General features: G+C 40.0%; 2 protein-coding genes across 9 annotated transcripts in view; one reads left to right on the top strand and one right to left on the bottom strand.

The window, feature by feature from the left end:
• The window catches only part of TLR5 (toll like receptor 5), a 24,120-nt gene extending 18,277 nt beyond the window's left edge, over nucleotides 1-5,843 (top strand). For 3 of the 4 annotated variants that reach the window (XM_029226916.1, XM_029226914.1, XM_029226915.1), the window contains exon 3: nucleotides 3,128-5,843. In XM_029226916.1, the coding sequence (XP_029082749.1) occupies nucleotides 3,132-5,708 (2,577 nt within the window). In that variant the 5' untranslated portion in view covers nucleotides 3,128-3,131 and the 3' untranslated portion in view covers nucleotides 5,709-5,843. Of the gene's footprint in view, nucleotides 1-3,126 lie in introns of those variants that run through there. The other variant, XM_029226917.1, reaches the window with a different exon arrangement.
• A 79,956-nt stretch (nucleotides 5,844-85,799) lies between these two features.
• DISP1 (dispatched RND transporter family member 1) lies at nucleotides 85,800-287,709 on the bottom strand. 5 transcript variants are annotated; one of them, XM_029227924.1, is made up of 8 exons: nucleotides 287,629-287,709; nucleotides 135,887-136,050; nucleotides 105,477-105,506; nucleotides 98,878-99,001; nucleotides 97,935-98,062; nucleotides 97,494-97,591; nucleotides 95,391-95,488; nucleotides 85,800-89,425 (listed from the first exon to the last, which is right to left on the bottom strand). In XM_029227924.1, the coding sequence occupies exons 2-8, from the start codon at nucleotides 135,988-135,990 to the stop codon at nucleotides 85,814-85,816; spliced, it is 4,194 nt and encodes a 1,397-aa protein (XP_029083757.1). In that variant the 5' UTR covers nucleotides 135,991-136,050; nucleotides 287,629-287,709; the 3' UTR covers nucleotides 85,800-85,813. The 5 variants fall into 5 exon arrangements, with proteins under 5 accessions (XP_029083757.1, XP_029083754.1, XP_029083752.1 ...); XM_029227921.1 differs by having other exon boundaries at nucleotides 135,525-136,050; nucleotides 287,629-287,703; XM_029227919.1 differs by lacking the exon at nucleotides 287,629-287,709 and adding an exon at nucleotides 166,906-167,472 and having other exon boundaries at nucleotides 135,525-136,050.
• Nucleotides 287,710-288,358: the final 649 nt, after the last annotated feature.

Genomic DNA, 288,358 nt, shown 5'->3' with positions numbered 1-288,358 from the left:
TCTGGTCGGGTCTGAAACAACTTCATCGCCTGGTTCTCATCTTTGAATTAGATTTGCCCTATATCAGTGCTCATTCATATTTATTTCAACGCGTTTTAGCTCCTGGCTCTCATTCCAGGACACCCCTGCGTGGGTGGTCCCTCCTCCCAGCTTCTGTCTTCATGAATGACCCCTCCACACTCCTGTCAGCTCAGCTCACCTGGCCCCTCTGCTCGCCTGTCCTGGCACCTGACCCAAAGAAGTCTGCTTCAGAGATGAAGATGTAGCTGTTTCACACCTTGCTGTATTTCATAAGAAAATAGGTCTGCACGATATCTTTGTAATATGACATAAGCCCAAATAATTTTCTTTAAAATCTGTTTGTTCAGCTGGCCTTATCTACCTTACGATTTAATTTTATTTTTATTTTATTTTTTATTTTGCGGTACACGGGCCTCTCACTGCTGTGGCCTCTCCCGTTGCGGACGCGCAGGCTCAGCGGCCATGGCTCATGGGCCCAGGCGCTCCGCGGCATGTGGGATCTTCCTGGACCGGGGCACGAACCCGTGTCCCCTGCATCGGCAGGCAGACTCTCAACCACTGCACCACCAGGGAAGCCCTAATTTTAGCTTCCCTATTATGGACTTGAAAATTCAGTATCTTGAATATGTATTGTTTGGGGCTTTCTTTCACCTGATATTACTACAAATTCAGGGTCAAGCCACGCAGTACAGTGTAGGCATTTGGAGGCCAGCCCTGAGTGGTCTGTAAAAAGACAGAATTGAAACTAGACGTCTTAACTCTGTTATTCTGAGCTGGTGCTCTCACTTCCATGTCTCTGCAGGGATTTTCCTGTCAGGTTACATAAGATGAGAATTCATTCTGATGTTTGGATAAAACAACAGCTGCAAAACTGTCAGCAGCTTGGGGGCCAAGCTAGTTCTTTCCTGAAAATATGAGTTCAATATCAGAACACATTTATCTTGCAGTCACTTAAAATCCTCATTTGTGAAATCAGAGTCTCTAGTCTCTCTTCTTCTAGAACAGAGGTTGGCAAAGTACAGTATTTGGACTGCAAAGCCTAAAATATTTACCATCTGGCCCTTTACAGAAAAAGTTTCCCAAGCCCCGTTCTAGAACATAAAACGTGGTGGTTGTTATATGTAGACTAAGGGTTCTCATCATGAGGTTGAAAGGGGTAGCCTTCAGGAGGTCAGTAAACCCTCTGAAATTGGGTGCAAGTTTTGGTTTATGATGCAAATGTGCATTTTTGGAGAGCAAAAGGGCAGGCTTGGTCTATTGTGTTTACCACTGTATCTCCTCTTCCTAAAACAGTGCCAGATACATAGATGCTCAGCAGATATCAATCGAATAAGTTATTGAGGAGGGGGATGCTGAAGAGACAGGCAAGAGCTGGATGAAGGAAGTCTTTGCAGGGTTTTATTCCCAGAGCAGTGGGAGGAGAAGGGAGGGTTCTGTGCAGAGAGGCGTGGTATCACCTGGGTTATGTTTCTAAAAGAACACCCTGGCTGCTGTTTGGAAAATGGAGAGTCAGCCCAGATATAAGAGAGACCAGTAAGAAGTCTCAAGTCTAGCCCCATCAAGAGATGGCGGCTTGAACCGAGTAGACTTGGAAGGTGAAACTGACAGGACTTGCTGAAGTGTGAGTGACGTTTCAGAGAACAGAGATGACCCTGCTGTTGTTACCCTGAGCCTCTGGGTGGAAATGGTGGAGAAATTAAGAGCCGTGATAAACATTCTCAGCGAGTTTTTTCTGATGATTATTAAATGCCTGGTTGTTGGTTTATTTTTAATAGTAGGTTATATTTAATTTCTACCAACAGGAAATTGTTTAATTTCAAATATGAAATGGCAATAGTTGTATCCCACCTGGCAGTATACATCAGTATACCACGCTGCCCTACTCTTAATGTGTAAATTCCTGCTTTTGATATTTTGGGTCAACTCAGAAGTCAATGTCTACTTCTGATTTGCTGTAAATTGTGTGTCGCAGCCTCAAAGGTGCTATGGAAACCCCACCACAAATTACCCCAACACAGCGAAACGTCTTCAGAGCCGGCAAGTGGTCCAGGGTTGGTGCCCTCTCTAGCACCATGACTGCTTCACGCTGTCTACCCTGATATTGAAACTGTGCCAGTGATGGTTTTATAAACCAGGGCCCTCTTCCTATTTCTGTCTTTTCTTTCCCCCTCATTCTCCTGCCCTCTGAGCCATGTAGGTCTTTCCTTACCCGGCAACAGAGGCCTTCAGATATTACACATAGAGCAAGTTGAATACTTCGCAGGCACAAAGGTGGAGGTGCCATGCAGATGGGTAGAGGCGAAGCTCTCTGAGGGGTGGGCCCTCGTGCACTTTCTCTGTACCCCTCACAGCTCCCAGCACAGCACTGGGAACATAACCAGATACACTCATTCAGTGCTGTTTGCTGCTGTGTGTGTGAAGCAAATGCTCAACTCAGACAGTGAATTCACCTATTGGGCTTAGGCAAGGGGACTGTTTTTTGTTCAGTTGTACACTCATGGGGTCACACAAGTGCCAGGCGTGCAGGAGGTGCTTAATACATTTTTGTTCAACTGTTGAAATCTGACTCTTTGTGGAAAACGACGTACCCAGTTTTTATATTATGAGATGCACTGTGTAGGCAGTAAGGATGGATGAATGGAGATGACCTAGTATCCTTGACAGGTTAGAGGGGGAAGGAAATCAGTGGATTTATTTTCCACTCTTCAGCTGAGCCTGCCTTGGGCTAGGAATGGGGTCCCTGGCTGAGGTGAAGTTAAAATGTATCTCCTCCTGCTGTTTTCTCCAACTTCCATCGGCAAATCTTGAATGAATGAAGGCACAGACTTAGGAATGAATGCAGAGTTATCATAAAGGTTAAATGAAATATTTCGAAAGTACTTAGAACTGTGCTTGCTATGTAGAAAAATGCAACATAAATGATAGAGAGTGAGAAAAGCTCTGTCTACACCAGACAGTATCTGCCAACAGCTACAGCCTTGGATCCAGAGAAACAAAGGGTCTAAGAAACAACCACATCACAGAGGAATCCCCCAAGCCCTAAGCACCCGTGCGCAATGCCTTGAGCTTAGATTCCTGTGTTTTCACTCTCCCTTCTTCTCCATAGGATCATGGGAGACCACCTTGACCTTCTCTTAAGAATGGTGCTCATGGCCAGTCCCGCGCTTGGAATTTCTTCCTGCTTCTTCGATGGTTGGAGAGCCTTATATCGTTCCTGCAACCTCACCCAAGTCCCTCAGGTCCCCAACACCACCAAGAGTCTCCTGCTCAGCTTCAACTACATCAGGACATTCACAACCGCATCCTTCCCCTTCCTGGAGCAGCTGCAGCTGCTGGAGCTCGGGACTCAGTTTACCCCCTTGACCATTGACAAAGAAGCCTTCCAAAATCTGCCCAATCTCAGAATCTTGGACCTGGGCAAAAGTCAGATAGACTTCTTGCACCCAGATGCTTTTCAGGAACTGCCCCATCTCTCCGAACTTCGACTGTTTTACTGTGGTCTTTCCAGTGCTGTATTAAAAGATGGTTATTTCAGAAATTTGGGGTCTTTGACTCGCTTGGACCTATCCAAAAATCAGATTCAGAGTCTTTACCTTCATCGTTCATTCCGGGAATTGAATTCCTTGAAGTCCATCGATCTTTCCCTCAACCAAATAACCATTGTTTGTGAGCACGACCTCAAACCTCTCCAAGGAAAAACACTCTCCTTTTTAAGCCTTGCTGATAACAACCTGTACAGCAGGGTCTCAATGGACTGGGGGAAGTGTCTGAACCCATTCAGAAACATGGTCCTGGAAACCCTAGATGTTTCTGGCAATGGCTGGGCAGTGGACATCACAAGGAACTTCAGCAATGCCATCAATGGAAGCCAGATTTTCTCTTTGGTTCTTACCCATCACGTGATGGGTTCTGGGTTTGGCTTCACTAACATCAAAGACCCTGACCAGCACACCTTTGTCGGCCTGGCCGGAAGCTCAGTGATACAGCTGGACCTTTCACATGGGTTTATCTTCTCCCTGAACTTCCAACTCTTCGAGACGCTCAAGGAGTTGAAGGTTCTGAATCTCGCCTACAACAAGATAAACAATATTGCACACAAAGCATTTTATGGACTCGACAACCTCCAAGTTCTCAATATATCACATAACCTTCTGGGGGAATTGTATAATTCTAATTTCTATGGACTACCTAAGGTAACCTATATTGATCTGCAAAAGAATCACATCGGGATCATTCAGGACAAAACATTCAGATTCCTGAAAAAATTAAACACCTTGGATCTCCGGGATAATGCTCTTAAAACTATTGATTTTCTTCCAAGCATACCTAATATCTTCTTGAGTGGCAATAAACTGGCTACTTTGCCAAACATTGCACTTACAGCTAACTTCATCACCTTATCAGAGAATAGGCTGGAAAATCTGGATAATCTCTACTTCCTTCTCCAGGTACCCCATCTCCAGATTCTCATTTTAAATCAAAATCGCTTTTCCTTTTGTAACCAAGACCATGGCCCTTCAGAGAACCTCAGCTTAGAAGAGCTTTTCCTTGAAGAAAATATGTTGCAGCTTGCCTGGGAAGCCGGGTTCTGCTGGGATGTTTTTAAAGGGCTTTCCCATCTCCGAGTCCTATATTTGAATAAAAACTACCTGAATTTCCTTCCACCAGGAGTATTTCGTCATCTGACTGCACTGAGGGGACTCAGCCTCAAGGACAACAGGCTGACCGTTCTTTTTCCTGGTGACTTACCTGCTAATTTAGAGGTCCTGGATATATCCAGAAACCAGCTCCTCTCTCCTGATCCTGATTTATTTGCATCGCTGAGTGCCGTGGACCTAACTCATAACAAGTTCATCTGTGAGTGTGAACTTAGCACTTTTATCAGTTGGCTCAATCAAACCAACGTCACAATATTTGGCTCTCCGGCAGACATATACTGCATGTACCCGAGCTCCATGGCTGGGGCTTCCCTCTACTCTCTTTCCACGGAAGATTGTGATGAAGAGGAAGTTTTAGAGTCCCTAAAGTTTTCCCTTTTCACCTTCTTCACTGTCACTTTGACTCTGTTCCTCGTGGCCATCCTCATCATTACGAAGTTTCGGGGGTTTTGTTTCATCTGTTATAAGAAAACCCAGAGACTGGTGTTCAAGGACCCCATTAAGGGAAGAGAATCAGACACGTACAAATACGATGCCTATTTGTGCTTCAGTAGCAAAGACTTTGAATGGGTGCAGAATGCTTTGCTCAAACACCTGGATGCCCAGTACAGCGACCGAAACAGATTTAACCTGTGCTTTGAAGAGAGAGACTTTTTGCCTGGGGAAAACCACATCGCCAACATCCAGGATGCCCTGTGGAGCAGCAGAAAGGTTGTCTGTCTCGTGAGCAGACACTTCCTTAGAGACGGGTGGTGCCTCGAAGCCTTCAGTTACGCCCAGAGCAGGTGCTTAGCTGACCTCAGTGGCGCCCTCATCATGGTGGTGGTGGGGTCCCTGTCCCAGTACCAGCTGATGAAACATCGCTCCATCCGAGGATTCGTCCAGAAACAGCAGTACTTGAGGTGGCCTGAGGATCTCCAGGATGTTGGCTGGTTTCTCAACAAACTCTCTCAGCTCATTCTAAATAAAGAAAAGGAAAGGAATAAAGACAATGACATTCAGTTGCAAAGTGTAACCACCATTTCCTAGTCAAAGGAGCACTTTTCCACTTATCTCAAGCCACAAGCAACTCTTCACTTTTTATTTCCACTAAGTTACCATTTGGGGTCCTTTATGAAGTTGTTGTTTTCCTACGATGAGAACCACATAAATCTCTTGATTTTCATAGCAACACGACGTTGTCTCACTGATCTCCAAATGCAAAGTAATAGATCTAGAAAATTGCAACTGCCCGCAACGGTTCCCACTCTCCATCGATTTCCTTTCAGACCCGGTAACACTTTTCTCTCCTGTTGCATCGACTACGGGATATATCCTAGTCATGGGAAGGGCACCTTGGGAGAAGTTACAGATGGCCGACACCCTTTCTCCAGTGTTCAGTTCCAGAAGGGGCTGCTCGGTGATTCTGAGGGCTCTGTACATGGCAGAACAACATTAAGTAGAAAACAGAGAGAAAGAGGTGTGCTTCCTACCATGTCCATGGGAACAATGCCACTGCTCAGCGTAGGTCACTCTCAGTCTCAAGGATAAGAGGTGGCTCCAAAGAAGCTGGGTTGAGAATAACTAGATCTCTTAGGGCCATATTGCTCCTCTTCTTCTCACCTTTTGGGTCTAACCCTAGTGGGCCGTGAATATTCTTTTTGGCTTGCAACCTTTCTTTTGGGCTGGCTTTCAAGAACCTCCGTGACTTAGCAACAACCTATTTCAGCTTTATTTCCCCCTACATCTCATTTATCAACCACTCAGTCTGTTGCAGAAAGAACTTGTACTTGGACCAAGAACCTGGTTTGAGTTCGGATTCTGCTGCTCATGAGCTGTGTGACCTCGAGCACGTTACACACCCTCGCTGGGCCTGTTTTCTTATCTGTAGGCGTGATTGCCTCTACCTCACAGAAGGTGCCATGAAAGTTAAATTGACCAGGGATGTCAGGGCATCTCCGATCTTATCCCTTCTTTTTCTTTTCTTTTTTTTTCACATCTTTATTGGAGTATAATTGCTTTACAACGTTGTGTTAGTTTCTACTGTATAACAAAGTGAATCAGCTATATGCATACGTATATCCCCAAATCCCCTCCCTCTTGCTCCTCCCTCCCACCCTCTGTATCCCACCTCTCTACGTGGTCGCAAAGCACCGAGCTGATATCTCTGTGCTATGCAGCTGCTTCCCACTAGCTATCTATTTTACATTTGGTAGCGTATATATGCCCATGTTACTCTCTCACTTTGTCCCAGCTTCCCCTTCCCCTTCCCAGGGCCTCAAGTCGATTCTCTACGTCTGTGTCTTTATTTCTGTCCTGCCCCTAGGCTCATCAGAACCATTTTTTTTTTTTTTAGATTCCATATAGATGTGTTAACATACAGTATTTGTTTTTCTCTTTCTCACTTACTTCACTCTGTATGACAGACTCTAGGTCCATCCACCTCATTACAAATAACTCAATTTCCTTTCTTTTTATGGCTGAGTAATATTCCATTGTATACATGTGCCACATCTTCTTTATCCATTCATCCGATGATGGACACTTAGGTTGCTTCCATGTCCTGGCTATTGTAAATAGAGCTGCAATGAACATAATTTTTGAATTATGGTTTTCTCAGGGTGTATGCCCAGTAGTGGGATTGCTGGGTCATATGGTAGTTCTATTTTTAGTTTTTTTACGGTACCTCCATACTGTTCTCCATAGTGGCTGTATCAATTTACATTCCCACCAACAGTGCAAGAGAGTTCCCTTTTCTCTACACCCTCTCTAGCATTTATTGTTTGTAGATTTTTTGATGAGGCCATTCTGACTGGTGTGAGGTGATACTTCATTGTAGTTTTGATTTGCATTTCTCTAATGATTAGTGACGTTGAGCATCCTTTTATGTGTTTCTTGGCAATCCGTATATCTTTGGAGAAATGTCTATTTAGGTCTTCTGCCCATTTTTGGATTGGGTTTTTTGTTTTTTTGATATTGAACTGCATGAGCTGCTTGTATATTTTGGAGATTAATCCTTTGTCAGTTGCTTCATTTGCAAATATTTTCTCCCATTCTGAGGGTTGTCTTTTAGTCTTGTTTATGGTTTCCTTTGCTGTGCAAAAGTTTTGAAGTTTCATTAGGTCCCACTTGTTTATTTTTGTTCTTATTTCCATTTCTCTAGGAGGTGGGTCAAAAAGGATCTTGCTGTGATTTATGTCATAGAGTGTTCTGCCTATGTTTTCCTCTAAGAGTTTTATAGTGTCTGGCCTTACGTTTCGCTCTTTAATCCATTTTGAGTTTATTTTTGTATATGGTGTTAGGGAGTGTTCTAATTTCATTCTTTTACATGTAGCTGTCCAGTTTTCCCAGCACCACTTATTGAAGAGGCTGTCTTTTCTCCATTGTATATTCTTGCCTCTTTTATCAAAAATAAGTTGACCATATGTGTGTGGGTTTATCTCTGGGCTTTCTATCCTGCTCCATTGATCTATATTTCTGTTTTTCTGCCAGTACCATACTGTCTTGATTACTATAGCTTTGCAGTATAGTCTGAAGTCAGGGAGCCTGATTCCTCCAGCTCTGTTTTTCTTTCTCAAGATTGCTTTGGCTATTCGGGGCCTTTTGTGTTTCCATACAAATTGTGAAAGTATTTGTTCTAGTTCTCTGAGAAGTGCCAGTGGTAGTTTGATAGGGATTGCACTGAATCTGTAGATTGCTTTGGGTAGTATAGTCATTTTCACAATGTTGATTCTTCCAATCCAAGAACACGGTATATCTCTCCATCTGTATCATCTTTAATTTGTTTCATCAGTGTCTTATAGTTTTCTACATACAGGTCTTTTGTCTCCTTAGGTAGGTTTATTCCTAGGTATTTTATTCTTTTTGTTGCAATGGTAAATGGGAGTGTTTCCTTAATTTCACTTTCAGAATTTTCATCATTAGTGTATAGGAATGCAAGAGATTTCTGTGCATTAATTTTGTATCCTGCTACTTTACTAAATTCATTGATTAGCTCTAGTAGTTTTCTGGTGGCATTTTTAGGATTCTCTGTATAGTATCATGTCATCTGCAAACAGTGACAGCTTCTTTTCCAATTTGGATTCCTTTTATTTCTTTTTCTTCTCTGATGGCTGTGGCTAAAACTTCCAAAACAATGTTGAATAATAGTGGTGAGAGTGAGCAACCTTGTCTTGTTCCTGATCTTAGTGGAAATGGTTTCAGTTTTTCACCATTGAGGACGATGTTGGCTGTGGGTTTGTCATATATGGCCTTTATTATGTTGAGGTAAGTTCCCTCTATGCCTACTTTCTGGAGGGTTTTTATCATAAATGGGTGTTGAATTTTGTCGAAAGCTTTTTCTGCATCTATTGAGATGATCATATGGTTTTTATCTTTAATTTGTTAATATGGTGTATCACATTGATTGATTTGCATATATTGAAGAATCCTTGCATTCCTGGCATAAACCCCACTTGATCATGGTGTATGATCCTTTTAATGTGCTGTTGGATTCTGTTTACTAGTATTTTGTTGAGGATTTTTGCATCTATGTTCATAAGTGATATTGGCCTGTAGTTTTCTTTCTTTGTGACATCTTTGTCTGGTTTTGGTATCAGGGTGATGGTGGCCTCGTAGAATGAGTTTAGGAGTGTTCCTCCCTCTGCTATGTTTTGGAAGAGTTTGAGAAGGATAGGTGTTAGCTCTTCTCTAAATATTTGATAGAATTCTCCTGTGAAGCCATCTGGTCCTGGGCTTTTGTTTGTTAGAAGGTTTTTAATCACAGTTTCAATTTCAGTGCTTGTGTTTGGTCTGTTTATATTTTCTATTTCTTCCTGGTTCAATCTCGGAAGGTTGTACTTTTCTAAGAATTTGTCCAATTCTTCCAGGTTGTCCATTTTATTGGCATATAGTTACTTGTAGTAATCTCTCATGATCCTCTGTATTTCTGCAGTGTCAATTGTTACTTCTCCTTTTTCATTTCTAATTTTATTAATTTGAGTCTTCTCCCTTTTTTGAGTGATGAGTCTGGCTAATGGTTTATCAATTTTGTTTATCTTCTCAAAGAACCAACTTTTACTTTTATTGATCTTTGCTATTGTTTCCTTCATTTCTTTTTCATTTATTTCTGATTTGATCTTTATGATTTCTTTCCTTGTGCTAACTTTGGGTATTTTTTGTTCTTCTTTGTCTAATTGCTTTAGGTGTAAGGTTAGGTTGTTTATTTGAGATGTTTCTTGTTTCTTAAGGTAGGCTTGGATTGCTATAAACTTCCCTCTTAGAACTGCTTTTGCTGCATCCCATAGGTTTTGGATCATCATGTTTTCGTTGTCATTTGTCTCTAGGTATTTTTTGATTTCCTCTTTGATTTCTTCAGTGATCTCTTGGTTATTAAGTAGTGTATTGTTTAGCCTCCATGTGTTTGTATTTTTTACAGATTTTTCCCTGTAATTGATATCTAGTCTCATAGCGTTGTGGTCAGAAAAGATACTTGATGTGATTTCAATTTTCTTAAATTTACCAAGGCTTGATTTGTGACCCAAGATATGATCTATCCTGGAGAATGTTCCATGAGCACTTGAGAAGAAAGTGTATTCTGTTGTTTGGGGATGGAATGTCCTGTAAATATCAATTAAGTCCATCTTGTTTAATGTATCATTTAAAGGTTATGTTTCCTTATTTATTTTCATTTTCGATGATCTGTCCATTGGTGAAAGTGGAGTGTTAAAGTCCCCTACTATGATTGTGTTACTTTGATTTCTGCTTTTATGGCTGTTAGCATTTGCCTTATGTACTGAGCTACTCCTATGTTGGGTGTATAAATGTTTACAATTGTTATATCTTCTTCTTGGATTGATCCCTTGATCATTATGTAGTGTCCTTCTTTGTCTCTTGTACTAGTCTTTATTTTAATGTCTATTTTGTCTGGGATGAGAATTGCTACTCCAGCTTTCTTTTGATTTCCATTTGCGTGGAATATCTTTTTCCATCCCCTCACTTTCAGTCTGTATGTGTCCCTAGGTCTGAAGTGGGTCTCTTGTAGACAGCATATATACCGGTCTTGTTTTTGTATTCATTCAGCCAGCCTATGTCTTTTGGTTGGAGCATTTAATCCATTTACATTTAAGGTAATTATCGATATGTATATTCCTATTACCATTTTCTTAATTGTTTTGGGTTTGTTATTGTAGGTCTTTTCCTTCTCTTGTGTTTCCTGCTGAGAGAAGTTCCTTTAGCATTTGTTATAAAGCTGGTTTGGTGGTGCTGAATTCTCTTAGCTTTTGCTTGTCTGTAAAGGTTTTAATTTTTCTATCGAATCTGAATGAGATCCTTGCTGGGTAGAATAATCTTGGTTGTAGGTTTTTCCTTTTCATCACTTTAAATATGTCCTGCCACTCCCTTCTGGCTTGCAGAGTTTTTGCTGAAAGATCATCTGTTAACCTTATGGGGATTCCCTTGTATGTTATTTGTTATTTTTCCCTTGCTGCTTTTAATATTTTTTCTTTGTGTTTGATTTTTGATAGTTTGATTAACATGTGTCTGACATGTCTCTCTTTGAGTTTATCCTATATGGTACTCTCTGTGCTTCCTGGACTTGATTAACTATTTCCTTTCCCGTATTAGGAAAGTTTTCAACTCTAATCTCTTCAAATATTTTCTCAGTCCCTCTCTTTTTCTCTTCTTCTTCTGGGACCCCTATAATTTGAATATTGGTGCATTTAACATTGTCCCAGAGGTGTCTGAGACTGTCCTCAATTCTTTTCATTCTTCTTTCTTTTATCTGCTCCCTGGCAATTATTTCCACCATTCTATCTTCCAGCTCACTTATCCATTCTTCTGCTTCAGTTATTCTGCTATTGATTCCTTCTAGAGTATTTTTAATTTCAATAATTGTGTTGTTCATCACTGTTTGCTTGCTTCCTAGTTTTTCTAGATCCTTGTTAAATGTTTCTTGTATTTTCTCCTTTCTGTTTCCGAGATTTTGGATCATCTTTACTATCATTACTCTGAATTATTTTTCAGGTAGGTTGCCTATTTCGTCTTCATTTATTTGGTCTTGTAGGTTTTTACCTTGCTTCTTCATCTATAACATATTTTTTTGTTGTTTCATTTTATTTACTTAGTTGTTTGTTTGTTTTTATGGGTGGTGCTATATTCCTGTCTTACTGGTTGTTTGACCCGAGATGTCCAGCACTGGAGTTTGCAGGCAGTTGGATAGAGCTGGGTCTTGGTGCTGAGATGAGGACCTCTGGGCAGCCTCACTCCAATTGATATTCCTTGGGGTCTGAGGTTCTCTGTTAGTCCAGCGGCTTGGACTTGGAGCTCCCACCACAGGAGCTGGTGCCTGACCTCTGACCTGGGATCCAAGATCCCTCAAGCTTCATGGCACAGTTTAAAAAAAAAAGAAAGAAAGAAAGGTAGAAGCAGTACAATATCAAAGAATAAAAAACAAAATAAAATTAGAAAGACAAAATATATATTAGGAAAAATAAAACTATAATTGAAACAAGGTAAAATAAAACCACAACAGAAAAAGGAAAAAATAAAGGGGGGGGGGGGGGCGGCGGGGGAACAAGCCAAAAGGAGAGAACAATAACAAAGTAAAAAGAATAAAATAAAATGGAAAAATAAAAGATTTATTGGGAAAAATAAAAATATAAAAGAATCAACAGCAATGAATCAACAAGCTAAAACAGAACCCCAATCTAAAAGAGGAAAAAACACAAACAAAAAAAAGCCTTGGCTATGGGGGCAGAGCTTAGGCAGGGTGGAACTTAGGCAGAGGCAGGGTTTAGAGTGGGGCGAGACCTAGGCGGGTGGGGAGGCATGATGCTTGAGTGTGGGGTGGGGTCTAGGCTCAAGACCTATACAGCCAGAAAAGGCCTTGGGGGTGGGACCTAGGTGGGGCAACCTTCAAGCATGGGGCAGGGCCTCTGCTTAGGACCTGCCCGGGACGGGAGAGGCAGTGTGTGGAAAGGAGGGCCTCTGGAGTGTGGAGTTTCGGAGTTTGGATGTAGGGCCCTGGGTGAGGGTGTGTGGGTGGGGTTTAGGCCCAGCGCGTTGGAGGGGGTCTCAGAGGGGTCTCCAAATGTAGAGGTGGGGCCCTGGGTTGGAGTGTAAGGGTGGGGCTTGGGCCCTGCACAGGAGGAGGGAGGCTCCGAGAGCAGAGGATTGGCCCTGGAACCCAACAGGCTCCCCCGTGTCCAAGTGGACAGCACTGCCACTTTCCCTTCCGTTCCTGCATGCCTCCCACACGGTCTCCCCATGGGTCTCCCCCATCACCACTGGACCCCTAACCGTGGGTGAGTCCTCTGGGTGTAGGGACATCTTCCCTCCCCCAGCCATTCTGGTTCTGGAGGTCTGACCTTTACTTTTGCTCCCCCTTCCCTGCCTCCCACTCCCTCAGGACCCGCGTGGCTGGAGGGGGCCTCGGTGGGCAGAGGATCAGGCCCAGAATCTCAGCAGGTTCCTGGGGGTCCAAGTGGTCAGGGGAAACCTCCCTTTTGCTCCTCTGCCCTCCCAATGGTCCCCCAATTTCCCCCTTCGGGTGTGGAATCCCTTCCCCTCCCCCAGCCGCCCCTCAGGGTCACCCGTCCTGTCTGGCCTCCACTACTTCTCTCTCCCTTCACTCCCCCCACACCCCACATCCTACCCGGTCACTGGGGGTTCCTCCCGTCCCCTTAGGTGTCCATGGTCCCCCACCGGTGCCTGATAGGTGCCCTAGTTGTGCGGAGACGTGAATTCCACGTCCTCCTAGTCCGCCATCTTGACTCCGCTCCCTGTACATTTCCGATCTTTTCCTTAGTCACCCTAATGGCCATGAGAAGGAACCCACACCCAGCGGGCTTCTGGAGGCAGTCGTGATTTCTTAGAAGTTGTATTTTTTATCTTAAAAGAAACCTATATATATTTTGTATTTTTTCATGTTTATTTTAATATAGAAATGTATTTCTGTAAAAGAATTAAGAAAATTTAAACCAAGGAAGGTGTGCCAAAGTTACCCCCGGCTTCCCAAACAGCTTCCTCCAAATCCAATCCAGCTTGGGACTCAGTATTTCACATGTCACTCACTTCCCTCGCTGTGCCCGCCCCCCATCCTAACTCCAGCACACACACACACACACACACACACACACACACACACACACACACTACCTGTTGTCATCCCAACTTCTTGGGGCCCCTCTGATCCATAAGACTGAGCCTGTCCTGCGGCCATTGTTCTTTATTCTTTGAACAATGCTTGCACCCATTAGCCTTGTTCTTATGCACACACACACACACCCACTCTGTCCTTTCCTTCTGGAATGTTCTCCCATCACTGCAGTCCATGCTACATGCTCTTCAAAATCCAGCCCGCCAAGCCTCCTTGGATGCCTCCAACCCAAATCCTGTCTCCGTTTTGTGCAAACTTTTGGCACTGTATCCATTCTTTTAAAACAAGCTCTTACTACTTCCTGCTTCCTCTGAGAGTTGTGGGCCTGTCTGGCCACCCACCCCTCTGGACTATAAGCTCCGTGAGAAAAGGTCCTTTCTTCCGTGTCCCACCCTCACGGGCCATAACAGATCACATATGGTTTCCAGACCACGTGAGACTTTCCCATCTACACTTGTCCATGCTGCTTCCTCCCCCTGGGATTCCTTTTTTCCATACCCACCCCCCACCCCATGTCTGCCTGGTGAATTTCCTAGCACCACTGCTCCTTCCTTGTGACCTCACAGATTTCTGCCACTGATATATAATGTTGTGTTGTACCAAAGTGTGTATGGGTATGCAGAGTCTACCTAGACTGTGACCCCTGATGGCAGGGACCTCATCTTGTCACCTTTGTATCCTGAGCCCAGTATGCTGCCTGGGCAATAGCATATGCTTAATAAATCCCTGGTGAATGGATGAAGCACATTGCAAAGTCTCCCTGGTGTCAAAGCTGCTACTATTAGATGCTCCTGGGACATGCAGGGCAGGGGCCAGGAGAGCTGGACATCCACATGGGTGCTGAAGGGGTAGGAGATCACAGACTCTAAGAAACCTACTGACCTTTGTTTCAAATGATGGGGCATGGGTAGAGCTCCTCGACTAGCAGCCAGGAGTTGGGTAGGATGGAGGGATGGAGAGATGGAGGGATAGGAAAGGAAAACAGAGTGAAGAAGTTCCTCAGGAACCTCATACTAAGAAATTCAGTAAAACAAAAACCAACAGCAAAGTATTGCTGCCAGTAACAGTTACAGTCACAAACTCAGAAGAGGGCAGCAAGGCCACTTTGTCTCAGTGTGATCTTTCCTGCCCGACCTGCTCAAAAGCCACGGTTCTCCCCAAGCTGCAGGAGCATGGGCAGTGCAGACACTGATGAAATCTCCCCATCAGAACCTCCTGTAAGGACAGGACCCCGGAGGAAGGAGCTGGGGGGCTCGGAGGCAGGTAGCTCTACATCCAGCATCACCCTTGCTTTGGGTGACCTTCACTTGGACTCTTTTCTCCAAACCAAACCTAGGACGTGTGAAATGACATGTGCACGTGTATTTATAGGAACAGTAAGTTGCAACACAGGTAACTCTTGACTTCTGAAAGGAGTCTATCCCACAGCCTTTTCTAATCCTCTTACTTAAACACAAATGAAACACATTGGAAAAACACCTTTGGACATTTCCATACAGAGCTGATGCAGGACCTGTTCACATAATACATCCCAGCCACCAGAGAATTCAACACGCCACTCTAATTTATTCTAAAACGCCTCTTTTCTGGCAAAGACCCAAAACTTTCTTAGATTCTTTACATTCATCTTCTCTTCCATCACCAGGCTCAGCAGTTGGAATTCTTTTTGAGGCTATTTTTCCAAGTCTCACTGTTGGCATGTATGGCAACAGAAAAGACTAGCAGTGCCTCCTTGAGATGTAGGTACTGGTTGGGGGGGGGGGTCCCAGCAATTCAGAGTCAGGCCTCAGTAAATTGATCAATTCCGTACAGCATTGTCCTTCGGGGGTCACTCCTAAATAGAAGGAAGTATTCGGTGTAAGAATGGTGAGAGCTTGCTGTCTTTGGAATTGAGACTATCCTGTCAATTTTACAATATTGATTGGGGCTGAGGAAGACTTCAAAGAGATTCTCACTCATCATCTCAAATATAACTCACTCTGAAATTGTCTTGCGGGCCCCATGAATCTGCGGTGAATACCATTTAGATAGCTTACTATAATGTAAAGTAAATGTGGCTGAGAGCTTGAAATTATGAAATAACTATATTGCGAGGATAGAAGGATGTGGAGTACAAGTGTAGGATAGATAAATGCTCACCTACCACAATATAAAATCAATATAAAGTGTCTAGAATGTTAAATCAAGAAATTGCACTCAGAGTGTGAATGTGGAAATATGAAAATGTCAGAGGAAAGAACTAGACAAATTCATGGTGATTGCCTGAGGGAGTTTTGCCCAATTCTTCCGTAGGGGACATCTAGAAAATCTGGAGAAACTGTGTTTTAAATCTACTTAAAGGCATTGGAGAACTATAAGGCAGTAAACAGAGTGAAGATACGGGAGAAAGATGTGGAACGATTGAAATCAAGAGACTAATTAATTAATTAATGTGATTAAGACCCTATTCACCAAAAAGGACCATCAATGAGCAAATAGGCAAATGAGAGTATGGAAGGATACATGTATCTGAAAAGGATTCTCATAGCCAAGATGTGAAAACCCTCCTACAGATCAATAAGAAAAAGACAACACAAAAGAAAAGTGAACAAGAGACTTAAGCATTTCACAGAAGTATATCCAATGTCCAAAAGCAGATGAAAAGATATTCAATAGTGTATCCAATGTCCAAAAGCAGATGAAAAGATATTCAATCTCCTTTAGTCATCAGGGAAGTGCAAATTAAAACCACACTGCCATACCACCCCCCAGAATGGCTAAAGTCAAGATGACTGACAGTATCAAGTACTGGCAAGGATGTGGAGCGCTTGAAACTCTCATATATTATTGGTGAGAATGTAAATTGGTGTACTTTAAAAAACAGTCCATTGATATCTACCAAAGTTGGTGCACATGTGTCCTATGATGCAGCAGTTCTACTCATAGATAGAAATCCATGCACATATGCAACGGAAGACAAAAATGTTATGGCAGCACTCTGTGCAGTAGCCCACAGTGGAAACAACCCACATATCCACCAGCCATAAAATGCATAAGTAAATTGTGGTCACTGAAAACGCCACAGAAATGGCAATTAACCAATTAAAGCTACATGCAGCAACATGAGTGAATCTCACAAAATGTTAAGTCAAAGAAGTGAGACGTAACTATGTCAGATACTGAGTGGTTCCATTTTTTAGAAATTTCAAGGAGGCGGAGCTCATGAATGATGATAGGGAGGGTAATGGTTACCTTTGGGGAGAAGGGAGGGGAGTGTTGGGGGGAGGGTATCCCCAAAGCTGGTTATGTTCCGTTTCTTGACTTGGGTGATGATATGGGTGTGTCCACTTTGTGACAATACATTTTATCTGTAGCAACGGATTTGTTCACTTTTCTGTATGGTATTATTCTTCAATTTAAAAAAAACAAAACAAAACCCTAAGTACCTTATCTTCATTATAGCTGGCCTCTGGTCTAAGTGTGTTTCCTTGTTCAGCCTCAACCAAAGGAAAAACACAGGCGATTGTGCTGGGGTGGGGGCGGAGCTTAGGGAGATCAAAGGGAGTTGGGGTGAGACACGGGGCTGCTAACCTCTCATTATGAGTCTTTGGTATTATTTAATGTTCAACTCTGTGCAGACATTTCATTAATAATACTTTGATGTATACAGAATACACAGTCAACTTATACATGTATAAAGTGGAGATGATAACTTCTGCCTTTGGCAGAAGATAGAGAAAATAGAATTAGCCAGAATTTAAAAATTAAAACACCATCAAAGAAAAACAACACTCTTTCAACAGGTGAATATACATGATATTCACATGTACAGGTGAATATGTATCATATGTACATTACATACACATCACAATATATATAAGGTCTTGTTCAATTTTATTTTTCTTAAGATTAAAGAAACTTTTCATCTATTTTGCTTAGCATTCAAATATTTTATTTCTCCATGGCCACAATAACTTCCATTTAGACAGGCCTGTTAAGAAATTAAACATTTATATTTTCCAGACAATTCCACAGAAGGAACTCGCTAAGGCTTTGTGGCCCTCTCGGGCCCCATGGGTCTAGGCAAGTATGACAAGGCGGCTTTATTCCTGAAACTTGGGGACCTGCTCCAACAGGCCGCAAATTATATTTCTTTTCCCAGCACAGACCCTGCACTTCTGCGGGCCCGTGTTTTCCTGTCTCCTCCCCAGGAAGGTCACCTCACTCAGACGTGATAAAAATCAATGACATCGTGTCTCTTCGAGGACCCAGCCCCTTCAGGAAGCAGGTGCTTTGGTGGACTGGAAACGGGCAGTTTTCTGCTGCGTCGACCTGGGTTTTCCGCTCAAGCAGCCCTCCGGGCCTAACACTTGAGGCCGCTTTCATGGTTTTTCCAATGACCTTGGCCATTTATGGGCTCCCAGCTCTTTCCCCAGCTGCAGCTCTGTTGTGGAGCCAGCGTCTTCCAGGCCTGCATGAGCCTGGCAGGATTTGCAGTGTTTCTGCGCGCTGGTCCATGTGAAAACAAGAGAGCCTTTTTTGCAGAGGGGGCCAGGACTCACCACTGCTTCTTCTAGGGAAGACTTTCAGGGTTAGTGTCCAACAAAGGAGGGAAAGCTGGTGTGGGCGTCCCTGGCTGGAGAAGACACCGCCTCTAGGCTTCCTCAGCCTGCAGCCCTCAGATGAGCTTGGGGCAGGAGTTCCCACCTACTGTCGTCCCACTCCCCACCCAGAGACAACCACAGGAAGCCCTCAGCTTGGAATCCAAAGACTGAGTTACAGTCCTAGCTGTGCGTCGTTTCACTGCTTGGAGCTTCAGGGTTTGGTTTGTTGTTGTGTTTTTTTCCCCAGGATTAAACGGTACATAGAAACAAGTAGCACAGTTCTAGCACAAAATAAATGCACGTTAACACTCTGTGGGTGACAGAGACAAGGCTACATTGTGTAAGTTGACCATCCAGGTGTCCTTCGTTCCTTGGATCTGCCTTCCACTCCTCTAGTCTGGAAGCTCTATTGTTTGTCCTTGGAGTGAAATTGACCTCTTTGGAGGTCTAGGCAACTGCTCTGGAAATCTGAGAAGGAAATTCACTGGGCTGGTTTTTTTTTTTAACATACAATAAAATGGACAGATCGTAGGTGTATACTTCAATGTATTTTTTTATTTTTAATAATATTTGGTTATCCACTCAGTTATTTTTTTATTGGAGTATAGTTGATTTACAATGTCATGTTAGTTTCAGGTGTACAGCAAAGTGATTCAGTTATACATATATATACATATATATATATTCTTTTTCAGATTCTTTTCCATTATAGGTTATTACAAGATATCAGATATAGTCCCCTGTGCTATACAGTAGGTCCCTGTGGTTTATTCAATATATTTTAATAATTGTCTATACCCATGTCATTACTACCTCAGTCAAGATGTAGAGTATTTACATCACTCTGGAAAGTGCCTGCTTACTTTTTTTTTTTTTGCCAGTACCCATTCCTGCCCCAACTCAGATAACCAGGCATGATGTCCATCAACATAGATTAATTTCACCTGTTCCTGAACTTCTGGTAAAGGGAATTGGTAGTCAATCTCTTGCTCCCTTGATGTCTCAGCATCCCATTTCATCCCCTGTCACTTGAGAATCACTCTTGCTTGAATAGGGAAGCCCTTGGCCCAGGTGCTGTAGGTGACCAGCGAGGAGGTCTGGAAGGCTGATAGGGTTCTTGGGCCTGTGGAACTGGGCTTCAGGCGGGCAGAGCCCTGTTGTACCACACTCGCCTTGTGGTAGGTCAGGACCCAAGTCTGGCTCCAGGATGTAGGGTGTCTGCAGGGTCTGCCCATCCCCTGAGTCCTCCCCCCACCTTCCTCTGCCCATAACTTTGGGGGAGACAGAAGGAGAAGACACAATTCCTGTCTCCATCACTGCCATCCTTCATCCAGCCCTTTGTCAGAACTGTTGCAAAATGCTTGGGCTGGTTGAGTTTCTGCAACAGAGAGAGGTGGTCAAACCTCTCACTCGTGGACTCAGGTTGACCTGGTTTTGAATCCCAATTGTCTCACCAATTAGATTTGTGATTTTGGGCGAGTCAATGAACTCTTCTGAGTTGAGGTTCCCTCATTTGTATTATAAGGCTAATAACAGAGTTTCATCAGTCTTACTTGCAATAATCCAAGTACTTGGCATCTACTACAAGTGCAACAATCTCTAGTGATGATCACTAGGTCTCTAGCTTCATCCCCATCTGAGATGCCTATTGACATTCACCCGTCGGCAGTGTCTGCTACTGGGAAGAGCTGTGCCCTCTTCCTGGGAATGGAGCTGAGTTGGCTCCCTTGGGATGGTCCAGGGGGCAGCCCTTAGGCCCACAGAGGACAGCAACAAACCAATCAGCCAAGTGTGCTCACTCATCTGCTCTGTAATACATATTTTTAAATTTATTTATTTAATTTATATATTTTTGGCCACGTTGGGTCTTCATTGCTGCATGCGGGCTTTCTCTAGTTGCAGCGAGCAGGGGCTACTCTTCGTTGCAGTGCACAGGCTTCTCATTGCGGTGGCTTCTCTTGTTGCAGAGCACAGGCTCTAGGTGCATGGGCTTCAGTAGTTGCAGCACGCGGGCTCAGTAGTTGCGGCTTGCGGACTGTAGAGTGCAGGCTCAGTAGTTGTGGCGTACGGGCTTAGTTTCTCCGCGACATGTGGGATCTTCCTGGACCAGGGATAGAACCCGTGTGGACTCCTAACCACTGCACCACCAGGGAAGCCCTGCTCTGTAATTTTTTAATGTGTTTATTTATATATTTTTTTATTTTTTATTTTTTGCTGTATGCGGGCCTCTCACTGTTGTGGCCTCTCCCGTTGTGGAGCACAGGGTCCGGACGCACAGGCTCAGCAGCCATGGCTCACGGGCCCAGCCGCTCTGCGGCATGTGGGATCTTCCCGGACCAGGGCACGAACCTGCGTCCCCTGCATCGGCAGGCGGACTCTCAACCACTGCGCCACCAGGGCAGCCCTTAAATGTGTTTATCTTTGCATTAAGGGAGTTGATGCCATTTTTTTAATCTTGAAATTTTCTGCATATGTAATGATTCACCCCTGCATATATTGTGTCTTTAGGTAAAAACAATGCCCTTTCAATGGTGTTATCAGCCCTGCTCTCAGACTCCAGGGAAGCCTCGTGGCAGGTCAATGTTTACAATTAGAATGTACGTATCTGCCTCTTTACACAGTTACCCCTTGTGTGAATTCTAGGATTTCAGGTCTGGCGAAGGAAAAAGGCATGACCACGAGGTGGCAGTGACACACAACGAGCTTTATTTGGATGGTACTTGGACAGGTTACCTGGAAGGGAGAGTCCCTCAGAGCAGGAGAGCTTCCAGGGACAGAGGCTCAGGGCCACCACCCAGAAGGTGGGAGGTCAAGGGCACTCCCAGGGGAGAGGGGGATCAAGAGGGGATCACATGTCTACATGAGGTCACTCAGCAACGTAGTGCGGAGTCTCTAGGTCAGAGAGCTCCAAAGGGCAGTCACGGTTTAGGGTCTTTTATAGACCTGGGGTTTGTCTTTATCTATGGACAGCAGATGCTGGGTGCTATTTCATGACTTATGGGTTATGCAAAGCAGGTAGGTCCTAAATGGGTAAAAAACGTACTTATTTGGGCTATATCTAAACTCACTGCAGCATGTATATATATATATATATATATATATATATATATATATATATTTCTGAATCACTTTACTGTACAGAAGAAATTAACACATTGTAAATCAACTATACTTGAATAAAATAAGTTTTTTAAAAAGCCATTTGATGTGTAAAAAATTGACTTGAGTGCAGATAGGCATGAAGAAATCAACAACATAGGGGCCAATACACAAGGGCCACTCTTTAACTCATTTATACAACATACCCCTAAAGAAAATAGTAGACGGAACGCAAGACCTATTTGCCTGGCCTCCTTAAGTTGTTTCATAGTCTCTACCACCATGACATTTAATGTGGACGAGCCCTAGTGGCTGCCCAGTAAAGTTAAAAACTATTGCCCAAATCCTGAGCTCTCAGGAAAACACAGTAATAGAAAAAGCAGCAATAGAATCTAAGCATCCCCAGACCCCTAGGGATAGGATTGCCATCACCAGGGTCACCGTCTACACAAGAAGCTCTTAGCCTCCTCCCAAGGGTCAGAACAGACCCAAAGTTTCAGGGCGTCAACAATACATGAGTCACAACCTCAGCTGACAAAGGACTTGCTTCGTTGGCAGATTTGTCATTATTTCCGTGAAGCAGATGACAATGTATTTGGCCAACAGACATCTTGTTCAATGGATCTCCAAGTTGGTTATAAAAACAAAAGTGAAATAATGCATCATATCTAAGATGTCACTGATTATAAGATACTCCTCTATTCGATGTATCACTAAGACAATTTTTAAAACTTCCATTTAAATAATGGCAACTGAGTGTGTTATGCATCCTGATTGCTCAGTGTTAAGTATGAAAAAAGTGTGTTTTGGAATCGATGAGATGCAGCAGCACAAAGTATTCCCTTGTGGACGAGCCCACACACATCCTCCCATTCAGCACCACCCGTGGTGACAGAGGTCTTTTAAAAAATTATTATTTTTTATTTCTTTAACTTTCATTGAAATATAGTTGAGTTACAGTGTTGTCTTAGTTTCAGGTGTACAGCAAAGTGATTCAGTTTTATATATATATATATAAAGAAACTGCCGTGACCCACTCCCAGCCCAGAGTTCAGACTTTGTCTTGAGAACAAAGTCGTGTCACTGAAGGGTTTTAAACAAGAAGGGACATGACTAGACTAGTATTTTGAAGAAATAGTCCTGCTGCAGTAAGGAAAAGGGGTGGAAGGACACAACCTGAGGACATAGGATTTTAGTTCATAGACTTTTAAAAAATTTAAATTAAAAAAAAATTTGTAGGAACTCAGGAATGAGGGCAGAGGAAATGAGGTCCCAGCAAGTGGGACCCCAGAACTTTGACCTGAGCTGGAGGTCGGCGGCTGCTCTGGGATTGTGGAGTGAAGCAAGAGGGACAGCCACACAGGCTGGGTTGTCTAAGAGACCGTCCACGTGAAGGGCCCAACAGAAACCACTTTGGGCCTCAGTTTTCCCATCTGTAAGATTGGGATAATTCTAGTTCTGAGCTCACAGTCCACTTGTACACAGTACAAGTGTACTGTGAGCACCTGGTACACAGTAGGCACTCATTACGTGTTCACTGTTATTATTTCAACACCAAGGGTCAGTGAGAAGCAGGCAGGTTGAGGCTCGTGGATTGGAGGTTGAGCTGAGGCTCTCTCGGTTAGTGCTGGGCCCCCTTCTCTGAAGGCACAAAGGAGCCATTAAGCGGATGGGATTTGCCCTGATGGGAGGGATTTGAACTTGACCAAAGCAGAAGAGGAGTCAAGATGACCCCCAGGATTCTGGAGCCATTCTCTGATCACAGAGTGAAGAGTGGGCTGTGGATAAGATAACTTAGAATCAGAGGACCTGATACTGGAGGGATCCAGGGTGTTTCTGGAGCTTAAGGAAGAGACCTAAGGTGCAGATACAACTTTGGGCATCATCAGTACCAAAGGAGAAGTTGAAGCAAAGAGTGGAAGAGTGTGGACAGTGAGCGACCCCAGGGTCAAGGACAGGGCCGTGGATAACGCTGATATTTAAGGGGCAAGTAGAAGAGATGCTGGGAGAGAGGACTAAGGAGTAGGTGGGAGTAGACCAGGGAAGAGCAGTAGCATGGAAGCCAGGGGGCTGGTTCTAAAAGTGGAGACACATCAGGCAACTGTGTGGTGGATGGATGGATGTGTAGGTAGGTGGATGGAAGGATGAATGGATGCATGGATGTGTAGGTAGGTGGATGGATGTATGGATGCATAGATGAGTGGATGTGTAGGTAGGTGGGTAGATGGATGAAAGGATGAATGGATGGATGAATGGATGTGTAAGTGGGTGGATGGATGGATGAATAGGTGATTGGGTGGCTGGCTGGCTGGCTAGGTAGTTCAGTGGATGTGTAGGTAGGTGGGTGTATGGACAGATGGATGAGTGGATGGGCAGATGGATGGTTGGATGGTCATTGTCAAATGCTACATGAAAATCCCATAATAAAATAAACAAACAACAAGGACCTACTGTATAGCACAGGGAACTATAGTCAATATCTTATAATAACTTATAATGGAAACAAGCTGAAAAAGAATATATAAAAAGTTCATATATATATATATATATATATATATATATATATATATATATATATGAGAATCACTTTGCTGTACACCTAAAAGACTGTAAATCAACTATACTTCAATATTTTAAAAATCCCATAAGAGGAGGCCTGGCTGTGGCTATGTAGATGTCACTGATGAACTCAGAGCAGTGTCAGGAAACCACACAGCAGTTGTTTGGGGAATGACTAGCGGGTGAGAGAGTGTCGATCGCTCTAGCAAGCAACTTGGCTGTGAAGGGCCAAAAATATGTAGGGTGTTTTGGAGGGAGATGTGGCAAAGAGAAGGTTTCTGTTCAGTTTTAAGATGGAAGAGCCTTGAGGGTGTTGACATGCTCATGGAAAGAAGACCCAGTAGAGGAGGGAGCGCTGAGGACCCAGGAGAAATAGGAGGCCCGTGGTTGGAGGTGGGGAAGAAAATGGGCAGGGGGGAGGTAGGCGGAGGGGAGGGAGAGGGAGGGGGGCCTGGGGGGGGAGTAAATTGGGGGAGAGGGGAAGGACCAGGCAAACTAATAAACCTCTATGCAAATGTCCATGGCTGTACTTACAGATAAGGCCATAAGGATACTTTTGAACTTGGAAGAAACAGAAATCAGATACAAATAGGATAAAACTCACAGTCTTCACAGAGCTGACTCCTTCCCGGTGTCAGTAAAAAGCATTTAAGCCGTTTTGCATTTAGGCTTCTAACCCATCTGTTTTAGCACACAGCAAATTTATTCATGGCTGAACTGACTCCTTGATTTATGTATTTTTAAGAAACGTCCTTCATCAGTATTTTCAAAGACTATCATGTGCGCCTGTGTGTATAATTTCATCTTGTTGAAAGTTTCAGCTGAGAAAATGAAGCCATGCAAATTCGTAATGGAAAGAAGTGTTCACTTCTCATAATAATCTGGATGTGGATGGGAACCGGCCATGGATCTGTTACCCGTTTTATATGTGTTTGTCAGACAGCAGCAAAATTGACATTACAGCCAACACTGAGGAATTCTTTTACCCCTCCTCCGCAGCTCCCTCTTCGTTAATTGCAGCTAACTTTCATGGAAATTTTTTTCCTTGAAGTGTTCCACAATCTGATTCAGTCCTGGAGTGAAGCTTTTGGGGGAGAAAGTGAGCTAAAATTTCTTCAACTGTTTTTGACAGATGGGATGTTGGAAAATACACACGCACACACGCACACACACACACACACACACACACATTCTTCTTTAAAATAGAGGGAAGAAAAAGCACTGACCTATTTTTACCCTCAGGTACCTCACTAACAGTGGGGCATTAGTAAACTCCAAGCTTGGCAAGGCTGGGGATGACATCTTTGAAGAGGCAAACCCAGCTGGCTCAAAGGAAAAAGGCCACAGACATCACAAAATTTTAAATCCTGCATCTGAGCCTACAGAGGAAACATTTCCTACCCAGAATTTCAGCAAACCTCATTACGGGAGCCCCACTAAAAAGCTTCAGGGACGTTGCCAACTGCCATTTCTTTTCATTAAGAACAAGCCTGAAAAAAAGATGAAAGAGAAAAAAGCAAAGCAACATTTATCACCCAGCACCATGGGAAAGTGACAAACTCCGAAGCCTGTCTTCAAAGACCTAAGCTCCGGCACACACCTTAGCTGACTCTGGAGACAATGGCAAGAGTTTTTCTGGATCGATGTGGATATTTGAAACCTGCATTTGAAGGCACAAACAGTAAACCCCAGGCACTGGGAGGCTGACTATTGAGCTCATGAAAAGAGTAAGGAGGCCAGTAGATTTGATTCCCCCAAAGTGTGCCTAAAAATTCAAACACAGCGGATCGCCTATTAAAAAATGGCTCGGCTACATCCAAGGACAAACTGTGAGGACAGCACACTAACAAGGAAAAGTCAGACTTCACCGGGTCAGTCTGTAAGGGATGTCCTAGTCCTAACCAACCTGGGGCTGGAGGAGCTTCCTCTCTCCCCTTATGTGTAGGGTTGGAATGAGCTACACCCCGAGGAAAGGAAAGGCCAGGAAGCACATGGAACGTGGGGTTTGGGATCAGAGGACCGAGGTTCAAAGCCCAGCTCTAATAATGACTTGGACTCTCCAAGACTCAGGTTTTTTTTTGCAGGGCTGTTGTGAGGCCTGGTACATAGTACGTGTTCAATAAACAGCTGAATGTAGGAGTAACAGGAGCAGAAGCCCCAGAGCTACACGTTCTGCCTCTGCTATTTACTTCTTGCTCTTCAGGGAGCCCCAGGTTCTTTGAGCCTCAGTGTCCTCGTCTGTGAAATGGAAATGACAATGACGATGATGCCTGCTTTCTCTAAAACATACTCCTTGGCTCCCATACGTTTCCCGATGGTTCCTGGGGCAGATCCCTCTCCCAGAGTTAGAGATCAACGAATAAGTACACGAAAGAATTTGTAAGCAGAAAAGTACTATCAAAATGTTAGTTTATTTTTATTATTGCTCCACGGTACATGAAAACAATGTGTAAAACACACTGCATGGGTATTCATACCTTCCCAATGATGGGAATGTGCTGAGAGCAGTCTCCCTCTCCCAGCAAGCCCATAGCAGGGCTCTCTGCCTCCTGGTTTGAATAGGGGCAGCCCAGAGCCCTCAGCAGTGCCGAGTCTCCCAAGCAGCAGAGGTGACAATCACTGTCACTGGCCCGTGATTGACCTACTGGCAGCACCGCTGACCGGCAACCAGGGGCTCTCAAGACTTGATTTGCAGGGACTTCCCTGGTGGTCCAGTGGCTATGACTCTGCACTCCCCATGCAGGGGGTCAGGGTTCGATCACTGGTCAGGAAACTAGATCCCTCATGCCGCAACTAAGAGTTCGCATGCCACAACTAAATATCCCGCACGTCACAACTAAATATCCCGCACCCCGCAACTAAAGATCCCACATGCCACAACTAAGACCCGGCGAGGCCAGATAAAAAAATAAAATATATTAAAAAAAAAAAAGACTGGGCTTCCCTGGTGGCGCAGTGGTTGAGAGTCCGCCTGCCGATGCAGGGGACGCGGGTTCGTGCCCCGGTCTGGGAAGATCCCACGTGCCGCGGAGCGGCTGGGCCCGTGAGCCATGGCCGCTGAGCCTGCGCGTCCGGAGCCTGTGCTCCGCAACGGGAGAGGCCACAACAGTGAGAGGCCCGCGTACGGCAAAAAAAAAAAAAAAAGACTTGGGGGCTTCCCTGGAGGCGCAGTGGTTGAGAATCTGCCTGCTAATGCAGGGAACACGGGTTCAAGACCTGGTTTGGGAGGATCCCACATGCCGTGGAGCAACTAGGCCCGTGAGCCACAACTACTGAGCCTGCATGTCTGGAGCCTGTGCTCCGCAACAAGAGAGGCCGCGATAGTGAGAGGCCCGCGCACCGCGATGAAGAGTGGCCCCCGCTCGCCACAACTAGAGAAAGCCCTCGCACAGAAACGAAGATGCAACACAGCAAAAATTAATTAATTAATTAATTAATTCCTACCCCCAACATCTTCTTAAAAAAAAAAAAAGACTTGATTTGCTGGAACAGCATCAAAGAGGGCCCCCCACCCTTCCCCCACCACCCTTCCTGCCCTCGTGCTATCCTCTGGCTCCAGCTGTCCTTGCACACCCCTCCGCTCACAACGCGGCCCTGCTCCAGCTCCAGATTTGTACCTGCCGAGAGTCTAGACAGCCCATATGTCCTCCCACGCGGCCCGAAGCAAAGCCTGTGTCAGCGGGTCTGGCGGCCTTGAACCCGTTGTTCTCCTGACTGTTCCAATCCATCTCGAACACGTTGTCCCTGAAACCATTATCATTCCTTTCAAACAGAATTTATTAAGTGGGAAGGGATTCTGGGAGACTATCAGGCAAATTCCATCGCTTTGGCGCCTGAAGCAAACGGCCCCTCCGAGCCTGGTTTAGATCTGCCTGGGGTGCCAAACGCTTCTCTGGCTCCTTTGCCTGAGGGCGGGCCTGAGATCAAAGGGAGCGGCAGCCACAGACCCTCGTAAACACAGGGCTCTTCTAGTAACTTCCAAACCCTGCCAACATTGGTGAGAAGGGAGAAATCTGAAGAAGACCTCGGGGGAAGCTGCTCCCAAACTGTGAGGATCACTCTTCCCAACATTCTAGGCACTGGGCCTGCATCTGGGGAGCTGGGGGTGTGCATGCACCCGGCGCTGCATTAATGCTGGTATAAAGGGGCATGAGGTGGGTCGGCCTTCCAGAGGTCTACAGTTTATAGAAGCATGCTTTGAGCACCTGCTGTGTGCAGGGCATATATTAAGCACCCTGGGGTGGGGTGAGGGAGAAACAGAACTGACTCATGTTTGCATCTGGACATGTGCACAAGAACCAGCCAGGAAGTAAGGCTAACAGCTAGTGGCATGGTCGTGGTGGAAACGGTGTGGATGATCCGTTTACTGTAATGTGGGTGTTTTGGCTGCAACAAAGGCAGCTCAGCTGTGCAGGGAAGAGGGCCGTGAACTGGTCTGAGAATAAGTAGGATCTAGATTTATTGGGGCTCTCCCTGGGTTGCTCAGCAGTGCTTGCCCTTGCCCTTGAGCCAATCTGGGTGTCCTCACACTGCATCCCCAACACAAATGGAACTCCAATCTAGGGATAAATAAGGTAACACTTGCTAAAGTTTTCCAAAGGAGATGGAAGAGAAGTTTATCTCACACTCAAAGAGCAAAACCTTCCCCCAAACTGTTTCTTTCCACAGGGCTCTGATCTTTGTCAGGGTTTCTGTTGCTACTGGAGCTGCCTCATCCATCCTTTACATCCCCCCAAATCTCCTCCTCCCTGCTCTCCGAGCTTCCAAGCCATCTTCCAGCTCAGAATTTCCATTCAGAAATCCATTCCCTTCAGCTTTCAGATGCTTTAGCACGAGGAAGAGGCCAGGCCAAAGGAGAAGGGGGCTGGGCTGTGGAACTCAGATGTGAAATTTATTGCAATATTCATTCCTTCTTTGTTCCACAGAGGTTGCATGCAGCTGCGTCCAGGTTCTCCAGAGCCGCAGCTCTCTAGAACCCAGGGTTCACTCTGGATATCTTCACGGTAAGTGTGCTGCCTCTGTGCCGCCCCCCAGGGTCACTCTGTCCACCTCGTGCCCGCAGCTCCCGTTCTGAGACATTCAGCTCCGTGCTTACCTTGGCCTTATTCTCTGGTCAGCCTCCCTCCCTTCAGATCGTCATAGGTCCTCTCTGTTCTGTTCCGTGTGTCCCCTGAGGCCCTCTGCTGGGGTCCGACGGCCCGCTCCGCACGGCGGGTGGACCATACGCTGCAGGACGGGGAACGGGAGGGCCTCGGGGCTGGGAGTCAGGAGACAGCCTTTCTGAACTTCAGTTTCCTCATCTATAAAATGGCCTGGCGGACTCCACTGTCTCCCCAGTTTGAATCTCCTAAGGGTCTTTAAGTAATTGTTACCTCTTAATAGAACAGGTATTCTGACAAAAAGTGGGGCAGGAAGGGTGGGGAATGGGGTCTTCTGGTCGCTCTGGGATTCCCCAGCAAGGCAATCCCACAGAAGCCAGGGCTTTCAGGGAAAGTTTTTTTCTGTCTACTGATGGAAGCAGGAAGCAAATGCCCAGGGTCTCCCAAGAGACTGGGGAGTCTCCTCTGGGGTCAGTGCCAGAGAGGAGCCCCTGGCCACCCACCGCGGAGCGTCCCTCTGGCTCGTCCTCCGGTGGCCATTCTCCTCATAGCCCCCAGGTGGCGCTGCAGGACCATAGCCCTGAGCCATCCTCAGCCCAAGGTTCCCCCAGAGCCCCTCCTTGGAGAGAAGAAGCCAAGAGGCTAAAGCTTAAACTCGAGGCCTGGCCTTCTTCTAACGCTCCAATGCCTTCTAGAGCCTTTCAAGCAGTTGACTCAAAGGCATCTAGCCTGTCCCTGCCACGTGACGTCAGAAGTGGCAAAGTGCTGAGAGCCCGGCTGCTGGAATCCACACAGGCCAGCACCCAAGGGTCTGAGCCCACCGTCCTGCCATCTGTCCTCCTCCAGAAACCAGACCCACGCGACATCCACAGACACTCGCTTCAGGGAGGAAAACCTCTGTGAGTCTCAAGGTCACAAAAAACAGACAAAAACGAAACACCAGTCTTCGCAGATGGAGCCTTCTGGCTGGGAAATCAGCTCACCTCCTCCACCTACATTCCTCCTGGAATTCCTCCACACTCAAGGGGGGACCCGCACTACACCGCACACACACACCACATAAACACATACACACATACACATACCATGTAAACACATACCCCACATGTACACACTATGCACACACATGCCATTCACCAAGCACACACGATACACACACCACATACCACACACAGAACACACCCCCCACACACACACATGCACACACTCACCACATACACTACACACAGCAGCTTTGAAGGGTGATCCCAGAATTGGCCCCTGTGTGACATTCACGCTGATTTCGAAACAACTGAGTGATCATCCTTCCACGTGAAATGCCAGCTCATGAGAAGAGCTGGCCAACCCCCTTGTTGCATTCACCTGCAGAACTTGCAGTGGGCGGCACAAGTGCAGGCAGAGAAGGACCTGGGAATATTCTAGAAAATCTGATCCATACACGTTTCCTCGGACCTTTGATATTTTTGTCAAGAGTTCTAGGCTATTGAAAGGAAAGAACCATCAATGAGGTAATGCAAAGGAGGGGATTAAAGCTGATAGACCCCAAATCACATCTTTTACATTTTAGGTAACCTCTTCAGCCCTAACCCTTGGCTACTAATGAGGGAGAATTTTCTTCCCTTTTCTTGCAGAAGAAGGGCCTGTGTGACCCAGGAACAGTGTTCCTTTCCTCCCAGAGCTCAAGGGCAGGTCACCGCTTGGCATTAAGCCAAGAGCAGAGGCCAGTGAGACCATTGGAACCCCTAAGGCCAGAGACCTCAGAGGGTCGGCCAGGCCAGCGCTGTGTGAGGGTCAGGGTCAGGCCACCTTCCCTCCAGGCCCATCCACTGCTCACAACAGTCAAGGTGGTGTGTGAGCCAGAGAGAAAACGCACCTGCGGAGGCCCTCATCCCCCAGGACTGGGCTCCCTACGGATCTTGGAGGCCTAAGGACAGTGCTCAGGGCCAGGACAGTGGTCAATACAGACGTGAGAAGCAAAAGGCACCGGGCACCTCGTAGGGAACGCAGCTACGAGTCCCCTCCAGCTCCATCTCAGCCCAAAGGCCAAGCAGAGAGAGGGACCAAGGCTCTGCACAAACTCATTCCTTGAAGCCCAAGTTCCATCCAGGCATCTTGAAGTAGAAACACTCAAAGCCACTTAGACCCACCTAACAAGTTGGTCATTAACTTGATGCCTGGGAAGGTAGGGTTCAACCTGCCAGCCCCTGTTTCTCAACAGTGACAGGGTGTTGTCCCCCAAAATGAGAATTGCCAGGACTTGCAAGGTGACAACTGTCGCCCAGTAGGTTCCAGACAGTTCGCGTGAAGGGTGATTAAAGGTGTGAGGAATCTTGAGAGTTGAGCCTCCTTTACGGATTTGTTCTAGTCCTTCCGGCAGGGGTGATCCAGCTTCTGCTTGAATACTTCTAGGAACAGGAGGCTCCCCCTGTTCTAAATCAGCCTGCTCTGTTGTTGAGAGTTCATTCTTCGTTCTTCTATTGATGCAAAATCTGCTTTCCAGAAGTTTGACCCACTGGTCCAAATTCCACCTCTGAAGCTCCACAGAAGGGTCTTCTCTTCCCACGAGGCAGGGTGACCCGGAACTTGGTCACTGATCACTGTTTGCAAGGGGGGCGGGGGCGGAGGGACTGTGTGAAGGAGCGAGAGGGGCCACGGCTGCTGGACAAAGGCCACTGGCCACACTCCTTCCTGGGAATCACCCAGAGCCAGCGGCTGGGGTGGAGGGTAGACCTTTACGGATCTCAGATTCTGGGGGTTGAAAGGATCCCAAAGCTGGCAGCCTCAGAGGAGAGGTTCATGGCTCTTGGGGCTGAACCCTCCCATGTGGAAGGGCAGCGGCATTGATGTTTCTGAGACCTGGTGACCCTCATGCCATGTGTAGACAGTCTCCAAAGAGGGCTTCCGGCAGCCGCCTCCCTACCCGTCTACACGTGCTGTCCACTGTCAAGAGGTGGAGGCTTGCTCCCTGCCCCCTGCCCCTGGGCTGGTTCTGTAGCTTGCCTTGACCAATAGAAGGCAGCAGAAGTGACCACGCTAGTTCTAGGCCCAAACTTTAGAAGGCCTGCCGGTTTCCACTGTCTCTCTGGGGAACCCCAGCCACCCTGCAGTAAAGCAGCTCTGACGAGTCTACTCAGTGATGAGGCCCCCGTGGGGCAGAAGCTTCTGCTCCCCTGTCTCTGGCACACCTGCAGTCATGTCCACGTACTAGTTCAGCCCAGCCCTGTAGCCCTTGTCCTCTGCTCAGGCCTCTGCCCTCCTCTGTGGCAGCTCTGTAACCCTTCTGCCTGCAGCATGCTGGGCCCGTGCCCGTCGGAGGCGTCCCTCCTTCCCTCCTGGGGCCCCCCTCCCTGGCTTCACATGGCCCAGGCCCTGATGGAGAGACAGTGCTGGCAGCCAGGGCAGGGAGATGTCCAGACAAGGTGATGGATTTGATGGATGGAGGCCCAGGTTTCCTGAAGGCCTCCTAAATATTGATACTGTTCCCCTCTCTGTCCCTCACAGCTTCACTGCAGAATCGGCATTTGGGGGGCTGCCAGAGGGAGAAACGAGCATGGGAGGGTGGGAGGGAGAGTCTGAAGGGTGCGTGGCTCTGCGCATTCCATCTCCTCCATGGAGCAGTTACAGACATTACCTCATCTCTCTGAGACCGGTCTCCGGATCTCCAGGATTCGAGGGGAAAGTGACTCTCCTTTCCTCCCTCCCTGCCTTTCTCACAGCACCTACCCCCATGCGGACCCAGGGAGGCTGGGAAGGCCTGTAAGGGCAGAGTGGGTGGCCCGAGGGTGCTCCTGGGAAAGAGAAGAATCTGCCCAGACCCCTTCCCCTCAGCCCCAGAGAAAGGGTCCCCATGAGCCAGAGCTAGACCCTGCCTCTTGGGGATGTGAGGTGATCCTCTGGGCTGGGCTGGCTGCCCGGCATCACCTCGGGCCCCAAGATTTGGTGGCCCCACTTCTCTTTGTCCCTGCACCCTGGCCTTTGTGTCCAGCTTAGCTGTGTGTCTGCGTGGTCCTCTCCACACTGAGTCTATGGCCTACTCAGGACAAGGGCTCCTATATCCATTTCGGTCTCTCAGAGACCCTTCTGCAGGCGATGTCTTTCATATAATAGTTGCTCAGTAAGTGAGAAGTTAAATGAAATGAAATAACTTAGAGTTTTGTGGAGTGGAGATAATGGGGAAGGACCTTGACCTTCCCTGGAACCCAGAAGATGGACTTCAGGCCAGATGTCTCGTCCACACCCAGCCCCACTGTCCATGACTATGACCAGCAGACACTGCATGAGGCACAGGTGCCCATGGAAGGTCACAGGGGTGCCAGGACACTTGTCCCCACCCACCCTCTGGTTGTGCCGTATGCCTGGGGTCAGGCTGCCCACCACTGCTCCCTGTGGTTGTGGAATGGAAGGGAGAGATTTCTGGAACAGAGCCCATCTCTTGGGCCGCAATGGTGTCCACTCACTTCGCCTACTGTGGCTTCCCTTCCTTTCACGGGGGCTATTATTGGCACTTCCCACTCATCTGCAAGGCCTAAAAGGAATCTTTGGAAACCACATGAAGGGGAGGAGGGACGAGAGGAGCTCCGCAGGCCAACTGCTTCTGGAAGTCACTGATCTCCAAACAGGAAGGCTGGTCTTTCCTGTTTAGACATCATGTCTGGCAAGAGGAAGTCAAGACCGAAGTAACAATAATAATTACATAAACCCCCGATATGTTAACATCACTCGTGGATGAAAATGGCTCTGTTTGGGTAGGACCAGCCAAGCCGTGTGGGGCACAGCTCTGCCGTGGGCTGCTGTGGTCAGAGCTGTGAGCTGTGGTGTTTGGAAGACTTGACCAGGAAAGGGATCCCTTAGGGACACCCCTGGATGCCCAAGGGACCCTTTAGGACCGAGGAGGGGTAGTGAAGGGGTGTGGGCTTCCTCTCAGCCCAGGTTCAAATCCCAGCCCAGACCGTGCCAGCTGGTGAACATGCCTGGTTGCTCAGCTTCTCTGGACTCTGAACTGGAGAAAATACCCAATTTCTCTGTGTGCATGGCCCGTATTGCCCATACCCTTGAATGTTTATGAGCCGCCTTGAGCCAACTGGAAGAAATGCATAGGCTAACGGTGCAAGCTTTATTTAATCTTGAGAGGAGAATGGTTGGATCAAAAAGGGGCAAAGGGACTTGGTTTCCAGTGGGAGAAGCCATCTCCCATGGAGCCATATGTCGTAGGCCTGATCCAGCTCTCCTTGGGAGCTGATTGGCTTCACCCAGTGAAACCCTCATCCCCTTAGTGGGTACTAATAAGCTAGGCTCTGCCCAGTGCAGTGACTGTCCACACGCAGTCCCACCATGTGTGCTCAATGCAATTCAACCCCAGACGCATTTGTTGACAGCTGACCCCATGCGTCTGCACGCAGAAAGGGAACCAGGAAAAAAATGGCAATGGTTCCTCGGAATCCAGCACCACCTGGGAGAACCATCTCTTGGCTATTCCTTAGCTACTGAGAGTGGACTTTTCAATAGCATTTAAATGAATGCAGTCCTAGAGGGAATTCTGATTAAATACTTGAAGACACTTTCTGAGCGTGAGGATTGCGCGTGGAGATTTTGTTTCTTTCATTGCTTTGTTTATTTTAGGATGTTTCAGCTCCGGCCATGTTTAGGGGAAGAACTAACAAAGAAGGAAACTGAGGCACCTTAGGAAGAAGCGTGTGCCCCCTGCTCCCACAAGCGATTTGCCAAATCCAAGAGCACATCTGGAGAGCTGGGTGATGCCCCATTGATTCAAGTTAACGTCGTCTCCCGTCTGATCACAGTAAGCAAGTTGGTTCTGCAGGGCTGTCTGGATTTTTTAATCTGATGCTTGTTTTTATTTAACTGTGTCTGATGTCTTCGTGAGAGACCACAAAGACATCAAAAATAGTGTTCCCTAAACCTAAAAGATTGTGAGCAAAAAAATATGCATTAAAGGCTAATTGTTGAGCTATAGATTTTCAACACACTGCTGATGAACTCAGAACCTTTTAACGACAGTTGAATAAATAAGCCGTGGCCTTTAGAACAGAGGCAGTAACCAAGGCACACGCTTCTTATTTGCCAGCTGCCAGTGGACACGAAGCAACCGCACCCCGCCCGTGTCCCCAGATACGCTGCCCCTGAGCCAAAGACGTGTCACCCGGGCCATGTACAGCCTATGACCGCTTTGTCATCTGCTGTCTTCCCAAGACCACGAAAAGCAAACTATGTCTTTCTAAAGAAAGAAGTGACCACCAAGATGGGGTGCACAGAACTCGCCGCTCCTGTGGCTGAGGTCACCGCTCCAGGTGGGTCGTGGCCACCCCTGGTCACTCAGGCTCCTCTCCACCTGCCTCCACCCACATACCCTCCCAGACCCGGCAGACCGACAGCTTCTTTCCACACACCGGGGACCCTCTGAAGCCAGGAAGTTTGCTGTCCGTCGGCTTCTATTTTGGGAGCTTGGACTTGGCCCTGGAATTTTACAAGCCTAGGAGGAATTGGCGGGGCCTTGGCATTTTCCTTTGTCCCTGCGTCCCCTCCCCACAATGCCCTGTCCTGTGCACCCTCAGGGTGACAGATGCCCGATATCCCGTACGGTCCCAGGCAGATGTGGGAAAGCCAGCTCCCCACGCTGGCCTGCAGTTGTGGAGGGGGCTAGCTGGGAGAAGCAGGGGCCAAAGCCTGGTGGGGAGGACCTGGGCCGCCTTCGACTTTGCAGAAGGCCCCCAATGTGGGGAAAGTCTAAAACTTTGTGATTTTCAGCAGCAAAACTCTATTGTCCAGAGGCGAGCACCACGTCCGTTTCTGAGCTTTTGATACTGAGCAAGGAGGCTTGTGAATGAGCCCCTTAGCGGATGCCCTTGTTTTGGGGAATTATAACCCCAACCCTAACAATCTTATCCTCAGCTTAGAGTCCCTTCTGTAATTTTCCCTCCTTTATTCCAGAGACCCCCAAAAGCTTGCCACTTGACCAGTTGCTCATAGTTAAAAAAAAAAAAAACCAAAAAACTCTCCTGTATAGCCTTTATGTTCCTAAATGGAAACATAACAACCCAGTCTGCACGTCTTGTCTTTGTTCATTTCTCCAGTGTTGGTCCCAAGAACAATGAATAGGAGCCCAGCATACACTGGTGTGACAAGAGGACTCACCGAAGTCATCCTCCCAGAGTGAGGGACAAATCAGCACAGAGGTGCAGCCTGCTTCTCCTTTTAGAGCCAAATAAAGACAATTTGGATTCCTTTTAGAACAATTCTTTGCCTCTGCTTGCGTGGGCCCAGAAACATTGAGGCTCAGTTTCAGAGCGCCCAGCTACTTGCTAAAGAAAATCTGTTAACGATCAGGAAAGATCGTCCTTGAAATTGTCATTTGCCAGACAGGAAGCTCCAGTCGCAAACTGCTGTGAAAAATTGACTTCTGGCGAATGAAGTCTGGGTAGCCCCGGTTGGCAAGCCAAGAAGTCCTGGTTTCTGATCTTTTGGGCACCACACAATTTGGTTTTTGGAGATTATCCCTCAGTGCAGGTAGACCAGTGAATTGTCTGTACCCTGCACACTGCCTGGCTCTCACTGAGTATCTGCTGGTTCAGTGTTTGTCACTTGGTACTGAGGGACACCTTCCCCCTCAGCCACAGCACCTCATTTCAGACCAAGGACACTGGTGTTATAAATAGGATTGGGATAACCAGTCTTCTGTAACTTAACCACCAACTCCTCACAATTTTACTGTCTTTCTTGGGGCTACACGTAGGACCACTTAAGAGACTTGCCAACGCACACATCTGGTCACAGTCTGTCCAGACTGATTTTTTGTGACATCTTGAGACCTCTCACCACCAGTCACCTTACAGGTTCCCATGCTAAGAATGCCCCCTTCCCCTTTTCCTACCCAGCCTCCGCCCATCCTTCACCCACCTTCTCAACACAACCGTTCCTTATCGCTCTCAGACCACCGTGATCCTTCCCTTCTTAGCTGTTCAAATCTGAATTACCCTTTTGGGACTTATTCATTGATTTAACAAATATTTATTGAGCACCTACTATGTGCTAGAGATGAAGGATAAATCAAATGGCCCTACCTTCTTGGGGACCTGCCAAGCTGAAAGACTATATCTTCTAATTGTCACTTAGCTTTCCAAGCAGCCTAGCTATAGAGACAGAACTCAGCAAACCCTTAAATGGTTAAGGATTTCATTCTGGTCTATAGATCAGCCTCTGTGAGTTTGGTTAGCTTGACTCAAGAGACAGAGCCATCCTTGGTGTGCTGACAGCAAAGTTTCTGGACATATGGGGCTGAGAGCCAGACAGAGGGATTATAGAATTCATGAAGAGGAAGCCCCTGTGGGCTTGCCTGAGTTCATCCCGTCTTGTCACTTTGTACCTCCACAAACTGAGCACAGTCATCTCATGACTGTTTGGAAATACAGAGCACACACAGATCACCATGGGGCCTCCTCATTAATGTGCACAGACAGACCCCAGAGCATTCACGCTCTGATGGACTGGACCTGCTTGGGTATGTCTGGCTTCTGCCCTGCAGGGCCTCCATAGGTGTCTGTTCCTGAGCAAAGAGCTGATAAATGCCTGATTTAGAGCTTAAAAAACCCAGAAGGTTAATTAAAAGGAGAGCGTGCTTTCAATGACTTGAAAACTGTGAGTACAAGGCAATTAAGTTAATCAATCACACTTTTTGTGCTCAAAAGTGTTTTTAATTCAATTACTTCTAATTCTCTGTCTATTAACTCAATAGAAGGAGAGTTTTACAATAATTAACTTGTTCTAAAAAATAAAATTTCGGCCACAGCCTGAGCCGAAACAAGCTAAATTCGAGGGAGGATGTACAGAGAGTCTCTGTGTTGGCCTAGCTTAAAGCTGGTTCCCTCCACTCAATGTGCTAAAATTCGGTGATGCTCATATGGTGATAACGGTGTCGTAATTGTCTATGTGTTCCTGCAAGTCTGTTCATTAATTGACTGATGTTGATTTTAGCCAATGCTTGGATCTTAGCCATAATCTCTAGGAGTAAATGATTTTTTTAAATCATCATTTATGGAAATTCTATTTTTTATACAAAATCTTCAGTGCTTCCTCTAACATTGAGTATTGTCCCCTTCTCCACCACCTTGGAATTCCGTCTCCCTCACTTAGTCCAGGTCAGACTCATGTCTACATCACAGATTCTCCTCCAGTACGAAGTATTGAATAGATGATGCCAGAAGAGGGGGCAGGGCTAGATCTTAGCGCCATTCGGCCACTTGTAGGCGCCGCTTATTTTCTTTCTCTTTTTCTCTTATTTTTTAAATTTATTTTTTAATTGAAGTATAGTTGATTTACAATGTTGTGTGTTAATTTCGGCTGTACAGCAAATTGACTCAGTTATACACATATATACATTCTTTTTCATACTCTTTTCCATTACGGTTTGTCCCAGGATATTGAATATAGTTCCCTGTGCTATATAGTAGGACCTTGTTGTTTATCCATCCTGTAAGTAATAGTTTGCATCTACTAATCCCTCCCCTACCCTCCCTCCCCCTTGGCAACCACAAGTCTGCTTTCTATGTCTGTGATTCTGTGATTCTGTTTCATAGATAGGTTCATTTGTGTCATATTTTAGATTCCACATCTAAGTGATATCATATGGTGTTTGTCTTTCTCTTTCTGACTTACTTCACTTAGTATCATAATCTCTAGGTCCATCTATGTTGCTGCAAATGGCATTATTTCCTCCTTTTTTATGGCTGAGTAGTATTCCATTGTATACATGTACCATATCTTCTTTATCCATTCATCTGTTGACAGACATCCTGGGCATATATCCGGACAAAGCTATAATTCAAAAAGATACACACACCCTTACATTCATAGCAGCATTAGTCACGATAGCCAACACATGGAAACAACCTAAATGTCCGTTGACTGCTTATTTCCTTTATGATATGTTTTATAGCAGCAGGACTGAGCAACCTATGTTTGTATGACTAGGGCAAGGCTGAGGGACTCTTCCATCCACACCCTGTCCCCAATTTCATAGGCCTCCAAGGAGATAGCAAGGAAACCCAGAAGATTCATCCCACCCCCCAAGAGCACAGCGGCATGTCCCAGGAGCGGCCGTTCCTATCTGAACTCCCATCCCAGATGAGCAGGGTCTGCTGCTCCTGCCTGAACTGAGGTTCGCGTGAGGCAGAGCTGACCTTTAGTGGTGCCTCGTGGAGCTAAGGGTGAAGGGCTCGAGAACCAGCTACAGTTCAAGTTTCAGTTTCAAGAGCTCAAGCCAAGGGGTGAAAACAGATCCAGAGTAAAAGTCTAAATTCTACAAGGCAGCTCTGGAGACGAGCTGAAGGCAGTGTGAGGAGAGCGAGTGGGAACAGGGGACCCCCCAGGAGCTCTGGGGTACATCACAGGGAGAGGAGCAGAATAGGGCATGCAGCCCCGTCCTACTGTTTTGTTTGTTCGTTCGTTTGTTTGTTTTTTTGCGGTACGCGGGCCTCTCACTGTTGTGGCCTCTCCCGCCGCGGAGCACAGGCTCTGGATGCACAGGCTCAGTGGCCATGGCTCACGGGCCCAGCTGCTCCACGGCATGTGGGATCTTCCCGGACCGGGGCACGAACCCGTGTCCCCTGCATCGGCAGGTGGACTCTCAACCACTGTGCCACCAGGGAAGCCCAAGCCAGAGCTTTATTCTACATCTACAGCTGCCCAGATGTGCACCTTTGTGCACAGCTGCCCTGCTCTCTGGAAAGCCAACATGATTCTCTCCCTCCTGTTCACATTCAAATTGTAGATGCGTGTGTTTCTTCTCCAACACGATTCAGCCTCTCAACAGCAGAGAACATGTTTTATTCACCTCTGTATCAACCTCTCAATATTAACATTTGTCGTGAGTTAATAATTACATTAATAATAAGAAAAAGATGAACAACTCCCCGAGTGCCGGGCACTTGGCTAGGTGTTTATGTTAAGGCTCGCATTGACTTCTCAGAACAATCCTGGGCCATAAGAATCAACAAGTCCATTTCAAAGATGAGAAGACTGAGGGTCAAAGAGGTTAAGCAAGGTAACCAACTCCCCCATCTGGTAAGTGGCAGACCCTGAATACGTTTCACACTGAAAGCAGGGCTGACTCCACAAAGGAACCTTACATCCAACTCTGGGCAAAAGGATGAGAACCAGACTATCCGGGGAGGTGTGACAGGAAGTTAAAGGACTATGAGTGTTTCAGGGAGAGTCAGAGGAAGTAAGAATACAGATATTCCCCTGCTCTGAGAAATATCCAGATACAGCATTTGTCAGCAAGACGACAAGCCTCATCTTGTCTCTAGACCCCGCCAGAACTCCCTGCTGTGGCTCCCTCAACATCCTCTTGGAAGCCAGGAAATTGCCCTTTAGCTTCATAGAAGAAGCCTAAATACCTGGGAAGCAGGAGGGGTAGAGATGCTCCAGGCTGCACACTGCAGTCGGCCCCAGCCTTGTGAAAGGGGGTCAGCCATCTCTGCTGAGCAGCTGAGGAGCTCAGAAAGAGGGGCCCTTTATTCCTCGGGAACCCCTTGTGAAAATAAGAAGAGAATGGCTCACGTGCAAGGTAAACCTCCAGCTTGCTTTAATTCTACACGGAAACCCAGCCAGACTCTGGGCACGTGGGCCAGGCCCAGGGATAGACACTCTTACAGCTTGTGACAGGGCTCTAGGGTTGCCTTTCCAGTATTTCACACACACTGCACAACAGCCCTACAAGTTCAGATCACGCATGGAATTGTATCCTCATGTTACAGATGAGGGAAATCAGACTGAGACCCTCCCAAGGTCACACAGCTGGTATCTGGACACAAGTCCAAGTCCACCAGTTACCCCAGCACTCTGCTGGGACAAAGCAAGGAAGGGTGGGACTCGGTGTTGGAATTAGAAAGGTCCTCTGAGGCCGTCTAATCCACCCCCACCCGTGCAGGAGTCTCCTGGGCTTTGGGCCGAGAGGCATCGCCCAGCTCCCCTTGCTCAAGGGTGCTAGGCTTGTAGAGTCAGCGTCCAGCAGGACAACCCACACCATTTTGGATGGCACCCAATGTCACAACGTTCATCCTCATTTATTCGTTTGGAACAGGGCTCCACTTGAGGCTCAGCTGACTGAGTCGCTCAGAGCTCAGGCTGGACTGCAAAGCTCTGGGAGAGCTAGAGGACAGGCCATGCAGCATTCTGGCAACTAGGCCACATCGATACCCACGCTAGTCTCGTGCTGAGGGCAGCCTCACTGGTTTGCTTCCAAATCCAGAATCTCCACTGCACGGCCTCTTTGAGGCAGTGGGCAGTGAGGAGCAGGCCTGCTCCTACTATAGATGGAAAAGATCAGCTGCATGTATAAAAGGATTGTACGAATACCCGGAAGACAGGAAGTGCTCCAAGAAATAACAAGAGAAAGCCAATCCAGTGGCATAAAAACAAAGGATATGAATAGGCAAGTCACGGAAGAGGCAATAAAAATGGCTAAATAATACACAAAATTATGCACAACACAAAACAAATTAAATCTCACAATTAGATGCTATTACTTATTAGTTGGCAAAAATTAATATGTTGGCGAGGATGTGGGAAAACGGGCACTGTCTGCGAGAATGCACGCTCATACAGACCTCTTGAGGTACATTTTAGCTGGATTTATTAAAATTTAAAATATGTGTTGGCTTAGACCAGCACTACCCAATATATAATAGTCACCAGCTATGCGTGCTTGTTTAAGTTGAAATGTTAATTAATTAAAGTTAAGCACAATGACAATTTCACTTCCTCAGTTGCAGTAGCTCCGTGTCAAGTGCTCAAAAGTTAGATGTTGGCAAGCATCTACCATCTTGGATAGTGTGGAATAGAACAGTTTCATCAGTGCAGAAAGTTCTATTGGCCAGCACTACCTTAGATGCAGAAATTTCACTTGAAGATGTGAAATCTTTAAGAAATAATAACACATGAACCCACATGCACAAGGGTGTTTGCTGAAACATTGTTTGCAACAAGAGAAACTAGAAAAGCTGGAAACCAGGACTACTAAACAGGGAATGGTTAAATCATGGTCCCTTCATACTATCCTTAAAAGAATTCTCTAGAGCAGCTCTCGTAACTCAGAAACTCTGGCCAGTGATCTACCTTTAGAAGCCACCTCACTTCTGTGTATAAGAGAAGACATGGGTTCTCTGTGTCCATCTCCTCACAGAGCTGCGCGAGCAGACGTGAGTTAAGGGCGTATGCTTTAACGTGGATGATAATTTTAATCACATCCTGCAAAATGTTGTCAAGTTCACGTGACATTTTTCGGCTAGCCAGCATTTCTCTATGGATGACCCAGTGCGTCGACTCACATTCAGAAGCGACCTCTTTGACCCGAGTAGTGAAACCAGAAAGCCGTCCAGTCATGGCTGCCGCTCCATCCTTGCATATACTGACACAAAATGACCAATTCAGTTTACCTGATATGTAATCACTCAAAGAATTGAATGGTTCTGCAGCTGTGGTGTTGGTTGGCAACAAAAGTGCACATAACATATCCTCGTGCACATCCTCCTGAAGAATATATCGCACAAAAACAAGCACTGTTGCCTTTTCAACATCGGTAGACTTGTCAACCTGGATTGCGTACCACAGTGACTCATTAATCCTCTCTAACAATTGTGCCTCAGTATTCTCTGCTATTTCATCAAGTCGTCTAGTTATGGTGCTAGCCAAAAGAGGAACATGTGCCACCTTTTGAACTGCAGCCTCTCTTAAAAGTTCATAACAGAAGTCCCTAGCAGCAGGCAGGATCAACTCTTCACCCATAGTAAAGGGCTTCTTAGCTTTAGCAATGCGGTTAGCCACTAAGAATGATGCTCTCAGTGCAGACATATTTGATGAAGTGGTGGCCTTCAGTAATTGCTTCTGTTCTTCGTGTTCACATTTTTTCTTTTGAAAAGCTCCAAAAGCTTGTGTTTTAATGCAGGGTGATTGGTCTGCATGTGGCAAAGCAGTTTTGAAGCTTTCATGGCTTTGTTGGATAGCCAGTCGCCACATATTATACAAAGCGGGCTTGGAGAATGTGAATCACCTGTTGCAATGAACGTGCAATTTAAGTAGGACTCTTGGTATTTTCTTTTAAATACAGCTTTCTTTTGGTGGGCAGTCGTAGAGTCTTCTGCTGTCTCATCATTGGGTCTTTCCCCCTTTGCAAAGAAGCTCTCCTGTGACGTTTGTTTTTCACTCATTTTGTCTAGGGTTAGCTTGTGGGCTTACCAAAACTGTGACTGAGACAAGTGTGCAGTGCAGGAAAGAGGTGCGGACAGAAGTGGTAAATCAAATAATCGGCGGGCCACGCACGGACTAAAATAAGTGTCAGATTCTGACTTTAAGCCTGCCACCAGATGCAGCTGTACAGTTGAAGTACATCAACTCACTTCCCACTATAAAGCCTGCCACCAGATGCAGCTTAATTGTCACTTGCCACTCACTGATAGGGTTTTGATATCAGTCTGCAATCAACTGATTTATTATGGTCTCTGTGCAGTCAAACCTCTCTGCTAATGATGATCTGTATTTGCAGCCGCTCCCCAGCGCTGGCATCACCGCCTCAGCTCCACCTCGGATCATCAGGCATTAGATTCTCATAAGGAGCGTGCAACCTAGATCCCTCACATGCACAGTTCACAGCAGGGTTCGTGCTCCTATCAGAATCTAACGCCGCCACTGATCTGACAGGAGGCGGAGCTCAGGCGGTAATGCGAGCGATGGGGAGCGCCTGTAAATACAGATGAAGCTTGGATCGCTTGCCTGCCACTCACCTCCTGCTGTTTGGCCCGGTTCCTAACAGGCCACAGACCGGTACTGGTCCATGGCCTGGGGGTTGGGGACCCCTGCCTTAAACAGTAGAAATTTATTTTCTCACAGTTCTGGAGGCCAGAAGTCAAGATCAAGGTGTCAGCAGGGTTGATTTCTTCTGAGACCTCCTTGGCTTGTAGATGGCTGTCTTCTCCTCTGTCTTCACGTGGTCTTCCCTTTGTACATATCTGTGTCCTTACCTCATTTTCTTATAAGGACACCAGTCATATTGGAATAGGGTCCACCCTAATGGCCTCATTTTAATTTAATCATCTCTTTAAATGCCCTATCTCCAAACACAGTCACGTTCTGAGGAACTGGGGGTTAGGAATTCAACCGTGAGCTTGGGGGAAGTGTACACAACTCAGACCACAAAACTGGTATTGCCTGGGAAACACCAGTTGCTCATTCAGTCAATCATTTGTTCACTCGAGAAATATTTACGGAGCATCATCTGTGTGGCAGGCACTGTATTTAGCACTGAGGATACAAAGACGAATGAAACACAGGCTTGCACCTCAAGAAACTTGTAATCAGGAGACGAGTGCACAACTAACTCAATAAAACACAGATCTGCCTTCTTGAGCCCAGCCACCAGCTGTCTGCTGACCTTTTTTCCAAGCCACCCACCACCGTGGAGCCTCCTAGGCTCAGCTCTGCTTCCCTGCTGGGACACCTGACACTTGAACTCTCTCTCGCTAATGCAAACTCCTTGCCTGAACAAGGACCAGATTCATCATCCATTCGTTCAAGACTCATCTATTAAGCACTTATGATAAGCCCTGTTCTGGACACTCAGAGTTGTAAACAAGCAGACATGTCCCTGATCTCAAGGCGTTTATATTCTAAAATGGGGCAACATACAGTGATCAACAAAACAAATAAGTATAATATGTGTGTTGAAAATAAAGTCATGCAAGGGGATACAGAGTGATTAGAAGGGCTATTTTAAATGAAGTGGTCACCAATCTGATGAGGTGAATTTTGAGCAGAGAGACCTGAGGACCTGGGAGAGTGAGTCCTTCTGGTGAGTGTCTGCAAAGAGCATCGAATTGGGCAGATAAAACAGCAAGTGCTGGGCTTCCCTGGTAGCGCAGTAGTTGAGAGTCCGCCTGCCGATGCAGGGGACACGGGTTCGTGCCCCGGTCCGGGAAGATCCCACATGCCGCGGAGCGGCTAGGCCCGTGAGCCATGGCCGCTGAGCCTGCGCTTCTGGAGCCTGTGCTCCGCAACGGGAGAGGCCACAACAGTGAGAGGCCCATGTACCGCAAACAAACAAACAAACAATCAAAAACAACAACAAGTGCTCAAGGTGAGAGCATGGACTATTTGGGGGAGAGCAAAGAGGCCAGCCTGGCTATCACTGTGTGGGAAGATGTGATCTGGCACAGAACAGAGGAGGCACTCTCCTGCAGGACCTGGTGGGTTCTGGTCAGAAATTGTGCTCTGCTTACTCTGTGGGTGATGAGAGATCATCACAGGATTTTTTAAAATTAATTAATTTATTTTTGGCTGTGTTGGGTCTTCGTTCCTGTGCACGGGCTTTCTCTAGTTGTGGCAAGCAGAGGCTACTCTTCGTTGCTGCACATGGGCTTCTCATTGCGGTAGCTTCTCTTGTTGCAGATCACGTGCTCTAGGCACGTGGGCTTCAGTAGTTGTGGTGTGGCTCACGGCCTCTAGAGCGCTGGCTCACTAGTTGTGGCTCACAGGCTTAGTTGCTCCATGGCATGTGGGATCTTCCCAGACCAGGGCTCGAACCCATGTCTCCTGCATTGGCAGGTGGATTCTTAACCACTGCGCCACCAGGGAAGTCCCCATCACAGGATTTTGAGTGTGATTGCTCACACTGGCTGTTTGGAGGGGAAATGACAGCAAATGTTGGGCAGCTCTATAAGAATCCAGGGAGAGAAGATGGTGTCCTAGCACTGGAGGTGGTGAGAAGTGATTAGATCAAAGGTAGAGCCAGAAGATAGGACAAATGATTCAGACTTGCCCCCAATTTATTCTAGAAATGGACAGAAGACATAAAAACAGGGTCAGTCTCTCTCCGTTCAGCTTGCTAGTCCAAAATCAGCATCACGAATGGGGCCAATGGTGATGCTTTAGAAGGACACCAATGATGTGATGTCTGATTTTTATTAAATATCATGAGCAAATGATTAAATCACACAGAAACAAAGGTACGGGCACCATCACAGTGCAAGTGAATTTACTCTGAGTTCAGCCAAGGACCAACCCTTTTTCGGATCTGACAGTCAAAATTACTGTGAAGGACCCAGAACAAGGACTGATGTGCCCATCTTACAAATGGGGTCAGAGGGGGTAGAGCCGTGTCTATATTCTTCCTGGTGCCACTGGAGAGAGTGCTGTGTTTTGAGAGTCTCTGAAATGGTGACTGTCACAGAACACAAAACCACTTCAACTCACAATTTCTGATCACAAAACTGAATAGTTAGGCCTGAGGTCAAGCACCAGCCCAGCCCAGTTCTACCCATATATGGTCTCTGGACAGTCTGGCCCAGGGGACCGAGCAGTGGGTCAGTAGGCAGCATAGATCCTGGTCCTAGTTCTGCTTTGATTTAATGCTGTGACCCAGTTTCTCCATTTATACAGTGGTAACAGTATCTCCCTTTTCCTTCCTTGCTGGGAGACGAAGGCCCTAGCTATATCCAAGACACTAATGTGGTGTTTGGCAAGACCTCACAGTGCTGATTGGATTGCTGTCTCAGTGCAGGAAAGACAGGATTGTGTAGGGTCAAATGCAATTACTTTACCTTGCACCAGAGAAGTGCTTTTGTCATCAGAGCACTTTCTACCATTATTATGGAGAGAAAGACAAGTATACCCAATGTCACCACTTCCATTTAACACTGTACCATAAGGCAAAAGAAAGAAAAATATAGCAGTTGTTCTGAAAAGAAGTAAAACTGTCTCTATTAGCAGATGACGTGATTGTGTATGTTGAAAGTCCAAAACAGTACACAAACCATTAGAATTAATAAATGGATTTAACAATGTCACTGGATAGAAGGTCAATATAAAAAATGAATTGTATTTCTATATACTAGCAAAAAGAATTGGAAAAGGAAAATTTTTATGGAGGTATAGTTGATTTATAATATTATATAGTTTCAGGTGTACAAAAATACTGATTCAAAAATTTATAGGTCATACTCCATTTAAAGTTATTATAAAATATTGGCTATATTCCCTGTGTTGTACAATACATCCTTGTAGATTATTTATTTTATACATAAGGGTTTGTAACTTTTAATCCTTTATCCCTATCTTGTTCTTCCCTCCGATAACTACTAGTTTTTCCTCTATATCTGTGAGTCTTTTTCTGTTTTGTTATATTCATTCAGTTATTTTTTTTAGATTCCACATATAAGTGATATCATGCAGTATTTGTCTTTCTTTATCTGACTTATTCCACTTAGCATAATGCCCTCCAAGTCCATCCATGTTGCTGCAAGTGGCAAGATTTCATTCTTCTTTTATGACTAAGTACTATTCCACTGTATGTATATACCACATCTTCTTTATCCATTCATCTGTTGATGGACCCTTAGGTTACTTGCATATCTTGGCAATTGTAAATAATGCTGCTATGAACATTGGGGAGCATGTGTCTTTTCAAATTAGTCTTTTTGTTTTCTTCGGGTATACACCCAGTAGTGGAATTACTAAATCATATGGTAGTGCTATTTTTAGTTTTTTGAGGAACCTCCATACTGTTTTTCACAGTGGCTGCACCAATTTCCATTCCCATCAACAGTGTATGAGGGTTCCCTTTTCTCCACATCCTCACCAACATTTGTTACTTGTGGCCTTTTTGATGATAGCCATTTTGACAGGTGTGAGGTGATATCTCATTGTGGCTTTGATTGGCATTTCTCTGAAGATTTAGTGATGTGGAGCATCTTTTCATGTGCCTGTTGGCTATCTGCATGTCTTCTTTGGAAAAATATCTATTCAGGCCTTCTGCCATTTTTTAATCAGGTTTTTTTTTGTTTTTGTTTTTGTTTTTTTGATACTGAGTTGAATGAGCTGTTTATATATTTTGGATATTAACCCCTTATCAGTCATTTCATTTACAAAGATTTTCTCCCATTCAGTATGTTGTCTCTCCATTTTGTCAATGTTTTCCATTGCTGTGCCAAAGCTTTTCAGTTTAATTAGGTTCTATTTGCTTATTTTTGAGTTTGTTTCCTTTGCCTTAGGAGACAGACCCCAAAAAACATTGGTACAATTTGTGTCAGTGATCTATCTATGTTTTCTTCTAGGGGTTTTATGGTTTTTGGTCTTACATTTAGATCTTTAATCCATTTTGAGTTTACTTTTGTATATGGTGTGAGAAAATGTTCTAATTTCATTCTTTTACGTGCATATGTCCAGTTTCCTGGCATACTTATTGAAGAGACTGCCTTTTCCCCACTATATATTTTTGTCTCCTTTGTTGTAGATTACTTGACCATAAGTGCATGGGTTTATTTCCAGGATTTCTATCCTATTTCACTTATCTATATGTCTGTTTTTGTGCCAGTGCCATACTGCTTTGATTACTGTAGCTCTGTAGTATAGTCTGAAGTCAGGGAGTGTGATACCTTCAGCTCTTTCTCAAAATTGTTTTGGCTCTTCAGGGCCTTTTGTGTTTCCATGCAAATTTTTAAATTATTTGTTCTACTTCTGTGAAAAATGCCATTGGTAGTTTGATAGGGATTGCACTGAATCAGTAAATTGCCTTAGGTAGTATGGTCATTTAAAAATATTACTGTTTCCATGGGCTTCCCTGGTGGTACAGTGGTTGAGAGTCTGCCTGCCAATGCAGGGGACACGGGTTCGTGCCCCAGCCCATGAAGATTCCACATGCTGTGGAGTGGCTAGGCCCATGAGCCATGGCCACTGAGCCTGCGCATCCAGAGCCTGTGCTCTGCAACAGGAGAAGCCATGACAGTGAGAGGCCCGTGTACCACAAAAATAAATAAATAAAAATATTACTGTTTCCAATCTATAAGCACAGTATATCTTTCCATTTTTTAGTGTCATCTTTAATTTCTTTCATCAGTGTCTTACAGTTTTCTGAGTACAGGTCTTTTACCTCCTTAGTTAGATTTATTCCTGGGTATTTTATTCTTTTTGATGTGATGGTAAATGAGATTGTTTCCTTAATTTTTCTTTCTGATAGTTCATTGTTAGTGTATAGAAATGCAACAGATTTCTGTATATTAATTTCATATCCTGCAGCTTTACCAAAAACATTGATGAGCTCTAGTAGATTTTTGATCATGTCTTTAGGATTTTCTATGTAGAGTATCATGTCATCTGCAAATAGCAACAGTTTTACTTCTTCCTTTCCAATTTGGATTCCTTTTATTTCTTTTTCTTGTTTGATTGCTGTGGCTAGAACTTCCAATACTATGCCGAATAAAAGTCGTGAGAGTGGGTATCCTTGTCTTCTTCCTGATCTTAGAGGAAACACTTTCAGCTTTTCATAGTTGAGTACGATGTTAGCTGTGGGCTTATCATATATGGCCTTTATAATGTTGAGGTATGTTCCCTCTATACCCATTTTGTGGAGAGTTTTTATCAGAAGTGGACGTCAAAAGCTTTTTCTGCATCTATTGGGATGATCATATGATATTTTCCTTCAATTTGTTAATGTGGTGTATTACATTGATTTGCAAATATTGAACAAGACTTGCATCCCTGGGATAAATCCCACTTGATCAAGATGTATGACCCTTTTAATGTATTGTTGAATTTGGTTTGCTAATATTTTGTTGAGGATTTTTGCTTCAGTGATTTTGGCCTGTAATTTTCTTTTTGTGTGTGATATCTTTGTCTGGTTTTGGTATTAGGGTTATTCTGGCCTCATAGAATAAGTTTGGAAACATTCCCTCTTCTGTAATTTTTAAAAAATAGTTTGAAAAGAATAGGTGTTAACTCTTCTCTAAATATTTGGTAGAATTCACCTGTGAAGCCATCTGGTCCTGGACTTTTGTTTTTTGAGAGTTTATTACTGATTCAATTTCATTACTAGTAATTGGTCTGTTCATATTTTCTATTTCTTCCTGGTTCAGTCTTGGAAGATTGTACATTTCTAGGAATTTGTCCATTTCTTCCAGGTTGTCCATTTTATTGGCGTATCATTGTTCATAGTAATCTCTTATGACCCTTTTGTATTTTGGGGATGTTAGTTGTAAGTTCTCCTTTTTCATTTCTGATTTTATTGATTTGGGCCCTCTTTCTTTTTTTCTCAATGAGTCTGGCTAAAAGTTTATCTGTTTTGTTTGCCTTTTCAAAGAACCAACTCTTAGTTTATTTGATCTTTCTATTATTAGTTTAAGCCTGAGGTAAGCTTAAACTTTGCTATAAATTTCCTTCTTAGAACTGCTTTTGCTGTGTCCCATAGATTTTGCATTTTCATTTATCTCCATGTATTTTTTTATTTCTTCAGTGACCTGTTGGTTGTTTAGTAGCATATTGTTTAGCCTCTGCATGTTTGTGTTTTTTGCAATTTTTTCTTGCAGCTGATTTCTAGCCGCACATTGTCATGGTCAGAAAAGATGCTTGATATAATTTCAATTTTCTTAAATTTACTGAGGCTTGTTTTGTGGCCTAGCATGTGGTCTATCCTGCAGAATGTTCCATGTGCACTTGAAAACAATGTGTATTTTGTAGCTTTTGGATGAAATGTTCTATATATATTTATTAAATTCATTTTGTCTAATGTGTCATTTAAGGCCAGTGTTTCCTTATTGGTTTTCTATCTTGATGATCTGTCCATTGATATAAGTGGGATGTTAAAGTTCCCTACTATTATTGTGTTACTGTCAATTTCTCCCTGTATGTATGTTAACATTTGCTTTATGTATTTAGGTGCTCCTATGTTGGCTGCATATATATTTACAATTGTTATATCTTCTTCTTGAATTGATTCCTTGATCATTATGTAATGTTCTTCTTTGTCTCTTGTTACAGTCTTTGTTTTAATCAATATTTTTAACTGAAGCTTAGTTGATTTACAATGTTGTGTTAATTTTGCTGTTCAGCAAAGTGATTCAGTTTTATATATATATATATTTGCTGTACAGCAAAGTGATTCAGTTATATATATGTATATATTCTTTTGCTGTACAGCAAAATTAACATGACATAGTAAATATATATATTTTTTCTTATATATACATATATTCTTTTATTATATCTTTTCAATTATGGTTTATCATAAGATATTGAATATAGTTCTCTGTGTTATTCAGTAGGACCTTGTTGTTTATCCAACAATCTTTGTTTTAAAGTCTATTTTGTCTGATATAAGTATTGCTACCCTGGCTTTCTTTTGGTTCCCATTTGCATGGAATATCTTCTTCTACCCCCTCACTTTCAGTCCGTGTGTGTCTTTAGATCTGAAATCTCTTGTAGGCAGCATATATATGGGTCTTGTTTTTATATCTATTCAGCCCTTCTATGTCTTTTTATTGGAACATTTTTAAAATGTTGTTTACATTAATATCAAAAACACATCAGCTATCTAGGAATAAGCCTCACAAAAGATGTGCAAGATTCTTATACTAAAAATCTGCAAAATATTGTGGAAAGAAATTGAAGATCTAAATAAATAAAGATGTATACCATGTCTGTGAATTGAAAGACTCAATATTTTAAAGATGCTAATGCTCCCTAACTAGATCTATAGAGCCAATGCAATCACAATCAAAATCCCAGCAAGTTTTTTTTAAGAACATGGAGAAACTGATTTAAAAATTTATATACAAGCTCAAAGGATCTAGATTAATCATGAATGTTCAGGACTTCCCTCATGGTCCAGTGGTTAAGACTCTATGTTTCCAATGCGGGGGTGGGGTGGGGGGCGGGGGCGGGTTCGATCCCTGGTTAGAGAACAAAGATCCCACGTGCCGTGCAGTGCAGCCAAAAAAAAAATGTTCAGGAGAAGAAGAACAAAGTTGGTAAGCACATTTCAAAGTGCAGTAATTAATTTCAAAGCTGCAGTAATTAAAAGAGTGTGGTGAAAGGATAGACATATAGACCAATGGAACAGGATGCAGAGTTCAAATATATATATATATATATATATATATATATATATAGTCACTTGGTTTCTGACTGCTATTCAATAGGAAAAAAGAAGGGTCTTTTCTTCTTTTTTAAAAAATAAATTTATGTATCTATTTTTGACTGTGTTGGGTCTTTGTTGCTGTGCATGGGCTTTCTCTAACTGCGGCGAGCGGGGGCTACTCTTCGTTGTGGTGTGTGGGCTTCTCATTGTGGTGGCTTCTCTTGTTGCGGAGCATGGGCTCTAGGCATGTGGGCTTCAGTAGTTGTGGCACACAGGCTCTAGAGCACAGGCTCAGTAGTTGTGGTGCATGGGCTTAGTTGCTCCGCGTCATGTGGGATCTTCCTGGGCTAGGGATCGAGCCCATGTCCCCTGCATTGACAGGAGGATTCTTAACCACTGTGCCACCAGGGAAGTCCCAAGAAGGGTCTTTTCAATAAATAGTGCCAGAACAATTAGATTTTTACAAGAAAAAAAACATGAATCTCGGGCTTCCCTGGTGGCGCAGTGGTTGAGAGTCCGCCTGCCGATGCAGGGGACACGGGTTCGTGCCCTGGTCCGGGAAGATCCCACGTGCCGCAGAGCGGCTGGGCCCGTGAGCCATGGCCGCTGAGCCTGCGCGTCCGGAGCCTGTGCTCCGCAACGGGAGAGGCCACAACAGTGAGAGGCCCGTGTACAGGAAAAAAAAAAACCATGAATCTCGACCTCCACCTCACACTATATATAAAAATTAATTCAAGATTAATCATAGACCTAACGTCAAAAAATGATAAAACTTCTAGAATAAAATATGAATGAATATTTCCACGACCTTGAAGCAAAGATTTCTTAAATTAGATGCAAAAAATTAACCACAAAAGAAAGTTTGATAAAATGGAATTCAGTGAAATTAAGAGCTTCTGCTCATCAAAAGACACCATCAGAGCATGAAAAGACAAACCACAGACCAGAAGAAGATTACAAGAATACATCTTTTTTAAATGCCTACCACCTAGATTAGCATTTCCCAAACAGTGTTTTAAGGCACACTAACGTTGCATTGGATGTTAATAAGTATATTGTATATACGGGATTCCATGTTCAAATATGTGAAAACTTGTGTTAAGCAAAAATAACCCCAAAAGAAGTACTTATTGCAAGACTTCTCAGAGCTTTTTTACATTAAAGTTTTGGGGAAATATATCTTATCTCTAGTGTGTGTGTAACACAGTTGTTTTGCAAAACAGTTTCAGAGTTGCTGACTTGGGATAATGCGATTAAGAGTATAACTCGGGCTTCCCTGGTGGCGCAAGTGGTTGAGAGTCCACCTGCCGATGCAGGGGACACGGGTTCGTGCCCAGGTCTGGGAAGATCCCACATGCTGCGGAGCGGCTGGGCCCGTGAGCCATGGCCGCTGAGCCTGTGCGTCCGGAGCCTGTGCTCCGCAATGGGAGAGGCCACAACAGTGAGAGGCCCGCATACCACAAAAAAAAAAAAAAAAAAAAAAAGAGTATAACTCGATTCCAGGAACTCAAGGGAGTCATGATTTTGATAGTGTGTCAGTTGGGTCATTCTGAGAAGCAGACTCCAAGATGGAGTTAGAAGTGCAAGAGGTTTATTGGGGGTGATGTGTGTGAAAGATAAAGGGAGGAAGGAGCAACAGTAAGCCTTCCCATTGTGAGGGCTGTGATAGGCAGAGGAGAGGGGGAGGAAAAAGGATGGGGTAGGAAAAGCCCCTGACTGTTGTGCAGCTCCAAGAAGGTCTTGGCCAGTCCAAAGGGGAGCTCTGATGAAAAAGTGCCTTTAGGAGAGTCCCAAGTTGGACAGAAGGAGCCATTCCCCGGGGCCCCTGCCTTGCTCTGTCATTGGCTGGGAGCTGCCTGGGAAGAGTGTGGCATTAGCTCAAACATTACAGCTGGAGGCTCACAGCTGACTGCACAACTCAGAGCTGATTGGCAAGTTCTTTTTTAGAGGGAGATCCAAGTGGCATATTTCCATGGTTCTCACAGGAAGCCTACAAGGTCTTTAGGAAAGATGAACTTTCCTACTACTAAATTCTAAGAAGAAAGTGACATGAGCCTTTTAGAAGGGACAGTGAAAATATAACAGACACAGGAGGAGACACTGGAGCAAGGCATTATTTGGTGTTTTCCCATAGAAGTTTTCAGCTTTCAAATCCATCTTGCCAAGAACCGTATTAAATTGAGTGAAGGACTGCCTTGCTATCAGCTAGGGTATATCCTGTAAATGCAATCCTTGACATCAATTTGGAAAATCCTTCCCACAGATCCTTTAGCACTTTCAAGCACTCCTGAAAATACAAAGCCTTACGAAGAGGACTTAAAGGACAGGGTCACTGACCACATAGGGTCTGGGGCCAACAGTGGCTTCCTGACATCACAGCTAGGGGTTAATAAGTCCATGGGAGCCTCATGGGTTCTCCAGCCCCTCCAGAGTCTCCACTACGTACTCACACATGACCACTCGCTGTTTCCAGCTTCTGAAAGAAAACATCTGGAGTCCAGCCCTCCCACCCATGGGTTCCATCCTCCATCTAATGAAATCTTTCTCTTTGTCCAGGAATATTGTCTCCTTTCCACCTTCTCTTATGTCCCCAAACCATTGTTCCTCAGAATAACAGCTATATTACATGTGGACTGAGTCTTGGGTACATGAGACTATGATGCCTAATGTAACTGATAAAAAAGAATCCTATTAAAAATGCATTAAATAAAAAGAATGATACAAAAATAGGGAAACAAATGAATACTTGACAAATAGAGCATTTGGAATGGTAACTGGGTATGCTGAATGGAACTTAATTACAGAGGTAAGAGTGTGAAATTTTTAGGAAAATGTATTTGTTTACATGTGGAAGTAATGAACCATGAATCAAAGAACATCTGATTTCTGTTTCAACACCAGATTTCCTAATGTATCCCCCAAATGATATGGTTTGCTTATTAGATTTCAAGAATTAATCCCTCAAGAGGGAGGGGATATGGGGATACATGTACACGTATAATTGATTCACTTTGCTGTACAGCAGAAACTAACACAACATTGTAAAGCAATTATACTTCAATAAAGATATTTTTTTAAAAAAAGAATTAATCTAAGTTGTGCTTCCAAATGCAGATTTTGGAAAAACTGAATAATAAGGAAAACGCAATAAACTGCAAGAGTTCCTTTGCTGGCAACAGGAAAACATATCCACAGCTGAAAGGCTCCAAGTAAAGTCCCCAATGGTTCCAACACGCACAAATACTCTTCGGTGTTCTCATGTGGATGTCTTTCCCTTGGGGTCCACCCATACACGCATCCAAGCACTCTGGGACCCCCCTCTCCCAGGGGACTTCCTCTTCTATGTGGAAACGTTCCCAGGCGATATGATTTCCTGTCTGTGGACAGGCGGTCATCTTTTGCATATGCAGGACACCAGCTGACCATCCAAGATGATGCCACCTCCCCTGAAGTGTTAGTCGTTTCCTCTTGGGGTAGGTAGGGTGCTGAGCAGGGGCGACTGGGAAGGGGCATGAGGAACGCTTTTGGGAGCTGGCGGTGTTGAATGTCTTGATCTGGGTAGTGATTATATCTGTACAATGTCACTGGGCTGGACACTTAAGATTCATGCACTCAAGGTATGTGACTATCTCAAAAAAAAAAGTCAGAAAAGAAAAAAGAAAGAGAATGGGAGGAGATGAATGGGAGATGGCAAGGAAAGACTCTCTTGTGAAAAGTTTTGCTATAACAGGAAGCAAAGAAATGGGTCAGTGGCTGGAGGCAGGTGTAGACAGGGATACAGGAAAGTTGCTTGAAATGGAAGATAATATGGCATGTGGTTATGCAGTTGTAAGGATCTAGGAGGAAGGGGATGCTAATGATGAAGAATAGAACGTGCTCAGTTGCTGAGCAGGGAATCTAGTACAGATATGCTCCACTCCGAGGGTTTGGCCTAGGAAGCCCACCAAACCCCCGCCCCCGCCTGGAACATCCCCACCCCACCAGGTCATCACTGTAGACTCTGCCCCCCATTCCTGCAGCTCTGGGAGAATGCCATGCTGTCTTCCCTGCTTTTCCTGGGGTTGAAGGTCAGGAGCCTGACGTAGACAGTATCTACTCTTATCAGCCCCTCCCTTACCCTAGGATAGAGGCCAAAGGTGAATGTCTCCTGAAAGGCCCACCAGGGAAGCAGATTCCATCACTCAGGGCCTCTGAGGTTGTTTGGCATAAAAACAGCAGAAAACTGGTATTAAATCCTTGTTTGAGGTATGACCTTGGGCAACTCACTTCCCTCTCAGTTTCCCTCTCTGTAAGGTCAGCAGGTTTCCAAGGTCCTTTCAGTTCTCACATTCTGACTTGGTGAGGCTAGAAAAAGATGTGTTTGGTGCCATAGAGGAGACAGCCTGAGTCAGCCAGCTAGTGCTAGTTCCTTTGCCTCTCTGGGTTTCTTTTCTGTGTGGGGAGTGCCACACAAGGAAGGCCAGCCCGTGCTTCTCAGAGGTCACCCCAAGGCTTCCCAGGTGCAGAATCAGAGCCCACCATCTACCAAGCGTAATAACTAGTTGACAGATTAAAAGCAGGGGACGCCCGAGTGTTTGGAACAAGGCAGGACACTGGCTGAATGCTGACTAAGGTGTCGGGGGCCTAAGCTGTGGAGAGAGCAGACACAGGGCAGAGTGGAGGCCCAGGGAAGGCCGGCCCGCGCTCAGGTAAACACACTGGGAGCCAGTGTGCCCAGGCCTGCCAGGTGGGGAAGAAAAGTGAGGAGGAACTAAATGGGGACCTTATTGGGTGTTGGGCTTAGAGACTGTTTTGTTTGGGATCTAGTCATCCATTACTCCTACACGTCAGTGTTCCCAAAAAGAGAACTCAGGAAAAATATTTCAATTTGAGGCGATGGAATAAACCTCCTCTTGGTTTCCAAGGCCCAGCTGAGCTCTCCTCCCTCTCGGGCTCCACGTCACCCACCTACCCTCTCTCTCTCTCTCTCTCTCTCTCTCTCTCTCCTGCAATGCCCAGAGAGTGAAGACAGGACCCATTCTTCTGGGAGAGAGAGGAGTTGGAGTGGGAAGATAAGCAGTGATTGCGGCTGAGAAAGGCAGATAAACCTCTGTTTGATTTGGTTGCATTTGCTCAGCCCAGGTCCCTGCCCAGACCCTCAAATATAGGACTGCCAGACTCGTGGAAGGAAAAGGACAAACAGTAGAAATGCATATAAGAGATGGGCCGCCCCGGGCTGTGCGGAGAGCCCTCCTCCCTAGAGGCCCAGAGGACACCAAGCACAGAGCTTCGCTGGGGTGTCCCCGACCGCACGGCGGCTAACGAGACAAGCAGTGGGAGGTAGAGGCTGAAGTGGATGAGTTTTATGAGCGACCTGGGTCCCCAACCAGGGCCTCTGTCCTGTCCCCGGTGGAAACCCTCTGCAGGGGGCATCAGCCACTGCCCACGTCACAGCCACTTTCTCTTTTGCCAAATGAGGCCTAGTGTCCCTGCCACCTTAGACAAAGAGTGCTTCCTGCCCTGATACCTGTGCTGTAGAAGACCCTCCCCTGGGCTTCCTCGGGCTGCAGTCCTCCCCGCGGGGCAGAGTCAGTATGACCAGTGGGATGGCCCTGCCCAGAGCGCATGCCCTGCCTTTGGAATTTAGATCATGTTTGGTGAACCCAGGACCCCTGCATTGCCAACCCACATGGTCCAGAGCTGCTTCTAAGACTTGCACAGGACTCTTCCCCTGGCTTATCTCTCCCAAGAGATGGCTAAAAAGCAGTTATTTGTGGGAGATGGAAACAAGGTAAGACCCTGGGCTGGAGCGGGTAGGCGCATGTGTGCCAGCAAGGCCTCCACAACCTCAACAGAAAGAGGTTGGGAAGGGAAGGGGGTGAGCTTGGCCAGCTCTCTGAGCAGCACGCCCTTCTGGCACAGACACCAAAGAATTCAAAATTCAAAGTTCTGGCCATCCAATTGTTACGAAGGTATATTTGTCAAGTTTGGAGACTAGAACACATTATAGTTTATGGTTTGTTGGCTTCTTATAACTTTAAGATATTTAGACCTATGGTATGTGGGCCTCAGTGTATGGGACTCTTGCCCTGGGTCTTGCAAATGTAAGAGTAAATCTGCCTAAAGATGAGTAAAAGAAGGTTCGTCCCTAGAGTCAGTTACACCCCTTTGTGTGTTGCCTCCTCTCTGTGAGGTGTCAGATTAAGACAAAGGAGATTATTCAGGTATGAGTCTGTGTGTGCCCAGAGAGACGTGAATCTGATCATGTCACGGTGTGCGCACAAACCTCAGTGCCCCGCGATTCCAGACGAAATTCCTTGGAGTGGCATTCAGGCCCCTCTGTGTCTGCCTTGCCTGCTCAGACTCACCCGTCAGCTTGCCCCACATACACCCTAACTCTCCCAACCCCCGCCTCCAACGTCCTATGCCCTCCTCCCTCCACCATCCCTGCTTCTCTGCCAGGCCACTTTTTCTTTGTCCTTCCTGACTCAGCTGAAATGTCATCTCCTCCAGAATGCCTTCCTGGGTTGGGTGTCCTCTGGTTCCTACAGCACTTCTCGCCCAGTCCCCCAGCAGTTTCTCAGTCTTTCTCTCTCCCAAGACCGGGGCACCTGAAGAAGCCGTGTCGTTATTCCTTCCTACCGGGGCTGAGCACACAGAGCAGGCATCCAACGCCCACTTGTAAGTGAAGGAACACATACCTGAACAAAGGTCTGGGGAGCAGACGCACAGAGGGACTGGAAGTTGAGGGAGTTCAGTGCTAGATTCAATCTGTGACAAAGCTAGAGGAGAGTTTTATCTTCCTAGGTGTGATTTGCGCATCTTTCAAACGGCCATTACAGTGTGAAAGCGTCTAACATCACAGAGTATGGGCTGTTGCTGTTCTCCCCACCTTGATAAGCACTTGGCCATCTCCCTTTCACCCCAAACTGGACACTTGGAACTGTGTGGTAAAAACCAGAAGACATCAAACCAACATATCGAAAGCTCCACAGAATGGTCCCAAATGACAAGGATCTGTGTGTGGAAAGAATAGACTCTGACACACCACCCTGACCCCCCACCATGGGCAACATCCTTCATCCCACAGCATTCAAGAATCAGGAGTCCCCAGGGAACAAATGTCGCTCCAATGCACAGGAAGCTGCCTCACCAAGAGGTAAGGCTCTGGCATGTTCTTGGGGGTCCATCTGAGGGAACTTATAATCAGAAGCACCAAAAAGATCTCCATTGATTGATGTGAGCCAGCTAACCTGGAAGGCACCATCAAGCCTCCAAGCCGAGGAGCATAGAAAGACCCCAGGGTATTTGGAATGCATAGGGCTGGTCCCTGCTTGCTTCTCCCAACATGTCCAACCAAATCACAGTCACTCTGAGGATACTCACTTCCTTGTGGCTTCCAAACAGACGCTAGTATGGGGAGTGGCATGATCTGTTAGGCTGAACTTGAGACAGTGCCATCATATGGTCAGAGAGTAACTGCAGTCACCAGAGGGCATGTCCCAAACTGGCTGCCACGTGGCCAGTCCCAGAATCCCTTCTTCCACAGGGGAAAGACCCCAAATATTCAAGCTCAGTTGTGGAACTGTATGAAACAGGTGGGAATGCAGAAAAATGGGAGAAAGCAATGCCAAAGAGTTCCAGGAAGAGCCCGGAGTCACAGGACTCCTCTGATGATAGACTGGCTCATGGGCTCCCAATGGCCTTGACAAGCCCATCTTAGACTGCACAAGGTCAAGGACACTCAAACCCAACTTGCCTTCCACTCTTCTTCACTCATGGTCACACTTGCATTGTAGTCTGATGACTCGCCCAGCCTTCTCAGTCCCCTCCTTGTTTCCTCTCACAGGCATTTCCCCTAATAAAATATATACATGGTTAATACCATCTTGCCATCTGCTTCTCAGAGGACCCAGACTAACACTCTGACCTTGGGTGAGTCACTAAGCATCTCAAGACCCATATCTCTCATTTGTTTTGTTAAAAGAGGGTATACTTGTGACTCTCATACTGACATAAAATGAACAAAAAGAACACATGCCAGACATTTAATTTAATTCACTAACTGGTGAGGGAACCAATATGATGTTACTGGTTCAATATACATAGGCAGATAAAGGATGCCGAAATGAATTTACAAATAGATCCAAAACAAGTCAATAATCAGTTGTGTCCTACTGTACACAACTAATTTGTCTTTCTGTGGACAAAAAAAAAAATCATTTGCATATTAGCAGTTTTCTACAATTTACAGAACTGTAAAAGGTGCATTAGACAGGCCACTCAGTAATCATTTGTTTACCCATTTCAGTCTTTCATATTTTTTCCCGACAGGAAAGAACAGATTGGATAAGATGATCTCTGGAGTTCTCTGTAGCTCATGTGACTGTGCCCCAGAGGCTCACTTGTCCTATCTGAAATCTGATCCTTTTGCACTCTACATGAGCCTTCCACCCTGGGGAGAATCAACCAGTAGTCTTTCTGTGAGCATGGCCCCCTGATTAGGAATTGGCACTCTGTGGGTTCTGGGTTAAATGTTAATTGGTAATTAAAGATAAACTATATGGAGAGCAGTCATCTTTTAAAATTGAAAGGAACCTTACTGGTTGTAAAAGCGCTGATCAGTGTTCTATGTTCCAAACAATAGAAATGGCCTCCACTTAAGTAGAGGAGGGCCAGTAGCTTACAGAATCGTGGAAAACCTGGAACACATGTCTGACCAGGAAATGGGAGGGAAGGGGAGATCCAGCCCAAAGGTAGTACAGCAGCCAGTAGGACCAAAGTAATCATCCCTGCATGCTTGCTTTAACACTGCTGGCACCAGCTACTGAGCCTTTAGACTCTCTGCAGCCACCATTAAAAAGGAGTCTCTAACTGATCCAGAAACTTTATTTACTTCTTCAAAATTCAGAAACAGCAGCAGGAGCATATGATTGGTTGTGCTTAAGAGACACCTCCACGGTCAGCCTTTTCCTAGTTTCTGGTGGTTTACCAGCAATCTTTGGCATTTCTTGGCTTATAGATGCATCACCCCAATCCTCTGTCTTCCCATGGTTCTCCTTGTGTCTCCCTCTTCACATGACCATCTTCTTAATAGGACACCAGTCATGTTGGAGTAGGGCTCACCTTCTCCAGTATGACTTCATCTCAACATAACTAATTATTACAATACATCTGTAATGACTCTGTTTCTAAATAAGGTCATATTCTGAGGGATTGGAGTTAGGACTTCAGCTTTTCTTCTTTGAGGGGAAAAAATTCATCCCGTAATACCACCACCAAGATTTTCCTGTTGTGTGTTTTTCAATCTTTTCCACCCATGTCCCATTTTGACAAACATTAAAAGCTTGTCCTTTCCTGTATTTATTTATTTATTTGAGAAACTTTAAGCTATTCAGTGGCAAACTCAAAAGCAAGTTGAAGTCTTATCCTAGATCACTTTTGCAAACTACAAACATCCCTACCTCCTTCATGTACACACACTCTTCTCCTGGTTAGAAACAACCTCTTAATTATAAAACCAAAGCCCAGTAAACAAGTGACAGAACCAGGACCTGACCCATAACTTCTGACGCTTATTAACCACTGTCTTCTCACTACATCACACAGCCTATGGCAGAACCACTGCCACACTAAAATCTCTTAGAGACAGAAAGTGAGAAAGAGCTGTAAGACTGACTCATCGATGGGCTTAGTTCTTCCTCAAGCAGAAGTGTCTTCTGCCTGTCACTTCCCTGCATCAGTGGGAAGACAGAACTAGGGAGGCAGTGAAGGCCTCAGGGACTCAAGAGAGGCACTTAGCATGCACTGATGCACTAGCAGTGACTTTCTCCACGGACTGTCAAACCCACTTGAACATCAAAGGCTGAACAGGAATAACCAGGCTCACAGCCAAAGTAGCTGAAAGGAATGTATCTCCCACAGCCCCTGGGCCCCATCCCTCCACCCCTACAGGCAGCAACTTCCAGCTGAGGCAGGAGGCATCTCAGTTATCCTGGGACTGAAGGGCAAGTTTGGATGCAGTTGACCTTGCAGCCTGGGACCTTCCCCACATCAAGGAATCTTCTCCTTCCAGCCCCCACTTAATAGCCTCTAAAGTGCAACTGCCTCTAGAGTTGGAGAAGGCTTCCAAATCACTTTCTCTTAGGAGCACAAAGTGGACAGGGTTGCAGTTAGGAGACCAGGTGTTTAGTCTTTCATCTGCTGCCAAGCAAGCTGGCCCTGAACTAGTCCCTTCATCTTTCACATGCATCTTCTCATCTGTTAAAGGCCTTACCTATGACATCTTTAGAGACCATATCTATTAAATACTTTGAAAAGTAGAAAATGAAAATAATGTATCTTTACTGTTGCTACCGTTACTGCATTTAGCACAAGAATAAAAAAGGACGTGAGTTAGACTAAGGGTCTCCCCCAAAGAATTTCACTACAGTGTATCTCAATGTAAATTTATCTTTATTTATCTTGCTTGTGATTCATTATTTCCTGAATCTAAGTATTCATATCTTTCATCAATTTGGGAAAATTCTCAGAAAAAAAAAAATCTCTTTGAATATTGCCTCTCTCCCAATCTCTATTGTCTCTTTCAAGAACTTCAATTATATGTATGTTAGATCATCTCATAACCTCCTCCATGTCATTAATTTCTTTTTCATATTTTCCATCTCCTTTCTTCCTTGCAGCATGTTTTTTTAAAATAAATTTATTTATCTTATTTATTTTTATTTTTGGCTGTGTTGGGTCTTCGTTGCTGTGCACGGGCTTTCTCTGGTTGCAACGAGAGAGGGCTACTCTTCATTGCGGTGCACAGGCTTCTCATTGCAGTGGCTTCTCTTATTGCAGAGCATGGGCTCTAGGCATGCGGGCTTCAGTAGTTGTGGCACACAGGCTCTAGAGTGCAGGCTCAGTAGTTGTGGCGCACAGGCTTAGTTGCTCCGTGGCATGTGGGATCCTCCCGGGCCAGGGCTCAAACCTGTGTCCCCTGCATTGGCAGGCGGATTCTTAACCAATGTGCCACCAGGGAAGCCCTTTGCACCAAGTTTTGAGTAATTTATTCAGATATATCTTCCAGGTAACTAATTGTTTCTTCTATTTATAAATAATTAATTTTTTTGGTTGTGTTTCTAAATTCCCCTGGCTATCTTATTTTTATTTCTAGAAGTTTTTTTTTTTCTCAATTGACCTGATTTTTTTCAATATAGTAACTTTGTTCTTTTCTCATATTTTCAATTTTACTTTTAAGTTCCTATAATAATTTTAAGCATATATCTTTTATAGCCTGCACTTGATCACTCTAATATCTGCTTTTCTTGGGGATTTGATGCTTCTGTTTGTTGTTTTCGCTATAGCTTGTTTTGTAGTTTGAAAATTTTGAGCTCATATTTTTAGGCTTTCTCCAGTGGACTGTTGGCCTGAGGTTGAGAGCCTCATCCTTCAGAAGGGATATGTGTTTGTTTCTATCAGGCATCCCAAGAGCATTACCGACCATTAATCATTTTTAGTTTTAGTTCTTAGAGATTACCAGGCCACATCTTCCTGTTTCTCTCATTTCTTAATGAGTGAAGTCTTTGTTTATTTCACTTTTTAACTTTAACTATGTGTGTTTTTGTACGTGTTCATTGATTTGATTCTTACAGCATCAAATAACTGGAAATAACCTAACTATCCACTGTTGGAGACAATTAACAATTTACTTAATTTAGTTAAGTAAATTGTGGTATATCAATTTGGTGGAGTGTTATTAAGTTGCTGAAAAAGTGACATGGATCTATATATGCTGAAGTAGAACACTCTAAAAAGTTACGTGAAAAAAAAAAGATGCAGAAGAGACTTATAGTTTGCTGACATTTACATTTCAAAATTATATTATATTACAATGCTATATATTATATTATATAAATGTTCCATATATGTGTATGTATATATATTGTCTATGCATGAAAAATTTCTAGAAGAATGCTTTTGTTACTGGTAGTTAACTGGGTAATGAGACTGAATAGGTGTGGGACATCTGCACTGACTTTTTTTTTAATGAGAATATATATTTTTTAACCTAGGGATTTTTGTTCATTTGTTCTTGCTTGTTTGTTTGTTTAAAGATGAAAGGATGAGAGGAGAAATGTCAAAAGAGAAAATAGACCCATTTCACAGCTATGTCATGTGGTTGCTTCAGTCCCACATTCAAAGCCAGCAATGAAGTATAGGAACTGGTACCAAAGGAACAATCGTAACGCATCTCAACAGAACACCTGTTACCGGTACCCTCACCCCAGCCCTGCCCCACCTCAGCATCTTTACCAATAGTTTTATTACTTCTCCAGGAATAGGAACAGGTATACTCCCTCTCAGGGGGGAGGGGAAGCTGGGTCCACCAGGGCAAGCCCTAAATCCTTAGGGAGCCACCCAGGCACATACTCTGTGCTTCTCTGCAGCTCCACCTACACAAATATCTCACTTGGCGCTTTAAGAACTTCTTGGAGCAGGAGTTCTTGTGTCAGTCAGCTCATGTCCCACATCTTTGAGGGCAGAGCAAGTCCTATTTCCAGTGTAGCCTTAAGCACCCTTCCACTCAAAGCTGGACATCAGAGAGCTCTCAACATACTCTAAATTCTTGCGTAGATGCCAGGCATAATGCCTGCCTTCAGGACAAAATTAACCCCCTGACCTCCTCAAGCTTGATCAGATGCCAGTAAGGACTCATGTCAAAACCATCAGTAATAAACCACAGCCTCTGGGCACGTGGCAGGAAGCAGACAGATGAACCCTCTACACGCCATCCTCTTCCTCAGGCTTCACCACAGGCCATATGTTCCCTCCTCCAGGAGAAGACAAAAGAGTGTGAGGGGGACACAAACCTCAGCCCTCACCCTGCTTCATTAAGAACAACTTCTTAGGAAAACAGCTGAAGAAATTAAAAATCTCTTGTTATTTCCACTAGGAGATATTACTGTCCAGGTTTTAGTGGCATTTGGACCTTCTCAAGGTAGAAGCTCAGGAGTCACCTTTGATGTCTTTGTGTCTTACCTCCCACAACCAATTCATTTGCAATCTCATCAGCTCTATGTTCAAAGGATTTCCCAAGTGTGTGCTTCTCCCCATCTCACTGCCACCACCTGAGTCGAAGTCATCAACCTCTCTCCCCCGCCCCCTACAATCAAGTCTCCTACCAATAGCCAACGTAAGCTTTCAAACAGGTAAGTCAAGGTACATCAGAGCAGATCACACTCAGGGTATAAGCCCTCCTAAGAGCTTCCCAACGACGCTTAGAGTCACATCCCCACTGGGCGCATGGCCCCCATGATCCGCCCTTGCTACCTCTCTCCAGCCTTGTCCCCCTCCCAACCCAGCCCTTCCTATGACTCCCCAGCAACACGCTGGACCCTTTCTGTCCCTTGGGCATGATAAATGTGCCCCAGAGCCTGGGGTGCTCTTTCCAGCCTCTTTTCATGGCTGGCTCCTTGTCTTGTTTCCTCAGCTCAGGTCACCTTCTCAAGAAAAGCCCTCCTTGGCCACTCTTTCTGGTCTCCTGTTGCCCCTACACACCCGTTGCCTGGTTTTCTCTTCCTCGAAGCACTTAGCAGTGTCTGCAATTAATGCATTATTTTACTTACCTGTGTGTCCAGGTGCCCACAAAGGTAAGCTCCCTGACAGTAGGAACCTGCCCTTGTCTGCTTGTTCACCTTTGTGTCCTGGAAGGCTGGCTAGTGCCCAGTCACGCCATAAGAATTTATTCAATGAATGGATCATCTTTCCAGAAGGGGAAATGGCATGGATGGAGCCATCCACGTTCTCTTGCTGCTGGGTCAGGATTGGTGGCTGCACTGGGATGGGATGACCTCTCGTACAAAGCTAACCAGCTAAGGCAGGAGACTAATCAGGAGATGTGGCCTCATTACCCTCCATCCAGGCCAGTTTTACCAGTGACAGGTCTTATCTATGTCAGACACATACATACCCTCGGACTGGGGCACAGAGAGCATGGAAAATCACACACTGGCTCTGGAGGCTTCTGCCTGACATGACACAAGTCACCTCTACTGACAGTTCATTGGCCAAAGTAAGTCATGTGACCACATCTGTGCTTCACGGGACCAAAAGGACTAATCCTCTTTTTATTTTTTGGTACTTCACTGTGTTCCCTATTTACTACGTTTATAGTCAGAAAACAAAGCTCTATTGGGTAAAGAATTGTGGCAACTCCTCCCCCACAAAGACCACACTTCATCCTTTCCTTTAGTTTTCAAACAGAAGAGCCGTGGTGAGGAAATGCCAGATCTGGGATTTAGAAAGTCCTCCCTGCTGACTGGAATGAATGGATGGGTGTGGGCAGGATTGGAGACTGGGAGGCCAGTTAGGAGCCGACACAGCTGTCCAGGTGAGAAGGAAGGAAAAGGTCTCCAGGGATCTGTTTCGGTCAGTTGGGTGAATGGATATTGCCCTTCCCTGAGATGGGGACATGGGAAGTAAACTCCATGGGCCCGTTGAGGGGTCCCATAGGGACAGGTGCATAAAGACAGGGCGAAGACCCCACCCAACCCCAGAGACCATGACACACCCCACCTGCGCTGTCATGTGGAGCCAAAGGAGCCACTGGCTGGGTCGCCCAAGACACAGCCAGCAGGGCCAGGATTGGGTTGAGGTGAGTGAGGTACAAATTTTAAGGAGGTGCTCAGTCCTAGGTCTCAGGGTCATGCGGGTGCAGGGTTGGCCCTGAGCGCGATGCCTCCTTACATTTTGCAGCCTTGCACCTCACTCACCTCACCCTAATCTCAATCCAGACAACCAGAGCACGATGGGCCTGAGACACTCTTCCCAGGGCCCTGTGAGCATCATTTTTTACCTGCCAGTGTCAGGCTCAGCCTCCACAGGACCCCCTGTCTGGTGGGATGGTTGGACACTGACCCTGCTTCCCAGGCCCCCACCACTGCCGTCGCCAGTGCCCTATTTCATCCACCTCTGACATCTTGTGGATTCCCGTGTCCACCTGCCTGGTCCTTACTAAGCAACCTGGACATTACAGGTCTCTACCGGACGCCGCACACCCCTCTGGGCCCCATGGACCCAGCCTTGCTGCTGCTCCGGGGCCCCTGCCAATGACTGGAGCCCCGTGGAGGCTGCCAGCCATACAGAGGATGCCTGTGAGCCTCACAGGAAATGCTGGGGGCGGGGCGGGGGGGGGCAGCCGACACAGAGCTGGGCCCTGGGGCCAGTGCCGTCACGTGGCAAAGGCATTTACACAGGCGGGCTGCCATCCTTTCCTGAATCCGGAAATAGGTCTGCCTGGTTATAGGAATCCCACAAACACAGCAACGCAGAGGGAGGAGGGACCAGAGGCTCAGAAGCCTCCCAATTTTGTCTGAATGCAGAAACACCCAGCCGAAAAAGCCACAGGGCACAACCTGTAATCATTCCTTAGGAAGCTGCTGAGGCTATGTTTCCAGGTGAAGGGGGAGCAAAGGGAACTTGCGGAGGACCCGAGGGTGGAGGCCAGGAACGCCCTGAGCCAGCCCCGCAGGCCCTCTTCCAGGGCCCACCGGAGGCTGTTCCAGCTCAGACGAGGGGTGAAAGCCCCGGGGCCGACGTCTCCCGTCCGGACTCTCAGCCCTCCTTCACTGGCCCTGCCCTGTCCCTGGAACTGCTTCCCTGGCAGGAGGAGGGAAGCAAGCACAACTCGTGGGCCCTCCTCGTTGGGTGGCACTAACTCCCCGGCGCAACTGAAGTGCACACCCCAGAGGTCGCCCGCCAGACGCCCCGCCTCCATCGTCTCCCTGAGCAGGCCCCGCGGGGGGCGGAGGCGCTGTCTTCCCAGCCCCAGCCCCCCGCCCCCCGCCACCTGCCGAGCGAGCTCAGCCCCCAGCCCTGCTGGCCTGCGGAGAGACTGGGACTGGACTGGACACGGGGAGTCATCTCACACTCCTCTCTCAGCCTCTCTTTCCTCCTGCCCTCCGCGCCCCCACCTCTCCTTCCCTGCGCTCCTTTGCTCCTTCCCTGCCTGTTCCTGGGGTTCACCTCCCTGCAGGACTCCAGGGGAGTAGGGGCCCAGGGCCAGGTAAAAGGCAGGACTCCCCATCAAATCCAAATATCAAATAAACAACCGATTTTTTTTTTTTTGGTACAAATATGGCCCATATCGTATTTGCTAAGCCGAGGGCTGGGGAAGCTGCCAGTGGGGAGCCCCAGGGCCCCCAGCCCCTCTGCCCTTCTCAGCCAGGTACCTGGTGACAGAGGCCGGATCATGGCCCTTCCCAGGCAGCCCACTGTACTCACGGTGCTCCCTCCAGAGACGAATGAGCATGGGAAATGGGAGTAAGATGGGGAGGGGAAGCGGGTGGGAGCGGGTACAGGAGCACCTAATGGCTTCAGTATGTGAGAGACTGGGTGGAAACAAGACGGGCCATGAAAACAAATCCAGGTGTGAAAACCAGCTCTGGCTCTCATTGCTTCTGTCTTTAGGGAAGTCGTTTTCCCTCTCAGAGCCCCAATTTCCTCATCTGGAGATGGACATTCTAGTGCCTAGTTGAATAATTAGAAGTGCCAGGTGGACAGAGACATTGGAAAACAGTAGCTACTGTCATGCTGGCTGTTGTCTGGTTAGTGTTGCCTTGTGATGAACGAGGTGTCTAAGACCCAGCACTGTCCCTTCTCTCGAGAACTTGATGGGCAGCTGAGGCACCAAGCAAGTACCGTTCTATAAAGGCCCTTGCTGGGCTAGCAGTCCTGGAGGCTGGCCCTGGGGATGGAGGGTGACCAGGCCTTGCTCCGGAGCTGGACAGGGGTGGGGAAGTGACCCAGAGCCATGGTGACTGCCCGGGAGACCCTGGGAGGAGTGGGCGTGGCGCTTTCAGGCCATCCATGCGGCAGGCGCCACCCCCAACACCCTCACACCCCATCTCCCCTGACCCAAGTGTCGGTCTGGTCACCAGAGGATCCCAGACACTCAGTTGCTCCTAGAAGTCCTGGGAAGCCAGCCCCGGGCTCACAGATAGTGGTGGCTTGGGTCGCAGCCGACCCGAGTGTGCCTCCCAGGCCAGTGGCCGCGGGGAAGTCAATTCCCCAACCTAGGAGCTTAGGGAGAATGAGAGGAAACATTTGTGCTGGCAAACACCTCTCAGTGGGGTGTCCTTTTGGGGTCCTGGCTCCGCTTGTGGGGAGGGCTGGCCCTGGAGGTGAAGGGTCAGGCCAGCCTGCCCACCCCCCATGCCTGGGACTCCCAAGGGGTGGCGGAGATGAGGTGCCAGTTGCCCTTGCATCTGTTTTCCCTGGGGCCAGATGTGGAATTTGCAACGGTGCTGAGAAGGGGCTGCGCACCTGTCCTGGCGGGGCCACGTTGCTTTCGTTCCTGCTTCTGTTGAATACGACCTCTCTCGCCACCAGCACTGCCTGCGGCTCTTCTTGGCAGCACTGCTGTCATTTCCCGAGAGAGCAGCCAATTTGAATATAGACAAACATCTTCACCTCCAAATGCTTAGTTATTATGTTCTTTCGAAATGGGGAGGAAAACCTTCCCAGCCATCTGAAGTTCCTTGGAGGAAGATAGGACAGACCAGCAATTAGTGCCATGAACTGGGATCCCGGAAGGTCTGCGAGGGGCCTGGGTGTGTGCAGCCCGGTACTCCACCTGGGAGAGCTGGGCCCTGGCTAAGAAGCAGAGGACAGACGGACATGGTGGACAACGTGGCTCGGGTCTACGAGGCACCGGAACGTGTCTGTCCCTGGGCACCCCTAGTTCCCTGGCCACCAGCACAGGCTGCTTGCTCTCCCCGCACTATCCCCCGGAAAGGAAGGGCTACTGGGATGTGAGGTTCAAAAACACAACTTTCCTCCCATCCATCCCCAAGGAGGAAGAAAAATCCAAAGAAGTTACAGGAAAGAAAGTGATCAGACTCTGTTGGCCACTTGGATTTTTCCAACAGCTGTCCGTGATTGGCCTGGTCGGGGCCCTAGAGTCAGCGGTGGATTCGCTGTGCCCTGAGCACAAGGGGCTCTGCAAGGAAGAGCCAAGAGAGGCTGCGCTCTGGAACAGCCACACCAGTGACGTGAGGCCCCACTGCCCACGTCACCGACTAAGGACACACCAGACACCCCGGGAGGCTGAGCCCACAGCAGGAGGCTGATGAAGCTGAGGGGATCCTCAGCCCTTCTCTGCTGCTCGTTGCCAAGGAGACAGAACATCTTGGGTGTGGAAGGGAAACTTCCTGATCCGCTCTGCCAGAGAAGTGAGCCCATGGCTGCCAGCCCACAATTCCCACCCCCCGCCCCATTTAGTCCAGACCAGGTCTCGAGACCTTTCCCACTGGGCAGTTTCACTCTGGTGCCCATTTCCCATCCACCGCAGCCCGGAATAAGTGGATCCCGTTCCGCAACCCCGCCCTGAGCCTCCCAGATCCCAAACCCACGACTGTGCTTATGCTGCCCCACCTCTCTCTGTGCCCATGACCCTGGCCAGGAGACCCAGTGCGCCCTGACCTCCCTCCTGACCACTCCCGCCCGTGGGACTCACTGCATTGCCTTGGGGGTTTTAAACTTTCTGTGAATTGTGCCCTAAAATCTGTCCCTTGCTTCTGTTCTCTAGTTGTTTCTGGTAATGCTTGTGGTCCGCTCGTGAGTTGTGAAGGGTCACCCTCTCGACGCTGAATCAATGGTACCGTTCAAACGAAAGAGTGAGAAAGTGTACGAGTGAGTCAGTGAGCTTGCATGTCATTTCCTCCAGAAGGATTTCCCTCTAGACCAGTGGTTCTCGCCTTGGCTGCATAATAGAATCAGCCTGGGATCTTTCAAACACCCTGATGCCAGGGCTGCATCCTGACCAATTCAATCAGAATCTGTGGGGAGGGAACCGGCCATGTGTGCGTCTCCAACCTCCCCGGCAGGACGAAGAACCCACCTACCAGGCCCATACTCCTCAAACGTTACAGGGTGTGTGAGAATCCCATGTGGATCTTGTTAAAAGGAAGATTCTGAATCAGTAAGGAGGAAATGGAGCCTGAGATTCTACACTTCCAACAGGCGCCAAAGTGAAACTACTCCTGCCCGGTCCTCGGGCTCACTTAAGGCGCTAGATTATACTTGGAATTTGGGGGGAACTGCCCTGTGTACAGCCCCAGCTGGGCCCTCTCACACTCTGATTGCTGGTTTCCTTCTCACCAGACTGCGGGCAAGGTCACAGCCTTGCTCACCACGGAGCCCCCCACTGATAGCACAAGGTAGCGTTCAATCGCCGCGTGCATGCATGCATCAAGTAATTAACTGAACAGAATGAATTTCAAAGCGCCCAAATCCATAGTCCCGTGGTTGCTCCCACCCCAGACAGACCCAGGGGCCTCCTGCTTGTTGGCAGCACCCAACATCCTCTCCGTGGGCAGCCCAGAGCCCACCTGGCTGCCTGAACCGCTGGCCGTGCGGGGCCAGAGCTTCGAGGCTACTAGACTCAGAAAGGCACATCCTGCAGCTGAAACCCACACCAGCTGTGGCCCCCCCGGTGCTCCCTAAGGAAGGGTGGGCCCAGCGCAGCTAAGAGAGGAGCCGGAAGGAGGAAAGGGCAGGGCTGAGGGCTGGCCCCGGGGGAGATAAGCCTCTAATGAGGGCAGCATCTGATCTGCCTCTCCTTCCTGCTAATCCTAAATCACAACAGTGTGAAATCTGAGCACGTGTGAGCGCCTTGGGCTCCAGCTGTTTTTCCTGTCAAGCCCCAATCCCAGCCTGTCCAGCAAGAAGCCCCGGCTCTGAGGACGCAGCAGTGAGATGCTGCAGGGCTGTGGCCCAATCCCTGCAGAAGAAGAGGAGGGACGCCCCAGGCTGGGTACACCGTGGGGACCCCATCCTGGTCTCCGTTGCCCGGCAGCCAATGAAGCTCTGGTTGGGCCCCCCGTTGCGGTCCCTCTCTCTCCCCAGGGAGCCCGAGGACCGGGCAGGAGACGTATCACTTTGGCGCCTGTTGAAAGCCTAGAATCTCAGGCCCCATTTCCGCCTTACTGATTCAGAGTCTTCTTTTTAACAAGATCCCCAGGGTATGCACACACACCCTGTAACGTTTGAGAAGTATGGGCCTGATACATGGGCTCTCCATCCTGCCCCTGCCTGGGGAGCTTGGAAACACACGCGTGCCTCCTCCTGCCCCTGGGGGCCCCCACTTCTGCCTTCCTACCCTTGTGAGTTTCCCGGGGCCTCTGGGATGCAAACCACTCAGCGGGGGATGGACAGGGGCAGCTGCCTCCCCGGGAAGCTGGGACCCTGGGGAGACTGCCGGCCAGGCCAGGCAACAGGCCAGGGAATCCCCTGGGGGCAGCTCAACTGCTGGGGCTGGATTAGGGAGAGGCGACAACCAAGGCAGCTTGGGGGGATTCTCAAGCACACAGATGGGCTGGTCCCTGAACCCAGCCCAAACGGCCCTCCAGGAGGAAGTGCCTGGGGAAACACCTGCTGGCCCTGGGTCAGAACCCGGTGCCGGGAGAGCCGGAGACCGATGACCTGGGGTGGAATTCAGTCCTTGAACGGGGCTGGGAGAGTAAGGGAGCAACAGGCCAGGGCAGGGCGCTTCCTGCTGCCCATAAGGAGAGACCAGGCAGGGCCATCCACCCCCTGCTCTGCTGCTCTCCCTGCCCTGTCAGGGCCTGGCTGGTGTGCTGACAGGTAAATGTAGGTAAGCGCTCTGTGCTTTTAGAGCTGAAAGGGTGTAGGAAGCGTCCGGCAACAGGCCCCTTTCGGTGTTGTTGCCGCCTTCACAGCCCTCCTTCCTCTGCCGTACTCCCCCATGCGGCCCGGGGAGAGGCCAAGGCCACATCCTGGTGACTCTGCTCCCCGCCGTGGGGCTGACTGAACAGGAGGGCCCACCTACCCCGGGAGCCGGGCTGGCCCACCCGGCTGTCAGGTGTGCAGCTCGCCGCTGGGACTCTGGGAGCCCGGGTCACGGAGCGTCTGGGGCTGTGGCCTCAGGGCAGAAGCTGTGCCCCATTCGGGGCGGCCCCATCAGCCTGTACGGAGGGCAGAGGAAGCGGATTCACACCAAGCAAGAGGAGATGGAGAGAGGCCGACACAGAGACAGGCGATCGTGTCACCCCAGAGTTAGAGATGGAGGCTGGCTGGGGGTAGTTGTCTGGGTGCCAGCCCCTGGGGAAGCCTCCCCTAGGGTTCCGTGAGACACCCCGATTCCTCTCACAAAAATCTTCCCCCTGAATTTGAAAGAGATGGAAATTCTGCTCTGTGCAGGCACATCACTCTTGTAAGATCCCCAGGCCGCGCAGCTTGACAGTCCTGGGCCTAGAGGCCAGGCCATCTCCGGGGATGCCCAGCCTTCCTCTCCTGGAGGGCGGCCTCTCACCTCTCTCCAGGGGGGTCCTGGGAGCCAAGAGGAGTGCAAGGATCACAGGCGGACCTGACTTTGGTCCTAGCTCCAGGGGGGCGTCTGGATCCCATGAGGTCTGCCGGCTGCCCTCCTTCCTCAGGAATCCGAGGCTTCCTCTGGCCCCCTGACCCGAGGTGAGGCCGCCTGCCGCCTCCCAGCCCTGGCTCCTTCACCACATCAGGCAACAATTGTGCTTTGGCCCTGGGATAGCCCAATATCCAGTTTCCAGGAAGGTGGACTGCATTATTTGAACCTGAAACACACCAGGGGTAATAAGATCACTCTGAGAAAGCTGAGAAGCCTATAATTTATTGAGAAGAGCTTGGCAGGCAGAAACCACCAGCCTCCACAGTGACCCTGGGGAGGGGGCAGTGCTGGGATTAAAGAGTCATCTCCTCACTGCAAAGCGATTCTCTCTCAGTCGGGAAGCAGGGACCTGGGGGCCCTAGAGCAGGGGACGGATGGTTGCCAGACTTCACGACGGGACCCAGACTCACCCCATAAACTGCCGAGACGCAGTGGCCGTTTCTGAGGTCCTGAGGCTCCAGTCAGTTGCTACTGGTTTCTGAGAATGCTTGTCATTCCTGACTTCAGCCAGATACCCTCGTCAAATGCCCGGGGCCTCCCCAAGGCCTTTGGGATATTTCAGACTCCCTTGATCTACCATGATAGGGGCATGCTCTCCAGCCTCCTGGAGAAAGCCCAGGACTTTTCCCAGCCCACACCCTCAGTTTACCTGCTAAGCCCTTTCTTATGAAAACCCCAAAAGTTCAGAATTCAAACATGTTGAGGGGCAAGTAGAGACAGTGTTTACAATGGGCCAAAAGAGGATGCTGAGTGGTGGGTCTGTGATCCAACGAGAAGCATGAGGTGAGATGCTTGATTTGCTGGGGTGCCGCTTCACTGAAAGGGACCAGAAAAGAGCGAGGAATTGACGGATGCAGCGAGGAACCTGCCACTGTTGGATTCCACCATGTGCCACTGAGCCCTTCAGACGTCTTGGACCGTAAGTGTTGCAACCCTCCTCTTCAGATGAGGAAACCGAGGTTCAGAGAATTAGTGTCCACCCTCACAAGTCCATCTGACTCCACCGGCCCAGGCTGAGCGGGCACGGTCTGGCCTCCGCACCTCAGTCCTCCACCATCCAGCCTGCATCACAGCCCTTCTGCCCTCATTGGCCTGTTCAGTTAGATTTGCAGAGGAGGACGGAAATTAAGTGGTGGAGGGAAAGAAGAAAGAAGACAGTGACAGAGAAGGCCGGGGCCTGGAAGAAACGAAGGAGGGGGAGGGGCATCTGGACGGTGACCCGAGTCAGTTGGATGGCTCATCACCAACCCCTCAGGGCCTCTCTCCCGACCTGCAGAAACCCAGGGTCTGAGAGTCCACTGTGAGCCCACTTTTCACCGAGCTGCTTGGGCGATGCTCATGTTTATGAAAGTTTGAGAACCATTGAGGCCTGGCTTGGACTGTCCACTGCGGCAGCCGCTAGCCATGCGTAGCCGTTTAAGAGGAAATAAATTAGAATTCAAAATTCAGTTCCTCAGTCACCTGAGCCACATTTTAAGTGCTCAATAGACACCGGAGGCTGGTGGCTATCGGGCCTCACTGTTCATTTCCAGCTCTGCCCTGTTGCCCAGATGCAGTAGAGGTTCGTGCCTCCTCCTCGGGGGTCCTCCCTGCGTCCTCAGAGGGTCCCCGTTCCAGATTTGGCTGGGGTCTGCGTGTGTCTAACAGGGACCAGCAATGTGGGCCAGCTCCCAGCTGGTGTCCCCAGCTCCACCCAGGCTCCAACCCAGACCTGCAATTCCTGGTCACCAGGTGGCCACTATGTCCCCTTAGGCTCTGTCCTCCAGGGTCTCTGCAGAAGAGGGACCAGCGCGGAGAGACCAAGTGCCTTGGGACAGGTGGCCCCTATTCACGTTCCTGCCCTCACAGTTAAGACGTTGCTTCTGAATGACAGGGGAACAAGCCTGTGGGTGTCCTAGAGGAGGCCCACCTGGGACCAAGGTCCCACACAGCCTGGGAAGGCAAGCAGCGCCGCCCCTACTCACAGCCCAGCCAGGCAGGCGAAGGGATGGGCTTTAATTGTCAGTGGCGAGGGGGGTGGAGCCGGGCTTGCATCCCCACGGCCAGGGCTCCCAGGCCCTTGGTCTCCCTCTGCGCTGTCCCTCCAAGCCTGGCCTGGGAGCGTCCTGGCCTTCGGTTCACAGGACAAAGCCCATGTCCCGGCCCTTCCTCTTGTGGGTCTGGAAAAGATGCCGAGCAGGGCCCATCTCACTGATCAATGTCAGGATATCCCTTCTTTCCAGTTAAAAAGGAATAGCGCGCTCAGGAATTTCCAGGCCTGGGGCGGCCTCCTGTTTACTCCTCGCAACCTGCTCCGGCCCATAGATAAGGAAGAGGAGCCCATTCTCTCCCGGCGCCCTGCGTGTTTCCTGCCCGACTCCAGGCAGCCGCTTCCCAGTGGGCTTTTTCCCAGGGGGTCTGGTGGGTGCCACAGGGCCTTCAGTGTGAGAAAGCAGGGGACAGGGGTCCAAGGCAAGTACCAGCAAGCAGGACAGTGGCGAGAAAGGGCCCAGGCCAGCATGGCCCCGGGCATCCTGTAAGAATGAACCCACAGTAAACCACGTCACTTTGCGCAGAAGACAGGCCCCTTCTCCCCCTCCAGGGCCGCCTTACCTCTGCACCTGATGGCAGCCCAGATAAGAAGCTGACCAACCCCACTGGCCACCCAGCCAGCTGACACCATAACAGAGAAGAACAAACCTGACTCCATATTGGATCTATTCCCTTAGCTCTGACCCTTGTGCTCTGTGGCCTGCGGCTTAGTCATGCTGGCTCTGCACCTTTTGTAAAAGAATGTTGCCGATAGCCTGAAATACACAGGCGAGCCCATTCTCAGGGCTCTGACCTTTAAAGACATAGCACTTTTCCATTCACATAGAGATAAAAAGTTGCAGAACAGAGAATAGCAATCGTCTTTTTGAAGCGTTACGGGAACATTGTGACTAGATCTCAGGCACTAACAGCTGCAAGAGCAAATGATTCCAGCACATTCCAGCACGAAGAAGCCTGTAACAACCAAGCACAACCCCTCGCCTTTTAGTACAAAAGAAGCCTGAATTCTAACTTGCGTAAGATGGTTCTTTGGGACACTAGTCCACCATCTTCTTGGTCTGCTGGCTTTCTGAATAAAGTCACTATTCCTTGTCCGAACAACTCGTCTCTCAATTTATTGGCCTGTGCTGTGGCGAGGAGTACCAGCTTGGACTCGGTAACAGCGCCAGGCAGAGCCGAGCAGCAGCAGATGGCCTGCCAGGCTGGCACCTCCTGGATCCAGCAGAGACAGATTCCTGTGACCCAGGTGGACACTACAGGCTCTGTCTCCTCTGTCCAGCTCACCCTTAGGCAAGCTGGTGACGCCAGTCTTTGCTTTCCGAATGTGGCAGAGACAGGTCACAGGCTGTTGGCTTAAAAGATCTACCCCATTTCTTGTCCTGAGCCTCAGCTGATGAGCTGGGTTCCCTACTGGACGATAAAACTGTCCCGCTCAATATTCAATTGCTGGTCTCAGTCTTTTTGTTTTAACAAAACTTTGCTCATTAAATAAACAAAAATAATTCTGCCTCTAACTCCAAAGAGGACAGAGATCTAGAGCATCATTTACCCACAAGACTGGCCTCACGTGGTTTAATCCCCCCTCCAGGCCCAACACTAATCCCAGCAGACAGGCCCCGCTCTCCTAAATTGTTCTGGGCAGCGGAAAAGCTATCTCAGGTTTTTTTCCTTAAGATACGACTCCCCTAAGGCACGGCAACCTACAGTGACTAGAATCTTCTTTGTATGTCAGGGCTTTGGGCATTTAATGTTTTCCTTTTTTTTTTTTTTGGCTGTGCCTTGTGGGATCTTAGTTCCCTGACCAGGGATTGAACCCAGGCTATGGCAGTGAAAGCGTGGAGTCCTAACCACCGGACGCCAGGGAATTTCCCAATTGTCTTATTTTAAAAATATTTAAAACAAAGTTAAAATCACTTATAAGCATATTGAAAAAAGTATATAAATAACATGAAATTACTCCTTCGTTAATAATTAGTCCCACATTGGACTCTACTCCCCAAAGGCACCCTCTGCTAAAAGGTCTGTGTATGTCATTCTAAACACTTTATTCGCAGCTCTTTATTTCTTTCCCACTTAACAATATACCATAGTTAGCTTTTAAATACCTGCATCATCTCTTAAGGGCAATACAAAGAATTGCATAGTTTCGTTTAACCAGGGGTCTGTTGGTGGACATTAAGTTGGTTTCAGATTCTTGTCACGAACATCTGCATCATACTCATGCTGTCCCTTCTGAAGGAAGGATTCCTAGAATGGGACTCTTGTATCACAGACTATAAACATTCACAATCATTGTCAGAGTCTGCCCTTTCAAAATATTGTGTTGATTTTCACTCATCCAAACAGTGTCTCTTTCCCCACATTCTCTCCAACACTGGACCTTATCCATCTTTAACATTCTGGCCAACCTGATTGGTTAAAATGGTAAGTCATCTAGTGAGCAGATTGTCCATTTATATCCCTCCTTCTGTAAAGTGCTTGTTTATATCATTTGCCCATTTTTCAACTGGGGGTCCTTTTCTTTTCAATTTGTATGATAGAGATAGTCATCCTCCATCTGTTACAGGTGTTATGAAACTGCTTTTTCCTCCAGGCAGTCATTTGTCTTTTGTAAAGATCTGGTTACTCCTCTGGGCTCTTGGAAAGCACGGATCTTATTGTCTGCAGGTACCGCTCCTGAGACAGCAGTTGGCTCAGTGCAGGATCTCAGCAAGATCTGTTGCATAAATGAGTGAATCTATTGTACAATGGATGGCAGGCAAGTCAAGGAAAAATCAGTCTGTTTTAGTAAAAATTCCACGTTAGGAGATTTTAAAATAAAGTGTATCTTCTGAAACATGTGAATAGTGTTTTTCCATTTTCTGAAGTTTTCATTTTCAGTTCAGTTCACTGCAGTAAAAATCACTGTGGATCTTGAGTTTTGTTTTTCAACCCCTCAAAATAAATATGAAACGAATTTTATGTGGCAGTATTCACGTGTATAAATAGTAAAAAAAAAAAAAAGAAAACCTAGAAAAATATGTATCTACCTTGAATAAGAACTAAATAAATATTAACAGGCTAATGAATAATTGCATCATAAGAGTGGTCATACAGACTGTTAAAATTAAGATAATATCAAGGAATGATTAATTATTTTTAAAAATGACTTAATCATGGTATGTTCATATCCTGGAAAAAACCCTGGACTCCTAGCTTGGCACTTGTCAGTTGAGTGATGAAGTTAAGTCCCTTAACCTCAATTTCATCATTAAATAGGGCAAAAATATCTGTCTAGACTACTTCAACCAACCATCTGTAATAGGGAAGAACAAATCTGACTCCATATTGGCTCTGTTTCTTTTACTTTAACCTTTGTATTCTATTGCTTTTGCTACAAGTTAAGAGTGTTGCCTATAGCCTGAAATATACAGGATAGCCCATTCTCAAGGCTGTGACCTCTAAAGGTATAACACTTTTCCATTCATATAGAGATAAAAAGTTGCAGAAAGGGGAATAATATTTTCTTGTTGGAGGTTTACAGGAACATCATGACCTGACTCAAGTGGACAGATGTAAGAACAAAGGAGTCTCGCACCAAGAAGTTTGCAGCAACCAAGCACACCCCCTCTCCTTTTAGTATAAAAGAAGCCTGAATTCTAACTTGCGTAAGATGGTTCTTTGGGACACTAGTCCGCCATCTTCTTGGTCTGCTGACTTTCCGAATAAAGTGACTATTTCTTGCCCCAACAACTCGTCTCTCAATTTATTGGCCTCTGGTGTGGCGAGCAACATGAGCTTGGGCTTGGTAACACATCCATCCATCCATCCAACCATCCATCAGTTTACTTATTCATTCATTCAAAACTTAGCAGACACCTCACAGTGTAGGTTGAATTAATTTAAATGAGGATCATGTAAAGGTAAGTTACAAACTATGAACAAATATTCTACAACCATAATATGAAAGATAACTTTAAACAATATAGGTTATAAAGTTGGAGTAGAAAATATTTCTGTGGTACCCCAAGAATATAGTGGATGAAAACATTGATACAACTTTTGGAACATAAGTAAATACAGCTTATTTAAAACACGATGATGGTCATAGTGAGACAGACTGGAGTGGGATAAAGTTTTTATTATACTGAAGTATTTGCACAAATATATATACTGAAAATACGTACGTACACACATTTATATACTCTACAATATACACAATAGTTGCAATGCAGGCAGGTATATAGATGGCATCTGTGTGACACAGAATCAGCTCACCAAGGATGGCTGCTCAGTCTTTGCAGGTTGTGCTCCAAGGAGACCAGAATGACACAAGGGGCATAACAACTCCCGGGACAGTGATGTCTATAAGCGGTGGCTTTACCAGGTCTCCTCTCATTTCATCCTTGCAACCCTGTGAGGTAGGTATTATCAGCTTTATAGATGGGGAAGCTGAGGTATTCAAAAGGGGCTCGTCTTGCTCTTCAACCTAAGTCTCTGGTTTTTAAACTCCAAATCCCTTGATATGTTTTAAGGCCTTGCTGCTTCATATCAGAATGATTCTAAAAATGTTTGAGTTTCTTTGAATCCTAGTTTCAATATTTTTCATATCTCCCACTAAAAAAAAAGTCTTTCTTGTGCAATTACTTGCTGTGCAAATTCCTTTTTCTTGGAGGGCATCAATTTTGCTTTTTAAGGACTGTAGCTTTCTTGAAAGCCGAGATTCTACATCATCAGAGGCCCTCCGCTGTGCCCTGAATGCAATGGACTTTGGGTAAAGTTTTGTTACTTCAGCACAGCAAGGTGCTGAAGAGTGCCTGATCCCAAGAGTTTAGTCTAGTGAGAGAGACAGATAATCAGACAATTATAATAGCAGGTGATGGATGCAGATAGCAAACCTTGGTATCAGAGAGACTCCCTACTCTAATTACCTGTAGCTCCCTTCAGAATGGCCCAAGCTGCTTAAAAAGATTGATTAGTCGGAGTCTCCCAAGACCCAAATATGACATCAAAACACAGAATATAAAACCTTCCCTCCATCTCTGACGGGGTTCAAGATGAGTTCTCCCGGCCCAGGGTGGTTTTAAAGAATCAACCCACAGATGAAAAAAAATCGCAGTTTTTGTTACCAAGGCAGGATTTGTGCCTAAATTAGTTTTCTGGATCATAGTGATTCAGAGGAAGGATTGAATTTTGTCTCAAAATGGGCTTTTCTAACCTCTGCTTACTCTCTGATGGCAATGTGTAGATATTTACCAAAGTGCTGTATAATTTGTCATGATTGGCCAGGAAGTCACTCATCAAAGGAAATTTACTGAACCTACCAATCACACAGAGCCTAGGGTCCTTTTCAGGGCAGGGCAAAGAAATTCAAGTTGGGATCTGTGAAAGAATTATTCAGCAATTCAAGATTATTCAGTATCTATCTGTCCTACCTGATATATGTGACTAATAACACATACACTCTTCAGAAAACTGAAGGTAAAGAGATCAAACTGTAGAAAAGAACAAACATGAGTGAACTTCAGTCTGAGTGAGGACGTTGCCAGAGATTTGCATGTTTCTCAAAGCCTTTCCTCAGATCTCTGCAGGAAAGGAAATTGTGCGGGAGGGACGATAAAGCTTGTGGCTTTACACATCTCGTCCTTTAAGGCTACATTGAATTAAGCACTTGCTTGCTGCCAGAATGCAGAGAACTAGGTCACCCCGCAGACCAGAGAGCTTCCCAAGGTAGAACAATGGCTCTCACGGGAGTGGGGAGCCTCCAACAAAGATCACATTTAAGACTATTTAAAAACAGATGCTATTTGATAGTCTCAACTAGTATTGAAAACATCTGGTAAAGTTTTGCTTAGAGATACTCCTACTGGACCTGTTTTTTTTTAATCAGTGATATTTGTAAATGATCATGTGATGTTGCAAAGGCAGTAACACTACAGTAGTTTTTTAAACTCTTAGAGGTTGGTTTTCTTAAGCAGGCTGAACGGGCTCTTTGTAATCGTGTTTAGATTATTGACTTATGTAGCAAATCCTTTCCCCCTTAAATAGTGGAAAACTCAATTCCATTTCATTGATCAAAAATGTCCCATTAGTGGATAGAGGTTGAGCAAATTTTACCCTGATTGTTACTTTGTTGCAAATTAAAACCAGCTCTTCTTATAAGAGCCTTACCTGGTTGCAAAGAAAAGTATCTCTTGCTGCAAAGAATCTACCCTTCACTTTTTGGAAGCTGTAGATTACATTACAGAAAATTACGTGGAAAAAAATATGATTAGATGGGTAAATGTCACAGTATAGCTATTCCAGTAGATTTGAGGACATCATATGCAACTCCAGCTTCACCACAATAGTCACAGGGTCAGGGATACCACAGAGTCTTTAATAATAAGCACAAAAATCATGAAATGTATCCAATTTTAGGTGTCAGGTGAGAACGGTGAAATGTTGACCAGCATTTCAAATGCTGGCTTAAATCCCCTAAGAAGAGGGCAGGTGCTCTACAGAGCTCCTATTAACAAGTTGGGCGACTGACTTACTTCTTACTGAGAATTAAATCTTCTTACTGAAAATTAAAAGTATATGGTTCCCAAGGTTCCCTAAAAGAAAATCCTTGTGGAACGTCCAGGGTTGGAAGAGTCATTTCTTATACTATGACTTCTGAACTCAGAATATCATTGCTTTATTTCCTGCCCCACTCCCAACTTCATACAGCACTCTCGTGCCCCCAATCTCAGTAAGTCAGACTTATGGGCAGCAAACATCCATTAGGCTCTGCTGAGTTAGGAAACCATGTCCTAGTTGGCACTTGTGTTGTCAAGTTCATGTTCTAACTGATGGATTAGGGGAGTTGAAAGAAACTGTGTTGATTTTGGTTACTTAATGAGTTGTTTTTATGTGTGCATGCTGTGGTTTCAAAAGCCGATGAAAAGAGAAATGACACTTTTTTCCCATGAAAAATCCAAAATTAGGGCAGTTAAAATATTGTTAAGAACAAAAGGCACAAGATTCCACTAATCAACCATGGATATACATTACTTATCTTTTTTTCCTGTATATTTAATGCAAAGATAGGAAACTTCTTAGTGTACGAAATTAAACATTAATGAAAGTGGCTGTTTTATAAAAAAAAAACACTGTAGATTAACATAACAACTAGAGATAAACTAAATGTCAGCAAACATTTTGGAAATATCCACTAGGGTATAAAGGGTATTTGAACACGATAGTTCTTTCTGCATTAAAAAAAAAAAAAAATCTCCTCTGGAGATTCAACAAATTTCTATTTTCATGATTATGTCTGAAGCTTATGAAAAAAACCCAATGGAGTCTTTGGATTTCTTTTACCATAGGCTTAACTTTTTCTTCTAAAACGACTCTCCTCATTAAAGAGAAAAGACACAGCTGTTTTCAAACTCATTGTTTCCTCATATTTCCTTCAGAATCCGTCCTAACCCCTGGCAGAAAGATGGTTTCCATGTGAGACTATGTGAACGAGGAACACTTCCTAATCTCCTGTAAGACCACATTTGTAAAACTACTCTTCAAATCACCCGTTGCAAAAGTTTTAAAATTGGGAATGTTTAAGGCTGGGGCAAAGATTATCGTAATGAAATTTAATATAATAACAGCTTAGCAAACTTTAAAGGACGTTGTTTTAGGAGGATGTGTATTTTATAGCAATTATACGCAAGAAATGAATATTACACAGATGAGGCTGTGTATATTATCTTACAAGAAAAGAAAAAGGAAAAAATAGGCTTGAATAAACGATTCAAAATTGTTTGAATAGTTTATTTCAAACAATACAGCTCTTCTCTGTGAAAAACTTTGTGCTCTTGGCCTATTACACTTTTCAATCAAGTAGGGGTTTAAAAAGTGACCTTGCGGGGCTTCCCTGGTGGCGCAGTGGTTGAGAGTCCGCCTGCCGATGCAGGGGACACGGGTTCGTGCCCCGGTCCGGGAAGGTCCCACGTGCCGCGGAGCGGCTGGGCCCGTGAGCCATGGCCGCTGAGCCTGCGCGTCCGGAGCCTGTGCTCCGCAACGGGAGAGGCCACAACAGTGAGAGGCCCGCGTACCGCAAAAAAAAAAGAATTCAGTGCACTGGGGATGCACATATGATCCCAAACGTCAGGGTTACAAAGGAACTGGTCCGAAGAGGCAGCTTAGCAGCAGTATGTGTGGGAGAGACCTAGTGGGTTGAGTTTCCTTGAAGCTGCATGAGAGGCAGCTGTAAGGCTTGAGCCAAAAGTTATTTCCATCTCTAAGTGAACTACCAGAAGTACCATCCTGTCTCCCTGGGGCTGGTCCTCCTTCCTGTGTTGTATTGGAGTCTTGTTTTGGGTACCACACTTGGGCAGGGAGTTTGATAACCTTACTTATCCAGAGACCATAATTGCTCAGTCAGTGTTTGAAATGCTTAAAACCTGGTCATGAGAAGAACAGTTGAGTGAACTGGGGATGTTAGTGGGAGGACATGATTACTGTTTTCAAATCTCTTTAGGGATGTCATCTGGCAGAGAGATGAAAGATGTGTGTTTTCACTTCAGAGAACAGAATGAGGGCCAAACAGTGTAGAAAAACTACAGGACAACAGAGTTGAGTTCAACCAGGGTAGTCAGGTAGTAAGTTTCTTGTCACTGAAGTATTCAAGCAAAAGCTGGAAAGCTACTTAACGGAAATGTGGTTTGGTGCAGGTGGGTTGGAGTCAATGAATCACAAGACCCCTTCCAACTTTTTCTTTTAATATTTATTTTATTTATTATTATTTCTTTTTGGCTGCGTTGGGTGTTTGTTGCTGTGCGTGGCTTTCTCTAGTTGCGGCGAGCGGGGGCTACTCTTTGTTGCGGTGCGCGGGCTTCTCATTGCGGTGGCTTCTCTTGTTGCAGAGCTCGGGCTCTAGGCGCATGGGCTTCAGTAGTTGTGGCTCGCAGGCTCTAGAGCGCAGGCTCAGTAGTTGTGGTGCACGGGCTTAGTTGCTCCGCGGCACGTGGGATCTTCCCCCACCAGGGCTTGAACCTGTGTCCCCTGCATTGGCAGGCGGATTCTTAACCACTGCACCACCAGGGAAGCCCGCCCTCCCAACTCTTGACAGCTGTTTTCAGGTCCTGAATAACACGCAGATCTAAGTTGGAAAACCATCCTTAGAAAATAACTTTTGGAAAGAACGTTGTATTTAGAAATATTCCCCCCAATATTCTTCAGAGGACCAAACTTCCCAGAAGGAAGAAGAATGCAGTGGAACTCTCCCTGTCTGGGGCAGGAATGCACACAGTATCAGATGACACCCTGTAAGGAGGCTATGTCATCTGAAGAATTACCCAGAAAGTGTGCTCCAACAGCTCAAGGACTGGAGCTTGAGCTAATACAAGACGCATGAGTGTCATTTAAGATGCTGGCTGCAGGCTCAGCATTTCCAGGTGTTAGTTGCCCAGTAAAATCATCCGTGCACATCCTGAGACACTTGAACCCAGGAGAAAGCAGCCGACTGTACACATCCCCTGAGGGGCAGAGATGGAAACAAACCTGCATAGAACAAGTTCCTCTATTCTGACTGCTTCAGGGGGCTGGGGCTCATCTGACCTGGGGCTCTCTTGGTCAAGACGCAACTTATCTTAAGAAATGTAGCACAATTTCGGGTAATCACCTCTCTTCATCTGTGCTTTCCCTTCTGTGACACTAACATCACTGTCGCCTGACACAAGATGGTGCCCATGATTCCTGGGTGAATAGATGTAACCATGGAACAACTATACATTTTGGCTAATGTGGACAAAACATACCAATTTAGATATAAATGGGTCATTGGCTTCATGTAAAGTCTACCTGTGCAGACAGGTGGAATGCACTATTTAAATGCTTGGCGATTCATTTCTGAATGAAGCCTCACCAAAAATAGAAATTTTAATGTCGTTTAGTTACTGGAGCCCAACTAAAGTAGCTCTCTTAAAATCAGTGTTTGTTTGGAGCCATCAAAAGTCCTTTTTACTGAAAAACAAAGGCACCAGGATAAGGGTATCAGGTAAATACAACTGCCAGGGAGAAATGAAAGTTCTAGATAGTCCAAACTCTAAATCTCTGACTCACTGCTATGAGAGAGAGAGACAATAACTTTTCAAGCTGGGTATAAATGTAAAAATACAACTGTACTTTTTGAAAATACAAAATTCCAAATGGCTAACACTTATTAGATAGGTGAGTCTGTTGATTGTTCATACGGAATCTGAAAACATCTCATGTTTTTTGACGAAGTTAAACATGCTTGTTCCTGTATTTTTGGACTCCCTTTCTAAACTTCTGGATTTTACTTCCATTTCAAAGGAACAATTGAGGCACTGGTTTAATACAATATTTATTAAAGTGTTTTTATTAACAAACTTTCGCTAGAAAGTTCCGAGTGTGTTAATACAGCAGGCACGTTGGCTTCAATGTTTGGTATTTGACAGTCCACAGAACTGCACTTAACTCTCACAATCCTGCCACGATTTTGTGGATTGTTTGGGCAGGACCTATAACCAGCCTCCCCCATTAAATGGTTAAAGATGAACTGGGGTTCATTCTGACTTAAGTGTTCTGAGTTTACGATGACATCAGTCTGTGACAGGCCTGGCTCCACTTGCCTTTCTGCCTTGTCAGTCAGACTCACTGAACCGGAGTCCTTGTTTGCAGCCCCTCCACTGCCCTCCACGTTCCCGATGTCTCTGTTTTTACAGAGTCCCCTTTGGTGCGTCTCAGGAGCACAGCATGCTTTGTGTGAAGCTCCAGCGCTTCTGCAGACCGATGACGACGTCTCTGCCATCTTTGGAAGTTGCTCTTCTAGGCTCTGAAGACTGTGTACGCTGGTCTTACCGAGTTTTTCTTGGGCCTGAATGTGCTGACCCGGGTGGTGGAAAAAACTCCTGGGCAGAGAATTCTGCATTCCAGGAGGTTTCACTCTGCCCTGTAGGCAGGGACAGTGGTGGATGTGTGGGATGGGATGCACGAAGCCCTCGGGGGCTTGGTGTGCAGCCTTCAGAGGGGCCAGGCCGTTCTGGACATGCATGAAGCTGCTGGCAGTCGGAGCGCACTGGTGGCACAAGCAGTCACCCATCTGCTGGCAAGACGGCAGGCCATATTTCAAAGGCTGGTAGGCATTTGGGCAGCTACATCTCTGATTCAGAGAGAAGAAGTGACACATGGTGTGCTGTTCAAGACAGGGCTGCAACAAGGCAGAGCTGGCTTCATTTTTGGTGCTTTGGTTGAGTTCGCTATTGTAAGCTGCGTGTACAGGCATCCCTAACTTCTTTGCCTGGCTGGTGAAAAATTCAGAGCACATGTGGGTCTCTTCATAAGTGGTCTTCTCGGAGGCCATACAGCTGTGGGCTGCCAGAGGTTCTAATTCGTAAAACTCATGCTCCATTTCAGCTTTTTGGCCCCTGGGATCTAAGTGATAAGCATTCACGGCGTGTGTCTTGCTTTGTCCCTTGTCACCAGGACTTGTCGACAAGGTGTGGGAGAAGGCACTGCACTGGAGTTTTTTAGGTAAAGGAATCTGACCACAGGTACCCTGCGGCCCAAGGCACCGGCACATGCACTGAAAAAAGAAGGTGGCGAAAGCCCAGCTGATACACATGATGAGCATCATGAAGGTGCCCAGCTGGGTGTAAGCCAGAACCGTGGAGGGCATCATCATGGCCCCAGCCACGAAGGTGGTGAGTGCGGCCATGGCAATGGCAGAGCCCATGCGACTCAGAGAGAAGATCACCTTCCCTTCTCGGTCGGCGTCCGGGGCCAAGCGGTAAGCAACCCCATAATGGACGGCAAAGTCTACAGACAGGCCGACCGCAACCGAAATAGTGACCGACTCCAAAACGTTTAGCTCCCAGCCCAGCAGGACGAGAGAACCAACGGTGACAAATATAGTTCCGGCGATCGAGATGATGGCATAAAGGCTTATGATGATGTTCCAAGTTGTGAGCAGCATCACACTAAAGGCCACGGCCACCGAGAGCCCCATGGCGATGAGGGTGCCATCGGAGAGGCTGTCCTGGAGGTCATAGAACTCCAGGTTGCTGACAAACCAGCCGTGGCTAAGGCCCTCGGGTGCAGAACTCAGCTCGTTGGAAATCCACGCGTCCACCTCTTTATAAAACTGATGCATCTTTTCATAAGCCAGTGTGAAGAGGTAGGTGCTTTGGAACTCTAGCACGACTGCCCTGATGGTATCATTGATATCAAACCTCGGCCCTGGGGTTTTGCTATCCAAATGGTAGCCCGTACTCCTCTCCAGCTCCATGATGGCTCTCTTGATGCACAGTTCGAAAATCTCTTGCTTATAGGGGAAGCTCCAGTGGCTGCAGCACGGGTACAGGGTAGGCTCATCGCAGTCCTGGTTTTCCATCCACTGCTTGAAGGTCTCAATGAAGCAGCTGGTGAAGTCCTGCTCGTCAGTCTGGTGAAAGAATGTCTGATTTCTCAGTTTTTGACAGAACTGCAAAATCCAGACCTGGGAAGCTGGGCTGGCGATGTTAAAGCCGCTGTCTAAGGTCAGCTTCCCTTTGCTCTTAGGGTTTAGGGGGTTGCCATTGTCTTCTGGGGACACACCCCAGATGACCGTGATGGGCATGTGGAGCTCCTCTCCGTGGTGGACGCGCTCGAACATGAAAAGCTTTTTGTACTCGGCGTCGTAACGTTCAAAAGGGTGGGACGACCTGAACACCTGGAACTCGGACAGCTCCAAAGAGGGCAGCTTCATCTTTGGGTTTATGCAGACGATGTAGGCCCCGCCCACAGTTAAGGCCAGGAACCAGACCAGCCATAGGTAGCGAAACTTAATGACGAGGCACGGCAATACTTTTTCAAAAAAAATTCGAGACGCTTCCGAAATAGCAAAAAGGACTTTGTGGCACTTCTGACAGGCCACTGTCCAGCAGCTTTTGTTATCGTATATTTGCTGCTGGGGCTTCTTGAAGCAGCTGAATGTATTGAGAAGATACCGCTCGTGCAGGACAACCACGGCCGGAAGCCAGGTGACCATCAAAACGTAATTCACCAGTATAGCTGTCCCCGCGTATACCCCAAAGCACCTGATGGCTGTGATATTGCTCACGTAGTTAGCGTAAAAGGCAGCCGCTGTGGTAAAACTGGTGACGAACATGGAGAGGGCGGCGTGTTGCAGCGTGATGCTCACCGCCTCTGAGGTCTCCGCCTGAGGCTTGTCAAATTTGGTGTAGCTCCAGACATCACACAGGACAAAGGCATCATCCGCTCCGACGCCCACCAAAATAACGAGCGCGGTGAGGTTCATGAAAGGGAAAAATTCAAAGTTAAACACCACGCGGTAGAGAAAGTAGGACACAATCAAGGAGCTGATGATGGCAAACACGGTCATCAGAGTGATAAACATGGACTTGGTGTAGACACACATGACTGAAAGGACGATCACGATGGCGATGGCAGGATACACAGTATCCATCAGAAGATAATCCTGAAACAAACTGTGTTTGATCCCAAACTCAATCCCGGTGATGGTGGTGACGCCGTCGGAAGCGTTCCAGTTTTCGAAGTTGTCCAAGTAAATGTTCATCATGCTCTCCCCTTTCTCTGTGGGCGAGAAGAGCATGCTGTACTTTAAAGCGGGTGTGTAGTCGGCTGTCTTTGGGGCCATAAAGTCTTTATCCACCAAGTAGTGGAGGATCTGGTACACAGCGTTGTACTTGGTACATTTCCGTGGCACGTTGGTGCACTTGAGCTGGTCCTTCCTCCGGGCCGCCATGTCCCAGCAGTCTGGCTCCAGGGTGCCGTTCTGGTAGTGTTTGGCGCAGGTCCGAAGTAGCTTCAAGGTATGAGAAACGTCTCGCTCGACGATTTTCTGGCAGGATGATCTGTTGTTCAGAATAGCGATGTAGTTCCCCAGCGTCCAGCTGGGGCAGCAGGAAGCAGCCGTTGTCCTCTGGCAGAGATCACCAAACCGGGGATGAGATCTGATCTGCAGAGACAGAGACACGCGGAAGAACTGACGTTTAAAATCAGTCCACAGAAAGGTCTGAACGACGGTGGCCTTGAGGGACAGGAAAGTTACAGAAGTTATAGAATCATCCTCTGAATTAGGTAGCAGTTTGAACACAAGGTGAGTTTTCCCCCCAAATCTGCTCTCTTCTGCTGCAGAAGGCTCACTAGGTTACTTCATTTTGAACAACAAACTCCAGTTTGGGGATGACATACAAGTGTGAAACAATTTCAATCAATGCCAGTTTGGTTTCAAAAAGGAGGTAAAATTAACACCTCTTTAGTAAACAAGCCTTTTCAAAGTCACTTTAAAAAGCAATAAAGTGGATAGGCTGTGAAGCTTATGTATGTATACCTATGGGATTAATTAAGAGAACAATTGCCCAACTGACATATAAAACGAATTTGTGGCTTTGCCTAAAATTTCTGGTAATCAGCGTGAAATTTTTGGTGACAAAGTACTATATTTCAATCAACTTGGAGGCAAAGATGATAGTCTCTAGATAACTGTCAGACTCAAAAAAGTGATTCTGGTAATATCAGAAGCAGTGATGCCAAAGACGCATGAAAAACCTGGAATAAAATTGTTTCCTGATACATGAGTAGAGGGGGAAAATGTTTCTAAATTAAAATTATATGTGTGTGTGTATATATATATATACATATATATGATTTTAAATAAACATACACAAGTAATAAAATACTTCAATAGGAATTTAATTGTTTCTTCCACATCTTTCAAAGTTTATTCAAGTTGGCTAACTCCCCCTTTTGGGGAACGTTCTGTTTTGGTAAACAGGGGTCTGCTGCATATTAGTAAGTATAACAATTCTGGATTTAATGTGGATAGTATTTCATTTAGAACACTATTCCTGGAGAAGGCTTTCCTCCTTATGGCTGTTCTTGTTACAGAAAATTGAAATTTGTTCCAATGTCAAAGCTGGCATTGCTAAGATTAGAGTGAAGCCTGCACAATCCCATCATCTTAAAAATCTGTAAGTTACAGATGGCCCCTCTTCCCTGAGGGTGAGAATAAGAGATATCGCCCTGCTCTTGAGCCTGTCCAGAGACTTCTCTGGAAGTGCCAGGGCTAAAGATGACCCACTCCTATCACTTTCCCTCATCTCTATTTACCAAAGGTTGTTCCAGGGAAGAAACTCCAAAGTTCAAGAAGGGCATGAGTATTCTTTTTTTCTAATAAGATTAAAACCACCCTTTCCCTTTTTATTAAAGTAGGCTTTATCAATCATGCGTTGAAATATTTTCTCAAAGTAGAAGAGAAGCTGGCACAATTCACCTCTTTAGAACTTAGACTTATCCAAGAACCAAGTTACTTGTAACTTGGCTGTGAAGACACTTTACTGGGACTTATTCTGCAGGGGCAAGGTGTAGATGAAAGGAGATTGGCCACGTATTGTGAATTGCTGAAGTTGGGTGACCTGCACATAGGGATTCATTCTACTATTGCCTCTGAAAATTTCCATAATAAAAAGTTGGGTGTTTTTTTTTTTTTTTAAGATACTCTATTGGGGGTAAAGAAAAATGAGTCAAAGGGTTATTATACAAGTGTACTAAAATAATGTTGATTTTAACAAAGGTTTAATTTTTAAGCTCATTTTTAAAGAGCGATAATTACTTGACATTTCATAAAATAGGATAATTAATATTTAATTGTTTCTAGGTTAAAATATTCACATGTGCTAACTCAGGGGAAACTGAACCACCTAATAAATAATAGGAAACCCTGGAATAGCATCTCTCAGATAACCAGGTTTACCCCACAAAGGAATAACAGGCAAGTCCCTGGGGTCAGCCTGGTGAACTGAAAGAAAGGTAACGCAACCCCAATGTCTGACAGTTTTCAGATGGAAGAAAATGAACTGTATCCATTACGAAACCCACTATCAGCTAGAAGGACCATATTTGTACTTGCTCAAATAACCAAAAGCCAAAGATAAAGGAGATAGGGTTGCCAGCTAAAACTGGAAACGAAAGCACAGAATTCTGTCCTTGAATAACCCTTTCAAAGAATTGCAGGGGTTTTTTATGTGTGTATCTGACCAAAGATTTAAAAGTTGGACATGACAAACACAGGCCAAATACTACTTTGATGGCTGCTATCAAAAATAAATGCTAATGAGCCTCTGGAGGGCCAGTCCTCACATTCAAAGGTGATGGCTGATGTACAACCTTTGGAAAACAGTTTCTGAGGACTCTTTTACAGGGTAAGAAATAAGGACAGAGAGAAGACATTTATCCTGAGTTGGATGCCAGTGCCCTGAATCTAAAGGAATGGAGCTCAAGGATTGTCTAGGCTTTCAGGGAGTATGTCCCCATCCATCCATCCATCCATCCATCCAGAAGGAAAAATATTTATTGAGCACCTATCAAGACAAATAAGGCAAAGTGGTCCTGCCCTCAAGTGGCTCACAGTGAGGCAGGGAAATCAGACAAGAAAACAAACCGTTACAATTCAACATGAGAAGCAGCATATTATGTGTAAGGGTCTATGTGAACCTGTGGACAGAGTGCCAAGGTCTGTAAGTGCGATGGGATAACGGCACAACTTAGTCATCTGGGACTGAGATAACTCAACACAGTCATATTTTATACTGTGGGGCTTGAAGAGCTTGGCAAGCAGGTGTATCTTTATGCAGAAGGCAGCTGCATCTTTGCCATATTCTTGGGAAAGGGGATTGACAGGAATGCTTTTGAAATCTTTGAAGTTTATAAAAATAAGGATGGAGTTAACGAGAGCAATTTCTTGCAACTCTTATGAGGAATGCCCTTTTCATTCTAGGTATTCACAAACAGGATTTTTAGGGATCATTTTGCTTATGTGGTGATAACACGTCTTTGCACACTTCCCTAGTTAGATAGTAGCAGGGGTGGAGTTGGCTTCAAATAAGAGTAAAGGAAGAGGAGAGAAAAAGAAGAAACCAGCAGAGTTTTAAATGATACCTTAACTTTCAAAACTAATGGCCAAGTTGGAGATATGTTAAGAAGCTAAGGAAAGAAAAAAGGGAAGAAAATTAAGCCCTTAATACCAGGTTCAGTCAACTGCTAGACACTCCTTTCCCACGTGACCAAGTTCCTCATGTACTAAAAGTTGAAGGGAGCCTAGAGAGGAAGAAGAAAGCAAGGGCTCCACAGCTCTCTTTAAAACAAGCATCAGGAAACACATTTCTGGGGTCCTCTAAGCGTGTGAGGGGGGCATTCCAGCTGTCCACAAAAGCTACCTGAGTAAAATGGGTCTTAGTCACCAAATCCCTTCTACAAGCTGATTCCTCTGAGCTCCAACATCTACACTATGCAAAGACTAAGAAATAGGGTAAAGGGCTTCCAGCAGAGTCAAGATTAGAGACATACACACTTCTTTTTTACTAATGACTCTGCCAGTGTGCCCCGTAGGAATGTCAAAGTGCAGAAAAAAGTAGTGAAGGAGATCAGGGGAGTCAACTGAGGCTCCTTTTGAAAGAGTCTAAAAAAAACCCCAAGCATTTCTGTGAGGAGGTAGACGAGCATCAGAAACAGAAGCTCTTCACTCTGGAAACCAGCGCCCGTCTGAACTATGAGTGTAAGTGGCATGTAATTTAAATGGGATCTGGAATTTGAACTCAACGTATTATCAACACAGGCAGGCGGCCACTGGAAGACCTGGTCTCGTGACATTACACTGATTACCAGATGCTTTCTGGAGTCAACCCACCAACAATTAAGCTCTTCTGCTCCGTACCATTTGGTGTGTGTCCCATTCAACTTGATAGTTGTTAATAACTAAGTGGTTAGGTACAATAGCTAGGATTTGAGGGGGGAAAAAAGGGAAAGACTGCCAAGTAGCCTCAGGACACATTTTGCTCAAACCGCCATAACAAATAAAAATCCTCAAAGGGTCTTGAGCTGGGAGACTCAGAAAAGTATAGTAATAATCTGAAATCTGAACTGTTGACCAATAGTTATTATTTAAGATATCACTGAATACATTATCTCTATGAGAAACATATGTTATTCTGGGTTCATAGCAGAGTTTGAGACTAGAATACAAGGGCATTTGCAACTGGCAAAAAAGTATTTAATTTAAAAAGTTAAAATTACAACCATGCTCCTTGAGGTAGTATTTGGGGGCCTTGATTCTCTTTATTCATTTATTGGTGTGAATCTACAATTGGCTTGACCATTCATTCAGATGTACGTGTCTTGGGTCTGTTCCTCGAATTTTCACAAGAGGATCACAAATTGTTAGTTCTTGCCAGGGTTTACAGACTTGAACTCACAGCTGTCCAATCCTTATTATGAGCCCAGTAGGAAAAAAAACTCAGACAAGCAGATATCTATTCTTTTCGATAGCCAAAATTTTGCAAATGCATCAAAACAGATAACTAGTGGGAACCCGCTGTATAGCACAGGGAGCTCAGCTTGGTGCTCTGTGATGACCTAGATGGTGGGGGAGAGGGGGAGGGAGGTCCAAGAGGGAGGGGATACATGTATACGTATAGCTGATTCACTTCATTGTACAGCAGAAACTAACACAACATTGTAAAGCAATTTTACTCCAATAAAAAAAAAACGGTGTTATTCCAAGGTCACAGGTCCATTGTGAGAGAAGTAAAGTACCCAGGATAAAGCCTTGCACATAGCAAGTGCTCTACATATACACTACTTTAGAGTTAACTTTCTATATGAGAAGGGTTGTAACCCACAACAAGAAGTATGTTCATAGCTTCTAAATAACCTACTGATAGCTGTAGAACAGAAGAAAATATGACAAATAAAAATTGACCACTGATGAAGAAACTTTGGGTTGTTTATAGATAGTTTGTGACTTTGGTCTATCTGGAGCTGCACAGAGACAAGATGTCACTCACAGAAAATCCCGATATCCTAATCAATGCAAAAGTTATTTTCAAAATATATAAAGAGCCTTTCAGAATGAAGAATAAAGTCAGGAGATCTGGGACCAACCAACTAGGTGACCTGGGTAAGCCACTCAGTTCTCAGAAGGTACTTATATCAGCACAATGAGATGCTGGTCTGTGGGTTATCTCAAAGAGTCCTTTCTACCTCCTGTTCCATTAAGAAACCCTGTTGATAGAACAGGTCATTGCACTGGATTGTCAGTCTAGCTCTCAGCAGGGCATGTGATTAGATTTTCAACTGACCAGTGATTTTACATTTTGGAATTATGCTAAGAACACGAGTTCCTTTTCTACCTGGTCACTGTGCTTGGGCAAGGCCATTAGTGACATCAGACAGCAGCTTCTACTTGGAGAAACTACCTCTGAACACATGAAACTGACAGCTCTTCCAAGCTCGGTAGGTGACTTCACACTTTCTGGTGCTGTCTTCTTGCATCTTTCTGTCTTGTAAAGCAGCAAGGTGTTTAGAGTTCAGAACAATCTGGATTGGATTACTTTGGCCATTTCCATAGATAGTGTATTTATGCCCTTTGCTGTCCCCTTTCCTAGCCTGTGCCCTAAATTTTCCTTTGAGGTCATCGGCCCAAAGGACCCATTGATTGCCAGAAAGGTGAGCATTTCATTGCATAATTAAGATGCTGACAATCGCCTCAGGGGGAAAATGGAGTGAACAATGAAACTAGATTAGGAAGATAAAATACAACAAAAGAAGAAAAAAAAAAGGCTTAACTATTATCCTGAAAGGAAATAAGCTGTGAAATAATACAAAAGACTATCATGGACAAAAACTGAGTGGGAAAGAAAAAGAGTTCTTTATTAAGGAAGATGGTTTGTTTTAAAGGTGGGGAAGCAGAGACACTTTGATCCTGGGATCCGAAAGAATGCGAGGCCACTCTGCTGGTGTTTACTCCTCGGTAGGTAAGCCACTTGAGTGCTTTCATCTGATCAGGCACCAGGGTCAGCAGTAAAAGGAGTTTCAAAAGTATAACCTTATTCGTGCTAAACATATTTCAGTTTTACTTTACATACCCTTGAATTATCTACATTGCACATTGATTTAATTGCAGGTAAATTCCACAATGTCTCCCCTCCAGCTGAAGTAAATACTACTCTGGAATATCGGTCACCTGGTGATAGGAGAAAAAAGAAAAAGGTTTATAAATTATTCATTTATTTCAGAAGACTCAGCGTTCAGAAATAATTCAAACTGGGAAACCACCTGGGCAATTCATTAGCAGTAGGGAATCCTGTCTTTCATTAAACTCCAGGAGAAAAATGTAAAAAAATTTTAAAGAGTAACGCTATAATATTGCTTTAGCTCAAAGCCTTTGTCTACTCACTATATCTTAAAAATCATAGAAGTTATGTAACATATCTAGTTCTGATCAGACTGTAATTAGGAAGAGCAATCCATAGGAACTTTCAGCAGAAAATCAACAGAATGCCTCCCTCTTAATTTCACAACACGTCACCCCAATGGTATATAAAATCAAAGAATGATGCACCAGGGAGTATCAAGAACGGATTATAAGGATGTTCTCTTTGGCAGCTAACTAGAGAGCAAAGACGGCAAGTGATCAGCTTAAAAGCACTAAAAACAGTCAACTAAACACAGAACGCTGGCCAGGATCACAGACATACTCCTCATTCTGGTTGAGTGTTCAGAGTTCTAGAAAAAACATTTTGAAAATTATACTAATACAAAATATATTTCTGAATAAGGGAGGTTGTGTGATATCCTGGAAAGAGCATGGTCTTTAGAGTTAGAACTGGGTGTAACCAGGTTCTGTCATCTACTAGCTGGATGATCTTAGGCAACTAACAACTTTTCTGAGCCTCTGTTTGGTTCCTCACCTGTAAAATAAAGGCAGCAACACCTTCCCAAATAGGTGTGAGAATTAAATGAGGTACTGAAAAAGGGGTGCTCAGTAAATACTGTTTCTGCTTCCTCAGCCATTAAAAAAATTAATATGAACCAACTGAAACGGAGTAGATTCGTTTTATATGATCTAAAATGCCTAATGGTGCTGACAAAGAAAATCAATTTGCAAATTTATCAATAAAGCTTTATTACATGAAAAACTTCATGGTCACGAAGTTTTCTTTAGTAAACTCTTGTCTTCAAGACAAATAAAGACCCTGAGGTTTGACAAGATCTAGAAACATCAAAGACCCAATCAGGTCCTCTAGTGATCTAAGAAGAGAGGGAAAAAACAAATTTTAGAAGGAATTTCAACAACAACAACAAAAAGCTGAAACCAGAAGAGCTTCAATGTTAATATTCACTTAATCAGAAACTGGAGTTATTGCAATTCCTCATCCGTAACCATGAGGGCTAATCAATGACTTTCAAACTGACACATGTTTCCTTGAGGCCATGAACTCCTCCTTCCTGGCAGCTGCACAGAGACCAGGCTGACTCCAGGCTACAGCGAATTTTATTTCGTGAATTTGCTGCCAACATTTAGAGATCTGGTGATTCCACATTGAAATCTGGATTCCTGGCCTCCGGGAATTTCTTACAGTCTTTGGGCCCTCGTTTTGTTTTTTTTCAAGGTCACATTCTGCTGCATTCTCCTCCATCACCATCACTTCCTGCATTCTTAACCCAGCTCACTTTTCTCATTCATATATGAGCTAGGTCCCTGAGGCATTCAAGCTTTGGACCTCTGGACTTTATTTTGTTCATCTCGCTACCTGTAATGTCTAATGACAAGGCTGGCACAAGAAGGCTATTAATATAGGCTTTTTGAATGAATCAACAATGTAGATATAAATTTTTGATAATACTGTAGATTATGTCAGGGTTCAATCCAAAAAATGTACAAGGAATTTTTTAAATGCGTTGAGATTCGGGGCAAGGTCAAGAATTTTATTAGATTTATATCTTTCTTAAAACCGAATATAACTCAATCATCTCTCATTAATTTTTAATTTTAGGTAACTAAATTCAGATTAGTGGTTGACTGACCTAGAGAAGTAAAATTACAAGTTAATTAGGCTAAAACCCCTTTAAGCACGATAGAAACAGTGAAGCTGTGTGACCAGCCACCTACTCTTGACAGTCTAGGTTATCAATCATGTTCAATCCCAGGAAACTCTGAAAGGTTTGTCATCTACGAAGCCACTCACTTGGAACGTCACAGAAAAAGCTGTCCTTGTGGAAGTTCCAGTCAACTTCTCTTTTCTCTCTTTCGTAATGATCATCTGACCATCTGTCATCCCGATGGCTGAAATGGAACACAGTTTGATCTTCAAGCAAGTCCCCACTATTGCAAGGCTGAGAAGCCTACTGGTAACAATACAACCTCAAAGTCATGACCTATGAAGCGCTTGATATTGTCGGAAGGATGAACATAAGCAGCCAGCGTTAATTTTCTCACTTCTGAAAAAGGAAGAAAAACCCCAAACCCTCACTAATATACAACAAAATCTTAAAAGACAGTGACAATTTCAACAAATTCAGTGGCAAAGATTTTGAGCCACACATTTTAGATGTAATCTTTTTGCTCAGGCAATGTTTAAAACTGGAATTGTTAGCAGTGGTTTGTCTAAAAGTTAATAAATGATTACCTTTTGGCTTGTTCATCTGCATATTTAAAGGGGTAATTTGCTAATGTTGCTTTGTATCCTGTATTTTTCACCATGTTATTCCACGTGACCAGTCTCTGGCCTATTGCAGTCCCTCTTGGTTCAAAACCCTAAGGCAAAATATTACAAATTCCCATTAGTGTACTTCATTTTAGGCTAAGTATAGTTATAACAGCTTGGGAAGGCAATGTCAAGGTGATGTATAGCTTTCAACAGAAAATATACACGTTCCTCACAGCTACTCCAGAGGTGAACTGCATTAAGACAAGATGACTTGACATAATAATGATCACCTATTTACTGTGACAAACAGTTTGATTCTTTGGTATGTTACATGTCTCAGGAAAGAGGGAAAAAAAAACTTATCTGAAGCTTCTCTTCCAAATTCGTACCTGGCATTTATTTTTATGTTATAAAAAAATCATGGTCAAATTAAATTGTGTTATGCATGCAACAGTGTTTTACAAAGAGTTTGTCATTATCCTTGCTCATACTTTCCTCACTATTCCACTTCCGAGGGACATTTACTTGAAAACAGACCCTGCTATCTCTCAGTCATACTGAAATTCCTTTAACGTCTTTGGGAAAAAAGGTGACATTCAGTCTTCAAGACTTTTTGAAGACGTTTTTACAGTCTGCAGATTCTCCAATTTTCTGCTTTTTAGTTTAAACATGGAGACCAAGGAGCAAATTTCCAGATTTTTGATGGTGAGCAAGTTACCTGACCCCTTTTAAGAACCTGAGAATACAGACATGTCTCTACTTTTCAGAAAGAGAATTGTATACTTACTGATGGCTTGAGAAGGTTTTTAAAACAGATGGGATACTAAATAACATAATGCAACATGTTTTAAAATACTTAGTCTTTTGAGATGATTGAGGGCTAAAGAAAATAAACAGATTCTACTGGTGCAATTCTCCTTACCAGCAATGGATCAGAGAAATCAGGAAGCTCTGGCACTAATACTCCAACCAAGGCACAGACCACGATGAACACAGTGCACATGCCCAAGACAACCACAGGCCAGTCTGCTATCAGGGCTGCATAACTACAAAAGCAGAGAGAGATCACAAAGAAAGCCTCTTAGAAGCAGAGTAAAGTTTTTTTGCTACCTAAGAGAGCAATTTGTTAAATCTTCCTATTTCAGACCTAGCACAGGTATTTATCAGTAAAAGATCTCATGAGATTATAAGCATTTATGCATAATTGTGGTATAAAATTGGAAGATCACTGTCCTCTCATTGTTTGTGATAAAGTAGCAGTGGTCAGCTGCTACAGGCTATTGAGAGTAAGAATAATGTCCATTCCTGACAAATAACATTTCACTGCTACATCTGTGCCTGGGAAAAAGCTCTTAAATCTACACTTTCTAAGTGGAAAGAAATATATTTCAACAGAGGCTCCATCCTCCTTGCAGTCTCTTTCAGAACTTTTGTTTCTCCAGTTATTCCTTTCTCCCTACTTTTACTCCATCAGTTCTTGAAAAAGAGCTCAGCTAGTGTAAATCATAAGAACAACCAAACCAAACTGAAACCTCCCCATAAACCTATTAACCTTCCATTTTAACCTAAAACTAAAATGAACTTATCCACTAGATTGTGAGCTCCATGAGGGCAGAGACTATTGATTGACTGACTGGTTGATTTAGTGTAGTATCAGTGCCTAGAACAGTGCCTTTTAAAAGGTGCTTGGTAACTATCTATTGATTAGATGAATGAACACCCATGTATGTACCTATCCTCCCTTCACTCTCTAATCACCACAGCCTGGCTTTAGTTTCTTACTACGCCTCAGAAACTCCTCTCTGTTACCAAATCCCACCATTAAGCCATTTCTTCCAACACCCTTCCCACACCCTCATTCACCACCTTCCACTGAAATATCTGTTTATGGGCCCTTCCATAAGGTCCTGGACAATGCCTTCCTAACCTGATGCTTCCAGATCTCAATAAGAACTGAGTGCTCCATAGAAGTTGACTAGACTGAGCTTTTCTAAAATTCAAAATGTATTCTGCTAGGCTTCCCTGGTGGCACAGTGGTTGAGAGTCTGCCTGCCGATGCAGGCGACACGGGTTCGTGCCCCAGTCCAGGAAGATCCCACATGCCGCGGAGCGGCTGGGCCCGTGAGCCATGGCCACTGGGTCTGTGCGTCCGGAGCCTGTGCTCCGCAACGGGAGAGGCCACAAGTGAGAGGTCCGCGTATCGCAAAACAAACAAACAAAAATGTATTCTGCCAACTTCAGATTTCTTGAATTTTTATTAGAGAAAAAATGAAACATTTAACTTGTGGACAATTATTCTCAAATTCTCAACAGTGTTATTTAGCTCACTGCGCTGCTCTGATGGCTATTTCTGGCTCATTTGAAATAGGCTTCTTGCTCATATACTTTGAGTTTTTCTTCAAAATCATGCTAGCAGTTTAAAGAAAGCTAGTGGCTCTAACCATTATTCTGAAAAAAACTATTATATGTCTCTAAGAATAGACGGCTGATTTTTATATTCTGATCTCTCAAATTCATAGATCTGCCTTTGCAGAGATATTCAAATTAAATTTTAATAAGGAAGTTAAAATATAACATAATTATGCGTTAAGGGAGCACTCGCACAGGCATTTTTCATTATTGTTCTTTTATTTATTTGTTTTTGCTGTGTTGGGTCTTCGTTTCTGTGCGAGGGCTTTCTCTAGTTGTGGCAAGCGGGGGCCACTCTTCATCGCGGTGCACGGGCCTCTCACTACCGCGGCCTCTCTTGTGGCGGAGCACAGGCTCCAGACGCGCAGGCTCAGTAGTTGTGGCTCACGGGCCTAGTTGCTCCACGGCATGTGGGATCCTCCCAGACCAGGGCTTGAACCCGTGCCCCTTGCATTAGCAGGCAGATTCCCAACCACTGCGCCACCAGGGAAGCCCTCATTATTGTTCTTTTAAAAGCAACCTTAGGAAAATAAAGAATAATAGCCTGCACCCACTAGGAGTTCCAGTTGCTCTCATGCTTTACATAGATTATCATCTCATATAATTCTCACAACAACTTTATGAGATGAAACTGAGGCACAGGCAGGTTAAATAACTTGTTCAACATCACAAGCTGGCCCAGCTCATAAAACAAGCAAGTCCTGGGGGTGTAATGTACAGCATGGTGACTATAGTTAATAATACTGTATTACATACTTGAAAGTTGCTTAGAGAGTAGATCTTGAAAGCTCTCATTACAAGAAAGAAAAAAAAATTGTAACTATGTGTGGTGATGAACGTTAATGAAACTTATTGTGGTGATTATTTTGCAATACATATGAATATCAAATTACTATGTTATACACCTGAAACTAATATAATGTTACATGTCAATAATATCTCAAAAGAAAAAAAAGGTCACAAAGCTAGGAACCTACGTAGTCTGGTTCTAGAGTCTGGCCTCTTAACCACTACGATATCATCTCTTGCTTCAACCACAAGAGAAACAGAAAACATCAGGAATAAGCCAACTTGCCACAAACAGATGCTTCCCCAAACTGTCATCTGAAAATTAAATTCCTAAGCCACACTAATAGTTAATTTCTCTATGCAAAATCACCTAGACCCAAAGGACTTCAAGTTTGAACATTATTCACTAGACTGTAAATTCTGCATTTAAAAACTCATTAAGGAAAAATTATGCTAGATAAGATGGAATAACTTTTTAAGAACAATTCTGAATGTAATGAAAACAAATAAATCACAATACGCTGATTGTAGTTGTTCAAATGTAAACACCAAGTGGTCAGAAGCGTTCGTATTTCTAGAACACACCCAAAGCTTATATTCGCTATACTTCATTTCCTCTTCTACCAAATGCAAACTAAGATGAAAGTAACCGGTTTGAAGCAATAAAGTCCTTTGTCAATAGCCCATTTGAGACTTTCTGTTCATTGCTTCAGACTTAAAGAGTCCTTTACATTTTAGACCTTTAAAATATCAGCCCTATGAAATGAAAATGGCCCCAGGCTGGCACAATTACTCATTACACTTTATGTTAAACGGATCAATTTTCTTTCAAATGAACCAGAAGTTATGCATTTTTACCTACAAACATGTTATCAATAGAGGGCAGTGGGCCCCAAATTGCTTAGTTTTCATACTGTGGTTTAATTTACCCATATAATGACTTTTTGTTTGTGTTCTTGAAGAATCTGCACACATGCATAGCAACCTTCAAAACCTCATTCAATAATTGCTTTTTCTTGCCTTTGAAAACATTTGGTTTTGATTTTACAGCACTGCTCTATACCACATCCATGCATTGACTACATATGGAAACTTTACGGCATTAGTGATTTCGGCACATTTCTTCCAAACACGTTTAACCTTACTATATTACAAGTCCACTTCCTCACAAAGCAGATGTTTCACGTGCTAACCTTTCCTAGAGACAACTGTTCGCACTTAAGAAATGGAATCACCATCCTGAGGACATAAAGCACCATGGGGGAAAGCCCCAGCTATTCTGAGTAAATGTCATTCAGACAAGGGTTTCTCCTAAACAGCACAAAACTGCTGAGGCTATTTCTGCTTCCTGCTGTCTGTTCTAAGACGTTGTGTAACTATGGGCACCACGTGGGAAACAAAAGTTTCATGTATAATACGAAACCCAGACAATGGTTGTAATATTAAGGAAAACATCTAATAAAGCAGGAAAACTGGAGAAGTAAAGGAAATTAAAAATGACCTATAAATTTTATCGCTATATTTTTTGGCTAATTCCCTTCATGGTGAGTCTGGGTTCCAGGTACATATTCTAACTAAGTTTAAATTTGAATAAAGAACCTGCACATGCTTTTCTGGGCATTGGAAGAATTTTCCAAAGGACCGCTCTTTTTACTATAGTATGTTCCTCTGCGTACCATGTAGTACTTGTCTTTCATCTGCCTGATCTTGATTTTGTAACTCTTTAGACCACACAGCATAATTGTAAACGCAATCCACTTCTGTAACTCCTGGGTGACAGCAGGCAGTCATTTTCCAGTGACTGACCAGGGAACAGTTTTCCTCAAGGCCCTACTGCTGCTTAGGTTAGGCCCGCAGGTGCTACCCATGGCACTGCTCTATAAAAAAGCATATCCATGGCACTTCTCAGTAGGTTAAGTCTCAAATAGTACAGATATGTAGGACTCAGAAGAACAGAATGAATGGATTGCGTTTGTGGGTAAACTGTGGATCTGAGTAAGTGGGCAGGCTGCTTGGCACCCTGGTCCAGGCTGTTCCTGCCATGATGGATTTTCATGAGGATCCAATGGGAAGTCCCTCAAGTATCCTCATAGATTCTCAGCCACCTTATTATTGGGTTTATTCTGGGAAAAGATCAGAAATAACTGTTAAAACAAATGAAGTGTCTTACAGGGCTAACTTAACGCTGTAGTGACATTATATGGGAGCCTGTTTAAAATGGGCCATTTGTATTACAATAAGGCCCTCCACAGTAAATTTTCCTCTCAGCTTACAAAGACTTTTTTCTTTTGCCCTTTGCTGCCTTTCTGGAAACACTCTTCTCTTTCACCCCTGCCTTTCTGAGCAGAGAGCCAGGCTTTAGAGAGTATGAGTACCTTGGACTTGAGGCCTCCTTTTCCTGACCAACCACCTAATCCTTAACCCCCGATAGCTTGGCTTTTGCTCTCATGACTCTTCTGAAACTGCCAAAGTCAACTAACTCTCTTGGTTTTCATCTTCTTTGACCTGAGCAATATTTAACACTTTAGCTACTGCTTGCTTCCTAAAAAAATCTCTTCTTCCTCGGTTTCTTTCTTTCTGTTTCCTTTAATATCTCTCCCTTATTCCTCTTGGCCTTTAAAGGTACCCATTTCTAAATGTCATTAATCATAACATTTCTAGTGGCATCAACTACCAATTTAGTGGGAGGAATGATTGAAGCTTATGGAATTTCACAGAGGAAAACAGTACAGAACTCTTTCGTTCTTGAGAAGTAATAAACTCATTCAACAATTAACATTACATAGTAAGAAGGCAGGCATTCTGGGAATAAAATAATAGCAGACATGGATATTATCCTCAAGGCACTTAGAGCCTAATTCAGAAAATCAGACAGGTGCACAAATACCTACAAAATCAGGTCAACAGAAGGATACAGATAAAATGTTTTGTGAATTCAATGAAGGAAGCGAGTACTTCCAGCTGGGGTAGGAAAGGGGAATCAGAAAAGGCTAATTTTAGGAAGAAGTTGTATTTTTATGTGTATATACTAAAAGAATAAATTCAGGTTTTTAAAAATACCAATCTATTAACAGAGACAAATATATACGAACCTTTCAAAATATAAAACTTCTGGTCACTTAAGAAGACCCTATTATTTCTAGAAAAATGGAATTTCATTTTCTTCATATGCCATATTTACTTGTAAAACCTCTTTCCTTCATCTTTTTTCCGTAATTTTTTTGCAAAATTGGGTAAATAAAATGTAGTATATGCATACAACGGAATATTGTTCAGTCTTACATAGGAAGGAAATTCTGACACATGCTACAGCATGGATGAAGCTTGAGGACATTATGCTAAGTGAAATCAGCCAGTCACAAAAGGACAAATACTGCACTCTTCCACTCATATGAGGTATTAGAGTAATGAAATTCATTGAGACAGCGTAGAATCGTGGTTGCCAGAAGCTGGGGGGAGAAAGAAATGAGGAGGTACTATTTAATGGGTATAGAGGTTCAGTTTGAAGAGTAGAAGAAAGTTCTGGAGATGAACGGTGTGAAGGCTGTATAATAATGTGAATGTACTTAATGCCACAGAATTGTATACTTTAAAATGGTTAATTTTATGCTATGTCTATTTTATTACAATTTAAAAAATATTTTTTAAATGTGAAAGGAGTTTACTAATTAAAATTTATGTAGTAATTTTACTCCAAAGAAAGGATGACTCTCCTGAGATAGGCTTCAGGGTTATTAGCATCTGAGCTTCTTTAGCAAATGAATTTCAAAGATCACGAAGAATTTCTTAAATAATATTATATCTGGAACCACAATGTACACAATGTACAAGGACAGCCGATGAGACAATGCTTTTTTCAGAACTTCTTGTCCATTTAAAATTTTGCTTTTCTACTATAAAACTAAAATTAAAATTTTCCACATAAAAGAATACCTACATCTTAACATGATAGCAAAATTTTTAGAAACACAGACAACCCAGCTGAAATAAATTGCCATGAATTTAAGTCACGGTAGTTGGCTGAACAGTTTTTCTCTTAATAAGTAGGACACTGAGAAGCCAATCCATTACAGGAAAGAATTCAAAATAATTATGCAAATATAAATGATTAAACCCAAATAGCATTTAAAGGCTAAATGTCAACCTTGGGATTAAAACCACTTTTGGAGGTACAGGATTCCTCAAGCAGCCAACTCAGAGGAAATTTAGTTTTCCTTCACAAAAATATGAACGAGGAAGGTGAAAACAGCAGCAAAATGTAAAGAAAATACTAAAAGGGGAAAAGCACATACTTATTTAATAAGATAATCCAAACTACTTTACCTTTTTGGTAACTTGAAAGGTCTGGATGGGCTGGAAAAAAAGCAAAGGAAAAACAATCAGAAACAGGCATTGTAATATAAACACATGCTTTATATATGTATTTAACATTTTACTTGTTATCTCTCTTTACAAAAAAATCCTGGAAGGCTTAAAAAGGATTCTATTTGAGAGATTTTGGATTTAACAATGAATGTTGACCATCTTGTACACCAGTAGGTGGCATCTTTCCAGACTCTTATCACACTCTCTTAAGGGAATCATAGTCATACCATGTAACATTCCCCAAACCTACAGCTACAGACTCCCTCATCTCTCTCACAACAAGGAGCCACAGACAGGTCTCCAATCCAGGCTGCTTCTTACTTATCAAGGATCCCCCAACATCTTTTTTTTTTTTAAATAGGACATCAATACCTTCTTCAACCAGAAATATTGTATTCCTTCTTCAGCTACAAATCACTACTGATGTTTCACCATTCTGGAATACAGTGGTTCTCACAGTGTGGGATGAAGATCCCTGGGAGTTCCTGAGATCCTTCACAGAGTTTGTGAGGGTCTCCCTTTTCTAACCCCCATACCTGTTTAAAGCTGGGTTTTCTCCATAATTTTGTATATTTCAACCGAACAGCAGACTGCAGTATATTGCAGAAGCAGGTATGAGAATCCTGCTGTCTTCTCTGAAGCCACACATCAAAGAGACTTGCAAAAATGTGAAATGATACTAATCATCTCACTAAACTTTTTTTTTTGTTTTGGAAATGATATTGTTTCATCCCAGTCCTATTTGTAGAGATGGGCCTCAGTTTGCCTTTGATCATTCAGGGTCGTAGGAGCAGAGCTATAGAGAGAACTCATGTTTCTTGATTCGTAATTTGCTGTTCTCAGTCCTGTGTGTGTCGGTCTTTAATACCGGGGGGGAAATGACATAGGGATAATCATAAAGTATTCATCTGTCATACAGGAAAGGAAGTATTATTTCTTTTGGGAGATGTGGAATTTAAAGTCAGAGTTTCCAGTAAGAAGAGCATAAGAGAACTTGTTGCTTTACGAGCAAGTATGAGACCGAATATTCACAGCATTACTAAAGAAATCCTCCTAAAGTGCATTCTTCTTTTATATGTACAATAAAGAGAATTCACTTTTAAAAGCTAAAAACTGACATTAAATCATACCCAGCAACCACATCTTATTTGTGTTCACATCTCCATAACCTAGTAGAATGTATGGTCCTTTGTGGATGTCAGATCAGAGTTTGCTGATTAATGAATGAGCATCTTTTATTACTTTTCTCAGGTTCAACAGCTTTGAAGTCAGTAGTCAATGGATAGCAAGAAAATGAGGACATAAATATCAACATAGGAAAATTTAGTTTTATTTTCTATTTGTTTATCTCTCTTTCTGTTAAACACACACACACACACACACACACACACACACACACACACTTTGTAACTTCAGCCCATTCCTATCTGCCAATCCTAAGCTCCTTTACCACTTTACTACATTTTCTAAGTTTTCGTTTGTGCCTCTGAATCCTATAATAGAGGCCTCTTATTCCTCAGTGCTGCAGGATTCATTAATTTATAGCTAATCAGAAAGGTTAAAGTAAAAAATTCTAAAAAATGTGCCATATACATTCCTTAAATATCTAATTGTAACTTAAATTTAAATGTATACTCAGCTGCCAATATTTTCTTACTTATCATACTGCATTGTCTATGATTTCCAGTTTTGGAGGACTTCAGATACTTTTGAATAGCCTGAGTTCACTAATTACAATATGTAATCTAAGTTTTGGTGATTCCCCCCCAAATCTTTTACAGCTGTTTCTCTCATGCCTAATTCAATATCAATTTTGTGGATGTGGTCGAGCCAGGCCATCTGAACGCAGAGGGAAAGACCACACCTACAACCCCAGGAGCTGGTGAAGCACTTGAAAACTTGCTCTACACAAATGGGGCTTTCAATAAAAATGTCTGCTACTGAAGAACTCATGAAGAGCACTCGTTTTGGGGGGTAAATCTACCAAGGGAAAAACCTCACTATCTTCTCAAATATAATTATATATCGATTCTTTAAATATACATTTTATTGAGATATAATTCACATACCATATAATTAATCCATTTAAACTGTACGAGTTAATGGGTTTTAGTACTTCCACAGAGTTGTGTGTCCATCACTACAACCACACACTGCTTTTTAAAGAACATGCTATCTGAACACCAACGACGAAGCTATTAATGAGCTTTGCGAGAACATTTATTTTTTACAGAGAGGGAGAGTAAGACACTGACCAAAGAAGCAATCACTTAACTTGTACACAAAGTCTTAATTTTTCACTCCCAGTTTTCAAGTTACACATCCTCAAAACTATCTCTTGAATTTCCACAAGAAGTTAACAGATTTTGTTGTCTTTAGACCCAAGCTGATCCCCAGAGCCATAGCTCTGGGGTAAATCATACCAAGCAGTTGTAAAAAAATATTTTATTATATACATTTTGGGTTGTAACAAATGTAAATATTCTTTTTCCTCCTACTCACCCCCATTAACTTTTTTTTTAACTGAGAAATTCATGGATCTATGACTAGTTTGCTCCCAAGAGACAGAAACAAGTACATATTCATCACATTCTTTCTGCTTGAGTAAAGACCTCATTTTATGTTAAATTGGAGACAATAAGTAGAAATTGTTGACATCAGTTGAAAAAGAAAAACTAAGGTTACCACAAAGATACCTCCTGGGAAAACATAAGTTCCCTTTGAAGTTTTTATACTAATGGACATGACAAACAGATGTTTGAAACACCAAAACCACAACTGCAGGTAAAACATGAAACCTGTTTGATTCATGGTTTATGGTATTACCATCTTTTTTTTTTTTTTTTTTTTTTGCGGCACGCGGGCCTCTCACTACCGTGGCCTCTCCCGTTGCGGAGCACAACCTCCAGACACGCAGGATCAGCGGCCACGGCTCATGGGCCCAGCCGCTCTGCGGCACGTGGGATCTTCCCGAACCAGAGCACGAACCCGCGTCCCCTGCGTCGGCAGGCGGACTCTCAATTACTGCGCCACCAGGGAAGCCCATGACGTTACCATCTTGAATTCTGCCCTACAATCTCTTACCAGAACATACCTGTTTAAGGAGGCAAACAAGGGAATCCACCACATACTTTCATGATCAAAAATAGTCTTCCTCGGGCTTCCCTGGTGGCGCAGTGGTTGGGGGTCTGCCTGCCGATGCGGGGGGAGCGCGTTCGTGCCCTGATCCGGGAGAATCCCGCGTGCCGCGGGGCGGCTGGGCCCATGGGTTGTGGCTGCTGGGCCTGTGCGTCTGGAGCCTGTGCTCCGCAGCGGGAGAGGCCGCGGCAGTGAGAGGCCCGCGTGCCGCAAAAAAAAAAAAAAAAAAAAATAGTCTTCCTCCATCTGTACCCTCTTTCCGATTTGCTACTTTTAATAGCTATCTAATAAAATCTGCAGAATGATTTTTTCCCCCTAACTTCAGTCTTGTGTTGCTAAATAACAACTGGTAAAAACAAACAAGAGAGAAACCATGTTTTTCGAAGGTTCATTCACCTTTTAATACTGTCTGGTCAAAACTCATGCCAAAAAAAAAAAACAAATAAAAAATAATCATCTTAGTTGGGAACATCTGCTTGTTCTTTGGTTAGGGTTGTAGCCTTTTTTTCTGCTGAGAAAAAGCCCCAAGGCAGATGACATTTGCATGCCCCATGACACTCCCACAGGCTGTAGCATAAATAAGCTTGGGTTGTGCACAATCCCCAGATGACTAGCTGGAGTGTCTCTCTCCCACTCAAGAGAGCATTTCTGTATGCGAGTGGATGACACTGACATGATTGTAGGGCTAAGCTCAACTCTGCTTTCAAAAAAATAAATAAGGCACTTATAACTCAGTACTCATAATAAGTAATTAATTGCCCCTGACACTTCACACTTGAGAACTGTAACAGCAGTTGAGAACCTTGGCTCCAGCTCCGATGACCAGTGAACTGTGGTATGTGCACATATATCGGTCAAGGGACCAACTAACGACACTGTAAAGTTCTCAGAAGGAGGGAAGGTGTGGGGTGCAGAGTGGGGTAATCATGAAAATGGGGGTTGGGGGATGCACAGAGGCAAGGAAGATTTTTTTAAAAGGTAATTTGTATGTGAGGGAAAAAGTTAACAAGAAACAGAAAAAAATGTAGAAAAGCTACAAATGGCCTGTTTTTTTGGTTTCCCTCATCTTTTCTCTCTCTTTTGATAATTTTTGGGAAGACAGAGGGAAATGGGACCACTAAAACATGAAAACATGCTACCCGTCTAGAGAACTCAATTGTTGACATAGCTGCAGAATTAATATCACGACTTAGAAAGGGGCAGTATCAAGGTTCACAAATTCCAAATAGCTCTTCCTAGCATTCAGGAAAATCAAAGCTACAGAAAAAAAGAGCTTTGTATATTTCTGAACAACTAGAATGCTATGAAGAACATATATTTTCTACTTCATGGTAGTAACCAAATTTAAATAAGAAAGTGCTTAAAGTAGCACATTTTAGTCTCAATAGTCCCATACTTTAGTCCCATTGGATTGTGTCACATTGCCTTTTTGTAAAAGGGTATTCTGCAAGCAATATCTTTAGCTCATTGCTGGTATGTTAGGAAGAAAGTATCTGAAAATAAAGAATCCACACTTTGATGAGCATTCTTTAAAAGATTTCCAACAAAAACAAAACCAATCTTCATCACTAAGTATTTCCATGAATCATCACTGGCACACTTGGGGTCTATCGTGAAGATGAAACAGATACCCTGTAGACAAGCTAAGCTCGGTCTCTAATTTATCTTCATGCACCAGAGCTAAATGTTTATGGTCTGTGTCAAGTGATTTGAAGGATAACAATAACCACAACTACTTGCGTAATGCATGTCCTGAATGCTCAAGAGTTGTTGACTCAAAAGTACTGGTCATCTTGCTGTCTCAAACTGTTGTAACCGACCAGAGTCCCACTACTACACAAAATATAAAATAAACTAGGAGACCAAGGATAAGGTTGGGAGTGGAGGACTAATATTTAAAGAGCATGTAATAAATACCAATCTCTTTATAAATGTTATAAAAGAAATTCAGCATAAATTAAATAAATATTTGAGCAGGAGGAAATTGTCTTTAAGAAAGTAGTGAACTAAGTAATCAAAAGATGTGAGTTAAAATAAACAACAAGGACCCATTGTATAGCACAGGGAACTATATTCAATGTCTTGTAATAACCTATTATGGAAAAGAATCTGAAAAAGAATATATATATGAAAGAAAAAAGATGTGAGCTCAAGTCTGGACCCTGAAACTCATTAGCTGAATGATCTGAACAAGTCCTTTAATTTCGCAGGATTTGTGAGAAATGGATAATACCTGAAAGTGAGCTGTATGAGTAACAGTTTTCTGTAAACTGTTGAGCATTATCCAAAGAAAAGAAAGGTCTAACTCCCCCTCCTTCCCCTTCCCCTCATCCTCTGCTACCACCACCACCACCATTATGAGTGGTTCATCTGGAAATGGCATTCGAGCATCAGTTAAGCAGTAACGCAGAAGACTAATGAGGAATAAAGTGTAATGCCCTTCTATTCATAAGCACTGTGAAACTTTATGATTTACTTTACAAGATTCAAATGGTGCTTGCTACTAGCTGAATATAACAAAAATAAATGGTATCACACCCGCAAGCCTATTTAGAACAAGAAATCATTAGAACTGTAAGAAACCCTAAAAGTCATCCCTCTAATCTTTGTTTTCACATTAACAGAGAAGAAAAAGGTCCAAGATCACAGAGCAAGTCAACGAAGAGCCAGGTCTGGAATGCAAATTTTCTGACTTGATCCGGTACTTTTTGGCCACAACCTGGAAGAGAGTACCCTGACGCGGATTATGAGAAACTGCTTGTGAACCAAAAATGAAAAGGAGGGCAGAACAGGAAGATCTTATTTAAGAGCAGATGGTATGTGTTCACGAAAGTGCACATGCAAGGATGTTCACTGAGGTGTGGTTTACAGTAAGGAAAAAAGTGAGAGCAACCTAAAGGTCCATCTTTAATGGATGCTTAAATAAATGGTGGTACATCCATACTATGGAACACTGTACAGAATGAATACACAAACGTACACATACACATATACATACACAGACTGATATGGAAAGAGCACCAAGACAAGGTGAGAAGTTTCAAAATAATTCATCCAGCATTTATGGGAAAAATGATATACAAAATATGTAAATGTATGCTAAAAATTCAGAAGGGAACATGGCAAATCAATAGTCTTGTTTACCATGAGAGAAGGAATCAAAAGTGAGTTTTACTTTGTATTTTTGAATTCTTCATGAGAATGTATTCATGAATTAGCTGTAAAGTTAAAAAGAAGTGAAAAAGAACTTTATAAAGGGAAATTATACATGCTTTCATTTAGGTACATGTGATTGAAATATTTTCTTTGAAAATTTCTCTCACTGATACAGAATTTGGGGAGAATGGAAGCCTCCCAGGTAACTATATACTAGAAGAAAATAGGTAACACTACCTATTATGACCTAAATTTATGACACAGATCATAAATTTTCAAAGAACTTAAAACAGGGCTTCCCTGGTGGTGCAGTGGTTGAGAGTCCGCCTGCCGATGCAGGGGACACGGGTTCGTGCCCTGGTCCGGGAAGATCCCACATGCCGCGGAGCGGCTAGGCCCGTGAACCAGGGCCGCTGAGCCTGCGCGTCCGGAGCCTGTGCTCCGCAACGGGAGAGGCCACAACAGTGAGAGACCTGCGTACCGCAAAAAAAACAAAGAACTTAAAACAAAATACATTTAATACAAAATCTATAGTTAATTTTGTTCAATTCAAATATTTACTGCACAGTTCAAATGACACCAAGTAATTTGATCTTCATTGGAATCACCTGGTTAGCTTAAATAAAGAAAGGGATCTCCAGGGTCCTTCCCAGGGATCTGGTTCAGTAGGTTCTGGAATAGAGCTTACACAGTCAGAGCTTGAACCACTGCGTTGGACAATTTGCCAGGAAAATGTGACTTCCAGACAAGAAACAATTATTAGAGAATAATACAAGAAAATAATTGGAACTTAAAGGTATAGTACAAAATATTAAGTGAATGGGGAACAGGGAGATAATATTGGAACAGAGTACTCCAAAGAGTAGCCCCTGAAATTGACGTAAGTAGAATTTGAACTAGGTCTTGAAGGACAGATAGATTTCAGACAGATAAACAGGAAGCAGAGGGAATGGAAATAAACATTGTGCCAAGACCTATGCCAGACACCTTCCCGTAGCAGCGTGAGCAATGTCAGTAGGACTTAGGAGGGAATAGTGTGGAGGGCAGCTTATTGGAGTAGGCAGGAAGCAAGCAATAGAAATAGGAAGCTGCTAAAGTTTCTTGAGCAAGAATGGATACAATGAAAACACTATTTTAGGATGAATGATCTGGTGGCAAGCTGCAGGAAACACTAAAGATCAGGTTGGGAGCTAGTGTAGGGTTCTAGGTGTACAGTACTGAGAGGAAAAGAAATGGCAAAGACTTTAAACTTCCTTTAATGATTCAGAGGACCTCTGAGAACCTTATACATACATATGTGAATCAAAATATGAGTATCTATTGTCATAAATATAGTATTATATAATAATATATAGTATTCTTAATTAATTGTATAATCAATATGTTTTTAATTATATAATTATTACATATTATATAATTATAAAATATATTAATACAATTAATATACTATATATAATTATATAATCAATAATATTAAAATAAATTTATATATTACAAGAAAAATTCTGGTGAAATTTTGGATAAACGAAGGTTTATATATTCTATGTATAACACACTTCCATACTCTCGGTTGTTTAATATTTATATATAATGATGTACTTTAAGTACAATTAGAAATGCCTAAAACTACATTTAACTTATCTCTATATAATGAATTAAAAATAGTTGCGGTGCTTACTGAAATGAAGCTAGTGATACTTTGAATTACAACGCAAAGGGGTTGTCCAGAGGTTAATCTGGAAGTTGAAGGCACAGTTTTACAAGTATATTTTGGGGGTTTACATTAAGCCTAATTCAACAAATATATTTTATTACTTTCATTAAGATAAGAAAGATACACAAAAATTTCTCCACTTTCAAAATTTTATGGATCTTATCTGTAAAAAAGCAAAAATGTTTTGTATTTTCATTACAAAGTATACAACTGAGAGTTCGTATGTTAATTAAAACCTCGGTAAAAGGGCTTCCCTGGTGGCGCAGTGGTTGAGAATCCACCTGCCAATGCAGGGGTCACGGGCTCAAGCCCTGGTCCGGGAAGATCCCACATGTTGCGGCGCAACTAAGCCTGTGCACCACAACTACTGAGCCTGCACTCTCCAGCCTGCATGCCACAACTACTAAGCCCACATGCCACAACTACTGAAGCCCGCGCGCCTAGAGCCCGTGCTCCGCAACAAGAGAAGCCACCGCGGTGAGAAGCCCGCGCACCTCAACGAAGAGTAGTCCCCGCTTGCCGCAACTAGAGAAAGCCCACGTGCAGCAACGAAGACCCAACACAGCCAAAAATAAATCAATAAATAAATTTATAAAAATAAAAACACCTCAGTGAAGGTCTATTTGCATTCCTGAAAATAAGTTATCTATTTTATTAATAGGACAAGGCTTTCATCAATTAGACTAGAGATCAAAATTATAAACATAATCATAATTCACAAACCTGCCAATTATTTTCTCCAACATTGCTGGTCTTCAATTTTTAGTATAACATGTCTGCATTTTGTTCAATGTAAGAACTATTATTTGAGCTCCATGTTACAAGATTATTAATCTTTTTAAAATTCATTTCCCACATATTTTGGCCCCCACCAAGTTATTCAGTATCATACAAGTTTGAGTTTGGAAGGTTAAAAGTCACACCTGCTACCAAAAAGCTTTGGGGGGGGTGGGGAAGTTAAAAAAAATAATAAAAATCCACTGTATCAAAATGAATTCCAACAGTGTAACCAATATCTTGCAGCTGTTGTGATATCTTCATTTTACTGGTGATGAGGATAGATTATTCCCTCAACTTCTATAGAAATTCTTTAGTTATGCTTTTAAGAAAAACAACATATAGTGAAATTGATTTTTCTTCCTTAACTAAAGTTTCTCATATTTATCCTTTAACTAAAAAGTTAAATTTATATAACTCAATGGTCAGAAGCTTTAATAAAAAAGATCAAAGCAAAACTCTAATACAGTTTTTATAAAAATAATACTGACAGAAAAGGGTTTTCTTCTCAAAGTCTGAGGTTAAAAAAAAAAATCAACTATGCTTAAAAGAATTAGACTGAGAATAAACAAGAATTTTCTGAAGAAGAATGAGGAAAACCCCAACATGGTGGGACCATGTGTTCTCAAGCTGTGGTGAGGTCCTCGTTACATTCTGGTGCTAGGGCAACTAGGCTAAAACTTTAAGTTCACTGCATTCAATTCATAACGGCATAGATTCTGTCTGCAATCCCAAAACCTATCATACCAAACACCATGAAACCAAGCTGAGGAACTTATTCTAAGAATAATGTATTAAAAAGACCACAGTGAGAAGTAAGAAGACCTGCTATTAACTGGGGATTAATCTTCGGTTTTAACCACTCTGGCTTCAATTTTCTCATCTGCAATATAAAGAGAGTTGAATTAAATTATTTCTAAGGTCCTTTCCTGCTGTGAAATTCTACTGGATTCTCGTGTGGAATTTCAGAGAGTTCAAGTCATCACATAAGTATTTCAACACTCTGCCATGGCAAAAGCTGGGAAGCCAGGTCCCCCTCATCAAAATTCCATGTTGAAATACTTCATGTGAATAATCAATAAACCTTTCCCCCCCGCATAAGGTAGGTAAGAACTAATGTTTCAAAATGCTTTGAAAGAGAATGCTGGCTCCTTATAGGAATAGCTAGAGAGATTGGCTTTCTAAATGGCTAGATAAGTGGTTTATGAAAAAAAAGGGCTAAGTAGGAAGATGGGGCAGAGTTCCCCAGGCTAATGTTAGGTAAATATGAAGATGGATGAACTGTGATGTAGTAACACATTTTTGGTAGTATGTATCAAAGGAGGAAAAAACGCTGTAGGAAATCATGCCAAGTTATCAAACATGCTGGTGGGATAAGAGGTGGTGGGGAATCATTTACTTCACCAACCTAGTGAGTTTTACCAGAAGAGAAAACATGAAGGAGTGCTCAAGTTAAAAGGGTTATTCTGAGGAGATGTATTTTCTGTTTTGATGTTAGTTTGGTTTTCTGATTATAAAACTAACATACAGTTTTCTTAAAGCCTGAAAAATGCAGAAAATTATGAAGAAAAAAATCAGCCATACTCTTACTATACCGATCTAACCTCTGTAATTCTTTTTTTTTTGATCTACTTCCTTTCAGTATTTTTTCCTTTGTGCTTAAATATACGCCATAACTATGTACACAATTAGGACCTTACTGGATGCATAAAGTGTTACCACTTCTGATTATGAGTTTTTCCCATGTAATTAAAAGCTTCTGAAAACATGATTTTTAGTAGCTGTATTAATCTTCCATTATATTTCCCAAATTTATTTAATATAGATACATGATTGTAATCACATTAATATATTACTTTATGTCTCTTTTGCTTATATATATATATCTTTCCTCTTTACTTATAAGAGTATTAAAGCTCTGAAACATCAAAATTTTCCTAGTTTGTGATATGTTTTTTAACATGATTTTTTGACATGCATTTTTAAATTTTCAATAGCTGGAATTTTCCTTTGTAATTTGATAACTACTTTTATAGTTAAAGAGATATCCTTGATCCAGATGTCAGTTTTTCCCAATTCCACTTACTAATAATCTAGGCCAGTAATAATCTATTACTTTGTGATGCTTCAATTATTATTTTCTGTAAGGCCTCACTTTAAGGGGAAAAGTAGAGTCCAAAAATTCATTTTTATAAAATATATGGCATTTGATATTGTGAGAATAACGAGCTGATCGTGATGCACCTGTTCAGCTAAGAGACTGAATTTCCATGGTCTGGCTGAACCATCCAAATCCATCCTACTACACAGTTTGGCGCCATCTAGTAACAGTTGTTCACTTGGGTTTAATTATCAATGGGGACAAATGTGGATTTAGAGGTTGACTGCTCCTTCCAGGACTACAATAGTGGTAACAGAAATCTCTCAGTTAGTCGGTGCCTATTTTGTTAGCCAGATTTTGGGAAACTGGGCTGAGAGAGTAACGGAAATACGGAGATCCACTTTCTGCCTCCCTACTTCCTGAAAGAGGGCAGCCTATGATCAGAAGATAAGGTAAGTCTGGCCCTGTTTGAGAATGGGGGTTAGATGGAAGTCGGGAGCCCACTGAGTTTTTAAGGAGTTTTACTTTATTAAAGTTTAAAACATGCTAGGGTCTGTTTCACCTGTCCTAGTGGATCCATTGATCCAATTCTTTTCACAGAATCACACTGTTTTAGTTACTCTGGAGTCAAGATAGCCAAGTCCCAGGATGGAATATATTTAGGAAATCCTAATTCCCTTTAAAGAACTAACAGGTTTACAGTATTATTCTTGCATTTGTAACTTGAAAACAATTTCAGGTTTACAGTACTATTCTTGCATTTGTAACTTGAAAACAATTTCAGTTAGTGAAAGATCAAAAGAGGTTATTAAATGGGCCCCCAACCAAATACAAGAACCTTAACTCTCCAATGACATGCACATGGTAAATTACAGTCTAGAACAAAGATTGTAAAGGAAATTTCAAAAGTTTTTCAGCTCATTCAGAACAACTTCATAACAAGACAACTAACTGCACGAACCTCAAGGGCAGTATTACAACAAGTTTCCCATATACTTTCCTTGTGAACAGATATTTCTTACAAAGTAAACTCACATTCAATTTTAAGTCAACTGAGTGCAGTAAGTTTTCCCAGAACCTAACTTATGTCAAAGGTTGAAGTATTTTGGAGGAAAAGGCTTACATATGTAGAATCCAAGGGCTCTCTCTTGTCATAAATGTTAAAAACACCCTTCCTTTTCCTTCTTTCTGGCCCTACATCTGGCTCTTCCATATGGAAAACTTAAATCTTTTTATAATCTTGGCTTACCTCTATCATAAAATCTTTGGCAGAAGGATGGGAAAGATGCGTTACTACCTTCCCTAAGGAAGGCTGCCTAAGGACAGCCCTTTATTTTCTCAGCATTATTAAATCATTCATTTTGTCATCTCTTCTCCGCCCTAGAAATTCCAGTTCACTAAGCACTTTTGAGCAGTAAAAATACAATTTCTACTCTCAAGTACCAAAATAGGAAGATGAGAGGCTAACAGAAGATGCAAGTGGGAAAGCAAATAAGGCAAGATATGTGCGAGAATGTGATTATGTCACCGAATACTCTACTTTTCAGATTCCGAAATAAAAATGCAGCTCATATATGCAAAATAGATAACCAACAAGGACCTACTGTATGGCACAAGTAACTCTGCTCAATATTCTGTAATAACTTAAATAGGAAAAGAATTTTAAAAAGAATAGATACATGTATATGTATAACTCACTTTGCTGTACACCTGAAACTAATACAACATTGTTAATTAATTTCACTCCAATATAAAATAAAAATTTAAAAATAAAATAAAAGCTCAAAAGATGTAACTTAGGGGCTTCCCTGGTGGCGCAGTGGTTAAGAATCTGACTGCCAATTCAGGGGACATGGGTTCGAGCCCTGGTCCGGGAAGATCCCACATGCCAAGGAGCAACTAAGCCTGTGCGCCACAACTACTGAGCCTGTGCTCTAGAGCCCGTGAGCCACAACTACTGAGCCCGCGTGCCACAACTACTGAAGCCCACACACCTAGAGCCCGTGCTCCGCAACAAGAGAAGCCACCGCAATGAGAAGCCCACGCACCACAATGAAGAGTAGCCCCTGCTCGCCGCAACTAGAGAAAGCCCATGCGCAGCAACGAAGGCCCGATGCAGCCCAAAATAAATAAATAAAATAAATAAATTTATTTTTAAAAGTGTAGCTTAAGTTTGCTATCTCCAAATCAAGGAAAAAATATATATACATATTTAAACAGCAAAGTGGTAGCTCAGAGTGGAACTTGGTTTACTAAGAAATTCTCCTGGGAGGAGGTGAGTATGCCAGCCCTTAAGCCTTCCTCCTGCCTCCAGTCTCCTTCCCACTGTACAATCAGGAATATAAAAATTAAGAGAACATTATCCCTGCCTTCCAAGTGTATACAGACTGGCCAAGAAGGTGAAAGGATATTTTAGAATTAAAGGGGAGAGATCCTTAAATCCCTTATGTCATCCTTTTAAACCATTCCTATTTCACCAATTCTTCAATAAGAGGCACAAAGTTTAAGTGTTCAGCTTGATGGGTTTTACATCCATGTAACCACCACTCAGATCAAGATATAGAACATTTCCCAGAAGCCCCAAAGGCTCGCACGTGCCCCTTCTAATCAATAAACATAATCAGAAGTAACCAATATTCAGGCTTCTATCACCATAGATTAGTTTTGCCTAAAGGATCACCCTTTTTAAGACAGCCAAAGATAAAAGTTTAAGTACCTTAGATAGCTAAAATTCAGGTTAGCTGAAGTTTAGGGACATAGATAAACAGGAAGTCCCCCAGTAACATTTTAAATTGGTAACTCCTAGTGAGTCTTAATTGATCTTTTCTCTTGAAGTTTTAGAAATACCTGTCCAAATGACTTATAAGGTAGAGATCTTAGATTACCTGTAAAAGGCCTTTGATGAGCAACAGAACTTTGTTGATCTACAGTAAAACTAGTCCTGGTATTGTTGTCTGTCATTATGTTATTTTTGAACAGGTTATGTTTTAAAATCCATATTGTTCTACTTCCTTAAATTTTAGTTTCTTCCAAAGTTCAAGATCTTTCCTGGGTCAACAATATCTAGTTACAGTACGTGGCTATGCTTACTTAGGGTACAAGTGCTTCTGTTGAAGGATTACAAAGTGCTCTTCCTCTGATACTTTGTTTGGCAGGATATTTAAATAAAGATGTCCTACAGCCTATTGTGAATTATAGGGATTCCATCACCATGAGAACTACAGACAGGAAATGGGGATCTGAAATTTTTAACAGTTGAGAAGGGGTAAGAAATAAACAATAAGCAAGGTATTATGGAAATGACAGTCATGTGAAGGGCGGAAAAGGAGGCTCCATCAACAGTGAGAGAGGGCAGAAATGGTCACAGCACATAGGATAAGAAGGAAAGGCATAGGGTGATGAAAAGCATAGACTCATGAAATGCAAAAAAGAAGACAGCTTATGAAGGGATGGTAAATGGGGATTACATGCTCTCGAACTAAGGAGAACAAATGAGATGAGCTTCTCAAAGAGGTCACTGACCCCAGTATCGCCAGGAAAGGAGTGATGGTAAAAGTCAGACTGCAAGTCATTAAAAAGGAAAGAGGTCATACAAAGTAAAAGCATTAAGTGTACTGATATATTAAAAATAATAATAGTCAACATTTAAGAACTTCACTATGTGCCAAACACTGTCCTAAACACTTGACATATATTAAACATTTTTTTTTTTTTTTTTTTTGCGGTACGCGGGCCTCTCACTGCTGTGGCCTCTCCCGTTGCGGAGCACAGGCTCCGGACGCGCAGGCTCAGCGGCCATGGCTCACGGGCCCAGCCGCTCCGCGGCATGCGGGATCTTCCCGGACCGGGGCACGAACCTACGTCCCCCGCATCGGCAGGCGGACTCTCAACCACTGCGCCACCAGGGAAGCCCGAAACTATTTTTTAATTCTTAAAACAATCCTATGCAGTAGGTATAGATTTTATGGACAATGAACTGAAGCACAGAGAGGTTAAATAAGTTGCCAAGCTCACACAGTTAGTGTTAGGGGCAGGATTCAAACCCTGGCAATCTACTGCAGAGCCCACCCTCTTAACCTCTATGCTACACTCCACCAAAGTTTCAGTTGTTTTCATAATAGAGTAGGAGGTGATGCTGCCCATGGTCCAGGGGTTGAGAGAGTAAACTGTGCTTTGAGTAAACTAGAGACAGAGGCGTACGTGGAAAAAGCTGCTGGAGGAAGTACATTTAGGAGTTAGCAGTGAGGACTGAGCTATGCCAGGCTGCATGAAGTCATAATAAGAAAGGTCTACACTTTCCGTCTTCTTACAGCGAGCACTGTTTGGTAGTCTTGGAGCCGGAGCAAAGGCACCCAAAATCCTGAAGATGACAGCATGGAGTGTGACATTTAGATAGAGAATTCAGTTTAGACACAAAGGAAATGTTACATCTAAAAGGTGGAAAATCTATTTCTTACTACTAGCATGTCCAAGAACCTACTTGTGTGTGTCCCCCCACTAGTGTTTAAGTACACTAGGGACATGGTACAAACAGATGGGAGAAATCAGGCAGGATTCTTCCTTGGGATCTGTGCAAGGAAGCGCTGTGAATATACCCTTTCCGTGATCTAAAAAGGACTTGGGCAGCCTGGGGCAAGTTATCTGTGCTTCTCATGATTATTTGTGTGATCTGTGATGAGTGTGATCTGTGATCAGTGGGATCTCAGCTCTGCGGTTTCAAGAATGAATCTGCACAAGTGCTTACTACATAGCTAGCACTCAGTAATTGTTTCTTGAACTACTGCTAAAACTAAAAAAATTTAGCAAAAAAAAAAAAAATTCATTCTCTTACGTTTGAGCAGCACAGAGATGTGACTAAGAGGAAAGGCTTCACAATCAGACAGACCAAGACTCAATTCCAGGCTCTACTGGTTATTATTAGCCATTTAATTAATCTTTTAAACACTATTTAATTTTTCCAAACCATAGTTTCTTCATCTATAAAATGGAAATGACAGTAATAGCTCTGAATTCCTTGGGCTGTTTTCAGGATTAAATCAGAGAGTGCATGTAAAATATAGTACAATGTCCGGTATATAGTAAGGGTTCAATAAAATCATTAATACTCTTATTATAAACTTGAGACCTTATGCCATTAAAGTCCATTTTCTTCACCAAATACAGGTACAATGCACGACCAAGTTCTACTTCACAATTTAGAAAAATTCTTTTTTGTTGTTGTTGTTTTTTAACATCTTTATTGGGGTATAATTGCTTTACAATGGTGTGTTAGTTTCTGCTTTATAACAAAGTGAATCAGTTATACATATACATATGATCCCATATCTCTTCCTTCTTGCGTCTTCCTCCCTCCCACCCTCCAGAAAAATTCTTTATACTCAGAGACTATTATTCATTATTTTGGAATATTTTAGAATATTTGTAATAATGATAAAACTTACTATTAAAATTCTTAGAAAGGTTATTTTTTTATAAAATTACACAAAAGAGATACTCATGTGATAGCAGAATAAGAAATAATTTAAATATGATCTAAATTGCAATGTTGATGGAGAACTAAATATTCTTAATTGCTTACATGACCAGATATAGTCAAGTACATTATTAACATAGAAATGCTTTATAGGTGATTATATTTCCATGCAAAGCCTATATCTGTGGGTGAAAGAGGAGATATGCCTCTTCAAAATGTTCTTCATCTCTTCCCATTTTGAAACCTTGATGAAGATTTCATCAATGGAACACATATAATGTTCCATTTAAGTGTACTCGAAGTTTAAATTTTATAGACTTAATTCACAGTGACGAACTGCTTTTCTTTTAAATCATGACTTTTAAACAGACTATCTGAGATTAGTTCCTTTAACTAAAGAAAAATAAAATACTTAATTTCTAAACTATGTGATACTAAAATCATATTTAAACCCATGTTGAATTTACCTCTCAAGATATATCTAGACCCCTGATTATGACCATTCCTACCTTCAATAATTAATGTCTACACATTAAATATAAAAATTTATGTTTTCTTTATAACTGACAGGAATATGTTAGTCTAAGGCAGAAAACTGCTGAAATGTCCATGGATTATGGGCAATCCTACTGCTGAACTTCCTTTGCTGTCTTTCATTTCAGTCTACTTTATTGCTTAAGCAGCCAGTGGCTACTGATTAGCTAAGAAAAACTCACCTCCAATTTATCTGTTATATAATTTACAGTTTTCCCCCTGGAGACATTAATACTGCAGAGATGTGATAAAAGACTGCTGTGAAGAATGATAAAAATGTGCATTTTTCACATATTTATAAATCCCCATGCCAATTTCACCAAACTTGCTGGCAAAAGAAAAATACCTGACATTTAAGGACATCTATCCAATGGGAATGCTGAAAGGCACAACTGCACACTCATTGGATCTACTAAACGTTACATCAATTAGTGACAGAGCCTGGTAACCCATGAAGGCATTTCTGTGTGATGTTCCACAAGAAAAATATGCTTTGTGCATAATGTACAGTATTCCCTGTCCGTCCCACTCAGACTCAAAACTCTGTAAAGCTGGAACAAATCAGGCTTTCATGTAACAGCTTGAGTTCCAATTTAAGTTAATAAGAAATTATTCTCTTATTAGTAGAGCCTGGCCCTAAGAAGCAAGCCAGAAATTATGTTATTTTTTTCCCCTAGTTATTGCAGTAAACAAGAAAAGAACTGTGTTATACAAAATTGGGTGAGAACAGGGAGGGGTGTAATTTCCTCTTATATAATTAAATAATTATTTCTTCTTAAGAAGATAGAGTTCCAGGCCTAGCAGATCAGTAGTCAAAGGGCAGCTATTCTGCTGTTCACTAAACGGTGAGGGAAGCAAGGCATGGGAAATTCATTTTCAAATACATTTTGCCTCTGCCGCTTATAAGGGGGAGGAGGAAGGAGCCGTACCGGAGGTCAGAATTTCACATGGTTCTGGTCCTGTGCAATGCACACCCCAAAAGAGGAATCTAAGAATGACTTTTTCTTTTTTTTAAAAAGAAACAGTTTAAAGCAATTAGCATTCTGAAAAGGACAACTGGTTAATTAAAAATATTTTTAAATGACTGAAAAGTAGCTTTGCTTGAAAGAAACCATTCTTCCTCAGCCCATGGAGTTAAATTTGCATAGTTAAGCTGGAGGTTATAAGCCAAACAGCCCCATGTGTTACATTTTAAAGTTATACTAAATTATAAAGCACTTGCCCTTAAACTCAAACTTTTTCATGCCAGACTGTTGCTGTGAGCCCCACACAAAACATGCTAAATGAGAGTGTAATATATACTTTTCTTAATAAGATGTGAATAATCATCACTAATGGGAGATCCAAGGAAAGCTCATAAGAAAGCCAGAAAAATCTTATTAAACTTAACTAACTTAAGAGGCTGGAATGAATGCTGGAATGAAGTTTAAAATCCTCAGGCCAAAATACTCACCAGATACTAATGCTGCTCACTTAGAATTTTAAGCTTTGGGAGATGGAGGTCAGGGGTAAGGAGGTTAAAAAAATTAGTACAATTTGGAGCTCAATGTAGGGTTTAATTCTGCATTAGATTGAGACCTTTTAACAATCAAATAATACATTTAAATAAATCTCTCCTGGCGATTGCTTTACAATGAAGTAGTTTTAGTTTCTGGTAGCCAATAAGGTAGGTCAATGGCTGACAGCTAAAAAACAAAGTTTCAGAATAATACCTAGAAAACAAAGACCCAGAATATTTAGTGTTGGCCAGGACCAAAAAAAGTATCTGAGTCTAGTTCTCGATTATATATAAGTGGAAACGAAGATACAATCATTAATCAGATTTCTGTTTAAACTTCTAAAGTGTAGGGGGAAAAAGTCTGATACAGTAATCTTATTCACTGATATCTGTCACCTCATTCCTCACCAGGGCTAGAAGATTCCTCCTCCCTGAACTACCTTTCCTTCCCCCACAAAACACACTCCATCCCTTTAAAGGGACCTTCACTGTCAGGTCAAGGAGTTTGGGGAAACCATGGAAGATTTCTGAGCAGAGGAGTGACATAATGAAAGCAGTGTTTTAGGAAGGGGGAGGTGGGCAGGCCCAAGTGACCACAGATGCACAAAGAGGGTCTGAAGGGATGAATGTATTAACTGTCCATCCTTGTTTCTTACTAGACACACAAAATAGTGTTTAGAAAGAGTAAACTGCTCACATTCCTGTAGAAATCATCATGCTTGAATCTCAAGCTATTTGATAACTATCAGAGCCCTCCCTGTACCATTCAAATGGGGAGAAGTAATTAATTTACCTAAACCAACAACTCAGCATATTAATATAGAATATGGCATCAAATCTGGCCCCGGACCCTCTCGGTTTATTCTCAGTCATAAAATACATATGGACAAAGAAAAACCCCAACTCTTAATTAGAAATTTATGTTTCATCCACCAGTTCTATAATCTGCTGACTGCTTATAAAATCTCTTATACTAGATTTGCAAATATCCTAGAGGTGGCCAGAGCTGAGCAAACAGAAAGGTTATTCTGGGCTGACTCCCCCCAATGCAGAGAGTCTCCTGGCCCCTCCCTGTCTTCCTCAAAAGGGCTCCAGAATCATTTATGAAAGTAGCTTAGGAGCTGTGGGAGTGAACAGGGTCTTTACCTTTCCTTTCTTACGTCTTCATGAATGAGGCTGTAATTTTTTTTAAAAAAATTTAGAAACCAAGGCATTGGGGGGGGGCGTGATTTAAAGGACAGGAGGAGCTATCCCTGCAAACAGACTCAAACAACAATTAATAAAACAGGGTTTTTAAGGGAACAAAGCCTTTTAAACCTTCTCCCATTGTTTGGGAAATATCTTACTCCAGGAGACCAATGTGCCTGATTTTCACTATCAAGACATCACAAAATTGAGTTCTGCATAAAAATGACTTGACTGATGTCCAATTATTTATTCATTTCATTCAACAATTTCTGAGTGCTTACTAAATGCCAGGCACCTTGGTAGGCCCTGGAGATACACAAAAAGCAGTACAAAAGAAATGGTTCAACAAACGAGCCTTGGGAAATATCAATGAATCAAAGGTATTAGAACTATGTAATTACTGCATATAAAGTACTTAGACACTTAATAAGTGCTTTTTATGATGATTCCACAACATTTGGAATCCACTGTTTTGGGGGAGCAGTCTTCTTTGACTAACTATAGCATATTGTTCTCCAAAGGTCGAATGAGATGAACCCAATAGGCACAATGCCCTGGGCCACCTCCTCTGAGCTCTTCTCCAGACAAAGGACACTGCCTGCCAGGCTGCCTCACACTTGCTCCCACGCCCATGTGCTGCCGGCCTCCTTTCCCATATTTCAGGCAGTTGGTCTCCTGTCTGTTTTTGAAAGACCCATGTCATCTCCCATGGCGCTTTCTCTAAGCTATCCTATGACTCCATCTCCCTCTTTGGGACTCACACAACCCTCTAAACTCTGATTTTGGTTCTCAGAGACTGTGGTTATTTTTGCCCCAATCATCTCTCTCCTATTAGACAATAAATGGCTTGATGGCAGGGACCAATCTGACTTTGTGAGGTTTTTAAAAAATTTAAGCTTTGTCAATTTTTCTTGTAAAAAAAGATGTCCTGAGAATTGGGGAAGAGGAGTGATAATCATTCACTCAACAAATATTTGAGTTCCAGTTATGCCCCAGGCACTAAACTCCAAAATACCAAGCAGTTGACTCTCTGGTTTGTGTGTTTTTTTTTAAAAAAGGCATAATTTTGTAGAATCAATTTTGCTGAAAAGAATACAACATAGTATAGCAATGAAAATTCTCCTATAAATGCTAAGTTCTATAAAGTCTTTTAAATTACACCTAACAATCCACTTAAGTTTGGAAAGAAGACGCAGTAGTATAATTGGTTTTTTTTCCTGGAGTCAGAGATGTGACTGATCCATAACAATGTCTTTTATGTTTTACTGTTTGCTAAATATTTTACCTTTTTAACCGCAAAGAAAAATTTGAACCATTCCTCTTTTTTTTCTTTACTCTCTAGAACCTGCTAAACAAGTAGGAGTACTATAGAAAGGGGGTAATTAAAGAATATATTTGCTTCATTCCAAAATGTTATATTAATTTCAAGAAATAAAGAGGGTATTGTTTCCTGACATTTATTATTAAAGAAAGAGATGACCAAGGCTCATAGTCTGAAATGTATTACAGACTGTGCAATGCATTCCATGAGGCATAGCACACTCTAAAATTCATTTATAGTATAAAGGAGTCTCTAAAAGAAGTCCCACTAATAAAATAGGCCTTCACTCAATCTGACTGCCAAACTGACTTACTTTGGCAAGCAAGCTTGGAACATTTTAAATTTTACAAACATTATCCTGTTTTAAAAAAGTTAATTTTGACTACTTTAAGGAATGTAAAAATACACCTTGGTTTCAGTGAAATCAAGATTAAATCTTACCAGACTTCTAAAGTTAACTGTCATAATCAGATGTTACAATTAGTATAAAGGATAAAGGCTCTGAGTCTTTGGGGCTGTAGAGGCCCATTTAGTCTCAACAACCCCCCTTTTCCTCTTCTAGAAGGCAAATTAGTGACCATCTTTCCCACTTGCTCTTTCCTGTAGGTTGATGGGGTAAAAAGTACGCAATTTATAAATCAGGATGAAAAGCAATACATCGTGTATTCATTTAAATCAGGATTCAGTAACAGCTTGCTTTCTGCCACGATACTAACAGAATTAAGTGCACACAGCAAAGAACAACAACAAAAATTTAAGAGAAGAAAATGAAAGGAACAAATGTAGAAGGAGAAGAGAAAGGAGACTAATAATTTGGTTCTAGGCACTATGCTATGTGAAAAAAATAACCACTGTTATTCCATTTTTACAGAGACAGATTTACCCAAGATCACAAAGCTATTCAATGGCAGAGCCAGGATTCACTCAAACACAGGGATTCCCTTCTAAAGCCCATGCTCTTCCCACCTCATGTTGTATAGTGAGGAAAGGGGAAGGATTGAGGAAAGAAAAGTGAGAGCTGTAATACAGCACTAAGCAATTACTTCTAGAGGCTAACTGTACTTATTTATCTACCTTTCAGAAAAAATTTGGTTTGACATTTGTACTTTAGATCTACTTACAAAAAGCTCAGGCCATAAATCAACTATACTTCAATAAAAAACAAACACAAAAAACAAAAAGCCCAGGCAACTAAAAATTCAATAAATTGATACTTTTGCCTTTGGCTTGATCTGCAGAAGTTTTTGTAAGATGTAACTGTGGCTTCTAGAAGATGTCGAAGGATATTGCCTACTGGCTACGATTTTTTATAATATAGGGCTTTAGTCTTTCAGATTTTTGAAGAAAAGGGATTTTATCTTTTGTCATTTCTTAATGTTAATATTTCAAACAAAATACAAGCAATCATACTCCAATTAATTAGAATTATGCTGACCAAAAAGGGTATTTACTGCCAAATACTGCTGTTACTCTACATCATACGTGCTCCATTTGCTGCCACAGAGGTTAAAAAGGGATCTCAGTTGCTTTAACAGAGGCAAGAAAGATTGTCCTCCAATGAAAGTTTCTGTGATGATGGAAATGTTCTGTAACTGTGCTGTCCAATATGGTAGCCGCTCGTCACATCTGGATATTGAGCACTTGAAATGTGCCTAGCGTGACAGAAGAACTGAATTTTTAATCTTATTGGACCTTCCTGAACATCACAGGTCTAAAGAAAGCAGTTTAACCATTCCTTCCTGCCAAAGACACCTGCCAAGCCGTCCTGGCCAGGTTACTATTTATGGTAATTGTATATAAAGACAAATGATTATTTAGCTATCAGTAACCTTCCAATGGTAAGAGAGGAAAAGCGGAGAAAATGAATTTAGAAAACGATACATAGTCTGGTTCTTCTTTTTGGCTTGTGCTCCTGCAAAAGCTCTGATATTTAACTTTTGTGCTCCAGAGAATACAGCAGTCAATATTTGTAGATAAAAGAAGGCTATCTATCTGAGGTCAGCCCATGCTGAAATCTAAGTATCTTACCTTGTCCACATTACCTCTACATCTTTGAAATTGGGGACCATGCTTGCAGTTTTTACCTCTGTCTCCAGCACTTAACACTTACTAAGTATTCAATAAATTCTTGCTAAATAAGTGAGCAACCTTGAATTTCTCCATTCATTGCTCCGACATCTTAGAAGAGCCATTTGAGTTGAGTCTGGCATTTTGGGCAAATCAGAGACTCTGGGATCAGTGTTAATGCCAAGGTTCACGCTACACTGCTGATGAAGTGTTCAGAGTGATTTTTGGTTCAAATTTCCTAACTAACTAAAATAACACAACTGCCAGGGCTCAGGGAAGGCGGAAGGGTAGAGCATTGCAGGCCAGGTGTAGCAAAGTAAGACCCTTTGGAAAATGATGCTCAGGTCTATAATTTACCCCTGGATGTTATGATACAACATATACAGAAGAAGCAGATTTCAAGTGGTAGATTCTATCTCTTTTAAGATAATACAAGAATTCTCATTTCTTACTTTTTAGGAAAAAGAGTTCCCTTCATAGAAAGTAACTAGTGTCCTAAGGGGAAACAAAAAGAAAACCTCTGAGAAAAGTGAGTGTGAAATTGGAAAACTAGTAAAGAACCCCCGAGGAGAAAGGAAATATAGGTTACAAAAATTATATAGTCACAATGTATGGGGAGGCAGGGACCATGTTTACTTAAGCTTTCAGGGGCTGAGCTAATGCTAGAGTTCCGTGGTCCCCTCTGTGCCAAGCCTTCTTAACTCAGTATAGCTCTAATTCCTCCAGGGTGCCATGGGGAACATTCAACGTGACCATCTGTCTACAAAATCACCTTCAGAGAAATAAAAATGCATTTGGCAGGCACCCAAAACTACCACAGGTTCCCTACCATGATAATGAGTCTATGGCCATTGCCAAGTATCATTTACGGAGTCCCCTATCACAATCAAGAACATTTTTTGCAACACCAAATTAAAACGTAAGTACAGTTTGGATTAGAAATCTTGTATGCTATTTTTGGATGCAGAACTCCTTATTAATTGTGTCATAATACCATTACCCTTTCACTTTAATACGGCAGTAAGAAGGTTTCCAAATGAATCATTCAAAACTTTGCTTCAGCCAGCACACATGGAACGTGACTGGTTCCTGAGAAGCATTTTCCAGATCTCTGTAGGATAAAGAGCAAATCATTACCATTCAGCCTTTTAGATAACTTGACTGTATTCAGGATGTAAAATTAGGAAAAGCTGTCTCTCCTGACCAACCAAATGACCCCTTCACTCTGGCCATCCTCTTCTCTTTACACTTCCTTAAGTAGACTTATATTTTTGTACGCTTTCCCCTTCCAACTTCCCCCTACCTTCTACGTTCTGCATCCTCCAGGCAGTCCCTTTATCATGTCCTGGTCATCCTTCAAGGGTCACTCAAATTCTCCCTTCTCACTCAGCCTGCCCCTAACCTCCAGGGATCCTTCTCACCTCTGAACTCCTGAGTGCTTTATTGTTTCTATTGCAAAAGGAACTTCCCTTTATTATTATCATACTTATTTTATTCTTTAACTCCCCTGGTGACCCTGATGATCAGCCAGGTTTAGGACTTACGGGTATGGGCTCTGTCTCATGGTAGGGAGAGACTACTTTCTGCCATTTTTAACTCCTTGGTGTTCTCAATTAGTCACATTAATTAGCAGCTGAGTGATGGGTATAAGGATAGGAATCTACAAATGAAAAAGCCAGAAGCTTTAAAATGAGATATATTTGAACTACTTAATATTTGGTGATAAATGGAATCAAAAGAGAATATTCTAAATGTGATCCTTGCAATGGTCTTAATTTAATCAACCAGAAGCTTAACAGAGAGTTTTAAAAAGCAAAAGACATATATAAGTGGTTGATTATAATGAATCTTTTAGATAGATTTATTACAGCTTAAAGCGTCAAGAAGGGATGAAACAGAACTTACTGTAGTACAGAAGGTGGGCAAAAGGGAAATGGGAATATGAATGATGGAAAGGAGGCGGCAAATGACCTGGGATAAAATTATATTTTCTATTTGACTCTTTAAAACATTCTCTATGGTTTAAGTACTTTACAAACAAATAACAACTTTAAAAATAAAACAGGGGCTTCCCTGGTGGCGCAGTGGTTGACAGTCTGCCTGCCAATGCAGGGGACACGGGTTCGTGCCCCGGTCCGGGAAGATCCCACATGCCGCGGAGCGGCTGCGCCCGTGAGCCATGGCCGTTGAGCCTGCGCGTCCGGAGCCTGTGCTCCGCAACAGGAGAGGCCACAACAGTGAGAGGCCCACGTACCACAAATAAATAAATAAATAAAAATAAAATAAAATAAAACAAAATACCAACCAGGTGGGCGCATTTGTGGTGTAGGTGCAAAGAGCAATAGCAATTGAAAGTGCCTAGGATCTTCCATCTGTACACAATTTTACTCCAAGGCCATCAACCTTTAAGATACTTTTTAAGTGATGTGAATATACTTTTATCAAGTCATGAATACATCTTAAACATTAATTGAATAATACTTCATTAAGTATTTGAGATTATCAATTTTTTAAAAAGCAACATGCAAGAAATCACAAAAGGAAAATAGATTTAGAGCGTTAACATTCCTGATAGAGATCAGCCTCTAGAACCTTCGTTCTAAGTTTCCTAAAAGTGTTGGGTAGAATAACTAATAAAAGGCAGCAAAGTATCACATGGCATCCTCATTTACAGAATTTCTCAGCGAGGACATCCCGCATAACCTATCCCCAACTGCCCTGCTCTCCCTTACACAGTAGCTATATCCACGTCCACATTTGCTTTGGTGGGTATATTACTGGTTTGGGAAAGACAGACACAGCACCTGGCTTAGTTCCTTGCCCATAGCACAATTCTGCAAATAAATACATGCTGGGCTGAACCTAAAAGCTGCAGTTTTCATCCTAGGATAATTTCCAACAGTATTGTTACCCTCAATGTAATTGTTACGTATTACTCAGCATCCTCATTCTTTCAAGAAAGCTCAAAGGATCACACTCTTCCACTGTTACTGCCCCACCCTCCATCCCCAAAAGCTCTGCTTGCCTGGAGTTCTTCTCCTGTCCTCTCCATTTTAGTGATCAACATTACCATCTACCCATCTAGTTGCTCAAGCCAGGAAACTGAAAATCAGTTGTGATTCTTCTTCCCTTCCTCCCCCATATCCAATTGTTCACCAGACCTAGTAGATTCTACCTCATAAATCTCTCTAGCTGAAATTACTTCTAAATCCTGGATCAAGTCACCACCAGCTCTCACCTGAATTACTATAACAAGTCTTCTAACGGTCTTCCTCCCTACAATAGTCCTAACCCAGTTCAATCTACTCTCCACCATGCAGTTTATGGACCTCTCTAAAATGTGAATCTGATAGTGTTTCTTTTCTGCTTAAAAATCTGTAATGCCACACCCATTAGGATGGCTATTATAAAACAATTAAAAAAAAAAACCAGAAAAGAACAAGTGTCAGCAAGGATGTGCACAGCAGCTGTGGAAACAGTCTGGTGGTTCCTCAAGAAGTTAAACATATGATTACCATATGACCCAGTAATTGCACTTCTGGGTATATAACCAAAAGAAGTGAAAGCAGGAACTCAAACAGATATTGTATACACATGTTCATAGCAACATTATTCACAATAGCCTAAAGGTGGAGCAATCCAAGTGTCCATCGACAGATAAATGGATAAACATAATGTGGTATATACATACAATGGGATATTATTCAGCCTTACAGAAGAAGAAAATTTTGATACATGCTATGACTTGGATAAGCCTTGAAGACAGTATGCTAAGTGAAATCAGACAGTCATAAAAGAACAAATACTGTATGATTCCACTTATATGAGGTACCTAGAATAGTCAAATTCATGGAGATAGAAAATAGAACGGTGGTTGACAGGGGCTGGGGGAGGGAAGAACGGGAAATTATTGTTTAATGGGTATGGAGTTTCAGTTTGGGAAGATGAAGAATGTTCTGGAGAAAGGAGGGTGGTGATAGTTGCACAACAATGTGAATGTACTTAATGCTACTGAATTGTAAACATACAAATGGTTCAAATGATAAATTTTATGTTCTATATATTTTTTCATAATAAAAAAGTCGTGCACACACAAAAATCTATACTGCCTCTCCACTGGCCTCAGGATAAAGTCCTGAGATCTCCTAATGTGATTCACAATGCCCCTCAGGATTTAATCCCAATATACCTCTCCCCTTGCTATTACTCTTTGTTCCTTCAGGGCCTAGTCATACTCAGCTATGCTGGAGCTGTGCTCACACTACTTTATAAAGCTTTACACAAACTATTCCCACTGTCTACAAGACAACCTCTTCTCCATTTGTAATGTTTTTCATTTTCATCCCTGTATGTCCCTCCTTGGTATCTCTTATCACAATATTGTAGCTGCCTGTTTGCTTTTCTGTCTCCCATCCTACTAGCTTATAGCTCTATGAAGGAAAAAATAAAGTCTCATCTCATTTAGAACTACATCTTTGGTGCCTGGCACATACAAATATTCAGTAAATATTGTTGATTATGTAAATTCATAAATGTAGCAGATAGGGAAGAGTTTCTGGGAGCACACATTTTACAATAAAGTATGTAATATACACAACTGGACACATACCATTCCTTCGCAGGCATCTTTAAAAAGATTCTATGTCTGTTGCAGTTTATCAAAAGGCTCAAATTCTTGAGATAAAATTCTAATATGAAAGATTTCTCACATAAAATTCCAGTGTCCTCTACAACTATTCCTGATGGACAAATATGGCACTTTTTATCAGTTTGTTTTTTAATGCCATTCTATTTAAAGTTGTATGTATATAGGACACTCATTCCTTTAAAATTAGGTCATTCAGAAATGCTAAGCCAAAGTCCTGAAAATACTGACAATGCCTATCATATTGAAACAATTGGTTACTTATCCGTTGTTTTACTACTTCGTGAAGTTTTTTAAAGGAGGGATCAGCTTCAAAATGTAGAATTCTCTCTCATCTCACATCCTGCAACCATATAATTTATGATTCTGAAACATCAATATTTATGACCATATAATTTCAAAACTAACCACTTACACTGTTTCATTCAAAGTGGAAAGAGTCTAAAACTGGCCATGTAGCACAATGCTGTCAGGACTAATCTTCTAAGAAATGGCTTTGGTGAGTGTTTTTATTATAGTTCTATAAACTAAAAGACTCTCACATCTAATATGGAAAAATGTATTCAGAAACTGCAGAAACATGCTAGAGAAGACTCCCCCTGCCCCCCACCCCCCTTGTCATTTTCCCCATCTTTCTCTTCCTCTCTTTTCAAAAGAGTGAAACCAGATAATCTCAGCAGCATCTAAAATCTGATGAAGGTGAAAAGTATTTATTACTTAATCCCTGTCTGGTTGTGACTTTTTAAAAACTTGATACATAATTGCCATATAACATTACATTAGTTTCAGGTGTACAACGTAATGATTCGATATTTGTATATATTGCAAAATGATCACCACGATAAGTCTCGTTAACATCCATTACCACACACATTTACAAAATTTTTTTTCTTGTGATGAGAACTTTTAAGATCTACTCTCTTGGCAACTTTCAGCTATACAATACAGTATTATTAGCTATGGTCACCATGCTGTATATTACATCCTCATGACATTTATTTTAGAACTGGAAGTCTGTACTCACTCTTTAATTAAAAGTGAATATACTATATGCATACAATGGATTACTACTCAGCAATAAAAAGGGAAACTAATACACATAGCAATTAGACAGTCTCAAAAATGTTATGAGTCAAAACTGCCAGACACAAAAGAGTATCTACTGTATGATTCCATTCATATGAAGTTTCAGAGCAAACAAAATAATTTATGGTAACAGAACTCAGAACAGTGCTTCTGGTGAAGAGAGAAGGAATGACTAAGAAGTGGCATAAAGGAACTTCCTGGGGTGACAGAAATGTTCTACATCTGACCAAGGTGTGCATTATACTAGTGTATACATTTGTCAAAACTGATCAAACTATACACTTAAATATGTGCATTTCCCTGTATATAAATTATACCCTAATATTCAATGAGAAGGCTGTCTTCTAGCTCTTTTTAGACTTTTTATTACCAAAAAATGTGAAATAATTCCTGGTCTCTATAAAGTATTCAGTATTTTTAAAAATATATCACCATTGCTCACCTGCAGTACATGTGATTTAACTTACCCACAGAAAAAATAGCTGGAAAGAACATATCAGAGAAACTATGGCCTGAAATGGGAAGGAGAACTGGCAATGATAGAGATTTTTCTAGTACTTTTCAATCTATCGGATCTGAAAACGTTTTACAAAAAATATTTTTTAAAGCCCTATGCTACATATTTATAGGTTTCATCTGCTAAAAGGAATCGTTGCCTTCATACGATCTCAACATATTACACAGTCACCCAAACCACATGAATAGAAATTGTGAGTACACCCATAAGGAAGCAACTGGTTTTGTACTTCTTTTTTGTAAATGTTGATCACTATCAATAATAGCAAATATAAGACTCCTGTTTAGGCAGCCTCATCACAAATATATCTATCCCCCATGTTTAATAATGTAAATTACTAACAATAAAACCTTTTACTGAACTTTATAATTCAAGGCCTAGCAGGGACATCTAACCAGTTCACAGAAGGAGAACACGGAAGGAAGGGTTTAATTGACTAAGAAGTTAATGGATAAAACAGATATAATATTACTTCATTTGCATTTTAGTAGGCTTCACACAATCCAAAAAATACGCATTTTGTTTTGTTTTGGTTTTTGGGTTCTTTTGGCCACGCCACGTGGCTTTTGGGATCCTAGTTCCCCGACCAGGGATTGAACCTGGGCCCTCGGCAGTGAAAGCGTGGAGTCCTAAATGCTGGACCGCCGGGGAAATCCTGAAATATGCGCTTTTACTGGTTTCCCATCCCTGATACATTTTTCTCTCCTCCTTTGGGAGAAATCAACACCAACAACCACATTCACGTGGAATTAGTTGAATGAGAAAGTTCGGCAAAGAACTGGACCACTCACCTTATGTTGGCTATATGCTGTGGCACAGGCTGATGCTGAAAATGGTCAGGCCACGGATGATGCAGGCAGAAGGATGGAGAGGGCTGAAGACAGCACGTTGTCTGATAAACAGGTGAATGGTTTGGACAGAGAGATGCAGAATACTCTGAGTGTGGCTGCATGCAACACGAGGCCAAAGCAGGAGGTGCTGCAGGGCCAGCCTCGGGATGGCACTCTTGGTGACTGTCATGGGTAGTCAAAGGGTGATGGTATGGGCAAGGATGGCAGCACAGGGATAACATCTGAGGCGTTCTTTGGTTGTCTAAAGGCAGAAAGGATGATTTAACTGTGCCATTAACTTGCAGGCATCCATTTGGACTCACTTTTGTTCTGGGCGCTTCTTTGGGGGTGAGTTGCTGGGCTGCAGGGTCTCCATCACAGGGGGTGAGGGGACTAGCGCTGGTAGCACTGGTGGCGATGCTGCCATTGCTCAGAACCACAAAATCGTTGTTTCCGTTGTTCATAGCCATGCTCCAATTTCTTGACCCTAAGAAAGAAAATGATATAAAATCATCCAGTTACAGTCAGGTAGGCAATTATGTAAAGAAGATAGGAAAACTATTTTAAAACAGCTCTTTGAAAACAAGTGTTCTTGCAGGAGTTGTGAAAGCACTGGGGGAAGCCCAGCTCACCTGCAACAGAACCAGCCATGGGTTAGGCCTCCTCTTCTTTCCTCCCAGCTACACCATGCACCTTGAAAACCCTCTCCTATCCCACTGACCACTTCCTCCCTGCCCCATCTCTATTTTCAGTGCCTGTCTTCTCTCCTCATCCTAGATGTGCAAGTGTCCGTTAAGAATTAGAACATTTTAGGATGGGGGTGGGAAGGGGGTAGAAGAGACAGAAAATACCAATATCATTCTTTAGCTTTTCAATAATATCATGCTTAGGGTGTTCTGATATAGGAATAATGGGCAAAATGAAGGGCTACTCTGAAGCAATTAGTTGTGTAGGTTCAGATAATGTGGATAATCTTAAGAATGTTTTATGTCTTTGAAAAATGTCAAGAAAATATGATTTTTCCTCTAAGTCACTCAGGTCCTAGAATAAGAATAAACAAAAGAAAATAAAAACTAATTAGCTAAGCTAAGAACTGTGGCAACCAAGATATCAGATGCAAAAGTTTTATCCCCTAAACCAATGAATGTAATGCTAAAAAAATAATAAAACATGCCACATAAGTTGCCATGAACTTAATAATTTGTTTTCTATGCTATGTCCTACAGGTAACAATGCTTGCACATAAGAAAAAGAATACTATGGCTGGGATTTGCTTCAAGTGAGATTTTTGTTATTAAGTTTTTCCCCTCCACCAAAGGGTCCAGGCCTTCAATGTAAAGGAAAAATTCGTGTTCAAATTACCAGTAATATTTTTCTGTCCAGTCAACAAACAAAGGCAAAACCAGACGGCCTTCTTCCTCTCCCCTTGCCCACTTATCACCTCCTGACCAACATACACACAAAATGTGGAAATGTGCAATAAGAAAAATAGGTCATCAAATGCTAGTGGTCTATTTAACCTACACTTGAAAGCCAACAAGAAAAAAAGAAAACCATTGTTTGGCTCACTAACCCTTCTGGCATGGCATTTTTCTGAGTGGACAAAACAGCTTCTGGAGAAATCTCTCTCCAGTCTCTCCCCACCTCTGTCAGACACACAGGTACTAGAAGAAATCGTCTCTTTTCAGTCTGAGTACATGTAATGACAAACCTAGGTCACCCATGAGGAAGATTCCTATGCGTATTTTCACCCAATTTATAAACTGCTCAACAGGGGTATTTCTGAACAGGGAATGCCAGAATGAGGCATAACGTTTCAATGTGAACACTAATGCCCAGAAGATACTCACTGTACTAGGATACAAATTTAGCATTATTGACTTATTTTCGTCTCAGATAGAGCTCATCAAACACTCAAACACACACACACACACACACACACACACACACACAGCCATTCAGCTATATAAACATCAACGCTGTAAGAAATGGAAGAATTAATGTAGACATTAAAAAATTTCTTCATAAATTATTGTAGTGGAAAAGACAAAGCATTTATAAATATCAAAACATACATGTAAATCAAGCAGATGTCACTTCTCTCATCAGCCTTACCGTCACTTTGGAAAGTAGTCTGCCAATCCCGACTTCCTTTTATAATGAGCATTGAGAAGGATTTATTGGGGGGCCAACCCACACAGCATGTGGAATCTTAGTTCCCCGACCAGGGAATGAATCCACAGCCACTGCAGTGGAAGCACGAAGTCTTAACCACTGGACTGCCAGGGAAGTCCCTGAGAAGGATTTTGAATTGTAGTAAACACAGTTGCTCTCTTCTTCAGTAAATCACTCCTGGGTATAAACACCTCCTATAAAACACTCAAATGATATCCCCAACACAAAGCATTGGTAGTTAAAAGTATTATCCAACTAGTGGGAAGGTAAGGTAGATAAACTGGTAAGAGCCCTAAAGTGACCCAGGAGGCATAAAGTCTAATCTTTTTTCCATCACTTTCTTAACGTGCCATCTCAGCAAGATCTGCTCCCTTAAGCTTCCTTTTACTGAAGGATATATCCTACCTTTTGTTGTTAACAAAAGAAAAAGCTGTATGCAAATGTTCTGAAAACAATAAAACATATTAATCAAAGGCCATCTAAAAAGGCACTAGAGTTTTTAAAAAGTTAATTGAAATTTAAGATGTTTATTTGTATGGTTAAGTGAAAGATAGTCTAGAAAATGTAAGAAGCAATTGCTTGATGAGATAAATTGCCATTTCTTGGAATTAGAAACTCTCATTGTACAAATACTCCACAGAAATCACAGAGGGCATAAGCTTTCTCTTGCCTCTACCCATGACTCATGTTCCCAAGCCTTCTCTTCAGACCTCAGCCAAGCTACCGGAGCTGATGCAATCTTCTAGGCTGAATGGGAAAATCAAGACCTCCTCTTGGCCCTTCCATCAGGACAGAAGGAAGACTTTTTCTAGTTTGTCGATTTGTTCTGACCATCCTAGGTTGGTTAATATCATTTCAGAGAGCCTATTTTTGGTATTCAATTCAATCAGCCCTATTGACTATAATCACAGCTGTCAGGTGGGTTACGCTAGTGAGAAGTATTTAACAAACATCCTCAAAGTTTTCAAGTGAAACTGGGCTTAAGACAGAGTGCCATCAACCTGGAACACTCATCAAAGTACCCTGAAATCCTCTCTAGACTCTCCGAAATTTCATCTGTTTCCCTACCTTCTAATTAAATCTGCTTTTCGTCAGGAAAAATAATTTTCCTTTTTCTTTGTAACAAGAATTACAACTATCATTCTCTCCTATTTTTATTGCAAATGCATCATACTGTAGTTACATAAGAGTTAAATAGATTTTTGCAGGCCAGCCAAGGGGCCTAATCACCATTTAGAACATTTTTTCCCCAGTGTGGTAAAATGCAGTTCAAGTGCCAAATAGCTGACTTACGAATGATTTCTGGAGCACAACTTGTTTTGTAACTTGGAGATTTCTTGTAATGAAGTAGGTACAAGTGGAGAGTAAAGAATAATTTGAACTCTGACTTTGGCTCGTATTTGAAGAAAGTCATATAAGCTTTCTAGGATTCACTTTCTTCAATCATAAAATGGGAACAATCAAATTGACTTTATAAATAAGTTGTGGGTTATAAGTAAAAAATAATAAAAAAGCAAAAGCAGACAAAAATTGTTCTAAGAAATGTTTACAGATTAAGTTCAGTGGATGTATTTGTGTAAGAATTCAGGTGACCAGGAGAACAGCAAAGTTTCGATCTAAAGTCAAGAGTTGACGGCTTCCCTGGTGGCGCAGTGGTTGAGAGTCCGCCTGCCGATGCAGGGGACAAGGGTTCGTGCCCCGGTCCGGGAAGATCCCACATGCCGCGGAGCGGCTGGGCCCGTGAGCCATGGCCGCTGAGCCTGCGCGTCCGGAGCCTGTGCGCCGCAACGGGAGAGGCCACAACAGTGAGAGGCCCTCGTACAGCGAAAAAAATAAATAAATAAATAAAGTCAAGAGTTCACCTTAAGGCCACACAGAGAAAGACCTTATTTCTTTAGAAATGAGACAAATGAGAAAAAAAATTGGTCTGAGCCTGAGAGAACAGGAAAAGAGATGAGAGAGTGGAAGATTCAACATCATAAAAATGAATTATTGTGATAAATGTAATGCTATGTGATTATAAATGCAGTGATAATAGTATTTATGCGGGAAGTTTAAAATAAGCTTTGGATCAAATATAATGAACAATTTTAAAAGAGCTTTGTTGAAATCGCCTGTTTTCCCCAGGGCCATAACACACAGGGACTGCCAAAAGAAAGCTATTCTTGAGACACTGGCTTGAGGTGTGATGGAGCCCCAGGGCCAGATATTTTAGTGTATTTCCTGTTGTTCATGAATATAACATGCCAATATCAATACATCCGAAGCCACTAATCTCACACCTCCTAGTTCACCTTTTCTATACTAGCATTTTTATGTCCTGAGTGCTTTAGCTGTTTGGGGACTGACTATAAGGCCTTTGGCCAAAGACCATCTTTTGATTACATTTTAAAATTTAAGGTATTTTTCTTTGAGCCTCAGCTCTTCACACGTAGAAATCAGGATGGGAACCAGTGTCCACCTCATAGGATTACTATGAGAATGTAAAAATATTTTGAAAACCATAAAGGGCTATGTATTTACAATGGAAGAATTATTATTATTGCTTGACTGAGTGATGAGAATATAAAAAAATATGGAATGATGCTTCCTAGTTCCAAAGCTGAAATTATGTTTTAAAATGGCATCAGAGATATCTGTGGCTTAGAAGAAATGACCTGGGTGGGTCTGAATTTGAAAGCTGACTCTACGGGTTACTAACTTTGAGAACCTAGGTCAAGTTACTTACATTCTTAGAGTCTCTAAGTCTTGATTCTTCTTAGAGTTAAATTTGTTTGAAATGCAAATTGGTGCAACCTTCTAAAAGAGCAACATGGCACTACTGATCAAAAATTGAAATACCCTCATCCGTTGACTCACAATTCTACTAGGAGTTTACCCTTTGGATATACTTGAACAATGTGTAAAGATAAATGTCTGGATAAAGATGCTGACTGCACCACTGCTTGTAACAATGAAAACAAAAAAACAATGGAAACCACCTAACTTATCAATAGGGGACTTATATTCTGTCATATCCATACCTTGGGTACTCTGCACAACAAAAAAGAATGAATTAAATCAGGATTATTGCTAGGGAAAGAAGTCCAAAGTACATCTTCATGTGTGAATAAAACCTAACTGCAGAAGAGCCTATGTGGTATGAATCCATTTCATTAAAAAAGTGGCGGAAACACACATGTATGGTTAGTATATACACAGATAATTTCTAGAAGGACATAAGAAAGTGCTAACATTGTTTCCTGCTGGAGAGTTGGACTGGGCCATTTGGAAGGGTAGAGAAGACTCACATTTTACTTTCTGTACTGCTTGCAACTTTTACTACAAATGTGCCATCTTCATGGTAATAAAATATTAATGAAACAACATATAAAGTTTCTAGCACAGTGACTAACAATGAACAGAAGATAACTATTATTAAAATGCAAAAACAGAAGCAAACTTATTTCACCTTAAAGGGTAAACAGTCATCTCTTCACTGGATGCATTTTTAATTGTTTGTCTTCCAGTATATATCTGCTTTCTTACAATAGCACCCTACACAATATATCAAATAACTGGATAAAGCAGGAAATCAAAAAGGATTTAAGGAGCAAGAACAGATGAATACAAACTATTCGGAAAAAGGTTTTCAATATATCTTACCTCCCAGCTTCCAAATTTTGGGAAACATAAATTATTATTTGTTGGACCAAAGCTATCTATGAACCAAAAGTATCATACTAGTTTCATAAGCATTAAACAGAGAATACAGAGAAGAAATATAGAGGCATTTCAATCACATGTAAAGAGAAAAGTCATCAGAGCTCATGTGATTAGAAGGTTCAAACAATTACATCCTACTCTGGGCTCAGGACACTTACCCCTATAAGATCAAAGGAAATTACCCTGCTTCAAAGACTTAAAAGTAGTATCTCATTGGAAATGCTATCATATAATCATAGTAGGAACTGCTGGAATTATGGAAATTTTATTCATCAACACATTACATGTGAAAATATGCTAATGACATACAATTTACCCAAAAGATGCCATCAAACTATTTAGGTGGCTCAACATCCAAAAAGCGTTATGAAAGCCTCTTAGTAGCTCCTTGCAATTGGAAGCCATAACTTTTTGTGGCCAGAAAACTGTCAAGTTAAAATCTAGAGGTAATGTTGAAGAGAATACACAGACATGTTCCAATTACCACAGTAACCACTCAGCAAAGCCATCACTATCCTTGACAAATGCAGGGCTCAGATAGCCTGAAGGAACAACATCTTCATCCGTATCAACAGCTATACTGGTACACCTCTGCGGTATTGCCAAACACTTTCACACACATGATCTCACTTGAGTTATCCTCCTAATAGCCCTCAGAAAAACAGGTGTGGCAGGCATTACCGCTCTACTTTGCAAAAGAAAACTTGAGACACAGAGTCTCAGATGGTAAGGCCAGGAAGTCTGATGCTGAGGTTTTGAGGGCTTTCTGCTAAACTACATTCCATAAGCTTAGATAATGTATTCCAGAATAACCCTTTGCTTCATCAGATTCATAACATCAAACTTAACAATAAATGGCAAGACTGAATCAAAAACAAGATCCCATATTGTAGCCAATCATTTTTTTCAGAAGTGATGTTCCCTATAACACAGTTTCACTAGACAAAATACAAAACACTGATAACAGTGTTTCTCAAACATAGGGATCACTTGGGGATGTTGCTAAAATGTAGATTCTGATACAATCCATCTGGAGTGGGACAAGAATCTTCCAACAACAAGCCCATACCGTTGGTCCCTGGAACACACTTTGTGTAGCAAGGCAAATGCACAAACTAGGAGGCTACAAGAGAATCAGGCCTAAGTAATGGCAAAATGATGCCAAATTAAAGCAGAATGGATGCAACAAGTAGTGAAATGATACCAGTTAACAGAGAAATAAAGTCCTGTTTTTCTAATTAAAACAGAAAAGTAACAAATTTTAATAGTAGAGGTTCTAATTGATAACCAAGTTTAATTATGGCTTATTTCAGGACTCCTAAATTGTTGTGTACATAGAAATAACAACCAATCAGATTTTAATCTTTTTAGTGTAATGTATATGGATTGAAGCACCTTGCCCAGTTAACTGGGTGAGACAATCTTTTTCTCTCAAGTGGTACTAGATATTGGAGATACCTGAAGTCTTTTTTTCATACCAGTTATAAAGGCAGTTTGGGAGTACCTGTATTCATTATGCACCAAACCTGTTTTAATATGAAATTGGTCCCCTAAAATTGCTTGATACTTATCCTAAAATGATGGTCTCATTTCTTATCACTGGTACCAAGATGCCCTGTTAATATCTAGTGCTATGGCAAGAGAAAAAACAGCTGCTCTAAATGCACCAGAGAAACAGACAAAGAAGTATATTTGTGGCATCTTCTAGAATGGGACTGTGAAAGCTGGATGGTAGAAGGACATCAGCCAGGTTTTTTCTCTAGGAATATATTTCCCTTCAAAAGGCTATTAAAATGTTCTTTTATCATCTCACTGTGTCAGACACTTTCCTCACAATACCTCTATGAAGATTTTATTAAACCCATTATAGAGAAGACTGAGGGTCAAAAATATTACAGTGTAACTAATGCACATCACGTGATTGGGATTCAATCTTAGACCAGCATGTCTCTGAAAGTGAGGCTTTTCAGCCAACCTCAAGATGCTTCTAGGGCAATGCCAAGTTCAACTAGCTTTTATAGGACCACTAGAGGCTACTGATATAAAATTCAGTCTGAAGGTCCACGTGAAAAATATCCTCTGAATTCAATATTTCCCAAGACAGTTTTAAAAGGTATAATTCAGCATTCAAGAGTGTCAGAGACATATTTCACTGAATTAAAAGAAGTGCTATCTACCCATATATCATATTATCCAAACCCGAAAAGCAAGACAATGGATTAATCTTTGTTGTCATGTAGTGTCTGGACTATTTCAAAATAATGTAATTGTGACCTGACAGCAAAATCGGTATCTTTAATCAAAGAATCAGGCCCTCTTAAGGAACTAAAAAGTATAGTCTTAAATAAAGAAACATAATCTTCTCTCCTTCTGAGACGAATTAAATTTTCTTATTTTTCTTTGAGTTCATGAACTTTCTACAATTAAACTCTCCTTCAATAAGAACACTTTAAGTATCTTCATTTAATCACCTATAAGCATTTTATATGTTGCAAAGAATTCTACAGAAATTAGGTATTACTGCTCTCATTCCCCTTAATCATAAACTGCAATAAATTAGAAGCCATTTTCTCAAAGAAACAATGTTATACATTTGAGAATCTATACCACTTAATAAACATTTAATAAGAACCCCGTAGGTATTACTATGCTTTGCATCACACTACGAGAAAGCAAACTGTTGTGTTCTAGGAAATCTGAAAATAAGGGATCACCATTCTTCTACAATGAAAACTCACTGTTGCCTATTAATTTTTTTTTTTTTTTTTTTTTTTTGTGTTACGCGGGCCTCTCACTGTTGTGGCCTCTCCTGTTGCGGAGCACAGGCTCCGGACGCGCAGGCTCAGCGGCCATTGGCTCACGGGCCTAGCCGCTCCGCGGCATGTGGGATCTTCCCGGACTGGGGCACAAACCCGTGTCCCCTGCATCGGCAGGCGGACTCTCAACCACTGCGCCACCAGGGAAGCCCCAAATTTATATTATCAAGAAGGCAGTTTCAACTTATGCTAACAAACATCATCTTTGAAAATGAAATATACCTAACATTTTTATATAACCTCTTTTAAATATGATTATACACAAGATGTATAGGTAAAGGCACCAATAAAGATAAACAATAATTACATGTTTTATTTTTACAAAAACCATTCATAACATTTACAAACAGCTTAATGATACAGAAGAAAAATTAAAATTGACAGATACAGTTTTCTCCTTGCCCAGATTTACAGAACTATATTGATAGATAAGAGTTAAAAAACATTAGGAAGATATTATAGTGTATGTGCCATAGCCAATCTGAAGACACTGAATTTGGAAAGCAGTCTTATTGCTAGATATGAATTAGGTTGTCAAGGCTGAGATTTATACTTATGGGGTGAATGATAGGAATTTCAGGGCTATAGAAACGTCAGGCTCATTTTTCTCACATTTTATGTTTAATGTATCTTTGGTAGAAGGTCTCTGTGGGAAGAAAAATGTGGGTGTAAAATAAAGTTTATCTTTTACAGTCTGGGATAAATGATAGTCGAGAACATTATCTTTTTAGCATAAACACTTATCTACCTAAATATATATTTCAAGAGCAGTATCACTATATTGCAGTTATTAAAGCAGTTTTCAGAGATCTCTTTTCCAAGTTCCTCCACCAAATTTATCATTCCACAAAATATTCACCACTTCTCCCCACACTTACAACAAGTGTTATATCCATAAGCATCAATACCCTTAAAAAAGAGAAAGTATTCTTTTATCTTTGAGTTCCTATTTCAAAGATATGAATGAGTTTCAATTCTATAAAGCTGCAATAATTTCTTTTAACCCTAAGTCTGAAGATTTATGTTCATCTGCATAACTAAGAATATACAAAATAAAACTAGAGAAGTTTCTCTAGTCAGAAATGTCGATCTCTGGTCTTTCAAAAAAAATTCTAGAAAGCCCACTAAAAAGTTGTTATTTAACTCAAGAATCAGCTGAGACATCCATTTGGACTCTGCTGCAAGTCTTGAAGGGAACACAATAAATATAACAAATATTCACAAAGTTACAAGTCTATTACAGTGGTTTCAACCCATTCTGCACACTAGAATCACTTCAGTAATATGAAAAAAAATTACAGACACAGGGCCCTGGCCCCAGACGTTATGATTTAATTCATATTGTAATGGGGTGTGGACATTAGCAGTTTTAAATGCTCCCTAGATGATTCTAATGTGCAGCTAGGGTTCAGAACGACTGATTTATACTTTACTTAATTAATGCTGATCAATTTATAAGAGCAAGCAACTGCCACTCAAAATATTCCATATTGGTTCAGAAAATATTGCTTGAAATGCAGAATACTGCTGTATATTCAGAAACATTTGGACCTGGTACTCCATGTTAGACATGTATTATAGTATTTGGATTAGCTTTACTTCTTTTGGGGTTACCCTTGACATTATAAGGGTGGGGACAAGGGTGCAGGGAAGAGAAATCCTTAATAAGACATTAGTTTGAGAGACAACAGTGTGGAATTCATGTGGGACAATGTTGTGGAAACACAAAACAACTTGTCACACAGTCTCAAGTACTTATAGATCATTTGGATAGAGTTTAGGGTATAGCCAATTGGACTAACAAGTTTATTGAACCCTCAAGAAAAAATATCTCCCCAACCCCTGGTCAGTATCCAGTATGAAGTCCCAAGCGTCTCTATTAAAAGAGGATGTTCCCTAAAGTTTTGTGCTAAAAAAAGAAAGAAAGAGAGAGAGAGAGAGAGAGAGAGAGAGAAGGAAGGAAAGAAGGAAGGAAGGAAGAAAAAAAAGAGAAAAAGAAAAGGAAAAAGAAAAGAAAAAATACTTCTGATTGCATTTTAAACGTTTCAATTCTAGAGTCAGACAACCTCCAGACACCAGGCCTCCTATCTAGCCTCACATCCTAGTAAAAAAAGAATTAATCACAAGATGCTTTGGTAATAAACAGGACCCCCAAGATGTGATAGGTTTAGCTTTAGGCCGTAAGATTTCATCTGAAACTATTCTGCCTCAACTAAAATCACAAAACATTGAGCAATCTATCTGTATCACTATAGCTCTTCCCCAGTAGAAACAGGATCATATGACTGAGTTTAACTCATGTTGTTGAACAGATCACAAGCATGTCTAAAGACACCATGAATGTTTAATACTTTACACATCTCATAACCCTCAAAATTTAGAAGCTCAAAGGAAAAAACCATCACCGAGATAAATCAAAATAAGAAAATTCTACATGCACGTATTATGAGGCAAAAGAATGTGAAGGGATTTTTAAAAAACGTCTTGCATAAAGACAAAAACTGAAATCAATCACCAGAAAGCACATGAAAGTTGTTTGATTTAGATGGTAACCTGTTGTTTCTTCATATTACACTTAGAATTATCTAAGGTTTTCCCACCAATGCTAAGTATCTGACACCAGGCTCCACTCCCTGCTGTTTTGTGAAGTTTGAGAAGTAGCAAATCAAATTTCCTAGAGCAGCTCCCCAAATGGGTTCTTCCCTGCAGAGTCCAGCAAATCAAGTCTCAGGGGTATCCCTCAGTCTACTGAGCAACTTGGGAAACATATCTCAAGGTATTTGTATGAGACAATTGAAGACATCCTTTTACTTAAAGGACACTGAGATTTACTTTCAGCTTAGAAAAACATCAAATATTTGAACTGGATCAGTAAAGTAACTCTTAGCAAGAGTCTGGGTACAGCTTTCATAAATCTTTTTCTATTCCTTACTTAAATTATCCTTATAAATGCTTGTGCATTCTGCTGTTTGCTTTCTTGTATACATTAGGTGAACTGAAATTCCATCTACATTGTTCAAGTGGGATTCTTGTTTGCTCACAAAGGTAATTAAATCGTATTTTTCAGTTAAATAGGTGAATGTCCTTATTTAGACAGCATATAATATAAATAGGTGAATGTCCTTATTTAGACAGCATATAATAAAAACTATTGTGAATAGTTTTCTTCGAATCTAATATGCGAGGCTGAAATAAGTGAGCCTGTTGAATAGTGATTAAAATGATAAAGGAATAGAAATTAAGAGAGAGAGAACAAAGGGCCACCCTCTTCCCCAAGTCTTGCTTTTCTCATATATTTAGTTGCTTTGTTTTATATTTTTTCCAAAAGGCTGAGAAGTTAAGCAGTTCATTTGTCTTGATCCTAAACACCGTTTTATTTCCCGTGTTAGGATGTGATCAGGAATTGTAATTTTTGAAAAACTGGAAATGTTCATACAGTCGGTGTGTCAAGGCTGTCCATCACCCATACTGAGCTATAAGAGAGTTATAAGAGTTGAACTGTTGAGGGTGCTCTGATCCAATCCCAGAATGAAAGTAGTTAGAATGAAAGGTAAAGAATTGGTACACAGCAGACACTGAAAAGCAGATTTCCCCAGTTACCAAAAAAGCATTGAGTGGTTCAATACAAACTAAAAAGACAACTGGGATTAGAGTAAAATGTGGAATGAAACCATTTTATAATATATATCATTTCCCAGACTGAGGCAAGGTTAACATGTATTTACTAAACTACTTTGTAGGTCATTCATTTCAGACACTTAAACATTACATATTTTTTCATAATCAATGCAAATAGTTCATGCTCACAATTCTATAATTCACATCTAAGATGTAAGCTATATGAAGCATGGAAGATACATAAAAAATACTCTGCCTTATCTTTGTATACTAAAACAAAAACTGACAAATGAAGTATAATCATCCAATAAAATACTCCAATATTTAAGATTTGGCAAAGAAAGCATCCTAAGATAGTTTATTAAGAGACATAATTTTTAAAAAATAATGCCAAGACTATTTAACATTTTAAAAAGTAGAAATGTGTCAGCAGACATTAAAACCATGGGAAGTAGTAAAGCCACTACCAGTGGAACACTCTAGAGTTTATTTACATAGTTTAGTGACTTCCCAGCCATCAAAGGGAATTAGAGTTTTCTTAAATTATAAATTCTCATCTAAAATAACCCTCTTGTGGGTAAAAAGGACATATTCATTCTTTTCCTTTCAACAGGAATACCTGTTAAAGAAAATTTTAGCAAATTGTAAAGTATGCTCTCTATTTCTTGCATTATCCCTGAAGAAAGTCATTTACGGTCAGTCAATGATTTGCATGAAATACCTCGGTTCTTGCCAAATTTTTATCCACTTGGTTTTAAAAATTTTTACATTTTACCACAAAACATACAAATATTTCACAAGTTAAACCAGTTTGAAATTTTCTACTAGTCACATGTAAATTATCCATTCTAATTTTAAGCAAAAGTAAATATGGCAAATACATTCTGATTTCTACTTTATGTAGTAAATACAATTATAATGTAGCTGTCATTGCCACCATTAAAATGAATACAATGCACAAAACGTTTAATCACCTCAAAAACAACTTGAGGGTGTATAGTGAGATGTGTATTTAAAATGAACATTGATAAAAATTAAACTTGCTGTGGAAGTTTGGCTCGCAAGTGTATATCTTCCCTCAACTTCTCTTTTTATAAGTTGGAAGATGTTAATATTTTACTATTTTCTTACAATGTTTAATTCACAAAAGTGGTTAAAGTGATTCCTACAATCCTACATCTATTTTTCTACCAACTGGCGATGAGAGAAGCACATATTTTCCAACTTCTGATCTAGATAGTGGTTAAAGAAGAATCTCAAATCATGAAACAGCTAAACAACTTGAAAAAGTTTCTTCCCAACTTCATAAAAAAAGCACATTTGAATAAACCTTAAGAAACAACTTACCTTACCTTACTGTGCTAGACTATCATTCAAAAAAACTTCGTAAGATTTTAATGCATTCAGATGCCGTTCAAAGCTTACACTGAAAAAAAATTGTGAGCTGGAATTTTAAATTCAATCCAAGAAGCGCACAGCAAAGTTCAGTTTTTAAATAAATTCTCCCCAAATAACACATTCACAGAAGCATGAGTAAATGTATTACCTTTATGTTAAAAGAAGAAACGTCCCTGGTTCAGTTTGGTCTGCAAATGATTGCAGTGGCCACAGCCGAAACTGGCCGCAGGAACAGAGCACACAGAGAGCGACCAGGGAGCCTCAGGAGTAGCTCCTCGGAGCGGCGGGACAGACGGAATGACAAGCACATGCAGATTGCTTTGAGTTAAGCATGTTCGTTCGGGGCTGGAACTTTCCGTATTTGCTCTCCTATAGGACAGGAGAGTTTTTCTCCTACTTAACCCCTGGGGGCAAGGTCTCAATAATGGTAACAGCTGGCATACAGAGGGGCTTGATCTGAGCACAAGGTCAGCAAGCCAGGATATGAAGGTGACATGTAATTTCTAGCCTTTTCCTGCTTCTACAGGGAAGTTGCACGAAGGACTGTTTTTAGTTATAACTTCCTTTGATCTTTTGGATTTAAAGTTACTTAGTAGATTAAAGCCATGCTAGCTGATATTATTTGCTTGCTTAGGCTAACTTAAGTGTTACAGATTCAGTTTTCTGACACAGGGCTACTGCATTTAAAGTAACACAAATAAACACCAATCCGTGTTTATTTCCAAGTTCCGGGGATTCTTGTGTTCTTTCACAAATGGCTCTTGAGACTCTGCTTTTAAGGCAGCAAGTTCATAATTTTTAAAAGAGGCAGAGTCTTGTCTATTAAAAAGGAAAGTATTATTTAAAGCAGTTGTGTTTCTCTTCAATTTTCCTAAACAAAAACAGTTTGTTACATGAACTTGACACTGCTTTTTTAGAAATTTGTGGTCCTATTGATGCCAGTATTAAAAATTTCACAGCCACAACAACATAAAAACCTTACAAAAACCTGCAAACAAATGCTTTAAATTTACACATGACATCCATTGGCAAATAAGTGATCATTTACTGCATCCATGAAATCTAACTTTTCATGACTTCTTTAATAAAAACGTATAAACAACTCTTTTAACAGGCTGTACTGATAGCAATTTCAAAATTAAAGACGATAACACGAGTAATCAAAGAAAAAATAGGTAAAATTGGACTTCATCAAAATAAAAAAAACTTTTGTACATCAAAAAACATTATCAAGAAAGTGAAAAGAAAACCTACAGAATGGGAGAAAATATTTGCAAACCATATAACTAAAAGGCTAGTAAGCATAAAAAACTTACAAATCAGCAATAAAAAGACAAATAATCCAATTTAAAAATAGGCAAGGTTTTGGAATAGAGATTTTTCTAAAGAAAATATCCAAATGGCTAATAATGCACATTAAAAAGATGTTCAACATCACTAGTTATTAAAGAGTGCAAATTAAAACCACAATGAAAAACTACTTGACATCCACTAGGATAGCTATAATCAAAAGAAGAAACAGGGGCTTCCCTGGTGGCACAGTGGTTGGGAGTCCGAGTCCGCCTGCCGGTGCGGGGGACGCGGGTTCATGCCCCGGTCCGGGAAGATCCCACATGCCGCGGAGCGGCTGGGCCCGTGAGCCATGGCTGCTGAGCCTGCGCGTCCGGAGCCTGTGCTCCGCGATGGGAGAGGCCACAGCAGTGAGAGGCCCGCGTACCGCAAAAAAAAAAAAAAAAAGAAGAGAGGGAGGGAGGGAGGGAACAAATACTGGCAAGGATATGGAAGAACTGGAACATCATACACTGCTGGTGGGAACATAAAATGGTATACCCACTGTGGAAAATGGTCCAGCAGTCCCTCAGAAAATTAAACATAGAGTTACCATATGACACAGCAATTTCACTCCTGGTACACTTGATCCTCATTATTTGTGGATTCCGTATTTGCATATTTGCCTACATGCTAAAATTTGTGATCCCAAAATAATCCTCACGGTGTTTCTCAGTCCTTCAGACATGTACATACACAGAGTAGGGGAAAATTTGAGTCTTCCAATAAACATGTTCCCAGGTGAGGTTGAACAAGGTGACACACTGCCTTCTTGTTTCAGCTCTCACACTGAAAACAAGTGTTCCTTTTGCAGTCTATTTTGGTGCCATGTTTTTCACATTTTTGTGCTTTTGTTGGCAATTTCACTGTTTAAAATGGCCCTAAAGTGTCACGTGCAGTGCTGTCTAGTGTTCCTAAGCTCAAGAAGGCTGTGATGTTCCTTACAGAGAAAATACATGTGTTAGATAAGTTTACTTAGGCATGAGTTAATGGTGCTGTTGGATGTGAGTTCAATGTTAATGAATCAACAACATATATTAGATAAGGTAACTTTAAACAGAAACACACACAAAGCAAGGTCATGTATTGACTATATGTCAAAAATGTGACCAGAGTCTTGAAGGAACCTAACCATGACTCAGTATTCACTAATTCAGTGTTTGCAGAGACTTTAAAGAATGTAACTACTGCAAATGAGGAGGATCGACTGTATATATACCCAAGAGAATTGAAAACGTATGTTCATAAAAAACTTGTAATGAATGTTCATAGCAGCATTATTCACAACAACCAAGGAATCAACTCAAATGTCCATCAAATGATGCATGGATGAGCAAAATGTGGTACACACATACAATGGAATATTATCCAGCCATAAGAAGGAATAAAGCACTGATACATGGTACAACATGGATGGACTTTGAAAACACTATGCTAAGTGAAAGCCAGACACAAAATGTCACATACTGTATGATTCCATTTACATGAAATATCCAGGATAGTCAAATCCATAGAGATAGAAAGTAGATTAGTGGATGCCAGGGGTTAGGGGATGGAGACAGAGGACAGGGAGCGACTGCTAATAGAGTTGGAGTTTCTTTTGGGGTGATAAAAATGTTCTAGAATTAGATAGTGATCATGGTTGCATAGCTTTGTGAATACAGTAAAACCCATTGAACTATACACTTTAAAATGGTGAATTTTATGGTACGTGGATTCTATCCTGATAGTAAAATAAGGAAGGTATAATATTCTAGCCATTAGCCCAATGGTTCTCAAATTTGAATGTGCATCAGAATCTCCTAGAAGGTTTGGGAGGAGGCAGATTGCTGTGTCTCATCCCCGAAGATTCTGATTCTGAGGTCTGGGATGGGGCCGGAGAATTTGCTTTTCTGCATGTCCGCAGGTGATGCTGACTCTGCTGGTCTGAAACCCACATTTTGAGAACCAGTGTATTAAAGACAGTGTATGAACTTTTAGAGGGTAGGAAAGGTAACTTTCATCTCTGTATCTTCTAAATTTACCTAGAAAAGAGCCAGTCTTGGGGATGAAAAAGACAGGGAGGGAGGGAGGGAAAAGGAGAAGTATTTACTCAAGTAAATATATTGAAGAGTCAGTCCCTGAAATCTTAGGGTATGCTGGTTTCATGCCATATGTATGCCAAATGCTGTAGTACCTAAAAATCCCCCAAAAGGAATTACAGAATTTAAATGAAAATGAAGGTATTTTTAACATTCTTCGATCATCTGAATAGTACTTTGGTTTAGTTTATTAAAACAGCTAATCCCATTTCATTGTGCGTGTTACTGCAAGAGATGTAAACAAAGGTTCTAGAGTTGTGGATCCCATAAATTACTTCAAGAAACCTCTTAAATTAGTTAAGATGTCACAGAAACCAAAGACCTGAACTCAACTCATAAACATGTAAATTCTTATTTCCATTTTTAGCAAAGGTACTGATTTGTACATTTAATCACTTTATTTAAAAATGGGTCTATGTTAAAATACAATTACAATGCAATTTAAAGTACACTGCTGGTATTGTCACATGGAATCCATTATTATTTTGTAGATAATAATCAAGATTATTTCCTATCTCTTTGTATGTTTCTCAACATACTAAAGTGAAAAAGAAAATGCTAATAACCTTACAAAGTTCTAAGGTTCTCTGAAAACAGTATCCCTTTTTTTCTTGGATCACATTACTTAGGTATCTTTCTTCATTACTAGGAACACGGAAAGGTTACAGGAGAGGGACAGAGAGACAAGAGCTGGCCAGAGAGGCACAACAGTTAGTACTTTTTAAAAAGTGAAAAAAACACCTGCTGGTTCATTAAACTCTTTCACATCTGAACTCAGTCCAAAATGTGATTCTAGATGTTGTTATATTTATTGACATTTAGAAGTCCCATCTATTAATCTTTGTGTGTGTGTGTGTTAAATGTCAAAACAGTTACGAATGAATAAGCCGTGGTCTAAGGTAGAAGGTAGAGTTCTGCTTCAGCAAGATTTTTACTTCAGTAGGGTCAAGTCAATAGCTTTGTCATTGGAAAGTACAAGTTCAGAAAAGTAATGACAGGAAAGTTCTTCAGATAATATTCTACATTGTGTTTTAGTGTTTCTAGAGTACAGATTGTTAGGTACGCGCTAAAGACTTCAGCCCAGAACATTATTATGTTGCTCAAGTCAGAGCCAGAACAGGGAAATCAGTGGAGTCCTAAAGTGCAGTCTCAGCTCTGCCACTCACTAGTTCTGTAACCTTGAACCAGTCACTTAATCCAGAGGTTAGGGCCTCCTACTTACAAAGTCCATACATTAGATGAAATAATCTCACAGGTCCCTCTCGACTCTGATTTCAGTTTTTATGAATTTGGATACCACTCAAATGGATAAAACGAATCCCAGTTTTACTATTCAAATTTGGATTAAGAAAAAAACTATACAGTCAAAGTTGAGTCAGTGAGTTTGGAGCAAAGACCATAATGCAAGCAAATTGAAGCAGAAACAAAATAACTGTGATGCTTAAATTCCTTTCCATCAAGGTGGAAATATGTGTGTCAGTCTTACATATTCCTCTCACCTGAATTTACATTTTAAAATCTTATCACTTCTTTGTAAATCTCATTTCCTGTTGAAAACTCTACCTCCAAAAGCTACAATTCTTACAAATGAAAGTGTTATCACTTTGCTTATCTTCCACAGTCTGATATCCAAAGAATCTGCTCTTCACCGTCATAGTAACCTCCAGCCCTGGAGTCCTTAACCGTGTCCTCTTCTAGTTTTCCTTGCTTTGCACTTTCTTCATGCATATCTGATAGTCAGCATTTATTTACTTTACAAGCCTTTTACTGTGCCAGCCTTTCAAAGGTCTCCCCTAAACTTGCTCTCCCACTCTTCTTTTTTTCCTCCAAGGTTCGCGAATGTTACTGAAAAAAAGTCACCAGAGAGGGAAGCGGAGACCTCAACCAAATGCAGACTCTCACCTCTGGAGGGTTCTCCGAGCTACTGAGATTCGTCTCATCTATCACAGATTCTTCACTGAAATCCCCACAGGGACTGCTGGAAATCTTTCCCACGCTCCCCACCTTAACCCTCTCTGTGAAAACTGCTATCTATTTTATGAAAAAAAATGAAACTTTTTGACCACGAGTGCCTGCAAATATTACCATCTCTACCCCAAACTTTTTCTGGAACTCATCCCTTATCTCTCAAAATGTCCATGCCTCTTTCCTAAATTAACTACTTACACACTAGGTCTGTGCTACCCAATAAGGTAAGCCACTAGCCACATGCGACTACTTATATTTAAAGTAATTAAAATTAAATGCAGTTAAAATTTTTGCACTCAGGTTGCACTAGCCACATTTCAAGTGCTCAACAGCTACATGTGGCTTGTGGCTACTGCACTGGACAGAGCAGAAAGAAAACTTTGCCCATCACTGCAAAGTTTCATTGGACAGCGCTCCCCTAGATCTACATGCTCCAGATCACTGCCCTGTTTCTTTAGCCTGTCTCACTTGCCCTCCCCAAGTCCATCTACAACACTTCTTCTTTGCTAGCTCCTTCATTATTTCCTTAGAAAAAATGTTTCCTTTTCCCCCAGCCTAAACATGTAATCCTTCTCTTGGCCTGCTAGTGTTCAGGTCTATTTTTTCCTTTCCTTTCACTGCCAGGCAATACTCAAGCCTCACCTCCTCTCATTCCTTAACTTCTAACAATCTTACTCACCATCTAATACAACTGTTCCTTCAAAATCAAAATTCAGTGGTCCTTTCTCAATACTCATTTTTTAAAATATTTATTATTTATTTATTTTATTTATTTATTTTATTTATTTATTTTGGCTGCACCAGGTTTTAGTTGCAGCACACGGGATCTTCATTGTGGCATGCAGCATGTGGGCTTCTTTTGTTTTTTGTTTTTTGTTTTTGCGGTACGCGGGCCTCTCACTGTTGTGGCCTCTCCCGTTGTGGAGCACAGGCTCCGGACGCGCAGGCTCAGAGGCCATGGCTCACGGGCCCAGCCGCTCCATGGCATGTGGGATCTTTCCGGACTGGGGCACGAACCCATGTCCCCTGCATCGGCAGGCGGACTCTCAACCACTGCACCACCAGGGAAGCCCCATGTGGGCTTCTTAGCTGTGGCATGCGGTATCTAGTTCCCTTGCCAGGGGATCTGGGCCCCCTGCACTGGGAGCACAGAGTCTTACCCACTGGACCACCAGGGAAGTCCCAATATTCATTTTCTTTACATTTCTTCATTTCCCAGCCCCACTGGCAATCTCTTTTCTCTTTGCTCAGTTTCCATTATTCTAACACTCTCTACCTCTTTAACCTCTATCCCATTTTCTTGGCAGATCCTCTGAATTCTCTTATTCTAAATCTTAGGCAATGTCCAAGGCTCTGTCCTTTGTCCTTTCTGCTCTATACTTGCTGCCTATGTCATCACATTCAACCTTTTTTCTAAGTTCCACTTTTGCCACTTTTGCTTTCTAAGGACATTTCAATATATATGTCCTGCCAGCAGCTCAAACTCAATAAAGTACAATACAAATTATCTTATCATGTTCAAATAACTTCTTGATTTTCCTATTTCTATCTACACAGTCACTTAAGCCCCCAAATTTTAACTTAAAATATTTATTTATTGAACACCTGATCTGCACCTTTGACCTTTACACCGTCATGTACCCTTATTTATTTGTGCTCAAGACCTAGCCATTGTCACATAAACCCTCCCTTCCTTTCCATTCCCTATCCCACTTTCTATGTACTATTCCCTGGAATTACTGCAACAGCCTACTAGATGTGACCTAATCTATGGTCCCCTAAAATTCCAATCTAAGCAACACAGAGCTTCCGATTCATCATCATAACAGAAAGATCTAACCAAGCTGCTCCTCAGTCCAGAAAACACAAATGGCTCCTCCATGCCACTAAGTAAAGTTTAAACATCTTACTTAGCTGGCATGCAAGACCCTCCAATATCTGGGCCCTTTCCCTTCCTACTCAGTCCCCTTGCCAAACAGAATTTGCTTTACTCCAAACAAGCTTGCACAGAACCCCTCAGTGCTTATGCTCTTCTGTCCACTTGCAATCGTCTTTGTTCGCATTTCCAGCTGCCATCATCCCATCCATTCTTTTTTTTTTTTTTTTTTTTGCGGTACGCAGGCCTCTCACTGCTGTGGCCTCTCCCGTTGCGGAGCACAGGCTCCAGACGCACAGGCTCAGCGGCCATGGCTCACGGGCCTAGCGGCTCCGCGGCATGTGGGATCTTCCCGGACCGCGGCACGAACCCATGTCCCCTGCATCAGCAGGCAGACTCTCAACCACTGCGCCACCAGGGAAGCCCCATCCCATCCATTCTTTACAACACATGCCAGACAACATATCTTCCATGAAGCTTTCTCTGATTGCCTAAGACAGGAAATCTTTCATCCTCTCCTAAGTTATTGACCCTGAGAGCTATCTTATGGCACTTAGCACGTGTTAATTTTTTTTATCATGGTCATTTGTATATGTCTCTTACCCTCTTAATCTACACCTAACAGCACAAGCTCTTTTGTTATCATTTTTATATTCCTTAGGAAGATCTAGTACCTGGTAGGTACTTGACAAATACTTACTGAAAAAATGATTTTATACAATTTGTTACTATTACCTATACCCTTTATTAAACAGAATAAATGTAGTTTTGGAATGTAGTCTGCAAAATAAAATTCAATACACAAAATCCTATTTTCCTGCTGATTTAAGTGGGCCCTAAGGACCATTTCCACTATGGTTGTAGGAGAGAAACAACAGCCAAGATTCAATATATTTTAAGTATGACTGCAATATGTTGCACTTTTCTCTGCTTTTATTTTTTAAAATTTATTATTTATTTATTTGTTTATTTTTGGCTGTGTCAGGTCTTAGCTGCGGCACACAGGATCTTCGTTGCAGGCTCTCTAGTTGTGGGGCATGGGCTTTCTCTCTCTAGTTGTGGCGCACTGGCTCCAGGGCGCATGGCCTCTGTAGTTCGTGGCGTGCAGGCTCCAGCTGAGGCGCGCGAGCTCAGTAGCTGTGTCACGTGGGCTTAGTTGCCCCACAGCATGTGGGATCTTAGTTCCCTGACCAGGGATGGAACCCACATCCCCTGCACTGGAAGGTGGATTCTTTACCACTGGACCACCAGGTAAGTCCCTTTTCTCTGCTTTTAAATTCTGAATATTAAATTTCTGCAGAATACTAAGAGATGTCAGTAATTGGCTTTTCACCCTTTTCTCCAAACCAGTAGACGTCACTCCAGAAACTAATATGCAAGCTTATTCCTGGGGAGTTTTTAAAATTTCTTTTGTTTTGTTTCTAAGGTAGGATTTTCCTTGGCATGAGCAAAAATATTTTTAAGCAACGAAATTAAATGAGTTTTTCCCCACAGTGAGCCATTCACTTTAATAGACAATAGACTTTCTGTTTAATTGCCAATTGATCTTATTGTAGCAAATATGATTTCTGTGATAAAATGCCTTGTAAACAAGTGAATCTGGGAAATCTTAATTTTTATTCATTACATCCTTTGCTTGGTTTGATTAAAAACTAGGAAACCATGTGTATTTTTTCAATAATCCAGAAAGCATCTTGGTCATCCAGAATGAAATTCACTTATCACTACCAAAAATTTTAATGAAGATCAGAAGTTGGGATATATATTTTAAGCAAAAAGCACAGAGGTTAGTAACGTTCAGAGAAAAAGTAGTCTTTTTTTTGTGAAGGAAAAAAATCTTACTATGCAATACAAAACAACAGGCAAAGATTTCAGCGCTCCTGACCTAACAAAAAAATTGCTACTAAAAAGAACTTTTTACATGTGAAAAATAACTCAAGCAAGTTAGTTTATTATAGGTTTCACGTTGGTATTCTGGTGAACATCTTGTCTTGACATGAGCAGCGTAAACAGCATGCTGCACGAGAGCCTTTCTCCCACACAAAGCATGAAGAATGTTTTATATTTTAGAGGAGGAGAGGAGGCTCAGATTTGATAGTTTTATATCAAAAACAAGCTGGATCATTTCAGCCATAACAAAATAACTAGACTATAGATCATCTAAGAATATAATCTGGTGACACACGATGATTTAAAAGCAAAGCACAGTGCAGCCATGGGCTCTGGAGAGGTTCCAAAATATTTTTGGTTTGCAGTATAGGATTTCAAAGTAAGATTTTTTACTTTTACAATAGATGCTCCTAGCATGAAATATACTAGAATGAAGACTAGGGTGTCTTAACTCTAATCTAATTAGAACATTATTTTAGTGGTTTCAGTTGCATTGTTACCAAACCTTAAATGAATCTAAATGAATGTGGTATTACAGCATATGTTAAGAAGGATTTTGACCAATAAATTGAAATTTTCTGTAAGTTAGACTTCTAATATTTATGGAGAAAGTTACACTTACTTTACTTACGTCATGAAATAAAAATACATGCAAGTTAATTTTCCAAAAGTCAGACTTTATAGGAAAATATATGTGTCACTTGCGTACAAACACCTGTCGTCACTGCTAAAGGCTTAGATTAAGTAACACTATGACACATCACATTCTCTGATATAAAATGAAGTTGTCTGGATGAAAGTAAATGAAAATTCTAATCCTATTTTATTTCTGTATACTTTTTATAACATGTGGTAATATTATGTTTGGCAAGGAAAGAACCTTAAACTACCCGAACTCTAAGACTGAAGACGTTTATTAGAGTTAGATATTTCATAAAAATGGCGGGAGTTATTTTATATGTTGAAAACACACTCATTAGTTATTCAGAAGTTCAAGCAGTTCAAAATTATGAAACTCATGCTATGTCTGGCTACATATTTCATATGTTTATATGAAATAAAATTCTGTGAGATGGCTGTAAAAAGATAAGAAATAATGCAGTAACAAATGGGAAAGGAGTAAGGATATTTATTTCTATCAGAACATAAGAATATGAGATATATACTAGAAGACTAAAATATCCCAACATGGCAGTGCTGTCAGACTCAAAATATAGGCCTGGCTAAAAGAATACATTTATAAATGGGGTGCATTAGAACCTAGGATTAGTTACTATGGACAGTAAAGGTTATCTTTTTTTCCACATTATCTTTTATTTTTCATGTCTAGTGTTAGTAACATGTATAACATCTACAGTGTTTTGTATCACATAAGAAAATATTGGTGTAAGTACTGACAGATAATTCATCCTGTAAACAGACAATGCAAACTCTCAGTATCAATAAATACAGTACCGCACTTAAAACGTATTTTCTTTTCCTTATGATTTTTCTTAATGACATTTTCTTTTCTCTAGCTTACTTTATTGTAAGAATATGTATATAGCACAAACTACATACAAAATAAGTGTTAATTGACATTTTATGTTATCAGTAAGGCTTCCCAGTAAACAGTAGGCTTAACGGTAGTTAAGTTTGGAGGAAGTCAAAAGTCAGACATGGATTCTCAGCTGCACAGGGAGTTGGGGCTCCTGATCCCCATGTTGTTCAAGGGTCAACTGTAATTCTCTTCATACATTATTGGATTTAATTTGCTAATAATTTGTTGAGTTCTTTTTCCATCTATGTTAAGAGATATTGGTCTGTAGTTTTCTTTTTGTAATTCTTTGTCTGGTTTTGGTATTAGACTGCTGCTTGCCTCATAGAATGGGTTAGGAAATATTCCCTCTGTTTCTATCCTAGTAAAAGGTTATCTTAACATATTTAACATATTAACTTAATAGCATGACAAATGCCACGTCAAGAACATTGAAACAAAAATCATCACAACGATTTGTGGTCCTCAGGAAGAAGGCATCTTTGGCACATTCTTTGCAAACCCCCAATGCTGAAAGTCTAAGCAAGCTCTGGTGGTCATTACCATACCTGAATGGTAGACCTTTCTGGGCTGCCAGCCAGAATGGACCTCCTGGGTATGTACTGGTAAATGCTCCAGCTCCAGTGTTGGGAAGGGTGGATACAACAGGGAAGATGTCTGATGCCTATACCAAGCCACCATGGGTGTGCTGTGACATGTACTACTACAGCTGTCCCCAACCTTTTTGGCACCAGGCACTGGTTTTGTGGAAGACAGTTTTTCCACAGATGCAGGGTTGTGGGGCATGGTTTCAGGATGATTCAAGCACATTACATTTATTGTGCACTTTATTTCTATTATTATTACATTGTAATATATGATGAAATAATTATACAACTCACCATAATGCAGAATCAGTGGGAGCCCTGAGCCTGTTTTCCTGCAACTAGATGGTCCCATCTGGGGGTGATGGGAGACAGTGATACCCAAAGTGTGTTGCTTAGGTTCAGTCTACTCTGTAATCTTGTTTTCGTTGCTGTCACTGCAGAAAACCCTGCTTCACAAAGATAGGATGTTGGAAATGGAAGCAGGCTTTCCAGTGCTTTTGTGTCAATCTCAGGATATTCCACCTTGACTTTAATCCAGGACGTATGGAGATATGAGGTTGTCTCAAACATAATTTTTAAGGCCACCGTCATTTGCGATCACAAGCAGTTGATCCTCTTCTAGCACGGACAAAGTCGATTCACCTGGCTTATTCACAAATGGGTCATGGATCCATTCCTTCCCAGTTCGGGGGTCTTTTGTGGTTGAGAAGTAATGCTCAAACTCTTCTGAAAGCTGAGATAGGTGACCATGCACCAGCTGGGAGAAAGAAGGCCCTGGCTCAGTCTCTTTCAAAATCTCTGCTAATGCTTGAAACATGTCAAAACTCCCAATGTTAAATTGTCGCCCCCATAATTCCAGTTCGGCTTCGAATGCAGTCACTTTATCTGCCTACTTGAACACAGTTGTTCTCCCATGAAGTGACAGATTGAGTTCCTTGAGCAGGTTGAATACGTCACACAAGGAAGCAAGTTTTGCGATCCATTCTGTGTCACTGAATTGTGCCGCCAGTGGTGACTGTTTTTCTAAAAGAAATCTCTAGAGCAGCTCTCGTAACTCAGAAACTCTGGCCAGTGATCTCCCTTTAGAAGCCATCTCACTTCTGTGTATAAGAGAAGACACGGGTTCTCTGCGTCCATCTCCTCACAGAGCTGTGCGAACAGACGTGAGTTAAGGGTGTATACTTTAACGTGGATGATAATTTTAATCACATCCTGCAAAACGTTGTTAGGTTCAGGTGACATTTTTCGGCTAGCCAGCATTTCTCTATGGATGACCCAGTGCGTCGACTCACATTCAGAAGCGACCTCTTAGACCCGAGTAATGAAACCAGAAAACCGTCCAGTCATGGCAGCCGCTCAGTCCGTGCATATACTGACACAAAATGACCAATTCAGTTTTCCTGATATGTAATCATTCAAAGGCTTGAATAGTTCTGCAGCTGTGGTGTTGGTTGGCAACAAAAGTGCACATAACATATCTGCATGCATATCCTCCTGAAAAATATATCGCACAAAAACAAGCATTGTTGCCTTGTTGTCAACATCGGTAGACTTGTCAACCTGGATTGCATACCACAGTGACTCATTAATCCTCTCTAACAATTGTGCCTCAATATTCTTTGCTATTTCACCAAGTCGTCTAGTTATGGTGCTAGCCAAAAGAGGAACACATGCCACCTTTTGAACTGCAGCCTCTCCTAAAAGTTCACAACAGAAGTCCCTAGCAGCAGGCAGGATCGACTCTTCACCCATAGTAAAGGGCTTCTTAGCTTTAGCAATGCGGTTAGCCACTAAGAATGATGCTTTCAGTGCAGACATATTTGATGAAGTGGTGGCCTTCAGTAATTGCTTCTGTCTTCGTGTTCACAATTTTTCTTTTGAAAAACTCCAAAAGCTTGTGTTTTAATGCAGGGTGATTGGTCTTCATGTGGCAAAGCAGTTTTGAAGTTTTCACGGCTTTGTTGGATAGCCAGTCGCCACATATTATACAAAGCGGGCTTGGAGAATGTGAATCACCTGTTGCAATGAATGTGCAATTTAAGTAGGACTCTTGGTATTTTCTTTTAAGTACAGCTTTCTTTTGGTGGGCAGTCGTAGAGTCTTCTGCTGTCTTTCCCCCTTTGCAAAAAAGCTCTCCCGTGACGTTTGTTTTTCACTCATTTTGTCTAGGGTTAGCTTGTGGGCTTCCCAAAACTGTGACTGAGACAAGTGTACAGTGCAGGAAAGAGGCGCGGACAGAAGTGGTAAATCAAATAATGGGCGGGCCACGCACGGACTAAAATAAGTGTCAGATTCTGACTTTAAGCCTGCCACCAGATGCAGCTGTACAGTTGAAGTACATCAACTCACTTCCCACTATAAAGCCTGCCACCAGATGCAGCTTAATTGTCACTTGCCACTCACTGATAGGGTTTTGATATCAGTCTGCAATCAACTAATTTATTATGGTCTCTGTGCAGTCAAACCTCTCTGCTAATGATGATCTGTATTTGCAGCCGCTCCCCAGCGCTGGCATCACCGCCTCAGCTCCACCTCGGATCATCAGGCATTAGATTCTCATAAGGAGCGTGCAACCTAGATCCCTCACATGCACAGTTCACAGCAGGGTTCGTGCTCCTATCAGAATCTAACGCCGCCACTGATCTGACAGGAGGCGGAGCTCAGGCGGTAATGCAAGCAATAGGGAGCGGCTGTAAATACAGATGAAGCTTTGCTTGCTGGCCTGCCACTCACCTCCTGCCGTGCGGCCCGGTTCCCAACAGGCCACGGACCAGTACCAGTCCATGCCCGGGGCTTGGGGACCCCTGTACTACTAGATTCTGGCATCCCCAAAAGGCTCAAGATACTATAACTGGGGCTAGATAAAACCTGCAGCAGCCAGTTGAGGCGTCCTTAACCTTAAACATCTTTAGAGAAGAAAATTCCACAACTTTCTTTGTTAACCTGTTCCAGGCACTAAAATAACCTAAGACCACAAGACTTTTGACAAAAATGTGGGGAGAAAATACTTAAAGTGAATTTAAACATTTTTATTCCTTTATAACAAAACTCACAACCCAATTGTATATTGAAAATTACCACAATAAATATGTAACAAGCACTGGTTCAAGCACTGCCTTTGCAAAGAAACACCAAAGGAGATGGGAATTCCGTTACTCTGAATACAAAGCAACAACAACAAAATAAGCTTACACGATTACTGGCATCAAGAAAGTACTTTATTTATTAAGCAGGTCATTGTATCATCCACACACACAACCTCTGTCTTAAAAAGAAACAGAGAAGAGATACTTATCACAATGTTATTATCCAGTATTTAGACTTCACAAAGATCTATCACTGAAAGTGTCTTATACTAAAGGAGAATGAAGGATGAAAAGATTGAGGGGTTGAAGAACTAGAACTAGTTAGTTCTTTGTTTTATTCCTAAATTAAGGCGTCTGCCTTGCTTTGTCACCCAATAGTCTTTGCTTTCCTGGATATCTCAGTCAACGACGAAGAATTCCTAAGTATGTGCTCTACTTAATATCTTCAAGCCACATTCCCTTACATAGTACACCATCATCACAGCCCTCAGTCACAGCGAAGGAACATAATGCACTCCCCCTTGCCATCCCTATGGGATATTAGGCAATGCAGCGTTCATTCCTTTCTCTGCCAAGTGGAATGCCTTAGTAATATGCATCCACACCCTGCTGGCTTTGCAAGAAGTCAAACCCAGCATCAAGGATCCAGCTCAGATGCCCTATATAGAAACAAGTAGAACTGTCACAAATCTCTAAAATGATCCCTAATCTTGCATAAATGTACCATTTACTTAGATCAAAGAAACCTAACTTTTAGAAATAACTGCTTTTCTTAGTCTTGGATTATATTTGCAATGATGGCTACTGTTGATACACACTGACAACTGGTACCCAAACACAGTGTCCAGGACAGCTACAGCTGAACTCAGATTTTATAAAGCCAGGAGTATATGAGAGATAGATACTCAGTCTCTGCTACTGTGATCTTAACTTCATTACCCTTTTTGACATCGTCGAAGCCTAAATTTTACAAGATCTCTCATTATATCTCCTAAGAGGGGGACAGTATTGACAGTGCTTATTCTCACAGTGATAAATAACTCTGTATCCTTTTCAAGAGGGTAAGTGAAAAAATTGGGGAGGTGAGAAGATTGAAAAAAGGAGGTAAGGTCCTGGTGTCCATGTCATCTTGTCTCTGAGGGCAAAGCCCCTTGAACTGGTGCAAAGAAAATTTGAATCCAAATTAGTAATAATGTACAGGCCTCACCGTGTCACAAGAAAAAATTTTTTTTTCTGATCCCAACTTCAAAGCATAAAACTAATATCCCATTGGTATAATATATTTTGAAAGTCAATTAAGTATGTATATAGTAACACACATTTATTTCTGGATTCTGGTACTAGTATACTTGGAAGGTTCAATTGTGGGTTTGCACAAGTCTCCCTAAAAGAGTTTTTATTTTTTAAACAGTTCCTTTTAAAAAATTAAATTCCTGTCCCTTTGATCAAAACTAACTTCAAATAGAGAAGCAAGGGATTTTATAACAGCCCGAAGATTTTAATGATTTCCTTTGGATCACCTGGCATCAGAGTATAGTGGCGTGGGTAAGAGAAACATATAACAGTATTAGTTATACAAGCAGACCATACTTATTTTTTGTTTAGAATCTTTTTTTTTTTTTAAATAAAATACTCTCACTTTTAAGTACAAACCGGGGAATAAAATAAGTTATCCCTACTTGGCTCTGGAGTGTACCAATTATACAGAAACAAGGAGTGTCTGAATCCCAAATTTCATAAAAGTTATCTCAAAGACGAATGCTAAGAAGAGATTCCTATTTCATTTTTATATTCCTATCTACTCTTTTACTAAATGTTTAATGCTAACATCTTGCGACTTTTTTCAAGACAAAATATTTTTTAATAAAAGGAGAGGAAAATAGGAAAAGGAAGACTATCTCGGGTAAAATCTTGGGCTAAGCACATAAAGGAATATAGTTCAAGTAGTTTTAATATGCTGTAAACCAACTTATTTTTCAAATAAACTCTCTAACGTGGAAGTTCATATTTTGGATAATATGGGTCTAACAGTAACATCTCCACTCTTTTTGGAAATATACAAGCTAATATTTTAATATGTGAAAGCAAATTATCTGATCCATGAAAAATAAATTTAATCCATCAATTTATTTGCTTAATTCTTTCATATTTTATAAAATGATTCAGTCTTAATTTTATATTTCACTTCTAGCCATTTCACAGCTACATTTTTTAGGAGAATACAAGTGACCAAGAACCAAGGAGAAAGGTGGGGGGGGCAATACTTTTTACAACGTCGGAATAAATCTTAATGTACTACGTTCCAGTCACTATTTTTTATTTAATTCTAAAACGCTGATGTATAGTTCGAAGTTTTTTAAATTACAGTTTTGTTTTTGCTTTTCGCATTCCTGCTATAAAAATCTGGTCCTGTGGGTTGAGAGTCCTGCACATTGCCTCATATTCCAAGATCACATCACTGCATATGGCAGCTATACTTCATTCTTGCTCCCACTACGTCATATGTCAATACTCAGACTTGAAAGCACTTCCCTATCACACTGCTATTTTTCTAGTTCACATTCTTTAGTGAAACCTCAAATAACCAAATAAGTTCAACAAAAGTTTACTGAAGCTTATGAATATAGTGTGGTTACCTTTTATTTTCTGCTGCCTAATGATCTCTGAGAATAAATTAAAGTTAAAAGGAACAATTTGATTAATACATGAGTCAACCCCCTATAATTAAGAAATCCCTTGTAGAAAAAGAGTTCAACATATGAGGAAACTAAAGCCAATAGGGATAGAAGAGGAGAGAGTAAGGAGAGGGGCAACAGAAGGCAGATGGTAAAAGGAACATGGGAAATGGAAAACAGCCGGAGTATCAGTGTGATAAATTTAAGACACACACATCAAATAATGGGGAAGAAAAGAAGCAAGCAGAAACTGAGGCAGTCTGAGGGGGAAATAGGAAACTGAGGGGAGAGGACAAAATATAACACTGAAAATAGATAAGGTGGAAGAAAAATTAGGTGTTTTATGCTGTAATCTAACACAGAGTAGTAATCTGGGCTTTTAAAACAATTTAGTAGGAGAAAAGAAACAAATGAAGAAAACTGCAACATTACACGTATCTACAGTTACTGCAAAGGTATGACTAAGCACTCTTGCACACTGGGGTTCTTCTTGAAATTCCAACTGATTTTTTTCTTAGAACCCCATATCATTCATTATAATGCTGTACACACAGGTACTTGATTAAAGCACATTAGTAAGAGTTTATGAAAAATAACTGACCACTGGACTTCCAGAAACAGGAGTCAGCCTCCTCTGGCCTACGGACAAGGGTCATACGAGTGCTGGTTGCTGCCTGCCAGCATGCACCCACTCCTTGCTACTTCTTGAGATGGCTCCCACAACCCCACTCCCTCAGTAAAATGATCTCTTCCACCTGCAAAAGAAATTAAAAGGCACGGGATATTGGCACCCTTCCTTTTAAGAGTTTCTTAACTTTGCTCTACACAGACTTACACTTGAAACAAAGTAAATCCATTCTCCCAGTCCCCTTGTTGCAAAGATACCTTTGTCTCCTAGACAATTCAAATCGCAAACAGCAAGAGGCTTTGGTTTAGAGAAGATATTCTCCAATACTATGATATCCTTACTTTATACTAATACCTAACCAGCATTTATTCAGTCTAAAGATCAACTATGAACAAAGTGAAAAATAGGTTTAACTGTAAACCTATCTCCTCTGCTCTTTGAACATCCCAAATATACTTATTTTACAACCTTGGTCAAAGTTACATAGTAGTGAATTCATGTTCTACTTTTTTTTTTTTTTTTTTGGCAGGTAGGGGAGTTTTTTTAAACATGTTCTTTTGGCAATTAGGTTTGCAGGCTCATTTTTTAATGAGAGGTTTTTGTTTGTTTGTTTGTTTGTTTTGCGGTACGCGGGCCTCTCATTGTTGTGGCCTCTCCCGTTGCGGAGCACAAGCTCCGGATGCGCAGGCTCAGCGGCCATGGCTCACGGGCCCAGCCGCTCCGCGGCATGTGGGATCCTCCCAGACCGGGGCACGAACCCGTGTCCCCTGCATCGGCAGGCGGACTCTCAACCACTGCGCCACCAGGGAAGCCCCTATGAGTACATTTTAAAATTTGCTTTTACTCATGCTTACTTAATTTTTAAACAATATTTATTCATATTCTAGTACAAATCTGAATGAAGCCATACAAGTTATCTAAAACTAATAACCCTATGGAATAAATGGAATTACTAATGCTAAAAGAAGCTTTCACATAGACCCAATTAAATCATGTTATAATTCTATTAAAGCATGACAGAAGAGTCCATGTAAGTGCAATAAAGTTTAATGGAAATTCAGTCTGATACTAAGAATAAGTTATATTCTATGAAAGCATAAATTATAAATAAGAAATAGTCTTACAAGAAGTCTATAATTCCTCAGAAATTAGCCAACATATACTTATTATCAAATTTATGCATTCAGAGTTTTCAGTTAGTGACAGTGATGCTATATACTGTTTGTACAGTCTGCATTTGAAAAATGAAGTTATTCTTTAATTAGCTATTTCTATGCAAAAGTTAATGGATGTTTGAAAATGAGTTTCGTAACATGATTCTGTAAATGTACTCTGTAATAACTAACGTTATCACACAGCTGTATAAACATATTTACCATGACATATTCTTCTACCACAGGTGTATATTTTCCATTCTGAGCATTACTAATATGTATTTCATACTAGCCTGATTTGGAATTAACACTGAAGGGAAGAAATTTTTCTTAAATTATTTAACTACCAGTAAAATAAAATGTTAACCCAACAGAACACTTAATATGTCATAATCCATCTTATTTTTGCATTTTTTGTGCTCCAACTTGCTCCTAAAAGGGTTTATGGCAGCTATTTAATTTCTTTTTTATTTTATAAATATTAACAATAAAATCCTCATCTGAAAAGTAAATAAGATCAGCCTCAAAATAAATTAGGATTTGCATTTACCGGCAAACATCACTTGCAGCATGAGTATACTTTATATTTTTCTAGTAACACAGTAAAATATAGTTTAATAAGGTAAATAAAATATTCCAATAATATAATCAAATAAGTAGAAATCACTTTATTAGGACATGAGCCCCTGAATAAACTAAAGATAAATTACCCTTTCTAAATTTAATATAAAGTATCATACTAAGAGAAAAGATGTCAGAAATGAACTTTTAGTCTCTTTTGAACATCAAGAATGCTAGTGTTAATTGATAATGAAAAAGTCTAGAAATATGTTAGTATACAAATAACATCTTTGGTATAGGTGAGAACAAATGGCTCAGTAATGACATCATGATGTAATAGACCAAAGGCTGAATGATCACTTAAGAGCAGAGGCTTAGGAAGCTCCCATAAATATATTTTGGAGATTACTTTTTAGTTTTGGAAAAATAAAATAGATGAAAAACCTCACATTGGCAGGTAGTCAAACACCTTCCATGTTTCAAGTAATTTCTAAAGGTGTCTAAGCCTTTACATAAAGGACATGAGAATATTTTTCAGCTGTGGTCCAACAACTATTAGCTTCATCCTCCCTGATTAGGGAAAGGAATAAGCAGACTACATTCCTTTTCCATAAAAGGAATCTGAATTGCAGGAGTACACAGCATATATGCTAGGTTTTATTTGATCTGAACACAAATTCTGAAGCAAACTAGGAAATTTAAAAATATATTTAAGCACTAATTTGATATTTATTCACTCTGTCTCCTTCTGAGGGAATATTCCAAAGTAAGTCTTCTAAAGACAAATATCATATGATATCACTTATATGTAGAATCTAAAATATGACACAAATGAACTTATCTACGAAACAGAAACAGACTCACAGACATAAAGAACAGACTTGTGGTTGCCAAGGGGGTTGGAGGGTAAGGGAGGGATGGACTTGGGGTATGGGATTAGTAGATGCAAACTATTATACATAGAATGGATAAACAAAAAGGTCCTACTGTATACTGTATAGCACAGGGAACTATATTCAAAATCCTGTGATAAACCATAGTGAAAAAGAATACAAAAAGGAATGTGTGTGTGTGTGTGTGTGTGCGTATGAAACTGAATCACTTTTCTGTACAGCAGAAATTAACACAACATTGTAAATCAACTATGCTTCAATAAAATATATCTAAAACGAAAAGTAAAACAAAAACAGAAGAATAGATCTCTTCCCTAGCGTCTGAGCAACCTTCTCAGAGCCTGGGGATGTCTTTGGTATCTGATAAATCAAGGATTTAGAGTACTAACGATCAGTATGGTAATGTCAAAGGTAATGTCAAATATGCCTGGCACTTTCTAATTTTACATAGTGTAGATTAAGGTCACACTACACCTCAGGTTTCTAAACAGTGATCACAAAGGCAGTCTAAATAACACGAGCTCTTCAAAACCAGCTTACAGAGTTTTTTGTTTTCTCACTCATTCTAAAGGGAAAAACACAACTTAACGCCAACCTGATATAAGAAAACCTATGTTCCAAATTCTTCACATTATTATATGAGTAGATATATTTAAATATACAACTTTACATTTTAAAACTTACTTTTTACAATTAATGCTTACTTAGACATACCAAAATATTCACCCATTTCTTTGCTTATAGTGATTCTTGCATCTCATGCTTTCCATCTGGGTTCACTTTCTTTCTAGCTGAAGCATATGCTTTTGCAGCTCTTTTGGCAAAAATCTATGAATAGTATACATCCTCAGTCTCTGCAGTTCCAAAATACCTTCTTTTCACTTTTACTCGTAAGTTATTTCCCTCAGTACTTTGAAGATACTTTTCCACAGCCTTCTGGCATCTGTTAAGAAGTCTGGGGTCAATCATAATTTTCATTCTTGGTACGAAACCTATATTTCGTCTCTAGTCACTATTAATACTTTCTCTTTTTCTTATAGATGACTACTTCATACTTTTTCTTGGCTCTTCAACCCTCTGACAAATCCTTCTCTATCTTCACGTTGGGCTCGTGACCTGGGTATCTATTTCACTACACAAGCAATCAGAAGATACCTTCCACAACTGCAAACCATCACAGCTACTCACCTACCAGCACGTGTACACAAATTCGTTTTCTGCCATCTTGCCTGTTTCTTGAGATAAACTGTTCTCATTTCTAAGGCTAACCCCTACACTTATGTATTAGATTCCATTCCCTTTCACCTACTAAAGAACACTGTCAAGCAATTCTCTGAATAGACAGAGCACAGAGTTTTTTAGGGCAGGGAAAATACTCCGTATAATACTATAATGATGAATACATGTCATTATACATTTGCCCAAACCCACAGAATGTACAACACCAAGAGTGAACTGTAATGTAAACTCTGGACTTAAGGTGATTATGATATGTCAGTGTAGGTCCATCAATTGTAACAAAGGTACCACGCTGGTGGGGGGATACTGATAGTGGAGGAAGCTAAGCATGTGGGGGGGGAAGGGGGTATATGGTAAATCCCTGTGCCTTCCTCTCAACTTTGCTGTTAATTAAAATTGCTCTAGAAAAAAGTTTGTTTTTTTAAAAAGTAGGTTCTGGGTTATTTTGGTTGTTGCTATTTTCATTTAAAGCTTAACTACAAGCAAGGTTCAGTCTTTCAGATTATCTAGTTATATATCACCCAGTTTGCAAATTTGTTGAGGGTCACTACTTTCCCACATTCTGACTAATCCATTACTCCATAGGATCTCCAACAGAACAAAGAAAACAGAAGTACTGAAAATCAACAAATTAAGTGTGTAGTAAAGTCAAAACCGCTCATCAACTGGATTTTCTTTTTTATGTATCTCAACTACTGATATAGATAATAATCCAAATTAACTGTATCATGTAAATTTGTATGTATGACATAAATGTTTCACATATATTATCTCATTTAATCCTCATTCTTACCTGTAGAGTCAAGTACTATGATTAACCTCATTTTATCAATGAGAAAACTAAGGCTTACAAAAATTGTCCCAAGTTATTTGATGAAAAAGTGGCAGAACTGATCACCAAACCTAGGCAGTTTGAATCCAGAGCCTAAACTCTTAACCATTGTACTATCAGTCTCAATTCTCAGGATTAATGTTAATAAGGAAATGTACACTATCCAATGCATGAATCCTATGAGGATTTTAGGAACTAAACTACATTGGATTTTACTTATTTTAATTAATCTTACTAATTTACCTAATTACACGGCACATATTATACTTTTTAATTAAACTTTATAATAAAATTATTTGAACTCTTGAAATCAGAAACCTTTGAGGGTGTTAAAAACAAACCACTGTTTTTTGAAAATTTTTATTAAGGCAACAGACAGCTATATATAGTACTTAACATTAAGTTTCCTCTTGCTTTAGTTAAATAATCTCATTCCTTCAAGCCAGACAATATAAAATAAGGTCCTCACCCTTTGCAATGAACACATAATTAAAATGGAGATTTTATTTTGCATACTCGGTCCACGTAAAAGTTGGCATTCAATGCTCATAATTACTCTCAACCATTTATTTAATTACTATTAACCATTTCACCAACTTGGAAATCACACATGATAATTTATCAGTTTAGAAGACATTCTAACTTTCTCAGGCAGATACTGAAAGCAAATAACCTTAAAACTGTTTTAAATTTCCTCTTAGCATTAGAATCTGAGACTCTATTTTGTTGATTTCTCCCCTAAAATCAGCAGGTTGAAAATTTTGGGAGACAGCACAATGACATGGAAAGATGTGTTTTTAAACATAATTTTTGTGAACTTTGGCTCTCATGGCTTTACTGTAGGAATGAACTGAAAAAGGCTATATTCATACAAAGTGTTATTTTATATAGAAGATGCTTAAAAAGGTATTTACAATTTATTTTCTAAAAAGGCATTTAAATCTTTTCTCCAGAAACGTTAAAGATTAAACAACACAAAAGTTAAACTAACTCAATATTAGGTGTGTGCTTAGAAAAACCAGATCCGGGCCCAGGTACACTAACTAGATAATTTAATTTAAACTAGTCAAAAGCTGAGCTCAGATATATAAGAGATAGATGTAAGGGAATGCAAGTAATGTAATACAACCAAACCCTGATGCAACCTCACACATTATCTATTGAAAATGGAAACCGTACCTTCCGCAGTGAGCTGTTCTGCTGTGTGGGTCATATGAGATGATGCATTTGAAAATGTTTTAAACCATGAGGCATTTTTAATTGAAAAAGATTATTATTGCTATCATTAAACTAAAAATTCAGCAGGAAGGGTTTCAAGAGTTATGAATTATCTAAGAATTTTCCATTTGTTTTTCAATAGAATCACTTTTACACTTTAAAGAACACTCTATGCCACATTTTTAAAAACAAAGTTGAAACTTCAAGAACTGTGTTTCTTCCCCTGCTGTATGACCTCAGTCTTTAAAAAAATAATTCTCTTTACCACCTCTGAAAAAGAAACTTTGATACTGGCCTAAACTTTTATAATACATCAGCTAGTGTGGACTTTTTCCATTCAAAACAATGTTTATGTCCCTGCAGTTAAATTTCTTCCATATACTATAAGCTACAATCCCTGAGAAAGTGACCAGAACTTTACAAATAAGAAAGCTTATGTTTTTTTCTCAAAGAACATGGCTAGTGAAAATCAGATGTCAACAATTCATCTGCAGGACATCAAGACACAAAGCAGAAAAAAAATGACAGCAAAAATGCACTACTGACTCTGAAGATTTAAGACTTGGATTGAAAAAGATATATTCTTATGATTCAGATTAGATATAGAATTTTTTTGAAAGTAAGTCCAAAATGGCATACTCTTGTTTTTAAAGCATGTGTAGTTTAACTAAAACCGTCAAATACTTTAGCCGCTGAAAATACAGCAGAGTAAATATAATAAAACTGGTATGTATTTTAAAAATATAAACCATTCAAATGAAAGTAAAAGCTACAGATGTTAAGAAACGTTTCCTTAAGGGAATGGGGCCTACCTCATTATTTCTGGATTTAACTAAAACTACTAGGTGCAAAATTAAATTATTCATGACAGGATCACTGAATTGCCTCCTAGAAAGTTTAATAAAGCATCCTAGAAATACAGACCAACTCCCCATAAATTTAAGTGACAAACGCTTTTTCAAAAATACACAAAACTAGATGCTAACAATATTTTAATTATTTAAAAAACAATTTTATCATGCTATTATTATTATTATTTTGTGTGTGTGTGTGTGGTACGCGGGCCTCTCACTGTTGTGACCTCTCCCGTTGCGAAGCACAGGCTCCGGACGCGCAGGCTCAGCGGCCATGGCTCACGGGCCCAGCCACTTCGCGGCATGTGGGATCTTCCCAGACCGGGGCACAAACCCGTGTCCCCTGCATCGGCAGGCGGGCTCTCAACCACTGCGCCCCCAGGGAAGTCCCTATCATGTTATTTTTAAACTTTATTGAAATATAATTTACACACAACAAAATGTACAGATTTTAAGCATACAGTTCAATGAGTTTTGACAAATGGATAGATACATCCATGTAACAACAAACCCAATCAAGCTACAGGATATTTCCACCACCACAGAAAGTTTTCTTGTACCATATTATAGCCCATCTCCCCAGCGTGTCCCACCCTAGGCTACCAATGATCCAATTTCTGTACTCATACATTACTTTTGCCTGTTCTAGAATGTTGTAAACGGGACCATATATTATATACTCTTTTCTGCCAAGTCTCTTTTACTCAATATATGTCTGTGAGATTCATCCATAATGTTGCATGAATCAGTCTTCTGTTCATTTTTATTGCCGAGGAGTATTCCACTGAATAACTATATTGCAATTTATTTATCCATTCCCTTACTGATAGACATCTAGGTTGTTTCCAGTTTTTGTCTATCATGAATAAAGCTGATACGAACATTCATGAATAACTCTTTTTGTGGGCATATGTGTTCATCATTTCTTTAGGGGAAATATGAAGGTATGGAATTGCTGCATCGTAAGGTACATGTATGTTTACTAAAAACTGCCTAACTGTTTTGCAAGTGGTTAGGCCATTTTACACTCCCATGAGAAATGTTCTATTTGTTCTGCTTTCTCTCCAATACTTGTTATTCTAAGTCTTTTTAATTTAAGCCACTCTGGTGGTTGTAAGTAGTATCTCATTGTGGGTTTTAAATAATTGAAGTGTTTTTTCCATCTTTGTCCATTTAAAAAATTGTTTGCCTTATTATTGTGTTGTAAGAGTTCTTTAAAGTATTCTACATACACATCCTTTTACAGGCACTGTGTCACAAATGTTTTGTCCTACTTTGTATCTTGCTTATTCATTTTTAAAATGGTTTCTTTTGAAGAGCAAAAATTTGTAATTATCTTGAAATCCAATTTATCAAAATATTTTTTTAATCTTATGAAAAGTGCCTTGTTTTGGTTCTAAGAAATTGCTGTGGTCTGAATGTATCCTCCCAAAATTTGTAGGTTAAATCCTAATGCCCAACGTAAGGGTATTAGGAGGTGGGACCCTTAGGAGGTGATTAGGTCATATGGGCAGAGCTCTTATGAATGGGATTAGTGCCCTTATAAAAGGGGCTCCAGAGATATTCCAAGCCCTTCCCACCATGTGAGGATACAAGAGAAGTCTATAACCTGGAAGAGGGCCCTCATGTGACCATGCTGACACCTTCACCTCAGACTTATAGCCACCAGAACTGTGAGAACTACATTTCTGTTGTTTATAAGCTACCCAATCTATGGGCTTTTTTGTTTGTTTGTTTGTTTGTTTTGTTTTGTTTTTTTACAGCAGCCTGAATGAACCAAGACAAATCTTTGCCTAACCTAAGGCCACAAAGATTTTCTGTTTTCTTGTAAAATTTTTGGTTTTAGGTTTTACAACATTTAGGTCTATGACTTATTTTTTTGGTAAGTTTTTGATAACCAAGCATCTTCTATTGAAAAGACTGATTTTTCTCCACTGAATTACCTTAGCACCTTTGCTGAAGAATCAATTGGCCAAATATGCGTGGGTCTATACCTAGATTCCTTTCTGTCCCACTGATCCATTTGTCTATCAGTAATGTTCTTTTAAAGTAGTAAATTGGTTCTTTTAAAGTAGTAAATAACAATCAACTCAAAACTAATTCAACACATTTTAGTATTACCTTGGCTTATACTTATTGTCTTAAGAATAACTGATCATTTTAAAGAATACTGAAAATCAAACTTTTGCCATTTTTTTCCACCTGTGAGTTACTATTTCTTTATGAAGGGTTGCTGGGAATGCATCAGCAGTTACCCTGGTTCTAGACTCCTTATTTCAAAATAGACGATATAATGTACAATTTACTTCTTTTTTTTTTTTTTTTTTCATTACGCGGGCCTCTCACTGTTGTGGCCTCTCCCACTGACAGTGCACAGGCTCCGGACGCGCAGGCTCAGCGGCCATGGCTCATGGGCCCAGCCCCTCCGCGGCATGTGGGATCCTCCCGGACCGGGGCACAAACCTGTGTCCCCTGCATCGGCAGGCGGACTCTCAACCACTGCGCCACCAGGGAAGCCCTCGCTTCTTTTTTGAACAATGAGATTATTTTGCCTGCTTGCCCTGTTTTTGGTTTTGCCATTAAAGTCAACAGTACTTTGGTAATTCAGATGATAGATCAGTTTCTGATTTCATGTTGGAGTACTACGTGGCCACATTCACATCTCTTTGCATTTGTTCTATTAAAGTATTTACAAATAATCATAGCCTGTGGCAAACACCAAACACTGGAAACCTCTGAACATTATTAGGTAGTATGGGAATTACATAAGGTTTGGGTCTCCTAGCAGGTTAATAATATAACATAGAAGCACATGTCCAAATTACCAATTTAAGAACTTATTTGCTGTCAAAACTTGTTATTTCTTGGGACATCACTCACTGGAATCATACAAAGTGGACTATGTGAGTAAACTTATTTTGTTTGCAAGAATGACTAACAATTAGCAGTAGACAGGGCAGGGGATGCACACTAATACATGGCAACAGCCACAGGCAAGACTGATTGTGAATCCTCTTCTCCTACGTGCTCCTATCCAGGGTCTCAGAAACGTTCATCTTAACCCGTGACTCTCTGTGTGTCTTTTCCGCTCTTGCTTTGGACTTGATATCAATGGATTCCTCTGAATCCACAATCTCTGCCTTGGTAGCTAAACTTTAATTCTTACAGGAGCATCATTATACTTTCCCCATTTTCCTGATTTCTCCACCATTTGGAATCTGGAAAAAAGGAAGCAAATCCCACGTGGAAATATTTCTCTTAGGTATCTTTATCTCCCTACCTATCCCCCCAGCCCCTCCTACCCCTCTTTGATTTTCTGCTCTTGGCTTTTGATCATACCATCTTCTATAACTTTGTGCCCCCCTACTTATCCCATTCCCTTCATTGCCAATTCTTAACATATTTGACTATTTATAGTATAAGTATATAAATATATAGCATATAAATACATTTTCTATATTTACTCCTTCCGCTTTCTCATTTGCTTTTTACCCCTCAACACACAAAAACCTGGTTTCTACTTTCACCAGGCTGCAGAGTCTGGTCTTACCAGGTTGCTAATGACCTCAAATTGACAAATGAGATCTCTTTTCAGGTCTCATTCTGCTTGACCTCTGTGTAGTATTTGATGCTAATAACTAGTCCCTCTTTCTCAAAACTCTCTCCTAACTTGGTTTTCTAAGTAGTATTCGATCCAGGTTTTTTTAAATTAATATTATTGCATATTGTTGTTTGCCTTCTTGTTGGCTTTTTGTTCTGGCCTCCTCTTTAAATATAGGTGCTTTTCAAGGTTCTAAGTTAAGTCCCAGTCCCCTCATCTAGAAAGAGTCTTCCTGAGTCATTTTAGCCAGCTTTGACCTAAATGCAGTTGACTCCCAAATGCTTATCTGCAGCCTCAGCCTCTCTCCTGACCTGCAGATACAAATTTCTGTCTACTTGGTATCTTTACCTGGAAATGGCAAAAGCACTTTAACTCAACACGACTAGAGTTGTAGGAAGTTATCTTTGATTATTCTTTCCTTCATACCACATTTGGCTGGCTGTGAGGTCCTGTCTATCTATTCTACCTTCAAAATGTTTCTGGAATCATCTCACTCCACTCTCGCTCTCAAGTTTCCATGCCTCAGCTACACTTCATTCCTTGAATGAGCCATGCTTCTTTCTAGCACAAGACCTTCACAGATGCTGTTCTCTCTTCCTGAAAAAAAAAGTGTTTTCCCCTCCCCTCTGCCTCACTTTGCTAACTCCTAGTGTTATGGGTTGAATTGTGTGCCCTCAGAATTCATATGTTGAGGTCCTAACCCGCAGTACCTCAGAATGGGACCTCATTGGTAAATGACGCAGAGTAATTTGTTAAGATGAGGTCATACTGGAGTACGGTGGGACCCTCCAATACGACTGGTGTCCTTATAGAAAAAGGAAGTTTGGACACAGACATGCACACAGGGAGAATGCCATGTGAAGATGAAGGCAAAGATCAGGGTGATGTGTCTACAAAGCAAGGAACACTAAAGACTGCCAGCAAATCACCAGAAGCTAGGACAGAGGCATGGGACAGATACGACCTCAAAGCCCTCAGATACAACCAACCATGGACACCTTGATCTCAGACTTCTAGTCTCCATAACTGTGAAGCAATAAGTTTCTGTTGTTTAAGCCACCTAGTCTGTGGCACTTGTTATGACAGCCCTTGGAATCTAACACACCTAGTCATTGTTCAGGTCTTAGCTCAAATGTCACTTCCTCCAGAAAGTCTTCCCTGACTCCCTCAAAATGGACTAGTCCCCCCTCCCTCACTTACATGGTCTCACAGCACTCTTTACTTTTCCGTATAGCATTTATCAGATTTGTCAGCGTGACTAATTGTACTAATATTCATCTCCTCTTCTAGTCTATAAAATAGATCAGCACAGGTACATGTTTAGTTCTTCCTGCATTACTGTCTTTGAAGCACTGATCCCCACCTGAAATGATCATAATCATTTATTTATGTTCTTATTTATGGCTTGTTTCTCCCTCTGCAGAGCAAAACCCCAGTTTGTAGAACAGTGCTGGGTACATGGTTGGTGTTTAATAACTATCTATTAAATGAACTAAGGCATAAATAAACTCCAAGACGAGAACCCATGACTGTTTTGCTCACTATTGATTGTATCTCCAGTGTTCAACATATAGAAAGTTGGTCATATAGAAAGCACTCAATAATTATATAGTATGTTGAATGAATGAGCCTATTTACTAACGATAGGCATTTTATTATCAGCAACTTAAAAATATTAAAAGTTTGGAGATTGTAATCTTCCATATACTAAAGGAAATCTTTTTCAGTAAGAATATGTTATTCATCAATTTACCTCTGCTTTTCAGTTGATATTTGATATTTAAGAATATTTGCCAACAAAAGAACTCAAAAGGCTAAGCTCTCAAAAGTCTCAGCTATGACTGATCTCAAAATGTTTTAAATTCATGGAATGAAGATACAAAACGTTTTATCACTTTCTTCGTTAAGGTTTCTTTTCTAAAACAGCAAAATGGAAAAGGCTTTTCAAAAGTTTTTTCAAGATTGTTAAAAATGAAAATTGTCTTCCTTTGAATGCTATGTATTGCTGAAGTAATGCCAGCAACATTAAGACATTTTTAAAAATAAAGTTATTTATTTATTTTTGGCTGCGTTGGGTCTTTGTTGCTGCGCGCGGGCTTTCTCTAGTTGTGGCGAGTGGGGGCTACTCTTCGTTGCGGTGCGTGGGCTTCTCATTGCGGTGGCTTCTCTTGTTGCGGCACATGGGCTCTAGGCATGCGGGCTTCAGTAGTTGTGGCACGCAGGCTCAGTAGTTGTGGCTCATGGGCTCTAGAGCACTGGCTCAGTAGTTGTGGCACACGGGCTTAGTTGCTCCACGGCATGTGGGATCTTCCCAGACGAGGGCTCGAATCCATGTCCCCTGCATTGGCAGGTGGATTCTTTACCACTGCACTACCAAGAAAGCCCCCATTAAGACATTTTAAAAAATTACTTTCACCCGTTATCCCACGTCTGTAATATAGTAGGTATTTTCCTTTTTCTATGTTTCTTGTAGCCTTTGATCCAAAGCGTATATATTTTATGTAGCTGAATAACATGTGGCTATGACTATAAGAAAAATAGTCACGTGGGGAAAATGATAAACCAACTAAAAACTACATTTTGGAACAAAAACAGTGTACAAAAGCCAAGAGATAGTGTCGCAAGTGCTACTGTTTGTTTTCTGTCACCTCTAATCTGAAAATCTCTTGAAAGAGTGCCTTTTAAACAGGAATCTTTAGGAATTGCAGAAAAGCACTTATTGGGGGGAAAACAGATTCACCTATCATCAATCAGTTCAACAGACAAGGTGCACAAGGTAACTGGACACCAAGCAAAACCGTGGCTTTCAAGGGATTAAACATCAATTTATTTAATACTAGCTTCCTTAGATTTTGAGGGTTTTCCTTCTCTCATTCTTAACCTTAAAAATTCTTGACCTCACAAAGGATCTCAACACCCTTTGCCAAAATCACCATAATCAGAAATATAATACATATGCTACTCAAAACATAAAATGTATTTTTAAAATAATTAGAATCTTAGAAAAAATTATTTATCTTAGATGTTTCAAGATTAAAAAGAAGTAAACAACCAAATAAACTAAGAAATTTCTAAAAGGTCTTTCAAATAGAAAAAACCCACAAAAAACTAAACAAAACCAGTCACTCAAGATAAGGTAGTTAATAAAATGACATAAAAAGAAATCTTAAGATTTTCATAGTTCTGAGAAAAGTTAATATTGTTGACGTTTAGAAAGATTTAGTTACTCTCACCCAGTTTGTGAGAGAAAATAAGGACTATTTGAACACTTTCTGGTTTATCTGCTATCTTCAATGTGCAGCAGAATTTGTTATCAGAATACATTCTGATAAAAACACTGAAAAACTAGGGCTTCCCTGATGGCGCAGGGGTTGAGAATCTGCCTGCTAATGCAGGGGACACGGGTTTGAGTCCTGGTCTGGGAAGATCCCACATGCCGCGGAGCAACTAGGCCCGTGAGCCACAACTACTGAGCCTGCGCGTCTGGAGCCTGGGCTCCACAACAAGAGAGGCCGTGATAGTGAGAGGCCCGTGCACCACGATGAAGAGTGGCCCCCGCTCGCCACAACTAGAGAAAGCCCTCGCACAGAAACAAAGACCCAACACAGCCAAAAATTAAAAAAAAGACAAAAAAAACCCCAAAACACTTAAAAACTCAAAATTTAAAATAGACCCTCCAGGACTTCCCTGGTGGCGCAGTGGTTAAGAATCCGCCTGCCAATGCAGGGGATAGGGGTTCGATCCCTGGTCCAAGAAGATCCCACATGCCGCAGAGCAATTAAGCCCATGCGCCACAACTACTGAAGTCCGTGCGCCTAGAGCCCGTGCTCGGCAACAAGAGAAGCCACCGCAATGAGAAGCCCGCGCACCGCAATGAAGAGTAGCCCCCCCTCCTCGCCGCAACTAGAGAAAGCCCGCGCGCAGCAACAAAGACCCAACGCAGCCAAAAATAAATAAATAAATAAAATTAATTCTTTAAATTAAATAAAATACTCTCCCATTATTGTGGACATTCTAATTTCATCATTTTTATACTGCCCCACCCTCAGCATTCCCTTGCTCCAGAAAAAATTGACTAAAAGTAGAACTTTTAATTCTTTTCATTCAATAAAAAAATGAAAATTTTGCTTTAAAAATTCTTTCCTTTTTAAGATTGGCTTGTCCAACACATGTAATAACTTGAAATGTTTACTTTTTAAAAGATGGTTTGTTCAATATGTATTTTATATATTTGCATGTAGAGATTTGCTTCATCTCATTCACATCCATGTAGTAGTCAGCCTGTATTTCACATGTGATGCTTATTATGATTGGCTAGTATGACTGGCTAGTATAAAATTAAAAATTACTAGTGGGCCTTTCTCTCCATTGCACACCCATCACTTAGAAGTGAATGGGGGAAACTCAAGTAGGGCCATGATGTGACTATTTTCGGTAACTCTATAAAGTCAAACCATCTAAAAATGATCTTAAATGAAACAAGTGGTATGAAATGCCAACTTGTTCCTACTATTCAGGCAGATCCACTTTGCAAACCCACCCAAAACTGTGAACTCCTAAAAGTCCCATAGTCAATATTCTAGGGATTTGTAGCCAAGGACACAGAAGGGTCCCAATCTGAACCCAGGATCAGTAACTCAGATTAGTGACTGAAACAATCAAATGATAACGGGTCAGCAATGTCACTTCTCTGCTATTATGACCTCCAAACCCCATTCCAGCCTGCTAAATTAGGACAAATGCTCTGTTTCCATTCTCAAAGACATCAATATTTTGAAAATGAAAATATTAAAAACAAAACCAATGTGATATTTATAAATAATTATCTATTCAATAGTTCAGGAAACTATTATGCCTGAAACTAACAAGTATTTTAAACCATGAATTTCAGCGTAATGGAGAAGAAAATACTTTGACAAGTTTCTTTTAATCTCAACTGCCTGAAAAATATCCAGATGCTCTGGTTATGATCAGAAGAACAGCCAATCAGAAGGATGACAAGCAGGCAGGAAAATAAGGGCTTGTACTTCAGGTATTCAAACAGGTATTTTAAAAATGTGCCTGTCTTAACAAGCAACATTTTAAGGTGTAAGAGGGTAACACACAGCAGCTTTCAGTTTCGAATTTCCCATTAACCTGACATCAGGGGAGAAACCTGATAACTTGGTATCTCTGAAACTGGACCTTCAGCTTCTGTGATTTTTTTTTTCCCATTCAAAGTCCTTTTTAGCTGGTTTTTAAAAATATTTCAGTTACACACTTTGTGTTTACGGATAGTTGTGCATTTACCAATAAACTGGCCCTTCTCAGAAATGTCTGCAGTTAAAACATGCTGGTGCCTGAGAATTCTGAGAGATGCATTACACCGAACTGTAAGTTCCCATAAGGAATAATTTTGAACACTAATCCTCTGCCTTTAGGTAAACCAGATTAATTCCAAATGATCTCTCTGGAAACTTTAAGTAAACATGATGTTTCAAATCACTTGTAGCTATCTTCAACTCCCTTTTGGCAAAGGATTTTTCTTTCTAAGCTTTCTAGGTCAAATGATTGGCCCTGTGTAAGCAAAGATTGCCTTGAGTCACTCTGCTTCAAAGGAAACGCAACAGAAGATGGTCTCTCAAAACAGTTCTGACATCAAAGCACACTCCAGCTTCCTATACCTTTGGAATTGACAAGGTTAGTCTATGCAAGTTAAGGAACTTCAAAGAGCTGGCCCCCAGCCAACCACATTAGTGCTCAGTTGCCTCTGATACTAAGTTAATCCTCCTTAAGTAAGAAATGCAGGTATTATTTACCAGAGAGATCTAAACTGTGTCTTCTGAGAGTCAGCGGAGCTTTGCCTGAAAATAAGTTTGGGAGCTTTGTTGACTTTTTCAGTGTAGTTTAAAGCACATAGTAAGTACCCAATAAACATTTTGTGAATGCATGAATGCCGGAATCTGATAGCGTACAAAACAAGGGCAAAGTAACGGGTGTGGCAGCCACTCCCATCATCTGGAGTGTTACCTAATAAACCTCAGGATGTTGCTCTGCTTCCTGCCTCAGATGATCTCTCAGCACTCACTATTCAGATCTGCCACTGCCTAGCTAGCTCTCTTTGTCGTCTGAATCAGAAAACCGTAGAGGAGAAACATAAAAGGAATTTGTGGATCAGCGCCATTACCCAATTTGGAGAGGCATCACTGAAAAATCTTTTCCTTCAGCCCATTATCTCCTCATACTGGAGATGGCGGGACTCTATATGCTATATTAAATAGATTGGTTTAAGCCTATACATTTCCTTCCAAGTTGCCCTCTACAAGGGTTTTCAAACTTACTCATATGGCAGAGCACCAGAAAATCGTGATGCTCTTTAGGAAATACCATGCTGACTCTTGGTGAGATGCTATATAACAGGATATGTTTAATTCTGTCATACGAACGAGGAATAATTTCATAGCAGACAGTATTGCTGTGTATATATTTTTTAACAAAACTCAACCAAGGGTCCATATATCACAATACAAAACAAGCTTACGAATTTTATATGATTATCAGTGATAATATGATTTAATTGTTCATTTGTGTTCCCACCTAATGTTTACTAACAGAAAGTAATAACATGAAAACTTGTAAGAGAAAAATTCAAAACTGAGCAAATTCTATCCATTTTTCAGCCAACTTGGAAAAGACCACCTTTACTATACCTAGCAAAGACACAAGCTAGGAGCTTGTGAGATATGAATGCTTGAGAATGAAACTATGACATAATCAGGGAGAGTAAAATAGAGGGGATGACTGCACCTCCGAAGCAGCCCCTAATTATGCCCCTGCCAAACCTCTTCAGAGAAGCAGACTGAGCCTTTCAGAGGTCCTAGACAGCCATGGCAACTCCCTCCTTAACTTAGGAAGAAGGGTAGCACCTGGGGGCCCAGAGACACTTTCAGGGGATCTACAAGATCAAAACTATTTCCATGAAACAATATTAAGTCATTATGTGCCTTTTTCACTCATTCTCTCACAAGTGTCCAATGGAGTTTTCTAGAGGCTACATGATGTGCAATATTGCAACAGATGGTGTATAAAAGTAGCCAGGAAAACCCAGCTGTCTTCTATCAAGCCAGACCTTAAAGATATTTGTAAACAATGTAAACCGCTGCCACTATTCTAATTTTTTATTTTGGGAAATACAGTTATTTTACATGAAATATATTATTTATGTTAACATGCAATAAGTTTTTTTTTAAATGACAATGAATATTTTAAAATTGTTTTAATTTCTACCATGGTAAAGATTGATAGCCATGACTCACATAAACAAAGCTCCTTGAGGTCCTCAACCAATTTTAAGAGTATAAAGCGTTCTACAGATCAAAAAGTTTGACAGCCTCTGGTTTAGAGAGTAGGAAATGACTAGGCAAAGATCGAAAGGACAGTGCTAAGGAAAAGAAGTATATCAGAAACGTAGATGTGGGCTCAGAATAAATAAAACCGAAGCAACCTGCATTTTCACAGGGCCTGGGTGAGTTAATTCATTTATATTTATAGCCCTGTCCCTGTAATAGTTATTTTATGTTTTGAAGATCCCAGAACTCTCAATTGGGACTAGATCAATTTAACTTAATTTAATGTAATACACTAATTAGTCACTTAAAGATCCATTATCCTCTGCTGTGGGGGGGAAAGAAGGGATCTTGTATTGCCATAAATATTTAGTTCTGAATGAAGAGTGCCAAATTCAAGCTAAACCACATGGGGTGGTCATAAAGAGCTTCTGAATATCAGATACCCTGGAAACGCCCTGAGGAGATTTTTATTCAGTAGAGATGGCAAATTATAAACATCTGCCCTCAGTTTTTCTTTTTTTTCAAAAGAAAGTCATCTTTTCTGTGCTACGTAGCAGTAAAATCTAAACTTTTTTCTTCTACCCCCCATTAGAAAAGTATTCTTGAGCACATATCCCTAAATTAGAATATAAATTATAGAAATGTACTTCTGTACCAAGAAATTAGGTAAATTCAAACACATACAAATTAGAAATTTTAAAAGGACAGATGAAGGAAATAATAAAGTAAGCCTTCTATTTTATTTATTAATGGTTCCAAAACTGTTTCATGAAACATTGTTTTATTGTTTCTATATTGATACAGTGAGAACAGTGTTATATATGCTTTTTTAAAGAAAATCTTGATTTAACCCTTTGTGATAAAGGTATTTGCAAGTCAGGTTCCAATTTCAGTTTATTTAGGTATTTATAGTGGCTGTCACAGTGGGGGGAAAATCTCACAAATTATATACAGATCCAAATGGAAGAAGCATATTTTTAGTTGCATTACCAAATCATGATATTTATTTTTCAATTCTACCCATTAGTTGTTAGAGGTTTGTCTTCATGTACTGAGTGTTAATTTAAAATCTTAAAATGCCATAAGTGGTGACTTCAATAGCTAATACATCAAGGTATAACAGGCACATAGAGTGAAATTAATCATTAATAATATGCACGTATCTAAGAAGTTGAAGAACTGAGTTTCAAAGTCAGTGCAATAAACTTTTTTTTTTAACACCTTTATTGGAGTATAATTGCTTTACAATGGTGTGTTAGTTTCTGCTTTCTAACAAAGTGAATCGGCCATACATAAGTGTAATAAACTCTTGTTACTCAAAGTGTAATTCACACCACTGCACCTGCAGCTTGTTATAAATGCAGATTCTCAGGCCCTAAGCCAGATCTACTGACTTCAAATCTTTTTAATTAGATCCTCATATGATCTGAGAATCATATTAAAATTGAGAAACACTGGGTGTGTGGCCAAGATGGTAGAGTAGAAAGACCCTGAGCACACCTCCTCCCACGGGCACATCAAACTTACAACTATTTACAGAGAAACTAGCAATGAGAACCTGAAGACCAGCAGAAAAGATCTTCTGCAACTAAAGATATAAAGAAAGGAACACAACAAGAGAGGTAAGAGGGGCAGAAACATACAGTCAAGACCCACACCCCCAGGGAGGTGACCCCAAATGAGCAGATAATCACAACTGCAGAGGTTTTCCCCATGAGGCAAGGAGCCCATGCCTCACATCAAGTTCAGGCTATCTAGCCCTGGGGTCCTAAATCTGGAAGATAAGCCTGCAGGCTATTTGGCTTTGAAGGCAGAAGGGCTTGCTTTCAGGAAAGGCAGAGGGTGTGGGAAACAGGGACTCCACTCTTAAAGAGCGCACATAAAATCTCACATGCTATGACACCCAGGGCAGAAGCAATAATTTGAAAGAAGCCTGGATCAGACCTACTTTCTGATTTTGGAGAGCCTCTCAGAGAAGGCAGCAGGCAACTAGGACTCACCCTAATGACACAGACACTGGCAGCAGTCATTTTGGGGAGCTCAGTCTACCAGGAGGACACTGGTGCTGGCAAGAGCCATTTTGGAGTATGCCCTCTAGCTTATCAATGCCAAGACCAAAACTCACCCACCAGCTGGTCAGCACCAGTCCTGGAGCCCCCTAGGCCAAGCAGCTGCCTGCACAGGGACACTAGCAGGCCAGCAGGACGAGTAGGTGCTCCTGAGTCCCCTAGCAGCTGGGATCTAGCCTTGCCCACTTACAGGCTGACACCATCTCCGGGACCCCCCAGGCCTGCAGCCAGAGACTCTGGGACACAGCTCTGTCTACTAGTGGGTTGGTACCAGGACCAGAACTCCCCAGGCTGTGCAGCCAGGCACACTGGGACATGGCTCTGCCTACCAACAGCATGCACCAGGATCAGTACTCCCCAGACCCCAGCCCTGCCCACCAGTGGGTGGCACCAGCCCTGGGACAACCCCAACTCCAGACCCACCCACCAGCTAGCCAACACCAGCACTGGGACCCCAGAACCCAAAGCCAACCACCCTGGAACTGGCTCCACCCACAAGCAGGCCAGCCCCAGGGCCCAGCTCTGCCCACCAGCAGCCAGCAGCCTCTGCACTAGGCAGGGCCTGGCAAACAAATGGGCTGGGAGCCAGTCACATCTACCAGCATGCCCACAGTAGTCAACCCTACCATGACAGAAGGGCCAACACAGCCACATTGGGGGCCTCCCCTAGAGAATATAGCTCTGGTGAACAGAAGAGAGTGTGCTGTTAGATGCCATAGGATATCACCTACATAAGGCCACTTCTCCAGGATGGGGAAACATAACCAACCTTCTCAATATACAAATAAAAATAGAGAATCAGAAAAAATGAGGCAACAGAGGAATATTTTTGAAATGAAGGAACAAGATAAAACCTCAGAAGAAAAACTGAGCAAAGTTGAGATAAGCAATCTACCTGATAAAGAATTCAAGGTAATGATCATAAAGATGTTCAATGAACTTGGGAGAAGAATGGAAGAATACAGTGAGAATTTTAACAAAGAGTTAGAAAATACAAAGAATAACCAAACAGAACTAAAGAATACATTAACTGAAATTAAAAATACAGTAAAAGAAATCAACAGATTAGATGATACAGAGGAACAGATCAGTAAACTGGAAGATATAGCAGTGAAAATCATGCAAGCTGAACAGAGAAAAGAAAAAAGAATGAAAAAACATGAGGATAGTTTAAGAGACCTCTGGGACAACATAAAACATACTAACATTCGCATTACAGGGGTCCCAGAAGGAGGAGAGAGAGAGAGAGAGAGAGAGAGAGAAAGAGAGAGAAGGACAGAGAAGACAAAATAGCTGAAAACTTCCCTAACCTGGGAAAGAAAACAGATATCCAAGTCCAGGAAGCAAAGAGAGTCATACACAAGATCAATCCAAAGAGGTCCACACCAAGACATATAGCAGCAGAATACACATTCTTTTCAAGGGCACACGGAACATTTTCCAGGATAGATCACATTCTAGGCCGCAAAGCAAGCTTCAGTAAATTGAAGAAAACTGATCATATCAAGCATCTTTTCCAATCACAATGAAATGAGATTAGAAATCAAATAAATGAAAAAAAACCGCAAGCACAAACTTGTGGAAGTTAACCTATATACCATTGAACAACCAATGGTTCACTAAAGAAATCAAAGAGAAAATTTAAAAATACCAGGAGACAAATGAAAACATAAACACAATGATCCAAAATCTATGGGACACAGCAAAAGCAATTCTAAGAGAGAAGTTCACAGAGATACAAGCCTACCTCAGGAAACAAGAAAATTCCCAAATAAACTACCTAACTTTACACCTAGAGGAACTAGTAAAAGAAGAACAAACAAAACCAAAAGTTAGGAAAAGGAAAGAAGTAATAAAGATCAGAGTGAAAATAAATAAAATAGAGACTAAAACAATAGAAAAGATCGATGAACCTAAGAGCTGGTTCTTTAAAAAGATAAACAAATTGACAAACCTTTAGCCACACTCAACAAGGAAAAAAGAGAAAGGATTCAAATGAATAAAATCAAAACTGAAAATGGAGAAGTTACAACTGATACCACAGAAATACAAAAGATCACAAGAGATGACTACAAACAATTATACACCAATAATGGATAACCTACAAGAACTGAACAAATTCTGAGAAGTGTACAATCTCTCAAGACTGAATCAAGAAGAAATAGAAAATATGAGCAGACCAACTACCAGTAATGAAATTGAATCAGTAATATAAAAAAAATCCCAACAAACAAAAGTACAGGACCAGATGGCTTCAGAGGTGAATTCTATCAAACATTTAGAGAAGAGTTAACACCTATTCTTCTCAAACTATTCCAAAAAATTGCAGAGAAAGGAACGCTTCTGAACTCATTCCACAAGGCCAACATCACCCTTATACCAAAGCCAAAGATATCATACAAAAAGAAAATTACAGGCCAATATCACTGACGAACACAGATGCAAAAATTCTCAACAAAATATTAGCAAACTGAATTCAACACTATGTTAAAAGAATCATACACCATGATCAAGTAGGATTTAGCCCAGGGATGCAAGGATGGTTCAATATCTGCAAATCATACATCACATTAACAAACTGAAGAATAAAAATCATATGAACATCTCAAGAGATGCAGAAAAAGTTCTTGACAAAATTCAACATCCATTTATCGTAAAAACTTCACAAAGTGGGTATACAGGGAACATACCTGAATATTATAAAGGCCAAAATAAAAAACACTGTTCTAAAACATATGACATATATATATCACTTGAATGTCTAGTACCTAAGAACACATAACCTGTCTACAGGCACTCACTAGAAAATTCAACTTCAAATGGTCTGATATCTATACATCTTAAAAACCCTGAAATGACTTATATTTGAGTCAGAGATGCATAACTATGTGCTTCTCTAGACTTTTTTTAACCATGACAGTTAGCCTTTCTAGAGAAAAGCTTCCATAAAATCATGACTTAATTTTTATCTTAGCCTTATAGATGGCACATCAGTTTAAGAAACGATCATTATATTTTCTGAAAAACTGCTATGAGCCCCATAAAATGTGCACTACTCAAGGGCATGAACCAAGTATTAGGTATTTTGTATCACTGAGAAACAGTATAGTGCCTCAGTACTTAATAGCAATGTAATTAATATTTGCTAAATCGATGTATGGGAGAATAAATACAGCTATTACATGGTCTCTCACTCTTTGCAGGCGTTGTCATAAATATTTTATATATATTTTTATATCCTTACAACAATCCTTAGAAGTAGGAACTGGAAGCTCAGAGAGGGAAAGTAACTTACCCCCATTACATACTTGAGAGAAAATGGATTTAAGTTCAGGTCTGACTTCAAAACCGATAGGCTAGACCAGTGGTTCTGAAACAGCTGAATATCAGAATCATCTAGGGGACTTTTAAAAAATAGATTCACATTTCTCTGAGGACACCTTTTTGTACTGTCTGATTCTAAGAATCATGATGTTTCACATAATCACAATACAAATAAACAAATAAATAAAACCCTAAACTGAATACAAACAGTAACAAATGATCCTAAGTGAAGGTTAAGTGGGAACTCTCTGTAAATTTTCTGAAGGTTTTAAATTATTTCAAATTAAAAGTAAAAAAAAAAAGAGAAAGTCCGTGAGCCTAGGTGAATGAGTAAGAATTCCAGAGGAAAGAGACCTAGGAATTTGCATCTTTAAATAGCCCAAGTGATTGTGAAGTAGTCACCTGGCAGGAGTCTGGGAACCTAATTAGCAACCAAGATTTTGAGAAAAAAAAAAAAATGACAGATCCAATCAGTAATCATTTGGTGAGAGCCAACTACTCTCCAGTTGACAGATGAATAAGACAAGATGGGTTCTTGTCATCAAAGAGCTGTCAGTCTGGTAGCTTTTCTTAGGGTCAGAGTCCCACTCAGCTTATAGTATGATTGCCCTCTATTTTGCATTTTGTCTACTTGTAAGCAAATTTAGCATACTGTCAAGTTTCCTTGTTTAAGTATATAATTGTAACACTAAACATTGTATATTTCCAGAGTCTTATGTATATATCCAATAAACCTTTTGCAAGCACATTTATAATCATATGTGTATAATTACAAACCCATGTATGCTTATGCCTATGCAACTATTTCTTGTAACTCTTGCATAGTCTGTCTCTAAACAATGTATGATCTTTATCATGGAAAATGTGGAAACTGAAAAAAGTAATGTTTCTGTAAAAAACTTTGTACATATGTACATCCTTGGTTGTTGTTGCTGCTTTCTTCTTTGTCATATTTTAAATTATTTTCTTAGCATAAATTTTCATGCTTGGAATCACTGGGTCAGAGGATATGAACATATTTATAGAACTTAAATTGCACTGTCAAATTGCACTCTACAGCCTACAACCTGACAAATACCGGGCGTTATCATCTTCTTTAAAAAACAAAAAATATTTAGTTTAAAAGACATGAAATTATTCTCCTACCTTATTTTAACTGGCATTTCTTTAAGTAATGGTACTATCCCATAAGTTTTTTTGGTATATGGAGATATACACTTTTTCTATATTTATATATATTGTATATCTTTTTTTCTATATTTATATATATGTTCTAAAGCCTGGTCCAATCATAATCTTACACATTTCATTAAAGTTTTACATGTGACAGACTTCAGCATTCTTTCCGAAAACTTTCTTTGTAAAAATTTATCTTTTTAGCTTATATGATATTTAAATTTTTTCACTATATTAATTTCTAAATATTTACATAGATATGCTATTCCAATATTTAATATATTAATTCTCATCATCATTTATTTCCAGTAGGTTTAGCATGTCATAAGAAGATAAGGAATTCATATAATTCCATCATAAAATTCTTTTCTCTGTTCTGCCAAATTCCATAGAAAACCAAGTCAGAGAAATGACAAATGGCCTAAAAGTAAAACATACAATATAGGAAGTTTTAAAACTGGAACAAAGGAAAAATACATAGAATATTTTTCTCCATTCATTCATAAATTACAAAGACAAAAATTTAGTTCTTTCACATTAACCTGAAAATTTGCAATATTTCTTCTTCCCTCCCTAGACAAAGATACTTTTAAATATAGTGCAGACAAGAGAAGATCCCACCAAACTTCAATTTCCCTCTCTTTCTGCCATTGTACTGGAGTTCTTCTAAATATTTGCCATTCCCAGATTACTAAAATAGAATGAGAAACTGCTCCTTTGTAGTGCAGATGACAGAACAGCCCTCTAGAAGTAAAGAAAAACTCACTTGCCTTCAAGTGAGGAATTAAATTTAAAGGTTAAATCTTAAAAGATGAGACAAAAATCATCAAAAATTAAATTATTATTTTTATTTGCAATGTACATTTTATTTAAAATTATTTGCAATGTACAGCATTTTATTCTTGATAACCTCACGACATGAATACATATGGTAAATAAACCATAATGAAAAAAATTAAGAAAATCTGAAACTTCTTCATGTCAATTTCAGATAGAAATTAGATAATTCCTTGTATGTTCATACAGCATTTCCTTTAAAGATCTGTCAAAATCCCAATTCTATAGAAATGAAAATATCTGCTTTTAATCAATAATTAATTAATTAACATTAATTAAATGTTAATTGTTAAAATAAAATCCATAACCTTCCCCACCTTAAAATTTCCCTTTTGTTGGTCCATTCTTGTTAACTGCCTTCATAAACGTTTTAATTTGGTACAATAGTCTTATTTTATGTGTACATGTTGGATACACAAAGACACATAATACCCAAAAAATTATTCCAGTCCACTCTTTTTAAAATAGGAATATCCTCCAAAATCTAGAATTAAAGATGGTCAAAGCAGTATTTTTCCTTTAAACCAAAGGTATAAATGACCTGTAAAAACCTTCAAGCAAAACAACTGAAAATATCATGTTGCTAATTTTACAAGTTTGAACTACCCCTAATGCCAGCAGGCTTTTGTCAATAAATCCATTACAGAGTTGCAAACACAGCTCTTCAACACTGTAAAGAGAACTGCAAGAAGGAAGAAAAAAATAAAAGCACTTGTGTGAATATCTTTTTCCTTTATTAAAATCCACTAATGTGAACTGAAATGTTTCTTTATCAACAACTCTAAAGGACATTGACAAGTTCTGCTTTAGTAAGATATAGTAGGCCTCTCGGTTTTCTCAAACAAGTTAAAACCAATTTTCCTATATATAACACTTTTCTAGAACTCTTCTAGACATTACATTTTAGGATGACTATCCACCAAGTTACATGTGGTCTTCTCTCTCCACACTCAGGAAAGTCACACTTTCCACAGAACCATCTATATTCTTGAGTGGTTCAAACAATGAGGATAATGTTGCCCTCTTTTTAAAAAAACTAAGTTCTCCCTTGTGATGAATAGCCTACACCATGGAAAAGGAATCTGCTACGAAAGCCTGGGAAGACTGCATTCCCTAGCATGGAATGTCATCATGCAAATAAATGATTTTGAGTAAATAATGTTCATTCTCTCTATGATTACAAAAGTAGTACATGCAAACTGAAGAAAAACTGGACCACACAGAAAAGCATGAACAGTGAAATAATCACCCATGATCCCATGCCTGAATATCCTCTGAACATCTTGGCACAGGTATTTTTAGCCTTTTCTTTTTTATAGGCCCATGTCTGTTTCTCTTTTAGAAATATAACTCAGATTGTGCTTTCTGTTTTCTCCCCACTTAATATCACAACAATCACTTTCTCAAGTTAATTTAAATTTTATAAATATAAACTGTAACAGTTGCATATTTCACAGATACCTTATAATTTATTCAAACATTCCCCCATGATTGAACATTTAGATCGCTTCTGATTGTTACAATAAAAAAAAATCTCAATGAATACCTTTATACATGACCTTTTTGTAAATTTATTATTATTTCCCTGAAACTCCTAGAAGTAGAGTCTTGATACATATTATAAAGTTGCTCTCTTGAATGTTCTGCCTATTTATATTCCATAAGTAATGCATGAATGTTCATTTCAACATATCTTCAACGATATGGAGTGTTTATTTTGTTAATCTAATAGGTGAAAACAGTGTCTTATTTTAAATGTACACTTCTTTGATCACTAGGGAAACTAAATCTTTTCTGTTATATAGTGGTAATATATATGTCCTCTTTCGTGATTGCCTTTTTGTCTATTAAGATTTTAGTTTTCTTCTTATCAATCTGTATTTTTAACAATTTATATTTCATAGATAGCAATCTTGTCATTTTTGATGCAACTACAGCATGACTAGCTTGTTTTCTGTCTTCTCCCTTTGTTTATAACTTTTATGTCCTAAAAAAGTGACTTTAAAATACATTCTTCATAATCTATAGGTTAAAATGTAGACAGCTGTATTTTACAGAAACTGCAAATTCTATAATATATGGATATTCCTTATATAATTTCAAAAATTTCTTTAGTCCTTCAAGTCATCACATGAGGTTACTAAAAAATAAACAGGACATAGTTCACTCATTTCATCATTACCACCTCCTTCACCAACACAGTTACTCCACATTTTTTAACAACTATTGCTAAACATACTCACGTGTGATAAATAGGCATCAAACTTGCTTGTTTGGGTTTAAAGCACTTCAACATATTTTATATGGCAAAGGAAATGGAAAAGTAAAAATATTTCACTGAGGTCTTAAACAACAAAGCCTGGTGTCTTATCGCCAGAGAGTAGACAGTCCCTTAAGATATTAAATATTGGGCTTCCCTGGTGGCACAGTGGTTGGGAGTCCGCCTGCCGATGCAGGGGACGCGGGTTCGTGCCCCGGTCCGGGAAGATCCCACATGCCGCGGAGCGGCTAGGCCCCTGAGCCATGGCCGCTGAGCCTGCGCGTCCGAAGCCTGTGCTCCGCAACGGGAGAGACCACAACAGTGAGAGGCCCGCGTACAGCAAAAAAAAAAAAAAAAAAAAAAAAAAGATATAAAATATTTCTGTTTTTAAAACAAATGTTACACTAACAAGTGCAATTAAAACACTAAGCCTTCAAGAGTCCTTCCTTGAGAGAGTCAATTTCAGGATAAAGTAAAACTACTAGAGCCCCTCCTCTATTATAGGGCAGTCTTTAACTGCTCAAAGGAAGAGAAGAAAAAACAAAAAACCAAGCTGCCACATAAACAAACATTAATTAAAATGCTGCTTTTATTTATATCCTCCAAAGCAGGTATTTACATTTCATCTCCTTACACATAAAATCGTACTGCTAGTGTATCAAAGGGCAGATCTCAGCTTTCCTGTAATTAATTTTTTAAGATTACAGAAGTTCCCTTAAAGATCTTTTAAGAATTAAACAGAACATTTGAAGATTTTGCTTTCAAAGTAAATAAACTTAGAAAAAATATAACATGTTATACTTCCACACTACTTTAGGGTTTACAAAAATGCGTTATCCATAAAGTGTTGTAGCTGATCATTATAACCCCTATCTTTCACATAGGGCATCTATGCTGACAATAGGACATGATTCCCCATAAAGCGAATCACAGAGCAGACCCCCTTCCCTCAAGACCTTTCTGTAACACCCACTGTGCCTCCTTATAAAGCCGAATGTCTGTGAGCATAATGAAAGCCACTGAGCACCTTGGAGCCAAACTAAGCATTAAACCTAAGGACTCCAGGTTAGAAATGAGTAATAAAAAGCACCACCTAAAAAATGTGAACAATTGGCCAGAAAATAATAATAATAATAAATTAAACTTAACTTACTCATAACTAAATTACACTCAAAACATTCAGATGCTATTGTAACTTATCATATGGGCTAAATTTAAGTTTGCTGATACCTCATGCTGGCAAAGGTGCGGGGAAATGTACACTGTTATACCTGTGGGAGGTAATGTAAACTAGTACAACCTTTCTAGAGGACAACACAGTAATTATTATTAATAGTTTAAAAATACATCTTTAAAAATACCTTTAACCCAGAAATGCCTAATTACCACAGTTTTCCCTATGACTAAACTAAAAGTTCATGAAAATAACATATACAAGGATGTTTGTTGTACCATTCTTTATTTAGTGAAGGAGAAAAAGAAGGAAAAAAAAGTTAGAGGAGAGAGAAGGGAAAAGAAACAAATTATCCATCAATGGGGAACTAGTTAAATAAAGGTCTTTCCTGTAACAGAATTGTATGCAGCCATTAAAAAAATGTTTACCTTCATAATTCTCTACTTTTAAACTTATACTTTCAGTCCTTGATTCTTTCTTTCCCTTTACTTACCAGTTTGCAGAATAACAAGTTGGTTCCTTAGCATCCTCTAAATGTGACCAATAAGGAAAGAGATGTTTTTCTTTTCTCAACCTACTTTTAAAAACCAGCCCACACCTTCTCTTCTCTCATCCAATTTCTGGTCACCTGTTTGTTGCTGGAGGCGACATAGAAATGCTTCAGAAACCAAGGGGAGCAGCTCCATAGCAGGGGAAGGGAAGGGAGTGATCTTTCAGAGTGAGAAGCAAGACACCAACAAACTCATTTATCCATCACCTGCCATGTGACACAGGGCATGGTGCCTTGGACATAGTAAACCCTCAGCAAGTATTTGTTTAATTCATTAATGTATGGAAAACATTTTAAACATTAATGTGTTAAGCCCTTCAGTTGAAGGAGGGGTAAGCATATCAGTGGTCATTTTGGTAACAGTGCTTACACACAATGGAATCTATTTAGAATACTGTTAAATTCCTTGGTATTGGTTCACTATTTATTTTAGGCTCTAACTTTGTATAATACAGCATAAACTTAGAATCTGTACAACTAAGGACTCTATTACATTGATATTTAAAGAAGATGACCATTAAGGTGAGCAATTATTGGTAAAATAGGATTATTGGGTGACCAACGCTCTCTTCCGATTGCATAAAAGTTAAAACAAACTACCCATTGGTTTGTGGATGCAACTTCAGCTTCTTAATTCTTGTCTTCTAAAAAGCCATCACCACTAGCTCTGATTGTTCTGGGCCAGTTAGGCAGACCATTTGCTAGGACTCCCTAACAATGCCACATTGTTTAAAGTTGTTTCCAAACTGTCCTTCAAGCATTTCTTCTGTTCACCATGATTTATGAAATTCTAGCTTAGTGGTCAGCATCTTCCAATTGCTCTTCTCACACCCCAAATTACCCAACAGAGCCTACAGAGTTCTGCAGACCTGGCCTTCCTACTTCTTCAGCATTATGCGGCACCTCCACTCTCCCCCTGGAACTCTCCACTCCATCCCACCAGCCAGCCTCCTTTCAGCTCCTAATGGCTGTGCTCCCTCCTACAACATTTCAGGCTGCTCCCTCAGGTTGGACCACTCTACCCTCCCCTCTTCACTGAAGTTCCTGCTCTTTTTCATCAAAGCCCAGCTCTAAGGCTCTTCTCAGGGAAGCCTTTCATGACTTCCCCCTGTCCTAGTCAGTTTGAGCTGCTATAACAAGAGTACGGTGGACTGGGTGGCTTAAACAACAAACATTGATTCCTCACAGATCTGGAGGCTGAAGTCTGAGATAAGGGTGCCAGCATGGCTGGGCTCAACTGAGAGCCCCCTTCCTGGTTTCCTTGCATGGCAGTTAGGAGACAGGAAGCGAGCTCTCTCAGGTCTCTTCTAAGAGCATTAATCCCATCACATTGGCTCCACTCTCAGACCTAAGTATTTCCCAAAGGCCCCACTCCAAATACCACCACATTGAGAATTAAGAGTTTCAACACATGAATTTGGAGGGGATGGGCGGGCACAAATACACATGGTCCATAATACTGCCTATTAGAAGGACTCATAGTACCTTGCACCTGTCCTTTAAGACACAGATCACAGGTACCATTTACTTTTGTTTGGGTGATTAATTTATCATTTATTTCCCCAACTAGACTGAAGTTATGTAAGGGTGTGGACAGTGCCTGTCGTTGTTCATATTTTATTCCCGGTGCTTGGCACTTCTGCATCTCAAGAACTAAAAGTACTTTAGGTATGTTATCTATTCCTCACAGCAAACTGGGAAGGAGATATTATTATCCTCATTTTACAGATGAGGTAACAATCTCAGAGAGATAACAGCAACTTGCCCAAGGCTACAGAGGCAAGAAGAAGCAGAGAAAGGACAAACCCACGCCTCTTACTCCAGTGGCCATGTTCTTTCTCTTTCTTCTTGCTGCTTTTAGAACATCTTCACATATCTATCTTAATTTGCATGCATGTGAAATAATTCAAACATAAGAGAAATATAAAGACTAATATAATGAATATCCATGTACTTGTTTCCCAGGTTTATAAAAATCTTAAAGTTTTGACTTATTTGCCTTTTTTTTTTGTTTACATAAAACATTACAAGCAAAAGAGGCCCTGCGGATCATTCTGGAATCCTATTCCCTTTCCTCCCTCCAAAGAGGTAACCACTCTCCTAAATTTGGAGTTTTCATTCCATGCCTACCTTATACTACTATATATGTATCTATAAATAATATATGTACTATTTTGCATGTTTTCAAACTTTATACAATACTATCATACCGTACCTATCATTCTGCAACTTTCTCAATGCTGGTTTTGAGATTTATGTTCATACACAATTCTACTTCATTCTTTTTAACTGCTTAACAGTATAAAGACATCAAAATTTATAACCTATTCTTTTCTGATGAACACGTAGGTAGTTTTGATATGTTACAATTATAGACAGTGATGTAAAGAACCTATTTATGTATGTCTCCTGTATATATGTAGGAATTACTCCAGTGTACTTAAGAAATGAAATTGCTGGTAAGAAGGATTTGTGAATAGAAAATGCAAAACTGCTCACCGAAGTATTGGTACTCTACTTTCATTTTTAATCTACTAACTAAAGATTAAAGACATATCACAGGGACTTCCCTGGTGGCGCAGCGTTTAAGGATCCGCCTGCCAATGCAGGGGACACAGGTTCAAGCCCTGGTCCAGGAAGATCCCACATGCCACAGAGCAACTAAGCCTGTGCGCCACAACTACTGAGCCTGTGCTCTAGAGCCCGTGAGCCATAACTACTGAGCCCGCATGCCATAACTACTGAAGTCTGAGCGCCTAGAGCCCGAGCTCCAAAATAAGAGAAGCCACCACAATGAGAAGCCCATGCACTGCAACAGAGTACCCCCTCTCATCACAACTAGAGAAAGCCCATGTGCAGCAACGAAGACCCAACACAGCCAGAAATAAATAGAATAAATAAATTTATTAAAAAATAAAGACATATCACATTATATACTCCAGAAGCTCAATCTTATTATTTTCTTCCCCCACCATGACTAATCAGTCATACCTCTCCCCATACACACATAGCAAGCAATGAATGCTTATGAAATAAAATGAATATCCAAATCAGGGAAGTAAGAATAGCAGTTAAAAATTTATTAAACATTTGTTCTGTGTCAGATGCAATTTTGAGAATTTTAAATAAATAATACCATCTAATCTTCAAGAAAACCCTAAGAGGTAAATATTATTATCGCATTTTGTTATCTGATAGATCAAATTTCCCTTCATAACTCTCCTTTTCAAAATTTTCCTGGCTAGTTTCATATTTTTTTCTTCAAGGTTAGCTTTAGAATCATGTATGTATCTTAAAATGCAACAGTAAGATCAAGAATGTTCAAATTTAAATTCATAATAAAAACATCTAATAAATGTTTTCTGATGTTATTCCCTATCCAAAATACTCTTCGCCCCTCTAACAGATCAAGAGAGGCTCTGGCTATTTCCCCTCTTTTTAGGCTCCTAGTACATGGAAAAGGAAAAAAAAGCCAAAATAGAGTTTAAATAATTTATAGTATATTTTATAGTTTAATGTCTTTAACACAAAGACAAAACACATACAATCATATATCATGACCTTATTGGGGGATAATATTAAAAATTTAAATCTAAGGCCCTCCAAGAATGTAAGGCCCAACCTCAATGACCCACCAGTCCCACCCCATTACAAGCCCAGAATTCTCTCTCATTTTCTATCTTCACCTTAACCCCTCCACAAAATTAGTAAACTAAAGTAATGGTTTCCTTTGACCTGATAAATATCTAATTTTCACTTGGAGTTATAATAATAGTAGGTATAAGAGATGGTCAGAATTCATGGAGGGTTAACTTTAATGTTTCACTTGAAGACGAAACTATGCAAACTTATAATTTATAAAACTATGCAAATTTAGATGCCTATAAGTTACATCTTAAAATGCGGAAAAAATCAAGGAGAAGATAAGATCCCTCTATTTTTCTTTATAATTGTTTCATCATGTATAATTTATTTTGTTCCTTTGTAGTCTGAATCAACTAATCCTTAGAGTTATCGTGAGCTTTTAGATCAGATGCCCATGGTTTCTGCAAGCTTTACTGGCTCCTCAGAGAGAAAGAATTTGCTTGTTAAAATGTAGCGCTTGAATCAGGTCTAGGTTACAATCTTATGGTCTCTTAAAGATATTAATTTTGAGCTACTTTGGTGAAAAAATAAAAGCTTTCTACAAGAGCAACTCATAACACACCTTACTCAAGAAAAGGGTTAGTATTTTGTTTTCTCCAGCCCAAATACACTCAAATTGTTACTGGTATTTTTTTTCATAGTTTTTAAATTGACTAGTTTTTAAATTTTATGTGAAGAACAGCTTTGTTAATGTTACATGAAACCTATGACTAACAGACTCCTGGTAAATATTTACATTCAAAAATATTTTTCTTTTATTAGTACCTCTGATTTAAAACAAACAAACAACCTCTTAGGACCTGAAGCATCTCTAATGCTGGAGAAGTACAAGGACATTTACACTTATTTAGAGTTATTGAAGGCTCAGAGCCTTAGAACTTATGAAAATTCACAAGATGCAAAAAGTTTATTTTGTTCCCTTTTTAAATAAAAACTTTAATTACACTACGTATACATTTCTTGGCAAAAGGAAGGTTTGAGTCTTAACTGAATCAAGGGCATTATTTTTTAGCCTTGGTTTCTTTCACATGGAAACAATATTCACCTTTCATTGGTGAATATACTAATCTAATCAGTTCACTGCTAAATACAAAAGATTTCTAAAATAAAATAAGAAAAAATACTTAACATTATGTAAATCAAGAATATGAGCATTAAAAAAGTTTGATCTTAGGGAAAGCACATCTAAAAATTATCTTCAAGATATTACTTTCTGTATATATGTTATTACTGAAGAATTTCAGTGAACTAGAAACTACCAGAGTTCAGCAATTTAGTGGCCAGATAATCTGTCTGTCTTCTTCAGTGGGAAATTCTCTTAACTAACTTCACAACTACAAGTTCATTTAAAAAATCATAAATACAAAAAGCTATAGATTGATTTTAAATTTTGTTAGATCTCTTTAATAGCAAAAGTAATAGATGCTTCCTGTAGCAAGTTAAACAGTATAACAATAAATGAAGAAATAGTTAATCATTCCTCCCCCAAATTTGACTCCATAAAATAGTAAATGCTAATAGCCTGGTTATTCTTCCATGTTCATTCAAATAATTGGGGTGGCCAAAAAGTTCGTTCGGGTTTTTCTGTTATATATTGTATGGAAAAACCCAAACGAACTTTTTGGTCAATGCAATAATATATAAACATCTCATATATATATATACACACACATATATATAAGGTTTTGCTTTAGTTTTAATGAAATATATTACACTGAAACTTGCCTTTTGCACTGCTATCATGGCTTTGCCTTCCATCAGAAGACACACAATTAACCCAGTCTTTTTAATACCTATAAAAACACTGCACACTACAGACGTACCATAATTTATGCTCCTCATAATCATTCTCCCTCCTCTTTTTTTTCCCATGATATATGTATTTTATTATTTTTTTCTTTTGAATTTTTAAATGTTATTTTATTTTTTATACAGCAGGCTCTTATTAGTTACCTATTTTATACATATTAGTGTATATATGTCAATCCCAATCTCCCAGTACATCCCACCACCACCCCCACCACTTTCCCCCCTTAGTGTCCATATATTTGTTCCCTACATCTGTGTCACTATCTCTGCCCTGAAAACCAGTTCACCTGTACCATTTTTCTAGGTTCCACATATATACCTTAATATACGATATTTGTTTTTCTCTTTCTGACTTACTTCACTCCGTATGACAGTCTCTAGATTCATCCATGTCTCTACAAATGACCCAATTTCGTTCCTTTTTATGGCTGAGTAATATTCCATTGTATATATGTACCACAACTTCTTTATCCATTCATCTATTGATGGGCGTTTAGGTTGCTTCCATGACCTGGCTATTGTAAATAGTGCTGCAATGAACACTGAGGTGCATGTATCTTTTTGAATTATGGTTTTCTCTGGGAATATGCCCAGTAGTGGGATTGCTGGATCATATGATAGTTCTATTTTTAGTTTTTTAAGGAACCTCCATACTGTTCTCCATAGTGGCTGTATCAATTTACATTCCCACCAACAGTGCAAGAGGTTCCCTTTCCTCCACACCCTCTCCAGCATTTGCTGTTTGTAGATTTCCTTATGATGGCCATTCTAACGGGTGTGAGGTGATACCTCATTGTAGTTTTGATTTGCATTTCTCTAATAATTAGTGATGTTGAGCAGCTTTTCATGTACTTCTTAGCCATCTGTATGTCTTCTTTAGAGAAATGTCTATTTAGGTCTTCTGCCCATTATTGGATTGGGTTGTTTGTTTTTTTAATATTGAGCTGCATAAGCTGTTTATATATTTTGGAGATTAATCCTTTGTCCATTGATTCGTTTGCAAATATTTTCTCCCATTCTGAGGGTTGTCTTTTCGTCTTGATTGTAGTTTCCTATGCTATGCAAAAGGTTTTAAGTTTCATTAGGTCCCATTTGTTTATTTTTGTTTTTATTTCCATTACTCTAGGAGGTGGATCAAAAAAGATCTTGCTGTGATTTATGTCAAACAGTGTTCTTCCTATGCTCTCTTCTAACAGTTTTATAGTGTCCAGTCTTACGTTTAGATCTCTAATCCATTTTAGTTTATTTTTGTGTATGGTGTTAGGGAGTGTTCTAATTTCATTCTTTTACATGTAGCTGTCCAGTTTTCCCAGCACCACTTATTGAAGAGACTGTCTTTTCTCCATTGTATATCCTTGCCTCCTTTGTCATAGATTAGTTGACCATAGGTGCATGGGTTTATCTCTGGGCTTTCTATCCTATTCCATTGATCTATATTTCTGTTTTTGTGTCAGTACCATATTGTCTTGATTACTGTAGATTTGCAGTATAGTCTGACGTCAGGGAGCCTGATTCCTCCAGCTCCATTTTTATTTCTCAAGATTGCTTTGTCTATTCGGGGTCTTCTGTGTTTCCATACAAATTGTGAATTTTTCTGTTCTAGTTCTGTGAAAAATGCCATTGGTAGTTTGATAGGGATTGCATTGAATCTGTAGATTGCTTGGGGTAGCATAGTCATTTTCACAATGTTGATTCTTCCAATCCAAGATTCTTCCAATCTGTTTGTGTCATCTTTTTTTTTTTTTGCAGTACGTGGGCCTCTCACTGCTGTGGCCTCTCCCGTTGCAGAGCACAGGCTCCAGACGCGCAGGCTCAGTGGCCATGGCTCAGGGGCCTAGCCGCTCTGCGGCATGTGGGATCTTTCCGGACCGGGGCACGAACCCATGTCCCCTGCATCGGCAGGCAGACTCTCAACCACTGTGCCACCAGGGAAGCCCTGTTTGTGTTATCTTTGATTTCTTTCATCAGTGTCTTATAGTTTTCTGAGTACAGGTCTTTTACCTCCCTAGGTAGGTTTATACCTAGGTATTATATTCTTTTTTTTGCAATGATGAGATTGTTTCCTTAATTTCTCTTTCTGATTTTCGTTGTTAGTGTATAGGAATGCAAGAGAGTTCTGTGCATTGATTTTGTATCCTGAAACTTTACCAAATTCATTGATTAGCTGTAGTAGTTTTCTGGTGGCATCTTTAGGATTCTCAATGTATAGTATCATGTCATCTGCAAACAGTGACACTTTTACTTCTTCTTTTCCGATTTGTATTCCTTTTATTTCTTTTTCTTCTCTGATTGCCGTGGCTAGGACTTCCAAAACTATGTTGAATAATAGTGGCGAGAGTGGTCATCCTTGTCTTGTTCCTGATCTTAGAGGAAATGTTTTCAGTCTTTTACCATTAAGCATGGTGTTTGCTGTGGGTTTCTCATATATGGCCTTTAGTATGTTGAGGTAGGTTCCCTCTATGCCCACTTTCTGGAGAGTTTTTATCATAAATGGGTGTTGAATTTTGTCGAAGCTTTTTATGCATCTATTGAGATGATCATATGGTTTTTATTCTTCAATTTGTTAATATGGTGTATCATATTGATTGATTTGCATATATTGAAGAATCCTTGCATCCCTGGGATAAATCCCGCTTGATCATGGCGTATGATCCTTTTAATGTGTTGTTGGATTCTGTTTGCTAGTATTTTGTTGAGGACTTTTGCATGTATATTCATCAGTGATACTGGTCTGTAATTTTCTTTTTTTGTAATATCTTTGTCTGGTTTTGGTATCAGGGTGATGGTGGCCTCATAGAATGAGTTTGGGAGTGTTCCTTCCTCTGCAATTTTTTGGAAGAGTTTGAGAAGGATGGGTGTTAGCTCTTCTCTAAATGTTTGATAGAATTCACCTGTGAAGCCATCTGGTCCTGGACTCTTGTTTCTTGGAAGATTTTTAATCACAGTTTCAATTTCATTACTTGTGATCGGTCTGTTCATATTCTCTATTTCTTCCTGGTTCAGTCTTGGAAGGTTATACCTTTCTAAAACTTGTCCATTTCTTCCAGGTTGTCCATTTTATTGGCATAGAGTTGCTTATAGTAGTCTCTTATGATGCTTTGTATTTCTGCGGTGTCTGTTGTAACTTCTCCTTTTTCGTTTCTAATTTTACTGATTTGAGTCCTCTCCCTCTTCTTCTTGATGAGTCTGGCTAAAGGTTTTTCAATTTTGTTTATCTTCTCAAAGAACCAGCTTTTAGTTTTATTGATCTTTGCTATTGTTTTCTTTGTTTCTATTTCATTTATTTCTGCTCTGATCTTTATGATTTCTTTCCTTCTGCTAACTTTGGGTTTTGTTTGTTCTTCTTTCTCTAGTTCCTTTAGGTGTAAGGTTAGATTGCCTATTTGAGATTTTTCTTGTTTCTTGAGGTAGGCTTTTATTGCTATATACTTCCCTCTTAGAACTGCTTTTGCTGCATCCCATAGGTTTTGGATCATCATGTGTTCATTGTCATTTGTCTTTAAGTTTTCTGATTTTCTCTTTGATTTCTTCAGTGATTTCTTGGTTATTCAGTAACATACTGTTTAGCCTCCATGTGTTTGTGTTATTTACATTTTTTCCCCTGTAATTGATTTCTAATCTCATAGCTTTGTGGTCGGAAAAGATTTCTGATTTCTTTTTTTTTTTTTGAATTTTATTTTACTTATTTATACAGCAGGTTCTTATTAGTTTTCCATTTCATGCACATCAGTGTATACATGTCAATCCTAATCTTCCAATTCATCACACCATCACCCCCACCCCCTGAAATAATTTCAATTTTCTTAAATTTACTGATGCTTTATTTGTGACCCAAGATGTGATCTATCCTGGAGAATTTTCCGTGTGCACTTGAGAAGAAAGTGTAATCTGCTGGTTTTGGATGGAATGTCCTATAAATATCAATTAAATCTATGTGGTCTATTATGTCATTTAAAGCTTGTGTTTCCTTATTAATTTTCTGTCTGGATGATATGTCCATTGGTGTAAGTGAGGTGTTCAAGTCCCCCACTCTTACTGTGCTACTGTCGATTTCCTCTTTTAGAGTTGTTAGCAGTTGCCTTATGTATTGAGGTGCTCCTATGTTGGGTGTATATTTATAATTGTTTTATCTTCTTCTTGGATTGATCCCTTGATCATTATGTAGTGTCTTTCCTTGTCTCTTGTAATATTCTTTATTTTAAAGTCTATTTTATCTGATATGAGTATCGCTACTCCAGCTTTCTTTTGATTTCCATTTGCATGGAATATCTTTTTCCATCCCCTCACTTTCAGTCTGTATGTGTCCCTGAGTCTGAAGTGGGTCTCTTGTAGACAGCATATATATGGGTCTTGTTTTTGTATCCATTTAGCAAGCCTGTGTCTTTTGGTTGGAGCATTTAATCCATTCACGTTTAAGGTAATTATCGATATGTATTTTCCTATGACCATTTTCTTAATTGTTATGGGTTCCTTTTTGTAGGTCCTTTTCTTCTCTTGTGTTTCCCACTTAGAGAAGTTCCTTTAGCATTTGTTGTAGAGCTGGTTTACTGGTGCTGAATTCTCTTAGCTTTTGCTTGTCTGTAATGCTTTTGATTTCTCCGTCAAATCTGAATGAGATCCTTGCCCGATAGAGAAATCTTTTACCTACAACCCTTTCATCACTTTAAATATATCATGCCACTCCCTTCTGGCTTGTAGAGTTTCTCCTGAGAAATCAGCTGTTAACCTTATGGGTGTTCCCTTGTATGTTATCTATCGTTTTTCCCTTGTTGCTTTCAATAATTTTTCTTTGTCTTTAATTTTTGTCAATTTGATTACTATGTGTCTGAGTGTGTTTCTCCTTGGGTTTCTCCTGCCTGGGACTCTCTGTGCTTCCTGGACTTGGGTGGCTATTTCCTTTCTCATGTTAGGGAAGTTTTCGACTATAATCTCTTCAAATATTTTCTCAGGTCCTTTCTCTCTCTCTTCTCCTTCTGGGACCCCTATAATGCAAACGTTGTTGCATTTAATGTTGTCCCAGAGGTCTCGTAGGCTGTCTTCATTTCTTTTCATTCTTTTTTCTTTATTCTGTTCTGTGGCAGTGAATTCCACCATTCTGTCTTTCAGGTCACTTCTCTGTTACTCTACCTCAGTTATTCTGCTATTGATTCCTTCTAGTGTATTTTTCATTTCAGTTATTTTATTGTTCGTCTCTGTTTGTTTGTTCTTTAATTCTTCTAGGTGTTTGTTAATTCTTCTAGGTCTTTGTTAAACATTTCTTGCACTGTTCACTTGCTGGGTCTCATTGTGGAATACTCAGAGACTGCCCACCTAGTTTTTCCTTAGAGTTTATGCCAGTAAATATTGACATGATGACCATGTCTGTCACCAGCTATTTCATCTATAATGCTGTGTATGCAGTGGCCCAAGGGCTCCATGAAATGCTTTCGGTGAAAACGGAAATGGGATCTCCAGGACATAGAGGCCAACCTACGCTTCTTCCTTGGCAGGTAAATGCCCTCCAGAAGCAGGACCTGCAATGATCACCTGATGGCATCTGGAGGTACTATATTGAGATATAATATCATGACCACGCTTTTGTCTCAAGATTAACAGAATCAAACAAAATGGATGGAGCTAGTTATAGGCATGTCTGCAGTTGTTATAGCTATTTGCAGAATTCTGCCATTGGGAGCTTCAAGTACAAATTATTTAATTAGAAAGTGTATCAGGGGACTGCCCTGGCGGTCCAGCGGTTAAGACTCTGGCCTCCCCATGTGGGGGCACGGGTTCAATCCCTGGTCGGAGAACATGCCTCAGCACGGTGAAAAAAGCAAACAAAAATAATAACAACAATAGAGGCTGCCTCTATCTGGTGCTAGTCCATAAAATGAAATAAATTTTAAAAGAAAAAGTCATATGAGCTTTTATTCTCCACTTTGTGGAGAATAAAGTTCATATGACTTTTATTCTTCAATTTGTTAATGTGATGTATCATATTGATTGATTTGCAGATACTGAACCATCATTGCATCCGTGGGATGCAAACTGAATTCAGTATTATGTTAAAAGGATCATACACCATGATCAAGTGGCTATTTCTATTTACAGAGATAACCAAAACAGGCAACAAGGAATCTATGACATGACAACATCACCCACTCCCAAATACTTTTTCAACAACAATTTTAGGATTTTAGCTTTATATGCCTATACTTAAAAGATATAAATCCAGAGGAGTGGCCAAGATGGCAGAATAGGAAGCAGTGAGCTCACCATCTCCCATGGGCACACCAAATTTACAACTATTTACAGAGCAACCATTGATGAGAAAAAGCACAAGACTAGCAGAAAAGTTCTTCTACAACTAAAGATATAAAGAAGGAACAACCACAAGTTGGGTAGGAGGGATGCAAAGATGGTGCAATATCTGCAAATCAATGTGATACATGACATTAACAAATTGAAAAATAAAAATCACATGATCATCTCAAGAGATGCAAAAAAAGCTTTTGACAAAATTCAACATCCATTTATGGTAAAAGGTCCACAAAGTAGGTACAGAGAGAATGCACCTCAACATTATAAAGACCATATATGATAAGCCCACAGCTAACATCATACTCAATGGTGAAAAGCTGAAAGCATTTCCTCTAAGATCAAGAATAAAACAAGGATACCCACACTCGCCACTTTTATTCAATATAATATTGGAAGTCCTAGCCACAGTAATCAGACAAGAAAAAGAAATAAAAGGAATCCAAATTGGAAAAGAAGTAAAATTGTCACTGTTTTCAGATAACATGATACTAAACATAGAAAATCCTAAAGATGCCATCAAAAACTACTATAACTCATCAATGAATTCAGTAATGCTGCAGGATTCAAAATTAATATACAGAAATCTGTTGCAGGGAGTCTCCTGGTAGTCTAGTGGTTAGGATTCGGCACTTTCACTGCCATGGCCCAGGTTCAATCCCCAGTCAGGGAACTCCTGCAAGCTGCACAACACAGCCCCAAAAAAAGAAAGAAAGAAATCTGTTGCATTTCTATACACTAACAACAAACTATCATAAAGAGAAATTAAGAAAACAATCCCATTTACAACTGCACTGAAAAGAATAAAATACCTAGGAATAAGTCTAACTAAGAAGGTAAAAGACCTGTACTCGGAAAACCATAAGACACTGATGAAAGAAATGAAAGATGACATTAACAAATGTAAAGATATACTGTGTTCATGGATTGGAAGTATTAACATTGTTAAAATGATCATACCACCCAAGGCAATCTACAGATTCAATGCAATACCTATCAAAATGCCAATGGCATATTTCACACTACAAAACAAATAATTCTAAAATTTGTATGGAATTACAGAAGATACTGACTAGACAAAACAATTGTGAGAAAGAACAAAGCTGGAGGTATTAGGCTCCCTGGTTTCAAACTATATTACAAAGCTACAGTACTCAAAACAGTATGGTACTGATACAAAAACAGACACATAGATCAATGGAACAGTGTCCAGAAACGAACCCAACTTATATGGGCAATTAATCTGTGACACAGGAGACCAGAATATACAATGGAGAAAGGATAATCCCCTTAAATAAATGGTGTTACTAAAACTGGACAGCTACATGCAAAAGAATCAAACTGGACTACTTTCTCACACCATATACAAAAATAAACCCAAAATGGATTAAAGACTTAAATTTAAGACCTGAAACCATAAAACTTCTAGAAGAAAATATAGGCATTATGCTCTTTGACACAGGTCTTAGTAATTTTTTTTGGATATGTCCCCCCAGGCAAGGGAAACAAAAGCAAAAATAAACAAATGGGACTACATCAAACTAAAAAGCTTTTGCAAAGTGAAGGAAACTATCAACAAAACGAAAAGGCCACCTACTAAATGGGAGAAGATATTTGCAAATGATATATCTGACAAGGGACTAGTATCCAAAATATACAAAGAACTCATACAACTCAACATCCAAAACACAAACAATCCAATTTAAAAATGTGCAGAAGACCTTAATAGAAATTTCTTCAAATCCGACATAAACATGGCCAACAGGCACATGAAAAGATGTTCATCACCACTAATCCTCAGGGAAATGTAAATTAAAACCACAATGAGAAATCACCTCACACCTGTTAGAATGGCCATTATCAAAGAGACAATAAATAACCAGTGTTTATGAGGATGAGGAGAAAAGGAAACCCTCATGCACTATTGGTGGGAATGTAAATTTGTGTGGTCACTATTATAGAAAACAGTACGGAGATTCCTCAAAAATTAAAAATAGAACTACCATACAATCCAGCAATTCCACTCTTGGGTACTTATCTAAAGAAAATGAAAACACTCATTTGAAAAAACATCTGCACCCCTGTGTTCATAACAACACTATTTACAACAGCCAAGATATGGAAGCAACCTAAATATCTATTGATAGATGAATGAATAAAGAAGAAATGGTATATACATGTACCATGGAGTATTACTCAACCATAAAAAAGAATGAAATCTTGCCTTTTGTGACAACATAGATGAGCTTAGAGAATATTATACTACGTGAAATAAGTCAGAGAAAGACAAATACCACATAATTTCACTTATATGTGGAATCTAAAAAACAAAACAAATGAACAAAATAACTAAACAGAAATAGGCATAGATACAGAAGACAAACAGATGTTTGCCAGAGAAGAGGAGACTGAGGGTGAGAGAGATAGGTAAGGGAGATTAAGAGGTAAAAACTTCCAGTTACAAAATAAATGAGTCATGGGTATGAAATGCACAACATAGGGAATATAAGTCAATAATAATGTAATATCTTTGTATGGTGACAAATGATAACTAGACTAGTGATGATCCTTCTGTAATGTACAGAAATATCAAATCACTACGTTGTGTACCAGGAACTAACATAATGATGTAAGTCAATTATACTTCCAAAACAAATGAAGACACTCATAGAAAAAGAGATCAGATTTGTGGTTACCAGTGGCAGGAGGTAGGGAGGGGGAGGGAGAATTGTGTGATGATGATCAAAAGGTACAAACTTCCAGTTATAAGATAAAATAAGTACTAGGGATGTAAAGCACAACATGATAAATACAATTAGCATTGCTGTATGTTATATATGAAAGTTAAGAGAGTAAATCCTAAGAGTTCTCACCAGGAGGAAAAAATGTTTCTTCATTTTCTTTTTCTTTTTTTGTATCTATATGAGATAATGGATGTTTACTAAACTTATTGTGGCAATCATTTCATGATGTATGTACATCAAATCATTATGCTCTACACCTTAAACTTATATAGTGCTGTATGTCAATTATATCTCAATAAAACTGGATGGGGAAAATAAAAAGCCCGAAACAACAACAATATATAAGATAACCTTTAGACTGCAACAAAAACATAATCATGAGTTAAAAAAAAAAAAAAGGAAGAGAGGAATACATAGAACCTTTAAAATTCTTTAAAACCTTGCCCTCAACAATTCAATCTTGGGAAAGAAGACTGTTTAGGTAAACTGCTATAAAGTTTTTCTTTACAGAAGGCTTTCCAGACTGAAGTGCTTTAAATATCTTGATTTCTCTATTCATTTTAAAAGACACAGACTCTTGACGCTCCCCCTTGTATACATGGGGGAAATTTTTTAAAATAAATGTTTCTATAAAGGGTTAAAGAAGCTATGTTGGAGAAAAACTTCTTTAAAATGAAACTAATCAATTCCCAGCCAATCTGATGGAAACGTCATACTGAACATAAAACTAACCCCCTTGCTTCTTTCCTACTTTTCTGGTACTGTGACATGAGAAATTATACATTGTGAATTCTACACTAGAAGTTACAATACATATGCTATATTTAACATATTTAGTTAAACAGAAAAAGTAAAAATAGAATAGTTCTTAAGCAAGTTTCTAGGGATAAACAAAGAGTTTGTGTGCCAGTAGTTGTTAGTTTTAATTACATCAGAGAGAAAAATAGACCTCATTTCCTGAGGTTTAAGGGGGAAAAAATCCACTTCAAGAGGTACCATCATTAATGGTTGTCCTAAATTGTAAATCTATAACCTTTGAGGGCATAGGTGAATGAAACCCTACTGTTTTTCCCCAGATTACTCACAGAGTTAGTAATATAATTTGGCAATGATTCTTAAGGTTATCAGAAATTTCTAGTCCCTTGCTCATAAGTTATCTTCAAGCATTCTTGTTTATAGCAGCTTAATGACAAGCAGCAGTGAAATGGAAATTCTTTTTGCCTGACGGCAGGGTGTATAGGAAGAGAATTCAGATGAAGAACATATTTCACATTAGCAGAGCTGACAAAAGTGAAAAATGTGCCCGACAGCCTCCGCAAGCTTCAATTTTTGTAATTAGAAATGCTGAAACCTTTTCAATGGTGCTGCCCACATTTGAAGGTTTTAATACAAAACAAAGGAACTATTTTTCTTATAGAGCAATTTTATTTTATTTATGACTTTTTCTTATGAAAAAAAGGATTGACTTCATATTCATTGAATAATTTATCTAAATTCATGCTATAAATGGTAGAAAAGCAGAATATTCTTAGGGAGTTATATCTCATCTTGTATGAAAGTGAAAAATGAAGATATTGGAAAGAAGAGAGACATTTGTTCAACAAAGCTTTAATCAATATCTACCTCATGCCAAGTACTGGTCACAGCCGTGAGGATGTACAGAGATAATACCACAACTATTTCATGTACTCATTCATTTACTCAAATACTTAAAGTATTCATCACTTAATGTCAAGGCTGGACAAGACACTCGAGATACAAAACAATACCACAGAGCTAAGTTTCTCACTGTTGGAGATGGGAGTTATAAATATAGGGGGAGATTAGAATAAATCCTGGGGTGTTGGATTTCAGTGGAAAAATTAATATGAACTCTTAATTAGTTACAGAACTTTAATTTAGACATAGACATAGATACATACACACACACATATTTTCTAGCTCAGTCTGTGAGAGCTGAGACTTGAGAGGTTTAGAACCAATGACACATTAGTAGCAATGAGCCAATAACCCAGATTTTAGTTTTTAAATACCATTCTCCACTAAAAGGAATCAGGGCACCTTAGAAAAAGGCTGAGTCCAGGGCTGGGGCAGGGAAAGTACACAAAGAACCTAGGACATCTTGTTATACCAAGGTAAGAAATTCTCAAAGAACAATGAATACGTATGAAAAGGACAGAGGAGCAGTGTGTCTCACTGGCCAAACAGAATAATTCAAGCATCAAAATAATTAACGACAGTAATGCAATATAACTCCTTGAATAAGATAAGGATCTACGAGTTTGAATAATATAAATTAAAAATAAAGAGGAAAAAGGAAGTTCTTCCTTAGAGCAAAATGCCAACTAATAAATATGGAAAGACAGAATGATGGATGCTTACAGCTATTGGGTGAAAGTATGATGAAGAACAAGATATTTACAGTTTCAAAGTACCTCCCCACAAATTACATATTAATTACAAAGGAAAAACAGTAATTTTACAGTGGAGAAACCTGGTAGACAGAATTTAAACAAGTGAAAATCAGTAATATTTGTACAAACTGATATCATGTGCTTACTGATACTGAGAAGGGCGCAACCTCCCTTTGATTGCTTTTCTGCCAAAACTACAAAACCTCAATCTAATCATGAGGACAAATTAGACAAATCCAAATTGAGGGATATTGTACAACATGGTTGATCTCTACTCTTTAGAATATGTTAAGATCAAAAAAAGAAACAAAGGCTAAAGAACTGTTCCAGATTAACGGAGGTTAATGAGACATGAAAATTACAGTTGACCCTTGAACAATGCAGGTGTTATTCTGCATATGACTTACAGTCAGCACCCCATATCTGCAGCTCCTCTGCATCGATCATAGACTGTGTAGTACTGTATTGGGTTGGCCACAAAGTTCGTTTGGTTTTTCCGTAACATCTTACAGAAAAACCTGAACTAAGTTTTTGGCCAGGCCAATAGTTGTGACCTCAAAACTGCCTGAAAAACACTGTTTTTGCCCGTCTTCCATTCACCGCAGGAATGCCACATGAGAAAAAGAGTATTCCCGAAGAAAACCAGGGTGCCTGCAATTCCTTGATAGGAGCTGATCCCACAGCACTCTTTAGCTAAGGGGCAAACTGAACTTGACTGATAGCCTCAAAGTAAGGTCCTGTTTTTCCTAACAACGAAGTTAGGCATGCAGGAGATTTCATGAAGCCTTAGAAAGTATAGCGCATTAACTCTAGTATGCCATTCAGGACCCGAAGGACTCTGGCGTCTGCATTACTTTTCGTGGAAGAACACACTGCACCAAAAGTCTCTCCTGTGTCTTCTGAGCAACATCAAGGGTAAAAGGCCATTGGGATCAAGTATTTCTATGTAGAATTAGAGGGAACAAACTACTTTCTTCATTGGATAGCTAGATGTCCACAGCTTCAAAACTGCCTCAGAAACACAGTTCTAGCTGGTCTTATCTTCAAGTGCCTAAGTGAGCAAACCTGAGTTGCACTGAACAAAACACTGTGCCTACAATTTCCTCTGGGATCTCATACAAGACGACTCTCACCTCCTGGGAAAACTAGATTTTAGGTCCAGCCAGAAAAAAAAACTATAGTTTTTCCCTCAACATTCCTAGGCATTTGGCAGATCCAAAGTCACCTAGACCAAACTCAGATATTAACTCGGTATCCAATTCACCAAAAGCAGAACTCCATGAGTCCAAAATTTATTCACATAGGGCACAGGGTGCCCAATGTGTCTCTTGTGGCTAGTCAGAAACTCCAGGTAATTTTGCTGTGTATTCAAGTCTGTAATTGGAGACTGATGAGAAAACCAGTACTTTAGCCATTTGAAAGCTCAGTTTTGGGTTGGCCACAAATTTCATTGGGTTTTTCCATAACACCTTAAGGAAAATCCCAAACCAACTTTTTGGCCAGCCCAATAGTATTTACTATTGAAAAAATATCTGTGTACAAGTGGACCTGCATAGTTCAAATCCACATTATTCAAGGGTCAACTGTAAATGGAATGTTTGTTCCTGGATTAAATACTAGACTGAGGAAAAAAAATAGCTATAAAAGATACCATTGAGACAATGGACAAATTTGACTATGGACTACAGATTCAAAAAAATAGTAGAAAATAGTATTATATCAAGGTTAAATTTCCTGATTTTGATAAGTATACTGTATTTTATATAAGGGAATGTTCTTCTTAAGAACTACATACTGAAGTATTTAGGGGTAAAGGGGCACCATGTTGGCAACTTTTCCTCAAATGGTTCAGAAAAACATTATGCGTATATAAAAAAATTTCACAGTTAGAAAACAATTGGTGGGCTTCCTTGGTGGTGCAGTGGTTGAGAATCTGCCTGTCAATGCAGGGGACACGGGTTTGAGCCCTGGTCTGGGAAGATTCCACATGTTGTGGAGCAACTAAGCCCATGAGCCACAACTACTGAGCCTGCACTCTAGAACCTGTGAGCCACAACTACTGAAGCCCACGCGCCTAGAGCCCGAGCTTCACAACAAGGGAAGCCACCGCAATGAGAAGCCCGTGCACTGCAACGAAGAGTAGCCCCCACTCGCCATAACCAGAGAAAAGCCTGTGCACACCAACAAAGACCCAACGCAGCCAAAACTAAATAAATAAATTTATTTAAAAAAAATTAGTAAATCTGGGTAAACAGTATATGGGATATCCTTGTGCTAACTTTGTAACTCTTCTTTAAGTTTGAATTGATATCAAAATAAAAAGTTATAAACAAATGAAACACTATAGCTAATTCATTAATGAATGTAGTCGTTCAGTTAACAGTTAAGATTTTACTATATGTCAGACAGTGGACAAAAATAAGTAGAAAACAAGATTCCTACCCTTGAGGACATCCCAGTCTTAAAACGGTTGCTCAGCCTTTCAAAAAAACAAGTTGTAGAATTATCTTACTACCACTCTCTTTTAATGCAGCCAAAACACCTCATGAGGAAAATGTATTGTGAAGGACTAGAACATATTCCCCACTATACTAGAAATTATATAAAAACATTACTAAAAATAAGTAAATCTATCTCCTGAGAGACAGAATTTTTGTTTTAAAAAATATTTGAGTTGTGATATAATCTACATTGCAGTAACATTACTAAAGAATTGGGGGGTATAACTTGCTTTATTAATCCCAAATATTATGTTTAAATGCCAAATTAATCATTCATTGTGATTTGAAAGAACAATAACACAATGATCAGGAACAACAAATGATGAAAAAGTGAAAACATATTTGTGAAGTAGAGGCCTTTAGGTGTTAATTGGAAACAAAAAGTGATAATACTTAAGACATGGGTGCAGACATAGAATAAAAGGACAGAACCGAAGAAATACACTCGAGTCATTGACACTTGTTGAATGCTTACAAATAGAAAAAACCCTTACTTCACAACCAGATTGGATTTTTCAAAGACTGAGCAAATGGTAGTGACATCACTCAAAAATAAGGTAGAAAGAACAATAGTGAACATTTACTGGGCACTTACTATGTGCTGAGTACTTTATCTGCTTTATTTTACCTAATCCTCACAACAACCTCCATTAGATAGGAACAATTCCCCCCTTACACAGATGAGGAGACTATGTTTGGGAAGAGAAGTTGAGAGACATGGCTAGTAAGTGATAGACATGGGATTCAAAACTCCAGGTTTGTTTAACTCAAAAGCCATGCTCTTAAACACTACATAATCTGCTTTTCAATGAGATATGAGGATGATTTCAGTCAAAATATCTGAAGATCTTCTACATGCACATACTATGACAGACACTGGATAGACAGTGAACAAAAGTAACAACATAATCCCTGATTTCACAGAATTTACAGTCTACTATACATAACTCACTGGAACAAAAGTGAAAAATTAGTAGCCTTCTTTAATAAAATACCTAGGAATAAACCTACCTAAGGAGAGAAAACACCTGTATGCAGAAAACTATAAGACACTGATGAAAGAAATTAAGGATGATACAAACAGATGGAGAGATATACCATGTTCTTGGACTGGACGAATCAACATTGTGAAAATGACTATACTACCCAAAGCAATCTACAGATTCAATGCAATCCCTATCAAACTACCAATGGCATTTTTCACAGAACTAGAACAAAATATTTCACAATTTGTATGGAAACACAAAAGACCCCGAATAGACAAAGCAATCTGGAGAAAGAAAAACGGAGCTGGAGGAATCAGGCTCCCTGACTCCAGACTATACTACAAAGCTACAGTAATCAAGACAGTACAGTACTGGTACAAAAACAGAAATATAGATCAATAGAACAGGATAGAAAGCCCAGAGATAAACTCACGCACATCTGGTCACCTTATCTTTGACAAAGGAGGCAAGAATATACAATGGAGAAAAGACAGCCTCTTCAGTAAGTGGTGCTGTGAAAACTGGACAGCTACATGTAAGAGAATGAAATTAGAACACTCCCTAACACCATAAACAAAAATAAACTAAAATGGATTAGGGATCTAAGTCTAAGGCCAGACACTATAAAACTCTTAGAGGAAAACATAGGCAGAACACTCTATGACATAAATCACAGCAAGATCCTTTTTGATCCACTCCCTAGAGAAATGTAAATAAAAATAAAAATAAACAAATGGGACCTAACAAAAATAAACAAATGGGACAAATGGCACAGCAAAGGAAACCATAAACAAGATGAAAAGACAACCTCAGAACAGGAGAAAATATTTGCAAATGAAGCAACTGATAAAGGATTAATCTCCAAAATATACAAGCAGCTCATGCAGCTCAGTATCAAAAAAACGAACAACCCAATCTAAAAATGGGCAGAAGACCTAAATAGACATTTCTCCAAAGAAGATATACAGATGGCCAACAAACACATGAAAGGATGCTCAACATCACTAATCATTAGAAAAATGCAAATCAAAACTACAATGAGGTATCACCTCACACCAGTCAGAATGGCCATCATCAAAAAATCTACAAACAATAAATGCTAAAGAGGGTGTGGAGAAAAGGGAACCCTCTTGCACTGTTGGTAGGAATGTAAGTTGATACAGCCACTATGGAGAACAGTATGGAGGTTCCTTAAAAAACTAAAAATAGAACTACCATATGACCCAGCAATCCCACTACTGGGCATATACCCTGAGAAAACTGTAACTCAAAAAGAGTCAAGTACCACAATGTTCATTGCAGCACTATTTACAATAGCCAGGATGTGGAAGCAACCATCAACAGATGAATGGATAAAGATGTGGCACATATATACAATGGAATATTACTCAGCCATAAAAAGAAACAAAACTGAGATATTTGTAGTGAGGTGGATGAACCTAGAGACTTTCATACAGAGTGAAGTAAGTCAGAAAGAGAAAAGCAAGTACCATATGCTAACACATATATATGGAATCAAAAAAAAAAATGGTTCTGAAGAACCTAGGGGCAGGACAGGAATAAAGACAGAGACGTAGAGAACAGACTTAAGGACACGGGGCAGGGGAAGAGTAAGCTGGGATGACGTGAGAGTGTGGCATGGACATATATACACTACCAAATGTAAAACAGATAGCTAGTGGGAAGCAGCCACATAGCACAGGGAGATCAGCTCGGTGCTTTGTGACCACCTAGAGGGGTGGGATAGGGAGGGTGGGAGGGAGACGCAAGAGGGAGGGGATATGGGGATATATGTATACATATAGCTGATTCACTTTGTTATACAGCAGAAAGTAACACACCATTGTAAAGCAATTATACTCCAATAAAGATGTTAAAAAAAATTAGGAGCTTTCTTTATAGTGAAATGTATTATCAGTACTTAGAAGTTACAATAACGTAACCATCAGTGACTTAAAAGTCTTGGGAAAAAGTATCCTCAGAATTAAATGCAGTCACCACAAAATAAAGAGAACCTATAGGGAGAATATTCCTAGCCACTTGGCTATGATTTGATTGACTGTACTAATATGTCTAAAGAAATACATTAATTCAGAAGAGAGGTGCATCAGCAATGGAAGTGGAGAGAAAACAGAAAGGCTGTCAGAGAGAGGGTTCCTTTGCCTAAGGACAGCCACATTCTGCTGAGAAGCACTGCCTTAATGTGGAGGAGGATGTAGCCCAGTGCCATTAAATATCTTAAATTTTTATTTTTATCAAAACAATCCATTTACAGTGTTAAAAGTAGTTCTACAAGGCAGATAATGGGAGTGAAAAAGTGGTCCCCTGCCCCATCTTTCTCCAGCTATCACTTTCTAGTCCTTCCACTAGTATTTCTAGATAACACATTCATAACTGCTTTTTACAATTTTAAATTTCAAGCATTACACACTGACTTCCAACTATAGATGGATGTGGATTTAGCTGTCTATAGCACTCCCCTCCCCCCGTTCTCAATATAGTTCTATCACGACTGCTGGTTAAATCAACATTGGGTGTTTTACATTATTATGACTAAAAATTATTCCCAACTGAACCACTAAAAGAATGATGATTGGATTTTGTTTCTTGAAAAAATGCTTCCTTCTAATTAGCTGCCCCTGCTTTTGTTAATTTGCTCAGTTTTCTAAACATCTCAATGATATGAGGATAATTTCAGTCAAAGTATCTGAGGATCAATTATGCACACATATTGTGATAATGAACAAGATGCTATACAATTCCTGACCTGGTCACAGAATTTAGAGTCTAGAATGTATAACAAACTTACCCCAAACTCTTCCTGGAATTCCTCCTAAATTAGTCAAATAATTAGACAGCCTGGTTTTCCTCTAACTGTATTTTCTTTTTTCTTCCACCTCCATTTTATTTTCTATCTCATCATCTTTTTAATCTACTTTTTTGGAAGACAGTCCCAATTTTCTCTCTCTAAACTCCTACTGAATTAATAATCGTTTAAATATTCAAAAGAGTTTATTCTTTAAAGGATCCTTTCTAGAGTATCCTATTTTTTTATAGATACAATATCTTCTCTTACCTCTGAGATTTTAATTACAGGTTTTTGAAATGTCTTTTGCTCGTACATTGTTTCTGTTCTTTTCACATTCTTTTTTAAAACTTTCCTGTTTGTTTTGGTTTCTTTCACGTTAAAGACTTTTCCTCTAACATGTCTGTTCAAGTTAAGCGTGAGACAATAGAAAGATGAGCAATAGCTGTACGTAGAAGGTAGAACTTACTGACTAGTAGATTTCACCATAGCAAACCAGTTTTTTCACTGGGGACCCCAATGTCCTTACATGTAGCTCTTCTTTCTTTAGCTGTTCTTTTCCCCTGGAGAGATATCCTCCATTCTCCTGTGTGTGTTTGTTGGGGTAGAGGGAGAGAGGCGGTAATAAGCCTGGCAGCCTTCAGTGTGCTAGCCAGAAGTGGGTAGAGAGCATTGCAACTAGTAGGCAGACTCTGGTTTTGATCTTGTTAAAACTTAAATCAGACTATGTTACCCCAACTGATTCTGAGAACATCAAGTCCTTACAATGGCCAAAAAGGCCCCACATGATCTCTACCACCCACCCCATGCTCCTCATCTCTCACTCTCCTCCAACCAACTAACTTCCTTGTTGCTTCAGGCCTGCCTCTACATTAGGGCCTTTGCACTGGCCGTTCTTTTGCCTGCAGCACTCTCCCCCATGATCCCCATGGCTCATTTCCTGTCTTCCAAGTCATTGCTCAAATAACTCCTACCATGCCACCTCGTTTTAAACTACAACCCCTCCCACCCTGCACTCACAACCTCCCTTACCCTACTCTATTTCCTTTTTCCATAAGTATTTATCACCTTCTAACACACTATACAAATCACTGTGTCTACTATTTATTGTTTATCTCCTCTCACAAAAACAGAGTTTTGTCTGTTTTTTATCACTAATATATCCCCAATACCTATAACAGTGCCAAGTACATAACAGGTATATGCCCCTGTCCTTAGCTATGCCCAATTCAACGGTTCTAGAAAATATACCTCTAGTCTTCCATCAGAGTGGGAAAGGGCAGTCACCTGGCAGCATGCGGCAGAAACGGGAGCCCAGGAATCTTACTTTTCCTCATATAATTTTCAAACAATTCTCTTGTTTTCAACTCCACCAGCATGCCTGCTTTCAGAAATATCTGGTACCCTCAATTTCTGTCGTTTTCCAGGGCTCCGCTCTTCAATTACTTTGCTTCTTATTTGCTTCCAACCTTCAAATGTTTAGGATTCTGTATTCTCCGCTCTACTGAATCAGGAAGTACTAGTCCAACCACTTTCTATCTTCCAAAATTCTGTTCGACTTTTGTCTACTGTTTTCACCTCTCCATTAGACTACAGTCATTTCAGTGGGGAGCAGAAAATGGAGCATGTGGTCAATCTACCATATTTACCTTTACTGCTAAATATCTGAATCCTACGACCAACTCCCCTTCTTTACATCCCCTTGCTCTTCAGGAAATCTCCTGATAATGATGGCTTCTTATACAGGTATACTCCAGGGATAGCTAGAAAACTCATCCTATTTATTCCTTTTAGCAGGTAGTAACTCCATATACATTGGGCTATGACCTTGGTAAAGTCTCCTCAGGAGACATATCTACACTTAGGATGCTGACACACCACCAGACCAAAGTCACACTAAACTAGTACAACCGTACAAGTCTTTTGGGGGATAACCAGCAAACGTTTTGCTTTTTATTCAATGGATAAATGGATTCATTTATCCATTTTCCATATTTATTCATTTTCATTTATGAAAATATGAATATTTTCATATTTTAAATTTCAACAGAATAGAGCTGAATTAACAAAAAATGGGGAGGCCTAAAAAAGAACTGGAAGATAAATATAAGTAGATAGGCACGTGGGTGGGCAGGTGGACAGACTGGACAGAGATAATTTATAATAAATTTCAACAGAATAGAGCTGAATTAACAAAAAATGGGTAAGCCTAAAAAAAGAACTAGAAGATAAATATAAGTAGATAGGCACGTGGGTGGGCAGGTGGACAGACTGGACAGAGATAATTTATAATAAATATATAATCTATCATTTGCTGAGTACCAGATATGCCCCGGGCCTTATATAGGTACTTTATATCTACCATATTGTTAATCCTCACACCAACTTTATAATCTATTATCCCATTTTATAAATGAAAAAACTGAGACTCAGAGATCTTATATCACTAACCTAAGGTCACAGATAACAGCAGAGATAAAGCCAGAGCTTTATCCAATTCCAAATTCTATGATCTTCATATTATACACAGTTTTTTTTCTTTTTTAAAAATTTATTTATTTATTTTTGGCTGCGTTGTGTCTTCGTTTCTGAGCTAGGGCTTTATCTAGTTGTGGCAAGTGGGGGCCACTCTTCATCGCGGTGCGTGGGCCTCTCACTATCACAGCCTCTCTTGCTGCGGAGCACAGGCTCCAGACGCACAGGCTCAGTAGTTGTGGCTCACGGGCCTAGTTGCTCCGCGGCATGTGGGATCTTCCCAGACCAGGGCTCGAACCCGTGTCCCCTCCATTGGCAGGCAGATTCTCAACCACTGCACCACCAGGGAAGTCCTACACACTGTTTTCTGGGCCCGTGAGCCATGGACGCTGAGCCTGCGCGTCTGGAGCCTGTGCTCCGCGACAGGAAAGGCCACAACAGTGAGAGGCCCGCGTACCGAAAAAAAAAAAAAAAAACAGGTTAAAATGCAACATGATTCTGACTTTAACAAAATGATAATTGGTGATAACATTTTGAATGTTTCTGAAAGTTCTACTAATTTTATAACAAGAGTTCTAAGAAAAATGAAAACATATTGTCTATCCAATTCAACATTCTGTCCCAAAATGGCAAGCAGCATCAAAGGATATTTTGTGGTAGGAAACAGCTGCTATCTATGACACCAACTTCAAAAACTTGGGGCAAATCCCTAATACATCCTTATTTTTCCTTAATACCCTACTGTAAGCCTGTCTTCCATTGTATTACGTCTATCATCAAGGTCATAACTATACTAGCCCTAAAACAAAGCCTAGTTATGTCAGTGTGAAAAAGGCCCACTATCTCCAGTTGCTGGAATTTCAGGCACATTATCACTGGTTTCTCATGGGAAAAAGTCAAACACTGCCTTTAAGTTCAGAAAACAAAAATTAAACACAGTAAGCAGCCATACCTGGATTAGTAATGAATGACAGCAACACAGCCTGGAACTATTAGTTTCATCTGGGCCGGAAGGAATCTCAGTGGAGGAATTTTTGGCTGCAGCTCTGCTATTTGCTGAGAATTTTGAAAATTAAACACTGATCCACTAAAAATGGAATGTGCCTATGCAGATCACAGTAATGTGTAGGCAGCTGCAGCCAAAAGTTTATATGATATCTAATAAAGGACTGCATGTCAGAATAGTTTTCAATTTTTCCAATTGAACTCAACAAAAAATAAATGACAGTGATGGGGCTCAAAATATTCACACCCTGGAGCCGCCAAGCTAAATAATTTAATATCTTTTTGAACAGAAAAGCCTTTTCCCCCAGGACATATTTTTCAAAATATTAAATGTTCTGTTAGTTTAGCATTCCCCTTGCAAGCAGCTGCATTCTTTTTTTTGAAACTGGAGAGTGATGGTCTCGCCTCTCCTATAATTGGAGAAAAATTCCAGGCACATTAGACAGGAAGCATTCAAATCATATACTATTATTATAGCTTATAAATTATGGTACTCTTAATATTATGCAAAATTTGAATAAGTCAAAATGTCCTCAAAAGGTAGGGAGAAAAACACGTTTTGAAATAAAAAGGAGGAAGCATTTTACACTGCAAAATTAAGCAAGTCATCTCTCTACATTTTGTTTCATTAAGCATGGAAAGCACTTAGCAACCAACTAAGATTAATTGTGAAAAGCAGAATGCCCTGCTATAATGAGGACTTCGCTCTTGACTTAAGAAGTATGGTGACGTGGATCTACCAGTACATAATAACGATTTCCATGTGCTAATCCTGTGAAGGTTAAGACTCATTACTGGCTAAAATATGTTGCTTTCTAAATAGTTCAGTGTGTTGGTTACTTCCACATATATTCTTCTTAATGAAGATAATATATTTTCCCATTTAATTAGACAATTAAAAACATAACTTTCAGGGCTTTCAAATATTAATTGTTTACATCTATCATTCCTAAATGGAATTATACAGCTCCACAGTGTGGAAAGTTCAAGTGTTGTATATCTTTTTCTTACTTCCCTTGGTACAAAATGGCTGTGTGAGGAGAGGGGCAGAGGAGGAATGGCAGAAGGAGAAAAGAATAGAGGAGTCCAGGTGAAAGGTCCTGATGAGGTTCCTTTTCATATGGAATCTTCAAGAGCTGGTATACAAACCCTCTAACTCAGGAGGGTTCTGTGACAAAGAATTTGCTTTTGTTTTCAAGTTCTTTGCTTTGCTTTGTATCTAGTAGGAGTCCCCTAGTTAAGGGAAGTGAGAGGAGAAGGGGAGACCAGCAGAGACCTCTCCCTTCTTGATAAACCTACTCCCATTGAGAACCCTGAGGGTTCTCTAAGGGACCCTTAAGCTCCCAAGACAAGTTTGAAAATGATTTAGACTGAACTGCCTCAGTTCCCCAGGAAACAAACAAAATTGCTAGAGCTCTAGAGAAGCCACTCTCCTAGTCCCCCAAATCTTGAGCATCTCAAGAAGTTGGGTACCCCCACTCATCTCCTTAACACTCAGGTTTCAAAGCACAGTCTTCTGGGAAGCCATTTGCAATGAAAAGAAACAAACAAACACTGGATCAGAATACTTAGGTTCCACAATAAGATCCTCCTCTAATCAACTAAAAGGAGGGCACTAAAGCACTACACTTTATCACCTGAAAAGTGAAAGGGTCAGATTAGTTTTGGTAAAATTAAAATTATTCCTTAGAGCCCAGCATTCAGAGCTATCTCCAAAAACAGGCACTCTAGGACATCAGTTTCTATGATTCAGCCTTGTTAAAGGATCTAGTAGTAAGGGAAACACAGTGATGAAAAATAATAAAGCTCTTCCAGTTTTACTCCCCCACATAGACTGTGGTCAACATCTCTTACATATATATCTACATGTTTTCATTTCCAGAGCAAATTTTATGTTTCAAGGTACAAAAAATTTTTAGATGACTAGAGCTCCTTCTTTGTGGAACAGCCAAAAATCATGGCCTGCCATTAACTTTATTATTAAAACACAGAAAACAGGTTAATCAACACTAAGTGAAGGGCTCTACTTTTTCTATCAAATAACTATTGGCAGGTGGCATTATAAAGCAAAATTTACTCCCTCCTCAGGCCCTACTCATTTCTTCACTGCACTTTGCACTATTTGTATATGAATATATACAGTATGTATATATATACATGCATATGCATATATATGCATATGCAAATATGTGTGTGTATATATACATATATATGTATACATATATACACACATACATATATATACATATATTTGTTCTTCTTAAGGGCAAGAACCTTAGGTGCCATGTTTAGTATTGTACACCCAGATCCTAGCACCTACCTAGGCACGCAATTTATTTTTGTCATGTATGTATATAGCACTGTGTTAGCTAAGCTCACACAGTTACGGCACTTAGCTAAGCCAGGATTGATTACCAGTATTTTTTTTAAAAGATGGGGCCACAGGGTTTGTGTTTGTTAATTTGGTTTGATTTCTCCCCGTAGAATCAAAGCCTTTGAAAATGGGCATTTTATTTTTGAGGTCAGAATTATCAGCACAGAGATGAAAGAAGCACTATTTTCAAAGGAATATTTTTCTTCTCTAGACTTTTACACATGATAAGACATATGAAGAATGTGATACTTTCTTAGGGTACTTTCTTGGTTATCTCCTTTTCCTAAAGGAGTTCTAAATTTTTCAAGCTGTCACGATGATTCACGTGAATGATGATTTTAGTTAAGAAAACAACTTTGGCTCTTTGACCAACTGGAAAAAAAATACTAGAAGTCTACATTACTGTTTTGTCATAGTTGACATGCCTTCCTTCAAAGGCTTAAAAGAAACCCAAAATGCTGTCAATTTGGGATTTTTTCCTAGTGAATTTATAAATGATTCCAACTGTTTTTTCACTATACAATTAGCTTCTAACATATTGAGTGCTTTGTTTCCAGAAATGGAAAAAAATAAAATTAAATTGAGAAATATCTACTTTGTTTTAAATTAAGCTGGCCATTTTTGTCATGAATATTTGAAATAGCGAAAATAATTTTATGGAATACATAATGTTGTATTTCTAAAACCACTAACATTTTTAAAAACAAAGCTGATGCATACAAATATGAAATCACAACACAGTATGCAACAACTAATGAATAACCTGGGAATTAAGTTCCTTTATAATAAATACTATGGTACAAATCTCATGTACTCTTTGAGTATAGAGAACAAAGTAGTGAGCACCTTTCCATATGTAGAGAGGTACACTAATACCAGTGAGGCAAACGGCAAAAAGGCCCAACAAATCATCTGGGAGGGAGGGTAGTTATATCCCATGGAGCAATGGTTTTCAACCTTGGAGAATTTGTGAAACCCTCTGAAACCCTGGTAAAGAACTACGGAAACTGCCCCTTATTCTAAGAATGAGTCTTCATAAAATTTTGTATACAATTTCAGGGGTTCTTTAGGCCCTCTGAAGGGCATTCAAAGATCTCAGGTTAAGAGCCCCTGAGGCAGAGATACAGGAAGGCCTATGAAGGGTAGAAAGTGTAGCCCACTGGGCCTGTCAGACAAAGTAATAGGAATTAGGAAATTTCTAAAGATAATAGAAACTTGGGGTAAAATGGGAGAAAACAGAGAGTTAAAAGAAAGAGAGAAAGAGGGAACAACATAGGAGCGAGGAGAGTAGAAAGAGAAGTGGGAAAATTAGAAAACTAAAGAGAAAGGGGGAAAATGAGAGTAAGCAGAGGAGAGAAGAAAGTTGGAGCAAAAATGCATGAGGGGAGGATGTCTGCTTACACTGAATTTTATGGCCACCATTTACCAAGTCTTGCTGGAGTGCAAATAACACAGTAAGCATTTTTCATGTATTTACTCACATCTCACAACTACCATAGGGGATCTATTTTATACATTTCACAGCTCAAGAAACTGAGGCACAGAAAGGTTAACTATACCGTTCAATGGACTAGCAGCAGAGCTAGGTTTTAAACAGACCTGTTGTTTGCTCCCAAAGCCAGCCTCTACATTTTTATAGCAATGCCCGCTATACAGCCTGTCTTTCTGACACTTGAAAGGCATGCCTAGACCTCTATTTGTATTCCTCCTAAAGACAATTTTCTAATAATGAAGGAGACACCAGGATACATTATCTTTCTTAATAGACACTATACCAAAATCTAAATTACACTCTCATCAAGATCTGAAATTGTCATGAGTTTCTTTTTTATCCCAACTTTACTGAGAGACAATTGCCATATAACATGTGTGTCATGATTTTCATTTCAACTGAAATGGTACTTTTATTTAGGTTTTTAATCTTTGGAAATTCCGTAATTCCACTTGTCAAAATACTTCAAATGCATTAAAAGATTATCAAAACTGTAAAGAAATACAGCCTGTTAACAGTCCACTAATATTTACTCTGAATACTCACTATGGTGGTTTGAGTTCCACAGCTTCCTGGCATGGTCCATGTTTGTCAGATTGGTTGCCAGCTGTTTCACTTTAGTTATTTTTAACAATACTGTTTTGTTAAAGCTGCCTTCCCAAATCACGGATATATTTTTTAGCTACATTGGTCTTGAAAGGTTTATGTTATACAGATTTGGTCCATTGCATTGCAGTATGGTTTTGATTTAGAGGGCCTTTTTGGTATGAATCCTAGGTTTCCAAGTAACTACATTCATCTCAGAGTTTCAGTAATTGGTATTTTTCACATGATTACCAAGCAAAAAATAGAATGTATGCTTCAAAGCTGGGGTACCCTTTCCTAAAAACGTGTTTCTCTTTTATAAGTGAATGGTGAAAATCATCTTGTCACAGGTGTGCAACACATATAGAACAGATGCTTAGATTTAAAAATGCATCAACTTGATCCTACAAAAATATGAATTAATTACATGATTTTAGTCACAGAACTAGAGGAAGTATTCAGAGAAAATAATGTTAGAATGAGGTACTGAAATCACCATCATTTTGTTAATATGTAGTATAGTATATGCATTCACTATTCAGGATAAAACATGGAGTACATAGAGTTAATATCTTTAAAAGCAGAAAATATACAAAAGAAGCATTCCAAAAATGTGGCTTTTCACCTTCTTTGTCATTGGTATTGTACAAAGATTAGGGGGTAGGGAGTCGGGGACAAATATGTACTTTGAGAAACAGTTCGTGGGAAGGTTGCATAAAAACACTATTTAAATATTCTCATCATCCCACCCTTATGTGTAGGAAAATGTCTCAGCGAATGTGTGCAGTTCCGATATAAGTATTTCCACATCAGTGGAAGGCAGCTAAAAACATCGGTGTGTGTGTGTGTGTGTATACACTTTTCACATTATTTGTATTTGTTTGTTTATATGACTGTTTCTGTAACTAGACTGTGAGTTGCTCAAGGTTGATGTTGTGTCTTGTTTTATGCTCAGGGCCTGGCATACTGAGGTGCTCAATAAACATTTGTTAAATGAAATAAGACACAGTCTCTTCCCTCAAAGAGCTTGTAATCTAGAACACCTATAATCCTGAATAAACATCATGTAATCTTGGTTGCATTTTTTAATATAATTTATCTGTATAAAAAGAATGAGCTCTTGACATTTCTATAAGCATAGTATAAAAAATGAGGAGCTCTAAGTTTTTATGGAAAAAAAGAGATGCCAGTATTTCTTACTATACTTTTTCCCTTTTTGCAGTTTACTCCCCTACTATTTTAAAAATTGATTCCTTTTTCATTGAGATGATAATAATAATAATGGCTAATATGTATTTGCTACTTTCTACTATATGGCTGGCATCTAATCATTTTATATGCAATTCTCATTTAAGGCTCACAATCGCCCTGTGAAGTACTATTACACTACCCCACTATCAGGCATGCAATGGAAGAAACAAACATATAAATAGAACATAAAAGTACAGAAATAGAAAAACGTAAAACAGAATCCAATGGAGACAGCATTTCAACTCACTGGGGAAAAGATAAATTAGTCAATATTAATGTTGGAATAACTAGCTATCCATGTGGAAAAACAAAATATAATTAGATCCTAGAATAAATCCCCCCAAATCTTAGGTAGGTTAAAGATTAAAATGTTTAAAATAAAAGGCAAAAAAAGTCATATGAAAGCCAGAAACAATTTTTTTTTCAAGAGAGATTTACTATTCTCAAGTTTAAAATTCGATATGGCTAATTTCTTCCTTTAGTTCTTTTCATCCAATGGAATAATTGAGCCAAAATTCACTAGGAGGACCTTCCTCCCTCTCCCTTCTCTTTCAGCCTTTTTCCCTTCCCCTGGGCTGGGCACAGCTGTTGGGGAGAGAAGAGTCAGCATGTCCTGGAGCAAAAATTTGGCCACTTGTGGCCAGAAGATTTGCGATATATAAGGTAAATGAGCAAATAAGTAAATATATTGCAGTCAATGGAAGACAGGTTTCCTAACATAGAAAGAGGAAAGCCTAGGGGGAAAAACCCATGGTATTGGATTACAATTAAAGGTATAGGTATAAACTCATGGTTATTTATATAGATGGATTGATATAAAAGTAAGTATACATACATATGTTCTATATATATACCTGTGTGTATATACCCACACATTTATATATAATTTCCAAGCTCTGTCTGCTGACAGGACCTAAAAGCAATGAGGCCTCTGTCTGCTGACAGGACCTAAAAGCAATGCTAGTATCTAGATCTTTGTTTCTAAATACCATTCTCCACTAAAAAGAGCCAGAGCTACTTGGAGAAATGACTGAGTACAGGGCTTAGGCAGGGCAAGTACAAAATGAGCCTAGAATATTTTGTTATGAAAGAATATAAGAAAGGGCTCAATCACAGGGACATGTCAAAAGGACACAAGAGTCAGCTTTGAAGTAACCTGTTTTCATTGGCCATTCCTAGTATAATTTGGGCATCAAAATAAATAACAATCTTACTTATGTGAAGAGTATGGTATGTCTGCATATCTAGACAAAAACTGAAAGATATCTTTATTAGTGGCTATGTTGTGATGGGAACAGGAGAGAAATACATGGAAACAATTTTTAAATCGTGCTTTCATTTTTTTTTTTTTAGCCTCTTCTCTCAGCATTTTATTTATTTAGTTAGTTAGTTGTTTATTTATTTATTTCTGGCCGCACTGCGCTACATGCGGAACTCCCCTGACCAGGAATCGAACCCACGCCCTCTACAGTGGAAGTGCAGAGTCCTAATCACTGGACCACCAGGGAAGTCCAAATCATTCTTTTATACAGCAGATACAGTAGCTTCACTACAAAACTTTAAAACTGTGAAGCCATAAAAATTAACATAATGGAGACTATGTAACACATCAAAAACTGGTTACAGTCGGTTAAAGAAAGAAATGTTCTAAGAATCTGGCTGTGCCCCAACATGTGTGCATGTGGACAAGGACTAAATGTCCTGCTATCACATAATTCAATACTGTGAAAATAGAACCCTTGTCCATTCATCACAAACCTTTTCCTTCTCCTGTAGTCCAGTCCTGGTCACAGGCCATACTATTTCCTGGAACCATAAGCTTTAGCCTCATCTTTACTCTCCATCCAATTCATGCTCACTCAATTAACACCTCTCAAAAAAATGATCTCCGAGATATGTTGTTAAATAGGGAAAAAGGAAAAAGGGGATATTACACTGTTTTTAGTGTACTACGATTTGGATAATAAATTGTAAAACAAAATACAAGCACACATTACATATATGCTTGTACTTGCATAAAGTCTCTGGAAAGATATTTAAGAAACTGGTATTATCTGCCTCCTCCAAGGAGAGGAATGGTTGGCTGAAGGGCAAGGTTAGAGAGACTGATATTCTACTTTTATTTCTTTTGAATTTTGTACCATGTGCTTATGGTATCTATTTTTTAAAGTAACCTAAAATATATACAAGGGACTTTCCTGGTGGCACATCGGTTAAGAATCTGCCTGCCAATGCAGGGGACATGGGTTCGAACCCTGGTCCGGGAAGATACCATGTGCTGTGGAGCAGCTAAGCCCGTACGCCACAACTACTGAGCCTGTGCTCTAGCGCCCACAAGCCACAACTACTGAGCTCATGTGCTGCAACTACTGAGCCTGCGTGCTGCAACTACTGAAGGCCACGCGCCTAGAGCCCGTGCTCCACAACAAGAGAAGCCACCGCAATGAGAAGCCTGCGCACTGCAACAAAGAGTAGCCCCCACTTGCTGAAACCAGAGAAAGCCTGCACGCAGCAACAAAGACCCAACGCAGGCAAAAATAAATTTAAAAATTTTTAAAAGATTAAAAATTATAAAATATAAGCCATTACCCATAAAACACAGTGATATTTATCATAATCAGAAAATGAGAGATCATATCCTCTTATAGCTTTACAGATTTCCAGCTTTACTGAACCTTTGACTAGAAGAGTGTCAGAAACTGACAATAGTTTTTTTTTCTCACAATAGTTCTTAAACTCTCCCATACTTGTTACCTATACTTATTCATCATCATAAAAATGACATTCTGATTTTATTAGTCAGTATGTCAATGCTTACATCATTGAAAATGCTTTCCAAAATAATCGAGCCACCTTCTATCTTTTTTCTTCCTAATGAACACCCACTGCTCTTACACTACATACAAATCATACTGGCTAGCATAGACGGAAACAATCAGAAGGCAACATTCACTCAAAACAACAGGCTCAAGAAACAACAGAAAGTTACAAAAGTATCACTAGGATGATTTTAAAATTACTCAAGCCTATTTGGATCTAATGACATTTTATTCTAAGAGCAAGAATCTATCGTGTGGATTGAGAACAAAATAAATAATAAACCAACACAAAAATCAAGTTAATAAACTAAAAATCAAAACTTTATTTTAAATGAGTTGAATTTTTTTCAAAATTAAAAATTAAACTGGTAGAAAACCAACATTTTTTCAAAGTATCCTATAAATTCAACCTGACAAATTTACAGCTTAAGTAAAAATAAGTAAAATAAGTAAAAATAAGTAAAATTTACAGCTTAAGTAAAAATATCAAAGGATACTGACTAGTCACTGAAAATTCAGCTTCACCATAAATTATTCTAAATATTGAAGCATGCCAAGTGATTCATACATTCCAAATACTACATCCCAAAACATATTTCCAACCAAAAAGTATATCGGAGAAGGGAAAAAAAGTAACGAGTAAGGCTTCAAAATTATCTTATGATAGAATTGGCATTAAACTATCTAACTGAGGTCCAGATAAAGCCAAAATACACAAATACACACACAAAAACAAATCAGTTCACAGTCATAATGAAAATAATTCAAAACAACCTAAACATGTTGTTCAAATAACCAGAAACTCATAATGGACTGTGTTAGGTAATGTTTATTGTAGTAATGTGAATAACACTGCAAATCTACACGTTTCAGAAACACTTGTTGAAAACAGATCTAATAGTTATGTCATTTTTAAGTCTTTTATCTTACATTGAAAAATTACACTAATGAAAACAACTGAATAAAAAATACCGATTTTTTTTTTTAAGAAGAGTTCTTGCAAGCAATAATGTCTATGGTTAAATGTCAAAACACACATATAAACTATTAGATTGTATCAATCTAATCATTCTGTCTTCCATTTCTTTTCTTTGCCTTAGAATGGCAAAGGAAGTGCAAAGTCAATTTTGAATGTCCATGTAACATTAACTGTGCCTTTCTTCGGCATTTACCACGAGCAAAGTAAATTATTTGAGTATTCTTTTGCCAAACTCTGGCCAGCCAAACACAAGCAGTAAGGTATCTTCAGTGAAAATTTTACCTTTTAGCTTGAAGTTTGTCCAGCAATTCTCATTCTTCTTTATATTCCAAACACCTCTTTCAAACAACTAAAATAAAGTGATTGTTGAACACACTGGGTAGTTATTCTAAACTCTGCTTCACAATATCTTAAATTACTCACTTAGAAATACAATTATCAATACAAATCCCACTGTAATTGTTTCACTGTTTCCTTGCCACGTGGCACGGTGCCACATTATGTATTTTTTGCATTCTGACATACTCAATGTCTTACTTAGGAACAGCTTTGAAAATTGGCTCATGGCCTATTTGCAACTGATACTATATAGCTTAAATACCTTTCCAACAAAGTTATACTAACTTCAAAATACTCTGGGATCAGCCATTAAAATGTTTTTGTTTCGGTTACAACACTAATGAACACCAAATGTTAGAATTTGTTTTAACGATCTAATATATCAAGGCTTTTCTTAAAAGGAAAGGCTGGATCAGCTATCCATTATATAATGAAAGGCAGATTAGTTAGTACTGATATAAATAATACTTGAAAGATTTAATACTTAAGTGTAGAATCAAGCATTAAAAAGTTAAATTCAGAAAGTCTGCTCAATTAGCCATAATATTTTTTTCCTATAAAAATACCAAACTCCTGTGCTCCCTTCGGCAGCACATTTACCAAACTCCTGATTTCTAAGCTACACTTAAAGCCTCCTTCCCTCCATTCCTTGAAAAGCCAGTTAACCTTCGCTTTGATTTCCCCATTTCTACAAAATGGGTGATACTACACTATGCTTTACTATACTTTCTTGTACCACAAAGGAATATAAAGTATCAAAGGAAGTAAAAAGGATTTGGAGGAAATCTCAACACATCACGTCTATTAAAGCCTGGTAAGAACACTGGTTTGACAAGATTTTAGGGAACAAATGTGTAAATGCTACTTTAAAAATGCAAAAATAAAGAGTAGAGAATGGGCTATTCTAGACATATTCTTGAAATGAATGCTTAGCATGTAAAAAGATAGCACTTTAAGAGCTACTGCAATTCCCTGGGCTTCTTTCCTAGCCCTGACACCACACCTCAACAGGGGTGTGATACACCAATATTTTCGGCAGAAACCATGACAGTGACACCATTTATCTGCTTTTGCTGCTGCTTTGGCTCCTTTTGATGATGGCTCTTCTGTGAAGTGGCACCTGCTTTGGACCTTCCCAACATCTAATTATCTTAGTTGCTACAGCCACCACTATTAATCTCATCCTTTTTTCCAGCATCTTTTCATTTTTCTCTTTGTCATTTTTTGATTGCAATTTCCGATTTAACACTTCTTGACCTTCAGTCTGGACTTTTATAGAACTCAACAAGCAGATGCCTTCCCTTTTGGTTTATTAATTATTAATCACTCCTTTTAGCTGTAATGGTTGAGTCTTTGGTTCTTGTTTTTTTACCAGTGCTCAAAAGAGATTTTCTTCTTTCCTTCTGCAATCATTAGAGAAGATCTCTCCTCTGCCTTATTTCCATGTTTTATTCTAATCTCAGTTGGGATATGAATCGCTAAATAAGGTTTTACAAGATATACCATATTAAGAATTTGCAATAGATTAATCTATAAAGAAATGGTTTGGCAAGCAAATAGCACAAGATTCATGTAATAAAAGCTAAAACTTTTGAAAGAAACATTTAAAAATAATCTCAGTATTTCAGAAGTACCTATATATCTGCACCTGAACTAAGTACAAGTTACTGTTATTTATTCTTTAAAGAACTTCCACCCAGATTCTTCCACTTGGGAATATCTGTTAGTATAATTTTAGATGAAGTGTTTACAGTGATAAAATTACATTTCTTTAAAAATCACTCTGTATTTTTTTACACTATTTTGGATTCACATAGATTCCCCAATTAGTTGAAATTAATGAAGTTTATCATTCTATCAAGTAGAGAGATTAAAAGTCTTTGAAAGTAACATGTCAATAAATACATGCTACTATAGTGTAATAAATTCAGGGAAGGCACACTGCACCTTAAGTTTCTAACAATTTCTAACATTTATTAAATATATCAATTTATTAACTATAGATGAAATAATAATGGTAGATTTTTGATGGGTCAGTACTTTGAAACCTCATTAAAATAATATACTGTTATACTTTTATACTGGATAGCATTATTTTCCAAAGAGAAGTCTGTGGCGCACAAAGGGCATCAGACATCTAACTGATATTAACGGGAAAAAAGGTTCTGAGTTAAAATAAATGCAGGAAATGTTGAGCTAAACAAACAAAGCTAACAAAGTTTTTATTACTATGGGACTTCTTTGTATCATTAATATGTTAATGTATCCTGTAACTCCTCCACGCCTGTGCGGTGACACATGGATCTGTGTATGTTGGGAGCAGTATTTATGCAATTGTTCCTCAGTTTATGATTACAAAACCATATTCTAGCAGATCATCTCCCAAGACTAGATCCCACAGAACATACTTTGGAAAATACTATACAGAAAATGGTCACTATTAGTTGTTGTTTTTAATTTTTAACATAAAGCAATTTCTGCCAGATACTACATTTGTAAGAGTACTAGTTAGGGGAAAGAGAGAAGGCATAAAGGTTAAAAAAAAGAAATGTAGTTATTATTCCTCTCTAAAACAGTTACACCTGAAAAGACAAATAGTGCTCTGTCCATATTTAAGCCTTCTGCTGTAGCTATATTTGAATATAACAGATAATTCCTTTTTTAAAAAATGACAGGTTTTATTAAATAGATGCCACAGTGAATTCGGACCTTTTTTTTTCTTTTTTTTAAATGTAGGCTATTTGGGGACTTTAAACGACCGAAATACTAAGAATTATCCCCAAAGGCTTTAAAGATGGGTTGCAATAACCATAAATAAAATGTGAATTGAGTATCTTGATTTGTGAAATATCAAACTCAAACTCATCTAGAGCTTGAATCTTCAGAACTCCTTCCTAGATCACAGAACTGGGCAAGGAACAGTTACACTCCAGTTCACAGTTACCAAGACAATTAGCAGACCAAGGGCGTTACAAGGTACAAAATTTGCTTGGTATCTAGCACAGATGTTGAAAGTAATAGCTAGATGTCTAAAAAATCCAATACTTCTGATCCCATGCCTCCCATTTCTTCTCTGACACTTCAAAAGATGTTTCAGGCAGAAAGAACATTTTACCAATACAACAGAAAGTTAAAGCAGCCCAATAGTCACACACAAACACACCATTACATTTTGAAATAATGTACATTTACCACTATCAATATTTTATTAATATACATATTACTAGGCGTATTTTAAATATGTTTATAAAAAACATAACTGTAAAAATAACACAGCATACTCGTTAAATAAGCTTGATGATAAGTACAGTGAATATTACTGTTAGAAAATTTCTATTTTAACAAAATTTACTATAAATAATAAGATAAGCTCACTAGTATGGGCAGTCTTCCAGGGAGATGGAAATAATTTTTAGAGCTGCTATCTGTTAAAAATAGGAGTCTGCTTAGTGTGGTGGTTAAAAACAGACTCCGAAATCCAGACATGGGTTCAAATCCCAGCTGAGACACTTACTAGCTGGAAAACTTTGAGCAAGTTACCTGTCTTGTCTGTGCCTCAGTTTTCCCATATAAAGGGAATGATAACATTAATAATAATAACCGCCTCATAGGTTTTTATGAGTTTTACATGACTTACGGAGAACAGTACAAGGCACAAAGTAAACACTATATATATACATTTTTGTTAAATATACTTTTATTTAGTTGTTGGAATCCTATTACAAAAGAAAATTACTTTAAAAAAAGCTAAGTAAGCTTTCATTTTTATTTATTTCCTTACTGAAAGCTAGACTGGCTTTATTAAAATGAGACAAAGTAGACTTCAGAATAAGGAACATTGCCAGGGGTAAAGAGGAACACTACATAACGATAAAGGGGTTGATTCATCAAAAAGACGTAACAATCCTAAATATGTATCACATAAAAAAAGAGATTCAAAATATATGAAGCAAAATTGGATAGAATTGAAAAAAGAAATAGGCAAATTCACATTTCTACTTGGTGACTTCAATATTTCTTTGATAGGAATAAGCACAGAATCAATAAGGATGTTGAAGATCTGTCAACACTGTCGCCAACTTTACTCGATTGACATTTATGGAACTCAAAAGGAAGGAGTCAAACATCTCGGCAAAACAAATGAAACATATTCATAAAAGAAAGATTTACAGGTGAAAATGATATTTATCCCAATTCACAAAGGAGTACATATTCATTAGTCATTCAAACACTTCTTAATAGCTTCTTATTTGCCTAGCACTGGGCTAAGTGTTAGAGTTACAAAGATAAATAAGATAAAATCTGCGACCCAAGATTAATCAGGTACTCTGCTCACTCTTGCATTTATTAAGAATTTAAAGAAAATGTGATATAGTATATAACTAAATGGTATAACTATGCACCGTAATGTGGTTTTGTTGCTGTCATCACTTTTTAAAGAACCCTTCTAAACATACTGCAAATAAAAGCTGAAGGCTGGTGATATGGACGGACAAGCATATCCAAACACATTTTTCTCCTCACTCTCCTCTCAGAACCCAGCAGCTGATTAAAGAATGTTGGAAATGAAAGCCTAGCTCTGGTGGCTAAACTTAAAAGAAACTAATACTGTTTTCTGTTATCAAATAATTTTGATCACTCTGAGAAAGGTGAACAGGAGTAATTTGAAGCACGCAATTTGCCTCTTTTCTCTGAAGCAAACTTATGGTTGCTCTTACATCTTCAAATTTTTGTTGCGGGTAGGCTACACTTTTTCAACTTGCATCTTAGCATTTTGATATAGGTATCTTCTTTCTAACCTGGCCTTATATCTACCTAGCCTTATACTCTCTCGATTAGATTATTTAAATCGGAGACACCATGTACCCAAAACTAATAATGGATACAAATAAATGGTCAAATGGCATTTAAAAGAAAACTTTTATACAGAAAATTTTTTAAGCTTTAAGTCTATAATCCTTTTAAGAGCAGACAATAATTACCAAAATAATTCTCTCCCTCTGCACTGCCTTAGCAGTTTGAATCAGTAATATATTCCCAAATATTTAGGAAATGTGACAGTACATTCTTAGGAAAAGTCTCTCAAACTTCTAGACTTCTCTACTTCTTGCTAGACTATTCCATTGGACAAAATTAGTTGTATGTGTTTATCTTTAAATTGCTTTAAAAAAATTTTTAATTGTGGTAAAATATACATATAAAATTTACCATCTTAACCATTTTTAAGTGTATTGTTAAGTACATTCACACTGTGTACAATCAATGTCCAGAACTTTTCATCCTGTAAAACTGAACCTCTACACTCATTAAACAATAACTCTCCATTTTCTCCTTCCTCCAGCCCCCTTTCTATCTCCATGAATTTGACTATTCTAGCTACCTCATATGAGTGGAATCATATACTATTTGCCTTTTTGTGACTGGTTTATTTCACTTAGCATAATGTCTTCAAGGTTTATCTGCATTGTAACATGGGTCACAATTTCCTTCCTTCTTAAGGCTGAATAATATTCCATTGTATGTATATACCACATTTTGTTTAACCAGTCATCCACTGATGGACACTTGGGTTGCTTCTTTTCGCTATCATGAATAATGTTGCTATGAACGTGAGTGTAAATTAAATGATTCATCAAAAGTTCATATTACCAAATTATTCAATGATGCACATGAAAGGTAAGAAAAATACAGAAAGTCAAGGAAAATAAATTCAACACTTGGTTTTCTAATAAAGGGTGCTAATTTCCATCCAGTGAAATGGTAAACAGAAAATGGCAAAAAGTCCATTTACTTACTTGAATTGTCACTAAGTTCTCTTTCTTTCATAACTAGTTTTAAACGTCTACTAGGTCAATTGAACAATATTTAATTCTGATATCTAAAAATACATATCAAGAATTTATCATGCAGGAATCTCCAGAAATATTTTTCCGTGGCAAATACTCTTATAATTTTATGGGAAAGCTTAAAATGATGCCTGATTTTTTTTCCTGAAACATCCTTACAAGCTCATTGACTGACTGACATATTTTTTTTCAAGCTCTATATTTCAAAGAGAAAACATAATACACTTTTTTCTGACAAGCATTTAATCACATAATCATTGAAAGCTATCTAAAGGTTTAAAATATCAAGAATGAGGAACTATTATTCTTTTGAATAATATTAAGTAAAAGCTCTTCTATTTAGACAAAGGTACTCGTGAAGTGAACATAATACACATATGCACATATGTCAGAGTACTTTCTTCATCTCCCGTTAATAATATGTTATTATGTGTTCAATAATCCTAAAACCTTGAATTATATGTTACAACATTCAATTTTCATACCAAAGTGGCATTATTTTGCAGCATTAGCTATGCTACCTTACAGTCTCATTCTAAGAGCACTGGTCCAAAGCAAATGCATTGTGGGCTTGGTCCTCACAGCCACTAAAAATCCCTTCCTTTAAGAGGTTTCCAGATTGTTTACTCTGCTGCCACTGGAAAATACGTGGTAACTACATGTACTATATGGAAAGAGGTCCAAAATTCATTGTTTCATTAAAAAGTCAAATTGCAAGATAATTCTGAAAAGACACAAGAAAATATTAACAGTAGTTTCTGGGAGTCAGACTGGAAAAGTGGGTAGAAAAAAGGACTTATTTTCATTTAACATACCACAGAGGATTTTTAAGGCAGTAAAACTATTCTGTATGAAACTGTAATGCTGTACACATGACATTATGCATTTGTCAAAACTCATAGACTTGTACAACACAATAAGTGAATCTTAATGTGAACTATGGACTTTAGTTAATAATAATGTAACAACATTAGCTCATCAATTGTAACTAACATATACACTAATACAACATGTTAGCAATAGGAGAAACTGGTGGAGGTGGGAATAGAATATGGGAATTCTCTTACTTTCACTCAATTTTTCTGTAAACCTAAAAACTGCTCTAAAAAAATAAGTATGCTAAATAAAAAAGAAATCTGTACTGTTTAGTTTTTTTTGTTGTTTTGTACTGTTTAGTTTTAAATGACAAGTTCATGCATGCTATGAAAAACAAATTTTAAAACTGCTAAGAACTAAATATTTTAATCACATGGCTTTCTATTCAGTATTAGATATTTTGCTATTTGAAGTAGGTTAGCATCCAGAATATAAAAATGTACAGTATATATGAACTAAGAGATAATAATTACCCTGTACAGGTGGGTCCTGCTTTATAGTACTATCTGTACACTATATACTATACGAGAAGTATCTATACTCTGGACCATTGTTTCTCACCACTTTTTTCATTATCATCTCCCTATGATGCCTTTTTAGACATTTTCCCCCAAACCATGCTCACCCATGAAATTTTAATGCCACCAAAATACTCACCATTCTTTTGTATTATTATGAATATCACCCCCACACACAGACTATATCATTAATTTCCTGTTTCTGTATCTTACAGGCAAAAAAGATGTACTCAACTCTAATCAGCCCCTTTAAAATTTTAACTGTGGTACTCCAAATTGCACACAATAAGGTTCAGAGAACAGGTACTAAAAGTTTGGATAAATACTCTCAAACCACTCATCAATGATTCTATTCTAAAACCTAACGTATCTAAAACATGTATGAATTATCCCAGGAGAGGAAAAAAGGAGAACATGTCAATCATTACGACTTTTTGATGTTTTAGCACATTTAGGGTTCATATAGCCTAGAAAATTAGGCTAAAAGAAAGAGCATAAGTGAAGCCCCTACCAGCCTTTATGTTTTCTAATGAAATACTTCCTTATCAAAAAATTTTTATAGGCAGTAAAAAAGGAGAGGCACAGGAATGCATTCCAACATTCCAGAGAAGGGGTTTCCTTAAGAAAATATTATTAAATATTAGAACATGTACAAGTGTGCCAGGAAACTGACTGATTATATCCAGGAGTATTGAGGAAAAGTTGAGATTGTGTAACTTGTACTCAGCAGGGAAGGGAGGAAGGGGAGAGGGCCTTCTTGGCAAATGCACGCTAAGGGGCTGCAAGGTACAGATTCTGAGCGGAGCCAGTAAAAACAGGACCATGTTCTCCTGCACCCAGCACCTCTGAAAAGTATGCTTCTAATAGATACAGACCTCCACCTCTGGGCTTATCTTCCTCAAAGGAGCCAAAGGCTATCTGAATTAAGGGAAAGAAACTAGATTAGAGCATGCCCTTCCCTGCCTTCATCCTTAAAGGTATCAATAAATCAGGCTTTACCTTTGGGATTTCACATATACACAGAGCAATTTTTAATGCACAGCCACTTAAAAATAACTTCTTTCCACTTATCTGCTGATGTTTAAAATTTCTTTAAGAAGAAAATTACTTTCCTATGATAATTATGGATAAAAAAGCATTTAAAATGAAAATTAAAAATTTAAAGAAGAAAAGGAAGAAATATATCAATAGGTTTAACAGTGTTTTCCCCTTTGTTTATAATGAAAGTGTTATTTCTGCTATGGAAAAAAATTTAGAATAAAATTTTTTAAATTGGCTTGATTAAGCATTATCTTTCAAATTTTCTTCCTAAAATACAATTAATCTACAATTGTAAATAAGTCATATCAATTCACCAGTCTATCAAAATTGAAAAGACAAGACCAGTGGTCTTGAAAGGAGATAATCACTAAGTAGAAACAGCACAGGAATGGAAAGAAAGACCAAGTTCACCAAGACAAGTAAAAATGACTGTTACCAATGTCCAATGAGAGAACCAGCATAGCATAGTGTGTTAAGGGTGTGAGCTCTGGTACTAGAATGTATGGGTTCAAATCCCAGCGCTGGCTCTTCATAGTTATAAACTTAGGGTACCTAAGGGAGGTATCTTAACTTCTCAAAGCTTTAGCTGCTTTATCTGGAAAATGAGGATACTAGAAGTCACTATCACATAAGTTGTTTTTAAGTTCAAATGATACAATGCCTTTAGCATAGAGGTTGGCACATTATAAACACTCAATAAATGTTACCCTAAAAAAAAGACACTATTAATATGCGGCGATAAATTTGAACATACAGCTCTTTGGGCACACTGTTAAGTAGCAACACTCCTACTGAGCTGTAGGGCACAAAACTACGGAGTTCCATTGGCTTTCATGAAGATATCATTTCAATCATGACCAATGCATTACACAGAAGCTTTGTAAGGGTTAACATTAATATTACAGACTATAAAGGAATAATCAGGCAACAGCCATCTAGAAATGCATGAACACTGAAGCTGGCACAGATGTGAATCTGAATGTTATTCAACCTCTGAGTTTCATTTTTCTTTTCTTAAAATGAAGATAATACCACTTATCTGACAAAGTTGTTAGAATAATAGAGAATAATTCATGTGACATGCTTAGCACAGTGTCCAGCACATTATAAGCAACCAATAAGTGATACTAAGATAACAACTATGATGATAATAGGCACTTTTCTTCTCTTATAATCAGATAACAAGAGAAGAAATAGAATGAGACTATTCTATTTCTTTAAAAAAAAATACCCGGGCTGTTTCTTTTTTAAAAAAAAAAAAAAGTCAGAACCACTACCCATTATTACTTGGAATGCAGTTCTTTCTGAGAGCAGGCTGAAATATATACAATATCTCATTCCTATTCTTCCACAAAGTCAATTTGAATGGATAAGTGAATGAATGAATCAATGAATAAATTAAGTAAATAAATAAATCACCAAAATGACTTCATCAATTACTGATTAATTCATACTGATTAATTCATTAATTAATACTGAGACTGCTGAAATATAGCCACTTTGGTGACATACTATGGTTGCTACCCATAACTAGAAACTCCTCACCAAGCCACAGTTAATGGAGCAGTAGTGGCATAAAGTAGAGATGGTATTAGAAGAGTTTCAGCTTTGTTCTGCAATGTTCTAACTCTCTCTTATTATAAGAAAGAGAATTATTACTAGGATTAATATATCATACATAGTGGAATAAAAAGATACTGGCTTTAAGTGAAAGAAGCCAGTCACAAAAGGTCTCATATTGTATGATTCCATTTATATGAAACGTCCAGAACAGGCAAACCCATAAAGACAGAAAGTGGACTAGTGCTTGCCTAGTGGTGAGGCAGGGAAGGAAGGGCAAGGAGCAGAATGAGGAATGACTGCTAGTGTGTACGGGGTTTCCTTTGGGAGTGTTAAATTTTTTCCAAAATTAGATGTGATGGTTACACAACTAAATGCGAATAAACAAAAAACCACTGATCATGTTTTCTGATCATGTATGTTTTCTGACTTTTCTTTTTCAGGAATGTCAGTAGTTAAAGCTCCAGGACTTGGTTCTGTAAAAAGTATTTTTTTAAAAAATAAGCTGGCAATGTGACACACTATTACAAAACTTGCTAAAAAAAGAAATTGTATCACCATCACCAAAAAGTAGTATCTACCCCTTAAAGTAATAAATCAATAATGCCTAGGTTTATCTCAAAATCATGATCTCTCATTTCAGTGATATGATTAATGATTTACACACCTTGAAAATGAAATTTCTGCTAAGATGAGGACTGAATGACTCAAAGAAATCATATCCAAACTTATTACCTACTAAGAAAAAAAGAGTCCACATAAGAATGTATGTTCTACATGCTTGGGCTAGCTTTTATTTGTGGCTGTACTGCACACTAAGATACTTGAGACCCTTCTGCAGTGGACACTATGGTTCACTGCTCAGGTCTTGTGCCTAAAGACTCCATCCCCCAGTTGCCAAGAATATTAGCTACTGTTGGCTCACAGCCAAGAGTCACACCAGGAATTGCCCTCACCCAAAGCACCCCATCACTAGGGGGAGGTGGAGTACTATTAGCCCCTGGTAGGGGGTAGTACAGTTGTTAAAACTTTCACAACTAGTGATCTGGGAGGAAACACCAGTAAAAGGGGAATGCACTGATGGATATCACATCTCAGGCTTTGAGAAGTTAGGGGAAAGCAGTAATTATAAGAACTATGCAATCAGATGGCTCTTGTTGGGGGCTACTGGTGCAATGTGCAACTGACTGATTAATCACCAATGGAAGGTACAGTACAAAAGTCAAAGGACGTCCTCGGCAGCATATAAAGAGCCTCTCATCTCCAACAACAACAACAGAAACAAAAACTAAAGCTTGGGCCCAGGACTGAACACAAGGGTAGCTGAGCTCCAGGCTGAATTTTCAATCCCCTCAAATCAGCTACACCAAGGTCAGCGTTCTGTTAGGAAGGCATGGAACCCTAAGACTTAGCATGAGGACATTTGGGTGAGGTGCTTGAAAATCGTGAATCTCCAGATTTCCAGGAACTATCTGATCCTGAGGAATTAGCATTTCCCTTGCCTGAAGATGATGCAGAGGTTTCTACCTTACAAGATAACCTATGTCCTCCAGGATCAACCTCTACTTCCCCCCCGGGCCTCTAAACCAATCACAAATAACATGCTTGGGAAGGGCTGAATGTGCTGAGGAAGAAAGGGACTATATGCTGAAGGAGCTGCAGGACTGACTTAGCCAACATGTACCCTCAGCAGCTGGAAAAGTACATGTAGGGCTGGATCCTGAAGACGCTGGATCAAGGGAGATGGAATATAAAGTTGGATAAAGGAGAGCTATCTAGGTTTCCTCCCATGATACAAGATTTAACACCTTGACAATGACCCTGGAAAAGATACCACCCCACAGCTAAGATGGCTCTTAAAAGCTTGGAATAAGTGAAGGTCCACAATAAGTGATGGAAAAATGCCAGAACTACTGCGGCAGACAGTAAAGTGAAGCAATGAAAGGTTCAGAGAAGTCGGGATCCCAGAGGGCATATACCAGGTATGGCTGAAAAAGCTGCCTGCCAACCATACTCCACAGGAGGGTCCAGAGGTCATTACATTCCCCAAAGCAGTAAGGAATGCACTGCTGAGAAGGGCACCAGTATTGCTCAGCTCAGTGGTAGCTGTCCTCGTTAGGCCAGTTTGACCAGAGGAAACACTGTTAGAGGGCAGGATCCCCTGAGGTACAAAGACCTGGCCCCATGCCTGGATTTGGGATATCTCTGAAGGTTGATCCCAGGTCCAGAGCTCCCCACAGAATTGAAGTCTTAGTTGCAACTGCACTACGAGTTAGCTTCTCCCTCTGCTCAATCCCGCTTCACAATCCTTCACTTCCCTACTGGTGTTGTTGCCAAGAGAATCACCTCAAAAATCTCCTGCATGCGAAACTCTGCCTCAAATCTCTATTCCCTGGAGAACCAGACCTAAAACAATCTTAAACATCTCACAATTGCTGGATGAAATAGAACAAACATTCCCTTAAATACATAGAAGGAAATTAAGTACTGAGAGGCCAAAACTTAGACAGGAACTGAAAACCGGAGCAGTAAGCATGAATTGATTGTGGTTGCTGTGGGGAGATGTGCTAGTTTCTATAATCAAGAGGCTTGAATTTTAACACCTAACAAGCAGCTGGAGATGAGGCCTTAACCTTGAGAGACAGAGAGTTAGAATAAAATCCCTCATAAAACCAAGTTACCCAGCAAAGAAGCTTAACTATCTTGGCCAGGGTTCTAAACAGACAAAAAAAAAGTCTACACTGAGAACTTGAACTGTGGGCCAGCCTTTACAGAGGTTTGAAGTTCAAATTCGTACTGCCTGCATAGTTCAAGAAATCCGAGGCTTTGAAACTTATAAAAAAGACTGACTGCAAGCCAATACTACCCCTGGATACCTAGCAAAAACAAATATAAAACTACTCTGGACCTACAGAATTCCCAAAAATAAAGCCTCACTAAAGATGAGCTTATAATCCAAATTTACAAAGCACATGAAGAAATAACCCACCATGAGGGAAACAGAAGACACAAAAAACAACAGAATTAGACAATAAAAGCTTCAGTTAATAGTACAGAGAGCACTTATAAAGTATGCTTAAAATTATTTAAAAACATAAAAGACATTATAAAACATATCAAAAAGGCCAGACAGATTTTGGAGGGAACATAGAGTTTTATAAGCACTGAAATAAAAAGAAAATATACATTGGGTTAAACTGCAGATTAGACACAGCTTAAGAAATCATTAATTTAAAAAAGAAAAAGCTTAGAAAATTACTCTGAGTGCAGATGGAAAATGAAAAAATGGCATTAAGAAATACAGAGCATAGGATAGAAGATCCAGTAACATCTTACAGCAAATCAAGAAGAGAATAGAATGAAAAGCAATATTTGAAGAAATAATAGGTGAGGATTTTCCAAAAATGATGGAAGGCATTAATCATCAGATTTAGGAACCTCCAACATAACCTATCCCACTAAGACGCATTATGAAGAAACTAGAAAAACCAAAGACAAAGAGAGTATCTCAAAAGCAATCAAAAAACACTGCCTCAAGATGAAGAAACTAAATGTTATACTGCAAACTAAAATTAAACACAGTAAGACATTAAGAAGGCTCTATGCTGATATTACTGTCATTCAATAAGCACATCTGGAAAAAAGAAAGGGAGATGGGATGACACAGCATGTGAAAGAAGGAACCATAGAACACTTCTTCCTCTCAGGAGACAGCTTGTCAAGCAGTAAAAATACAATTCTTTTTCTTCTCAGGCTTCATTAAGATGAGAGAAGGGAGGTAAAGAAAACTGAAAGAAGGAGGGAGGGAGGGAGATGAAAAGTTCCTTTTCTTTAGAAGAGACTAAAATAGAATAGGTAGAATAAAAAAGGTAGAATTTAAAAAAAAAAAAAGGTAGAATAAAAAAGTCTCTAAAGACAAAAGAATTATTGGGAGAAGAATTTGTATGAAACAAATTCTCAAGAAAAGCCTCTAGGATGAAGACAAAGATGGTTTGTTCATGGGTAAGACTAGTGAAATTTGAAAAATTATGGGAAATTAATTTATAAAAAGCATAATGATATAAAATATAAAAATGATTATATAGTGATCAAAGCAGGGAGATTAAAACTAAACACAGTAATGGATACTGTGGTTGCCTTCCCAATGACCATGGCCCCTACTTTGCTTTGGTAGTACTACTCCTGCTTCACACAACCTATATGTTTGGAGTGAATACAACCACCCTCACTCTAGCAATAAGGCATAAGACTCAGGTGCAAGGTGTTCAGTGTAATATCCCCCACTTCACCCTGACGTCTGGAGATGTTTTCTGGGAACTTCTGGGAAAGAACACCTCTCCTCCTCTGTATGATGTGGTATGAAATATGACGCCTAGAACTGCTACAGCCATTTTGCAACCATGACGAAAGCCAGCCTAAAAACAAAATCAGCATGAAGATTAGAGCAGAGCTGAGAGAACTACAGAGAAACAGAGCCAGAGTCTTGATCAAATAGCACCTGAAGACTGACCTATCTCTAAACTCTCCGGTTAAGTAAATGAAAGAAATCCCCTTTGTTTTAGCTAGTTAGGTTTTCTGTTATTTGCAACTAGAAACATTATCTGATATATAGGATATAAGGTTAAAGCACTATTTATCACTAAAATTTCCACTGATTTAGACTCAATACAAGTTTTAGACTAGAAATTTAAGATGTCATACAGAAATGGCTTAGAAAAAAAAATAAGAATATGCTTGACATGGGAGAGTTTTAGTAGTCGCAAAAATGCAATTTGCAAGAGCCAGGAAAACTGAGCATTCCAAACACCAGCGGTCCTGCATGTGCTAACACAATTGTGTAGAAAAGGGTAAAGATGCTGGAGCCAGAGAGAAAACAAGACACTCTTAAATGAGGTTTGCCTCTGAAGAAACCCAGAGAGCATCAAACTACTTCCTCTTACCAGTCTTTTTGTTTTTATGCTATTTTATTTAAACTTTGTTTACTATTTTTAAAAACTGAAAGATTTCTGGTTAAAAGATAATACATACATTTATCTCCACTCGCTCCCAAAACTCCACTAAAAAGACAGTAAAGGAAAAAACGTTTAAGTATTAAATACTTAGGATAAAAACAGGAGGAAATTAAAGACAAAAGAAATCAATAAAATTTTGGAAGATGGAAAGCAAAGCGGTGAATATTTTCTGACTTAGCAGAACAGATAAAATTGAAACCTAACTATCTGTAGTTAAGAGAAGGATGCCAACAAGAAAATAATTCACAATAAAGAATCTAGAAAGGCATAGAATGGAGCAGTTATGAGTGGGGCTAAAATCAGGAGGATGACAGAAAGTTCGCATAAGGAACAGCTAGACACTCCTTTCCAATTCTCCAACTAACTCTCACTCTGGCAAGAGAAAAGCACTTACTCTCTGGTAAAACTGAATCTGACAGACTTGACTTAGGGACTAAAGGCACTGAGTGTGAGGATAAGATACTGTACTGAAAACAAGGAGAGTAAATACAAGTTTACATACTAAGCAGTGAGATGAACCCCTACTCCCCAGCTCTCTTCTCCTACTCAACTGCCATAAACTGATGGCCAGCCTTTTACTGTCTACAGAGGAGACAAGGATTCCTCCTTGGGAAGACAAATCAGTCAAAGAGAAACGATTGTTAGTTTTAAGAATCAGAGATGTCTCAATAAAATGAATCTGGTCTTCAACTAACAGAACTAGAGTGAAACCCACGCACACCGAGTTTCCACTAAGATTTTCAGCATTAATTAAACATTTGAGGAACAATTGAGAAATGATTCTATCATGAAAAAAAAGAAACCAAATCAGATAGAAAAACCAAAAAAAATTATACAGTACACAAAGAAACCATTTTGTAAAATCTAAAATTCAGTGAGATGAGATGAAATTGTATCCATAAAACAAGAACAGGGGATTATCTAAAGAAAAAGCTTTTGAAAATTTTAAATGAGAGTAGAAACTTAAAATATATATATAACAGTAAGACTGAAAATAAAGCTGAGGAAATCTCCCAGACACTAGAAAATTAGATCAAAATCCAGGAGATCCAATATTAGACTACAGAAATTCTAGAAGACAGAAAAAGGAGCAGAAGATATTATCAAAGATATAATAAAAGAAAATTTCCCATAAATTCCAAGAAAAATAAGTTATGGGGAAGAGTGAATGTAATCATAATAATCACTTTGTGGCTCAGCTATGAATGATACATAATTATAATAATGAAGACAGTGACTAACCAAAAATTGTACTAACTATTATGGGAGAAGAAAGTTGAGGGGGAGAGGGAAAGAACTGATGGTGGGGGGGTGGGTATAAAAGAGCTAAATCTTCATTTGCCTTATTAAAAAGTCAACACAGAGTGACTAAAATTGAAAAATTAAGAAATGAGATCATAAGTAACATTGAAAAATATGGAAGTAAATACCAGAAGAAACTGCTAAAAGAGAATTAAAAATAATTGCCTCTGGGGATAACAACCCAAGGTTGAGAAGGAGTTAGCCAAGGATCAATGTTTTTCATTACACACTTTACCTCATTACTTGAGTCTTTAACATTAATTAAACTTACAAACTAACCTTCGTAAGAGGCAACATTTTATAACATTAAGTAACATAAAAGAATGGAAACACTTTAATATTAAATATTTTAATCTCTCCATTCATTTTTACATTCTTTTATATCTTAAATTGTAAATTTTTCTCATACAGGTCCTCTTGCCCATTTCTTATTATTTCATTCTAGATAAAGTATATTTTTGGTTACTATTATGAATGACGCCACAAAAATTTTGCTCTCTAACTGGTTGCTGCTAGTTATTTTACATCTTTTTAATTGAAAGGACCCTTGTTTTTAATTTTCTTAAACCCATTGATGATAGAAATCATTTTCATGATCTTTATATTTAGCATTGTGCCTCACCACAACAGGTAGAAAGTAAATATTTAACAAATAATAGAAAACACTGACAGAGCACTTACTATGTGTCACACACTTAGGCAATTTATAATCTCCAGTCTTCACAGCTCTTTAAGGCAGTGTTTAGGCAGACTGTAACAAACTGTTAACAGCTGTAACAAAGGAAAACAAAAATACAAGGGTTTAAATAAGATAGGAGTTTATTTCTCTCTCACGTAACAGTTTGAAGGTAAGTGAGCAATCTAGGGCAGGTAAACAGCTCTGCTCCAGGGAACCCAGACTAGCTAGTCAGTTGTGCCATCTTCATCAACTGGCGTCCATCTCTGGATCCAAGGCTTCTGCTTCAATTCTTGTCATTTCCCAAAGAGGACATCCAGGGCAAATGACCTTCTCTTTAAGAAGATGACCCAAAAAGTTGTCCACATCTCTTCCTTTAACATCCTAATGTCCCAAACTTAGTCACAGGGCCCCTTTTAGGTGCATCTAGCTGAGAAATGCAGCGTAGTTGGGTGGTCGTGGCTGGCTAAAACTTGGGGCGGAACTGGGGATTCCATTTCTCAAAATAAGGAAAAAAAAAAAAAGAATGGCTCTTAGGGCATAGTTGGCAGTCTTTGTCACAGGTATGTATTATAATCTCTACTTTATAAACGTAGAAACTGAAAATCAGAACTATTTGCCTAAGGCCACATAGCTAAAAATAATTAAGCCAGGATTCAACTCCATCTTGATCCTATACTATTTCCACTAAATCATGTTAAATAACAATAGGAATGCATATATGTTGTAAAATTTCTTGCTAAATGTGACAGAACTGGATTGGTTCTAACCAAATAGTCCTGGGTGTCCAGCAGTAGCAGCCTCTCCACCCACACTGGTATCAGCCTTTCCACCTCTGAGGGGATTAACCCCACTCTGCCTAATGAAACAGTAATGGTCTCCCCAGAGGGAGCTGCCATGTAAGACAATGCTGACTCACCTCCACCACCCCTCTTTTCTTCTAGATTTATAACTAGACTCAAGTCCTAGCAGGTCCCTAAAGGTGAGGTACAAAGTGTGACCCATGAGGAGGTGTGCTACATGCACTCCGAAAGAACTATTTGGGTTTTCTAATGTATGCAAGCAGAAGCCCACAGAACATGTTTGGGAATGGATATTTAAGGGTGTGGGATAATAGTACAAGGAACATAAAGTTGAATCAGGCTGAATTTCTTGATATGGGCTCACTAAGCAAAGATTCTGCATCTAATGTTGCAGCCGGAGGCATTAGAAAGGGCTCTAATAGTTTGATTGGTTGGCTGAAACATCAAAAGATGGCCCACCATGAGCAAATTTAAAATACCTGACCCCTGGGTCCCCTTTGATTTAATGCACAAGGGACTCAAAGGCTTAGGGAAACTGGAATGTTAGAGTGAATTGTCAAATAAGACCTACTCACACACAATGGGAGGGTCCAGAAGACACACCTTTCACCAATACTCTGAGAAATATATTTGTGAGAGGAGCCCCAGCATCCTTGAAGAGCTTTCTGATTACTCTTCTCTGTAAGCCAGACCTTACACTGGGAACTGCAACCATTCAACCAGAAAACCTAAATGTAATGGGAGTAATTGGGTCCCAGGGTGGCAGGGGCCAAGTGGCAGCACTCAGCTGCCAAAGGCAAGGTGGGCATAGTTACCGTAATGACAACAGAGTCAAAGCAGCGATTAGAACAGTATGATTCATACAGACCTACGGTGTTGGCTAATCATGGTATTGCTAGAAGTGAAATAGACAGAAAGCTTACTAACTCCTTACTTGATCTGAATAAGCAAAAAAGTCTGTCAAAGGAACAAAATTCTAACTCAAATCATAAAAACAGAGTCATGGCCCCTCAATCAATTCCTAGACTTGAGCCAGTTTACAGACCCAAACCCCGTAAATGAAAGGGAGCCTGGTTCCCTTGAGAAAGGACCCCAATACACTACAAAAATGTATACTGTTAATCGTTCTTCCAGCCTTCCCAAAGGGACCTACAGCCTTTTACCAGGGTAACTATGGACGGTGGAAAAGAAAATAATGAGACCTCTCAGGGACACTGATTCCAGAAGACCCAAAACTACGGCCCTCCAGCAACAGTAAGGGCTTATGGAGGACAGGTTACCAATGGAGTTTTTAGCTCAGGTCCATTTCACAGAGGGCCTAGTGGGTCCCCAAACCCATCCTGTGGGTTCCCCAGTTCCAGAATGCATAATTGCATTACACATACTTAGCAGATGGCAGAATTCCCACATTGGCTCCTCCCTGACCTGTGGAGTGAAGGTTATCATGTCGGGAAAGGCGGAAGCCATTAAAGCTGCCTCTACCTAGGAAAATAGTGGATCAAAAGCAATACCACATCCCTGGTGGGACTGCAGAGATCAGGCCACCATCAAGGACTTGAAAGATACAGGGGTTGTGATTCCCACCACTCCCTATTCAACTCTCCTATCTGGCCTGTGCAGAAGACAGATGGATCTTGCAGAATGATGGATTATGGTAAGTTTAACCAAGCGGTGACTCCAATTGCAGCAGCTGTACTAGATGTGGTTTCATTGCTTGAGTAAGTTAATACATCCCCTGGTACATGATATGCAGCTATTGATCCGGCAAATGCCTTTTTCTCCAGACTGTCCGTAAGGCCCACCAGAAGCAGTTTGCTTTCAGCTGGTAAGACCAGTAATACATCTCCACTGTCTTACCTCAAGGGTACATCAACTCTCCAGGTCATAGTTTACTTCACAGGGATCTTAACTGTCTTTCCCTTCCACAATATATTACACTGGTCCATTACACTGATGACCTGACACTGACTGGAATAGTGAGTGAGAAGCAGCAACTACTCTAGACTAATTGGTCAGACATTTGCATATCAGAAGGCAAGAAATAAATCCGACTAAAATTCAGGGGCCTTCTACCTCAGTGAAATTTCTAGGGGCCAGTGGTGTGAGGCATGTCAAGATATCCCTCCTGAGGTGAAAGACAGGTTGCAACATCTGGCCCCTCCCACAACCAAGAAAGAGGCACAACGTTTAGGGAGCCAGTGTGGATTCTGGAGGCAACACAGTCCTCACTGGGGTGTGTTATCCTGCCCATTTACCAAGTGGCTGAAACAGCTGCTGGTTTGAGGGGGGGGCCCAAAACCAGAGAAGGTTTACAACAGGTTTAGGCTGCTGTGCAAACTGCTCTGCCACTTGGGGCAAATGAGCCAGCAGATCCCATGGTGCCTGAAGGGTCACTGGCAGGTAGGGATGCTGTGTGAGCCTTTGCAGGTCCCCACAGTGAATCATGGAACAGGCCTTTAGGATTTTGGAGCGAGATCCTACATCATCTTCAGATAACCATTCTCCCTTTACAAGACAATTTTTGGCCTGCTACTGGGCCTTAGTAGAAACCAAATGCTTGACCATGGGCTACCAAGTTACCAAGAGACTTCAGCTGCCCATCATGAACTGAGTGTTATCTGACCCATCAAGCCCTAAAGTTGGGCGTGCACAGCAACACACCATTGTCAAGGTAAGTAGAGATACACAAGGTAAGTAGAGATTCTAGACTTCTGACTTCCATTCCAGTGCTCTTTTCACTATCCTATTCTATCTTCCAGTGAAAGTAAGGTTTGTCCTGTCACAATTACAATCATTCCCAGATGTTAAACGGTTTAAACGATAATTTTTTCTTTCAAATGATAATAAAGCTCTAGTCCCAAGTAAATCCTAAAGTTTGGTCACACATTACTACTTCTCTACATTTACTGAGAATTCATCAAGCAATGTTATCTTACCAACATAAAGCTAAAGAAGGAAACCTTCACAGTCACAGTAGTTTCCCTGTACTAATATTTCTAAACTCTAGTGTGCTCACTTACGTCATTAGAATAGAAGAATTTAAGCCTGATTTTTTTTTCCCAGTTGTGTTTACCTTCACGGTCACTAAAAGTTCCCAGTACCAAGTTGGTGCTCAGAGAATGAAACACTATATTCCTTCTATCTCAAGAGTCAAAATTATTCATACGTAACTACAAGCTCTATTTGCTTTATTTGATACTTTTTGCTACTATCCTAAATACAAAATAGAAATCCATAATGCCTGCTGAATTAAGCTAAATTTCTAAATAGATGCCAAAGTTACCTAAAAGAAGTATAAAATTTACAACTGCACACCATTTCTTTCAAGTTTATCTTCTTCCCACCCTAGTAACAAAGTCCGCACTGAGATGTTTCCAAATGTATCTGACGTTTTGTTTTTAAACAAAATATATTTTAAATAGTTTGGGGAAAAAAATTTAATATTTGCAAGGCAACAACTTACTTACTTTGTCCACAACATCAAGCACAGTAGTGATCATTAGGGTTGGAAAATCAACTGTATTACCAAAGATGGGCAGGGGGTGGGGGGAGTAGATGACAACTCCAGTACAAAGAGAAGATGGTATAACTGGTATATCTTATAGCCTGACTCCAATTTAGTTGGAGAGGACTATTAGTTATCTTTGTCAGGGATACAAGTATAACCCAAGTAAAATTAAAGAATAAATGACCCTTTCAAAATTTGAAATTATCTTTTTTTCAATGAAGCTGCTTATGAGAGCTAATATATACCTTTTGAGTTACTGCAAATAATTCAACACAACTAATATGGTGTCTTGCTCTCTCACAAATCTAGGAAAGAACACAGTATATATTTAATCGAAAAATAAATACTGAAACTCCCAAGAGTGACACTCATATGAGTTAGCGCTCATATTATATTAATGGAATGTACTGCCAAATGATATACAAATAGTTAGACATTAAGCCTAGATCAAAAAATACTACCCATCACTAACTGAATCCCTGCTGTGCACCTGGCACTGTATTTGGCACTTTAAATATTTCTCCACCCCAACAATTTTGCAAGGTATTTTTCTATTTTACAGCTGATAAAAGATTCAAAAGAAATTGACTAACCTGCCAAATATCACATAGCTCACATGTAACAGAGCCAGGATATGAGTCAATAGCTCACTTTTAGGAAAACTAACCTGAAGGATATACTTAGCTTACTAAAAAGAGTCATAGGAGCATGTTTTTAAAAATATAAAGTCTTAACTATCAGTATACAAACACTGTAAGCATACATAAAAATACAAAGAGGGTAGCATTTTGAAAGCATGCAGCCTGGATGACACGTCAAACGTGTAAGCAAAGTCTGTACTACGTGGCTGTGACAGAATGTCTCCACAGTAAAGTCTCGTGTACCCCATTATGAGCTAGGTTATCTTTCCTGGACCCAAACCAAACTCCTTCTCTGGATTCTCCACTGAACTGCTAAGCCTGTCTGTGTCTGCCTAGCTTTTACCCTAATATTTTTCTTTTCAATATGTGTGTCCTCCAGATTCCCATCTACTATCTTCCTCCTTTTTATCTGAGGCAGACAGAGAACCTGTTGTTAACTTCCCACCTCTTTACTTTAGGGATTAGCCCACAATGAGTTAGCTTATCTATCCAGCCATAGAATAGGGTGCTATGCTCTGTTATCGTTTTTTCCTAAGATGGAGAAGGAATAATCAAACTTCTGAGGAAATAGGGAAACAGAAAAAAAAAATGGTAAAAGTTCCTACACTTAGAGAACACGAGATAAACACAACTGTATAAAAATGCTGGGTATACAGTGCTGCAACAAACAAGGTCCTGCCCTCACAGAGCTCACAACTTCAAGACCTGTGCCTTAGCATTGTGGGTACTTGTGACACACTGCCTGCCTCCAAAGACTCACAATCTACCAATGACACTTCAATAGCTCTTTAGAACTTTATAAAATCCTCTCTTAGCATCTTATTTAAGTTTCACTGCAACAGCCTGAAATAGAAATAACTATCCTTCCCTTTATTAAAGAGAAAAGATTAAGAGCAACAACATGTTCTGTACATAGTGACACCGATAGTAAGAGGAGGAGCCAAGAATCAAGCCCAGGTCCTCTGGCTCCAATTCTACTTCACTAAGGGTCTCTGAGGAGGAGTCTGGTTTCTGTCAAGTGAATTTAGACCCCAATTCATAACATGAAATGAATGCCTCATACCCCAACATCATATCATAGTTTCACACGGTCATGGCAAAGCAGTGGTCTTATGAGGAAAGCGGTCAGGAACCAAAGGGACACAAATTCTAAAGACTGAGGCACAGCAGCAGGCCTGAGCCTTTCCTACTCCCTTCTCCGCAGGCCAAATCCCGTTTACCACTCTCCGTTACAAGTCTCGCCACGCAGTTTGAATACGTAACTAAACTGTCCAACAACAGTGTTAAAGATCAAAAAGTATGACCATTATTATGGTCATAATAAGCAAGGTACAAGAGAGTAGTTGTGCGCTATCCAAACGTTAAATACTGTGAACCCAAGATCAGAGCCCATGAAGTGTCCCTGAACAAAAAAGGAGATAGTCTGGAAGGACCTACATAATACCCACACTTTTGCCACTCTAATATCTGCTGCTGTGAGGTTGTACTTGTGACTTATCTCAACTATCCATACCACTTCATTAAAGGTTTATTCTCAAAGACAGGGATCTATTCCACTTTCAGTCTGTATTGGGCTGTGGAGGCTATGATTCTGGCTGTCCAGCACGCTTTCCAAACTCTCTTTTATGATTAAGAAAACAACAGCAATGACAAAACAAATAGACATCAATCCACCTTGTCTTTGTGAAAATTATTCCCCACTACATGTGGTACGGGTAGGGTTGTCAAACACAGAGCCCTCGATGTTTCCATTCCATTCCTTGAATGGGTACAAGACTGTTCGGATTAACTGTGATTCCTCTGGGGTGCTTTTCGATTTTATCTTTAACTTATTTAAATTTAAACTTAAAATTTTAATCTAATTTATCTTGTGTTTATTTTCACTTTAACTTTAACTTAAAATTAATTCAACAGTATCCAAAAGAAAGCAAAATTATATAAAACAATCCTTCATTTAAAAAATCCTCAACTGAAAAACTGCTAAGTAAAATAATAAAATTTTTGTTAGTGATGAGAAGATAGTTTTCTATATATTTTATGATCAGTAACCCAAAATGCAGGTTCTTTCTTATAAGAACTATTAAGACCTTAAACATTAGAAAATTTGATAAAATCAATGACACAATGATTTAGCAAATTTGTCATCACAAACCAACCAAGCCCTGTCAGAGCGGGTCCAGACACCTGTGCAAAATTACTAAGCCATTGAGTAGTAAATCAGGACTCAAACCTGGAAGTTTAGGCCTTCCAGGGTCTGGGCTCTTACCCATTACCCTATTCTGTTGGTTAGTTAATGAATGGATGATCAATCATCTCACAGTTTCACAAGATTTAGAGTTTCCTCAGGATGGTATTCGATGTCCTACATGTCCCAGCTCCAATCTTATCTTCCCTGTTCCCTAAACATGTGTCCCATACACTAAACACACCTGCAATGTCCCACCTTCACCCCAGCTCCCTCTACTGGGTATTTCCTCCTCTACACCTATGCCTCTCCAAATCCTATCTTCAAATCCCAGCCCAGGTCATTATATCCATGAAGTTTTCTCTAATCTCTTTGTCCTGTGATAATCCCTCTCTCATCTGAACTACTACAACACTTACATTCATCAAGTACAGCTGTGGGGTCTTTGAGGATAAGGGAGAAGAAGTTATGGCTGTTTATAAATTCTATCTAGCATCAAACAGTCTATATGGGCATTTAGCATACATCTGTTAAATTTAAGATACATTTATTATCAAAAAAAAAAAACCACTGCCTCTGATATAATCTTCCCATTTTTTTACCTAACTTTAATTCACAATTCCATATATGTATGTGTGTATATAAATGCCAAACTGTGTAATACTTAAAATTGAGTAGTAGCTTTTACCAGATAATAATGCTGAAATTCTCAATGTTGAAATAACCTAGGGAATTCCCTGGCAGTCCAGTGGTTAGGATTCTGCGCTTCCACTGCAGGGGGGAATGGGTTCGATCCCTGGTCTGGGAACAAAGATCCCGGAAGCTGAGCAACTTGGACAAAAAAAAAAGAAAGAAATAACCTAGTTTTTAAGGGAATTATCATCAGAGAAGCATTTCACTTTAGTACAATCAAAGGTCAGTGTATTTATTAAAGATTCTATACAACTAGTATGTATACATATCCTGCAAGAAAAAGGACCCACGAACGATTTTAATACTAAACATATGTTGAAAACACTCCAGGTATCTAAATCCAAGAGGTTCATCAGTCACATGTCACCACAACAACCTTGGCAGGTTCTTCACAAACTCAGATACCATTCTTTAGGGATTAGGCTCCTTCTCCATCAACCCTAAAACAAAAGGACAGGGAGCAGATCTAAATAAAATGCAGAGGTTGCAGTCTCACAGACGCTGACATACTGTCATCTCTAACAGACAGCCGCCAATTACCATACACGCTATTGGATTTATAAAAATGTAACGGCCTAATAGCCATGGAACAAAGCTAAATCTGCTAATGGCAGGGACCATGAGGGCAAGACCAACCAAAAAGTACTATAGAAATCTTTCCATTGAAACTTGCTTTAAAGAAAGCGGAAGAAAGGAAGAAAGGAAAGGAGGGAGGGAAATAAGTTCCAATATGCATACACAAACTGTACAATCTTCCTTTCATGGCAATGGCCCAAAAAATAAAAAATGAAATCTACTTGCAAAGAGTCCTTTGAAACAGCCGCTTGACTTCATGGTCAAGTTATGTGATCTGTAAGACTTGAAGATACTCAAGTCAGTGATAAACACCAAATCACATGACCCATTGATTAAATCACTTTTCCCATTGAGGAAAATGCACGGAAATATCTGTCTGGAGTTTATATTGGCTGTGCAAATGAATGTACTTAGTCATTACTCAACATCACCACTCACAAAGCAAGCAACTGTTTCCCTTTGAATGCTCATCTTTTCTATTAGCACTAACAAAGTCACTGCCAAAAACACTAAATTAACACCGCCCACTACAGAAATAACTTAAACATTAATCTTAACCCATTAAAAAAATATGGGTTAAGCATCTTTTCAATTAAAATATTATTTTTACAGTGTTTATCTAGTGAGCAAAGGAAAACACATACATATTAAATAGATAATCATATCACAAGTTTATACGAAAGACAAGAATATAGAAAACACTGCTCTAAAGTTATTTTCTACTTCTAGATGTCCTCCTAATGTTTATTGCTAAATAAGGAGAACAAGTAAAAAATAGTACAGGCACTATTTTTCACAATGCATGATTTTCTCACTTGAAGATCAATTAAAACACACATGAGAAAATTTTCTCTTGTATAAATATTTTATAAAAAAGGAAAAACTATTTTTGAGCCTAAAATGTATAAAGAGAACTGATAAAGTATGGTTATCATCTCTTTGAAGATTACTGAGGCCCTTGAAGAAGTCCACAGAACTCTGCAATATTCCAATACAAAAAAGTTTTTACATGTTCATTGTAATTTCAGACTAATGTTATAAATCTTCTTAGAGTATATGCTCCTACCTGAGCTTTACAAGTGGCAATCCATGCTCGTATCAAGTAATCCTTAGTTCATGTTTATCTCAGAATAAGATGCAAAAGAAAACAATACTTAATGTCCCATTAAAAGATTTGTTTTCAGATTTTTTTTTTCTTCCTCCAGAGGGCAGTCAATATAAGCCTCCAGTAAAGGGAGTTTTTTTTTAAGTTTTTTGGAAAGTGATTTGGTGGAAACCATTTGGTCTTGTAGGAGAGGAACCCCTCCAAGTTCTCAGCTAGGTCGCCATAACAAAAGATAGATTAACAAGAAAAAAGCATACAAATTTACTTAATATAAATTTTATGTGACACAGCAAACTTCATAAGGAAATAAAGACCAAAGAAATGGTTAAGTCTGAGTGTTTTTATACTAGGTTTGATGAAGAGTAGAGAGTCATGGAAAAATATGATAGGACAAAGAGGAGTATGAGCTAAGAGTAGTAAACGGGGAAACTTAGCAAGGCCAGTTTGTTCAAATTCTTCTCAATGTCCATCCATCTAACCCTTTTCCTTTGGGCATAGGTAAGGCATCGCTCACATGAGGGTCTTATGGCATGCTTCAGGGTCAGAAAGTCCTGCACCTGCCATTTCTCAAATTCCTTCACCTTAAATTAGTCAACATGCCAAGGTGCCATATTTTGGAGTAGCATGTCCTAAACCCTGTCATTCTCCAAATGAAACTTCCCCAAGAAGTTTCATAGTCCAGAAACTGAGTTGGCAGAATGTCCCATAACCCACTGAATCAACCTCAGTCCTAGAAATTGGTCAGTCCATTCAAACAGTTGTGTCTCATTTCAGGAGGTGGTGGTATAGGTAGGAGTATATGGTGTGAGTAATCAAGCATTTAATAAGGGGCATTTCTATGGAAACAAACAAAAAAAAAAAAACAAAGGTTGATGGCTAGAACAAACATAAACTCAGTTTTTGAGTCCAGAAGGCAGTCAGTTAAGACTTCTAGATGTTGGGCTTAAAGCATCTTTAGGTGATACAGTGAGGACAGGCAGTAGCAATCTGATGCATTTTCCTGGTTTGCAGTTTAAAATGTCTCTGGTGAGGTCATCAGGTGTTCCATGAACTTTCTGAGTGGCCCACACAGCAACAGGCATGAAGGTTGCCCATATATGATCTGTTGTAGTGATTTCTCTGAAGTTTAAATCAAGTCAGCCAGCCTCAGCTTCCGGGCTTCAGGAAAGGACAGTTTTAGTTCTCAGTGATTCCAAGTCAGAAGGGTGGGAGAAAAACTGGAAATGTTAATTTAGAGAGTTGTAGCCAAATACTGGAGGAAACTAGAAGAATTCAGGATCCAGTCACATTAACAGGTAGATAAAACCTTAAAGACAATGAACAGGACTAGAACTTCAGACCCATAAGGGTGTGCTATAGCTTCCTACTGAAACATAATTTTTCTCTCTATAGCCACCCGCATTTCTAGCAAAGATAATAAATGACTAATTTGTTTGCAAAATAAGCCTAGTCTTGTTCAATTTGGCCTGATATTTACATAAGTGCAGCAAGAATAGTGATTGACCATATAGACCTTTTTTAAGTTTGCTTGGCCGGACCTTTAAATAAGGAATCTCAAATTAGACTTTTAAAAGCCTCTCAAGGCTGGGTACCCAAGCCAGAAACTTGCCACCAGACTTTGCCTTCAATACATATAGACTTGGCTGAATGTCTCTCTTCTTGAGTTCCCAAAATATTTTAAGGTACTTGTGTCTCCCTGGAAGTGACCTTCCTCACTTACCTACAATGCTGAGTACCCTGTAAACCAGGTACCAGGCCAGGTTTTTGGGGGGTTTTGGTTTTTTTTCCAAGAGGGTTTATAAGCATTAGCTCCATAAAGACCACCTTAGTTCCTTAAATCTGTCTGGTCACATATAATTTTATATATCATTCTCCAATATAACATTCCAGTTAAAGCCTTGGTAATACAACCAGTGTTTTTATTATGTCCTATTACAAGGAAAACAGATTCTTACTGGACTTATGCAAATAACTATAATGCCATGAAAATAAAAATATTCAATAAGAGTTTCTGAATTCTGGAAGGATCAGGTAGGGAGAAAAGTAATCATTTCAACTTTGTTCACAAAGGTATACTTTACCAAATTTCCGTAACTTATAGATAGCTTAAAAGAGAAAAACAAAACATTAAAGAAGCAGCAATGTTTCAAACAAAAGTCATTAAAAAAATTACAATTATTCCCATCAATTCATTCAATCTCATGTAATTAATACTTGTTCTGTTTGATCTTGAGTTAGCAGTTTTATGAATCCATGAACTTCTTCATTACTTCAGAAAATTCTTACTCAGTCCATTGGCCTGGTCTCAAAGTTATTCAAGTGATGGCATCATGGAGCTGTCTCCCTTGTAGCTGACTGTAAACACTTTCAGGGAAGAATCAGGAGTGAAACACACCTGTCTGTGAATGACAAAAGACTTTGAAATGGCCATGGTTAAAGATCTGATGAGATGTCATTATAATGTAATTGACAAGGAAATTTGTTTATTTCGGTGACATACAATGTTTTAACACAACAACCAGAATTTTGACTGATAACATAATGCTGAACATCAAGTATTGACAATTCTATCAACTTCATACCATTTCTGAAATACTTATATTAATAACATGTCCCCATACAAATAAAACCTAAAGAAGATTTACCATCACTTTGACAACGCTTCCCATGCAGTTTAATATATCAAATAAACCTAATTAGTTTAACATTTCTCTTTTACAAGGTGGGAGACAAATCTTTTGAGATTTTCTGAGGATCCTCTGGGAAACCCCAAAGTTAGTTTAAGTAAAAAAAAGACTTTATTTAGAATTTGATTTAGGGAAGTTTGTCAAAAATGTCAAAATGTTTGAGCAGTTGATCAAACAGGATCACAGATGATTATAAAATAATACTTAATTGTCTACTTAACCAAAGTGACAAAAAATCTTAAAGGCAGATTACAGAAGATTATACAGGTGTTTACAAACCCTTAGCTTGTTTAATCTTAAGTAATCAAAGATCTGGTAAAGACAACTGTGAAGTACAGGAAATCATTCTGATAAGACACAAAATTTGGTTCTGCAAACAGATTACTTGAAAGATAAGGAAAAACCTTTTTACAATTTCTTAATAAGAGAAACCAATAATCCAAGAAAACTTTGTCATTCTAGTTACACACAGTATACTTTTGATATTAAGGCTCATCTTTTTTTTTCTTTAACTTATAAATAAATCTATTCAATCTTAGAAGCTTGACCACACATACAATTCCTTTTCCTCAAACCTTTTACATCCCCCCCTTTTTTCTATATACACTCTGTTTTTGTCCCACACTTTTCCTCTTTCTCACTGTGGAACAGCCAGTCGTTCTATTTTAGGATAAAATTACTTTCTTTTTCCCTAACAAAAACACATTCTTCATACTGTGTATACTTTTCCTTATCAGAAACACATCCTATTTTCCTTGTATACTTTGGATACAGAGGTTTTTTTTCTTTGTCCTCATTATTCCTAGTAGTTTCACTGACATAATTGGTAAGAATCCTTAATCTTTAGTAACCCTAATTTTCACTGAAAACTAGAAAGCATGCAATTGTGAATGCCTACTACATACTAACATTCTGTCGTAGCTTCACAAATTTATAAATATACCATTTCACAATTTCTAGAGGCATACGCTTCCTCTTAGTATAGCTTTTTGGTGTGGCACAGAACATGTTTGCTAACAGAACCAAATATCTTTGGTCTCTACAAAATTTAGGAAGCCAAAAGAAGATAAGTTTTGTTCAGCAAATTAATGTTTCAGTATTTTATCTTATTTGGAAATGATCTAGATATTCAATGAATATCTATAATTCTAACATAACTTAGTATATTTCAAGTTACCAGAAAGATTTTGGAAATTATCTTTAAGTAGACATATTATAAAATATAATTATTGTTGAAAAGTTCGCTTATAAACTTTTATCCTACTTACATTAATTCACTTATTCTTAACAATTATGCCTGACTTACTCATGAAAATTTCATGAGACATTAAACAAAGCTAGCCATCATTTTAGGTTATTTTTCTTGCTGACAAATCAGGCAAGTATAAAAAATATCACAAATGCAAAGAATCTAAAAAGTTAAACATGATTCTCCCCACCTGGTTATTTTGTTTGTCTGTTTGTTTTTGTTTTTTCTTTTTTACTGTTGTGCTTGACATACATCAAGCAATTTATTTTTATTACACATTTTGTTCTTAGGTTGGACTTATAGTTTCATAATCTTAAATATCTATTAGAGACAATATAAGCTTGTTTGACTAGTAAGCCTAGGTAGAAAAAAAAATGGCATGTCTGCATTATATTTAATAATGACAACTCTGAAGGCTGTTTTTATTTTATGAAGACTATTAAAACTAGCTTTATTTACCAAAGTTTAGCCCAGATAATGTGAACTTAAAAAAAGTTTGGGTTAATTTCTATATTCCTGAGAATTTTAGGAATACTTAATTTATATAAATGCTCATTTACCTCCAAGCCAATTTGAACAGAACTCCTTTAAGGGATTTTATAAATTAATTTGGTAATACCTTCCAGAGATAGAAAAACAGCACATATACATAACATGCATACACAGACATACACATACATACACATAAATGCAAACAAAGATTTTATAGCTTTCATTCTAAAATTTTAGCCATATGTCAGTAAAACACAGTAATACAAAATCACTGGATTTTATCCACTTTATTTATATCTTTATCTGAATTGTGTTTCTGTCAAATGGGACCAGTTGAGGTAACTTACTCAGTATGAGGCTAATGCTTTCTACCAGTATTTGTGGAGAAGACTTTTTAAATTTTCACTTTCCTTGATATATATACTCTTATGGAGGCTGTGAACTATATTTTAGGCAAGTGACTGAGGAGACATCTAGCACCTGGATGTCTCTAAAGTTCTTCTGAGTACATAAAATATTCCATCCAATTAGCCTTCTTCCTTTTCAACCTCAGATAGCTATTTTGGGGGGACCCTGGGTCCCCTGAGAGCAGGAGCCTAAAGTTCACGTAACTGAGGTGCTGGAGTGGAAAAGGTGTGGCGGAGATGAAGAGGGTAGAAGAGACAGGGGCTTGAAGAGGGACCTATCCAAGGAGTCAAGGAAATTGAATGGAAGATCAAGGGTGGCAAAAGGAGAAAATGGGAGCATAAGCAATGGAAAAAAGAGGTCTAGAGGAGCCAGTTGGAGATCTTAAGTCTCCCAAAGAAGCCAATGAAGTTCCAAATTATCCTCAGCAAAATTATGCCAATCAGAAGTGAAGGAGACAGAGTTGCTGGAACATATAGTCAGCAAGAGTTCCAGAAGGGAGTTTTAGTCAATTTAGAAAAGTTCCCATGGGAGGAGCAGGACCAAAGAAGAACAGAGAGGACTTTAAAAAACAAACAAACAAACAAAAACTCCTATAAAGTGCTGAATATCAGCTTCCAATTATGCCAACTTCTGACCATAGAGCTCTTGGAAAAAATACATCCTTTCAAATATCTTATCATCAGGTTTCAACACAAGGCAAACAGTAAATATTTGCAAGTTTTTTTTTTTTTTTTAAACCAAAGGTATGCCTATTTTAATTGACTCAAAACTATTAAGCCTTTTAGGACTTAAAACCAATGAGCCTTTTATGGCTCAATCATGGTCACAAGAAGAGGCTTCCCCAAAGAGGGTACAGAAGATATACCCAAGATCCAGATATATCCAAGATATACCCAAGATCCAGAGCCACTCCCAAAGATAGCAGAAAGAAAGAAAGACTTAGACAACTCCCTACCCCACCAGAGAACTGGCAGTGGTGGGTGGGATGTTAGCCACAAATGGGGTGCAACCTACATTTCTGTCCAGCCATATTCTAGGTGCCTCCAATCTGACAGGTGACCGCCCACACATACAGGTTTAATAACCTGAATGCCCCAGCAGGCGGAAAGCCAAGTCAAGTTCTCAAGGACACACAGGAGACAAGGAAGAGAACAATAGCTGTCCCTGTGAGGGAAAGGATTAATAATCAATAGCTACCAGAAACCAAATTCACAAGAGTCAAACTTCAAAGAGCTAATTTTTACAACTGTTTTTCTCCTGCTAATCTGAATTTGGAAAAGAATGGACAAAAGAATTTTTACCTTCCTCTCTTGACTGAGCACTATAGACAGAGACCTGGAAGAACTGACTTTGGTAAGAATTCTGATACTTCATTGACTTTTGTCAGTTTTCCCAAGATCCCAAATGCAGCTTCCGGAGCGAGTGGGGTGTCCCAGCCATCCCTTCATGGTCACCAGAAACTGTAGGGGAGGAAAAATACCTCTACCCTTCTAAATTCTCAGCTGGGTCTCTGTAACAAAAGACAGATTAACAAAAGAAAAGCATACAAATTGATTTAATATAAGTTTTATGTGACACAGGAGCCTCCATAAGGAAATAAAGACCAAAGAAATGGTTAAACCTGAGTCTCTTCATACCAAGTTTGATGAAGAGTAGAGTCATGGAAAAAATATGATAGGACAAAAATGTGTGTGAGCTAAGAGTAGTAAACTGGGGGAAACTTAGCAAGAACTGTTCATTCAGATTCCTCTGGCATTCCTCTGTCTTAGAAGATAAGGATGCTCTTTTCCTCAGTGTACTGGGAGGACACCTCATACATTGAGGTGTCTTATGACCTGCTTAGGGGAAGGTCAGGACCTGTACCTGACATTTCTCAAATTCCTTCAGCTTAAAATATTCAATAGGTCAAGGTGCCATATTTGGGGGGTAACATGTCCTGAACGCCATCATTCTCCTTCAAACAGTTTATTTCTTATGGTCTCAATGAAAGAATTTTGCCAGTTACTAGGAATGGGCACAGTAGACTAAAATAAATCAAAAATCCTCTCCCTACCTCCCAGGGCCAATGCAAAACACTCCAATCAAGCACAATGACAATATGAACTTCTATTTCTGGCAACCCGATGGGTGGAGATCACCTAAAAATGCTACATTAAATATTTTAAAATTCTTTTTAAAATGTATGGCAGAGCTAGCTATAAATAAAGTAAAAGGAATGCTCCCAGGGCAGGAATGATAAGAAAGCACAAATCTAGAGAGGTGAGTTAGTTCTGAAGCCAGCATGCCCTAGGGGCGTCTGCATAGTCCTGATGGTAAGAATTTGATTGGGGTGAGAATGGAAGCCATATGAAATACAGTAACAGGAGGCAAAACTAAGGGCGTATGCAAGGTAAACAGCCAGAGCAGAGGCCCTCCCACACAAAGCCCCATGGGGTGGGGAAGGGGGGAGGCAGGGAGGGGGGATGGCTAAAAACCAATTCATTTTACAGGTGATACGCATGAAGGAATGGGCAAATGATCAGAAGGAAAAAAGAAATGATAAATGCATATAGGTAAATCTAAACACTGTCATTCTGTTATTTCTGGGGTTAAAAGATCAAGTCCTGGAACTATAACATCTAATAAAAATAGTTTATATCAGAAGGAGGTTGATCTTACTGTTCAGGAAGAGGGTAAAGATACTATTTACATTTAGACTTTGTTAAGCATACATATTAATATTTCTTAGGGTAATCACTAAAAGAAAAGAAATAAAACTGAAAACTTCCAACAAAGTTAAAGGGTAAAAATGAAATAAGAAGAAAATCCAAAAGAAGACAGAAAGCATAGGATATGAATTCAGGCCTTAGAGTAAGATATTCCTGGGTTCAAATCCCAGCTCTGCAAGTATTAGTTCTAACCACAGACAAGTCATCTGCTTTTTAAAATTCAGTTTCCTCATCTTCAAAAAGAAGAGATAATAACACAAAGTTTTTAACCTAGGACTTGAGTTAATGTGCAAACACAATAGTAGCACAGTGCCTGCCACAAAGATGCACAAATACCTTTCTCCTTTCCCTTCTTTTCATGACACTGAAGCACATTCACTAATAAGCAGGTCATTGTTTTAGGCTGAATGAGACATTGAATCATGAGTTCCACAACTATTACATAGAATTCAGTCATATTTGCCTCCTTGGCTTTCTATTATATTCCTTCCTTATTCAGGACTAAAAAGCTTCTAAATAAAATTATACTATGTGTAGTACCTCCAGCTTATTATTGCTCCAAAACTATGCTTAAACATATTTAGGTTTCCAGAAGAAAGATTAAGTTCGATCTGAAGCAAATGCCCCTTCCATAGCAAAATACAAAGTTTAACACTTCATATAAGATAAAGAAAACCCAGTGGCTGCTTTATTAAATAGTTACCTACTCTTCCTATCCACTACTTGCTAGGGGAAAAAAAGTGACTATTAATTATGTCACCTCAAAGATGTGTAACTCAGTTTAGTTAATCACAATTTGTTGAAATTCAAAATGAACATGTAATCCCCAAATACAATAAAATAACATCTTGTTGTATGAAGATTATTTCATGGATTTAGATATTGTGCTCCCAGAATTAAAGTGTTCAGTAAAAGCTTAGTTAGTCAGATATTTCCCAATAACAGTGATATAAAGGTTGACTCTAAGGACAAAAAAATGTAAAAAACTTTTAATTCAACAGCCTATATATGGATTATCCATACCCCCACCCACCTTGTAAATTCTGCATGACCTATCTTAAACTCTGAGTGGATTTTTTTCTCTTCTGCACAGGATGCTTCCAGAATTTCCCCATCTGCACATTTACAGAATAAAAATTAATTTCTCTATGTGTCTAAGATAAACTTCAAGTGGCAAATCTGCCCAAAAACGTATAATATAATCCAAAATAAAGTATAAATGCTTTAACTGCTCATGTCTACCGAAACGAAGGATTGACTACCCTCAACTTTAAAGCACATATGTTAAATTGTCAGCAAGGTGACACGATCCTCTTAGCTGGAATAAAAATGGTAAAAGCTTTAAAAGTTTTGCAAGAAACCAACTGGCAAGAATCTAAAACTAAAGATGAAAGTTTTATGAGAATACAAATGGAAAATCTATACACACAGACTCTAACAGGAAACTACATGGGAGAATTTTGAGTGGAAATCTTAATAATAGAGCTATATTATGTATAAAACAGAAGGCATCAGTTTGATGTATAGCAGAGCAGTTAAGGGCTATAGCCCTGAAGTCAGGTTGCTCCCATTCAAATCCCAGCTCTACTTACTGTGTAACTTAGGCAAGCTATTTAGCCTCCATATACCTCGGTTTCTGTATCTGTGAAGTTGGCATAATAATGGCCCTTAATAAGATTGCAATGAGGATTAAATTAGATAACAGATGTAAAGCACTTAGCACAATGACTGGCTCACAGTAAATACTTAGTATTTATTAGCTACTCGTATGATTATTATCCTCTTTCTAAATTTTTTTTATAACACCACACTAGCAGAAGTGTCCAAACTCACCTTAAGTAGTTAAAGAAAGAAATTATGTTCTCACTCCCTGATGAAAGTAGATAATCCTAATGCCCATCATACAACATTCCACAAATATAATAACCTGGACGCCAACACCAAAGAACCACAAATTAAATCATTAAAAATTAGTAAGGCATATAGGTTACTACTAACCTACTCACTTGAGCCCAGAGATCTAATTACTAATAATTAGATTACAGTATTAAGGGACTAATGAAATTCTTCTATACTATATTGCTGCTGAAGTGATCTTGAGGCAGGCGGTAAATGGACCCCAGGCTGGGCAGCTGGAGTTTGTCCCCTGTGGACAGATACTCCAAAACAGCAAGAGTAAGAGAAGAGCTGAGCTCTGCCCAGATAACAGATAGAGACCACATATTTCTCATTCTCGAAGTCAAGGAGAACTTCCTGACTATACATGCGCAGAAAGGCTCCTTGGGTCAAAAAGGGAGTGATGTCAACCTACCCATAGGCCTCTTCGCTAGAATCCACCTTGGCTAAGCGATGCGTGCACACATGTGGGAGGACCCTGAGATAAACCAAATATGGACTCAGAACCAGACAAAGCAAGATGATTGGCCAGAGGAAACCTAGAAGAAATGCCCCATATAAGTGATTCAAACTACCATGAGGGACTCTCTCTGAGCCCGCCCGTGTGTGCCTATTCACACATACTCTTTTTCCTCCTAGTAAACACTTTACTTGTTTCACTTCTTTCTGTCTTTGTGGGAATTCATTTCTACAAAGCTGAAGAAGGTCCAGGGCCTTGTCACTGGTCACTGGTCTAGTGGCTAGGATTCAGCGCTCTCACTGCTGCAGCCTGACTTCAATCTCTGGCCAGGAACCGAAACCCTGCTTCAAGCCGCTGCAGGCCAAGGCCACCCGAAATCAATCTTGAGGGGCAACCATGAAAAACCATAACAATGTCAAAAAGAATCAAAAACCATCAACTATTCTGTAAACACAGCGATTCAATCTTCCCCCCCATCCTCCAGCTTTAGCAGCTGGCAGGGAGGGCAATATATTCGAGATATTAGCTATTAAAAACACCTTAGGGGCTTCCCTGGTGGCGCAGTGGTTTAGAGTCTGCCTGCCGATGCAGGGGACACGGGTTCGTGCCCGGTCCGGGAAGATCCCACATGCCACGGAGCGGCTAGGCCCGTGAGCCATGGCCGCTGAGCCTACGCGTCCGGAGCCTGTGCTCCGCAACGGGAGAGGCCACAACAGTGAGAGGCCTGCGTACAGCAAAAAAAACAAAACAAAACAAAAAAACCACCTTAGTTCTCTCATGTCCCAATGAGTAAAAGGATCTACTGCAGATAATTCTAAAAGTTTGGTTTGCTTTTGACCTTGACAGCCTAAGAAAACCTAAGCAGTTCAGGGAAAGTAACACCTTTAACTAAAACCTCTCAGTTGGGGGTGAAAAGGAAAGACTCCCAAGAATGCCTGAATGCTTATACTATCCCCCAGGGAGAAACTATTTGAGACTGAGCTGTTAACTGGCAGCTACCACTGTCAGCATCACCTGAACAGGCTTCTAGCCCAGGAATCTAATAACTACTTACTAGCTAGCCACTAATTTACTCTTCATTTCAAAGCACCCTTTTCATCCAGGTTTAAAAAGAATGAAATTGTCTAAATGTTGTTTTGGGTTTTTTTTTTTGCAGCAGCAGATGGCAATGAGTTCATCATTAGTCTCCATTATTCTTTTCAGCTGGCAAAAACTTGTGGTTGTAAAGCAAAGAAATAAAAGATTTTGGGTGATTTTAATCAAAGTTTGCATTCTAACCCTGCCCTGCAGCATGCTGTAATATGAGGAACATTCCTGCCTCACATTCCCAAAGAAATGAATTTTTATGTGAATACCCCCTACATTATCTGTCACCTCTTTTTTTGTTGTTGTTTCTATCCATGCGGCCAATATTAGGCATCTACTACTTTATGCTAGATGCTACATAGCACCATCCTTGAAAAAAAACATTCACCAATAATAAACTGACTGCATTAATAAAAGTTTGAAGTGGAATAAATGAATCATAAAACACTTTTAGGAGTACGCACATATACAAAACAAAAAAATTCTAGACTCAACATGCTGCTCACTCTCTAAAAAGCACTGTAGGTATAGGCACCAAAATATTTAAGGTGCTTTTGAAATGCAGAGGAAAACAGTGTATAATCAAAAGCAGATGGGCTTTAAAATTAGTCCACCATTTATAAGTAGTATAAACTTAGACAAATTATTTACTCTCTCTGAACGTTCCTCATCTCTAAAAGGGAAATATAAATATTTACCTTATATAAGGGTTGTTGTGAGAACGGAATATAATGTATATTAAATGCCCAGTACAGTGCCTGGCATATAGTATATTATCAATAGATAGAGACTAGTATTATTAGAGACATTTTCAACAACAGGACACATTTAGTAGTGACTCTTACTCCTTGATGGAAAAAATCCATTGTGTCAATAGAACTTATAACCATTCTGAAAAACAAAGTAAAATCATAAGTTTCATAAAAAAACATGTAATTTAACAACATATAAATTAGGAGAATTTCTTTTAGCAGGTTGGGAGATAGGAACCTTCAACTAAGAGATGAGTTACATTTCACAAGAAGAGTATTTAAACAAACAAACAAAAAATATATAGTGAGATTATGGAGGGAAGACCTGGAGAAGGAAAAAAGTCAAGAAGTAGCTATACCTATTTGTCAAATTGAAAAGGTCCTGTCTCTTCCCCTTATTCTTTCTCCTCTTCTCAACTCCTCTAAGGAAGAAATATGTTCTCTTAGTAACAAGGCAAACAAGCAATCTCTATATATTAAACCACCTGCTAATTCTTTGAGTCAACAGGTTTTTTTGTTTAGTTTTACATATTTTTTCACTTTAAAATACATATAACTTACATAATGTACCTTGGGATTAGGTCTATCAGTCATTCCACCCTTACTCTGAATTAACTTAATCAAATAATTATGGATTAGCTATCAGTTATGAGAGAAATGGATTTCATCTGAAGGAGAGATTAAGGGACAAAAGAGAGAAATGAGTGATTTTAATGCGAGGGGCACTTGTGAGATGAGAAAGCATCATTATCCAATGGAGGAAATAACAGCCGGGAAAGGAAGAGATTGCAGGAGAGTGCACTAAGCACCAGAGAACAAACACTAATGATCAACACACCACTTACTTGTTTTTCTGTTTTGTTTTGTTTTTTAAATTAATTAATTATTTATTTTTGGCTGCGTTGGGTCTTTATTGCTGTGCATGGGCTTTCTCTAGTTGCAGTGAGAGGGGGCTACTCTTCATTGCGGTGCACGGGCTTCTCATTGCTGCGGCTTCTCTTGTCGCAGAGCATGGGCTCTAGGCGCACAGACTTCAGTAGTTGTGGCACGCGGGCTCCGTAGTTGTGGCTCATGGGCTCTAGAGTGCAGGCTCAGTAGTTGTGATGCACGGGCTTAGCTGCTCCACAGCATGTGGGATCTTCCCAGACCAGGGCTCGAACCCGTGTCCCCTGCATCGGCAGGCGGATTCTTAACCACTGAGCCACCAGGGAAGTCCCTCGTTTTTTCTTAAAGACAGTAATTGCCAGCGTGTCTTACTGGAGACCAAATGCTACTATAGACTACCAATACTTATCAACTGTAGGACTGTGAAACAGAATACCACATACTGTGAAACACTGGGGTCTGAAAATATGAAGTTGTTCTATCTTCTGATCAAACTATAGAAAAATCATTATCACTCAAAAAGTAATGTTTATTTAATTGCATCTTTGGAAAAAAATAAGGATCACCAGAAAGAAACATTCAAATTCACTTCTTACAGGCCTCTTTCAAGCTTTTCTGAACTCCTTTGCTTATGAATGTAGACATACACAAATTTCTCAATTTAAATTTAAAACCTAGCATACAGGGGCTTCCCTGGTGGCACAGTGGTTAAGAATCAGCCTGCTAATGCAGGGGACATGGGTTCGAGCCCTGATCCAGGAAGATCCCACATGTCGCAGAGCAACTAAGCCCGTGTGCCACAACTACTGAACTTGCGCTCTAGAGCCCACGAGCCACAACTACTGAAGCCCGTGAGCCACAACTACTCAAGCCCGCATGCCTAGAGCCCATGTTCCGCAACAAGAGAAGCCACCGCAATGAGAAGCCCGTGCACCGCAATGAAGAGTAGCCCCGCTCGCCACAACTAGAGAAAGCCTGCGCACAGCAACGGAGAGCCAATGCAACCAAAACTAAATAAATAAAATTGGAAAAAAAAAACCCTAACATACAAAATTGTGCAGAGAAGCCCTCTTTCAGCTTTAAGGTTTCAAGAAAGAACCTTCTTTAACAGATCTTCAAGCACTGCAAAGGCTCCTTAGAATGATAACTAAACACACTAAGTCAGTCTGAGTCAATTGCAAACTCTACCAGCCTTCTGAACACAAGTGAAAATGGTTTCCAGGTCTGGTTCAGAAATAGTCACACCAAAGTTGAGACAGATACTCTATGCTTCATATCTAGTAATCTCACTATTGGATCCTGAGCCCGTGGGACTTCCCTGGAGGTCCAGTGGTTAAGACTCTGTGCTTCCACTGCAGGGGACATGGGTTCGATCCTTGGTCAGAAAACTAAGATCCCTCATGCCACACAGCGTGGCCAAAAAAAACCAACAACCTTGAGTCCATACACCGAAAAAAATTTGTCACTTGATTACCACTGAGTCTCCATTCTTAAGTGTTTTCGTATCTTAAGATACAATTATCATAGAAAACATCATTTTGTTTAACCAGTTATCTTTGGAGTTGACATCCATCAAAATTTTTTTTTTCCTTAAACCTAAAGGGAATAACCCTCTGAAGAGGAAAGGGAGAAGTTACTTCAAAATCTTGTACTCTCCATTTTCCTTTCCAACCATATCTTCATAGTTAAATTCCAAAGTGTGTGTAGGGGGGGAGGACAGGAGCAATAAAGTTAATTGGAGATACTGCTGTAGTAAAGTACATCCTTTCAGTTTGATGCAACGGAATTTTGCAGTTGAAATATGGCCCCCCCAAAAGGTGCACAGTTTATTCAAAAAAGAGCTGGCCTGAGGATCATAGAGTTAGAGAAGTACTATACAGAGTCAGAGATATGCACCTGCCTGGAAGCAACAAGCAACAAACCTGAAGCAACAAGCATGCTGAAAAGTTCCCTAGTGTCTCATTTCTGTCTTTTAATATAATTTTCTCCTTTGCTGGGGGGATAATAAAAAATAGTTGAGAGGGAAAAAAAGCATGATAAAGAGCTGTGGAGGTGACGTAAAGAATAAGGGAAAGGGAAGTGGGAAAAAATGGATCTTATTCTAGTGATAGCTTCTATAAGACCCTCAGCCAACTGCCATGATGTAATAATAATAAAATAAATCCTATTGCTTATTGAGTACTGTGTGCCAGGCATTATGTTAAGCACATTATATAAACTATCGCCTTTACTCCCTATGACAGCTCAGTACGTTGGGTATTATTACACTTATTTTACAGGTAAGGAAGCCCAGATTACACCTGAAACCTGGCAACCTTCTAAAATGGATCCATTTACATCCGATAACATTTTCTCTATGCCTTATGTCCTTAAAATCCTCTCCTAGAGGATTTCCAAACTCTTGCCCTATGCTGCTTACAGAGAGCACCTGAGTTTCAACAGCTACACGTTTCTCTATTCATAACCTCTCAACAAAGAAAGCTCTTTCAGTAACTTCTCTTGGTCCATGTGTCCCCTACTCTTAAGGTCCTTTGGAATATCCCCTGTGAATCATCCAATGGCTCACTTGTATTTACCAGCAAAATCTCTTCAAGCCCCAGGGGTATCCCATGTCACCTCTCTGCCCTCTCCCTCCCCACAGTGTCACTGAATGGCATGAATTTCACCTCTATTCTCTTAACTATTAATTCATATTCACTCCCTTAAATAGAGACTCAAAATCCCTCTCTCTTCAGAAAACCTGCCCGTGATTAGCATCATTTAACTGTAATTATTCTTGTAGCAGAAAGGCCCTGGATTGGAAACCAGATCTGGCTTCTAATCTTGGTTCGTTTACTTGATATGATACCTGGGCAAATCACTCCACCTTTCTAGGACTAGTTTCTCAACCATAAACAAGGGGAATTAGACTAAATAAGCTCAAGACTAATTCCCAGATCTACAAGATTTTTTAAGCAAAAAGATTACCAAAAGCCTTAACTTATAAAAATGGAAAAATTGTTATAAATTTTTAAAATTACTTAAGGCACCTTAGATTTTTAAAAATTAATACACAACATATTAAAACAAAAACAGAGAAAAACTTTTAAACTTCAAAGGGTGACAAGGTTGATTAAATTGTCCATTTTCCATTCTTTATTTGACACATGACTGAAAACCCAGGTAATCCCTTAAAAGACTACTAGGCTATGAATATACACACTCTCCTATTAACTAATCACTATGCAATATTTCAAATACCACATATTTGTTTAATATACAAAAAGCATTCTAAATACTACCTGTGATGATTAGTTTTATCTGTCAACTTGGCTAGGTTACAGTACCCAGTTACTTAATCAAACATTAATCTAGGTGTTGCTGTAAAGGTATTTTGTAGATATGGTTAATATCTACAGTAAGTTGACTTTAAGTAAAGGAGATTACCCTTGATAATGTGGGTGGGACACATCTAATCGGTTGAAGGGCTTAAGAGCAAAAACTGAGGTTTCCCAGAGAAGAAGGAATCCTGCCTCAAGACTGAAGCATCAACCTGACCTTAAGCCTGCCAGCCTGCCCTACAAATTTTGGAATTGCCCCTCACAATGTCGTGAGCCAATTCATGAAAACAAATCTCTTTTAAAAAACACACACATATACAAATGATACTGGTTTTGTTTTTCTGGAGAACCCTGACTGATACACTAACATACTGAATACTCAGACTGGTATTTTGTTCTTTTTTAAGTGAGGATTAACAGATAGATGTCTGTTTCTTGTAACCTCTTTAAAATATTAAAGCATTTTAAATATGTAACCGGAATGTTATTTTTTAAGTTAGTATTTCCTACACAATGCCAACAAATTAGCGACGCTATTATCTCACTGTGCTCTTCTTTATTAAAATACATAGGGAGAAAAAAAAAAGTGATGTTTTCCACACTGAATTTTTAAACTCCAAAACTGATTTCAGAAGATTCTGAGATTCATTTTTTTTCTCATTTTCATGGCTTTCAAAGTGTTTCATAACTAGCCATTACTATAACATGACTGTGAAGAAAGTCACTTATCAGCCCAATTTTAAAGATTAAGGAACCAGACAAAGAGAAGTAGTAGACTTTGCTCTACTTTATCGAGAGACATCTGCAAAACCAAGCTGGAAATTCTCCAACTCTAAGTTTTATTGTTGACCCATCAATTAGTTAGTCCTCCATGCTACACTGACATAGAAAAATATTCTAGAATCACAACATACACAGAAACTATTAAGGACATAAGAATGACATATTTAGTATTCAATAGTGTTCACATGCTGGTTCCATTCAAAAAGTATTACTGATACCAGGTACCTACAAACTTTTTCTGTAAAGGGTCAGTAGTATTTAGGCCTTGCAGGCCATAAGGTCTCTTTGGCAACTACTCAACTCTGCCATTGTAGCCCCAAAGCAGCCAATGACAGTACATAAATGAATGAGTATGGCTATATTCCAATAAAACTTTATTTACTAAAACAGACCAGCTTTGGCCTCTGGGCCATAGTTTGCTGACCTCTGACTCATGAAATCATGGAGCCGGAAAAGACCCTGGAGGTCATATGGTACACTCCCATTCAATGCCAAAACACCTCTATATCCAGTGCCAGTGACCATCTGGCTCAGAACAGTTTCATAAACAGACTGTTTTCCAAGCTAGATTGGTTATTCCTCAATGAGGAACTTCAAGGATGGGATATTTTCCCACAGTGTGGAACTAACCAGAGCACTGTGGGTCATTTAGCATTTCTGGTTCCTGAAGAGTAAATGCTACCTACACAAATATACACCTATCACTATGACAACCAAAACTTTCCCCACATATTCCCAAATCCCATAGGGTAGGGGTACTGGTACCCAATGGGTTAAGATATATTGAGCTATACAGAGGTGGGATATGTGGCAACTGTCCCATGCAGCCATTCCCCCTTCTACCTATGGCAGACATGACTAATCAATCAGATACTCTTTCCTATTGAGGCTGGCCTTTGCCTCAGAATTTTTAACACAACACTCAAGACAACCACCTCCAATGAATCAGAATTGTGATGTTAAAACATATTTGTTATCCCTAATCTAAAAGGATAGTTCTACACACTCTCTCTGAAAAGAAACTGGCTTCCTTTAAGTTTACAAAGCTGAAAAATAATATGGTTTAATTTTAAACCCTAAGGCATGTTTTGAAAGTTTGTGAAAATATTTCTTGGTTGTGACAATGACTGAGGACACTGAAGGCACTTGGTGTACTGAGGAATGACACATGTCCTGCAACACTAGGGACAGTACTGCACAACAGAGGATTATCCTACATCCCCCATGATGTTTTAATATCCCACTAGAAATAGATGTGGATGAAAAACTGTTTAAATTATCTAAGCCTAGACTGTAACTCAATTTAACACATAAACAGGAATTCTCTTTTTCACATTTTTAATAATCACTAAGCTCTCCCAAAATGTAACTGCTCTGAAAGTCAAAGTAAGACTGTACTTAACTTTTCTCTGAATTTTGCCAAGAGTTATTCACCATTTTGGAAAATCGTCTCAATGACAGCAATATAATTCAGTGTATGTGAGTACAATTTATCTGAATAAGCCTGCATTTGTAATGATTTCCATCACAGTAATTCTAGACACAGGTACAAAAAGTTAACCGCTTGGTATGTGTAGAGCATATACATATTAAAAAGTATATTTAATGACTTTATTTTTATTTCTCCTTTATATTACAGTTAGAACATTATATTCATTTCTTTGCAGTCAGGTTTGCAAGTAGTTGCAGTATATCTACGAATTCATTTCAGGATAGTAAAGGAGGGACTATAAAACATTTGTTATAAAAATAGAGTGTTGGCTCTGACAGGTTAAGAACCACTAATCTAAACTAATGAAGCCTTTTTGACCAAATTGCGTTAACACAGACACAAATCTTGCCCAAAATTTGCAAACAAATCTAATGTGCTTCAAGGGTTCAAACACAACTTTAACTGGCTATCTGAAGCCATTTTTACAGAAAAACACTAGATCTCTCAATATAGGTGCAGCTTCCATATCTCCTTTTCCCTTCTCTATAAAATATACAAGAAATGACTGTGAAAGCCAAGTGCTTAGGACCTCTAAGTCCTCCAGTACACTGGAGCTGTCGCTGTGATTACTTCTACCCAATTGTGAAGAGAACTGGCATTGATTAACAGAGTCAATGAAAGAACCCAGTCATCACTGAAGCAACTGCCCTTGAGCAACAGACACAAAGCTCCTACTGAGAGTCCATTTTCCAAGAGGGCAGAAATGTTCAATATCTGCACTGTCTATATAAGAGACTGCTAGTTTAAAACTTAAAGGTTTGACATTGACTAAAAGTGGAAATAATCTCCACATAAGTCTATCTATTTTATATATATATGTTATATACATACACACATATATTAATTGACTAAAGCCATTGGCAAACCTAGCTTCCAAGAATACTAATTACTGTTTCCCTCTATAAGTCTTTTATTAAAACCTTTCTATAGTTCATGGCAGTTTTTAAGTCTTTAGAGTGTCGATAAGAGTCCATACATAGTTCAAAGATTAAACTCCAAAGCAAAACCATAAACATAAGCAAGGTCAGGTCCCAGAAACTTTCTTTAAATCAAGTTTTCAACTATTCTAGGTTAAGTGGTGACATTTAGTTTTAAGAGCTAAGAGAGACAGGTATATTGGAACATAATTCTAATGATTTACTTTTTCTATTCTTCAGAGACATGCATGTAAAAGTGAGTGGTAGGGAGTAAAAATAAATAAATAAATAAAATAAAGGCTTTGAAATGGCCTATAAGTAACTCTTGGGTCTCCCAGGGAATAAGGCAACCAGGTCCAGAGAACTAGCACTTGTCACACTTCTCTGCAGAAAACTTTGTATAAAATTATCCACAAATGATCTGCTTCTAAACCCTACAAGGCGCATTAGCTATTTAGCTATAATCAGCCCAAAGCCAGCCCCAACTCAACACAAGCTTTAAGGGATAAGTATTATAAATGAAGAAGACACAGCTGAAAAGGATGGCTAAGAAGCAAACAAGAATATTAAGAACAAAATACAACTCTAAAGGCTAAAATGCTGGACTGCTGAAAAACAGGCAGGAAAACTTTAATACAGAGTAGGTGTAAGGTCATATATTTCAATTTAAAAATCAGCCATACAAGTGCAGGGACCAGACTAACAGAGAGTTCCTGCTAAAATCTGGAGAGCTTTGGCTTACCAAATGCTTACTATAAGAGCAAGATATGTCTGCTTAAATATTAATGCAATTTTGGACTTCAATAATATTGAATATACAGTAATAGAAAGAGTATGGTGTCCACCTTACAGGAAGTAATAGTCCCACTATTTGCTGCCTTGATCAGACATCTAAAATAGTGCAGACAATTACAGAAGCCATATTTTCACAATACTGACAACCTAGAGCATCCATAAGACAATCAGGATAGTGAGAGATCGAGGTATTAGCATTATTTAACCTGAAGAAGAGATAATAAGAGACAGTTTTTTAAATATGTGACAAAATTTTAAATAGAAAAGAAAAAATAGATCTTCTATGTTTCTCTGGCTAATATAACTAAAACCAATGGATAAAAAAAAACGCAACAGGTAATTTGGATCTGTTATAAATAAAAGAATAACCTTATAACTTGAGCCACCCAAAAACAAACCAAGGTTGTATAAAAAGGAAGTGAACACCTTCTTTCTCTATGTATTCAGGCAAGGGCCTAAAGTCCTCTAGGATAAGAAGTGTTATGAGGGTACCCAAATCAGGTAGAAGATTGGATTAAGAGACTGCTACAGGTTCACTCCAATTCTGCAATAATATCATTTTAAGGGCGGAAGAAAAAGTACAAGTTAAGTCAACAAGCACTTTATTTCCCTAATAGCAAGTTATGCTGGTAAAAGGGGAGAAGAATTGAGAGGGCCAAAGTGATTCTAAGGTACATTTAAAAATACATGGTACATAAGGAACTCAAAGTGAGATGCAGTGGAAAAGGGCACTGGATTTAGGGTTAGAAGACTAAGGTTGCATCCCAGTTCCAACCCAGCCTAGCTCTACAGGATGTAGTGCAAGTCACTGAACCCTTCTGTAGTTCAGGTTTTTCCACCTCAGAAATAGGGATACCACCTGTCTTGCCCTAAGGATCAGATGACTGTATAAGAAACACACTGACTAAATAATTTATACATAAATTATCATTGTTATTATTCTACATTGATCAGAGTCTTCTAAGCTCTGTTCACCAAACTTTAAAAAGGATATGAAACAAAATACTAGCAAACAGAATCCAACACATTAAAAGGATCATACACCATGATCAAGTGGGATTAATCCCAGGGATGCAAGGATTCTTCAATACATGCAAATCAATCAATGTGATACACCATATTAACAAATTGAAGAATAAAAACCATATGATCATCTCAATAGATGCAGAAAAAGCTTTTGACAAAATTCAATACCCATTTATGATAAAAATTCTCCAGAAAAAAAAAAAAAAAAAAAACTCTCCAGAAAGCGGGCAGAGAGGGAACCTACCTCAACATAATAAAGGCCATATACAACAAACCTAGAGCATGCATCATTCTCAATGGTGAAAAACAGAAAGCATTTCCTCTAAGATCAGGAACAAGACAAAGATGTCCACTCTCACCACTATTATTCTACACAGTTTTGAAAGTCCTAGCCACGGCAATCAGAGAAGAAAAAGAAATAAAAGGAATATAAATTGGAAAAGAAGAAGTAAAACTGTCACTATTTGCAGATGACATGATACTATACATAGATAATCCTAAAGACGCCACCAGAAAACTACTAGAGCTAATCAATGAATCTGGTAAAGTTGCAGGATACAAAATTAATGCACAGAAATCTCTGGCATTCCTATACACTAACAATGAAAGATCAGAAAGAGAAATTAAAGAAACAATCCCATTCACCATTGCAACAAAAAGAATAAAATACCTAGGAATAAACCTACCTAAGGAGGTAAAAGACCTGTACTCAGAAAACTATAAGACACTGATGAAAGAAATCAAAGATGAGGGCTTCCCTGGTGGTGCAGTGGTTGAGAGTCTGCCTGCCAATGCAGGGGACATGGGTTCGTGCCCCGGTCTGGGAATATCCCACATGCCGCGGAGCGGCTGGGCCTGTGAGTCATGGCCGCTGAGCCTGCACGTCTGGAACCTGTGCTCTGCAATGGGAGAGGCCTGTGTACTGCAAAAAAAAAAAAAGAAAGAAAGAAATCAAAGATGAAACAAACGGATGGAGAGATATACCATGTTCTTGGATTGGAAGACTCAATCTTGTGAAAATGACTATACTACCCAAAGCAATCTACAGATTCAATGCAATCCCTACCAAATTACCAATGGCATTTTTTACAGAACTAGAACAAAAAAATCTTAAAATTTGTATGGAGACACAAAAGACCCTGAATAGCCAAAGCAATCTTGAGGGAAAAAAATGGAGCTGGAGGAATCAGACTCCCTGACTTCACACTATACTACAAAGCTACAGTAATCAAGACAACATGGTACTGGCACAAAAACAGAAATATAGATCAATGGAAGAGGATAGAAAGCCCAGAGGTAAACCTACGCATCTACGGTCAACTGATCTATGACAAAGGAGGCAAGGATATATAATGGAGAAAAGACAGCCTCTTCAATAAGTGGTGCTGGGAAAACTGGACAGCTACATGTAAAAGAATGAAATTAGAACACTCCCTAACACCATACACAAAAATAAACTCAAAATGGAATAAAGACCTAAATGTAACACTGGACACTATAAAACTCTTAGAGGAAAACATAGGAAGAACACTCTTTGACATAAATCACAGCAAGATCTTTTTTGACCCACCTTCTAGAGTAATGGAAAGAAAAACAAAAATAAACTAATGTGACCACATGAAACTTAAAAGAAAGTTTAACAACTTTCTATAAACTATAAACAAGATGAAAAGACAACTCTCAGAATGGGAGAAAATATTTGCAAACGAATCAATGGACAAAAGATTAATCTCCAAAATATATAAACAGCTCATGCAGCTCAATATAAAAAAAAAAAAAAACAATCAAAAAATGGGCAGAAGGCCTAAATAGACATTTCTCCAAAGAAGATGTACAGATGGCCAAGAAGCACACGAAAAGCAGCTCGACATCACTAATTATTACAGAAATGCAAATCAAAACTACAATGAGGCATCACCTCACACCGGTCAGAATGGGCATCATCAGAAAATCTACAAACAACAAATGCTGGAGAGGATGTGGAGAAAAGGGAACCCTCTTGCACTGCTGGTGGGAATGTAAATTGATACAGCCACTATGGAGAACAATACGCAGTTTCCTTAAAAAACTAAAAATAGAATTACCATATGACCCAACAATCCCACTACTGGGCATATACCCAGAGAAAACTGTAATTCAAAAAGACACATGCACCCCAATGTTCATTGCGGCACTACTGACAATAGCCAGGTCGTGGAAGCAACCTAAATGTCCACAGACAGATGAATGGATAAAGATGATGTGGTACATATATACATTGGAATATTACTCTACCACAAAAAGGAACTAAATTGAGTCATTTGCAGAGATGTGTATGGACCTAGAGACTGTCATACAGAGGGAAGTAAGTCAGAAGAGAAAAACAAATATCATATATTAACACATATATGTGAAATCTAGAAAAATGGTACAGATGAACCAGTTTGCAAGGCAGAAATAGAGACACAGCTGTACAGAACAAACGTATGGACACCAAGGGGGGAAAGTGGTGGCAGGGGGGGATGAATTGGGAGATTGGGATTGACATATACACACTAATTTGTATAAAACAGATAACTAATAAGAACCTGCTGTATAAAAAAATAATAATAAATTTAAAAGAAAAAGGATATGAAAAACCTAGAATCCTAATAGATCAACCAAGATAAAGCCTTGTAACTTGACTAAAGAGATAGAAAGCATGTTTTAGGTAGAAACCCTCATGAAAAAAAGTCTTACCCAAGGAAAGGTAAAAGGTATTTATTATAGAATAGGTTGTGTGTTCTTAAAAAGGATGTTGTTCAGTTGTTTTCTACAGGAAGAAGAAACAAGATTCAGAATGAGAAGAGGTGGATTTAAATGAATGCAAGGGAGATTTCAGTTAGGTCTAGGGAGTAACATTTTACATGCTTGTTTTCATCAAATGAAAATGTATAAGCCACAAAGCAACAAAAAGACAAAGGAATCCTACCTGTCAAGATGATAAGACCCTGGAAGAGGCTATGGACATTTAGAATTCAAAATCTACCTGTCCTGATTGGTCAACATTTACTAGCCTTAAGGGAGTCAAATCACATTGTCTCCCGAGGTCCTTTCCAGCACTAGAACTCAGAGAATTAGAACCAATAAATAACTGTTTATTAGGAAAAGAAATAAAGTTAGCAGTTGAACTTGGGAGTATATTTTATATGAGCTTTCTACTTTAATCAAAAGTGCTCTTATTAGTCATGTACCACAGTGTTCACTGCAGCTCTATTTATAATAGCCAGGACATGGAAGCAACCTACCTAAGTGTCCATCGACAGATGAATGGATAAAGAAGATGTGGCACGTATATACAATGGAATATTACCCAGCCATAAAAAGAAACGAAATTGAGTTATTTGTAGTGAGGTGGATGGACCTAGAATCTGTCATACAGAGTGAAGTCAGAAAGAGAAAAACAAATACCATATGCTAACACATATATATGGAATCTAAAAAAAAAAAAAGGTTCTGAAGAACCCAGGGGCAGGACAGGAATAAAGACACATATGTAGAGAATGGACTTGAGGACACAGGGAGGGGGAAGGGTAAGCTGGGACAAAGTGAGAGAGTGGCGTGGACGTATATACATTACCAAACGTAAAATAGATAGCTAGTGGGAAGCAGCCGCATAGCATAGGGAGATCAGCTGGTGCTGATATATACATATATCCCCATATCTCCCACCTAGAGGGCTGGGAAAGGGAGAGTGGGAGGGAGATGCAAGAGGGAGGAGATATGGGGATATATGTATATGTATAGCTGATTCACTTTGTTATACAGCAGAAAGTAACACACCATTGTAAAGCAATTATACTCCAATAAAGATGTTAAAAAAAAAAAAGAAGTGCTCTTATTCTTAAGTGATAAAGCAAATGAGATAAAATGTTAAAAATAGGTGAATCTGAATAAAGGGTATACAGGTGGTTCCCTGTACTATCTTGATTTTTGCAACTTTATTCAATTACTGTGAAATAGTCATCATTTAGGTTTAAAATATTAGGAGTTGAATGATACTTCTTATCTTACTAGTGCTTATGGGGAAGTCTAGAACTTGATTATGTATCACTTCCTAGGGCCTGCCCTCCCTCCTCTGCTGTAATTAAGACACCTTCACGCATATACAGTGGTTGGTTTTCTCACATATACAATGTTCTCATCAATCTCCATGCCTTCATCCTCTCAATTTTGAAAATAAACTTCAGTATTTGTTTTTTATTCACATTTCAACCTTTCCCTCAAACCTCTCCAAGACTCCTAATAACTGTATAAACTTTGACTTCCCAGCCTCTGCCAGGTCATTCTCAAGGAGGTGGGAGAGGTGGGAGGGATTTCTTTCCCAGCCAGCTGCAGGCAAAGAGGGAGCACATTGTCTGTAGGGTATTTTAAAACAATAATAAAAGCAACTAAAAGTCTTTCTGCCTTTTATCATCACCAGGCACTGGCAATTAGAAACAACCTTAGTGTTGAGACACTCCTTCCAACCACTGCAGACAGCTCCAAACATCACCCCTTAGTATGTCACCAGTAATGGTCAGCCTTCCCAACCTCTGCCAAAATCTTTTATCCAATAGTCTTTCTTTTCCTCAGGATCTCAAATTAAAAACAAAACTAATAATAACAACAACAAAGACTAAAGGTAATCAGTGTATTTTCTACAGTATTTGTAATTGTGAGGTATATCATTATCGCTTTAATAGAAAAGCTCATATATAATTTAATGTGATGCCTCACTCAAAACAAAACTAAGTAGAGTCCATTTATATAATCCAGATCAATTATGATTTAGTATTAAAACTATTTTTCAAACGACAATAATGTAAACAAATGGTTCACAGCCATCACTTAATGCCTGGAGGCTGGAAAATTTGCCAAGACTTATGGGATCAGACTCAGCAGAATAGACAAGGCTCTACTAACATAACTGCAGTCCTTTATGGCTGCTCTAAACGCCCTGCATCACACTTTGAGGGCCAGGTCATCCTAGACACTATGAGAAAAAAGGTCTAACTCAGCGAACGGAAAAGGACAAAAAGAGATACTAAAAGAAGGGATCGACTATGTCTCGGCCAATCTTGTTGAGGGCCATCTTGCATCAAAGGCAATGCAGCAGCTGGATGGTAAATCAGCAGATCGACAGCACTCTGCTTGGTATCTCCCTGTCCAGCTGTGTTCCTCAGCTGTAACAAATCCTCCCGATTCTATCAAAAGGCAGGGAATGCCTTTCTCACTAGGGTATGCAGATAACTGAAAATGGACTAGATAACAATAAAATTGATAAGCAGAGAGTACAGAACCAAAAACTCAATATAGCAAGTTACTTCACATATTACAAACAGGTTATTAAAGAAAACAAAATGTGCTAGTATGTGTATATGAAGACACTTTTGACTACAGCTGTTTTAATCGTTCTTCCAATACACAGATACATATTTCACTGCAGCAGAAATAAAAAGAAATAGTAAATCCATAAGAATAACTAGTAATTTGCTGCACCCTGATAAAAAAAATGCCACCCTTGGTTAAACTGTTAAATACATCTAAATCCTACAGAATAAACAGAATTTATCTAGAGAAGGCTAAGAAACGTACTCAACAATTAGAACAAATAACAAAAATTCCAAAGATTATCCAGAACACAAGGCAATCAAATTTCAAACATACTACTCAGATATATAATTAGAAACTTGCCACAGAATGCAGGGCTCTTGTGTTTCAACATGATCACATCCTCTCCTATGAACTAACATCTAATGGCCTACGGGCTTTCTCCCAAAACCAAGGGAAAAGGGGGAAGAACACATTTTTAAATCAAGATTATATAGAAAAATCAGATCAACCTTTCAGAAAAACAGTATTGTCTACTTTAAAGAAATAAGATTATGACATATAGAAATCTACATACCAGTTAATTGAATAACTTTAAAGGTCAGTGTCATCTTTTCACTTTCTAATTTGAAAAACTATTCAATTTGCTCACTTCCATGTTACAGCATTGTTTATGTTTAGGCGATACTTTCCACTTTTAAGTATCAGCTGTGCCCCTAAACATAAGGAAATGATCTATCTTACTCAAGCATAAATTTTCAAGGCCATCAAGAGTTTATAAGCTATAGTTAATAATACTATGTTGTATATTTTAAATTTGTTAAGACAGTAGATCTTAAGTGTTCTCACCACAAAAAGAAAAAGAGAAATTAGTAACTATGTGAAGTGATGGTTTGTTAATTAGCTTGATTGTGGTAATCATTTCACAATATATGTGTATATCAAATCATCACGTTGTACACCTTAAATATATGCAATTTTGATTTGTCAATTATGTCTCATTAAAGCTAGGGGAAAAAAGTTTACAAGCTAGCAAGACACCAAGCCATCAATAAACATAAACTGTTCTAGTTTACTTGAATTAGAGCAAGACAGACCACCAAATCAGATCTAAAAGATACCTGTAACCAATACAGTAGTTTTAAAAATAAAAAATGTTAACACTTGAAATATGAAACACTTGAAACAAGCAAAAGATTCAACCATCAGATATCACCGTCCACCAATGACAATGTTAGGGCTCTCCCTAGGTACCTCACCCCATTTGTGACAAAAATACAAATTTGCCATCTATCTAAAGCTAAAACAGTCTTTGTAATTATGCAGAAGTGAGATACTATATGATGTAGATTAGGAAGTACATATTAATTGCAAGTCAATAAAACATGAATAAAATGTAGACAGTAACTAAAATTAATAATAACCTCTGGTAATGATAAAGGTGAGCCCACATAGTACACGATGGCCAATGAGGAAAACTAAATATGCTAATGTGTATATAACAACAGAACTTGGGTTATCAATATTTTTTAACAATCTACCAATGGCAAATATATACGTTTTCTTTGTAGCAGAAATAAAAAGTAACAGTAAATCCACAGGAATTGCTAGTAATTGGCTGCACCCTAATCTAAAATTGCCTTTACTGGTTAAACTCAAAAACTAAATACAACAGGATAACTTTTAGTAAAACTATATTAGAAAGTTAGGCAGAAAAACAATGAATAGTAACTGCAAACGTGACGGCACTGCCTTTCCATGTAATTATCACTGTAATTCCAAACGCATTTACAAGTTCATTCCATGACAAAGGAAATAACCTAAACTCCGCAAGGTAGAGAAGATTCCAAAAGGAAAACTTTGGTTGGTTTGCTGGTATGAAGACAACTTTAAAGCACTATCTGTTTCACAAAGAAATGCAGCATAAGTTGGACCTGGGTGAGGAAGAGTTCCAGTTTTCCCTGGGAATGTAAATTCTTCCCCGAAATCCACACAGGTTAAAAAAAAAATTTTTTTTTAAAAGGCACATCAAAAAGCCAGCATTAATTGCAAAGGAGGCAATACGAGTTCAGCATCCCGTAGGTGGCTGGTCATCTTTCTGATCCGTTAGGTCAAGACGTCCTTCTCATCTACGACCCTCAGAGAAGGACTGCCTCCCTCCTCTCCAACCTCCCCTGGAAGTCAACCCTCGCCAACTCGTGCCACCCTCACAGACAATCTGCCAAGTGCCGGGACACTCCCCCAAGTGGGACTGCTCTCCTCCGAGATGCCTCCTGCACAGTGTCACCCGCCACCCCCCTCCCCTTCTCAGGGCCTCTTCGGCCTCAGGGTCCCCGGTGCCTCCCTCCTCAGCCCCTCACGGCTGCCCTCAGGGCTGCCCCCGTCCCCCGACCCCCAATCCTGGTCCCCTCCCTCAAACCTGGGGTCCCGGTTCTCCCTCTGCCCGCGCGAGGTGTCCCGACTCTCCCGTCCCTACCCGGTCTCCCCCGTCCCGCGGCGCGGGGCGGCAGCGGGGCGGAGAGGCATCCACTGAGGAGACAAGTGCCTGAGACTCTCCGGCTCCGATCAGGACCCGGAGCCGGGCTTCCGCCTCGCGCCGGAAGGCATTCGCGAGCGGGACCGGAAGTCCCGCCCCGCGAGCTCTCTGCCTGCCGAGGCAGCGGGGTCTCACTAGATCGCAGAGAGGATTCGTGGAGGAGAGACGGACGGGAGCAGAAGGGCTTACCCTGAAGGGCCGAGGCGCCAAAAATCTTTCTCCCTGCTGCTTCTCTTTCCAGCGGATCAGCCAACCGACCTGCAGTCGGTTGATCAAGGGTCTCCTGTGTTCACGCACCTGGAGGAGCAAGATGACTCAGACACTGACCCCTGCCCTCACAATCTAGTTGAAAGTTGACAAAAATATAAACAGAGGTTAATCACACCGCAAGGCAGTATTGCTTCATTCCTTAATCCAAATTTTTATCACCTGCTATATATCACTCATTAAACAAGTAGGCTGTAAACAGACGAAAGCCCCTATTTTATGGAGCGAGGGAGGCACTAACGGCAATGAACCAGGCAGAGAATAAATCAAACAACGACCTGTTCCTCGGGAAGCTTAAGGTAGTACAGGGACAGATATATGGGCAAACAAGTGCAATGAAACCATCGAGCATCAGAGGAACTATGGCCGTGCTGCAGGCAGTCGTGTGGTGCAGGGAGCTGGG

This window comes from Monodon monoceros, unplaced genomic scaffold, assembly GCF_005190385.1.
Source record: "Monodon monoceros isolate NGI ecotype Baffin Bay Population unplaced genomic scaffold, NGI_Narwhal_1 Super_Scaffold_18, whole genome shotgun sequence".
NCBI lineage: Eukaryota > Metazoa > Chordata > Mammalia > Artiodactyla > Monodontidae > Monodon > Monodon monoceros.
The sequence above is the reverse complement of the archived record's forward strand: the minus strand, read 5'-3'. Positions and strand labels throughout refer to the sequence as shown.

Coding starts and splice junctions, on each gene's coding strand:
- DISP1 (XM_029227919.1), bottom strand. CDS start 166,960: ATGACCCTTGTCCGTAGGCCAGAGGAGGCTGACTCCTGTTTCTGGAAG. Junction 99,002..105,476: donor CCTTTCAAGTTACCAAAAAG/GTAAAGTAGTTT, acceptor CTGCTTTTGTAG/TTATGCAGCCCTGATAGCAG. Junction 89,426..95,390: donor GCAATGTAGATAATTCAAGG/GTATGTAAAGTA, acceptor CTGTCTCTGCAG/ATCAGATCTCATCCCCGGTT.